This window comes from Ammospiza caudacuta, chromosome 2, assembly GCF_027887145.1.
Source record: "Ammospiza caudacuta isolate bAmmCau1 chromosome 2, bAmmCau1.pri, whole genome shotgun sequence".
In the NCBI taxonomy this organism is placed as follows: domain Eukaryota; kingdom Metazoa; phylum Chordata; class Aves; order Passeriformes; family Passerellidae; genus Ammospiza; species Ammospiza caudacuta.
The window spans coordinates 61,156,327-61,409,835 of record NC_080594.1 but is presented as its reverse complement, the minus strand read 5'-3'; the positions used below and the strand labels follow the sequence as shown (position 1 = coordinate 61,409,835).

Sequence of the window (253,509 nt, the reverse complement as noted above, 5' to 3'; positions counted from 1 at the left end):
GTTTGTAGTGGCTTTTCTAAAATTCCAACTGCTGATCCCTTCACCAACTGAATAATTGTGTTAACAGCATAAATGTCAAGAGAACTCATTGACTCAGCATCTAATTTAACCTCACACTGGGTCCTGCCATATCACACAATACCGCTTTCCTTCTCCTGTTCCTACAGGCCGGCATACCCCAAGGCTGACAACTTCTCATCATAGAAAATAAGCTTGTTCCAAAACCCAGGCCCTAGTGGAAAACCCTGACCTGATACATGTACAGATAGCCAACGTTTAGTCCTGAACTGGCAATTAAGGTGAAAGGGGAGGTGTCTCACATCTCTGCAGCTGCAGCATGTAGGAAGAGGTCAAGCATTAAGTGTGACACAGAAGGTTGAAACATAATCGTGTTGGCATGTGTGAATGCACTTGCCACTTGCTGTTTCAGCAGCAACATTATATGTACTTATGGCATTTGTTTTTCCAAGCTTTAACTGCAGCTCCTAATGAAAAGTTTGTGGATTTTCCACTAGAGGGAAGCCTTGCATCCAGAATATTTTCATAGTAACAAAACGCTGAAGTCTTGTAGGTGTTGTTTTGTACTAAGAGTGTGGGAAAATACTTATATTTTTCCTCCTTTCAGGCATTGGAGAGAGGTCATTGTTCTGTATGTGCTTCAAAATCTGAATTAGACTCGTGTTTGTATAACCTAGCTGTCTGTAGGCACTGATGTGGGGATCTCAAGTTGAGAGGGCAGTTGGTTAGACTTACTTCAAAGCACTGGAGAAGAGACATTTTGGGAAAATATGTTTGAGCCCACAGATGATCAGATCAGTCTTTTTGGGAAATCCCATGTCCTGTGCAAAAAGTTTCACTCAACTCCATTCCTGCCTTCAGGCTGTTGAAGAGAGACAGAATGTGTCAGCCTTGAAAATTAGTCTTCATTCCAGTTAATTTATCATGAACTAAACATGTTGTCTGTTCCCCACTTGGACCTTGCTGCTTGAACATATTTCAAGTCTAGACAAAGTATTTGAGAACGTGCTGTTAGCACTTAGGAGGAGGCTCAGGTTTTGAGAGTTCCTAGATGTATTTTAGGTATGCAGTAAGGTGGAAGAACTAATACATGGTAGTTTTAGGACTGATTTAAGGTGAAAAGGGTGGTTTCTCACATTTCTGCAGCTGCAGCATCCAGGAAGAGGTCAAGCATATGATATGATCTATAAATATGATAAATGCTCATATTTAAAGCAACACAGAAGGGAGGAAGCAAGGACCAGAGCAGGAACTGTTTTCCTCTTCCCCATACAGTGCCTAGCACAGAGAACCCCTAGTTTGAGGGGGTGTAGTAAACCCCTAGTTTGGGCTCAACTGTCATAAAGCCTCTTTGTAAATGCAAGCAAATTATACCTGCCTGAGGCCAGGCTCTGTAGACAGTAGTGCAAAAGACATCCAGGAATCCACAAAAGGCATCAAGCACCAAAGGAGTCTGTTAACTGCCACTGGAGAGATTTAATAAAATGTTAGCTAATCCATGCATTTGATTGTATTTCAATTGAGCTCTGAGAGTTCCTGAAGTTGGAGGAACTTTCTATTAGTAACACGTTCCCTGCATGTCTAAATATCTGTCCAGGGAAATTCAAACCACTGGGATGAAGCTGTTAGATTTGCCATGTGTAAATTGTTTTGGGTTTGGGATCCATAAGAGAGAGTATGATTTGTTTGCTCAGGGGTTGGAGGGCTGCTGCAGGTGGTGAGCTGTGCACTGGTGATTAGCTCAGACATTACAGAGCATCCATCCCCAAAGTGGCAGAAGAATGCCAGCAGTCCCTTGGTGCTCCTGCCCTGCTCAGGACCATGGCACTCAGCTGTGTCATTTGTCAGCACTGAAGGAGCCATAAGGTGATTCTCCAGGGGACAGGTGATGAAAACCAACAGCCCTGTAGTGATATCAACAGGTGTAGTCCATCTTCTCTTTGGGATCTTACACCTTCACTGAAGTCTTTCTGGTTTAACAGGCAATGAATTCATAAAAAATCAGAAGGCTGGACAGCTCGGAGGGATATAGGGACACCCCTATATCCAGTGCAAAGCTATGGACACCTCAGGATGCCAGACATCTAAAATATTGCAGAGATCTGAAAATTGCAGACCTCAATCTCTAAATTGAGATCTGCAAGGCTGATTTCCTCTTTGCTTCTGAAGTGCCACCTAGACTGTAACAAATTGTGCTGAAAGATGTATATTTGTGTGATTTCCTGAGCTTATCTGACAATATGTTGCTAAAAGCTTTTTATGTTCTCCCCACTGTATTTCTTCAGTCTCCCTCTCCACTTCAGGCTTTGGCACTTGCTGCTTACTTCTGTGAACAGATTCAGGCCAACAGCTTATCACAAACCTTACCTGGCAAATGTGGGTTGGTTGTCTACTGATTACAGATGGGCAGACAATGAAAGGACAGCAATGGCTAATCAAGGATTTGATGAGCAGCCTGCACATAGGTGTGGCAGGCTGTTTTTTACATGGCCTTCCATTCAAGGAAGGTACAAATTCCTCTCAATCAGCTTCCATCTTAGGAAGTAGGGTTTTTCTAGAAGAAATTGTGATCTTTCTGTGTTTCCTATGACCATGCCTGGCTCTCCCTACCATGTTTCATAGGTAACCTCTCACAATCCTGGCCATCTCAGAGGAGCCAGGCTGGGGGGCAGGGACATTGTGGAACTGGCAGCAACAAATAACTGATCAGAAGAAAGTTGTCACTGCATTTGGCTCTCGATTATTAGCCACCCCCTCATGAGCACTGACCATGTTGACAGAAGCCCTCCAAAACACATAAGGTACTTCTGTCTCTGGTGACCACCTCTTTTCCTCTGTTGTCTTCTCCTACTCACTGAGGGCTTGTAATCTTGCTCTGATAATGGGAAACTCACATCTGTGTCAAGTGCCAAGCGTGGCACTCTGCTGTCTAAGTGTTGAGTAGGTGTGTGCTCCTTGAATTTGCTTTCAGGAAGCCCAAGCTTCCTGATTCAATTCAATAATTATTGAGCCCTGGATACAGTGGCGCAATACAAATGTTTCTCAGTGCCCTGGCAGGACAAATCTGGATGTGCAGAGCCATAGTTTTTAAGCGTCTACAGTGGCAAAGCCTCTGCTTTACAGTGGCGTTCCATGTTCTTTTATTTTTTTTAACTGCTTCCCTCTTGTGTAAATGCTCTGAGCTCTAGTTTTGGATGCAAGTCCTCTGATGTAGATGTGCAGCTAGTAGAGCTGGGCAGTATGGAGTGAGCAATTCTGAAAGCCTGTTATTTATGAAATAAGAGTTGAAAATAGAAAATGGGCATATGGAAGAAGTTGCTGTCACAGATCCTCCCTCTGGCTAGGAGAATTAGAGCATGGTTTACTTAACTTCCATTTCTGACGAAAACAGGATTCTACTATGGCTTGTCACAAAAATTATTTGAAGCTGAGAAAAATGGGGAAAATACCCAGGGCTCAATAATTATTCCTGAAATGAAGTGCAGTTGCCTCGCTCAGAGGAAAGGGCTGGATGCAGTACATGGTCACTGGCTGTAACACTGATTCTTTTCTTCCCATCTACACAGTCCCCTGTGCACTGGCAACAGGAGAGGCTCCAATGGACTCAGACATTGTTATTTCTCAACCATAAACATGCAAATCCCCATCCCTTAAAGGGGCATGAAATACTGGCTAACCAAAGCTCAAAGATTGCTGCTTTTGTTCCACATTTGTATGGTGACTGACTCAATGGGCTCCTGGACTATGACTGCCACTACTGCAACACAAATAACTGAAGAGCTGCTCTCCTGTTCTAACCTCTGCAGCCACATGCCTTCAGCAAACAAGCAGTCTTGGCCCCTCCCTTTGCCTCCCACTGCCTTTCAGCCAACACAGCATGGAAGGGAGAGTAAGTCTTGGTTTTTTCAGCCTGTTTTGGTCGCTTGCTTCGGTGGGATGGATGGAAACAACACCCAGCACCCCCTGCCATTCCTAACTTCCCCTGTTCTTGTGGCTATATAGGTTTCCTTGAGATTGGTGCAACACACCATGGAAAACTCAAAATATTGGTTTAATAACATAAGAACAAGTGGAAACAACAAAGTGGAAACCCATGTACATTTTAAAAAACAAACCAAAACCCACCACAAAACCCAGAGAGTATTCAGTGTTCCCAGGAAAATCTAATTTGAATTATTTGGCAAGAAGTGTTTTTATACCTTTAGATGTGATCTGTATCTTTTTGGCTAGGTATTTTGGCCACAAGTATTTTTTATTATCATTGTAGTTATTAATTGCATCTATTTAGAATCTCTGTTTCCTGGCAAGATTTAAGGCTTGAGAAACACAGAGTCCACAAACAGTGTTGGATAGGAAGTAATATATGACTGAGACAAGCAGGCTCTGCGTGCATGAGTGTGTGAAATACAACAGAAAAAATACAAAATGTGTCATTTTTAGTCACAGCAAATAGCACTGATGTGAAATATATCTACCAGAAAAATTTGCTACCTTTTATTTTCCTAATGGAGGAGACAAATTAGGAGAGATGTCTTATTGTTTTAATACATAAGACTTCCTTTATATGTTTTGCTTCACAAGGCTTTAAATCTGCTTTCAATGGGGTTTGTGTGTCAGATATTTTTCATAAAATACAAGCCTCTCAAGCCTTAAATTCCCTTTTTTTTCCTTGTATGTAATCACTCACTGTTGAATGAATATTCCTTCTCCCTTGGACAAAATTGCCATTTTTTTCTGAAGTAGCACAATATCCAGCAATCTTAACTCCTCAATTTATCAACAATTCAAAGCCAAACTAGGTGGAAAACAACAACTGTTTTTCATTTGTAATTTAAACCATACAAACTTCTTGATGGAGTGGTAGTCATGAAAGGTTTTGAAGCAAAACTGGCAGAAAAGTAAAGAATTCAGTGTCTCCTGTTCCTGATCCTTATGTATGGTATGGTGGCAGCAACATCAGGTAGAGGTAGAGCAAGTGGCTTGCCCTGAGCTTGAGCCCACAACCTAACACAGGAAATAAATTTCTTACCTAGCATTCATAAGTATGCTTTTTCCTTTATTTTTCCCCCACATTACCCTGTAAAATGGATATTTACTGCTACTGGACCCTTTTGGATGAGGGAGGACTTAAAGGAAGAACAAACCCTTTCCTCCACTCAGCCTTGTGCAGAGTTTTGTATGCAACCTCCTCTTGCAAAGGATATGTGCACAGACTTGTTTTCCTGAAAATAGAGCCAGAATGGAGGCAATTTCTTCACCTCTAGTTGCCACACAGCACTCCAAATGCCAGGATCTCTCTCCCTCCTGGCTTACTGCCGTGGTCTCTTTGCTTACATTTTCTTGCCTTTTTGTCCACTTCTCTCTACTTGTTGTCTGGTGGCTCCTTGGCACAGCAGGAAAAAGGCTACAAACTTCTTTATGTCTTATTTACTCACTGCCATCCCTCTCCTCACCTGAACCTCTCTCCCTTTCCCATGCAGTGCTCAGCCAAAGTCCCTTGACCCAGAACATTGAAAGTCATGAGTGGTTTTTTCATCTCTCTTTACTGTGGACAGCAGCTCAACATTCAACTCTATATGCCAGTGATGTCAATATAGGTTACAAATCTACTTTATCAGTTTAAATTACTTTTAATCCAGCTACAACAATAGTGATTAAATCCAAACTGCCATAAATATGCTTTAGCATCATTAACTTATTTAAAGCCATCCATTCAAAACTCCAAGAGATTCTGCCTCTAGTTACTGAAAGACAGACACAGACTGTATTGTGTTCACATTCTGGAGGTTAATTTGACAAGCAGAAAATTTAGAAGGATAGTAGGCCAGGGAAAGTGAGCTTAGGTTTTGGCAGAATTCAGCAGGAAGGTGTATGGTTTGCTCACAAGGACACAGCTGTGAATGGCTGTGAGTAGGTCCATGAGTTTGCATCCACTGTGCATCAGTCAAGGGCAGAGAGAAAACCCAAAGGAAATGCATCAGTCTGTCAAAACTTCAGGTTCCAGTTCAAGGTCTACAGAACATTTTGGGAGAAGAGGAAGTAAAGTAAAGGTCTTTCTCTCCTGTGAAAGACCTCTGGCAAAAGATTTTTTATTTAACAATCTTTCAAGGTTAATATATTGCTGTGAATCACTCACTCTTCCCACTGGTGGGGTGGATTGAGCTACAGGTCACAGGCTTTTATTTAGCCCAGCTGGCAGCCAAAGCAGCAAAACACCTTGGATGGTAGTTAGGCAGCCCATGTAAAATGCATGGCTCATGTCTCTGACAAGGTTTAATCAGGCAGCTCTCCTCATTACAAAGCAAGTTTAGCAATTAACTCACATAGGCAATTCCATTTGCAGCGTGAAGGATAAAATAGGCTGGAATGTCAACCACTGCCTCCTTTAAATGAGCATCCTGAGGGCAGGGCTGTGATGTGCTGCACAGGGAGACAGGTTATGCTGGTGATGTTAGATCTATTCCTGCTCTGCAGCCCGAGGAGTTGGGTTTCCCTGTGTGTCAGTCTGGCTGGCACCTGTGCTTTTTCATCCTCTGGCAGTTTTCGTTTTTCTGTTTGACAGCTGTCTTCATTCTGGGTTCCCTTGCTTCCTTCAGCTAGAAGTTTGGCAATGATGGGCTGTTGTTTGTCATTCACAGGTTTTAAAATATCTACTTTAACAAGTCAGTATTGTTACTTATGTAAAGAATTGTTATTTTCACAGACTAATAAATATTTAAAGACTTGTGGAAATTAAATATTCAAAACTCCAGGGTGCTTCCAGGGGCAGGGATCTGGCACTCTGGCTTTTGTCTAGTATCAGTACCAATGAGAAGACAGATGTAGGTTTCACAACACATTTGTTTTTAACTGTGGGAATATGGTATTACTCAACAAAATTGATATTTTGGGTTATTCTTGATCTTTGAAGAGGTGAAAAGAAATGATTCATTAGACAAAAACTTTACAGCCACTTCAGATTTGCAAATTCTCCCCTCTGCAGTTCCAGTTCCTGTGTATGTGCATATGGTGCTGCACCTGTACTGCGAATTGTAACCAGTTTCCAATTAATTTCTCATCCTGTTTTGGGTTTTTTTTCTGTTTTATATGAATGCCTCAGAAGTTGTTCATGGATCTGTGGGCATCTCTGGGCCATGCTTTGGAAGCTAGATTATTCAACCTACAGCATCAACGCCTTTTTAAACCCATTCTAGGAGTCTCTCCGGTGTAGCAACACAATGTGTTGTGTCCCAAATTATCCCATGCTTTGTTCAGAAAACTAGTGCTTCATGGGCCTTGCAGCTTGACTATATCAAAGTGCCTGTTTTAAAAGCCTTTCCCTGAAGCATGTTTCCAGGCAGGATTTGTTGATTTAAATAGCTGTGTGGCTCACAAGTTTGTGAGGTCAAAAATGCAGTAGGAAACCACTGTAAACAACAGCGTCACCAGCTGAGGAGGATCTGGAGATACTGCGTCGAATGGGCAAGAAGAAATTCACTTTAAATACAGCTTGGATGGCTGCCTAGAAAATGAGAGGGATTCAGTAGCTGAGGTTTACATTAGGAGTTGTGTTGGATGTTTCTCCCCATAAGCACGAGCAGCCAGGCGTGTCAGCCTGCAGAGTTTCAGGGCACTGCACTTAAAAGTGACTTTTTCCTTTTGCCAGATGTGGGCTGCTCCTGTTGGCATCTGTGCCAAAAGTGCAGCCAGTTCAGCTGAAGCATGCTGGAGCCTTTCAGGAATATTTATGGATGTGCATGGCTACATGGTCCATGACATAGAACCAATAAGCACAAAAATGAATCTTTGTTTCTTCTTGTATAAGCTAATGGTTTATGTGGAAAACTGAAACTCAGCAGCTGTCTCAGTTTCATTCAGCAGAATCTAGGCTGCTTAGGAGAAAACATGAGTATTTACTGAAAGAAATGTTAAGAGATTAGTCTGTGAAGCAGTAAACACAACTAAGTAGTTTTAAGCCCAGGTCATCCTAAGGAAAGAAGATTTACAGCCAAACACATGGCTGTAAAGAAGGGAAGTTTATAGAATAATTTCTTCAGCATGCCTAGAAATTATTCTGAAAATGGCCAATGTGAGTGTAAGATAATAATTTAAAGAGAATGCCAGGGATAAATTCTTATATCACTACAGGTAGGCAGTTGGTTTTTTCCCCCTATCTATCTATACCCATTCAACTCAGTTCAATTACTCACTTTCTTCCTGGATTAGTTTTCTGCTGTTCTAAAGTGTTGAATTGGCTCAGCAGCAGATGAGAAAAACCTGCTAAAAAGACATGCAGAAGTCTAGGCCAGGAGCACAAGAAGGGAGAAGGAGGCAGGTCATTCCCCTTTTCTGGCAGGCCCCAGGCAGTGCAGGGTTCTCATCCCCTTTTGTGCTCTTTCTTTGTGACATGACCTCAGACCCCATCCCAAAAGGCAGTGAGATGGCTTGACCATCTTTATGAGAAACAACAGGAAGGGTACAGGAGGACTTTTAGCCTTTGGTTATTTTGCCTGTATTCCTCAGCAAATGGACAGGTTCCTAAGCCTAACCTCAAGCACCTTTTGCCCCTAAGCCAAGTTTTGCTACAGACCAAGCACCAGTGCTCGGTGGGGATGTGTGGGACAGGTTGATCATATGTGATTGAGCAAAAGAGATTTGACATCAGCTGCAGGGCCAGGTCCTTGTCTTTTGGGGCTGTGAGCTGTGCCTGGTCACCTCCTCGACAGTTCCCCTTCTGCCTTGCATCCATTGTCTCTCATCCTGCTCGTGCCATTGACGTCATGCCCTCGTATCTCCTTGTCCCCCACTTTTTAACCTCGCTTTCCCTCTGTGTCACTGTGATCTTTAAAAAGGATTGTTTGTAGACACTTCTATTAGCAGAAAGAAAAACAGAGGAAGACCACAGAGAGGAGGAAGCCACAGAATAAACAACAATTGAACTTTGTCATGAGAACCTCTTTTGATTCACTGCAAAAATAAATAAATGCCTCCATATCAGCCAGTAAGGAGAGGTGGACAAATCTGTTTTATTGTCTAGAACATTGTTTTTCTAACTTTGTATCTCACAGGAGAAATGGCAGCATGTCTAAAAATGTCAAAAAGTTTGAGATGTTTTTTCTTACCTCTCCCTGACTCTTCTAATTCTAAATATTTTCATCAGCACACAAACATAACCATAACTCCTGACGCATTCCCATGGAATAGCATCTGACGTCTGTTTTCAGTATTTCTGGCCATAACTAAACATGGCAGAGTCTTCCCCAGTGAGTATTTAACAAAACTGGTATTTTAGCTGCTCAGACAGCTTACATTTAAAATGAGCAAGAGACAGCCCAAGAGCAACAACACTCCGTAGCTATGGCATGTGTAAACATCAGGTTTACCTGACTTCAGGACAAGAACCAGGAAAGAACTCCATGGATAACGCCCTGCCTGATGCACCTGGGCTGTGACCCCCTCTGCCTGAGCATTCCCTGCATGTCCCCTGCCTCCTGCTCTTCTCCTCGGCTCATCCTCTGGAATTAACTGGCCCAGCTGCCCCCACGGCCGTGCCCGCAGCTCACCGATGTGCGGAGCAGGGCAACAACCACGGGCAGATGCCGGCCCAGTGCCATGGGGATGGGGAAGGGCGGGCATCCCGGGGGTGTTCGAGCAGCGCTGCTGTGCAGCAAAGCCACGGGCTCAGTGCAGGGGAGCTGCTGCCTCCCCGTCCTGCCGTGTGCCGTGTCCTGCTGGCAGTCCCGGGGCTGGGTAAGGCTGGCCCAGTCCTGCGTTCCCGTGGCAGTCCGTCCTTGCAGCCGCTCTGACTCCCGCTGTTCGCTCCCTGCGCAGCCCACGGCCGGGGCCGGCCTTAGCGCGGCGCGATCCTCCCGAGGGAGCCGCGATCCCGCTGGGGGCCGGGCGGCCACGGGCGACACTTGCCGCTGCTGGCGGGACTGCGGCTCCGGGACAGCCGGCCGGGTTCACCTGCACCGCCCGGGGCCGCCCCCGCCGCCGCCCCGCCCCGCCCGGCCCGGCCCGCCCCGCCGCGCTATAAGCGGGGCAGCAGCGGCAGCGCCGGGCGCTCACGCTGGCGGCGGGAGGCGGCAGCGGCGCCGGGGCATCTCCGCCGGGGCATCTCCGCCCGCCGCCGCAGCCATGAAGCCTCCGGCAGCCCAGCGCCCGGCGGGGCCAGGTGGGAGCGGCGGGCGGGACTCCTTCTTTCTTTCTCCCCCTTCTTTCTTTCTCCCCCTTCTTTCTTTCTCCCCCTTCTTCCCCCTTCTTGCCTTCTCCCCCTTCCCTCCTTTCCCTCCGCCGGGGTGGTGGCGCGGGCGGGTCAGGGTCGGGCCGGTCCGGTGCTGACGCCGCTGTCACTGCCCGGCAGGGCCGGGGGAGGACGGCGGGGACCTGGCGGAGGCGCTGGGCGAGTTCGACGCGGTGCTGGCCGAGTTCTCCTGCCCCGCCGGCCGGCGCCGCTTCTTCTACGGCGAGCACCTGGAGCGCATGAAGCGGCGGAGCAGCGCCAGCGTCAGCGACGGCAGCGGCCTCAGCGACTCCGAGAGTGAGTGTCCGTCGGTCCGTCCGGACCAGCAGGTCGCCCTCTCTGAGCGGGGCAGGGACGCGGCTGTTTCTATGAAAGCAGCTCCTTCCCGGTCCCGTTCTGGGCTGGACGCGCAGGGATGCACAGCCTGGCCCCGCTGGTTCTATCGCTGCTGTGGGACGGAGGGGAGGGTGGCTGGAGCGGAGCCTGAGGAGCTCTCTGGGAGAAGGTCGGGCTGCGGGCACCGGCACGTCCCGGCGGCAGCTGCAGTGAGAGATGTCCCTGGGGCTCGCCGGGACTGCCCGCTGTGTTCGGTAACCAGCATCATCTGCACAGAGAGAGCCAAAATGTGCTTCCCACAGCCGCTGGAAACTCGCCCAGATTTCCCTCTATAAGAATGCTCATCCATCCGTCCATCCATGTGGATGGGCAACAGTGTTATCACTGTTCCAGAGGCCCTGATTTTAAGCTACCTTGTGCCCAAGTACACTAGATGTATGTGAATGGTGTGTGCAGGACATGCAACAGGAAGGGAAGAAAGCTACTTGGAGCAAGAAAATGTAGCATTGGAATTAAGCTTTTTCTGGTTAACGTGGAAAAAAGTTCAACCCCTCTTACTGGCTTTACTAATCAGGGAGAGAAAATATCTTTCCTCTTCCAGATAGTGAGGCTGGAAGCTGCTGTTCTCTTTGAGAACAGTAGGTAACTTTCTCAAAAATAAGTCCTGCTAAATGCAAAATATAACCAGTTTTGTTGATTTGGGTTTTGTGCTTGGTTGTTTTTCTTTTTTTGGTGGGGTTTTTTTTTGTTTGTTTGTTTGGTGGTTTTGTTTTTTTTTTTTTTTTTTGCTAAGTTCCTAACTATATGGGAAGCTTGATGAAATTTACTTGTTTTGAGGCTATTTGTAATAAGACTGCTCCTCTAATTTCTGTTCTGCCTCCTTATCAGTTATGGACTCAAGGTGCCATTCTGTTGATTTAGTGCTTAAACACTAATGCTATCTCCCTAGCACTTGAGCTGTGAGAGCAGAGAGTCTCCAGATTATCAGAGCCCTTTATTTCATCACCATGGATGGAATTCATTTTTTTGACAGGTATTGTTTTACCTGCCCTGAACTTGGATACCCTACCTAGCACTGCCTTTGGGTTTTCCTATGGAAATACATGGATCAAGATGCTATTTTTCTGTTTCATAATGTAGTGAGCGTAAAACTCTTTAGAATCTCTCTGCCTCCAAGGAGGATTTTGAACTGTGTGCCCAATTTAGACAGAACATTTTTCTTTGGTATGGCCAAGGGTGTGTAAGGTGAAATCTGCCTTTACTGAGTCAAACTGGCTGCCCTAGTGCTTATGTTTCTTGTGCAGTCTTTGTTGTGATATGTTAACCTCTCACATACACTTATTTTGTCTCACAATTGAGACACTTGTAATGATAGAGTGAAATAATTTACTGTTGGGAATTACAAAAACCCCAACCCTGTATCTAGAACTTCTTGTATGGAGAAATGCTAACTACAGATAGCTATCTGCTATGGTTCAAAAAACTTAAATCTTGAAAACTGCTTAAAACTGCTCTGCTAGAATTGACAAGAAGGATACTTGGAGGAAGATGGCAGGGCAAAAGGCCTGGTGAGAAAACAGCATGCTCATGCAAACAGGCAGATCAGATTGTCAGGAAGATCTGGAAAATAAAAATCTGTGAGGTAAATCCACATGGATTTAGGCTGGAAGTAGTGGAGTTAGTAGGATAGACCGGGTTTGATGGCTCTATATGAAGTCCTCAAAGATCTTGTATGAGGAACTTGTCAGGCTTTTAATTCCTGTCCCATGCCTGAGTGATGCATGGTGTGAAAGGTGGCTCTGGAGAGGTTGGAATAATTTCCTTCTGGACATTGGCATGTGGGGGACCAGGAGAGTGCACCAGAGTTTATGAGGATATGTTCAAGGAAGAAGAAACAAAACCAGCTAGCTCTGCTCAGGAAAGGCCTGGTAAAACACTTTTTCCTAAAGGAGTCATTCAGTGCAGTCAACTTTTTATTTTGAAGTTTTGGTAGGATTGGAGAGGAACTGTGGGTTTATGAAGAGCTCCTTTTATAAAACAGGCTCTAGTGTCTGATGTAATCCAGCTACACACCCTACATCTATTTTAAGAATAAATGCAGGGAGTTGCCTACTTACCCAGGTTCTTTCAGTTCAAACTCAAGTATTTCTTGAGTTTATTTTCCCTTTGATTTCTGAAATTTAGTGTTAGCCAGTATAGTGCTGAATTCATGCCCTTGCCCTTACTGTGATAAGGATTAGGTTAAAATACCACTGCAGAATCAAGGGGTACCTGGGCTGAAAGAGTAAGTTCTGATAACATGAATCTTTAAAAACCATATTATCTGCAGATAGTTTGATCATCTTGTTAATGAAGATTCTTTACCTCTTTGCAAAATCTTGTTATCCAGTGCCAAGACTATTTCAAGCACACTTTATCATGTGTGTGTAGAACAGTTCAGACTATTGTGTTTTAGTGCTACCTGTTGTTGCTGTTTGATCTAATCCTCCTAACTGATGTGGTGTGGCTGAAGATATGTATCTTTTGGCCACTCCTGCAGTGATATCTTTCCACTCAGGGATGGAACTGTAAACTATTGCAACTGTTTGTTTCAGTGCTCCTGAATCAGCCTTAAATTCAGTTCCATGAGCAGCTACTAACAGATGTCAAGTGGTCCGACTTGAACAGTATTCTTTAGTTGGGACAGGGAAGCCTTTCCTCTCCTGGGGTTTCTGTCATGGGCATGAGCCCATTCAATTTAACAGAAAAGTTTACAGAAGATCTCTGTCAATGCAGTTAATCCTGAAAATATTCTCTTATCCTTAAAATCTCCCAAGAGATCTAGCTACAAAAATGCTACTTTAAATTCTTATATTACACATTTCTGGCTCTTGAGAAAAAGTAGGATTTTGAAGACTCTGTATGAAAAATGGGTGCTATCAGTACTTTGTTCTCCCATATCTTGTCCTGTCTTTTGACCAAACGCTCTTTGGACAGGTCTGGCTTGGCTGTGTCTAAGCCTTGTACTTAGCAGAGCGGACTCTAGACCCTGCAGTAACAGAGAGGCTCCGAGTGCAGCTGTGTGTGATGATCTCTGCCCACGAGTATTACATTAACCACCACAGCTGAGTGGGCCAGAGCTGGAAATCATGATGAACTGCTGAGTTACTCCAGCGTTCCAGAGCTTCTGGACTGTGAGTACCAGTTATGTTTCAAGTTGATGTATTCAAACAAGCTGGAGCCCAGCAGCTTCGTTCTTTAGGTTATTAATCATGCTGGAGCTTTTAAGCTGAGGACTACTTTGTGACTCTTTGCTATTCACAGCATATCTGGGCTGTGATAAAGGAGGATTTGTGCTAGAGAGTGCTGTGCTGGCAGAAGGCTCTCGTGTAGCTGCAGCTGTGTTAATGAACTTACAGATAGCATTGTCTTCTTGTGTCAGAATAAGCTTGTGAAGAGTGCAGCTAGTCTGTGTAAAATGCATGCCCAGTCAGTGCCTGTACAGTTTATGGCAGTGTCAGGACAGCCTTCCAAGTTTAGACTTAGGATAATGAATGGAAGTTGGACTTTGAGAGGTTGAGAAGCAAAGTGGTTTAGTGTTTCTTGGGCCAAAGTTGCAATAACACTGAAAAGCTACATCATAATCTGGTGTCTTGCTCTCAGAAATGTTTGACACTTGTAGCTCCACGTTTTCTTGAGGCAGGTTCAGCTTTCTGCCTCTCTGTTAGGAGCATTGCAAGATAAATTCATCAGTTCAATTGTTGTGCTCATACAGCCAGCAGTGTTTCTTTGTAGTTATTTTTTAGGGGTAAATAAATGAGCAATGCCTCATGGCTTTCAAACACAAGAAAGAAATCCTGAGTGCATCTAGAACTCTTAATTTTTTGATTTTAAAGTCAAGTAAGTGCAAGGGTTGAGCAGGATTTCTTAATACTCAGTGCCTGGTGCAGTGCCAGTACTTGTGTTTCCATGGATGTGGCTGTGGATGTCTCCACGTGCTCCTGCTAATGCCCAGGCCATCCAGAGATGAGGTATCAGCCCCTGTTAGAACTGCAGCACTCACCCTGAAAAACCTGTTTGCATTGTCAGTCTTGTAATGTGACCATAAAAAAGGCAAAGAAAAAGTCAACAGAAATGATTGAAGATGTAAAATATTTTCCAAATAAATAGTCTGGCACTGTCTGGCAAAAAAGAGATGTTTGGGGTGGGGACAAGACAGTCTTCTGGAGAATCCTAAGAGACACTAGGAAAGTGACTGCTACCTCACCAGTATGAGGAAGTCAAATTAAATCAGCATGCTTCAAAGAAATGAGGTGTTATTTCTTTCATGAACAGTTAACGATATTGCGTTAAGGTATTATTGATACTAAAAGTTCTCATACTCAAAACCAATGTGATAAAATCCCAGCAGGAGGGATGGGGCCATTGGGGACTGCTTGGGCTAGTGCCACTGGTGTCTCAGGAATGAGAGTGGTACCTGCATTGGGACAACTTGGGAGAGCTCATCCTGCAGCTCTCTTCTGTGTGGCTGCACCTCTCTGAAGCTCCTCTGCAGGCATCTGCTGTGAGAAACAGGATGTGAAGTAGATGAGCCTTTGGTCTCTGCAGCAAATGCCAGTCTTGTAACATGAAAAGGAGGTAGATTGTGTCTGTGAACTTCCTATGGCTTGTCTCAAACAAGAGGACAATAAAATGCTTCTAATGAAAAAAGTGAACACTTTCTCTTCTGGAGAAAGTCCCTTTTATTAAATGATCTGAGAAATAAACTTTTATTACATTAGTGATATGCTCAAGGGGAAGAAAAATTGGAAGTTTCAGGTGCGTAGCCTTATCTACAGGTATTTCAGTGTGCTGAGAAATGCAGTTTTCATAAGATTTCCTGTTCTTGTCACTTCAGCATACCCACTACTGTTACTCATTAGAAAGGAAGATTAGTAAAAGGGGGGCTGGAGTTGGGAACTGCCTCATAGCTGGTAAGCATGGAGGGAAGTGGGAAGGTAAGCTTTGTATATAATGAGAAAACATGCTTGTGCATCTGGATTTCAGACTTCCTAGATCACTTTTGTATAGCTATGTGATTTGAAATCCTTTAAATGATGATGCTGAGATGTGTCAATAGAGAAAAGGTGTCATTTTTTAGTCAGTATTGGAACAGATGTTTTTTAGCTAGGCAAAATCCCCACAAAAATAAACAATGCAGCCAAGTGTAACTGTGATGACGATAAAAATAAACACTGTCCTTGGGGGCTGAAACATACACATTTTGAAACAGGCTTTTTGTATCATGAATATTTCTCACTTCTGCTGGTGACATTACAATTTCCAGGTTTTTTTTCTGATTTTTAGCAAATAGGCTATGTTCTGTTAGGAATTATTTGTGCAGTCTGCTCATTAAGTGCTGAGTTACTGTTTCATAATGAATTCATGATTTGTAGACACTTGAGTGGACTTGTGAAGCTTTTCTCTGAAAGCTTTATGGATGTGCTTTAACTTTTTCCCCTAAAACTTTCCCCATTGAAAACTGCAGTAAAAATGTTACCAGCTCCAGCGCTCTTCAAAATTGAGCCATGGTACTAGAAAGAGCATGATACTAAAGAAGCTACACAGCTGAATTTTTCCATTGTCTGTCTGTTTTGAAATGAGAAGTTTGAGGTTTTTCTCCTTCAGTCCATTACTGCCGAGAGCTTTTCTATTGCTCATTTCATGGGGCCATTTCTATATTTACATGGTGTTGCCATGGTTTATTTTGTGGTTTAACCATTCACTGGAGCAGTAGAGTTATACTAACTACAGATTACTTTGCCAAAGTAAAATCCACCCGTATTTATTCCTACCCCCTAATTTTGCAGTGTAGCCTGACTGATGCAAATCGACTCACTGACAAAACTCTCAGATTTAAAGGCTCTTAAATATAAGCACAGGCACTAGAATCAATGTACAAAGTAGAAAACAGGTAATGAATAACAAACTTGTGGTGGGAGAGAGGGAGCTGGGTGAGGAAGGACAGCAGCAATGAGATCCCTGGCGTCAGCCCCTGCTTATTGGGTTGCAGAGGATGTTGTATTTGTCTGGCAGTGGAACTCTTCCAAGGGCCATTATTGGAGGTGAATGAGCAAATCTTGGCTTTGGCAGCTCGTAGAGAGCAAGGACTGAAGTGTCCTTTTCCCAGAGCTTTCTGCCCTACAGCCACCCTTTGCCAAAGAGGATATTTTTCTGTGCTGCTTGTCATAAATATTTTTACATTGTTTTCAGCAGTGATGGTGACCTTGCTGGTGGAGTCAGTGCATTCCTCCTTACATCACTAGAATTTCTGATGCTTGGTGGCATGAATAAGCCACAGTCACTTGCTAAAGTATATTTTTGCTTTGAGAAAGATAAATGTTGATATTTTCCTGAAACTATTACGACCCATCAGAAGATAACATTGTTATGTGAAAACATTTCACCTTTTGAAACTGGGAGAAAAACATTCAGAGATTTAAAGCAACAGTTTTGTCAATTTTATCCTTGTCCAGTTGTAAATATTTCCCAGCATAATGTTTGTGGAAGCCAGTAGGAAATTACATTTTCTGATGCCAACCCAGCCTTGCTACATTTGGTGTCTGGATGTTAGAATCAGAGAGTTCACATTAAAAGTATACTCAGATTTATAACCACAGTTCTCTGTATTTTTTATTAATTCAATGAGCCATAAAACCTTTAAAATATTAATTAATTTGGAAATTCTTGTTCTCCTCTTTTCAAATAAATAGGCTGAAAAGTGTTTTATCTTTGGTCTGTTCTGTCAGTATTTCAGTGAATTACAGTCTTGGCTACAGCACTGTGTGTGTCAGCTATTACAAGTTACTTGGGGCTTTGTCCTGAACAGCTAGTGTTTTCCATTCTGTGTTTCTTAGTCACTGGGGTTTGCATCTTGGCTGAAAAATGTATCCTCGGTAGGCAGTTGTTCTGTAAACTAATTTCAGAGGAAATCTGCCATACCTTTAATAGAGAGAAAGTGTCAGCTAATGCACAGTGTTCATGGGGTGTAGTACAGCACTAGTGGCACACATCATTGCAAAGCACTACCAAATTTCTTTCATCCTTAGGTTATTTTTAATTTTTTTTCTGTTTTTAGGCACTACTTTTAAAATGGCTTATCTTTCCCCCCCATTTTTCTACGTAAAATGATCTAATTTCTGCATTGCATTTGTGAAGTCTTTCTTGCATTTGAAATTCCAATTGGTTGGAATCCAGTTGGTTCCAATAGCTTGGTTTTGATGTGTTGAAGTTTAGAGAGAACAGCACTTCTTAATAGTGGAGATAAAGGAATTGCAATTAGGGGGTAGTTTGAAGAAGCCATCAAACTCTATTCCCATGCCTACAAACAAGAAATACCAAGTGGTGGCTGAGCAGGTGGCAATAGCCCCAGGTGAGAGATGTCAGTCATGTCATTGCTCACATTTTGTGGTGCTGAGGGCCATGTGTGTTTGCCAGGACAAGATCTGAGATGATGGCAGAGGAAACTGAAAATACAGCCCAGTGGTGGGCCAAAACACATGGGAAAGAGGAAAGTATTCCAGGTTGAAGCTTTTCTCCCAAGTCTTTTTGGTGTGTATTGTAAAAGGGGTGAGCTTGGAAGCTGGCAAAAAATGAACAAGTGAACTTTTATGGCTGAGGGAAGATCTGAGAGGCTTTGTAGGTGCAGTTGTCTGGTCTGCCTTGTCACTGTGCCTGTGTGCTCCTGTGGAAGCTGCTTTTGTGCTGGACAGGACAGCAGGCCAGAGGAGGTGGCTGGGGACACACACTCTTCTTCCCAGAGACAGCTGAACTTGAGGCCCAGGTCTGCGAGGGGATGGTCTCAGTGTCTGCTGTCTGGAGACATCCAGATGTTCAGTAGAGGTGCAGATCTTGGCAAGGCAAGCTGTGGGCCTGCCCCTTTTGCCAATTCACCCAGACACCCTTACTTAGCTAAGGCAGTGCTCTCCTGGCACAGCAAATGTGGAGGCATCCAAGGAAGTGCGATGGGCTCTCTGCAGTGGGCTTGGTGCTGCAGTGCAGCCCCTCCCAGGCTGTGGCTCCAGGGACAACAGGGGCTGTGTGTGCTGCAGGGAGCAGGATTGCTGCCTCATGGCAAGCCGTGGTAGTCACCCTCCCATATACTAAGACAAGCATTGATGTCCCAGGCAATGTGCCAAGAAAATGGAGAACCTGGCCATGTTTGTATCTCAGTGGTGTCTTTTTGTAGAAGCACAGTTTTCAGGTCACTGGCTTGAAACTGCAGGACCAGCAGTTTTAGAGTCTCTTGCAGGATGACAGAGCCTCCTTCCAGTGGAGCCAGGACTAATATTAGAGTTACCACTGAACTTAAAGATACTTTTTAATGCTTTTCGAGCTTAAGGCCTCCTCTAATATACAAGAACATCAAAATGGTATTGGGGGCCTTTTCTGTGCCTTTCCAGGGCATATGAGGCTTTCTTTGGAAGTTCACTTAAAATAAGATTGCAGGATATCTAGTGTACCAGTGTGCTGCTTCTTGAACTCCAGAGAGCCACAGAAAAAAGGAATTTAAAATGCCATACCTAAAACAGCAGAGTAATGTATGGAGAAAGGGGTGTGCTTGCTTTGGGAATAAAGGACAACCCTAAATATCTTCTTTATTCTTGTTGTCCTTGTTCTGGAGCTTTTTATTCAGGGATTTTTTGTAACTTTTGAAAAATTTAGGTAAGAGAATTTCCCAGAATATTGTGAATTAGGCAGGTCCTAATAGATATAATTTTGCTGATATGGGATAATTGTAAATTCTGTTTAATTTTTCAAATGGTGCTGACTTCAGGGGAAGGGGAAGCTGACACTTTCCTTACTGGGGGTGAGGATTAAGCCTAGGCCTGCTTTCTCTTTAACAGTAGGAGAGGGAGCAGTAGCCTTCACACAATAAAGGGTTTATTTATTCACTTCTCTGCTTAAATTTGAGTTCTGCAGACTTTGAAGTCTGTATAGGAAAGGCTGCATTTTGGGTTTCAGTTATGTTGCAAACTTCAGAAGGTGTCAAATTTACTTTATAATGTTGTTTTTTACAGGTGCAGATTCCCTCTACAGAAATAGTTTCAGTCTCAGTGATGAGAAGCTCAACTCTTCAACTGCATCTACTCCAAGCTTGCCATCCCCTTCAGTGACTCCTTGTAAAGGTATCTTAATTTAAGCTGTTGGCATTTCTTCCTACTCCTCAATTATATGGGCTCCTTGCTGGGAGCCAGGATTCACATGCTTGCATGGTTTGTTTTTTTTTTTTTTTTTTTTTTTTCATTTTGGTGATTCTTTTTCTTGGTAGGTTGGTCTTTTTGGTGGGTTTTGGGTTTGGCTTTTTTTTTTAATGACAACAAGACTAAGGATTACTTTTGAGCACACTACAGATCCAAGTATTGTTGTCTTGATTATAAATGGCAATAGCATTCTGTATCTGCACTTTGCAGGTGGCCTAGTAAGTCTTTTGGTTTTGAAACACTGAACTAAAATAACTGTAGTTTTCTGGCTGATAAGGATTAATTATTAACTTGTGTTACTTTCTTACTGATGCAACTGAGTGGCTTAAGTATCCCATTTCTCTATAAAAATGCTTAGCCTGGATGGAGGGCTAGAGGGACTCCTATGAAGCCACATGCTGCCACTTAAGTTAACACAATTGGTCAGATACATACAGACCTTACACAGGGCTTATACAAACCATGTGTTAGCAACTCCTTCCTCCTTTGAAGCCATGCTGTTGAAAGAGGCTTCTGTCTTGCAGCTGATTTCCCAGGACACTGCTTCATTTGGGTTAGCTTGGATTAACTCTGGAGCAGACACGTCAATAAGCAAGCACTCAGACATTTGTACTACATGGTGCTTTTGTTACAACCACTATACTCAGGTGCATGCTCAATAGCCTTTCACACTTTTGTATCTCTTCCACTTTTATATCTCTTCCACAATCACAAAAAAACCAAGTTAAATGCTTTCTTTTCAATTAGTGGGACACCGGGGAGAAGTAATGAGTAACAGTTTCTGTGAAGTAGCAAAAAAAGAGCTCAGCTGAACTGTCAGGAAATATTTGGTGAAGAATTACACTAAAGGACAAGATGCTCTTCCTGATGAGAAGAGAGTTGGAACTGGCTTGGAAAAGATCACAGACATGAGATAAGGAAGCAACTTGCACTAAAACTAGATTGAATGGAACCAGTGGTGTTGCCAGGAGCGGAAAATTTGGTGGATGTTTGGTTCCACATTTATAGTGTATGGACCAAGATGAAAGGATCTGGCAGCGCAGCAAACCTGTGATACTGACATGATTTTAGAGGGTGAGATTTGAGTCGGGCTGGGAGCTCATGGGGGTTGATTAGGGCCCTGCATGCAGCATCTGAAGAGATGAAACAGGAAAGATGGCCACAGTAGCAAAGACATGGGTTAGCTGATGTGTATCTTTTATTCTTCACTGCAGCCCCTTCTTTTTAAGGAGACAGCATAAAATATTGCTTTGTGTTGCTTCTGTCAAGTACAAAACTATGAAAGCTAGAACTTCAGCTCAGTGTCCCATGTTCTCTAAGTGCTTTTGGACATTGCAGCAGCTCTACTGAACTTTGCTGATGATGATCTGCAGCAACTTTGCTGCCCCTGAAAATTATTTGGAGGCTTGTGTGTTTCTAGTGTTTCTTCTAGCCAGAGAGACATGTAATGTCTAATCAGTGTTGACCCTTGTTTTGCAGCAAAGCTTGGAGACACAAAAGAGCTGGAGGACTTCATTGCTGATCTTGACAGAACACTAGCAAGTAAGTAGGTTTTTATTAGTTGCTTGCATCTCACTTAGAACTTGTTACAAAGAGTGCTGAAAGCCAAAGTATAGAGAGAGAGGGAAGGGAAAAATAGAAATATTTTATATAATGTCACTTCCTTTTAGTTTGCTAGTCCTGTGGATCATTATCTGGATGAGAAGGTAAAACAGACTCAATTCAGACTTTGCCTGAATGTTCAAGGTGTGCAGTTTATCCTGTGTGACAAAGGCTGAGCTCAATGAACCCCTGGTCTCACCTCTGAGTCAGCAGCAATTCCCCCTCCTTGACCATGGATGGATAAATGAATATCAGTTTCTTAAATACTCAAATCTCAGTTTAAAAACTGGTGATCTATTTCTTCATTATAAAGCTAAGTAACTGGAGGAGTGTCCTTAGGTGAGGAACAATCTTGTTGTTCTAGACTTTGCTTTATGAAAGAATGAAGGAGCAGATATCTGTATCTGTTGACTTAATGTCAAAATCCTATTTGTGCTTGTTTTTACCAGGAACGGAACTTGGATCACTTTTTCTGCCACTATCTAGAAATTGTATCTTTCAGCTACAGTAATGAATTCTTCATTATGATTTTTAAAGAAAAACAACCAAAAAACAGGCCAACTGTTGCCAGCCATGTACTCTGCCTATTCCTTTTTGCCTATTCCTTTTGCTTCTTCCTCTTCTTTGCTTCTTATGTTGTGGACATCATGCCATTTCTTTTGTGTTTCAGGTTGGGTTTTTTTTATGTGGGACTAGGCTATAGAGCCCAAACCAACAAGTTGTAGGGCTAGACCTAAATTACAGCATAAACAAAGCCCTCTCAAACTATGAACTGAGAGTTTTCTGTGCCCATTAGGTGTTTTCCCTTCCCTGTATTTCTTGAAGATATGGACTTAATTCCAGACAGCTGCCCTTATGAGTTCCTGCTTCTCTGCTGTCTTGCTTGTATCTTAATCCTGGTTTCACTTCTCATACTTAAAATACATTTTTTAGTTTCCTGTCTTCTGTCATGGATGTGAGCTTGAACTGACTCTATCTTTACTACTGAAATTTAATTGACCACTCTTCTGAAAAAAGTCCAAGTTTTGGAAGGTTTGTGTATCCCAAACCGGCAAATATTTGCATTGCTATCTTGCACAGCCATGTTGCAGCTCTAAAAGGGCTGCCAAGGTTTTATTTTTCCCTTGCAAAGTACATCAAAGGTGAAGGCAGGAACTAGCACCTGCTCTGTGGTTTTGTGCTCTTTTTTTTTTTGGTGTGATTTTATTTTTTTTTAATCCCAACTAGACAAATCTCCAGTGATCTCAGCAGAGTTTCATTTGTACAGTGAGGAAGAAGTCCAACTTCCATCTGGTATTTATCACCACATTTTTGAGGAGTTGTCTGTATATGCTTGAGGTTACACAAACTTTGTGCAGATACCTTTTCAAGCCTAATGCACTTGTTAGAACAGTACTTGCCTTGTCTCTTTAGCACACCAGCATTTCAGCTTTCATGTTAACTTAAAAAAAAGACATAGTTTGGCTTGTCAGGCAGTCCAGCAAGCTGGGCATAGGCAAGTGTCTGATATGACAACAACATGCAATCTTATTTAATAGAGAGCTTAGTGATCTTTCTTGTTCTGTATTTTCAGGTATGTGACACGAATTTTCAGCATTGTGCTTGCATGTGGGTGCCCTCTGAAGGATAAGTGACATCAGTCAGTGAGAACTGCTGCCCTTGTCTGATAACTTTGCTCAAGATACCCTCTGAACATAACCTTTGTGAACTCCTACAAGTATTTAACTGGCAACATTGAACATTGGTTTTGGGGTTTGGGTTTTTTGGGTGTTTTTTGGTTTTTTTTTGGTTTTTTTTTTTTTTGCAGCAGATGGAATAACTTAAATGTTAGAGCTGTATTTTGCTTTAAAATATAGCTTGAATTATTTTAATTTAAAGTTGCTTTTATGCAAATATATTTGTAATTTTATATAGTTGAAGACTTTAATGCTTTTCTCCATTATAATATATTTTTGTATGCAAATAAATCCTGAACTGAAATCCAGATGTCTGTAAGCTTCTTATGAACATGTAAACTCTGAAATAGAAGCACAAATTCAACTCTTACTGAGAACAACATGCTTTAAAATATCTTGATAATGGTATATTTCCTGTCAATTTCAACTAGCATTAGAAATTTCACCTATTTCCATTAGGTAAAATTTGTTGTGCTAGCTGAATGTGGTTGCTTAAATAAGAACTTTGTGCTATGTAAAATTAATACAAGCAGAAAAATAATAAATTGGGTCAAACTGTTACTTCGGATTTGTGTTAATACAAATGAAATAACTCTGACTTAGTAGACATTTGAACAATAATACATATTCTAAACCCTATGTAAAGGCTGATTTTAAACTCTCAGACCATTTGACATGAAGCACTGGCTCTTTGGAAGGTCAGACATTTAGGCCCATCAGGTTAGAGGTGTGGAGTTCCTTACCACTGGGACAATGCTGGTGTCTGGGTGTTTCTGACACCAGGCCCTTGGGTCTGGAACACTCAACCACTCGGAAAAGACTTCCTGGCCATCACTGTGGTGCTGAAAGAGGGAAGGTGAACCTGTGCTTTTACAAGGAACCTGATTATTTCCATGTGCATTAGGCACTGGGAATGTCATTATGTGAGCTCTCCTGCAGCTGCTGCAGGCATTACAGCTGCCTCTGCTGTCTGAGCTCTGCTCCCCTGGCTGTCCTGCCAAGTGGGCTGGGGCTGGGCTGGGCTGAACTCCTGCCTAATTTTGACCAAAGCTGTCCAGTGAACACTTGCTTGAATGGTTCATTTTTTGTGCCTGCTCTGATGTGTTATCTTGGGGTGTGTGAGTACCTGTGACACAGCTACCTGCTTGGGGGACCTTAAAGGACAGATTTGGACCTGGATCTGCAGCTTGGGGAAAACCTGCTGTGTATTTCCTTATAGGAACATCATAAGAATGGGGTAGATCCATCTCCCTGGATTTTAGATTTCCTAAAAATTGACCAAAACATTTGGTTTTAATGAACACCATATGATTTCTTGCCCCTGCCCATCCCCAGTTTTATTCATTAGTAAGGAAAAAAATTTCTGAACTGGGTACATTTTATCAGTCTGAAAGAGTCTTGAGGTTGCTCTGTGGGTTCTTTCCTTCTTTCAGGCAGGAGGGCAATGTGAAGTGGAGCAGTGTGTGATGGAGTGTGCTCCTCAAGAGGAAACTTTGCTTTCAGCATTTCCTACTGCAGATTCTGTTGGTAAATTGTCCCATAGAATAGAAAAGGAGTAAAATGATTTAGGAGGGTCAAGCTTTGTGCTTGCGGCAGGTTAACTTTCAGATCTGTGAAGGAAATAGTTATGATTCAGGTTTGAGGCAGTGATGTCCTTCTCCTTGCTCTGGGACCTTCCCAGAGGCTCCTGCACCACAGGAACCCCATAATTGGCAATGCAGAATTCACTGCTGCTATGCTGTAATCATACAGGAGCAATTATTCCTTTTTGCGATGGGTGTCTGGCCCTCCTCCCCAGCCCCAGATGTGAAGGGGTTCCTTTGGCTGGTGTAGGACTCCTGTTAGCTGTGCCTTGAGCAGGAGCTGAGGGAAGGGGAACCAGGACAGCAGGGACAAGTTTCTGCTTCCCTTTTAAGAAGCATCCTTAGCATAAGGCATGTTTTTAAACCTGCTGGAATAGCAGCAGCAGTTCTGGCTGTTTTTCTATATTTTAATGCTGGTTGGTGGTCTGAACAAGGGGGTGGCCACTCCAAGTGATCCCAGTGTGGTGGGACATGGACAGTTCTTTGCTCCTCAGGTTGGGTTGTTTGAGGCACGAGCTTCCCACTTGTGCACTTTCTGTTGCTGCTTGGTCCTGCTGAATACTCTGTGCCTATAATCAGTATTTAAAGTCAGCTGTCTCCCTTTATAGGCTGAAATCACCCCATCAGTGCTGTGTTTTAGAATGGCAATACTTTGTCCTCACAGACACCAAGTTTTGAAGGTTTTTCCAGTTTAAGCAAAGGTTTTAGCGAGGTGTGCTCCTCATTTTGTCTAACGTCAGTGGTGATGGAGTTGGGGATTAAGTCACCATCTGCTTGGGTTTTTTAATCTTGTTTATGCATGAACAGGTGGAGACTTCTTGCTTATACAGTAGATCTGGAGATCATCAGCTGCAGATCTGGGAGTATCTTCTGTGGAGCTGTTTGTCTGAATTCCTGCCAGTTTATGTTCAATTTTCAATGTGTCAGAAGGAAGGCACTGATGTAGATGTCATTTCACAGGAGGATGCTTATGACTTAAGTTCATCATCTGATTACATATGGCACTGAAAAATGAATTGCTGGAAAAAGTTCTGTCATGCTTTATTCCCAATGAACATTGCTGGAGACTGCACTGTCCTTATGGGCCTGGCTGAATTTTTAGTCCTTGTTTTGACCTCCCTCTCATGCTGCAATGCTGAATTTGAATTCAGAAGAGTCTCAGCGCTGTTGTGCCAGCCCCATGCACCCAGAAATGGAAATGAGCAGCTTAGACTAAGCAGATGTCACCACAGCTTAACCTGTGGAAGGTGAGGTGAAACAATTGCACATGTGCTCTTTACCTACTGAAAATTCAAGGTTAAATGGATTAGTTTAACTCTCCATCAGCAAGGCTTGAGCTAATGTATCTTATCTTAGGCTTGCTGTTGACTCTGTGTGTCCTTGGTGCCAGCTGGTACCCGGTAACACCCAATGCTTGGCAACCTTAGTAAGGGAGAGGGACCAGACAAAGGAGGGATTTATGTTTTTCCTGGGTTGTGTGGGCATCTGCAGCCTCTACTGATGCACTGACTGGAATTTTCTGGCTAGGTGAGCTTTTAGGAGGAAGGAAAACAGTTGCACTGGCAGTGATGGAATTTGGTTATAAGGGAAGGGCTCAGCCCCTGCTGCTCCCATGGCCCTTGTGCTGGTGCCTTCTCCCCTTCTTTGTTACTCTTGTGGGATTTTTGGTACATGCTGGATGTGGAACTGATTTCCAGCAGCATTGCCTAATCTGAAGGGTCAAAGAGGGCAGGAGGATCCATGCTCAGAGCTTCACAGGTTCATTTAAGCCTTGGTTTCAGTAGCGGATGCTTGCAAAGAAAACCAGCACAGGAAGTTTCTGCCTTTTGGGAAACATTAGGAGTTCACCAGTGGGAAAGGTCCAGCCTGCATGGTCTCCTCTGGAGCTCATCTCAGATGGCTCAGGTGTACCCAGCTGACCCATATGAGTGGTATTTGCACCCCTGGAGCCCATCCTGGGAGAGTTAATTCATCTGAAGGTGCTAGACCTGACATCTGCTAGACTGTTGGAGAGAAAATTTTGGAAGTTGCAATGTTTGGAAGCAAAGCCAATATGGCTGCAGCAGTTCTTGAACTGAATCCAGCTCTGCATACTGACAGCACGAAATCCATATTCTCAATGGGGAAATCTCCTGTTTTCTATGTTACTTGCTACATTACTGATTTTTTTGCAGGCTGGCCAACAGCTCTAGCTCTTAGATAACTTTACAATAATGTAAGATGATCCTGGCTGCTACATCTCATCAGCTTGGATTCTAAACTGAAAATCAGATTTGTAAACCAGATCTTTTCAAGGTTCTTTCCTTTCTTAGAGGTTAAAAGAGCTATCAGTCAAATGCTGTAGACTGACCTGTGTGATTAAAATAGGTCAGTCTTTACAAAGGCACCCCAGTGCTTTGGTTGCTTTTGCTCTTTCACACCTAGGTATGGAAAGCTAAAATATTTATTAGTTTAGCTTTTAAAAGCTGCAGACTAGAGGCCTGTGCCTCCATTCTTCCAAGGCATCAGAGCTCACTGTCTTCTCTGGGAGGCCTGAAGATGCTTAAATAGGCTTCAGACTGGAGGTGAAAGTTGCCTTCTCCATAGCTGATGGCTTAACACTGATTGCCATCCTTTGGTTCTGTTGATAATGTATTTCAGATAATTTGTTTTAATTACAACTGTTGCCCTTGTCTTAAAAAAAACCTCAAAACAATTAATATATTATGGTACATGTGTAGTCTTCACATTAAAAAAAAAAACCTTGCTACTCTATCAAATCAGGTCAGGACCAATTTAGCCTGCATTAAGCACTTATGTAAACCACTGAGGTTAGGATGTTGCCCTTGGTTCCTTCAATAGCCATTACAGAAAGGAGAGGGAGGCTGAATTATCCCCTAATGATGGTCCTTTGCTACAGCAAATATTGTAAACTACTCCAGTTAAGCAGGTTTGTCACTTGGGCTTCTTAATCCACTGACTAAAGAAAAGTGTAGGTGTCAAAATAAACCTGCCTACAAATAGCCTGAAGTGTAACAGCTGGTGGGGCTGGAAGAGCAGAGGCAGAAACACCCAGCTGGGCAGGTTCCTGTGCTTGGGGCTCTGCATCACACTGTGCAAGCACAGCAGCTTCCTTCAGCCCTGGGACTGGGGCAGGGCACGGCCGGGAGCTGCTGGGACCACAGCCCGCGTGGCATGCCACAGGATGAGCCACAGGAGCCCAGGGCTCTGAGCAGAGCCGCCAGAGCCAGCTGAGGAGCTGTGCACTCCTCATCCTCACCACTGCTGCCCAGTCCCACCGTGCTAGGCCTGGGAAGCTCCAGCCTCCTCCTTGGGCAGGAGCAAGGAAACCACGGGGAGCCCAGGGATGGTGCTTGGGTGTCACAGTGCTGAGCCAGGCCTGTGCCCTTTGGCTGTCTGCACCTGTAGGGGTCCCAGTCTGCGGTTTTTCTGGGTCTGGATTGAAGGCACTTGAGACAGTAGTTTGTGTTGTGACTCAGGTGTTTATTATTTCTTATCAGAAAACTCTCACAACTGTGAGTTCGGCACCTTTCCATTAGAAGGCACAAAATGGCCAACAGTCTCTTGTTCCAAGGTCCTTTAAGAACTATCCAATTAAGAACTGACACCTAGATTATTTTCCCTTTTAACCCAATAACTGATCCCAAAGAGCTGCAATGTGGACTTTTCTGCCCAATTGCAAAATGCCACCCAAACCCATGAAGAAGAAACCCAGGGTGACCCCCTGTGCCCTCCATCTTGCTTCCATCCACAACATACTAAAAATCCCAAAACCTAAATTTCTCACCAAGTGATACACCCACACTACTCTCTATAATCTATTTCACACATTTGTGGATTCCAGTCTATCTTGAAGTCTAGGAAACTTTCTCCATGAATGAGGGTTAAAGTCAGCGCTCCCCTGGGGGTCAGGGCACCCCAGAGCAGACAGAGAAATATTCCCAATGCCCTGGGTTTCCACATGAACTCTCAGAGCCCACTCTATTGTCTTTTGCTGCTCCCCACCAGCACTCCCTGTCTGCAGCCCAGCCCTAGTCCCCACATGCCCATCCATGCTCAGTCAGGCCAGCCCTTCTGCTGTAGCAGGAGAGCTGGAGCCTTGGTAGTTGTTGGGGTTTTTTTGTTTGGTTGGCTTTTTGGTTTTTTTTTTGGTTTTTTTGTTTTTTTGTTTTTTTTTTTTTTTTTTAAGCATTCTAGCAGGATGCCAAGCTGCAGACAGTTTCTAGGTTAACTGTCCATAGTGTGTGGCTCAGTGGCTGAGGACTGAATGGATCTGGCCACTGAAGCCCACAGTGAAATTTGCAGGTGGGCTGGGACTTAGCTCTGTGTCAGTGTGTCCTGGGCTCCCTCAGAGCTCCAGAAAAATCCATAAATTTGGGGTGTGTCAGCTTTCTTGTGCAACACAAGTAGGAGTTTCTGAACACTGTTTAGAACATCTCAGGAGACATTCAGCCTAGTAGCCTGGTTAAAATTGAGTGAATGGTTGTGCTGTCCCCGGGTTCATTCCATCTCTCTGGGAAGCAGAGTGATTCACGAGGGTGAATGGGACTTGTTGCTCTTTCCCCCATGGGATTTGGCACCAGGGTGGTGCTAAGAGCTCATACACACAAATATTTTGTGCTTTCAAGCTGTGAGTTCAATGGACTCTCGTGCAATATTAAGCTCTGATGCTGGTAATCTGTCTCCACAGACTGGTTCTCCAGGCTGTGTATAGTTTAGTAGTTTTATGCTCTTGGAAAACTGATTTATGAACATTTATGTTTGTTTATGTGTAGAGTTTACGATGTGAAACAAAATACATGTTTTTCTCAGAGGCCAAACAGAACAGCTCAGCTCTCAGTCTCCAAATAGCATCCCAGATAATTTATTTTGTTGACAGCTGGTACAATGTGCTGCTAATCCAACAGTAGTTACTGCACATTAGCAGCCACACATCAGCTGCCTCAAAGCACTTTGGCATGCTCCAATAAATAAATTCCACTATAAAGCTCAGGGCAGATCTCTCCAGCATGCAGCAGCCCCAGTTTGGAGGCAGAGGTGAAAGTTTGGTGCTTGGCCAGAGGAGGCTGGCTGTGTCCATCAGGGATCCAAAGACTGCATTAATGCTGAGTTTAGGACCAGGGCTTCTTGCTCACAGCACTTCATACTTAAATAATCTTGTAGGAAATGTCTTGCCATTGCAAGAGTGTCTGACATTCCTGAGCTCTTGCTGAATGAAATTAAGAGAACCAATTTGGTGGGTTTTTCCTGAGGTTGCTACCAGGTAACTCCAGCCCAGATGACTGCAGAGTAAAGTTAAAGAGTATTGAGAAACTTGTCTGAAATCCATTAGTATCCTTGTTTAGTGTTTTCAGTAATGCTTTCATCAGGCACCATGTGTGTTTTTATACTTCCACCGACCATGAAGGTATAAGGAAACACACGGTCCCTGATGAAATGCATTACTGAAATGCACCTCCACCAGCTGGGAAGGTACCTCTTAACGCAAAACACTTCCCATGAACTGTTCTCTTCCCTCTACATCTCTTTATACCTAACAAAACCCCTTCTTACAGAGCAGCCTCCCCAAATCAGACCCAAAGATGGGCATTGCAGGCTGTCTGACAGCTGCTCCATCCACAGAAAGACAAAAGGAAAGAACAGAGACACAGTTAGAGGTTGCAGATTTCTTTCCCTCCTTCATCATAAATTGTGGCTCAAAACTCACATGGTCTTTTCTGGGAAAGAGCTGTGGGAGATGTGAGCCCCTTGCCTGTACCCTCAGAGGCAGAAAGCAGGCAGAGCCAGAGCTGAGCTAAATGAGAAAAGCCTGCTCATCTCCACAGGTTTTAAACCTTCTGCATCCCAGCTGGCCCCATCCCCCTGACTTGTGGGGCCACAGGAAAAGTGTATAAGCAACATTTAGACTGTTTCATGGACTCTGACTTTCCCCAGCACCGTCAGTGCCTCATTGTGCACCGAGGGGCAGCAGCAGCTCCCTCATCACATCCCTTCTCCATGGCCAACTGTGGAATCTGACATCTGCTGTTGTTGGGTGGTTTTTTTTTTTTTTTTTTTTTTTTTGGTTTTTTTTTTTTTTGTTTTGTTTTGTTTTTTTTTTAAATTGTCTTAGTGATTAAATGGTTCAACTCCAGAGGATGGGCCCTGGTGTATGTGTTACTTTAGTTACCCCTATATGGGTGGAGGGGAAGGGAACAAGCATCCCAACAATGGGCAATCTGGATTGAAAAACATTTAAATATTTAAAATGTCAGGTCTGTTTTAGTGTTTCTTTAATGGGACCCATCCACAAAGGCTCACATGAGTCTATGGACTCAAGTTTAGGACTAAAACCAGCATTTCTCATGGTGGTGGCTGGACAATCTGCCACTCTTCCCTAGTCCTCATGACAGAGTGGTTAAATAAGAAGGAGCCATTCAGGATCTGCCAATTGTGCTTTTCCAGTGACCTTTCAAAAAACTGACTTCTTTTTGACTAAAAATAAATTTTACATTACCAAACCAATGAGGCAGACTTCCCTATGTATTTTGAATAACACCATTGTTTTGAAATATATCTTGGCTCCCATGTAACAACAGCCTGATGGTAAAAAAAAGGTGATTTAAATTGGTTCTGTTTATTGGCTGATATTCAAAATACAGTAAGAAAGTTGAGCTTCTGTGCTATCCTGTGACATGCCATCATTAGCACCTCATGAAATGAGAGGAAGGGGGAATAAAATCACCCAAACGTTTCTGGAAACCTTCTCTGAGCTACTTTTTTTATTCAGGAATTTTCACTTTCAGAGCACCTCTGTTGCAGACTATTTCCCCATAATGACGTGTCTAGACTTTGATGGAAAAATTTCCAGGCAGCTCTTATTTCTCTGTCCTCTTTTCTCTTTCCATCCAGGGGTGAGCAGTTGGTGTGGTGATGATGATGATGTTCAAAATGGGAAACAGACTCTGAACTGAGCCACTTCCTCGAGGAAAGCCCCTCCTTTGGGGGTTTGATGTGCCCAGATATGCATGCACAGAAAAGCCTGGCCTGCAGTAGGGTGGCATTGGTCCTTAAAGAAGAATTTGGTAGCAGAGCTGAAGTTGCAGAAGCAGGGAAAAGGAAGGTAGGATTTTGAGGATGCTGGGCTGTAATGATTTGCTTTATATCTGTACATAAAAATGCATTTTCAGTAGGTGTCTGTTAAATCACTGATATAATTTCAGATGTTTCCCCTACAATTTACAGACCATTTCTTAAAGCCAGACCAGTTCTGTTGTATCTTTTGAAAGTTAGAAATACCTTCAAGATAGATGAATTTTCCTGGCTTTTGTGAGAACCAAAGGGCAGGATGACAAACCTGCCAGCCTTGCAAATGCAGATTTTTTATCAAGAAGGAGCACTACTACATGGTAGTGATGTGTGGCTGCAAACTGACCATGCTAAAAGGAGAAGGCAGGAAAAGTGACTTCTCTCAACTCTGCTCAGTTAAGGGCTCAGCCTCTCATTTCCCTATTATCTGGCTCTTCTCCAGTTCCTGTGGTTTTGAACTTTTATTTTCCCTCATAATCAGACTGATATCATAGGGATTTGCATGGAAACTGATGCCCTCAGCTCATCTCAGTGCCAGAATTACAACAGTCTCTTGTTCCTAATGGAACAAAATATGTAAGATTTCCAGACAGCCCCAGTTTATGTGGTGAGTGATCTGTTAGCCTATAAGCAGAGCCTATGTGATGCCTCCATCTAATTTCATGAAAACAGATGAGAAATAGAAAAAAAAGTATATGTTAATGTGGCATGTGCATGTGTAAGTGTTAACCAGGTCAGTGTTTCTCTGCTGCCCCATGAGGGCTGGCCTCTGTCACCTTGGCTGTGTGAAGAAAAGACCCCAAGATGCTGGGTTTTCCCCAAAGGGAGCAAAACCACTGTTGTCTTGGGGCCCTACAGTGACCCTCTGCTGTGTCAAGTTCTCTGCAGACACAAGTAAGTATCAGCAATGGTTTCTAAGTTCTGCTGAAATTGTTTGGTACAGCTTCCAGTCCTTTTGGGGGTTAGCTTGTTGGCTTAAAGGAAGGTTGACTCCCAATTCTACTATCTGAAGTGAACCATTCCTCCTCCACCTAGCAGGTGAAGGGAGGTTCAGGAGATGGCAGGACTGGTAGAATGAAACCCCTCTAAAAGCCTTGTGCCCTCTGGCTTGGGTATCCTCATTTGGAGCCATCAAAGGAGGGCTGGCAGAAATGGATCCTGAACCCTTTTCAGACGTGCCAGATGGTTGGATTATAGTGCTAAAGTCATTCATCCAGAGGGAGGAAGCTGATGGACAGGCCATGTGTGTCTTGGCCCTTTTAGCATATTTACTTCCTTGCCAAAGCTTTGGGGAAAATAACTTGCTTTTAATAGAAGCTTGCCCAAACAACACCCAAACACTGACACAAGTCTCTGTGTGGCAAGTCTGGATCTACCTGGCTTGTTGGGTCACTGCTGCAGAGCCAAGCTTCTGTGCAAGCAGTGAACAAGTGGCAGAGTGACGCTCCTGCCTGATGCAATGTGAAGCAGCCCATGCAGGAATGTGCACAGAGAGCCAGCTCAATAGAAATCAAGACCTACTTTAGCATCAAATTATGTATTCTCAGCTTTTAGAGGCTTGGCCTCAGGCCATTTTTCATGTTCAGCTCACCCTGTGCTTTAACTGGAGCTGAGAAAGTTGCTGACTCCGTCCTGCAAAACCTCAGCGGCGCGATGAGGAGCTGCCTGACTCACTGCCAGCCTCATGCTCAGCCCTACTGCCTGCTCCAAACACACTGAGCTCCTGAGCCTGACCCGGGTGAGAGCCTCTCCACCTCCGCAAGCCACATTAACCAAGTCCCTACCAGTTCTAGGAGAATGACATTGGCCTGAAACAATGGGCTTGACGTGGGTCCTTCTCCTGGTGCCCAAGCTTAGGCGGATGGTTTTTCCACCCACGGGCACACAGGTGTTCTCTCTTTGGAAAACACACTGAAACAGTAAATCCTATTTGTGGCTTTTTGTTAGGCTTCCAGCCTTGAGGGGCAGAAGTTGTTCCAGTGAAAGGAAATAGAGTTTTGAGGTGTGTGTGGGCAGGACTGCTGCCTTGTTCTTGGGGATGCTGAAGTGACCCAGTACCTGGGGCTTTTTGGCTGTTGGTGTGTAGGAGCTGAGGGAAGCAGCAGTGGGTGGATGTCTGCAGGTCTCTCCTTGCCTCCATCCTGACAGGAAGGGAGTCACTGAGGAGTGCCTGTTCCTCTTGCAGCTGCTGAGATCCACCCCCAGATCCACCAGCATGCCCAGCAAAAAAGGTCTTTTTTCCACATGTGTCAAAATTAGGGACAGGAAAGTGTTTATTTATATACTCTGTGTAGGTGCTTTCTGGCTTTCTTTGGAGACATCCTCTCTGCCCTCAATTCCTTTTCTCCTCTCCTGCCTCCCATGCTCCCCCTCGCTGCTCCCAGCACCCCCTCTCCCAGGGAAAGAGTTCCCCCTGCTCCCAGGGGCTGGCAGGCTCCTCTGCGGCTGGAGGGATTGGCCTTGGCAGCTGCACAGGAGCCGGGGTGGGAAAACCTGGGTGCCCTCCCAGCCCCTGACTCACTCAGGGGGCAGCCACATCCCTTATGGGGAGATGAACTGATCCCCTTTGAGCTCCAGGCCTCTCTCCCGCCCACTTTTGGGTTTTAGGATTCAGAGAGGAAGAAGGGTGTTGCACAGAAGGGCTCTCTGAAAGGGACCAGGGCTGCAGATGGACATTGTCACTCCCCTGCATGGCATTTGACACCTGCTCTGCTCGGGAAGGGCAATGTGGATATTTCTCTCTCCCTGATCATCTGAGTGGTGTTGCTTTGCAATGACTCAGGAGTGACTGACTTTGCCCAAAATAAAGATTCCTTGTAAGCATGCATCACTCTTCCAGAAGACTGTGATTCACTGGAGGTTTGCCTCCACCCTCTTTGGTGCAGTCCACAGCTGTGATTGCCTTTGGTGCCTTTTTTGGGTTTCTTTCTTTCTTTCCAACATAGGCTGACTTTGAGAAGTGGATTTGTGTATCCTGGGCCAAGTTCTTCTCCCATTCAGTGTCTGTGGGTCAAGTTGCTCAGATCCCTGCAGGCCACATCCAAGTTCTCCATTTTGAGTATTGAGTTCTCATGTCAGGCATTAAAAGGGACTGTCACAGGCATTTACTCAGATTTTCTGTGCTTATCATACACCTCAGAGATCCCTCCAGTGTTCTGCTCCAAGCCCTGAGTCTCTCAGTCTGGCTGGTCAGAGACACGGGTCTGTATCCAAGGTCTGAGGTGGAGACCTGTCTCTGTGACTGAATATTGGCAGCAACTGATAGTAAAATCTTTCCAGTGCATGGAAAGGATTCCAAGGAGACTCCAGCTGACTCCACCTGGTCATCTCCAATGCACAATATAGAGGAGATCTAAAACTGCAGCTTATTTTGCTATCCTTGCTTCTGCATGGTTGTTTGCTTTAAGTAATTGCATCTCATTTAATGATATTTTTCTAGATAGTCGATCTGATTATAATTTATGGCATACCTTGCTGCCTTTACTGAGCTTTCCATGCTGTGTCCCCTCATTTTTATCTTCTGATGCTCACTCTCCAAGGACCTGTGCTGCTGCCTGAATACCATGTTAACCTTGGACACCAGATGCTTGTTCTTTTACCCCAGGATCCAAAATCACCTCTGGTGAAAGCTGACATTGTCTTAAAACCTCTGAATCCAATATAAATGATGTTCTGGACTTGGAAGCAGGAGGCTGCCTGCAGATTTGGGCCCAAGCTTCTCATCTCCCTTTGTGACCAGAAATGCTCTAGTACCTTCTCCAGCCCCCTCATCATCTGCCTCAGGTTTCAATGCACCACAAAGGGAGGAAAAAAAGCTCTTCAGACCCTCCAGCAGCCCAGCTAGAAAATGTTCCAGCCAGAACCAGTTTGTACTGATTTAGCAAAGTTTTGAAAACCTTAGAAGCTGTTGGTCCAAGGCTTGCCCCTCCATGGTAAGGAGACTCATGCAACCAGGAACCTTTGAGGATGTGCCCAGCGAAGAAGGTGCAAACACTTGATGGTGAATATTATGAAATCTGGAGAGCAACTTAAAAGGACATTTAAATATTTAACAGTGACAGAGTGGCTCAAAGGATTGCCCAGGGAGTAGCTCCCAGTCCTGCTGCTGAAGTGCTGTTTGTTGAGAAAGGTCAAATAGCAAACTGCTGAGGACACTCACACCGAGCCAGAAGTCATGTTCTCTTTCAGGACGGTGTATCTGATCTGCTCAGGTCAAACAGTCATCCACGATTTTGTCTGCCTTGCTGAGACAAGAACATTTTAGGAAGCTAAAGCTAAAGCTATGACAAGTATTCAAAACACATCAAGGAGACTCCAAACTGTCTCAAACCTGATTTCAGGGCAGACATAAGAAAGTATTACAGCATTTTAATCCTTTGCTTGTATCATATTTTTAAACTTTTTCTGAAATCAGAAGCGCTGGAAGCTTCACTTTAAAAGAAGGGGGAGATTTCACCGAATGTGATCTCAAAGCAGAACTCTGAATAAAAAGTGAGTGCTCCAAAATAAATAAGTTTGAGCTCAGAAGTGGACAAAGAAAAGTGTTTCTTCAGATATAACCAACTTAAGCATGGTGGCTCTGACTTTGCCAGGTGTTCTGTCTTTGTTGGTGTTCACTATCTAGACAAGTTTCTTTCTGAAATGCTGTAGGAACTTCTCAGTTTGCTCTCTTTTAGCATGACATTTAAGGAACTGGACAGTAAGTAATTCTGAACTTCAAATAAGCCTTTGATTTCACTTTAGGCTTCTCAAGCAGATGTTGTGACAGGTATGTAGGTCCATGGTAAGCAATGGCAATCATACAGATATTTCCAGATATTTTGTAGCCCCTTTGTAGCTCTTCCACAGTGTTATGACCTAATTCTCACCTTCCCCTCAAATATTCACCAATCATGAGACGCTAAATTTGGATTCATGATTTAGATCAGATAACAGGAAGAAAGTCTTCACTATGAGGGTGGTGAGGCACTGATACAGGTTGCCCAGAGAAGCTCCGAATGCCCCATTCCTGACAGTGTTTGAAGCCAGGTTGGGTGGGGCTTTGAGCATCTTGTCCCTGCACATGGCAGGGGGTCGGTGTCTTCTACCCAAAATGTTCTGGGGTTCTATGCTGCAAATCACACGCAGCCCCTTCTTGCATTCACCATAAATACAAACCAGTGCCTCCCACAAGCTTCCCAGAAGGTCAGAAGCTCCCAGATCTATTAATCTGCTAATGAGGCTTCACAGCTTTTTCCAACTCAGAAATGTAAAATGACTTACTGTGAGTCCTGCCATTCCTTTGCAGTGTTACCACTGCCTCGATGAAGTGCTTTGCCTGAGGTGAGGTACTTGTCCACCTGCAAAGACAGAGGCTGAAAAAGCTCTTAGTGGGAGAGAGTATTGGGGAAGGGGTGGAAAGAGTCTGGTGAAGGAAGACTTGGTGGTAAAATTATTATTTTTTTGCACGCAGCAGCAGCTGATAAATCCATCCCGTCTGTGCTTTATGTGCAGCATTACAAAATTAGAAAGTTGTTTTCCAAAGAACATGAAACTGCTGAAGAACAGAAACTGAAGTGCTGTAAATAGTGCTGGGCCCTTTGAAGCCACAAAGAGGAGACTGTTCTGCTGGAGATGCCAGCCCTGGGAACATGGCTTGCCTTTGTCCGTGCGTCATTATGCAGCAGCTGGCGTGCGCCGAGCACGACTCCCAGATTTGCTTGTGCTGCTAACCCAGGACAAAGAAGGGACAGTGGCTGCCTGGGAGTGGTGGCCAAGAGAATTCTGAGTCCTTCAACCCACCTGGCTCAATGGGGCAATGATCTTCTGTAGATACACTTGGAAGGGTAAAGAACCAGTCTGCAAGCAAAATTTGCTCAGATTATCAGAGATAATTGTTTCTGTTTTGTCTTAGGAAGAATAAAGAAATCCCAGTTCTTTTTGGTAGGAGATACAGCTCAGTCTCTAATGTTCTTGTCACCAGGGCCAGTGGGTTTTGCAGTGGGAATGGTGGCAGCTGACATGAGCACCCCCTGGGCTGTCCATGACTCCTGAAAACAGCATTGCAGTGCTCTGTTTGAGCAGTTGGGCTTAAAATGCAGCTGAGGAAGCAGCAGGCACTGATGGGGTTAGTCCTGAAACTGGCTGAAACCTCTCCATGGATACACTCCAAGGGGGAATCATGGGGTACTTTGACTAGACACAGCTCCCCAAAGGTGTCACCTAATAAGAGATGGTTGAACTGAGCCCAAACACACAAGACAGCTGTAGGAGCCCACTATGTTTAGTCTGGTGCAAATGCATGTCTTTGGGGAATTTAGACCCCATCCTACACCCCTGTCTGATTCCTGGATGGATGGTGTCTCGCCTTGACACTTGGAGCTATTTTCTTCCCCCAGTTGTCCATGGCTGGGCCTCAGCTTTGCACAGCCCCTGCTCAGCTTTCAGTGTTGAAAGCAAGGAGGGTCATTAAATCCCACTGACCTTCAAAAGAGCCCCAAGTGAAACCCTAACAACGTTCTTAATAAAGGTGCTGGCTCTGAAGGGTTTTGTCTCATGCACCTCATGCCAGATAATGGTACAAGAGGTGCTTGTAAATGGGAACTTTATTAAACTTTATTAAAGGAGTCACAGGAGCAAGGGCTGCACCTTTCAGCCTTGCCACGGGAGAACCACTGCATTAAAGCTCAGTTTTTAAATTAGGCAATGGAAAGCAGGTTTAACCACTCACAGTGATTTTATCACATGTGTATGCATGGAAACATTTTCTTAACTAATGAACCCATGGTGAAGTGGTTAATTGATTTTAGGTGCCTGGGAGCCTCCAAGCGCTGCCCTGATTAATTGCCTGCTCAGCTTTAGTCTGTGAACGGCTGCAGGAATGAATGTCCCGTGGAGTCAAGCCTGAGGACAGACAACCACAAAACAAGAGGGTTAGGCACAGTTTCACCAAGGAACAGTAGCCAAGATCTGGGGGAAAAACCTGCCAAGATCATCAGCTGAAGTAAGTAACTCAAGAAGGAGCTGGGCAAGTTTCCAGAGCTGCAGAGTATGAGGTAAAGCCATTAACAGGATTTTTGGTTTTAAGATAATGAGAGATTGGTTAGTGATTGGGATTTCCTGGACTCCTGAGGCTTAGGAAATACTAGAAACACGGATGTGGAAGGCTGGCCTTGGGGAAGTGGGCTCAGGGGCTGCTCTGTGCCAACAACCAGCCTCCCCTGGCCCAGTGTCCTGAAGCAGGAGGTGCCTGGCAGGATCTGTGTCGTGTTGGTGTTCCCAAAGGGAAGGGAAGGGTGAGCTGCCCCATTGGGCCTGGCACTTGACAGCCATGGGGCAGCAGCTGGTGGTCTGTACCCAGAGGAGGATGGAGTTACCCCCAAGGCAGGGGGTCTTTCAGCTATTTTTATTATGTTCCTCCTTCTTCCAGTTGTTTGCACAAGGGAGGTTGCACTTTTCAGGGACAAAATTCGCAAAAACCAGACAGTGACCACAAGAGCACAATGAGGTGTCTGCTTACAAATTTAATCTCTTGGAGGTTTAATGCCAAACTCTGCCCTTGCATTTGGAGAAGCAGTAGAGAATTTTTTCATTGTAAGGGTTGTCCAGCAGTGTTGCGGTGAAAAGGAGGACTGCATAAAAATGAATTGACCACTGGCTGTGGGCTCTGAGTCCAAGCAGAAATGGTCAGTGTGTGCTGGCACCCTGCTGAACAGCCAGCAGGAGCTTGGATGATGATGGATTAGCCATTTCATTGAGCTTCTTACTTGTCTGTGCCCTTGGGCTCCTCCTGTGTATCTGCATGCTGGGGGCTGGAGCTGACCCTCTCAGAGCCCACCAGAGATCTGCCATCGTGCTGCCCTTTGGAGCATGGAAGTTCCAAAGCCAACATGTTGGCTTGGAGCATGGAAGCCTGGGAGCCAACATGTTTGCCATGCCCACTGGGAGAGGGAAGAGAACCCCCAAAATCCTCTGGTTGCTGTCTTCTTGTTATTTTTTAAAAAGTATGCACAAGATACAAATAGCATAAATTAACAAAGCCCATCAGCCTAAATGAAGAGAGTTATCTTCAGGTGGGCCTGCAAGACAGAGCTGGACATTTCCTAGAGCACCTTGTTACCATTAGATTGTGTAAAACCTGGTACAAACATGTACCATTGCCTCTGGCTGGGCAAGAGTTAATGTGATTCATAGAATGTTTCATGCCTTTAAGCATTTTCCATAAGCAAATGATCACTGCAAATTTTTTTTGCAGCAATCACCAACAGAGCAAATAAATATTAATAAAATAATTAGCATTTCAGAAAAGGGTTAAACCACACAACCAGCTGTGTCTTCACAAACACCACAGCATCTGAACTGCAAAAGTAACGTTCAAACCCCATCTGTAATGGAAAAAGTTACTTTTATGCCTATGCATAGAATTTCTGTCTGTGACTCCCTGAGGAGGTTGCTTCATCTTGGCATTTTTCAGTGTTAACCAAGGCTCCATGACTGATGAATACTTGGGAGTTTAAGTTACTAGAAAGGGATACTCAAATACTTAAATATTTGTATGCATTAGCCCTTGTTAAATTAAAACTGTTTTAATCATGGGTTTGTTGCAAGAATCTTAATTACTGTCATGACTTAATGTAATCCTGTACCATAATACTTTAATGCTGGAAAGCCTCTGCCTGTTCCATTTTCCACCACCCTTTCCTGTAGGATGCATACCTGCCTAACAGGGGCTTGGGAGCACACTGGCACATCCTCCTTGGTGTGGACAAAGCTGGCTGATTAGCACTCACATGAAAATATCAATTAATCAATCATCAATAAAGTTAAAACCAGCAAATTCTTCCCACCTGCAGTGATCCTGCTGAAGCAGGAGATAAGAAATGGGGAGGAATAGTGTAGGATGGGAGCTGTCACCCTGAGGCATGAAGGAGAACATTAGTGGCTACACCATTCATTAGGGACATGGTGGAAAATCAGCAGCAGAGACTAGTCCCTTATGATTTGGGTCCAGACCCACTCAAAACTCTGGAGGTTAAAAAAAATATTAAGGCCTGAACAAATGATGCTTACCTAGTTTTGGACAGAGTGTGACACTTCAGTGATTCAAAGGGGGTGGGTTAGGGTGTTTTTTAAAGCCATGAAGTGTTGAATTCCTGTTTTGAGGAAAAATTGACTAAGCTTTGACCTTCATTGCCTTGCCAGTCCGAGTTTCCCACATTCACACACATGCTTTTCCTAGAAGAAGTCATCCAGAGGAACAACGTGCCTTTTGTTAGGAGTCTCAGTTAAATAATGCTGCTTTCAGATCCCTCCACAGCACAGAAAGAGCTCAGTGCCCTTTTGGTTTGCTGTCTCCCGTTACCTCAGGTTAGGCTGGGCTCTGCAGGCTGTGAGCTGACACACAGGAGGCCTCAAGCCTTCTGAAGTGGTGTGTTTGTTTTCTGGGGCTTGCACAGAGCAGGTCTCAGCTCCAAGGCCATGGAGGATCTTCCCTGCCAAGCCTGGGGCTCCAAAGGGTGGGAGGAGCTGCTGGGTGGGATGAGGAGACACCAAGTCTGGAGTCTGACACCTACAGAGACCCACTGACCACAGCACTTGAGAGGAACAGAGGACAGAAAAGAGCTCTTTTTAGGGTCTCCTCTGCCTCAGTCTGTGCCTGGGCACACTTGTTCTTGGCTCTTTGCTTTTGTTTGTGTCAGCTTGGCTTTGACTTGTTTCCTGCTTCTTTCTAGCCAGCATCTATTTCTGCTCTCATTTATTTTAGAAAAATAACTTCTTCTCTCCTGGTTTCCCCCTTCAGTTTTGCTGGTGGTGGTGAAAGGAAGGATCTTTTCCCTTTTTGTTTTTCGCAGAGAATCACTACTGCTTCCTTTTTTTTTTTTTTTTTTTTTTTTTTTTCCCCCATCCTGCAAATGCGGCTCACTAATGAGAGCACACACCAGTGCTCAAGGAGGAAGCTTTTAAACCCCCCTGTGCTGGCTCTGATTTGTGTAACGGTTTTGGGGCAGGTGTGGAGGGCACAAACAATGCCTCAAAAGGCTCATGCAGGGGTCATGCTTAGGTGTCAGGGCAGACACCTGCTGCAGATGCTTGCTGTACATTATGGTGTCCTGCTTTAGCAAATCACTTGTGCAGTCTTTTAGCCAAACCATCTGCATGAGGCTGAGAAAGGAGTGTGGGTCTCATGGAGGGGACTTGCAGGTGCCAGTAGGTGAGATTTAACTTGTGTGACTGTGCATCTGCCTGGCAATCCTGAGACACCCCCCTTTAGGAGCTGCACTAACAGGAAGGATGATTAAAAAAAGATAAAGATTAATGGGCTGTGAGCTGCTTTTGACCAAACACCAGGATCTTTCAGTTGCTTTGTAAATCATTCAGATGCATTTATGGAAATGTTTTGCTTATAATTTGTGATTCCAAGTATAGGATTAGTACTAAGATGCTAATTTTAAATGATGTCTTGGCCTTTGTCATTATCTAGTTCTAACTGAATGATTTATCTGTGATATGCATGTGGATAAGAACTCAGAGCTGATGAATTAAAAAGCAGAGGAGAAAGGACATGTTTTCATTGCATTATAAACTCTTAATGACTTCAGAGCTTTAAAGCCACGTGATTAAAGCTTTAATAAAACAAATCATACTTGTCTGCACCCAGTGCACAAGCAGCATTAATGCTGGCCCATATTTGGGTATGGATGCTGCAGTTCAGGGCTTGGCTCCTGAGTGTTGGGGTGTGGGGCTCCTGCTGTGTTAATCCAGATCCTGGGTATTTTAAGATCTTCTGCTTCCAACCTAACCTGCCTGCAAAAGACCAGAGCCCACAGACTCCTTGATCTTGTAGTACTATTTGCAGCAGAGAGAGCAGTGATTTCAGGGGATGGTGATATTCTTTTTCTGAGCTGGTGCCAAAGGAGAGGAGAATTTTGAGCTACTAAATGTACTATAACACAGAGGGAAATCTGCTGTTTAGTGGACATAGAGACCTTCTTGAGTGCAATGGCAATTGAGGGGACTTTAAAAATATGAGAATGAGGGAGAATAAGGCAACTTCTCAAAAAATATTTTCAGTAGCACTTCCAGTGACTGCCCCCATTTCACTGCTCTATCAGTTCAGTGCGTGTTCAGTGCTCAGCTACAACCTTTGCAGCAATTTTTTTGAAATCACAGCAGGAGCAGGAAGCAATCTCTGTCCTATTCAAGTGAGAAGACAGCAGCAGAGGAGGTCAGTGCTGACACAGGGAGCAGCTGCAGTGTGGCAGACCCATGTGCTGCAGGTCAGCATGGCCCTGGGCCAGCGTGGGCTCCACTGTGCTCTCCCTGACATGATTGCTGCCCTCACACACCAACTGGCAGCCAGTTTGGAGCATCTCCTCACTAGGGGCTTGCTTGCCCATCTGTGTCTGCCCTTGTCCCTTGCTCAGTCCTTGCCCCATGAAATCTGTGCTTAAACATAAAGATGGCCCTTCTCCAGGGGGCAAATGTATTGATGGATGGGAGGTCCCTTTTCCTCTCACATCTGGCTTGCTCTCTGGAACTGTGCCACACTGAAAGTGGGTCATGTCAGAAAACTGAGGTGTGAGGAGGACTATGGCAGCTGTATCACTACTCTGATTTTTGCTGTTTTGGTCACACTATATGACTTCTTTCTAAAGGGATGCAGTGAGGTACTCAGTCCTCAGTACAGCAGAGAAGGACGACAGAGTTTCAGTGATCCCTGTTACCCTCCTGAGGAATCGCAAGGGAGCTGGGGGATAGCAGGAGACCTGCAGAGCAGTTTCAGATAATTCTGATGGAAAAAAATATATGGTTATTTTGGTGCATAAAAATTCTACCACACTTCCTGCTGCTGAATGCAGCACTCAAGGGGAGCATGCTTGCTTCTAACAAACTGCATTTCCTTAAAAACGTCAAACTTATTCATAATTATGAATTTGGAAACTAAAGTAGGTGACCTTGCAGCTGTTGAACCAAGCTGAAATGCAGATGTTGGTGCAGATGGCATGGAGCATGATTTAGCCATGACGACAGCAAAAATATGTGGGACACCATTCCTCACATCACCCTGCAGTATAACACATTTTCCTAACCATGAATGTTATTTGTGGACTTTTTCCAGACCACAGTCTGCATATAATATTGTCATCTTAGTCAGCCTGGCAAGGGAAGCTCAAATAAAATATTCATTTAATGATTTGAACTGAAAAGGCTGTTGCTAAGAATGGGCTTTCTATCAAGGTCTGATACAAAAAGAACTTTTTTTCCTTCATATTTGTGAGATGTGTTTAGTTTATAGGTGCTGAGTGAATATTTCCACCCTCAGTAAGAGGTTCCACAGACCAGTAAATTTTGGCTTGTGCTAGAATGAACTTGTACATATTTAAAAAGCAAGCAAGCTCCTGCAATTTGTATGCAGGGAACATAGATGTTGTATTCTAGTACCCATGCCACTGCTCCATGAGGTTAACAAGCCTCAGTTCATTCTGAGCACGTGCCTGGGAAGTTTATTTGATGCCTGTTGCTGAGGAGGAGGAGGCTTAAGCACAAGAGCTGAAGGCTCATGGCTCTGACGTGGTGCCAACCTTGGCAGATGGACTCCATCTCTGAGCCTGCCCATCCTCAGCCAGGCTGGCTTTGTGCAGCTTGGTGCCCACAGCTGGGCTTGGCCAGGGCATGGCACACCTCCCTGCTGCTCTGTGAGCTCAGTGTGCCTCCCTGGGCACCCTCTCCTGGCCTTGCACTGGGGTGATTCTGCTGCTGAGGCTGTGCCTGGTGCATCTTTCTGGCTACTTCATCTGCTTTTCTCACCTCCATCCTGCTTTGCTGGTCAAGTCAAGCCAGCTCAGAGCGCTGAGCAGGTTGAAAATGAGGAATTTGTCCTTTTTCCCCCTGCTTGCTCTCTCTCCTTATGTTTCTTTTGGAACTGAGAGAATCCTGGTGCCAGGTTACACCCAGCTTGTAGGGATCCACAGCCCAGGCAAGCAGAGTCAGGGTCTAGTTTCCAGCACTACCTGCATTTGCACACTTCAGAATGTCCAAATTAAAACTGTATGTGATGGGTGAAAAAACCAGGGTCAATATCTCAGATTTTTTTTTTTTTTTTTACATTTCAAACTCTCAGTATATTTACTGCCATGAGGTTTTTCTTGACTAGGATCACACTACAAGTGTAGTACTAGATCTGTGTTCTGATACACAGAATTTTTCTGCATGCAGTCACTCCAGATGTTCAGACTAAGGATGTTATGAGTAATGTTAAAGTATCTAGTTTTTAAAAATAGATTTTCATTTTCATATGTTTAATTGTCCTGTCAAAAGCTGGAGAATAGATGGTCATGAAAATGAAGTTATTCAATTTTTATAATTTTGTCCTTGTCTTTGGGAAAAAACCCACCATTACTTTCATGCTGAAGAATTGCTGAATCTCTTCTGCAATCTTCCCACATACATTTATTTCCCAGAAAATGCAGTTGACTTTAGAACATTTTATTAATTGACAATGCTGTTCCCATTGACACAGCAACCTCAAAAACAAAACCACTTCTGAATTAGGCAATTTATTACCTGTTTATTTTGGTGGTGTAAAGCTTGTCTCCTGGAAGAGGAAATCTTTCACCTGAACGGTTTGCAAGCTATTTTTGTAGGGGAATTTGTTTGCTACAAATTGTTGTAAACAATCTGACATGCCTGAGTGTGACATTGCCTGCATTTGCTCTGATTGAAATCTCATCTGGCTGGACTTTCTGGTTTTCTTTTCTTATTTTTGTTTTTAATTTTTGCACCAAAGCTAAATAATAATCCCAAAAATGATTGTGTAGTGTAACTAGCTGGCTAGTGGGTATGAACACAGTACATACAGAAACAGAATTAGACCAAAATCTGCATTACAAGAGGTAATTAAAATAACTACTGCTGATGTGACTAATGCTATTAAAGCATTAGTGATAGGTCAGACCCTGCTCCAACTGGCAGCTCTATTCATTTGCTGAAACAGGCCCTTTCCATAAAAACTGATGAGTGCAAAAGTGCCTTATTAAACTGTGAGAAGAGATGAAAAATACCTTAACATGCTTTCAGAGGGGATGAGTGACACACAAAGCTGGTGCCTGCTTTGCAGTGAGAGCAGCCACTGGGGCTGCTGTTAGGCAGACAAAGCCATGTTACTCTTAAGCATTCCTCTAATTAAAAATAAATGCATATTAGGAAGCTCTGCAAATCCCAGGCACATGAAAGAGGAGTGTTTGCTGAATTTTTGAGCAGTGAACTAACCCTGCAAGTCCTGGTGAGTCAGGGAAAAGCACAGTTGCTGCTTGGATTTCCCTGGGGTAGTGATGGGCATTACAGCAGGTGAGAGATGTACAGCCTGGGGAAAATTTTGCCCTGAATTTTTATGATTTAAAGAGACACTGTCAGGTCAAATATGCTCTGCGATGAAATGTTATTAAAGCCAAAACCCAAACCCTTTCCTTCTGAACTGAAAATTAAAAAAAGTTTTACCCATTTCTTCTCCCTTTCTCTCAAAATCTACTGCAGGGCCTTTTCCCCTCCACTCAAGACAGAGCCCACCTGCAGTGCTGCATCCAGCTCTGGCCCAGCGCAGGAAGGACACAGACTGGGGGAGGGAGTCCAGAGGATGGACATAAAGATGGTCAGGGGGCTGGAGCACCTCTCCTGTGGAGACAGCCTGAGAGAGATGGGGCTGCTCAGCCTAGAGAAGAAAAGGCTCCAGGGATACCTTCCAGCACCTAAAGGGGCTCAGGAGAGCTGAAGAGGGACATTTTACAAGGGCATGTAGCAACAGGACAAGGGGGAATGGCCTGGAACTGAAAGAGGACAGGTTTAGAACGACCACCCACTCCCACCCACACTCATGGCCATGCCTGGCCCTGGACATGGGTGTATCCTATGGGCCCAAGGAACAAGAACTGGAACTCAACAGATATCTCCTGGAACAAAGATAAAACCAAACACTACAGAAAGGTAACTGTAAATGATGTAACTTAATGAAAGGTAACTGTAAATGATACTTATACATGAAGTGTAGTTTAGAGGCATAATCAAACAAAAGATTAAAAACTGGATTTATCATAGTTTTTCCTTTAAATAGTTTTTTTTTTTTAATGATAAAGATAACAGTATTTTACTGCATTTAAATCTGAGGTGAAAAATTTTATCCACACAAGTAATGTAGAAAGTGTACAGTGCATCTGCTAATTAACTGCAAGAAAAAGGTTCTTTTTTTCAGGACTCTGACAATAAAGGCAGATGTGCTAAAGAAATTTCCATCTAAACACACATTTATTAAAAGCCTTACCAATATTTCAATTATTTATTGCATTTAGTATCTCGTTATTTGTTTACAGGACCAAGATATTTTTATTTTGAAGCACACTTCCCCTTAGTAGCAGCATCTGTGTGCATGTGCATACATGTGCATTTGTCCCTCCAGGGATAACCTTTTCAACCTTCTCCTCCCAATTCCAAGCAGGAACTGCATCTTCAATCTCTTTGTTTTCACATATATAGTTATCATAACAATGCTAACAAGACTTTGAAAAATGTCTTCCGTCCCCTCTTGTCATGAAGAGTTTGAAAGCTGACCAGGCTTCAAAATTCATCCTAAACAATGGACATTTTTGATGCTCTGGTGAAGATTTTTGCTGTAGGATTGATGGACTAGAGAATGACCACCATAAGCTGGGCCTTTTAAAACACCCATGGTTGTATTCAGTGAGACCAAATTAATTTGCCTCCTCCCTTCTAAAGATACTGCTCAAAGTGCAGCTTGATCAACTGCAGGACTAAGAGAAAAATTAAAAGAATTGCAATTCCTCCTTCAGATTTTTATAAGCACTCTTCCTGAATGTTCTTTTATTCAGTTACTCTGTAATTAGTATCAGTTATGATGTACATCCCCCACACCAGCTTAATTAAATCATACATTCAATTCATTGAGTATTCCACTGTTCCCAAAGAACTACAAAATAGCTCTTCTTTAGTAGATAAAGAGGAATTATCACCTCATGGGACAAACCAAACTGATTGAATCACAAAGTAAGTCTTTATAACTAACTTGGATATTAAATACATTCTAACACAGATATACTTTTCCCTCTTCCTTTACAAAAAATAACTCATTTTTTCATGCCTAAATCTCTCCTCCAGTTTAACCTTCAAATGACCCAAGAAAAACAGATGGTGAACATGCTCTAGCAAAGCTCTAGTAACCTTTTTGTCTCCTGATTGAAGAGTCACCCCCATGTGCTGAGGCCATCTCAGGGACTCTGTAACACTGCAGTGGGTGCAGCATCATCAGCTGTGCAAAGGAGTTGTGCAAAGTGTCCTTCTTGGAAACGCTGCCTCTTGGGTTCTTAAGAGTGTTCTGATCCTTTCCCCTTACTTTTCACAGGCAGAACTGAACCAATTTATTTTTGTTTTCTTTTACTTCTTAACAGCCACTTTCTCTGGCTCTGACAACTCAGAGCATGGTGCCTGATCAGATAACGAATGTTTACATGTGATGGTCAGTGTTTCCAAACTGCTCCATTGTTCCCAGCCTCGGGGTGAAGCCTCGATGCCCATCAAGACAAGAAAGCAACAGGAGAGGAAGGAAGGATTTCCTGCCTGGCAAGAGCAGCCCTGTTTAAATCAGAGATGGAGTTAACCACCCATTCAAACATATGCACATGAAACACTGACACAGATTGCCTGGATCTGCCTTGCACAGGATTACCAAATCCCAGTGAACTGTGTTTAATGAAACAGGATGAGATGATTCCATGCTGGCAGCACGGCAGGCAGAGGAATGATCACAGACTGTCCTTTGTTTGTTTGTCCCTCTGGAAAAACATCCATTCTGTCGCCATCCTCTGCCCTGCTGCAGCCCTTTGAATGTGCTGAGTTGCTTGAGAGATTCTGGGGGAAAATTTACAGCCTGGCTGTCATGTAGATTATGGTTGCTTGGCTGATTAAAGAAGGGTATGTATTTTCTTAATAATTGTGTTTATCCTCAACTTCAGGGTTTGTACCTCCAGCAGGAGTGGGTTTCCTCTTTGAGTTCACACCTGGTGACGCCAGTGATGCTTAGGCACTTGACAACAGGGTAGATGTGAAGATCTGCTGCAAAATCTGAGGGATCTCTTTGGTATCCATGGCAATGAAAGACCGACCTGCTGGCAGTGTCCTCTGCAGCCTAGGGAGCAGAATGAGGGACAAAACACAATTAACACCTCAAATTATCTCCCCTACCACAAGACAGCATTCTTCACATTGCTGTCACCATACAATTAAAGGTTTGGGAAAGCAACAGAGGGAGAAACATTGAGAGCAGCTAGGGCACAGAGTTCCTTTCAGCAACACAAACAAGAGTGTTTCCAGAGCTTTCTATCCACGTCCTCTTTCTGACATGCCAGAACTCCACTTTGATCAAGGTACCAGTGATCCCATGAGGCACCACCACAATTGGTTTGCTGAGGACAGCTACAGATTTGCACTGGAAATGAAGACTTATTGAAAATCGACTACCATGAACCCACAGCTCTTTCACAGCTCTTTCAACAAGTCCAATGATTGTAACTGTGCTCTTTATATTTCTTAGACATCACTGCAGATTACATGGAAATGTATTCTTCTGCCAATATTAACCTGACTTGTTTTTACTCAGAGCTTAACCCACCCTTAAAAGTCAAACTAGATGCATGTCACAAATCCCATCTCCCTCATGTCCAGTTAGCAGGCTTGGGGTTTATTTTTTCTGTGCTTTTTACAGGAGATTTTGCTCTATACTATTTCTCCAAGTGAGTAAAAGTGAGTAAAATCTCACTTTTAAAATTAGTTTAAAAAAAATCTGCAAAAGAGAATTCTCTTTTCCTTCCCCCACAGCAGTTACAGGAAGGCTTTGTCTAATTCTGCACTTCCACATACATAGAAATGCATTTCAGTGACAGCACTGTGTGCATTTTCCATACCCAGTGAACTAGGCCATTATAAGATCTCTTACATAGCAGGACAACATCAAAAACTATTTTTTTCTTTTAAAAATTCCTATCAAAAGTAAATGGACTTTCTGTAATTATAATATTTCAGAATTGATTCTGTTTTGATTAACACAGCTCTGATCTACAGACCTGCAGCCAAAACTCATGGTGTCTGTGCAGTTGTATATCTTTCAGCACTTTGCTGCTTAAAGTTATCCACTGAGGGCCAACTCCCTTTCAGATTTCTCTCATTCTCCTCTAGTTGAAAACTCAAACAGAAAATACACTGTTGGTATTTGTGGCTATACCAGCTCTTTGCTGCAGGTACTGGTCCTCAGTGGATGTTGAACATGAACAAACACTTGGGACAGAATTTCTTTTTTTTCCCCTTGTGCCCAAACATTTTAAAGTGAAATTATGTAGTAGAACTAAACCCAGGCTTATTGTCTCAGACACTCCAAAGAATTTATGTTTCTAACACAAGGGGTGTATCTGAGTCAAACCTTTGGCTGTTTGGAAGACAAATTAAGTCCAGCATTTTTTGTTTTAATCTCTTTTCTTAGGCCTACACACACTGGAACCATATACTGGGCAATAACAAAGGCACTATTATGATTACATGGTGACATTACATAAGGGTATAGTGCACATCCAGCAGCAGGAGGATGGCATCAGCTGCTCCCTTTGGATGCACAGGATGCTCTGAACTTGTTGGCTATAAGGGATCTGCAGGATCCACAAGCCAGTCTCCTCCCTGCCACAACTCAGGAGCTACAGCTTCTCTCCAGTACATTAATAACGAAAATAGTAAAAAAAATGCGTGAAAACTCAGATGTGACCTGTCAATGTGCATTGGCAGCCCAGAAAGCCAGCTGTACCCTGGCTTTCTTTCATCAAAAGCAGCACAGCTAGCAGGGAGGAGACTGAGACCCCCACCTGGAGTGCTGTGTACAGCTACATGGTCCTCAGCACAGGAAAGACATGGATCTGTTGGAGTGGGACCAGAGAAGAGCCACAAAAATGGTCAGCAGGATGGAACATCTCTGCTATGAGACAGGCTGAGAGAGTTGGGGTTGTTCAGCCTGAAGAGGAAAGTCCAGGGAGACCTTATTGAGGCCTTTCAATAAATAAAAGGGGCTCATAAGGACATAGTAAGAGTTTTTACCGGAGCCTGTAATGACAGGATAAGGTGTTAAACTGGAAGAGGGTAGATATAGACTGGATTTAGACTGGAGATGTGGAAGAAATTTTTACAATGAGAGCGATGATGCACTGGCGCAGGTCATCCAGAGTTGTGAAAGATGTCCCTGCTCATGGCAGGAGGGTTGAAATAGATTATATTTGGAAGGTATATATATTAGAGTTGGAAGGTATAATATATTATAGTTCGAAGATCCCTTCCAACCAAACCATTCTATGATTTTATGATACTTTGACCAAAACCTCGGCGCAGAACAAAAGCATGGGCAACTCACTGCAATAAAAGAGATTAATTGAGATTAATCTCATTAATTGAGATTAATGCTGAATGAAAGCAAACAGCACTAGGCATAAACCAAACACTTACCTATCTGCCTGGTCTCCCAAGGATCCTATGAATATGGCGAAAGCATTGACTTGAGTGTTGGTGGTCAAGACCTGTGCGAACCTCGCGGGTGGGATCCCGTAACGCTCCAGGTTTGCGTCACTTAGGACGATAACAAAATACTCGTCCGCCTCCTCCTTGGCGATTTCCCGAATGGCGTGTTCTGTCCCTTCCAAGGTATGGTCTCCACTCATGCAGAACTGGGCGTGGGCATGCATGGTCTGTGTGCACAGCATAACCACGTGGGAACACGTCAGGTGACTTTAGGAACAAGCATTCATTTCAGCTAGCACAGGAGGGAGTCAATATTCAGTGCTGCTGTATTAGGAGATCCATCAGAAATGCATACAGTGCTCCAGATAGAAAAGAAGATGCAGCTTTTTGTACATAATATGTCATATTTTAAGACAGGCAGTACTTCGTAAAAATGCCAGTTGGTCAAACAATCAAAACCCACACAGACTGGGCCTTAGGAAAGGTAAAATACTTTGGTCAGCTGCAGTTTGAGTAAATACATTCCTATGTATTTTAAGAAGAAAACAGGTTCCTAATGCTGCAAACAGTTCCTGCATGCTCCCAATTTGCACTAGACTTCCAAATCCTAGTAGTGTCTTAGTTATTATCAAATATCTGATTCCTGACAGTGGTAGTCACATTTAAAAATGATAAAACATTTTGTTTGAGCTGTTACAAAACAAATACACCATATTCATCAATGAAGCTGTTACCTATGTAGAAGGCCAGGAATTTTAGATGTTACTAAATCAGATTCTTCTAATCAAAGGAGATATTTCAAAAACAGTTTTTGAAGGAAGCTCAGATACATGCTTCCAGCCTATCAAGCTGCCAACCACATAAACCTACAATACGCTTAATTTTTCTTCATCCTACTATTGAAAAATTTTGGTGAATACACTCTGCCATTGTGATTTAGCATGTGTCCAATTTAGCACTGACACATTTTCCCAATGCTACTGTGATGCATTACTTTTCGAAGGTACCACGCTAAATCACTGACCTGGGATCCCTCTGCAGTTTTGAATGAGTCACTTGTGCTCTAATAATACCACATGATTTGGGCAGAGCTATCTATATCACCATATAATCTCTGGAACTTCCCCTGTCCTTTGACAGGAAGTCAAAATGACACATTTAGGGCGTAGAAGTCCAGAATAAGGCATACCCAACTTCTACTATTTTGGCACAATTTGTTTTCTGCCATGTCTCTGTAAGGTCCTGTTACATTTAAGGAAATACACAGATTTTTGCTTTCTTGTCTTTATTTTACTATCCTCATGTTTTGTATTCTGTGACCTGCCTACAATTTTATCTTTGCAGTCATAAAATCTTTAATTAACAGCATCACTTTTACCTTAAGAATCTCTAATCTTTGCTTATTGTTCTTGGGAACTTTGTCACTCCCAACCAAGGCGATGTTGAAGCCATCTCCCGAATGTCCAACGATGTCGTACTACAAGAAAGAAACATCATCAGTCACCTGTTAGTCACAAGTGGCCCTTGGCTCATAATGACATAGGACAGATCAAAGACAATTTGCAATTTTCAACAGAAGACCCCAAGTACTGTTCCCTGTTTCTGTCTATGAGCTGTTTAAGGGAACTACTTGCAATTTCTCACTGACATGAAAAGATAGGAAAGAATTGCCAAATAATGAAATTAAGGAACAGTTCCTTATTTCCATGATCTGTTTTTCACATCATCCCACCAACTGCAGAATGGTGATGTGTAAGATCAAGACCTTGCCCTCTCATATTGTCCACGTATTTCTTTTAAAGCAGCAATTTTCATCCTCTTGAGTCTTACAAACAAGAAGCACATTGTTTGAGAGTAGCCCCTATGTTTGATGAATCTTTTTGGTGACCCCATTCTGCTCTGAAAAAAAAAGTATTACAAATCTCCTTTCTTGAAAATCAGCACTCCTTATTTTTGTGCATAACAGATCAAAGCCATTGCTGAAAGTATGTGGAGAAGTGAATTCCAAGAGCCCCTGTCTGTTTTCAAAGGAGATGGTGTGCACATCATTCTCCTGTGAGATGCTGCAAAACTGACATGTAGAACCACAATAGTTCAAATATCCTGGTGAACAAATAAAGCAATATTGCAAAGGCCTCTGTTTCATGTGAGAGCTTCATTGTTGTTACATGAAAACCAAGACAAGCTGAGTTATGGCAAGGTCCTGACCTGCCCTTTGTGTTGTGGATGTGGCAGCCACCCCGGGGAGAATTCATGAGCAGGACAAAAACAGATTTAAGAGTTGCCTACACCAAGCAAGAGAGCACAGTGTACAGAATCTGAGCCCAGAGAGACCTGAGCTGGCAATTCCTCAACATGAACATGCCTGTATTCCCCCCTGCCTGACAGGGAGCTCTGATGCAGTATTTTACCTTTCTGGTTTTTTTTTTTCAAGTACTGTTACAGGTTCCTGCTGGGTTCACCATCCCTAATTCCCACATAATCATTTGGTAAAAGGCAGGTCTATTCCTCATAGTTTTTCTGTCTTTTCTTTCCTATTGAAAGACACTTTATTTGGTATAAGTCAGGTCCTAGAGAGAGGAGAAATGGCAGTCTTTACAGACAAAGCTCTTTTTGTTTCCGCATCACTAACTTGCTTAAAAATGTATCAAAAGAAAGCTAGAGCAGCTGGAACAACACTTTTAAAGGTGACACCTTGCTCTGTTAAAGAGCAAATGTACCACATACTGCAGATTATTTCACCCAAGGTCAGACCATTTTATGACAGGCCCATGTAAACCAGACCTCCTTCCCCTAGGAAATCTTTATATAATCTAGTCCCCACACAATCCCATTTCTTTCTGCTCTGTTGGCTTTTCCCATTTCTGCTCTCCTCAACTCTTACATGCCTAGTATTTGCTACCAAGCCTCACCTAAAGCTTGCTGTCTGCCACATGCTTTCTCTTCAAAACCTATTTCTTATCTCCAATAATGCTTCAGACTCTCTCTTTATGGATATGAAGACATGGCAAAAGAAAATATACAAATTTTGAGAATAATGTTGGGGTTACATTCAACATACTTCCTAAATAAAACAGGAATATATCCTTTTTAATAAAATCTGAACCACAAACGGGGAATGTGTGCATGAGTTGTGTTTTAAAAATTAGAGACTATTCAAATCAGAGGAACTAAATAAAGCAGAGGTTTAATGGAGCAGAAAATATAAAGTGTTCATGGTTCTTATGCAATGTTACAAAAGCCCACACATCTTCAGGGTAGGCTCTTAATTATGAAACCTTGCACATCCTCTGCTGAGCAGTTTTGCATTCGGGATCACTTTTAAATCACCACATTAACTATGTAAAGCAAAATGCTGCCATTCTCCTGTGTAAAAAGGCTGATCCCTTCATAGAGGGCTCCTTCCTGGCTTCCTGGATGTCTCCCACTGGCTGTCCTTGTGTCAGCTCTGCCATACTGAGTTCATGGGAATAAGCCAAACTTTGCTGTTTGGGAATATCATTGTGGTTCTTGACATAACATCAGTAACAGACCAAGCTTTCATCTCAAACAGTCTGAGTTTAAACTCAGTGTGACAGTCTGTGTAAGGGGAATTGCTGTATCTCCTGATGAAACCTTAGATGTTGACCTTACAGCAGGGCCCCTTCCACATTCTTGCACAAGGCGGGAACAGACAACCTGGTTACAGGCAAGGCGAGGCTGAAATGATCTGAACAAACTATTGCAGCTATGGAAAGGCATCCACCTGGGAACATCATGTCCTGTCTGCTCCCTGCTCAGAGAGCTGCTTATTATTCTTTGTGTGTGCCCATGCATGCACCCGATACGATACGTGTGCTTATCTTTAGCAGATGTTATCAGTTTCCTTGTTTCTTTGCTGACAGCTTACTATGCTATTTGTGATTTAAAAAGGTTTGGTGAGGCAGCAGGGAAGAAGTGGCTATTTGATTCATCCTGACTGCTGCATTCTGGGTCAAGTAGGGCCTCCTGAACAGAGTGAGATCCTGCTGCGCTGGGGAAAAGAGGAGCTGTGGTCAACAGCCCCCATGCGCTGGTCCTCATGGTCCACTGATCCCTCTGGAAGCCAAGTCAAGGACCAGGAGTAGCCAAAATCTAATGAGTGTGAGTTTGGTTTTGGGAAGATCAGCTCCCCAAACTGTGAGGCTGGATGAGTTCACAGCAAGGGAATGTAACTGCACTGACTTGGATTGACTTAAATCAACCTAAGACTGCAGGCTGGGAGACACTCCCTGGGAGGGGGGAGGCTCACAGCAAAGTTTTAGAGGTGACAAAACAGAAATGTTTGCCCAGGGGAATGTATGGAATCTGTCACAATTTAGGAAAACAGAGTTTGGGAGAGGAGCAAAACTGGAGCAAAGAAGCTCACTCTGAAATGGCAAAGAAATAAAATCTCTCCTGCAGGAAATTATTACCTCCTCCTGATCTGTGTTCTAGTAAATGAACCCTTAGTGATTTCGTATTTCCTTGGTGCACTCATTGTAAAGAAAAGCTGCAAACAGCTCCTCAGTCCTGGTCAACTTGCAACCCCAACACATGCAGGCACATGCAGACTTTGTCAAAACCAGTTTCCTTCCTTTACAGTAGCTAAAGACAAGCACAGAAGAAGGGCCTTTGAAAAGCAGGGATCAAATCTAATGCTTTTTCCCCATAAATTCCCTAAGGAGAATTTATGTGGAAGGAGTTACAGTGAGAGAAAACCTGTGATACAATCTTACTTGAAAATTACTTCGGTTTTCTTTTACCAAATTGCAAGCAAAGGCTCTCAGGACAAATCCAGAAGCAAAGTACATTTGCCATAGTGCAGCTTAATTGAAATAATATATTATTGTGGTACACCAGAGCTTGTTTTCCAATAGCCTCAGGTACACTCTGACAAGGACTGCTCTATTCAGGGTACACAACATGTAAACATGCATCTCGAAATAGCATCATTTTGTTGGTTTCTTTCCATAGGAAATGGTTAATGCAATCTCTGTTCCACTGCCACATTTTGCACTGAATGGATGGTTGCTGCTGCCTAAAATGGGTAAAATGGAAGACTTTGTCTTCTGCAGCTGCCATGCCAAAAGGTTTAATTTCTGAAGGCATTTAAAAAGCTGAAAGAAGATGTGTGCTGAATGTAAAAGGCAGTGTGAATTAGACTCTGCTGGAGGGCTAGATCTTTATAAATTCATCTCTTCTTTGGACAACACCGAACATTCTATTTTTCTGAATTTATTTTAAACCTTTTGTTTATTATTTAAAATAAACTATTCTGCCAAACATGCGAACCATTTCTTCTTTTCCTGAATTAGCAATGCTGCCTCCACAGTAAATTTTACAAACACAGAATGCTAAAAGAGGCATATAAAATCTTCAATATCCCTTTAATATAGCTATAAATAACAATTCAGGCTTTTCCTAACAGTTACATAATATGCTATTTACTGAGTCACAATAGTTTTAAGGCTTCATAAAATTGCTGTTGGATAATTTACTGGACATGCCTCCTCAATCTGCCATTATGTGTGCAAATCACAGTAACTGGGAATGATATAAAAACATACAGTTTGTGACAGACATAGTACTACCTCAGACAAAAAAAGAGAACTTCTGTGCATTGTCAAACAACTGGCACCTAAAATGGGATGTTCAGATGATAGGCCTCCTGTTTTCCCCTTGACAAGGAATGATTCACTACCTGCACTTATGGGAAATGGAAGTAGGGAGGATGCCCCCATGAGCATAAAAAGCTGAAAAATACCTGCTGCACTTGTCTGACTTTATAAATGGTAACTTCATTACCTGCTTGGTGCAGTCACATACCCAATACTCAGCTATTCTGTATAAGAAGGCAAGAAGAAACTATTTTCTACCTTCACTCAGTGCTGTTAAGATCATCAGAAAATCAACATCATTCTTGATACCAAGGGGTACCACCCATGAGGAAAGCTCAGCTGGGTAGGATAAAACAGCCATGAAAAAGCCCATCTGATTAATTCAAAACTGTATGTAGCAGAGAAGTAAACCAAGCACCATCAGAAAGGTCATCCTGAGCAAAAGTCAGGAATTGCTTTCCAAAGTCTGCACTGCAGTTAGATAGCTGAAGAGAAGTCTACTATGTAAATCCCCTTTGCTTAACAAGCTAGATGATCCCCTTGGTTCAACACGTTTTACAAGATAACCCTCAAATCTGCAGCATATGTTGTTGTGAGCCGTGCAGATGGAGCTACAACAGGAACAGATAACAGCAGGCATATCTGAAGGGCAAAAAAGTCTATTTTTATAAAAACAGGGAAGAAGAGAATAAGGAAAAGGAAGAAAGAAAAAAAGTGATATATTGCAGATTTTTAATTGAACACTACAGAGTTGTGTGTTCTTCTTTTTCAAATGGTTCCTCTCTTAGAGATGAGAAATGTATGCTACTTTTGCAGACATACCAAACCTTCAGCTTTCTCCTGAGAGAAATCAGCAGCGTCATGCAAAGTGTCAAGAGTTGAACAGAAGAGAGTCAGTGATATTTTGAAAAAATCACTGCCTCTCCTGCTCTCTGAAGCCTGACCCATAGATTTTAAAATCACAGAACTGAAGTGAGTTTGTAATGATCTTAACTAATTCTCCACAGTGTCCTGGCTGCATGTCAAGTTCTACATGTCATTCCTTTAGCATGCACTTGAAGGTTCTGGGTTCTCAACTTCAGAGCTGCACTGGAAATAAGGACAAATGGCTATCTGCCATTGTGTTACATCCTTCTCCAGTGTTATCCCTTTCTAAGCCATCTTCCTCAGATGTGTGAACGAAAAATAATTTATTGCTCAAAATAAGAGCAGAATGAACAGAAAATGGTCAGCATTTCTGTTTTAATCAAGGCTTTATCAGTTTCTTGATTTTTTATCTCTTCCATACTGAGCTATTCTTACTAAGTAACTTGCTTAGTTATTTAGTCATTCCTTGTACAGGGACACTTCCACACCCTTTGCAATCTTTGTTACCCTCTTTTCTTTTTCATCTCTACAAGAACTTTTTTGAGATGGGCGAGCAAAATTGCACACATTACTCCTAAAGTGAATGCACTATGGATACTTGTAGCAACATTATCATGCATTTTCCTTTCTTCTCTCTTCTCCTAGTAATAGTTTAGAACATTCCATTAGCTTTTTTGACAGCTGGTGAGAATGGAGTGTTCAAAGAATCACACAACATAATTACAAGACATCTTTGTTGGGTACCAGTCTATAGCTGGGAGTGAGGACTAACAGAAAGCTGAGACTTTCTCCCTCTGTATTTAAGATCAAAACTATTTTCTTCCACCTGCAGTACTTTACATTGAAAATCACTAAATGTCACCTACCATTTTACTTCCCAGTCACCATTTATGGCTAGGTCCCTATCCTACTGCTCGTAGCTGGATTTCCCTTGTTACTTTCTTAAATAACTTCATATAATTAGCAACTTTTGTCACCTTCTCATCCCCATTAACAGATCACTCGTATATACAGAACAACAGAACAGCATGGGTGCTGGCACAGATCCCACCACAACTCCACCACTAAAAAATGACCACCTAGGCTGATTCTTGTATTTTTAGCAGTATTTTCTTTATCTAAGAGATTTCTCTTTTATCCCCAAAAGCCTCTGCAAGGGACTTTGTCAATTGCTTTTGGATAAGGAGACTCTACCAACCTACCAACCAACCAACCAACCAACCTTGCTTGTCTCGCACACAGATGCCTTACTTCCCTTTACAAAACCATGTTGACTACACCACAGTATATGATATTTATACTTGTGTCCACTACTTTTCTGTGTGGATGATCCTGCATTTTGCCATACTCATATCTGTGTTGCTCAGATATGCCTGATTTACCAAGTTACACAAATCATGCTGCATAATTGCACTGTCACTGTAAATATTTGTCTTTAACTTTTCTATTATCAGTGAGCAGGAGATACATGAACAGCAGAAGCAATAAAGCCCTGATTTCCAATTATTTTCTAAATTACATTTTAGTTCCTATGTGGCTTCTCTGGGCTAAGGTAGAAGCTTATGGTTACAGCATTTTCCTCCAGCAGGATTACATAGCATCACTCTCTATCCAGCATATCTTCATTATGTTTTCAGGAATGTGACTTTGGGAGGAAAACCATAGTTTCAAATTTGTTTGAAATTCTGCAACATACTCCATTTAATAAAGTTTAAGGGCAAGAAAGCATTACTGCCAAAAAAGATTGTAGGACATGCCTTGTTTTCTTAGGAAAAAACTAACGCCTGTCTCCTCTTATATACTTTTCTCTTGAAAAATAGAAGTGTGCATGATTAGGCTTTAGAAGACATTCGAAAAGCACATGCCTGATTTTGTACATGAGACTCTATGGAAGCACAGAAACCTGTAGAATCATGTTGTTGGAGGAACAAGGTGAAGGCCTGTTCTGAATTGATCTGGATTAAATTTCGATTAACTTTCTTTTGGAGATTTTATGTTTTGTTCAGATATATTTTAATTCTTATGTTTGATATGCTCTTCCGCAAAGGTAGTGGACATTTCCATTCTTCCATTAAACACAGTGTATGTCCAGAATTAACTGGAGACTGCCATTTCTATCTTCTTTATGGCTAAAGAAACATGGTCTAGACCTTGTTTAGGCTTACTGAGACAAAAAGAGCATTAAATTTATTTACATTTCATTTGCAGGCTGCCATTAAATAAAACCTAGTATGTTTCACTACAAGAAATTATTTCTTGCTTTCAGTTAACTAAAAGAGGGAAGGGACAAAAAAGTCTGGTCTCTTCCCATGACCAAGTACTGATGTGTGCACTCGGGGCGGACGGAAGGACATTGTATCTCTGCATGTCCTGAAGCTCATATTTACATGTGTTTTGTAGGCTCCAGTGTTTCTTCTCAAAGAAACAGATAAAACCAGAAACAAACCCCAGCAAATCTCACTAAATCAAAGTCTTAGATTGAATACTCCCCTGTTGAAATGTGTAAGGTTTCCTACCCTCTCACTAGTATTATTTTTCAGGTTGCTAGAAATAGATTAATGTCTTTATTTCCTTGTAGGAATGAATAATATTCTTTGGCTAGACTGACTGCTGAAACACTTTTTCCAGTGCTGCACACAGGCTGTGCAATAACCCCAGAGCTCCCAGCCCAGCTGCAATTACCTTGAATTTGTGCTCATAGTTCTCAAAAGCTTCCATGACCATGCAGACGGCCTCCATGGAGCGCTCCAGGCGCCCATCCACGCCGTTGAAGCGGTACATGCTGCCCGAAACATCCACCACCAGGCGCAGGCGCTTGGGCTTCTGCTGGGGGCTCCCCGGCTGCCAGGGAAACACCACAGAACTCAATCCTCAGAAATGGGAAAGCTGAATATCAGTAAAAGTAAAATATTCCAAAAGGAAACCCAAGGCACTTTGCAAATCAATATAATTTTATCCAGTAAACACTGTTTGGTTTTGCTGTTGTAGTTTTTTTTTTCCCAAGAACAAAAAACCCAACTATTTTTCTATTTCAAACCAGTTATTTGACAGATAACTCAGCTCATTACTTCCTCTTACCTTCAATGACTGGAAACAAAATACCTCAAAACATTCCACACATGCTTGTCAGGAAAAAAAATTTCTGTTTCAGTTTTGATTATTAACATTTTATTTCAGTAAAGAAACTCTCAAATTTGGCAGAAAGAGCTCTTTCTGCTCTTTTCTGCCATTTCATAATGGAAATGCTTTTCCTTGGCATGTAGTACTAACAGTGACTGTATATGACTGTAAAAACTTGTCTGCTGAGGTTAATAACATTCCAAAAATGTTTGAAATCTTGTTCTGATTAACTACTAGTTCCATCTTCATTCTAATGCCGAAACCATTCCTTTTTTCTGAAAACAAATTCCATCTGTTCTAACAATTTTTGGCACAGTACATTGAAGGGAGGTGTTTTATTTAGCATGCAATGAGATGTGTCTGGATTTAAGTATGAGGCTATTAAAGATGACCTGACAAAAAAATCCCAGTCACAATATAAACAAATAGCTAAAATGTTCCTTTTACCTGTAAGGGATTTCTGTACTTTGTTTTTTAATAGACTGTGGCATCTCTGCCCTCCCAGAAACAAAGGAAGGCCCATTAAATCCTACATTTTTTCCCTAAATGAATCATTTTTACATAGCCTTAAAACTGATACATTGAGTAAATATATTTTGAAAAAATGAGAATTGATGTTTCAATCACTTTTCCCTTACTGATCTTTCACACAAGCAGTGGCAAATTACATAAATCATTCAAAGCAACCTAAGGACCAAATAGCATAAAAAAATAATACCAGGGATTTATCACATGTGGGTAGCTGACATGCAAAGAGATGCTGTACTCAGCCATTTAACAAGACCAACTTAGTGCACTTAAAAATTGCAATCTGTCATTAAGTATTACTGTTAAATATTATGGACTAGCCCCACTAGTTTGGCCAGGTTTAGTTGGTCTGATTCAAGTGGTTTCACTGTTGCTGACTCACACAGATCTAACTGCAAAGCCTTCTAAGGAATGGCTGAATCAGGTTATAGGACAGTCAACTTTATCATATCTTAATGGCTTTTCCTCACACTTTTTTTTTCTATTATAATTTTTATTCTTGTGAATCCACGTATCTGTGGAAGTTGAAATTATTTTTGTACCATGAATAAGGAACATACATTTGTAAAACACTTTTTTAAACTTCCAAAGGGATCAGCATATTTGTTAACAAAAATTAAGCTAGTGAGAAAATATTTTCCTTTTTTCTATAAAAGCAAACAAAATAAATCTTTTCTTCTAACTGCCTTCTGATCATCAAAATACAAAATAAGAACATAAAAAAACTGTTGTACTGGATCAAAACTTAGCACTGCCTAGATTGGTGTCCCCCTTCTGAGGGTGGCCAACAGGAAATATTTATGCTATAAGACTATAAGAAGAGGTACAGCAAATTTTCCATCCAGTGGTTGCCTCTGTGCCAGGGACATCCCAAGCCAGAGATATTTTTCTGAGTTTCTCATCCAAATAACCTACTCAAACTCCAAAGAGATGCACTGTACAGTCACTATGAAATCAGCAAACTGGTTAAGTTCTTCTCACCTTTCCCTGGCTCTTGTTGGACACTTACTTGTGGCTCAAGTTCTCCACGTCGTTTATATATGGCTTTTTCTCCAGTCAGCCCATCAATGATTTTGGCATCATCCAGCTCTCCAACAGCTTGGTGTCTCAGCCATTGTCTTTCTTTACCCTTGGCCTACAACAGAAAAGATGTGATGTGAGTGTGTGTCAGACAATGTAAGGCCTACTGCACATGACATACACATTCATTTCTTTGTAATGATGTGATAGTTTTGGCCTAAGTCAAAGAAATCCAAAAACGTGTTCGCAGCTGTTCTGGTCTTTTTTCAGTAGTTTCATTTATGGGAGTATAACTGGCAACTGCAAAAATGTTAACCCTTCCTCTTGCAAATATGCTGAAAATGTGTGTGGAAGGCCTGTTCAGATACACATACAACTGAAGGGACACAAAACCTGACCATTTGTTAGGTGTTTTCAATCCACACAGAACAAGAAAAAGCCATTGGGTGACTTAAAAAAACTAAACAGTATCCATTTTATCCACTTTAGGCAATGGTATATGGTTGCTTTTAAAACAGTATTAACAGTATAAACTAATTCCAAATTAAAAAAAACCTACTTTTAAAATTGTGATACTCAAGAGACAGTCCAATAAGCACTTCTTGTGTTTTAGTTGAAAGGACATTGGTTTTCTACAGCCTGACTTGATGAAAATACATTACAATCCATGAACTCAAACATTCATGGAACTCCTGTACACAGAGCATGCAGTTAAGATTGAAGACTCAAGTGCTTTAATATTATAAGCAACATCTTTAAGCATGTTTTCAAAGGTTAGCTTCATCATACATAAGGCACAATAGGTTTATAATACATAAGATCCCGTAAAGACAGCAAAGTCTGTATATATGGGGTTTATGATTTATTTAATTTGTTTAAATCTTTGTGTTAAAATTGCTCATTCTAGTAATAAGCCCAACAAGGAAAGACAATTTTGAATTTGTATACATATAATGCTTTTGCCCTTTCAGCAAATTTCTGGTCAGCAACTGGAGGAAAATCAAATATCCAACAGGACTCAAACTGCCTTAAACATTGACTTTCAGGAATGAAAATCAATTCTTCTCTGATGAGCAGGAAGTCTTATATTACAAATCCTCAGTAAACTGCAGGCCTGGGATTTGAAAGGATGAATCTTTATAGTTCTGTACAAGCAGGTAATGACTTCAGGTTCAGAGAGTCTTTGATTTTGCTTTGGACTAAATGTATGAGGTTTTGTTTCAGTGTGTAGAGAAGGAGTTCTGGACTTCAGACTACTGCCTATAATTACTCAAGATTAATGGACTCCTTGCCCATGAAAATCAGTGGGCAGCAAGACTACAAAGCCACAGAAAAATGTTTTGATTAACAAAATCAAAAGCTTTACAGATGCTTCCTGATGGGAAGGAAAAACAATGTTTCCCAAAAAACATGGAAACCTCAGCCTTTTAGTAAATCACAGAAGGGAAAGTTGAAAAGATTTCTGAGGTTGTGAATTCACCAATTGTGTTCTCTGATACATTTGCATGGTGCTGCAGTCAACTGAGCTTTAAGCCACTCTGGCAGCAGGGCATCCATGAGTTTGTTTGTACCACCAAGTAGGAATTTCTGCAGTCATTAAATATGCCTGGGATGAAAGTTAAATCCCTTCTTCCACAGGATCACTGATCCCTTTGTTGCCTTCAGAGTAGTGTAACATTCACCTGTGAATTCCCAGTGACCTCTATGTGTCCCACCAAAAAAACCCTTTCAGTTTAAAAGAATTTACAATTTTAAGAGAAAACCATCACTAACACACACACACCTTGTTTTGATAATATAATTACATGCCTTTGTCTGTAAATGTCAGAGAAAAATTTGCATATGTGACATTATCACATCTAAATATGTAGCTTGTAATGGTAGAGGATGTATTAAACACTGCCAGTTGTGGTCTGCATTTATTTCTGGGAAAACATTACACAAATGTTCCCTTAGCTGCTGAAATCATGAAAATACTACGGGCAGGGCACAGGGTTTTTCATATTTCCAGCTTTCCAAGCCACGCTTATTATAGGACTGCCACTATTTTACTCTTGCTGCTATAACCAGACTGTTCCTACATGGTCTAAATCAGACAGTGCCCAGCAGGCTCAGTAACTCAGACTCAGGTTTGCCCAGTTTAAATGTAGGGGCCTAAATGGTGCTCAGAAGCTACAGCTGCCCCTAGTTCTCTCTGCAATCATCAATAATGAGAGAAGTACTTGCTGTAAAGCAAGTCACCTTACATTAAAGAAGGTCTTTCTGAGTGACTGACTGACCACAACCTTTTGAATTTGGAGTTCAGAAAGACAAGCTTCAGGGGAGAGAAGAAAGAGCCCATCAGTGACAGGATTTCCTGGACTTCTGGCTTTGCTACTTCTACAGAATATAAACAAAAACTCATTATGTTTTGATAATGTTGTTCAAAGAGCTGACAGAGATCAGCAAGTTACAAAAAGCAAAATGAACAATGAAATTACATTCTCAGACTATGTTTATGTATCACTTTGAAGGATCTGCCTATTCCAAAAATTTCTTTCTGCTGCTACTAACTTTTGGCAAGCCATAGACAACTAGAACCATATCACAGCCTCTTGATTCTAGGGAGGTAAAATTTAATAAAATTAATATATTTTAAACAAACCCACAAAAATAAGAATAAAAAGGCGCATATTAAAGGAAAAATCCAAGTTAAATGAACATGGGCAACATATTTGGATTATGTGAACACAATTTTAAAACAAAGCAAACTCTAACATTTTTAAAAAGCCAAATACATTCTCTACTGAGAAAGTAATTTGGGATTTTCACAAAGTTAAAAACACATAGACAATATGAGTTGCAAATTTTACTGCAAATGAACTTTGTCATTGGTTTCTTATTTGAGATATAAGAAATGACTGACTCATAACAGAAAGAAAACTGTTCTAGTTGAGAACTCAGGTTGTACACAGGACTATACAGAAAATAATGGGAGACAGATGCACAGCTCTTCTTGAGGGCTGGATAATTACCATGCTGAAGAATTCAACAACTTTTTTTCCCTCTCAAAAAACTCACATGAAATGTGTTTGTACTCAGCTTCCTCATTAACAAAACGCATTTTGCAACTGATTAACTCCTATTATAATTTATCTTCATTTTTCTAGGTCATCTTCTAATAAAATCCTTACCAAAATCTATATAAAATTTATAAAGTTAAAAATTTTCTTTCACTATTGCTCTTATTCTTTGCCTAGCTTTTTCAAATTCAGTAATTTGTTTTATTCATAATAAATTACTTTTCCTAACTTTGTGGTTAGCTGTTACAGGTTTTGGCAGGAAGTTAGCAGTCTCATAAAACATTGCAGCTTATAAGACTTCGCCTTGATATTAAAATGACCTTTTTGAAAAAAGCAAGAGGTTATGCCTCCTTATATTAAAATATGTTATTTTTTTATTATGACTAACATGACCCCTGAATATAAGAATTTTGACTCCAAGGGACAGATAAGACAGACTCAAAAAAATGTTTTAAACTGGAGATTCACTTATTGACTTCATACCCAGAGTGTGCTTCCAATAGCATGTGTGCCAAAAACCTGCCTAGATATAAATGTTGTAGACAAAACTGAGATTTACATCCAATTCTTTTCCAACAGAGACCTGTCTTTATAAGCCAAAAGTCTGTGTCCTGAACTGAAACCCATACTAAGTGCATGAATTACCTAATTATGCCCAACTTAAATGTTCATTACAGGAGGAGTTCTCTGAATTGGTACGTTCATAATAAAACTGGCTAATGGTTCTTTGTGTATATATGTGATTATAGTAATGCTGTTGTAGCTACAAAGGTTTAAAGGTAAAAATAAGGCAAAGAAATATAACCCTTCTTACTTGCAATACCAGGGCACTGGATACTGGATTTCTTTGTCCAGGAGGAGGCTGTTTATCATACAGACTGATTTCTTTCTGTATTTCAGTTTTATTGTTAAGACACAGCACAGTGACTAATAAACTAAGGTATACATACAATAGTGGTTAGTAGCCCTCAATAGAAATAATCAAATATGTCTTATAAGGAGTAATTAACTTTTTCTTTAATTTTCACTGAAGATTAGCAGATGCCTCCTAGAAACAATGCACTTACAATTTTATTTACCCTGTATATGAACATTAGTATAAAAAAAAATCAGAACAACCACCACGCCAGTTACCAAAAGAAAGGCAAACTGGTGGTTTTGGTGAGTCTCCACTTAGGAGATTTAGGCTATGCCTATTTCTATTACCAAGAGTTAAAAAAACCTAAGAAAAACTCATGTTTTCAGCTGCATATGTACTAAAGCTCCTACCTGGAGTGGGTGCCTCTTTTAATATCTATAGCATTTGCACTTCACAGCTAAAAAATACTCTTGGACTGGAGGTAAAGACAAAGACTGGGCTCTACATACCTTTACAAATTCTTTTCATAGGGTGTAATAGTATTTTCTGTCACAAAACTGTGCTCCTGAGTAAGTACTCTCTGTAAGGTGTGGGATGGGAATAAGGGAACATTAGAGAACAGTAGAGATGAGCACTGAGATTCACATGTAGGCTGCCTTTTAAAACAGAAATATGAAACTGTTCTTCCTAACTGATTATAACCTGAACTTGCTTTTAGTCTTCAAAGGTATGACTACCAGATGTTAACAGGATATTAGCAGGATAGTATTTGGGGCCTAATGCAATGACCTCCCTGTGTTCCTTTATCAGAGAATTGAAGATTACCTGCAGATTGTCCAAGATGATGCGGAGTGACTGAACTTGACGTCGGACTGCTCCAGAGAACCTTTCGTAAGTTGATGCATCATATTCACTCATCTGGATCTCTTTCAATCTAAAGGAAAGAACAAGGAGCTAAGAACAGTTTAGGGAACATGCATATCTTCCATTTACTTACTAAACTAAAAGTTTATTTACTTGGTAACAGAGAAATTTAGACTGCAACAAGCACACAGAAGAGATGAATCAGAGAATCAGAGAAGTGGCAGCTGCTCTTGTGAATTTTTGATAAGGCAGATGTTCACCAATGTCTACAAGGACTCTATCACATTACAACCAATTTAAGTTAATAATATATCACTCTCTCCTAATATGCTTTAAAGAAGTAAATCAGAGGTTCTGAAAAATGTGATCAAATTTGAAAGGTTTTGTTGGCTCAGGTGTTGCTATCTGTACATAAAAGGATCACGAGTTCATTACTTCACTGTTGGAGTATTTTAAACATATCCTGATTCCGGCTTCAACACAAAGGTTAAGGAAAATACTATAAAATCTGTCCTTGAAGACCTAAAAATAGTAACTGTTTCAAATACTTATCTTAAAAATAGTAACTGTTTCAAATACTTATCTTTGTGCTTCATTAAATGAAGAAACCTTGAAACAAAGAAGTTTTAAATGAACATTAACAAAAACGTGCTCCCCCCATAGAAAATGAGTCATGCACTATCCTGTCCAGAGGCGCATAGCAGAGAGCACACCTGCACCATGAAAACAGATACATGCTTTTTTTATAAGCAAAGATGTGTCCATTTCAAGTTCTGTACCACTTTTTGAACAGCACAGCTTAGCAGAACAGGTGAAATTCACCATTGGAATGTAATTACGGAGGTCCAGCAGTGAAGAATGAGCTAGGGAACAGCAGATATGCTGGGAGTGCTCACTGTTCAGTACTTGCCATGACCCAAAAACACTCAGAGAGGCAGCAGTCATGTACCTGCCCACCCCACCCACAGCATGTGGCTGGGTTCAGTCCTGAGCTAAAACATATTGGCCTCTCTGTGCCCAGCCCATTTCAAACAAGCACTTCATAACAGCATAATCTCACTCAACAGTGTTTAAAAAACACAGTGTTTTTCACTGAACTATAAATGGATAGTAAAGTATGTACAGGCTAATTTTATTTTTAATGGCAAATTTTTATAACACAATCACAAGTTAATTGCCTGGATCATGAAGTATACCTGAGAATTGCTGTTTAGACCAACCCTTTGAAGATAATATTAAAATCAAACATCAATTTTTTGTTGTCTTTATTATGATGTCTTTTCTATTTGACGTTTTGCATACACATAGTCACTATAGGCAACTCTTATTCATTAGAGGCAGGAAAAAGTAACTTTCAGTGCTGCACATTTAATTTCATGAATCCTGCCAACAGAGTTCAGTACCATCAGATCTATAAAAGACACCAAGAAGCTCACACGCCCTTTTACTTTGTTGCACTCTACATATATCCAAAGTGAAAGATAGTTCAAAAAAATACAATGAAAAATACTGCATCTATTCCAGAATAGTTAATTTCATTTTTGTCAAATAGGGCAATTTAAGATATTTACCACTAGAAATATTATCTAGCCAGGAAAGCATCAGTAACTTTTATATGAAATTTCTTCTCTCCAGATAATCCTGTATAAACAAAGCAGTGAAATCTGCAGTTTCCTTTTTCTTTTTTTTTTCTGTCAGCCTGAGGACTACAACCTCCCTATTTTTATCTGTTAGTTCCCACAACTATAAAAGTGATACAGAATAATGATCCAATTCAAATGCGGTTTCATAATAGGCTACATTTGCAGCTGGTACACACCAGCCCACTTGGGTTTTGCAGGACAGGAATTGTTACCTCATGTACAGCTACCCAGATTTTACAGGGCATAGCTGTATTGTTCCCACAGCATGAAGCAGTAGCCAGGAATTTCCCCTTTTCTCTGTTTTAGTAAATCACCACATAGGCAGTAGAAACTCATCAAAGCTTGCCAGGTGGACATATGCACAGACAGATGTACAGCATCCAAGACCATACATATCCATAGTTTCTATTATGAAGCAGCTCAGAAGCAATTTTGAAGAGGGGGGATGCTTTTTTTAATATAACATACTAGAGATTGACTTGAGAGTTCAGTTGGTGGAAGAAATATGAATCTCTGTGCATATTCTGGGAAAGAGTAACTGGTAATCACACATTACACTCATGCTGAGAAGACCTGTTGTTTGTGTTAATTAGCTGCTGAAACTTAATAGTTCAAATTAGAGAATCACAGAATATTCTGAGGTGGAAGTGACCCACAAGGATCATCAAGTCCAATTCTTAGGTGAATGGCCCATACAGGGATCAAACCCACAATATTTTTAGCACCATGCTCTAACCATCTGGCTATAAAGCTTTCAAACAGAAGCAATTTGCTTGAAGTGGTCCATTTTGAAAGACACTTATTAAGTGATTAATTCCTAACAACATACAATCTGGATTCATCATAATTCAAAGAAATTTTCATATAATCTATTTCTTTTAAAAAAGATAAATATTTACCTCCATCTCCTTCTCCATCTAGCTATGTTGTACTTTACCATATCATACAGTCATTTTAACACTGTGGCTTAATTCAATAAAACATTCCATATATCTTGCCCAGAACAGCTAAAGAACATGTGCTAGTAATCTCTTTAAGTGATAATGAACAGGGTAAGGGAGCTGACACATGCAGGTAAGAAAGAAAATTCTTTTTAGCTATCTCTTTCAAATTCTTCTGGGAAACAGAAAAGCAAAGAAAGGCTTTCACATTACCTCTGTTTAAAGGCCTTTTCAGCCATTTCTCTAGCAGCTCTCTTAACTTCCTCAGGAACAGCATCCTTTTCAGCTTGGGACACTTGGTAAACCCTGTGGCCAGCATCCAGTCGATATGGCCCACCTTTGCCACCTAACCCAGCAGTGTCTCTCCCACCTAAGATGGTTGAGATAAAAAACCATTAGGAATATACACTCGGCTTTAAAAAAATAAAAACAAATTTTCTTTAAAGCTTCCATTGTCATCTACACATTTTCCAAAAATGTTAACAACCCCCAGCTGAAATATTTATTGTCAAAGGTTTTCAAAACCTAACAGCTATCATGGTAAACAAGAACTCCCATAGAATACTTGTGTTTATAGCTCCTTGAGACTTGATTCATAATGGTTTTCACACTGTACAAAGGGGAACCACAGAACATATAAATTTTGAAGATCTCTTCAAAGCTCCTGGTCCCAGACTCTGTCTTCTCCCTAGAATTTGTTGGTTTAGACTGCTTCCAAATAACATTATCTTGTGACCACTATAATGACTTATTAGAATTAGCAGGTACTTTGCCTGTTCTGTGTACCTCTTGCCTACACTATCTGAATTTTTGCAGCTACAGGGACATTTAAGATAATGACTCAGCCTAGTTGCTGTGATTGCAAGCTTCTTGTTATCGGTATGGCCAGTAAAAGGAAACAAAAAAAATATAATTGAAGAAGAGATCTGCTACATACAGTTTAACTTAGACATTGCACATACTTCTTTTACTGGCAATAAAGCAACCCTGTACTGGGTAAAATAGATCAGAGGACAGCTTTGTATAAAACCATTTTTGACTAGTACAGCATCTCCCTTAGATATCTGTCAATGATGAATTAAAACAAACAAACAAACAAACAAAAACAATGAAAAACCTGTTCCACCAGCCCACATATTTCCACCAACATGTGGCATGTTGGCTGGATCCACTTTTCCATGTTTGGGGGAGCTGACATCCAAACCACTTTCCCTCTGAATGGTTATCTGTAAAAGAGAGAGATGTAAGTATCTCTTATAGTAAAGACAATACCCTAACAACCTAATAATAACTATTAGGTGTGCTGAGCAGCTGTAGGACCAGCATAAGTTCAATAAATGCAGTAAATGCAATAAATGCATTCCACCTCAGAACAGAGCAGAGTAAAACAGGGCTCCTGAGTGGCACATTAGACTCACACCTGAACCAAGGCTCCTGCCACATCTGAACCCCTCTGCATTCTGTACATATCCACACCAGAAATTGCTTCCTGATAAGTGCCCAACATAACTCAAAATCCCCCTATAGACAGAATCACCTGCAGTTCAAACACTTCTCAGAGTATTGTATATCCACAGCACTGCACATCCATTTACACATTCCATGTGCACCCAACTGCAGCCGCACATTCCCTATAGATGGGCAGACTGATGTTCCTTTCATGAACAGTGACTAAAGAGATGAGAATGGCCTGCAAATGGCCAGTTCAAAGGACAGGCTCGTGGAATTCTCAACCCTGCTGCCTGGACCCCAGAAGTGCTGCCATGTTGGGTTTCCCAGACCTGTCCACTGACTCACGGCACAGCTGGATGCCAACAGCTGCCAGATGTTCAGTCACTTAAGGCTGGGGCTGGACTTAAGTGGGTGACTGAAGGCAAAAGTACTCCTTCCCATTAGGAACTCTGAGTCATGTAGTAAATCAGTGAATCATGTATGAATTGCCCCTTAGTAATCTTCTGTAATTTAGTGCCACATTATATTTTTTTAATGAAACCCAGTGACTGAGATAGAAAAGTAGTATCTCTAACCACTTAAAATTAACTTCTTATCTACCATAATACATTTAATTCTCCAATGAATTTAGATGTCCCAATAACTATGATTTAATGCCTTCTCAGAAGTTCACTGCCATTATCAGGGTTTTCACTGTAGAGCAGTGAGTTCACTGTCTTGTAGACTCAACTTCATGCTGACATGAATTCCACACATGTTTTTGAACTGAAAACATGTGCTCTAACAACACTGTCCTGGCAGCTATTCAAAACATCATTTTCTTTCCCTTTACAGAATTTATATCAATTCAAAGAGGTACAATACATCCTCTGTGAACCATGTCATTAGTGTAAAATCAAGATCTAATCTGCTAAATTACATCCATTTAACATTTGTATAGGGAGAAACATGTAACCACAACAGCATGCTACCCTTAGGGTTATATACTTTTTTTGGTTTAAGAGATTTCCTCTAAAATAAACTGCTCCTTTTTTTTTTTTTTTTTTTTTTTGCATCACTGGTAGATTTAAAAACTATCAAAAACACTGGTTAACAGAAATTGCTTAATTTAGTTTAAAACAAAATTATAAACACAAAATGATAGTTTCAGCCTCATGAAACAAACTATTATTCTATAATGAGAAACATGAAATTAGGCAAAAATTTTACATGTTCATGCTTATGTATTTTTAATAGAAAAATATTTCTTCCTCATAAGAAAGCTCTATGAAACAAACCTAACTATAACCAGTGATGCAAATGTCATATTCTATTTTTGTCAAGTTTTTCCACTGAAAAATTCCACTAAACATTTTGAAATACAAGCACTGTTTAAATCTTCAGTGAAAAAGTCTGCAGACAAAAGAGCTTTGGTGCTCACAAAACGTTCTGAAGTGTAAGTTGTTCACAAATAGTGGTTCTAATACACATGCACTAGAAAAGTTTCTAGTATAAACTTATTTTACAACAATATTGATCTGATTAAATCTGATTAAAGCAAGTATTTGTAACTTTGAAATGGCACGTGGTTAATAGAAAGTCTTCAATCTTATAATGACTTTTTTGCTTTCTCTTCTTGAAAAGACACCAAACATCCAACATTTTATTTCTGTTAAAACTTTGAGAAAAATTGGTTGAGAAAGAAGAAAAGAAACAAAGGTCACAATCAACCCTAGCTTCAGAATGTGAGTTGTTTGCTGTTTTTCTTTTCATGTATAGTTAATAGCTGAATGGATAAAATAATTGAAAATTCAATGATACTGGAGTGGAACACCACCAGCAGATGTGTAATTGTCATGCCAGTGAATTGCAGTACTTTCATCTACTCTTCTTTTAAGTATCACCTATGCAGACAAAAGGTAGTAGAATTTTGCTAACTCTGAATACTTTAACAGCCAATTTCTATTAGCACTGGTTTGATGGGGTAATTATTTTTCAAATTTACCACATACTTAGAAACTGCATTATATTAGCACACCGCAGAATCCTCTGAAGAGAATCTTCTGGATATACCTCCCTGTTTTTTGTGTGAGCTCTTAGATAATTCCCTCACTGACTTGTCAGACTTTTCCCTTTCCCATTCCCATATCTGTGGAAGGCAATTTTACAAGTTACAGGGTAATTTTACAGCCAACAAATTGTCTCTACTCTGAAAGCACCTCTATAAACTAAAAGTTAGACTATCAAATACCTATATTAGAACTGAAGATGTATTTTACAAATAAATAAACAGTAAATCAATGAGCCATGACATGAAATCAGAGGGAGGATCAGGAAAAAAACTGATGAGAAAAACTTTCAGATAATGATAAATTCTTCAGCATGATGAATATAAAGAGATGGAAGAGCCATAGGTAAGTCACGCCTCTGAGGACTGGAGGAATTCTTGACATTAGAAACTATTGGAAAGGTAGATTTAAGGGGCAGAATCCAAAACTGGATGGATTAGGAACCTGAGAAACTGAAGAACACTCAGCAGGAAATACCTAGTTTGTCTAGAGTGAGAAGGAAGACAAGAAAAACAAGTATTAAAAGCAGAGAAAGGACTCAAGCAAACCTAAAATCCACACTAGCTTTGCCAAGCTTGTCTCACTGTAATTTCTACAATGAGTTTTCTATTACTGTTATGATGGGTATTTTTCAAATATATAAATTACTTCCTTGCTTAAAAGCTGACCTGCCCCCTCCTGAATATTTTCCATTTGAATCTAATTGCAAGACTTCTAGGAACTTTTTTCCTTTCAAAAAGTTTTGATTAATCACCCCTTCTTGAGAGAAGTATGTGCTCTTCCTAGCTGTACACGCACTGAAAGGCACTATTCATTACTGCACTATTGTGCAGATTCCATACTGCCTGGTGTGCATATTATGGCTTTGTGAAACAACACACAAATTCAGCCTTGCAGCCTTGAGCTGTGAGGCACAGGTCAGAGAAAAATAGCTGGAAAAACTGAATTTTTTCCCTCTGAAAGTTCCTTTTGATTTCCAAAAAACCCACTATTTCCAAAACATTCAAGGCACACATATTTCAATTGTAAATTAACTCAACTTGTTTATATATATTGGTGATTCACAATCAGAGTGTGAAAGCACTTTTCCACTCCCTGTTTGGGAAGGTTTTTTTTTTCAAAGTCTTCATCACACAAGTAGCACAACTACCATCCTCTCCTGGAATACACAATTCTTATTTTATTCTCTGTAGAGTCCTAATTGTCAGTAATCCTCAATGATCTTAGTCTCTGGTTTCAAATACTTTTGTTCTCTCAGTTTCTTTCTATATTCTCAGGCACTTATAGCAATAGGTAATGAGTACCTTCATAACAACTTTGTGATGCAGGCTCTGTAGGTCTTTCAAATTCAATGAAACAAACAAAAATTTTGAGTGAGAGAATATGAACAGTTCAGGTCAGAAGGATGCCAAAGGAATGTGCTTTTCTTAAGAGGCAATGGCATGAAAGGCTTAAGAAAAAGGAAGATTAAGAAACAACAACAAACACCATGACTTGTTAATGCTTTGACTTAATTTTCTGGTCTGGCCTCTTACACATCCATTAACTCCTGGCAGTAAGGGTAGCCAGGCAGGAATAGAACTAAACACTGATTTTACTTTCAGTGAGAGATACATGGCATCTGTACAACTTTCTCTAGATCAGTTCCTTCTGAAAAATATGAATGTGTGACAAAATGCTTTTACATGGCTACACTTTCTCCCCTCTCCCTTTTTTTCCCCCTGACAACCCTGGGATTCTAAGAGCAAACTGCAGAGGGAAAACTGATACAAACATATTCAGTTTAGAAAGTAAGTGATCTTACCATCCTTCATGAAGAAGATAAAGAGGCTGAAAGAAGTCTGTTACATGACTTACCGCACTCAACGCCAGAGTGAAACCAGGTGTTTCACATCTGTGCCATACTTATGCCAAACAGCCATTAAACACATACCAATCTGTAATAGTGGCCACTGCAAAGATGAGTCAAAGGCTGGTAGTTTTGTCTAGACTTCAGCTGGTCAGACAAACTATGGCATACTGCGTACTAAACAAATCTGAACTATTTTGGAAGTGGATCTCGAACCACATTCATGCCAGTTAAGTGAATGTGGGATTGAGTTCTATTGAATTCTGATGTGAAATCATCTAATTTAATAACACTAACCCCTGGAGAGTAAGGAAGCACTGGCATACTTTTGACACTTTCACAATCCCTCAGTAAGAGACAGAGACTGTATTGAGGATCACACAGCTGACCCAGATACACTGTGCATTGCCACTACTACAGGACACTGTCACAGCTATGGGAAGAAAAGAGCTTACATGACCCGTTAGAAAATAACCCACAATAAAAGCATGGGAATTATGAAGATGGATGCTGTACTCTATTATTAAAATTATTGATGCCTCACACACCCCCATATTTCATTCTAACATATGAGTTGTTTTCACAATACAGTACTTCCCTTTTGATTTCAGAATTCATTTGCTTCTAATGCATTGCAAAAAAATCTCTCTGGCTCTCTGAGTAAAACTGACCAAAAGCATTATCAAATTTAGCTTCAGCTGATTTTGTGCAGGTGACCTTAATGACATTTTAGTATCCAGTAATCTTAATTGTACATTGCAGCAAAACTGAGAAGAAAAAAAAAATAAAAAGAAGATTAATAATTTAAAGAGAGTCCCAAGCAGCACAATGTGCACTTCTGTATCCTAGCAAGTACTATTCAAAGTACATCTGCATTGAATGTATATTAATAGCTCTATTATTAACATGTTTATAATAGTATCCAGTGTAATGAGTAAAAGACCTTTATCAAAGTCAACTGAATGAACATTTCAGAAGATCTATTATTCAGTCATTCATGTTTCAGATTATTAACAACATTCTGCCAAGTATGTTAAGTTATACATCAGCTCCTTATCCTTCAAGTCTGTTACCACTAACTTAAGACTAAGATTCCTCAAGTTGTATTTATTGTGGAGACAGGGAAAGAGAGGGAATTTCATCTTCTCCTGTCTTGTCCCACTTGAAATTTTATTTATTCCTGGCAGGCTTATGTAAGAGATGAGCCAACAGCTTTCACTGTCCAAACCTCCATTACAGTTGTGTAAAAAGCTGGCTCTCTAAAAAAAGGGACAGAACATGTACTCAGACTTAACTGCTGGCAGATGGAGAACTCGTGGTTACAGGTTAGGAAATATCTTTTAGAATTTGTAAGCAGAAGTCAGACAAGCTTGAAAATATTTCTAGCTTTGAATAGAAAAGTAATCAATGAGTGACAGCTTCCAGTAAAATGTGAAGGGCTTTTTCCTTAATACTGACTGGCATGTAGATAATTTTTTTGTTGTAGATATTCCTGCCATCCTGCCCTGTAACTGACACTGCAACACTGCAAATTGGCTGGAGAGTGGATGGTCTTTTAATACAGCAGCTTACATTTGTATCCTGACAGGGTTAACTTCATTAAAATTCCTGAAGAGTGCAGGAGGTGTCAGTGCCTCCCATTCAGGACTGCTTGCCAGAAAGCTCCTTTGTGGGGCTCACAGCAACAAAAGCAAATTTCTGCCTCAGGAATGGCAAAGAAACTCTGGTTTCTGATGGGGGCGAGCTGCCTCACATACAGGGGAACAGACCTTTCACCTCTTAGTTTTAATTATCTCTGGCCCTGACAGGCTGAACTCATATCTATCCTCTCACACAAAACACAGTGCTTATTTTAATACTCCAGGTACAAAAAGGTGGAAAAACCAGAAAAAACCACTTCGATTCCAGGCTAACATCCTGCAGTGTAAGGAGATGAAATTTTTACTTTAAAAATAGTCTGTATTTCCATTCTTCCAACCTCCCCAAACCAAGTATTTCTTATCCTTTTGGGAATGTTTAAGCAGAGCTGGGCATTCCTTACAGGCTTTTACATCTTCATAATAGAAATAAATGGAATTCCTCCTTGTTGCATGTGGTGACAAGGAATCAACCTCTCTACTAAGCCCTTCTAAGCATTCAGTGAATCATTCCACATAGAGCACATTTACTAAAGATGCAACCAGCAGGATTTCATGTGTCACAACTGAATAAATGTGTACAAATTATACAAACAAGCAGGGACACAGCTGCAGTATTTACAGCTGATATTTGTGGAGAAAAATCTTTAAAAAGAAAATTTTACCGTGCCCAAATATTGTTTTCACGAGCACTTATTCTATTAGTAATGACACTGCATTATTGGATGTTTCTTACTGTTGATCAGAAGAAAATAGGGAAAAGAATGTGTGCACTGGGATTTGAGGTAGAACACAATTTGTATGATTCGGGTGCTCAGTTCAACGTAAATTAAGAAGGTGTGCATTAGTTTAATTTGTTGCATGATTAGACAGTCCTGGAAAGTAGATAGATGTAGGCTGGCAAGATCCCATTCTTCATTAACTTTTTTTAATTATAAACAAAAGAACTCTTCCAGGATCCAATTAGAAGATACCTGCTCTTAGCATAACATATCTGAGATGCGGAAGGAAGTAGTTAATCTGATATTTTGCCTTTTCATTAACATAAAACATATTAAACCGGGCAGTTTATAGTCAATGAAGAAAACTGGTTACTTTCCATGAAAGGCACTAAATTATTGCTGAAAAATATTAGTTATATGACTATAAACCCACTAAAACACCATAAAGCATTTTAACTTGCTGTCCTCATTAGTTCTGTAGACAAAGATTGAGCATGTATCAGTAGAATATTGCGTGAAAAGAAGGGAAAAGGTTGTAGATTTTTGCCTTGTGGGTGATTTGGGTGATGGTAATTTCATTATCAAAATCAGTACAAAATCTGCTTTCACTCTCATACATTATTGTGAAAAAAGATTGACTTTGACTGTAACAAAACACAACTGTACTCCATGTGAAAAATGCATTAAGTAATCCATCCCACAGTGGCACAAAGGATTAGGAAACGTGTTCCATGGAATGCAGAATGTACTTCTGCAGATGTGCAAAAGACTGATGCTTCCCTGAAACAAAATAATTGTTTTTCTTTTATTTCTGAGTTTCTCCAATCTTAAACCCCCAATATTATCCTAGGCTGCATTGCACAGGTCACAAGAACATTCCTCTAACACAATCTTTATCAGCAGCATGAATATATGCATTACATTCTCAAAGAGCAAAGAAGTAGCACATCAGGCAGGTAACAGGCTAACCTGCCTGCTCCATTGTGGTTTTATACTCTACCAGAAAATTGATTCTACTAAAGAGAGAAAGAAAACTTTTTATAATCTACTTATACAAACTAGTGAGAGAAAGACATAAACAGGCAAAACCCCCTCTAATGGTTTCTAATTTTTTCACTTGTATCATGTACAGCTTTTTTCTATGTACTAAAAATTAATAGCATAATTTCTGTTCACAATAGCAAAAGTTGAGTCCACAAGTAATTTTTCCACAGAAAAGATAAGTCTAATCTTAGATAAGACAATAAAAATGTGTGAAATACATCCTGTTTCTTCAACTGTATCTTGAAATGAAAAAAAAACATTTATCACACTGCAGTACAAAACTTTTAATATCTTTTTTTTATTTGACTTCATTTTGATTTTTTTCTTGTCTGTAAAACTTTTCAGGAGTTCAGACTGAACTAATAAAGCTTCATGCATCATCTGACTCAGGTGAATATTTAATTCTAAAACTAGCATTTAAAATTCAGGCAGGCATTAAGCTTTTGTCTTGAATACCAGAATTGTTGGAAGCATCATCAAACTTTGAGGGCATTTTAGAAAAGTGAATCTGGATGGGGTAGAGGTGGAGATCTGGAGTGAAACTTATAAAAAGCTGTATCTGGCTTGCAAATGAAGTTTATATACATCAATTAAGAAAACCAAACCACTGTACAAAATTCTGCAGTGGGCTCTTTTTTGAACTAAATGCTGTCATTTGAAGAACCAGTTCAGAAACTCTGCACAGGAGATGCATTAGAGTATTTTGCCCACAAATATACAGTGTGTGGCTTAAAAGCTGGAAAACTAAATAAAGTAATACAATAATACAATACATTCGTTTCATGTAATGGATCCTCTGCTATGTAAACACCTATGTAAAGCCCATTTTCCTGTGTCATTATTTAAAATTCCCTAGTCAGTTCTATTCAACTATAAGATGTGAGGTCATCATCTTTTCAGTATTCTAATCCACTATGAAATATTATCAGAGGAGACAGATAAAATCAAGCTTGGTTATTTATCATGACTATGACAGACCTCCTAGACAAGCTAGAATCATGGGATAGGTGAACACATGATGTTAGTTTGGAATGGTCCAGACTGAAGACCACAGGGTAAAATTAAAGTTGAAAAAAATTACATGTGGAAGGAGAAAAGCCTGATTTTCTGTATTCCTATGACCTTGTCAATGCTGTCCTTAAGAAGCAGAGGCAGAAGTTATTTACTATCTACTACAATGTTTTATTTTCTAAAGGAAAGTCTCTTATAATTGGCATTAGTGTAACATATCAGATTATTTTAATTTTCCCTGTGCTTGTCCTTTCACTAATCAGGGAACCACTTACATAAAGGCATCATTATTAGCATGCATTTGTCTTGCTGGGACAGTAGGATTTCACTGGTGTGAGGAGCTCCAGCCTTTATGTCAGCAATGTGCACTGCTGCAGACTTTTTGAGATCTTCAAGACAGTGTGCGGAGGTAATATTTTCACCCATGAGGACTCTGGGCTTCCACAGGAAGGTCAGAGAAAGAAAGGGAACTTTGTGCTGCATCAGACTGCTCTAATAGAAAGTTAAGGTTATTTCCCTCCTGCTCTGTCTGTCTGCTCCAATTAGACTGGAAGATCTCCTTAAGAAAGAGAATGTATTTTAGAAGTGTTTGTACTGTGCTTCTAACAAGGGCCTCACTCAAGCTGAGGAAATTTATATAAAAGGTATCTGACAGAGAGCCAATGATCTTTATCTGAGTTACTTTATCCCATAAATACTTTTAGAGATATGCATTTATTTAGCTCTGTGAGTTCACAGCTTTCCAGTCTCATGCTTCCCCATACTCAGATGCCTTCATTCAAGGGCTGGTACACAGCTGCTAGTCCTCAGATGAATAAATTATATGGCCCAGGAAGAGGTCACAGAACTAAACTATGGATTTGGGGCTCATGGATCTCAGAACTGGAAGTGCTATCAATCTATATCTTGGAATCCACCTATTGACTAGATAAATCTGCAATCTGCAGTATTTCAAGATTTTTGGGATCCTGCGCAGGACTGCAGAATGCCATCATATGGTTATTCCAAACTTGCAAGAACTCTCCACTGCATGTATTTATCATAATTTGTGGGGTTTGCACAGACAGTATTTAAAAGCTGACGGAAATCACTGTTATAAGCCCACTGATGCCCTCATGTGGTCGGAAAGACTGCTTGGTGCAAAGTAGAAAATAAGAGAAAGGGAGGGTGGTGGGGAGAAGAACCAGCCACTCTTGCTACAGGTCATGCTTTTGTCTCGATTCAAGAACTGCAGCTTTGCCCACTTCAGTTTTAACATCAGGAAAAGGCTGGATTTTTGTTACATTATGAAGTAATGTAGTGAAATGTCACTTTTTATAAAGGAAGAAAATCCCCAAACTATCAGTATAGATTAAAGTAGATTCTGAGCAGTAAACATAAGCAAGCTGGAATCACTGAAACTCTCGAATTGATTATTCTTTAGCTAAACATCCAACCTAAAAAATTAAATTTCATCAGGTGAACTCACATTAACCTGAACTTTAAAGTACAGCTTCAGAAAATAACAAGAGAAAAAAGGGATGCATTCAATGAAATAAAAAAAATATTAATTAAGGGGTTAATACTTCATGTAGAGTTCTACATGATTAGCTGCATGGAATATGAATGGAATAAATGGGACTATTCAAGGAAGGGAATAAGACGATCATTATCCAAATCGACTTTCAATTCTTGCTCATTATGAAATACAGTCCCTGTGGGACTGGCTACCTGCAAAGTTATGATGATCTCTTCAGGTAAATTCTAATTCAAGAGAACCATTGTCTAGGTATGACAACTGGGGAAAAAAATTAGCATGTGTGTGTGTGCAAATATGTACATGTACCTGTGTGTGAATACATCAGATACACACAGTAACATTTGCACACCCCTCACCTAATTCAATGTGATTTGGCTTCTTTTAACTTCAACAGGAAATGTGAGATTTTTGGCATTATGAATACTTCAGGAGTGTATTTAACTTTGACTCCAGTTCAACCTTTACATCAGGTGAAGTCACAAAAGCAAAGTGAGGAAAAAATGGGTGAAAACATTTCCAGGTTGATCCTTTTCTTTGGAAGGGCCTGGTTTCATACTAAGGTGTCAGTGTCTCTCTTACCCATTTCCTTTGGACTGACACACCTACAAAGAGGTACATCATTGTTTAAGCTGAGTGTTGCCCATCAGTCTTCAGACTAGAGAGGTGGGATGGTGTAGGTGTTGTATTATTCAGGTTCTGCACAGCACATGCACTTGCTCATGGGTAAACGTTCTTTATCTATTTTTAAACAGCTGGTGCCCACTCAATTCACACATGCTGTATCTTTGCTCTGCTCAGTCTTACACTATGTGGTCTTGACATCATATTGGCTGAACCTGGATCATCTAGGAAACCCACCTGAGTTTCCTAGATTTACAGGAGACATAACCTGAGTCAAAAGTTTCAGCTTTTTAACATCGGAGGAAAATCACACATTACACAGAACACTTATGTTAGAGTGGGGCTCTGTCACAGGCCAGAGACAAAAGCAATGTCCATCTTTGATAAAGAAGTGTACTGTAAAAAAAGCAGGCCTTGACCTTTAATATCTGGGACGTACCAGGAAATTGTGACCCTCTTTAAGGACAGCAGAAAGATGGGAAAATGGAAAGAAGGCTCTTATTTTCTTGCTAATTATTCACTTAGATGTAAATATTAATTAATTTCCAAGTAAGTACCTGAATGCTTATAAGGAAGGCTTCCTATACAGAAAATGAGAGAGATCAGTACATAGTAAATCAAAATAGTCACAATCTCAACTACTTAACTCATTAGGCCTTTATATGCAGCCACAAACAGAGGGCACTACTGCAATTTCAAAAACCCATCTCATGTATGTAGGAGATGATATAACTGTTGGTTCCACAAATACATTAAACAGACTCCAAAAAACTGTCTCAGTTTACAGGAATTTTCTTTTAATCAATCAGATCACTTCTTTGGACAACCTTGGTACTGACAGGAGACTATCCTCAGCTTCAGGATGTTCAGTTTGCATGGTGATATTACTTAGATCAAGACTAAATTTGGATTTAAAAAATGTTGTGGATCTGATTTTGAGTTCAGATACATATTAGGATCAACTAGATGGAAAACTTTTGCAATCTTTGACTAAGTATATTTTTATGCACTTTACAGGTTTGGATATATCCTGGGACTTCTGAAAACAATGGCATACGGAGTACATAGCATGAAACATTGTGGACAACAACCTACAGCAGGAGAACATTAAGTAGAGTGAATACAGAACTAAATGCTTTTGCTAATAGTCACAAATAAATGCCTTAACATCTATTGAAAAACCTCTAAATGATGCACCTTTTAATTTCTGTTATGTAAGCATTGCACTTTATCTAAATGAGACATACCGCTAAAAAATGCTTACTAAAAGACAATATCTGAACAGTACCAGAATGTAATCAGTGCTGTTCTATTTAATTTCTATCAATAACCCTTGGATGAAAAAAGAAACACAAGCTTATCAATGGCTGCGTATTGCCACAAAACTTTAGGGCAAGATTATAAAAATAAATTGTCCTTCAAATTCTCTTCCTGTATTTGATAATGAAGTGATGGTTTTGTTGGAGACACCAAACAGTGAAAAAGCTTGATGGTTTTTGGAGTAGAGCTCACAGCTTTAGAAAATACAGTATTTTATTTAGATGTTGTATTTTAGACACTCCAATTTAATAATTTCAGAATACTGTAGTATTATGAGTTGAAAACTGCAATAAATGACAAAAAATTCTGACCTGCCTGTATAAATGTAGGCTTCTTTAAACACATACTATATTTTGATAAACTAATTTGGTAGCCTCGAGACTTCAGCAGTTTGAACTCTGCTGAGTATGTCAACAATACAAAACAAGTTGACTGTTATGAAGATTGCCACAAATTATATCAAGGGAGCTTAATTACTGATTACAAGTGAAACAGCTGTTTGTTTTCCTCTGTTTCATTGCTTATGTATATCCAGCCTCCTTCTCAGAGCTAACGTGTTTGTGAAAGCAAAAATGCAGCTCTAGAAGATAGTACCAATATTCCAACTGAAGCCTGGTTGAAGATTTGATTCCAATTCTTTGCAACTATATTTATATTGAAAGCCTTCTAATTCTTTTTGCTCTAAAGGGTCAGGAAGACTCAAAGAGTTTATGTTTCTGCAGATCAGTGGTCCCCAACCAACCACGTGGACAGCTCTTGGATTGGTCTAAGAACATCACCGTGAAGGGATAATAAGCTTTGCTAAGCCTGTTGCAGTTTTGTGGGATGCAAAAATGGCAGTTTTAAGGGAAGGGGAGATTGGGGGTGGGTGGGTGATATGTGGAACACTGAAAATTCTCTTAAAGTGAGTTTCTGCTACAGGATGATTTGGAATGATGGGTTTAGTCAAAGAACTAGAGAAACCTCATTAGACTTGAAATCTTGCTTAACACAAGCATGCGCATGCAGCATTATACAAACAGAGGTAATTTGCATACACTTGAATGATCAGATAAACACATGGCTCCAAAATATGTCCAATTTTGCAAAAACAGGTATCAGGAAATACCTAGCTGCAGCATTCTTAGCAAAATAATTGTCCCTGGATCAGGAGATATGTTCTTGCTATGCTCAATTACACAGGGAAGATACATGAATACATTTTTAAGGTAATAGGATCCTTTCATTTCCAGAAATGAATGCCTTAATAAAGTACTGCTTTTATGTCTAGGCCTACTGAGACGTTAAGTAGGAAAGGAGAAGGCCTTCATTTCCAATTATCAAAGTACAGAGTTTACACAGCAACTACATATCTATTATCTTACTGAAGATTACATAAAAGAAAAGACCTAATTTATTTCTTATTGCTCTGCAACGCCTTTGTAAACAAGGCTTCTTAGGTCTCATTATCTTTCCATTCAAAGCAAAGCAGCAAAGTAAAGTAGGGAAACAGAAGTTAGTGATGATCATGCAAGTCAGAAGATCACACTGGAGGTTTTGTTCCAGTCCTTTAGCACAAATCAGAGTGTGAATGTGGGGGGATGTTAGTCAGAGACAAAGAGAACCACTCTCCCAATGTTTATGCAGCAACAGAGAGAATTTGTTCTTCTGCCCTTCTTTATAATGGGCATTTGAAAAACCCAGTCTGGATAGCTCATTGGTCTGATCTTTTACATCCCCCAGATGCTGGACCAGTGATATGCTTGCAGCTTAGGAAGGAACATAATTGGTTGGAGATCCTGACAGTCAACCCACAGGCTGCTTTATGGAGCTGGCTGGGTAGCTGAAATAATTTGCCCAGTACAAGCCAGTTTGTACTGTGATACAATGTGGCAACAAAAGAGCATGTTATTTCAGTTCTGACAAACCACTGGTTTGACACAGGAAGAAAGAAAGATATTCTAAGGAGGCTTTACCCTGGAGTGTGCCTAGAATGGCTGTCAGTGGAGAGGAATTCTACAGAAGATTTTGAAAACTGCTTTGTGACTGTGGAGCAACTTCTCAGCCTTCTTTAAAATAGTTACTTGAGATTTCTAGTTAAATGACTTAAATTTTCTTATGGAGTGTGCTTTCCAAGCCAGTATTGTCTAATCATTTGTTGGCTATTATTGGCAATATCCTAATATTGTTGAATAAAATAACAAGTCATTTTAAAAAAGGAAAAAATAAAAAATAACTATTAAAACTCCCTTGGCTGGTGTAAACTGACCATATCTGACCATAAGATGGTGCTAGTGCTACTGCACTGGTAATGCACATGGCACTGGCAAAGCCACAAGTGAGGAGCATGAAGGTGCTACAGGGTAACAGTTTCCTTTTCTCATGACTTTTATGAATGGCATTTGCTGTAACAAGAACACATCAGTTCTTGCCCAAGTCTCTGTAACCACAGAACATCTTGTAGAAAGGGAGCTAAGAGTGGGAAAAGAAAATAAACGACATTTTGGCCTAATATATCTTTTTCACAAAAAAACCCCAACCAAAACCAGGGAGAGAGATCCAGCTCTGAATAGACTCATTCTGTTTTCCCATTCTAATAAAAGATGCAACTGAAGAGTCCTGAATGTTCCCTCTGTGTTGCAATGGTGATCACACATGTTAGCCAGTACATTAACACTCATATATACCTACATACTTACATGCATACACACCACACATGTATATGCTGTCTATTTTCAGCATCTGCCTAAACATTCCATGTGAGAACATGGCTGTATGGAGATCCTTGCAACTCTGCTCAGCTGGGAAAATGATCAAGATTAGCCAAAGGCTCTACTGTGGTTTCAAGGCATTTTTCACCTAGGTTTCAAGTTTCTTTTTCAAAATAAAACCCCAATATTTTTTTCAAATAATTTGATCTCTGGAAAAGTATATAATTTTCTTTAAAAATAATTTCATTATTCTACATTCTGAAAGTTACAGTTAAAAATCAGTAGGAGATAAAGGATTTATTTGCATTTAATTGCGCTGGGATTTGGCAAAAATACAAACAGTGTAAGACAAAGAGTCTGTAAGCAACCATAATTACAGGAGCTACAAAATGTTTTCAAATTAAGCTACTGTGCCTCTTTTTCCAGGGAAAAAGTCTATTAAATTTTTCTCACAGGTGCACTTCTACTTCAAAGTGTTTTTCAACAGCTCTCCCCTCCACTCCTTTCCCAGCTGAAAACTCCTTCATAGCTTATTTTGTTACATTTTTCAGGCCAGCTTTGTGAAGTCCTACCTGCACAGGACGCCCATCTTCTTGGCCTATCATGTTCCTCCAATCCTGCAGTGACTGCTGGAGGCTGTCCAGCCCAGTCTCCCAAAGCCTCACACCTCCTCCCATGTCCACAGTAACCAAACCTACTTTGCCCAGTGGTGCCAGCAGGGCATCAGCATCTGAGATCGTGGAGAGCCAAGATGTATATGGAGAGAGAGACTTTGACCTGAAAAACATTAATATGATTTTTTTTTGAAGCTGCAATTAAAAGGGGGATGAGTATTTCTATAGTTAAGGTGACAATTAAATGAAATTACATCCTCATTTCACAAGAGACTGTAACTCAGCCCTGTGGATCCAATATTTTGTTTGAAATTTTCCACCTACTGAAACTGGACATAACCAAAAGACATCTGACTGTATAAGAAGCAGTATAAAAGACTAGGCTGAAAGGCAACATGTTGCCCAAACTACTGCTCTAGTTTAGATACACTGCATATCTAATCTATCTAAAAGTTGTCCATCTTTAGGAAAAAAACTGTTAAGAATATCAAAAATCTCTAAAGATGCTACTGAAAAATATTAAACTTAAATAGAAATAGGGAGAACATGATCTGAGCATTGAGGAAAATACACTTCCAACAACTTAGAGTAACACCTTTCTCTAGTGCTTTAATAAAATATTAAAATTTAAATACTCATTTAACAATGACACAGCTTTAAGTACAGTGAATTGTAGCACTTTTTTAGACAGTCAGCTTGCTGACAAAAATTTACTGCTGAAAGACAGGGCCTAATAAGTATGGAATACGAAGGGAAATTTAGACAATGCAGGGAAGAATCTATACATTTTTCAGTACTGTTAATTACATGCATAAAGGACTTGGTAACCTGCACTAATGTCAAAATTAATAATTTTCAAAAATATAAGAAGGAGCAACCCATATGCTTCTACCTATGACTGAAACCACCATGTAGTAACTCAGCTGAAAGTTATCTCAGCATTTGACTGGGCTAGCTTTGGCAGAAGGAAGAAAGGTTGTTAGAATTTAACAGAGAACTATTCATACATATATGAATGTTTTCATATATGATTAAAACTTACTTTACTCATCAGTTATTACTGGAATACATTTAAAAATCTGGACTTCTGCTCAGATCTGCCATACACAGCTTAAATCCTAATGCTAGCTTAAGGGTCTAATTTTGAAAAATAGCTTTGTAATTCCTGTTATTTCCTATAAAATCCTAAGTGAAAAATAAAGTGATTCCTTACTAGTTTTATTGTAATGTCTTTCATTTTTGAATGACTGTGTAAGATGTAGGCCAATAAACCAATTATAAATGGTGAAAGTGCAAAAATAATTCTCTATTAATTAGAATTTCCCAAAGATTATTAATGAACCAGGATGAATTTAAATGAGTACTGTCAAAATCAGCAATATGTGAATAGAATTTAAAAAAATATATAAATTTATTTGTGAGTGAGTTTCATACATGTGCTATTCAAATATGCAATGTGGAGAGAGTGCCATTTAAAAAATGTTTATTATTACAGTAGAAAATGACAATTTGGGACCAAAATATATGTTTATTCAATAAAACATTTGCAAACACTCTCTACAGTTGTGAGACACAGATATTAAAACCAAAGAGAAGCTACAGAATCTGGCTATTTTAATTTATCATATAAGATACTTGGGAATGTATACTTTCCAAAGGGAGAACCACAGAAAAGCTCAAGCTATTTTCAAAGTGAACTTTATATTGGACCAGAACTTGATTCTCAGTTTCCTAACACCTGGCACTGGATCATTTTGTCTGTCTTTCTCTGATTCTAAAGATAAGGAAGAAGGAAAAGAAAATAAAGACTGCAAACCATAATGAAAGAAGGTTGAGAATAAAGTGGATGAAGAGGGGGAAGGAACAAAGGGAATCAAAATCGGAAGATAAAGGTAGCTTTCATATTTAGTAACTAATTGCTACATTTTCATCAGCATTACCTAGTAAAAACAGATAAATTATGTTGACAAAAATATACGGCAATGTTTGTAGAATTTTACACTAGGTATGAATCAGTCTTACTTTCCACATCAAAAGAAATATTTGCTTATCATAAAGTAATAATTACTCTTCTTCTAAGATGACAGTGCTCTAATCAATAAAATCAGTTACCCAGGAATTGGAATGTATTTGATTTTCTTTGAATTAAGATCTGTTACTTCCAAGTATCCAGCAGCTGGTGGAGGAGTGACATCTGAAAACAAACAAACATGTTATTTTCCAGCTGCATGATTAACTGGTTATTGCATTTGCATTTAGCAGATTAAATTTAAACATTTTATTACACAGTACCTGTCAGAAAATGATAAGCTTTCATATTCAATACAGGAATACAACTTGCAAAAAAAGGAATTGTTTTATTATTACGATAGTGAGTAATCAGACAGTCACAGTTACAAAAGAACAATGTATTTATACAGAAAATGTCAAAATTACTCACAAATATAGCTCTGCTCACAAAAGCACTATTCAAGCATTACTGCAGTCCCTACCTTGCTGCTTTGATCTGTCACTGAAGATAATGTCAGTTGTATATCTGACTTTATTAGCATATTGAGGAACATTTCAAAACATTGTGTTTATGACTTCCACTTGAAAACTTCTCAATAATACTAACCTACACACTGTTCCCTGAAATTGAACCACTCTTTGGAGGCAGATTCTTAGTATGCAAAGATTTTATGCAAAGATTTTATAATTTATAGGCCCTAGACTATCAAGCATTAAATATTCTGTTTATGGACAGTTTAAGGAATACAGCTAATATATGGTCCTTCCCTCAGAAATAAATTTGTGTTCGTGTGCTTACACTGGCTTTTGCCAGCTTATGAGTATACTGTGCCTGGCCTCAGTAGTGGCTTCCAGTTAGGAGCTGACTTTGATCTGTGTGAAGCAAATTGAGGCAGCTTTCAGGAAAGAAACCACAAGACTGAATCACACTGCCCAGTATGGATATAAAATGTCCTTGTCACAAGATGAAATCAAGTGTAGATTTTCCTCCAAAACAAAGTATCTCTCACCTCCTTGACCTGAAGGAGTCCGACCTTACCTGCAGAAGTGCAGATGCCTGCATAGAGCACACACAGAAAAGACCAACATGATCAGCAGCATAAGGAGATCTAACATTCAAAGGAGCACACAGAATAACTCACAGCAGCACCTCATGCATATCCAATGTATTTATATATCCGTAGCATACATGCCTACAGCAGCATGTCTATTGACTTTACTCAACTTCATAAAAATGGGAATATCACATACATCAGAAACAAGGGAAAAAGGCCTGGAAAAATGCAGGTTTGTGGACCAAAGACCACTTTTGCAGTCCCCTAGATTTTGTTACTATTTTAAAATGCGCTCTCTCTCTTTTGTTAGTAATGAAGAGTAAGATACACATTAAAAATTCTGATGAAGATCTAGAACAAGGGCAGATACTGAACTAGAAAGGGTAGAACTGTGGGATAAGAATTAAAAATTAAGTTAATAAATTAGAGAAAGAACACAAATCAAACAAATTAAAGACAATAAAAAGACAAAGGATTGCAGAGTAGGCAGCTGACAAAAAGGCTATCAAATGTTTAAATGCTACACAAGAACTGCTGGCTAGGCCCCAGAACTGCAGTCAAGAATCTTGACGATGAAATGTGAACATTAGACATGAACAAGTGCAGTTTGTTCTTCTTTTGCCAAAGCCTGACGGAGAAGAAGAGCTATGCACAGCTCCAGACATAAAGCTTTAAGGAAAACAGACACAATGTTCAGATCTGGGCTCCTCAGTACAAGGGACATGGAGCTCCTGGAGCAGGTCCAGCAGAGGGCTACGAAGACGATGAGGAGATTGGAGCAACTCCCTTAAGAGAAAAGGCTGAGGGACTGAGGCCTGCTCAGCCTCAAGAAAAGAAAACTGAGAAGAGACCTCAATAATGGCTGTCAGTATCTAAAGGGAGGGTGTTAGAGGATGGACCAGGCTCTGCTCTCTGGTGCCAAGGACAAGAGGCAACAGACAGAAAATTATGCACCAGAACATGAGAAAAACTTCTTCACTGTGATAGTGACCGAGCACTGGAACTAGATGCCCAGAGAGATTGTAGAGTTTCCTTCCTTGGAGAGGAACTGTTTGGACCCAATCCTGAGTAACATACTCTAGAGGACCCTGCTGAGCAGGGAGATTGGATTAGATGACCTCAAGCTGTCCCTTCTAGCCTTACCTATTCCATCATCCTGTGACACGAAGTAGTCCTGAGGATGACAAAGCTGCAAAGATTTTTTTTCTTGTCTAAACAGAGGGTTTTCCAAAAAACCACATCCAATTCTATTGAGAAGATTGTTATAAAGAGAGTGGTATTATCATGAATGAGTGAAGGTGACATGAAGTATTCAGTTTTGTTTAGAGAAAAAAAAAATGGATACCATGAAAAGCTTTTCTTATACAAAGAGAACGAAGCAATGCAATAGGACAATTGTTTGACAAACCTCAGTTAAGAAGAGAGTACACGTGTCATCCTGTCCCTATATAAACAGATGGACCAGATGATGTGTCAAGGCTATTTTGGTGACATTGTGTTACACTACATGTTCCAGTTACTGTCATACTCAAAGAGATACAAATCCAGTAATAGGGTGTTGGTTTATGCTCATCTATAGAAAGTGCTGAGAATCCAAGTAAATATTTGATCTCAAGTAGTCCCTCATCTTTACAGTCTTGTTTTTAGAATAAACATTAGTTCTTCGCTGGATTTTGCCACAATCTCTTGTCTGAGTTTATATTTTGTGTCCATACATCTATTTGGCAGTCTTTGGGGAAATTATTACTTGTTATAATTTCTTTTCAAAAATAACTATCATTTGGTTTACAATTCCAATAAAACATACAGACAAATATTTCTTTGCTTATTGTTCCTGGAACAGCTTCACTAATACATACTGGAGCATGCTAGAGTTTGGCTGAGTACTTTGAATTATTAATAGAAATGGAAGGCTGTATGCCAGAACTGACCAGTTGTCCAAGAAGATGAGAAAGAAAATCTGATAGATATGGAAACAGAATCAAAAATATAAAACAACTTCTCAAAGGCAGCAGAAGACAATAGGGCAAGAACTTCAAGGGACAGACACATCCTTGATTTCATGTAGCAGGATGCCTTCGCTTCCCTTTACCATCTCCCAGGGAAGGATAAAACTTTCATAGGTAAGTAACTACAGGTTTCCAATACAGAAACAATGGAGCACAATGAGGAATAAAGCAGCACTGAATTTCAAGGGACCAAGACTGTTAAGCAGAAATTGGTAGCAGGTAATGTGTATTCAATCAAATACTCTGTCAATCAGTGAGACCGAGAGGCAAACTCCAAAAGAAACAACAGCCCAGCAAAGAAGGCAGCAAAACCAGAATCTCAAATGGAGATCATGAGGGCTATGACCTTATTATTTCACCTTCCAAGTGAGCACAAAGACACATGCTTCTCTTTTCCTGTCTTCCCTTTTTCACTTGGAAATATTTTTGATTTGTGCCATAACAAGGGCAGTACTAGGCCCCTCTAATCTAATCTAGTATCCTGTCTCCAAGAGTAGCTAGGTGCTTGAAATGTGTAAGAGCAGACAAGTGCACATGGTATTTTCCTCAAGCCACCAACCAGTTCCAATCTTGGGGCTTCTTAAACTGAATGTGCTGTCTATGTTTTGATATCTATGTATTTAGTTAACTTTCCAAGAGTTTGTCCAGTTTTCTTTTGGAAAAAGAAACATTCACAATATCCTTTGGGAAGTGGTTTCACAGGTTAGTACTCTATGAAGAAATATGTCTTGTTTGTTCCAATGAAGTTCCTAACAGCTTCATTAGCTGCTACCTAACCCTGGTACTGAGTGCAAAACTGTTGGTTTTTTCCCCATCTCCATGCCATACATGTTTTTGTAGAACTCTACCATATGTCCCTCTCCTGATCTTGTCTTCACATGTTGGAGGATTGGCCAATGCAATCTTGCTCATTCTTGTTGTCTTTTTCTGAACTTATCCCAGTTCAGCCTTCTCCCACCTAGAGATAGAGGACCAGAACTGAACAGTGTTAAGGACATGTGGATTTGTACAACAGCACAGAGAGGTTCTCTGCTTTTTTCTGTTTCTTCCCTAGTAATTCTTAACATTTCATTTGATTCTTTCAAGCGCTACTGAGCTTTGAACTGCTATCTTAATGAAACCATCTATCGTGACAGCAAAATAATGCTTGTAAGATGTTCTCATCATCCCCATCTTTTATGATGTAAAATTAGGATATTTTTCTTCCTCCAGATGTTCATCTACACTGAATTTCACCGGTTATTTCTATTGAATTCAGAACTGTAGTCCTTCTCATAATTTTCCATGGTAAATCCTTCCTACAATGAATAATAACCACTATCATCAGCACTGTCACCTCATTGTTAAGTTTTCAATTTTTTTCATGACATGCTGAGTAGCACAGGTCACCACAGGATTTCCCACATAGCTCCTCCTCCACTAGAAAATCCAGCCACTAACTGTTAAATAGAAATGTCTTGAAAAAGTCCTGAAAAAAGCTATGGAACAGAAGACCTAGAGTCTTGTTTAGGTCCTATTTAATTGAATCAGTAAGGTTACATTAAACATGATTCAGTTAAAATTAGTCTTTGTAATTTAAAAAATTATAACATCATTCAGAAAAGAAAAATCAATGATAATCATCTTCAAGGCATGAAATCTTTCAACTTAAATGGCCACATAAAGCACTGTGTAAACCTCATACAATTTTCTATACATTTAAAACTATGAATCTCTATTCATAAATATATTTCATCACAGCTGAGAAAAAATTAAACTGCTTGGTCAGAGAGAAGCCAATTCTCAGAACTGATAATATGCTCAGATTACTGGTATCCTGGATTCATGAAGAATGTCCCCTGTTTTTTAATCATAATAAACTAGCAATACAAGGTGTTGTATAGCAGAGCAACTTAAAGGCTTTTAGAAATAAAAGATCTTTTAGATCTTTTTCAAGATCTCAATTTAGGTATTATTTGGAAGCACTGAGGGAAGATACCTCTCTCACTCCCAAATTAGTAAACTAATTTTAAGAAAAAGCTCAGAAGATTTATCTTCTAAATCAACTTCTTCTGATTCAGATTTATTTTTTCTGTGAAAACCTGAAAAAGTGACCCAGTGTGACCATTCTGCATTTTATAAAGTATGAGAAGATTACAGCCTGAAGTTGTATAATTAGTTCCAAGATTCTAACTACAACTAATTTTATTAACTTTAATCTTTTTAAGAGGTAATCTTTCCTTCAGTTACAAAAGGAGGTAACTGAAGTTTTCTACCTTGTTAATATCCTTGACTTGGCTTCTTTAGTCAAGTAAATGTTTTATCCTCTTGGTAACAAATAAAAGGGTTTCTCTACATAGGGAAATTGATCTGTGTTAAATGAGGACAGGCAGATTAGATCATTCATTCTGTTTCAGGTAATTTGGAATAAAATGTTTAGTCTGGGTCAGAGAGTTCACACAGGGACTAAATCAGGAATAGCTTCTTCTGCTGATGAAATCAAGCCATTCTACCATACACAAATATTTTGGGCATTTTCTTTTTTGATAGTAAACTTTGGAGATTCCTAAAGGTAATAAATGCAAAACTCACAAATGCTGTTATTTAGTATTAATTTGTGTATTTTCAGTTATTGTCTGAAGAAGCTAAAATTATAATGGCAACAGAAGGCTTGGCATGGCAGCACAAAAATGTCTGAAGATCCGTAGTCTACACCTGCTTTATTAGTGTCAGAAGGGAGGATGGTTTTGCTGCATGTGAATGTTGTTCATGCAAGATTCTCTTAGACAGGAGAAGGACTAAACAGTCTGAGTCTCTTCAGCTTGGAGAGAAGGCAGGAGTGACTGAAGCTTGCCCAGTCATGAAGGTGATATTTAAGGTGAATGCAGAACTGTTACTCACTGAAGCCTGCAATGCTAGAAAATAAGGGGCACCTGATAAACCTGGTAAGAGATCAGATGATCACAAAAAATCATGAACTTTTTCCCAAAAGGTAAAAGTTTGCTGTGGAGACGCACAGGTTCAGAGAGGTGCCAGATAAACTTGTGGACAACAGGTCCATAAAATGAGATTTAAAGTCTGAGGCAGAGATGTCCTCTGCAACATTCCCAGCAAAACAAGTGCAAATATTGAGAAAGTATGAAGAGAAAGACAAAGAAGTAGATAGGCTCACATGCATTCCCAAAACAACCTCTCCTATTGTCCCTGCTGGGGATGGAATTCTGAGTTAGTCATATAACAAGTTTATCACTGCATCTCTGTGTGATACTGAAACAGAAGATTGGTGAAGGCCAATTGCTGAACTGGATTGATCATCTTCTATTACTGGGTTTCCTCTGCAGACAGAGGGAAATCCCATCTACCGAGATATCCACAGTGTAGACACCCTGTTAATTCCTCAGAAGTATAATTCAGCATGCTAATTAAGATTCAAATTAATTTTAGAAATAAGTGCAACTACATTCCTTTCTTCTCAAATGCTTGCCCTGTGACTATTAAGGAACATTCTGGAAAAATTAATGAGTGATAGCAGATTACAAAACAAAAAACAAGTGTGTTGCAGCACAGGTACATGAACCTCTTACCTTTTGGGTAAATGTCTTTCAGGGGCACATCTCCAGGTGCTAAAATTCGGACTATTTGATTAGAAGCCAATAAAGTAACACAATTGGTTTGTTTTGCAGTTCCTGTTTTCCTCTGGGCTCCATAATAAAGTGGATCAGAAGGAGAAGCACGTTTGTGACTCAGAGAGGAGTTTCTCTTCCAGCTATACACTTCACTGGGAGACTGCAAAAGAGAAGGTGCTACTGAAGAAAACATCCCTATTATTGAATCTAAGAACAAACACTTCTCGATAAGTTACACTTCTTATTTAATTTCCAATCAAATGTGGCTATTGTGGTTACTTCTTATGCTACCATATGACAAGGAATGACCTGGATTATTTTGTCATCAAAAACTCCCACAGGTTGAAAAACCAACAAACCATCTACATGAGTTTTAGGCATCATGACAGTCTGAAGATCTGAAGTCGAATTGACTTTTTTTTACTTCAACCAGGAACAGAAAGCATTGAAATAACCTGATTTGGAATCAAACTATGTAAAAAATCTATTAGGTTTCCACTAATATAGATAAATGCAAATAGATATTCCAGTAATTAATTAAAAGATAAGCAATAAGGCTAGGACTTAGCTCCAGGTTCAGAAATTGAAGTGCAGGTCTCTACATGAAAGCCAGTGGCTTCACCTCCCACTATGGTTGAAAGAGTCTGGTGAAAAAATCATCTCCAAGGTCTCAGGGTTTGGTCAACTGAGCACTGCTATTACAAATAAGAGCTCAGATACCTTGTTCACACTAAACACCTACACCACCAGCACGGAACACTGAATCTGAAGTTTTGCCCCATCACTCTTCCATTAACCCTTAGCACTCCCTCTTTGAAATTCACATGGATCTCTAAAACTATGTATGAGGAAAGGTGGTACCGCATTCTAAATCATGCAGAGCCAAAAATGCTTCACCACTAACACTGGTGTGTTAGTATGGAAGTGTGCAGCTTCTTTAGTACTCCCTCCTCTAGACCACCTCCCTTTTCCAGCAAAAAAATCACATCTACGGTAAGTAATATGAACAGCTTGAATAAACCATCTGATAATATAAAAACAAACCAAGGAAAAATCAAAAGCTAATTGCAAAGATGGTCTTATTGACAAAAACATATTTTTGAATAATTTTGGATTGCAATCAATTTTCTTCTGTCATTAGGCTTATTCATGTCTGTTAACAGTTACACTTTATAATTTGCCCCAATTTAAAAAACAAACATGACATACAATTATTTATTCCATAATCACTACCCTTTTTATGTACCATTAAGAAGCAAATATTAAAAAAGTCTGAAGAACTAAACACACTGCTTGTATTTTCCCTGAGTTTACTTTTACTCTTTGCAACAGCCCTAGTCATTAGACTGCTAAGTTTCACTTTCTTTTCTTCTCCTTTTCTAACTGTGTCATGGCAGTGAGCACACTTACAAGTAGTATTTACACATAGCTACATTATTCAGTAGTGAAGAGGCTTTATAGCTTTGCTATAATTTTCTGTATTGTTTTTTTCTTTTTCCTTCATCTAGTCTTGCTACCTGCTGCACACTGGGCAAGAAGTTCACACTGAACAGTTCAAAATTATATAGATATCCTTTTTCTCAGAGATTATGCTTAATTAAAAAACTGTAAAAATATATGATTTAGAAAATATTACTCTAGCCAGCACTGTTCAGAGCTTACTAAAAATGCATTTTGTCCATGCTAGACATTGTATTGTCCCATTTCTTATTACCTAAAAAACCACCTATATTCCTCTAGATTAGACTACCATAACAAATGGTGTACACTACATTAATTTCTCCCTTGCTGTCATTCCCTTATTTTTTCAAATCATTTGGTAAACAGGTACTTAACGGGTTGCAGAATAAATGAGACTGTATTATTTCACTGTACAATAATGCTGAGTATTTACCAAGAGGTCTGGGAAACCAATGACAACAGTAGCATAATTATGCTCATCTGAGAAGATCCTGTTGGGGGAGCTGATCTTTTGTCCCACAGCTGCACTGAGGTTTTCTGAAGATAGCTGGTCAGTTGAAACTGCATGAGGCACACACAATTCAGACACTAAACAGGAAAATTCAACAAAATGAAAGTCATTAAACCCAGATGTGCAATAGGAAATTATATTAATTGTAAGAGTGCTGAGCACTGAACATAGGCTATTACTTTGAGCATAAAATTACTAAAAAGTAGAAGATCTGATTATACTATACTATAACACAGAGGAGAAGGAAATAATCCTATTTTTGTACACTCAAGTACTTAAAATCAGGAAATACTAGCTTTATAGTTGCTTATACCACTTAATTTTTCTCTCTGCTGTACAAATGAGGCAGAAAGCCTATAGAATAGAACAAAACAGTATGTATTCTCATTGAAAATTGTTATAATGCAAATGCACCAGAAGGCAAAACATAGGTCTGCACAGGTAAGTGTCAATGTGACATTTCTTGGTGATTCTCTTGCTGTCTTTGTAATTTAAATAATGTTATTTGTAATTTGTAATGCGTTTCTCTTGAATAATGGTTTGGTTTCCTTTGTCTTTAAGGTAAGAAAAGCTGAATTTTATTCTGTGCATCTGTGAAAGCCCTTAACCTTGCCTCAAATTACCAACACAGTCCAACAGAACCTGCTATCTTTAGTTCGGCACTGTTTCCACTTTGATGAGCACAAGACTATCTTGTTTACATGGCAGTGGGAGAAACCTTTCCTCCCTCAAAGGATAAATGGTCTGGATCAGCATAAACCGACACTGGTCTACCTTTTTTTAGCTCTCCTGCCACAGATTCTGCCTCAAAGAAAAAGAACAGACTGAAGATGCTATATTTGGGGTTTGCTGGATGATTTGGAAAAAGGTGGACAGGGGATATGATAACATTTTGGATTGGAAGAGAAGAAACAAGATAACAAAGCATAAAAATAGCACAGAAAGCATGCAGCAATAAACTGCCCACAAACAATTTGAGACTGGAAATTATAATAACATTTCTATCCATCTGAGGAGTGATACTCCAGAATGGTTTCTAAATAAGGTAGTAAGAGGAAGGAAACTACTGTGCTCTGATAGCACTTGATAAGCTGGTAGAGTAAACTGTACAAGAGCTAAAAAGGATTCTGGATATTTAGGCTATGGTTAGTTTTTAGCATCCACCTGGTTGCTGTTTATGTAAATGAAGCCCTTTTATTTGTCAATAATGTTTGTATCATGTTTACACTGTGCTAATCTCATTTTTCTTATTTATGCTAGCCACAAGAACAAGAACAAAACTTGTTCCTTCTTTATGAGACATTGAGTGGTTTCTCTGTTTGTTTCCTCTGTCTCTCTGATATATACTGACCAAAACCTATGAGCTGTTGGTGGGATGCACATATACTTCCAGTCTTATTAAACCAAGCACTCTAAAGATTTTGTGCACCGCGATCAAATGTTCAGGGTTGAAAATGTTATCAGATTTGAAGACAGACAGATCTTACCAGGCAAAATGATGATCATTGCAGACTTCTGCCTTACTGTGTAACTAAGACATGCCTCAGTGCCTAGCACCATCTGGGAGTTTTACTGATCAAACTCTCCCTATCTATCTTTTAACACAGGTGTGATGGTCCCAATGGCCTCCTGCATACTATCAACAGAACCACAGAAACTGTGACTTCTGCTCTGTTTTAACAGTAGGTGGTTTGTATTTTTCTAAGGGTTGGGAAGTGTTTTCTACCTCATCTGAGTGTGAGCAGCAGACCTGCAACAGTCTACAGTCTGGAATCATTAGTATATTTGTTCCCTTCTTTTCCTGTTCTAATACCTGCCTAGTCATCTTTCTTCCTTTTCTATTCTATGTGCTTGTCTGTTTGCTGAAAGTCCATGACTGAGGGTCTTGAATGCTCGAATGAAACAAAAATGCTTTATTCAAACCACTTGAAGTTTGAGTATGGAATGCGCCATGCCGTGAGAAAAGCTGTTATTATTAACCAAACATGATAAGGGGGCAAAAACAGAATAGGAGAGACGGTTACTCAGACCTTTAGAGAGTCTTGTTTGTGCAGCTGCAAACAGAAATGACAAAATAACAAAAAAAAAGGAACTAGCCAAGCTTGCATTCAGTACCTGTTGTTAAGCCAAATCCCATGTCAGCTGGCTCTTCACTCAATGCATGCAGCTGGCAAACCTCACTGCCTTGAGCCTCCATATGGGCATGCTTGGTTAAAAGAAATTTCCTGTGAAAGATACACATTTATAATAATTCCTGATTAAACTTGTCACTCTAAACAAGGACTTCTATTTTCTGAAACACTGAAAACATTCTCCATTTATATAAACAAGGTTATCAACACCTTTTGCTAAAACCAAATATAATTTCCCAAACATGTGTGAGATAGGAAAGGGTAAGCCAGCAAATAGCAGATTTGTCTTCTGGCAACTATTTACACACTTTCATTTGCTGTGCATTTATAAAAATGAGACAGCAGAGTAATGTTTCTTTCATGTAACCATGAAAGTAAAGGCAGCAGGCACTAACTCTGGACTACATGCCTGTATTTCCAGAGAGAGGTCCATCAACATTCTCATTTCTAAAGGTCAATATCACCTTAGTAAAATTAATATTACCACATATATGATAGCTAGACTTTCAGAGGCTGGAATATCCTCTTCATTTCCTACCATAAAGTCTATTTGCATTTTCACCACAGCAAATCTGCATCTTAAACACCAATATTTTAAGTCCAGCCAGTTTCACAAACAGAAAAAAACAAGTTTGAGACCAGAAGTGAAACTCCTGAACACAAATGAGACACAAACAAGAAATAATGCCATTGAGAAAACTAGGCTGAACTAACTTATTTGTTTCATTTTCCACCAAGAGCCACCGGTCTTCAGCCACGAGGAAAACAGATTTCAGACTGATTGGAAGTGAGATGGTGTGAGTTTGACCCTCCAATATATCCAGTACAATAAGGTGGTTTCTATAAAATTGGAAGCCAAGAAAAGAATAATCAGTTAGAGATACACACAAGGAGATCTGATTTAAATCAATTTAATATAAGGATATAATTTACTCTTACCCTGTTTCTTTGTAGAACACCAGCCAGTTTTTGTGTGAAAACTCCCGGCACATTTTGTAGTTGCTCTGTATAAGCATACATCATAGGACAATCAGTGTTAGATTTGTCCCAGTGAGTTTCCCTGACTCCTCTGAAAGTGTACTAGTTTTTTTCATTTATTTAGAAGAATCCACAGCTTTAATTACCTCTCAAAATGCTATCTAGCTTGCCTTGTTCCAAGTCATAAATTGTATCATAATTGCGTTCATTATGTTGGACATAACTCATTGTAACAAAATGTTCCATTACTTCCAGTTCTAGCCCTAAAAAGGGACATTTTAAAGACACGTATCTTCAGAAAATTTATTTTTATTTTTTATGTCACTAGTTCATAACAATGCTATTTTATGTGTAAGTCATTTAGGCATACATAAGAATAAACAATTAAATAAATGCTTGGGCTGTAAAACCAGGAAAAACTTAATGATCCTGTTTTTCCAATACTGACATTTAGTTTTAAAAAAACTTAGTATAATAGGGGCAGGTGCTATTCCTCACCTTCACTTCCTTGTTGTTCCACCAAGATGTTCTCTTAGGAGAGTCCTGAGCATCTGGTGAGAGCAAAAGTCGGCGAAGGGCACCATTGCTTGTATCCAGCAACAACACAACATTGCTCTGAAAATGAAAAGCAGATCCATGTTCATCTCAGGCTTGTTTAAGAGACTGCAACAAATCTATCTGAAGCACTTTTGCAATTTGAGCCACTTATGGCATGCTGAAAAGATGATTAAGATTTTGTTGCAAAACGTAAGCTGGATTTTCTTGGTTCATTTTGAAGTTCATAGAGAAACTGAAGAGGTTAAGTACATGCAAGGGCTGGAATGATACTACAGTTTTTCCACAGCATTTTATCTATACATCTCACATTCACTTCTGCATAACATCTAGAAACTGGATTAGTATGGCTTACATGTCTAAGATGCAGCTACAGATAAGAGACATATCAATTAGTTCTGTCAAGTCACTAAAATACCTCATTTCAGTTTTTATGTTTTCTTACCATTTTTCTGTTGTACCTATTGCTTAAGTCCCACTGAAGGTGACAAACTAGTGAAAGAAGAAATGGCTTAGTACTTTCTCTCCAAGTTCATACTTCTGATACTGTGGAGCCTGTGGATATTAAATATCCCAGGGTGTGACAATCCTTCTGTGACCTGCACTCTCTGACAGCTTATAGTGTCAGAGGTAGGACAGCTGTTGGAGGACAGCAAGATGACTCAAAAGGATGGAGACCAGAAGCAGATGGGATGGTGCAAATCCCCGTCACATGAAAAATGGTGTGCTAAATTTTGAACTTCAGATTTCTCATTTGTTACTTGATGCCTAAGGGTCATACATGCTATTAAATGATGGGGGCTTTTTAAACATTTCTTTTTACAATGTGCTATAGCTGCTCCTAATGTGTTTAACTAAGAATTCAAGACAATAAGCGTTCAGGGCCAGCCTTTAACTGCATCAAATGAAATTCAAAAGGTACAAATGAATAAGTTAATTAAGCCTTGGGCTCAATTTTTTGCTTGCCATTCAAGGAAATGTTCACTTCTGCAAGGACATTAGGTTCTGCAAGGACTTACTAAAAGTAAACTGCCTACGTACAACATGTGCAATAACGCACAATAGACGTTAAGGAAGTAAAACATAAATTCCCACGAATTCCCCTAAATAAAACAAATATGAACAATCTGAGTCACAGCAGTTTTGTTCTCTTTGGGTACTCTTCATACTTTCACTAGAAATATTTGTGAGAGGTAGCTTTAATAATGACAGTAATTTGAAGCTAAATATGGTAAAGTATTTGAAATATTAGCATGTTATTTGGAGCATTTGGGAATTTCAGTTCAAGTTCAATATTTCTAAAAAAAGAAGCTTGCTTATGTATTACAAACTAAAATTATAGAAATGTGATTCAGGAAAAAAAATAGGATATTTGCTTGGTATTTTGGTTTTCTGCCATATTTCATTTATACAATTCTGAAAAAGCATCAGCCTTCCACGTGAGATAAAGAACACATATGAATCAATTACACTCTTCCACTTAGTGTTAAATTTATGAAAGCAGTTGGTAGTATAAAAAGCTTCTCTACTCCACCCCTTTTGATGTTAATGGCTTCCTTCTGTGCTAAGTGACTGATGTATATTCTGTCTGTGTTTAAGAATAGATTTTTGCGTCACTTGTGAACACATCCAAGAGCAGCTCTGGCAACTCCTCAAGTGGGCTGGGAGAAGATGTTGGTGTGCAATTCTGCTCTGTTTGTTCTTGACTGGGAGAAAAGTAACCTTTGGGTGACCTCCCGACCCCAGTGTCTGGAATTCCAAACTCTGGACAGATGCAATAACCAATCTTGTGAAGTGGTGTGCCTTTATTTTTAGTTACTGCAAAGTTTCCCTTTCCTTAGTGCTGTTTTTATTTCAGCCAGCATTTTCCTCTAAAAAGTTCTTAAACCAAACAGGACTGTGACTTCATTTTGCTGGTATGGGAAGTTGTTCCTTATGGTTTTGCAGAGAGAGGGGAGAGCTTGGGGAAGTTTCAGAGTGGCACAGTGCAAATAACTCAGTTTAATGTTCTTGTATTCTTCTCCCTAAATGCACTGTCAGTTTTGATCTGTTCTGCCCTCAATGCTCATGTCCTCAGCAAGGAAGCTTGCATATACAGTCTGCTTCAGACTGAGGCTGACCCTTAGCTTGGCAGGGTAATCATACATCCTCTCGCCTCCTATCCCACCTTTTCTATTAGAGCTATTCAAGGATCACTTGAGTGATAGAAACATTACAATCCTGACACTGTAAATCATAGGAACAGATACAAACATTAACACACCGTTCACCAGGTTCAATTGGAAAAAGTCTGTGCAAAAATTTATGGCTTGGGGCTCAAACCATCTCATCTTCAGAGGTAGGTAAACGTTTGCAAGTAGATTACTGGTGTTCTAATTAATGCTAGTGGTGTCTTTCAGATCATTTGGGAGACTGTACTTGATATTTCAAGGTCTGAGAACAAGTAGTGGCATAAGCTTTGTGCTTATGGAAAACGAGCCTTTTCCCATTCTACAGAAGGTGTACACATTTCTATCTAAGCAGACCTTTACTCTGACGTGTACTCGTAGAAAATGAAAGTCTTATACAATATTTTAAAAAAAGAATCAGTTTTTGAAGAAAATCACTCTTTGTTCTGAAGACATACATCAGAATATCATGGGGACTAGAGGTCACAGAAGTTACTATGCTGCTGGTACTTTCATATTCAGATCCTCACTTGTGCTACAGGCCAGATCACAAACTGTTAAAAGAAGTCTTTTAAAAACGGTTGCCATCTCCTACATGTGAATGAGGTGGATCTCTGCATCAGTTTCTGTGCCACAGACTCTCTCACTCCCTTGTTATCAGGGAGCTTTGACAGAACTGCAGCAGCACGTGGGACGGGGAAAAGCATTTCCTTCCCCCCCACCCCATTTCCTGACCAAGAAAGATAAAAGCAGAGTTAAAGGATGCCAACAGGACACTGCCTGAACAAAGTTTGTTGTGCTCCCTGAGGTAGCCTGTAGGTTACTCTGTTTGTCCAGTTGTGGCCTTTCAACACAGTAAAGTGCTTGTAAAAAATCCTGGAAGTGTGCTGTTCATTTATAAGAAATCAATTCTCCATGTGCAGTTTGTTCCTAAAGCCCCATATAAAATAATGCATAAAAGTTATCAAAACTCTTTTCTGTCTCTACTTGTTCTCCTTCTAAGCAGTAGATGTGAGAGATGCAGAAAGAAAAGTGCACACAGAGGGCACAAAGCTCTAGCAGGAAATAAGAGTAGGCCCTGAAGTACTTGTGGGGAGGACAGATGGCAGAGGCATTGCTGCTTTGAAAAGATGAATGCAATTCCCATCTTACAAAGTTACTTGAGATTTCTGCAGAGTCCTTTCAAAGTCTATGAGTTTACTCTGAACAAAAAGATAGAGTCAAAAAAGCTTGCACTCACTGAGACCAATGGCCACCACGAGGAATAAAATCATCTACCCTTTCTTCCAAGAAGATGTAAATGTGGCTTAAAATCAGATAAATCTCCCACTTGTGCCATTAAGTTAAATCCCTGAGGAGTTTACTTTCAGTAAATTTTTATTTAAAAGGACAGGAAGAAATGGTGATTTTTCATTTTATTTTACTGGAGGGCTCTACTGAATCTAGATGGATGTTATCTGGGAACAAGATAAAACCCACAAGCTTATTTGAAGAGCCACAATATAATAATTCCATCTTTTCCAATAAGGTTATCATCCATTTAAAATCATTCTTTTTTATAACTTAGTCAGAAACATTAATCTCCAAAGACCTTTATTAAAAGAAAAAAATTGAAAAAGCTGCTTTTGGTACTGTCTAATTAATGGATGATATTGATTATTATGAAATAGCAGCTGTCAAGTGGCCACTTTATTTAATAGATGCAAGTTATTTTTTTTACAAATATTGTTAATACTTCTTAGTCTTTTTGCATCTAAACACAGATGAATCTCTAAAGCATCAAATGTGTTATTTATATTATTTGTTTTTCTTGTTTTGTTTGATGCACTGTGGCACAACTAGCTAATGCTTGTAGCCTTGCTCGAAATGCAGATGTGCGACTAATCTACTTTTCTTAACATGTGAATGCTTCAAGTTCTGAGTTTATGCCTGCCCATGATCTTACTACACCTAAAATGTAGGCACTTTGACTATATGCCAAGCCTCTTTCTGTAGCCAGTGGAAAGAGAGAGGAACTTCCAGAGGGCAATTAAACATGTTCTACTTGAGCTGAGAGGAAATGCTCTTCAGGTCACCTCTGTTCTCACAGCAAATACAGATGGTACTAGGATGATTATCTTAGGCCATATGCTTACCTGCTAACACCAATAATAATGGATTAAATTTCATACACAGCAACATTCACCTCAGTTCACAGGTGCACAGAGCACATGGTTTTTCCACTGTAGGAAGAGTTAGGAATAAAACCTAAGCTCAATGTATAAAACTTAAACTGCTTGGGAATCCCTCTTGTGATTCAGAGGGAACTAGAGATCTCAACAACTGAACCCCAACATAAGGAAGGACAGCAGTGGTTGTGAAGACTACAACAGCAGCACTCATCTAACCTTTGTTTTAATGGCTTACTTAAGAACCACCCCAAATAAATTACCAATGTAGTCCATGGATATGAGCATGCAATATACAAGAGAATAATCTTCCTTCTTTTTTTGTTTTCTAAGTTGCTTGTTTAAGTTCTCAAGAAGTCCAAAATTACTTTTGAATGGTGTCCTAAGAATAGGACTTTTTGCAAACAAGTTTGTAATTAAATGGAATGTATTTTCACAAACAGTGAATAAGGCCCATCTTAATGGTAAAAATATGTCAAAAGAGCTAAGATAATGCAAAACATTCGGAATATTTCAATTCTGTATTATTTTCCTGTGTAAAACAAGCTTATTTACAGACAGGATGTATTCACCTGTAGCACTTGCCAAGAAAGGCAAGTCTGAAACTGGCAATATTTAAGCTTTGTTAGAGAAAAACATGAGGTTATAACATGACTGAAGTAATCTGGAAAGGGACACTGAACTACCATAGTCTCTCCATGTCACAAATTTTATTTCAGAATCTGAAAAATGTATCTATCACTAAAAGGTATATTCTATGAGGACAGCCAAAACCAGACTCTGAGATAAATACCTAACACTTCATGGAAGAACCTTCATTTCTGACACCAGATGCTACTGTGATTTGCTTAAAAACAAAATGGTAGGAATTTTGGAGATTTGGAATGCAAAGACTATTGCTGGCTTTATATTAAAAAGTGTGAGACGTTCTAAACATTCTTAGATACAAGACAGACTGCCATCTGTTTTAGTTTCCTGCATCAACTTCTCCAAAGGAAGCCAAGAATTATTTAGAACAAAAAAATGTGCTATGTGCACCTCAAAATAGCCCAAATGGTATTTCTATAGCTGTTCAACAAGAAGGTAACCTCAGAATCATACTGTTTCCAGTTTGCATTGGAAAGTATCCAAAAGGCAGCTGCACCTGCATAGGCAGTTCCACCAAAGGCAGAAGAATTGTGTTTCTCATAAGGCACAGAGCTTAACAGCAGCATCTGACACCAGAAAGTAGCAGCAACACTTGACAAATGTTCCTAGAACAACAGCATTGCAGAAACACTAGAAATGACTGAAAACTATGAACATCCCAACTCAATGTAAGAAGAATTCTTCTAGGTTGAAGCCTTTCACCTACTGAAACATTGATAGAAGAAACTCAAAGAAAGGAAAAAACAGTCAACAATAATGACTGATTTAATGCCCATATCAAACCACAGTGAGTTCTAGGTAGACTAATAAACTATTTTTAATGTTAAAAAATGAGCACTAGCAGCAGGTATATACTGTTGCCTCTTCCCACTCCTGGGAAAAGAAATTTTGAACTGAAAATGTTACAATCAGCACACAGATAGTAAGGGAAAGTGCAAAGTATGCAATAGTTGTCTTTAAAAAAGCATTCAAGTCAAACCAACCCTGTTATAGTAACTTCTCCGAGCTAGGTCTAATAAGCTTTCAGAGGTCTATAACATATCCAAGATAGCTCAGCTACTCTTGAAGGCATAAAAATCAAAAAGGTTTAATAACAGGCAAAATAACAAACAGAGAAAAACTGAGCTAGGTGCAGGAGGTGTTTGCTCCTGGTAAAACACCTTACAAAAGCGATTAATTTCTTTGTTCTCTTCTTTTTCTACTAAATTGCCCAGGTGGGACTTTTTGGCTCTTGTTCAATTAGCTATCCTTAAATTTGAGGTGAAGTGCCCTAGACCTATGAAGTGGCTTTTTCACCTAATTGAAAAGAAAAACTTCTAGGCTTCTTTTCTTTTTGAGAGAACAAAGGATTGTTTGTCACTCCATCAATAAAAAAAATCACATTCCTAAACAACATTGACATTGTTAGTGGTTCTCAATTTGCATTGTGGATGTCAATGCTTACGTAGTCTTCCTTCTAGTCTTAACACTTCACAGGTTAGAGAAGAAGAAATACAAGGATTAGAAAACAAATATGGAGCAAATACAAGCAACATTTTACTTGGTGACTCAGAAAATGTCTCTTTTATATACTAGTTGAAAAGTTAAAAGGGGGACAAGATTGGAGTAGAATTTAAGTTCCCATAAAACATTTTACTCTGCAAACATGTGCTGTTTGACCGAGACTCCTGAACTTGACCCACTCTCCCCTGTTCTCCCACAAGCCCAATCTCCCTCTGTCAGTGAGGGAAGATAAGCAGGTAGAACTCAGCTTCAAGAATAGAAAAGGACATGGTCCAGCTAAAGGATGCAAGAGGAAAATCTCCATTCATGTAGCTTGAGAAGGCAACTCTCAAGCTACAAGTACAGTAAAAGAGAGAACATTCAGCAGGAGGCGGCCTTGTCCAGTCTATAGAGGTAGTCCCCAGTGACATACCCTCATGATACTACTCTGCTCATGACTAAACATTTAGCTGGAATTTAATTTTTTTTACCTCCTCTTCATGTAGAACCACTTGACCTTTAAGTGGATTTCCCAGTGGTGCTGCAGTCACAAAAGGTTGCCAGACACTTCCAACTGTTCTTGGGAAGAGGTCATAAAGATCCACAAAGTATCCAGTCTTACCAGAAATGTTCATGAAGTATAAGGAAACAGGATTGCATGTAGTAACATAAAGAATATTTTTATGTTCCTCTTCTGAAATAAGAAAAAATAGTGAAAGGCTATTGACATTGTGCATTCTTCTTCTGGAAATAGATGTCATAAACTTGGCAGATGATATAGCAAAAAGTACTGAAAAATTACCACTGTTGACAAGGGAGATAAAGAGAAATGATCTCTTGATATTAACTAAATGTTAACAGGCAGAATCTTGCCACAACACTATTAACTCTAAGCAGGCAGTCCAAGACACATTTGTGTAGGCACGACTGCAGTGTCAGCCAGCTGCTAGTATGTTCCTCTGATTTTGCTGGTTTATAATGTTCTTCTTTCTCTATCCTATCCTCTCTTTAAATTCATGTATTTAATAATTAAACATAGTACATTGTGCAAACAATATACAGAACTTTTCAAATAAACCACCTTCCTGAATAATTTCAGACAATTCTTGAAACCAATAAAAAGCTACCTAATTTCTCTTTTGTTTCCATGAAAGCCTGCTAATGTACTTGTAAATTGGACTGCAAATAGAAAGAGCAGCATTCCAGTATTGATCATTAAAGATCCGTACATAATACATAATAATGTCTAGACTGATGCCTTGGAATGGCTACCTAGAACAGAGGCTAGACAGATTTAGAGAATAAAGCAGGTATTTATTAAAGGCCTTTAACAGACACACCTGGGACAGTGCAAAAGCCTTGCAGAGGCTATACCCAAGATGGACAACGGTCACGAGATTTTCAGGCAGATATGTTTTGTCTATTTGCATATCAGAGGTTAATTGTCCAACTTAAGCTTCAGGGAATGAAGTCATATTCCCCCAGTTTGCTCCTTGCCATATACTTTTATTTATACTTTTCAATGCCTGAGGCTGTGAGGGTGGCCTTGGTTCTCAGGCCTGGAAGATTGTTTTGTCTGACCAAAATGGGAAGAGAGCTTACTAACACTCTGCATGGAGTTCAGAGTTATACACTAATGCAGTACAGGATCTGAAAATCATTAAAAGCTAAAAACTTAAGGCATCATGACATGCTTAATGATGAACCCTAAAAACATTTATGAATATTCCCAATGGTGCAATTCCCGCTGGGACATAAGCTATAGAGGCAGCTAAGGCAGGTTTGGTCCAGTGAGAAAGAATCAGTATAAGCACAGATGAAAAAAGCACAGCACCCTCCAAGTTAAAAGATTTCTATTAGAACTGAATTGAGAGAGGAAAAGTCAAAGAATTGTTTTTGTCAAGTAGTGCAGGGTTGAACACACAAACTTAACAAACTTGCAGATTTGTGGCTGTGTTCTACTTTAATTACACATCTTTCTCTTAGCTTGAGAAAGATGCATATCCTTACAATGACCACACTGACTCAGTGAAATTATGCACCAATTTCAGTGGATTATTTTTGTATTTCACCTACTATTAAAAACAAAAGAAAGTGGAAAAAGGTAAGTTATTATTCCTACACTTCACTCCAATACTCTGTATTTTAATTCTCATATTACAATTCCTAGTATTATTCCTATACTCCACTGCAAGCATATCTAAAAATACACACTAATGTAAATGCACTGGAGTGTTGTTACTACACTTGAAATCCCTCATATTGCCCTTTGATATTCTGCCACTGGCTATTGGCAAGGACTTAAGAAGTCAACAGCCCAATCCTTCCTCATCTTCAGGACATCTCACCTCTTTGTAATGCTCCAGATCATTACAAAAGTCAGTAGCTTTTCTTACTGTACCTTTTGTTACTGTGACGTCACAAACCAAGTTAATTTCATCTAAAGGCAGTGTCCAAAAAGCAAGTTCTTCTGTGAAACTGATGGACCTGGCTTCATGTCGTTCCAGTGGAAAGCCTTGAATATTTAAGTACACAGGGCCCTAAAACAAATAATAACCATGAGGGCTTCCTAAAATATTCCACTCCCCATTTTTTATGAAAGTACAGAAGTCTTCTTAATGCTGTAAAACTATTAACAATAAAAACCCGCTAAATAATTTTATATTTATTACTAAACAAATTAAGGGGAAAAGGAAATGCCTTTTATATAAACTCTCTGAATGTCCACACTACCATTTCCTTTATGGTATTGAAACCTCGTGCCTCTCCTCTTTAGTCTTTTCATGGTTTGGAACCATTATCACTTAGTAGCATGAGGAGGTAGCATGTACTGATGAAACACAGTTTATACAAGGAAAATACCAGAATATTTCTGTTTCAAAGAAATTATATGGCAATTTCTTGTTATATAAAGTTTAAATCTCACCCATACAGCACATTAGCAGTACAGGTTTTTCCTTACTCACTGGAGTAATAATTACTGAAGTTAAGCCAAGAACTCAGAGCTGAAAAGGACTTAGAAACTTTGGATGCAGATCAAATGGTTCCAAAAGTTCAGATTCAAACTTGCCAGCATCAAAGACCTGTAAGACTTCAGCTGCAAGCAAAATACAAACAGAAAGAAGCCTTCTTTTCAGCCACTGATCATAGCCAAAAATTGAGATCTGGGGCCTGTAACTGGCCACCCCCAAACATCCAAGACAGCTACAAAGTTTCTTCAGATAAGGTATTATCAATATCCTTATAAATACTTCTTTCCAAGAACTTCTGGCCAAGCTTACTGGTTTTCAAGCACATCTTACACTGTGACAGCTAGGTATATGTAAATGGTAAGTTTTCTAGTCAGTGTAAAAACTCCAAGAACAAGCGACAAGGACCATGCCTTGTACACACTCTTCTTCCTGAAAAAATTAATCACATTTTAGACTTGTCACAACCCAGTAAATAAAACCGGTATTATATGAATAAAAAAATAATTTAAAAGACAAACCTTTACTTCTATTTTTTGAGTTTCTGATGGACACAGCATTTTCTTTTGTGCATTTCCTGGCTGATCGACTTTCCAGTAGCCCATAAACTTATGATCTGGTAATGGCAGTCTGTCAAATAATGTAGGAACAAATGAATTTTTACATTTATTAACCAGTAAGTGATATGGAATAAATAATTTAGACAACTGCATTTTTCCAACAAAATATATCTGAAGACTCTCTTGAAGAAAGTGTTTTCTTGCTAAAATATTTTATTCCTTTTTACATTTTAAATCACAAAAATGTTAGTCTTCTGGACTACTAATATAGACACAATCTAAGCAGTATCATAAAAGAAGAGGCAATGTATAATATGGCCTCAAAAGGAAAAGTTCTCCAGTCTGAATTATGTAAGCTATATCCAAACCAACTCTTGCTTTGCTTTATTTGGATCAGGTGCGCCAGCACCCCTTAAAGGAACCTCTGTCTGTAGCTCACTCTTCTGAAAGACCAGCAGAAAAACCACAGTAAGCTCTGTTGCTCATTAACCATGAAAAAAAAATTATTTCTGTTTATTTTACTACCACTCACATGAAAAAGGCAAAGGAATACAGACAGGAGAGTATCCCATTGCCTTCTGGCCAGTACAATCTACAGAAAGGACCAGGACATCTTCAAAGGCCACATTTGCTTGCCATGGTTTAATTTCTTCATTTCTGTATCTTTTATCTAAGGAATAAATATGTGGACGCCAGCAAAACTCATTTATACATGAAAAGAAAATGCTGATGTGTGACAATCTAGCATCACAGCAAAATACAGACAGTGCAATTTCTCTTTCTTTCCCCTGAAGTGATTTACAGCCACTGAAAGCAGTTTGACTTCGTTAATTGGCACAGATACCTTCAAGCTAATGAACTCATCACTTCTGGCTTTTTCTTTTTGGGACCAGTCACTCCTAAAGAGACTTCCTATCAAAACAGCATTCTGTGTTACATGCTGTTGCACATTATTGCACAGCTACAGGACTTGGCAGGAGAACAGAAGACATTCCTTCTCCCAGTTTCTATAAATATCTTCAAAGTCTATTTTAAGGAAGTTCTCTTAGACTGTTTGTTAAAAGTATCTGCTTAGTCCCTTCTGTCCTATCTGATGATGCTTGTTCCTACTCTTACAATTATTTTCCCTGTCCTCACCAACCAATCTGGCACTTTTAGATATTAGAGGATTGTTTAATTTCTTCTCTATATTATTTTCAGAATAAGAAGGGATCCCAAATAAAATAAAAAAAAAATCCCACATTAAAATATCACTTGACTATATATATAAAACTTAGAGAATTTTAGTTTTATTTTTCCCCTAAGAACTTAGAGGAAAAGACAGGGGACGAATACAGATATCCCTTAATTTTTGCTACTCATTCAGGAAAGATGTCTTAACATTTCTTAATGATATATTGATTCCAAACCTCAAACAACCAGAAGCCAGAAGTCACAGGCATTCACTCAGCCTCCATCACCATTCTGTGTTTGGACCATCTGCCAAGGCAGTCAGACAGCCAAAGACACTGTTTTGCAAACAGAAAATGGCTTGGATGCTATTGATGACTGGTGCTCACAGACAAATAAATGGCCAGCTGCCAGCAATGTGCCACTGGGGCACGTCATGAAGAAAGAGTATCTCATTAATTCCCTCTTTTAGTCAAAGAACCAAGAGAATCTTCATGGCCTGTTTGTTGCCGACTAAAAATATCAATAGATAAAAGTGTTTGCAGAGTGATTAATTTTGCATTTTTCCTCACTTCATTCTGCATTTTTCCATTCTTACACCTAGCTAGTATAGCCAAAATTGTTCCCAAATGAAGAAGGGAAATTGAGCCAGATTAAAAAAAAATGCAAAACCAAAAACCCTCAAGTATACAGGGCTGTGCTTTTGCATGGCAACATTCAACATCATTAGGAAAAAACATTAATGATGCAGTATTTCAACATATACAAAATTCTTAGATATATTTATTCATGCAACCACAAAAACAGGCAAATGGTCAAGCCACTAGACTAAATGTCAGTTTAGATATCTATGAAATAGAATTTTACTTCAGGCTTCCATTTGGTTTTCTAAATGATTTGTTGGCAAAGCATTGTTTATGTCTTGACCCACAAGCTGTTTTGTGTGCAAAAAAACCTTGGAGACTTCTTTGTGCTCTATGACTCTGAATAGCATAATCTCTGATATGTCAATAATCAGCAATAGTTATTTCCCATTAGGTCAGTGGAACATCAGCTCTCACAAGGATTTGGACTTTAGTTTTAATTCCTTACACTTTACTCCCATGGACAACATCCTAGAAATCAAGAACTTTACTAATGATCATTAATAGCTATTAAATTTTGAAACAAAACATATGTTAATAACCACCTCAAACCAAACACCCTGCTTTTTATAGCAACAGAATTACAGATTGCATACCCAAATAAACATTTCCACTCTCTTTCAGCTTTCTGGAGATTTTCTTTGCTAATAGTTCCTCTCTTCTCAGGAAAACTGATTTCTACTTTCTCCTAGATTTTTGAGGTTTTGTTCTCTTCCCTGTTTCTGAATGATTTAGTTTCTCTGAGGGAGCAGAGCTAGTCATCATAAATAGCAAAGAGGAGGAAAATGTAGATCTGAATTTCAGAATAATACAGAAAGCAGAGTTCACAATACAAAGCTCTTTGTCAAGAGTAATAGGGATCTCATTCTTCCAGGGCCTGACAATTATTTTTTCTTTGCTGTCCCACTGCTCTCTCGTGTAAATCTGGTCTAAGAAAGACTAAGAGTATTGAAGAAGCTGGTGGCATTAAGGTCTTACAATCAGTCTGCTGAAGGAGTTTCAGGAGGGAGTGAGGGTGCAGAACAACTGAAACAACATATTCACACTAAAAATGTGTATACATCTTAACAGCCTTCCCCTAATGAATACATATGATACACATGGAAGTAAGGAAATTACCTTCTTTTCCCAGGACATTTTGAAAATAACCTGAAGTGACAGAACTAGCAAGACTTCACTAGATGTTCCTGCCACATTGCTGTATTGCAAATTAATTAACCAAATAGCATTTACTTAAAAGGCAGATAGAAAACAATGGAAATGTCAACACTGGCAAAAATCTGTAAGGCAAAGAGATCTGATAGGTATAAAAAGTGCAGTGGCTGAGTAAGAATGGTACTAAAACTTCACTGGTCTCTAAGCTGGGGTGTACAGAGCAAACCATGTTTGCCTTTGTCAAAAGCTGGAAAGGGTTTCTAGAACAGAAAAACTACAGGCAGACTACATTAATCTTGTAAGAAATCCAAGATTTAAGAGCAATTTCTAGAGAATTATTCCTGATCAGTTCTTTGATTATGGATGTGTCAATGCCTGTTGCTTAAGGAAAATTCAAAACTGTTTTTCTGTTTATTCACCCTTAATTTTAGATCCTGGTTTTCTACATGATTACTGCTGTCCATGAAATGTATATATAGGCAGGGTTCACAAAAGTGATTGCACGAGACCTACAGTTGATGGGGCAATTCTACAAGAAATTACTGTTTAGCCTGAATTTCTGCATGCACAGCCATCAAAGGGAAAATGATCTGTCAAAACATAATTCTCTTGTGCTGCTAGTAAACTTTTCAAAGTGACACCAATAGAACACAATTTCTTTCCATTTAATATTTTTGATTTAAGAAAATAAATTCATTTTAGGGTATTTAAAAAAAAATGAAAAACAAAAAAAAGCCCTAAATCACCAAACAACTGTGTTAAAAAGTCAACATAACCTGTTTATAAATTTTTTTGTTTAGCTTTCAGAGAACATACTACAAGATGGATATGAATGTTGTAAAAGTGCAGCTCCACTGAAAGCAAATTCTTCACTGCCAGGCATCGTATTAGTACAGCTGGGGAGATGAACTATGACATACAACAAAGCTGCTTAATATATGATCTTGTAAACCAGCTCAGTGCTGGCACAGAATGTATTATTCAAGGCCTCCAGTAACAGCCTGTGCTCCATCTAGCTGAAAAGATTTCCATCCCACGTAACCTTTTTGGACTCAAGTAAGCTACAGCTTGAAATCAGGAAAATTCCTTGCCAACCAGTTCTCCATAATTTATCCAAACGTATTTTGATTTGAAGACATTCAGTAGATATTCTGAAACAGACATTCAGAACAGTTGTATGTTAAAACTCCTGTCCCCTGACAATTTCCCTTCCTCAGCCGGCCCTGCAACACACAGGGTTGACAACAGACATGTATGATAGGAGACATACCCAATAATTAACTACAGATTACCAGGGGAAGAAAAGCCACATGAAAGAACAGTCTCAAGAGAAAAACAAAGCTGGTAAAATGTACATATTTACATTACGTATAAAAAACTCAGTTCATATAAAACAAATATTGAATTTATAGGAAGCACCTGGAAGTGAATAGTGACAGGAGGAAAAATATGGAATGGCAATTTCATCAAGGATAAATGTCAGAATTAGGATTAAAGGCTGTTTTACCTAGAAATTGCAGATGGTCTGAACTGTGCACTGAAATGGCAGATTAACATGTATTTAGAAAAATACGACATAACAGATGTCAATGGGAAAAACAAAATGTAATTGTACACATAAAGAAAGAAAATGAGTTAGTACCATGAATAATTCATTTTACCTACTATGTCTTGGCAAACCATCACAGACAATTCATCTGCTTTACATACAATACTGATAAAAAATCATTAAATAGTGGACAGGTGGTACCAGGAGAGGCAGACAATATTTTAACACCCAACAATACTGAACATGTCAGTACCTTGAAGAACGGTTATCCTACCTGGAAAAAAAGTGACAACTGAAGAAAGCAAAAAGACCAAGTAAAGCATTCCTTTACAGGTCTAATACATGATATTCATTTTGCTAATAAATAATGTCAACAAATTAATTTCTCTCTTTAAAAAACAACTACTGCAAGAATCATTCTGTAAATGGTCATTATATACCATCTAATCTTCCCTTCCAAGACTAGGTATATAATTTCCAGAATTTAATCTAAAATTCCTGTAAGGGTCACCGCAAGCATCTGTTCAATTTTCCTTGGATTTCAGCAATTTCAGCTGGACACATACTTAAATAATTCTTCTATTGAGACCCTGTATTTTAGTGTGTTGCTTGTGTGTCTCTCATGTATTTTTCTTCCTATATTTACAGTAGTTATTTTGCAGCAGCAATTTAAATAATTCTGATTTATGCAAGTTTTCTTTTCGATCCAGTAATAGGTGACAGACTTCTCCAAAGCTTATTCAAATAGGAATTCACATATTGTTCGATTCAAGACATGCCAGAGAGCACCTGTGTAAAGTAGTCAGTATTTCACTATAACAGTTTTCCTCCCCAGAATCTCCTGGAAATGCTTCTGTATCACAAAATTTAATTGTACTGAATTTGTATTCTTATACAACCATTTTGCTGTTGTATGATTAATAGCCTCAGGAAGAATTGGTTTGGACTACTATCCCAGTTTTCATGTTACTTAAGAGAACTGCTGTGCAATTTATTATGATAGCTAGTAAGTCTTTAAAGTCTACCAAAAAAGGACTGGGGCACAAAAGTCATCTGTGAGGATATGCTGTTGTTGCTGGAACAACATAGAAATCACACCTAGAAATCACACCTTCAGATTGCCAGGTTGTGAGAGCCTAGAAGCAGGTAGGGAAACTAGCTTAAAACAGAAAGTGATATTGACATGTCATAAAACCAATCTGAAAAAACCCAATACAGTAAGAAAAATGTAAGTGTGAAAAAGTTGATCACATAAAGTGAAGATGGGGTAAGTGCTATGGAGAGTTTTGCAAAAAGGATGTGGAGATTTATGTTTAGAAAAACAGAGATGAGTTAAATATGGCATGAAATGCAAAACATTCTGAGCTTTTAAAATGTCAATACATTTCTATTCTGTACTCTCATACTACGGTACTTGGCTCCAGCAAAAAAGGAACTTGACCAGTTTCACAGCCAATACTTAAGGATGGACACACATCAAATGAAGACAAGAAGCATAAAAGAAAAATAAAACCAAACAGAGGCCTTAAAAACAGGGAAGATTGAGAGGTGACTTTCTAGTGCTGAGGCTATTTGGAAACAAGACTGACTTGCCTTGGGAGGTTATAGAACTTCATCTCTGAAGGTCTTCAGGCATGAACCATGAAAAAGTGAGCTAAGGTTTTAGAATAACCTGCATCTTTTCTGAAGGATGTGGGCTGGACTAAATTAACATCATTATCCTGTTCTCAGATTCATGGAAAACAATAGAGAGGGCAGTACTCCAGTATCTTTTCTGCAGCAGTCCAAACAATATATACCAAATTACCTCAATGTGTCTGTCCATCATGGGAGATTGCAATATGGGCTGGAACAGATTTGGAGAGACTATCTCAATGTTCTTTAACCTCAAAGCAAAACCAACAGTGCCAAAACATGAAAGATGTGGCTGTAATTCAAGGTGATCTACCTGTGGCTTACATAGGAGTGAATCTCATGACCAAAATCAAGGCTGTCTTACAATGCAGGGGTAAGAACCTGAAATGCCAGCTGTAGTGGATGAGAGTGAGGGATTGAGACCAAGACAGGTAAGTTGGACAGACCATCAAAGCCAAGTGCTCAGCCCAGCACAGTGAGATCTAAGAAAAAGTTGTTTTTATCAGCTGTGTGTGAACTGCTCCTGTATTTTCTCCTCCTCTGGGCCCTCAGCGTACAAATTACGTGCTCACAGCTGCCTGTCTAGTGAAGTTTTCGACAAGCATCTTGTGGAGATCTTGTCTGTCATCCTTGGTGTAACCTCTCCTAGAAAACCTCAGTGATGAATTCAAAATGATCAGCTGGTTATCTTTAATTCAATATAATTACATTTTTCTTTTATCTTCTCACTTCTAGACTGAGCAGTCCCCAATTACATCAGTCTTTCTGTTATGTTTCCTAAACCTCCAATTGTCTCATTACTAAAGAATCCTCTCCCACATCTAATACTTCTAAAATTATACAAAGACAAAATTTCTCAAAAACTATAACAAACATTGTAATTAGTTAAAATAGATATTAATAAGGGATGTTCAGCAAAGAAATTATAGCAAGAGTTTCAAGTGTGTTCTGTCAATTTGACAGACTTTGTCATTGCTCAAGTACTGGTTCCCCAGGCATGTAATAGTCCTGTCATCAAAATTAAAAGGTACACCACAGGCACTACTCTGCCAATCTTTTGTAATAATTAAATGTAGGATATTATATATGATAACAGTGGTGCTGCAGGAGGAGAAACCTATACATGGACATAACACCACAGAATGTGTAAGGCTGGAAAGGACCACAGTGGTCATCTGCTCCAACCTCCCTGCTCAAGCAGGGTCACCCAGAGGCACAGGGCTGCTCCAAAGGTTCTTGAATACCTCCAGTAAGAGACAGTCCACAACCTCTCTGGGCAATTTGTTCCAGTGCTCACTCACCCATACCAGAATCACTATCAATAATACATCATGCCATAAAAATCAGTCCCTCCTTAGAAAGTATCAAATATGTATGTCATGTGGCAAACTCAGTTTTCCATATATCCATAAAGCTTTCTCCATGAAAGGGAAATATTTGTTTCTTCATAAATAAATTATGTATTAGAGCTGAAGACAGAGTAAGTTTTTAAATTATTTTTGAATATGATCTACTTAAGCATGTTTTCTGTGAATTTTGGAAGAGTGTATTACATTTGTTTCACAGAATCATAGAATAGTTTGTGTTGTAAAAGACCCTAATGATCCTCTGGTTTCAACAGCCCCTGCCATGGGAAGGGACACCTTCCACTAGACCAGGTTGCACAAAGCCCTGCCCAACGTGGCCTTGAACACTTGGAGGGAGGGGACATCCACAACTTTTCTGAGCAACCTGTTCCAGCGCCTCACCAGCCTCACAGTAAAGAATTTCTTCCTAATATCTCACCTAAAAATACCTACTCTCTTTCAGTTTAAAGCCATTCCCCCTTGTTCTGTCAATAAAGGCCCTTGTAAAAAGTATCTCTCCAGCTTTCTGGTAAGGCCCCTTCAGAGAGTGGGGGTTGGCTTGAAGACAGGAGGGCATTACTATCTCATGTAGCTGGTTGGATTCTAACCTCTGCAAAAGAAGTATATGGTGTAATATATCAAATAATAACATAATTAAAGAATAACTGATTTGCAGACACATACAGAAGCTGTTCTTCAAGCTTACATGCACTGCTCCACTCAGAAGAAATACTTTTGCAGAGCCCTCTGTGAGCATCAAAGACAAAACCCAGCTACCACTGAAGACAACTTTTTTTTCTGCAGACTTAGGTGATAAGTAACAGGACAGAAGTGTATTGCAATTGAATTAAAAACACAGGAGAAGAAACAAGTATTTCCCTTTATTAAGATATACCTGTTTACCTTACAAGCTATTAATATGTACATCGATTTTATAGGTTAAATATTAATAATAAGCAAATACTCATGAAGTAACTTATATTGTTGTAAATTATTTGGAAGATTATAAATTTGAACCAGTGGAAGATTGACTTCCAAGAATTCCAGGTTGTTTTAAAATCAATTTGCAGCAAGATAACACACTTATAAAGTGATCATGAGAAATATGTCTTCTTAATATATATCTTATGTTATTCTTACTCCTTGGCCAGCTGTACATTGGTCGGTTTTGCTCCAATAGGTATCCCATACTTGTGCAAAGTTTTGTATAAAATTTCACGCACTTCATTGTTGTAGGAGTCAAAGTCAAACACGTTTCGAACAACATTTGCAAGTCCTTCAGATGGAAATTTCTGTAAAGAAACAGACCATTACAATAACATTTCTTTTAGTTACTATCTATTAAGTAACAGCACATCATTATGTACTTCTAAAATAAACAATTCCAACTTTGATTGACAGACAAGTTCTGAAGTAATCTTTACTTTTCATTTCCAGGACATCATTTCAAGTCAGAGTGAAACTACTGACACTAAACTTGGTTTAAACAAAAAAAGGATGTGACAATTATTTAACACTAAACAACATCATTGGTTTAAAGAATTACTTTCATTATACACACAACAAGATGGTGTAATCATTGGAGAATATAATTAATACTATTCTGTATTCTTAAAATTTGCTTTCTGTAAACCATGAAGATCTGATACTAAGACAGTATCAGATAACATTCATATAATTAATATAATTCATGTAATTCACCCACACAATTAATTTAAGAATTCTGACTCTTAATGTTTAATAGAGAGAAGCAGATAATATACTGCTTAGTTAAAAAAAAAACTATTTTAGGTCATGATGGATTTTAGTAGACACAGAAATTTGCTTAAGACCCACAATTATTTTTTCCCTTAGGGAAAAATACTAGTTGAAATGTGCTATGTACATTTAAAAACCCCAAATATTTATCAGACTTTCATTAGTATCGTTAGCAGAAATTAAAGCTGTGTTACTGTGCTGGATTGATTATTCTGAATGAGGAATTAAATGGTTGGATGGTTGCATCTAGAGGGTAGTGGTCAATGGCTCAAGGTCCCAACGGAGATGTGTGACAAATGTCAGTACAGACCAGGACTGTTTATTATCTTCATCAATGACACAGCAGGACTGAGCGCACTCTCAGAAAATTTGCAGATGATACTGAGCTGACTGATACAGCCAACATGCTTGTGGGGTAGAATGCTGTCGGGAGGGCCCTAGACAGGTGGAGAAGTGGGGCCACACGAGTTTCATGAGGTTCAACAAGGCTGTGTGCATTGTCCTGCACCTGGGTTGGGGTAACCACTTGAATCAGCACAGACTGGAGGATGAACAGATTGAGAGCAGCTCTGACAAGGACTTGGGAGTGCTGGAAAGTGAGAAATTTGGCATGACCTGGCAATGTTCACTTGCAGCCCAGAAAGCTAAATGTGTCCTGGGCTGCACTGCAAGTAGTGCAGGGTGAGGGAGGGGATTCTGTCCCTGTGCTCTGCTCTGGTGAGACCCCACCTGCAGGGCTGCATCCACCTCTGGGGTTCTCAACATAAAGACATGGACCTGCTGGATTGAGTCCATAGGAGGGCTTCAAAGATGATCAATCAGAGGGCTGGAGCACCTCTCCTGTGAAGACAGACTGAGAGAGTTGCTCAGCCTGGAGAAAACTGTAAGGAGACCTTATAACACCTTCCAGTACCTAGAAGGGGTTATAAGAGAGATGGAGAGGGACTAGAAGACCATGCAGTGATAGGACAAGGGGGAATTGCTTTAAACAGAAAAAGGGCAGATTTAGATCAGTTATTAGGAAGAAATTCTTTATAATAAGGTAGTGAGTCACTGGCATAGGCTGCCCAGAGAAGTTGTGGATGCCCCATTCCTGAAGTGCTCAAGGTCAGGTTGGATGGGGCTTTGAGAAACATGGCCTAGTGGCAGGTGTCCCTTCCCGCAGCAGCTGGGGACTAGAATATCTTTTAGGTGCTTTCCAGCCAAAAATATTCTAGGATTCTATAAGCTAAAATAAGAGAAATGAAGAACTTTTAATACCAGAAAAGCACTCAGAGAAACTGGTGTAATTGATTAAGAAAGTCACCGAGGTGGAGGACCCCAAGCCAGAGTAGGTATATGCAAAAGGAGGCTGTGATCTCTGGCTGTGAGAAGCACACACTGGAGCAGGCTCCTGGCAGGACCTGCGGCCTTGTGGGGAGAGGAGCCCACACTGGAGCAGGTTTGTTGGCAGAATTTGTGACCCTGTGGAAGGGCTCCAGGCTGGAGCAGTTGCTGCAGAACCACAGCCAGTGGGAAGGACTCACAATAGAGAAGCTCATGGAGGATGTCTCCTATGGGAGGGCCCCAGGCTGGAGCAGGGGAAGTTGGTGAGGAGTCCTCCCCCTGAGGAGAAAGTGGTGGCGGAAACAACGTGTGAAGAACTGATCACAGCTCCCTTTCCCCATCCTCTTGTGCTGCTGAAGGGGAGGAGGTAGAGAAAGGCAGGAGCTAAGTTGAACTTGGGAATAAGGAAGGAATAGGGGGAAGGTGTTTTAAGATCTGTGTTTATTTCTCATCTTCCTACTCTGATTTGATTTGCTATAAATTAAACCAATTTCTTCAAGTCTGTTTTGCCTGTGACAGTAATTGGTGAGTGATCTCTCCCTGCCTTTATTTTGTTCTATAGGGATTTCATTATATTTTCTCTTCCCAGCAGAGGAGGGAAGTGAAAGAATGTATTTGGTGGGCATGGCATCCAGCCAGGGTTAGCCCACCACAGATGTAAATGGAGCAAAGCAAATAAAAAGAATTTTAAAAAACAATTATCAACTTGCTGTATATCCTGGAACTTTACTGCCTGATTTATTTTATCCTTTTTTTTGGCAAGAGATTGGAGTGAGAATCTTTCTATTTAAAAATGTCTCACTTTTTCTCCACAGGCCTTTCATTCAAATACTAGACTTTTCAGCCAAGGACCTAGACACTTCCATCTCAGTATGGCACATTGACAGTGATGAACATAAACTTGTGGAGAGATATTTTAGGAAGTTGTAGTCTTAATTGTTTTTCCCCCATTAGTGAGCTAGGCTGGTATGGAGAACTTGAAAAACAGACGTGTCAGAGAAGTTTATAAATGTATTAAAAATACAGATATTTGAATACTGATTAAAAAATTAAAACAGAAGAAAACAGAAGAATTTCAGAAATGCTTTGATCTATACTGTTAATCAAATATCAGCATTAGGAGTTTAATATTTTCCCGACTTTATAAATATCTGATCTCAGTAATAAAATACCTGTGCCACAAGCAATACTAAAATTAGCTAGTCACTGTAATAGACTAGAATACCACTGCTAAATTAAGCTTATACAAACCTTTTTTATCTGTGGTGTACATGGCATAGAATATTTTAATACTAGTGTTGCTATAAAAGCATATTAAACTATGTTCTCCTTTTTAAATCTGTCTATGAGGGACCTATTAGAAGTTCTACATCATTACAGCTTAGCAAAATACAAGTTATTATGGGATAATATAAAATTGTTCTACAGCCTGTGCCATCCTTGTTACAACATCCAGTTCTAACAAAGTAACAAGTACAATGAAAGAGGTACTAAATTCATTCTCCTATCATCTATTCTAACTAAACACTAAATGTATAAACATTTCATATATGAGGTGAATTGAAAAGTTCATGACAATGTTAGCAGTGAAAGTGCTAACTTCTACATTTTAATTGCACCTTGGCTTAATTGACCAGTAAGAAGTAGAGAATAATCCTGAAACAAAATTTATATTATGAATACTGTGTTTTCTCTGTTCTTCTCAGTGAAATCACAACCAACACGCCAGCACCAAGCTATCTAATTTACTCATGAACTACACTTTCAATTCCCTGCATTAGGTACTGCAGAATCCTTGGTCAAGTACTTCAAATAATATCCAGTTTTCTCTAGAAGTCTCCAAGTATGTCTGCAGTCTTCTGAATCACTGCATAACTTCTGTCATCAGTACACTTTTCTGTAATGAATTGCATCAACAGTTCCATGCTTCTTGTGTCAGCTGGACATCATAAAAAATTTCCTGAGGTACAACAGATGGCTTCTGGGAGCACAAGCCACTTGTACAAAGGTCCTCTACTTCAGTTATTAAATAAACCACAACTCTCCTGCTTCAACCAGAACAAATCCAATCCCTCTTTAATAACTGCTTGGACAACTGCTAACTGAAGAAAGAAAATGACAGCTCATTTAAAGGGAAAGAAGAAAAAGACAAGAAAACCCAAAACCCAAAAAAAGGGCTGACTCTTTGGGGATTGAACTGAACGTAAAAAAAAAAAAAAATTTGGTTTCTATTGATTTTTAAAAAAAGTACATTACTAGAGAAAATATTGACCTCTTATCAGTCTGTCTGACTGTCATTCATTGATTCTTCCCCTTACAACTAACACTTTTGTATGTACCTTAGATTCTTGGCTATTCTTTAAAATAGTAAGTAACATAGTTTTTTGCTTTCAACAATTGTATATTTTTATTTGTACATTGTGTGCTTTATTTGATGGAGAATTTGACTTGGTGAAAAAGCCATGTATTTTTGGATCTAACATTCCATGAGGGTATGTACTGTTACAGCCTGTGTAAAATCTATAAGCAAAACTGTGGTTTCCAGTAGAAATCAAGAATTCAAATATGCTATACCCATTGAGGTCTATTGTACTTCTACCACTGTCCTGAAATGAAAGTGATAAATTATCTGGTGTTCAGTCTGTAATGAGTTCAGACTTTTTGTTTTACACTTCTGCCTTGCATTCTCACTAACGCGCACTTCCCAATGTATCTTAGTGCCTTCAGGTATCTGTTTGTTCCCCTGCGCTCTTGGTTTGCCCCTGCACCTACCCCTACACCCTTTTACTGAATGTTGCCAGCTCTCTCTGTTCCTCCTCAGCTGTCCTTCAGCAGAGCCAGAAGCACCATGTCTATGGCTCATCCTGAGTGACAGACATACAAATGGATTAACCAGTACTCCTGTCTTTAGTGGGCAACATCTACTGCCAAACGAAACAGCTGAATTCTCCCCCTGCAATTTCAATCAGTTCCTCTCTGTCATATAGCCACTGATTCTGATTAAACCAGCAAAAACCTAATTATCTTTGAAAATTGATAACTGAGATCCATTGTGACTGTCCAAAAGGGTAAAAGGTTATCAGGCACAAAGTGAGAAGGGGATAAAAACTGTTATTTGATAAGCCTAGTTTCCTTTTGAGATTAGGCTGAACATTACAAAAAGGCACTATCTTACCACAAAAGCTTACTGAATAGGCCTTAAAACTTGATGACAAGTAGACTTCAGGGCCAGAAGGCTTCTTAGGCATTTACTGTTTGAAAACTGTTATACTAGTGCCTACCATTAGGAAGCAATCTCAGATATAAACAAGAAAGATAACCAAGAAGAAAAAATCTCAGCTTTCTGAAACTAAAGAAGAATTAGCAAAAAAGCTCTTGCCATTTTATCTAGACTAATGTGGCTTTCCTGATTAGCATCTACCAAGGTCTCATGAAAAACAGCACATTAGATTGCAGAGAAGCAGTCACAGCATACCTTGGTTAAAGCACCTTATGCTAACCCAACAGAGCAAGGGCAGAGTTTCTGAGCTTACCCATAAGCTACTATTAACATAAAGACTTTTGACATTTGACAGTCTGAAAACTGGAGCTGAGCAAGACAAAAAGGCTGTATCAGGTCACCTGCCAGCTAGAGCTGCAAGATCTCAATTCCTGATACAGAACGTGAGGAGAAAAAGTTGCAGCAATCAAGTTAGGTACCTGCATTAGACAACTCTCCCTATACTTGCAGTTTTGGGTCTTCAAAATAGTTTGGTGTCTCAAGCATCACCAAAAAAACCTTTCCCGAAGAAAAAGTTAATATAGAAGCAACCTAGGTCTGAACACAATGTTTAAGCTACAACTAAATTACTACATGTTCCCTACTTGCATAGTCTTTAGGGGAGGATAATCTTGTAACTGTACTCTCTCTGTGTATCCTAAGTGCTGAAGATCGCAATTAGTCAGAGATTAGCCTATCAATTTGCTGATACCATAGCAATCAGTATATTTTTAAGTGACTAGTCCTGATGCTCAGATGTGCTGTCAGACAACAGTAATCAAAAGCATTTTTTTCGTCCAAAACATCCAACCTTTTTTTACACAAGGAAAAAATTCCAAAATTATGTGAAAGAAATCAACACAATAGTACAAAGAGAGCAGGGCTGTGGAACTGCTGTAAGGGAAATTGTTTAACAATATGACTAACTTCCCTCCTTCCTTCCTAAGGACCAGCAATATTATTGACTCATTTCCCTCCTTCCTCTTTCTTCTCTACCTGAAGACCTAAAAGTTTCTTACTTTGGAATAACCATTATGTTTATATTCATTGTTTACATTTGGCTACTCACAGTTTTTTATTATTCAGATTGAAAACCAAGTTACAGTAAACAAAATGTTCTATTCTTGCTAGGAGACTGGGATCTTGAAAATAAATGTTACAAAACAAGTCAAAGATGCATGTTGGAGAGCTATTTGGATATTTACACTTTCAAAGAGGTGAAAGCTTAGCAGATGGGAAACTTCCCCACTGAACTGCACCCAATGTCCAGGTTGAAGTGACCGTACTAATCTGCTTAAGTGAGGGAGACAGAAGCAGACAGTAAGAGCCCTTAAGACAATTAGCAATACAGCTCTTTCAATCTCCAGTTAGATACTGTCCACACTCAAATAAAACAATAATTAAGTCTTATGTTTCTGCACTGATCACTAACAGAAATCAGTACAACTTCAGGTTACTTGGAGGTAGATGATGAAGGAAAGAAGCTAGGAAGGCAGGAAGAGCAGAAAGGTATGAAGACAGAAACCAGCTAATTTAACAAATACCCTAAAAATTAGCTTCTCAGCAGCACAGCAAATATTCCTCAAGTCTGTAATTTTTCCACTGTCATTTTTAATGTAACTGTGTGTTTAGAAATCAGCATGTACATGTTCTATCAGCTTGGTAAACAAATACCTATCAGCTGGTAATGGATCCTAATAGACTGCTCTGCTTATGTGTTTATCTGGATTCCTCAGCCTTTAGGTCTGAATCTTCTTAACCCTTAGCACAAAGTTAGAGAGCATTATTTTTTCTTTCTATTATTGATAACTAGGAGCACCAGCTTGTCTTGAGATCTTCTCACGCTCTAGAGACCACAGAACATAAAAATCTATACTCTCCACAAATCTAGATGAAGATTTTTAAAAGTAGCAAATCCACCCTTCAGGATCTGAATGTGTGTGAATATGTACATGACCACAGACACAAAACTATCATGCAATCCTGTTATACCATGCAGTATAAAACACAGGAGCAGTAGATCCAAACTTGTGAGAAATTATATTCTAATTGTATTAATTACATTCATTTCCACTATTTTTTAAAAACATATAGGACTCAATAATTCAAGAAATGGCCTATAAATTAACAAATGACCAATTTTAGAATTATAAACTGAATAAAATAAAAGCATTGCTATTTCAAAGAGCATTAGGACACTTCAAATACTTCAGGCAAAAAAATCCTTCACTTTATAAAGACAGAAGTCAGACTTTACCGTAATATTTAAAAACCAGATCATCATTAAATCAGAATTCAAAATTTTGCAGTTAAATGTGTGTAGGAAGTAATAATGAATCCTACATATTCCCTTGCTGAGTTGTTATCCATCTAGCATTTTCCTTAGAAAAAAATCCACTACAGATGTATTATTGTTGGGCAGCAGGAATTTGTATTTTTCACAGGAAAGGATTAAATCCACAAATTTTATAGCAGAATAAAACGAACGGTTGCACTGTCCTGGAAGTATTGTATGTTGAATATGGAGTTTTATAATAAGGGCCAGTATGAACATTGCACACAGTATTCACAGTATGCAACTTTTTTCTCACACAGTAGAAAAACAGATTTACAGGTTTTTTTTCTATCGATAAATATGCAGAATAAATATCTGCCCGTGTACATCTGTGATCCTTATCCTCTGACTATCTGAGCATCTTTAATATTATGCATCTTTCAAAATGTAAAGTGCTTCACAAGAATTAAATAAAAATGCATGAACAATAATGGCATCTTCTTTCTGAAACCTTCAGGCATTAAAAAATCAGTATTGATGAACTCAAGCTTTCAATTAAATGTGATGTACTGTACCTGTAAATGTTTTACAATATTCACTACTTCTCTAGTGGAATAGGGGTAGTTAATAGTTCCTTGGTCAGCTAAGCTCCTGAGCTCTCCAAAAGCAGCTACCAGTTTCTGCAGAATCGCCTCTGGAACATCGGGACCATATTGTTTAAGCATTGCCAGTTCTGACTGTGGTTTGGGATTATCAACAGCATGGCAACTAAAAATGTCCCCTACAAAGAAAAAAGGAAAAGCACAAAGTTAGATAATTTATAAAGAAATAGCATCCCAACAGCCCCTTTAAGTTTAACACTGGACCTTTAATAGAAAAGATATGACTCAAAAGAATGCTAAGTACCAAGATGCTAAAACTGTGAAAAATGTGAAGTACAAGCTATGAGGAACATTGAGGTTTCTGGAAACCTAGAGATCTCATCTGTCATTTTAATGACGCTGATATCATGAGGGAGAAATCAACTTCAAGAAGAAACAAAAGTCAAATGAATGCAGGTGTATGGGGATAGAACATAAGTAAATGAGGGTAGTGTGGAAAGTAATCGTACCCCCTAAAGAGTTGCAGCTGGGTTAATTATTAAAGATTAGGAGCAGGCCTGATTTTAACAGGCCACAGCTGTAACCAATAAGAAGAGTGGTTAAAAGAGTGGATTGGTTGGTCGAGGGGAACTGGAGTCAGTTGGCTGCCATGAGGACAAGGAAGAGTCAGTGCCTAGAGGAGATGCCTATAAGAAGCATCACGGAGGTACAAAACTTCAGCAATATGGAACCCTTGCAATGTAATGATAATAGAACTCTTGCACTATAATGTGCAGGAAAAAATAAGAGAAAAAAGATTTTAAGAAAACATAACTGGTTGAATTGAACTTATTTTTGAATTCCTTCAAAACACCACAGAATTCAGGGAAATCTTGAAATGCAGGAGGGCCCTAATGCAAACCCAATTAAAAGGCCTAGAGGAAATACTGAACTTATCTTTACTCCCTGCCTGCCTTGAAGTATAGTAAGAAATTTGGCAAGATATTATTTCCATACATTGGCATTATATCGATACCAAACATATAATCTATAAATTGAGTTTATTCACAAAAAGTCTCTGAACTGTTGTACAAAACTTTGCAGAAGCATGATCAGATCCTGCAGAAAAAGGACGAACTAAAAGCAGAAGAAACTCTAAGCTGAAAAAATAATATCAATATAGAACCCCAAAGACTCAACCACACCTCTGCCATGCAGACCAAGAGCAGTAACACTGGGATGATTTTGTTTAAAGGGTTCATGCAAGGAAGGAAACTAGGCTGTGAAAAATAAACACAACAATAAATTCTTTTGGGGCAACGTAGCTTTGTGAAATTCAGAATCAATGAGTTTCAGACAGAGAATGTCCATTCAGAGGGAACCTCACCTGAAAAACAAAGAACTATTAAGTAGTATGGAATTGGGTTTGCAACTGCTTTTTTGAGTATATTTTGAGTCGATTTCTTACAGATTAAGCATTATGGCCAAAGTTAACAGGCAAAACTACATAAATTAAGGTTCCTGCATATCAATGGCCAAGCTAACACAGATAATACAGTCAGTGGAGTCTGGAGGGTATTCAGTTCACAGCCATCATGTAGCAACAATGCTAAAACCTTGCCAGAGGCCCACTTAGATGAACAGTGGGCTATACAGGCCAAAGAATTCTTCACCACTTGCCCCTGTTCAACTTAATTTCGTGTTTTTGCTGTGAGATGAAGCTCTAGGGAATCTTTGCTGACACACAGAATTTCTGAGACCTACCAAGAGCTTTCTAAACTAAGGCTTCTGTTGATATGAGCACCGTTGGTGTGAAATTTGGACAGCTTTACCTGATACTGAGATAAATTCAGTATCTTGTCAAACATACATATTTTACTAAGACCATATACATGGAGAAGCAAGATGGAAAAGCAGGTAGCACAGTGCTAGCAGCAAAACATACAGTAGCCTTTGCTACTGAAAGCAAAGAAAAGAACCATCCATCAAGCTACCGTCTCTTGTACCAAACAGGACAGTACCCAAGCTGTGGCTTGTTTGATATGGGAAAAAAAATAGTGAGCAGTTGAAAGAGCTGTCAGATGTCAAGTTTACAGTTAATTTGTTTGGAGTATTTGTATACTCTATACACTCATTAACAAAGATTTCAATAATCTTGTCCATCCAGATCCCATAAAACAAAATAGTTTTAATACAGATGATCACATACAGCTTTTCCATTAAGGGCAAGTTTGGGCACTTTTATTAAGATACATAAATTTACATTACAGCCTTAATGTCGTACATGACATAAAGTATCAATCAATATGCATAAGGTCCCTTCTCCTCATGAAATGTAATTGATTAAGACAGATATTCTATTAGTCAAGTCTATTAAAGATCATAAATTAACATGAATCACTTACCTAATGTGCCAAAAAAGTCATTACCCAGGAAAGGAAACCCAGGCCTATTTGCCAGAACTATCATTCTAAAATCAGGATGAATAACTATTACATTTTCTCTCCCTTCTACATGAGCATGATCTGGAAAAGAAATAAAATTTATAACTTGCATATTTAAGCTTTGCAATACTGAATGAATGAACATAATTAGATTAGGTGAAGAATTCTTAGAAATAGAAGAAAAATTCTTCTAATTTAATTACATTCCTCTTAGAATTAGAAGAACAGTTACACATCATTCAACTGAGTTTTCTAGCATTCATTTTCAAGTTTCATAGTCTGTTTCACAAAAATTTAACCAAAGTGTTTAATTGAAAAAACACAAAAATGCATCCACTGTTCTTGGGGTGCAGACTACCTGTTTTCTTTATATTTAATTTCACTAAAATGGTGAAGCCAATGGTGAATAAAATGTGATTTTATATAGGTCTGACACTATTTGATCTGGGAAGACAGGATCGAAATTCCTCCTGGTTACTACAAAATTTGTGAGAACATAGAGATACATTATTTAACACATGTGAAGACTGGATCTCCAAAACTACTCAGACTGGCTCCATTCAGAACCTTGTTCCCTTTCAGCATGATTCCAGTGGCACATGGTGTTTGGGAATCCTTTAACTGCCTCCAAAAAAAACTACAGTAATAACTAGGACTGGCTAGAAAATATTTTAGAATAAGCCCACCTAAAGTTTATAATGACAAGCAAAACTCAAGCGTGCCATGTGAGTATTGAATGACTGCTACACTCAAACATTATTCCCCATATTGTTAAAATTAAATTAATTATGTAAAGTTTAGTATCGAGTAGCATCAAGAGATACCTTCAAACATAGCCTTTTTTTGAAAAATAATGAAAAATATTTTTTCATGGAACTCAGATGAATTAAATTCCATCAAATTACAGATAGCCTCATCCTGCAGGATATATTTAAATAATGAAATAAGCATATAATCAAGTAAGCATATGCAATATTTGATTAGATAAAATCCTTTACAATTTGAGCACAGATATATAACATATCTTCCTTCTAGACCTGATCCAGTGATACCCCAAATGTCCAGATGGGCATAACTAAGATCATAATTTTCTCAACTAGATCTTTATTTCTTATGGTGAATGAGAAGCAGAGAGGTCAAAACTTTCTGGGTTAAGATTCCTTATAATTCTTCAGCAAAATTAACAAGAATGCTAATTTTAAAAAAACCTTAGTGACTATTGCAAAAGTAGCAGAGAAAATTACTGTAAATTCTTTAATTGTTAACTTCTTAGCAACAAACTATTTATCCATTTGGAATGGTCTGCGTTGCTACTGAGCAACTGAAAACCAGCAACATGTTACATTTTACTGTAAATGATGAAAACGCTTTAGCTCTACTTACTGGCAACAATTCGCCTTCCGTCTGACAAAACCATTTCCCCACTTTCTACTAAAGTTTTTAGGATACAGGTAACATTTGTTGGTGCTTTGTCCGCCTCATCAATTACCAAAATATGGCCAAACCTCACTGCTTTTACCTAGAAGAGAAAGGAATCATAACATCACTCCTGGCCAAAACCCTGCAAGGAGCTGCATTACTAGTTTCTCAGTGAGCAGCAGTGACACCTCAGTGGCACTGAGACAAGAAAGGGACTCAGAACAGGGACAAGCTGTGGCCAAACCACAATAGAAGGAAGAGGAGGCACGTGAGACAAGAAAGTTGGGTGTTTCCATTTCTCCTGGATAGGGATGGAAAGCGAGGGAAGTGAGCAGCCTGACTGAACAACTTGGAGTGCAGACAGACGTGTAAAGCCAGCTTGCATCTAGACTTTCAACATGTAGCTGAAAGAACTGAAGAATGGCTGTAACAGCTGTTCAGAACCCAACTTAGCATGTAGGTGTGAGGTGCTGCAAAGGAGAAGGAGGCAAATACCACTCTACCAGTTAAAATGTGTCAGGTTAATACTAAATTATTTTCCATACTCATTTTGTATGTGGGGACTCCCAAGATCATCATCTTATTCACATTTGGCACAGCAAATGTGACCAATGTGACCCAATAAAAATTATTAAAATGTTTATTACTAAACTCACTCACTGGGCCATGAAAAGTCAAATTACCAACAGTTTAAATTAAAAAAAAAATCCAAATATAAATTCAAATGCTTCTACTGACCAGTGGTGAATCTTCATATATTATAAGACCATCCTTTACAGAAGGTTGTAGGGTAAGGCTTTGTACAGTGGTATCCCTGAAATGTGGAAAAACAGATGGCATTAATTAAAAATACAGGAATGTTAGTTACAATAAAATACAAAATGAATAAATGAAAAATTGAATAGTCTCTTTCTAAGAGGAAAAAAAATTTTTTAGACTACTGAATAACTGAGAACAACAGTGTATCCGCTTAGTAGTCAAATGTGAATATCCTTGCCTCTGCCAGGACTTTCACAGTAGTTCTCCATTTCTCATAAACCCTGAGAACAAAACCCCTGAGAAGAGAACCAGTATTTTTTGCATGCAGGCACATTAGTGATGTTATTATTTCTAGTTAAGTATGCTGAAACCGTCATTTTTTGTGACAAACAGCAATTGTTACTGGTTTAGCTGTTCTGCTCCACATATCATCATGCAAAAAACCTACAAACAAACAAAACAACCTATCATGTGGATTTCTTAAAATCAATTATTTTTAGTTCTAAGCCCTACTGGCTTGCTACATTTTATATCATGACCAGTATAATCTCTTAGATGGGACAGACGCTTCAGTAGCAGCTTCTTTCTGAAATTTGATTTGTCTTTGAATTGCTGAATTACCTTTTCTTCAAATGTAAAACAGTGCTAATTAAAATCTATAATGAGAATATTGCTTAATCTTCACTATTTAATCTATTTTAACCACCACTGAATGCACAGATAAATAAAAAAACAGTTGCAATTCAGAAAGGTGAAGCAACAGACATCACCACAATGGGTTCACCTACAGAAATTATGTCCATAACTCAGGGAAAGTTTGATTGTATAAAGTACTTGCCCAGACCTTTGTCATGATCTGTATAACCAACCCTGTTTCTGAACCCACTTTGGGCTTCAGATGGACCAATGAGCTAGAGAATAATCCAGACCTGGCTCATGACAGAATGTCCCAGTGACTCCCATGCTTTCATGGGCAACAGGAAATTCAATCTTAGAGCAAGTTGGTTTTGCCATCCCTTTCCTCCCATATTTCAAAATTTAGATTAGTCTGTGTCAAAAGAATAATGGGCTGATCACAGGACAAAACTCATCAGGAAAACCTCTCTTAACACTGCTTGAGATCCACATACTGGTCCATTAGTAAGGTTGGTAACCTTTGCACTGTACGTAATATTTGATACAACAAAAATCTCTTACCTTTCACAGCTGTGCTGTGTAACAAAAATGTTTGCTTAAGCCTAGCTGACTCACTCTTTCAAAGATCCACTTAGTTCTATCTTTAATTTTGCCACACCTTGTAAAAACCAACAATTTTGATAAGCTCATGGGTACAGGAAATCAAACAGTACTGTTAGCAGTGCTATTAAGTGGCCAGCTTCCAAACAGCTTTAAACTGAGAGGATAACTTGCACATTTCCTTTATTTGAAACTGCTGTCAGCAGGATTTCTGTCCCTAATCACTAATAATTTCTTGTTTAGTTTTAAGCCCACAATTGATTTATCCCAGTTTCCATGCACAGAAATAAAGCAAAGGGCAGAAAGAGAGACTTCAAATGTTTAGCTACTCGATCTGAACTTTAATCTAGAAAGGGAAAGGTTACAAAGATGGGACCACATTCAATTCAGTTAACCCTGTCACAAGTAGGGAACCCTTCCCCAAATAGTTATATTAACATTGTATTCACTTGCAACATATAATTTATTAAATCATTAAAATAAGCAGTAGCACTAATCTATTATCTTAGAAATCCTACTGTGGACACAAAAACAAAGCTTCTGTTGTCATCCTGTGTGTCTAAGCAATTCATACGCTGGGCAGAAAATCAATAACAGATCCAAAAATAACAACAAACCAGTGATTTTTTGTTTCTTGAACACACATTATTTAGGGACTAAATTCTCAGCTTGTATGTATCAGCCTACCTCCACCATCAGTTAACATTTCTAGTTCAAGCCCATATAGTTGCAGCAGCAGAAGAATTTTAAAATGTGTAAACCAAATGCTAGAGTATTTGAAGGTCACAGTCACAGGTACTAATTAGTCAGAAATAACGCAAGGAAAAATGTTCTGAGGAATTAATATAAGGTTAAAAGGGGAAGAATTTGTCAAATTTGAACTGTGATCTCTTTAAAGTAATAGAAGGGTGAGAAAATGAGAGGACCCAAGGATAGGCCAAAAATAACATAAAGGAAGATGAATTACAGGACGCTTTACAGATCATAAATTTGCACTTAGGAGATAATGAATGAAAAACAATAAAGTGAACAAAACACATCAGGAAATGAATATCTCTAGTGATGTGCTGTCACACAGGTGATGACACAAGAAAAGACAAAAATGTGAGATGATTTTCTACTGTAACACGAAATAGTACCTTACTTTTGCTGAGCAAGTTAATCCCCTGGCTCTGCAGAGATTACTTACAACCCCCTAATACGGAATACTAAATTGTGCTTAGTATTCCACAATAATCAGCGGCCCACACAAATCCTTAGGATGATCTCATTCTTCAGAGAAGACAGAATTGACATATTTTTAGGAAAAATAAACACTACAAGAGTTTACTGTTCATTTCAGTGCTATTACAAAAGTAGCACAATAAAAAAAAAATACAGAAGGTATCAAACTAAAATAAAAATTGACATCTATCAATTGAATCTATCTTCTAATTTTTTTCTTATTTTATCTTTCTTCTGCTTTGTTGATAGTTGGCCTTAGTATTTAAGGAAATACATTGGGGGATTTGCAGCGTATTACAGAAGTTAAATGTAAGTCAAATATTAATTCCATTGGCTTGATAATTTAAGTGCATGTGAAATTCCTGTATTTGCTTAGGCTATTACATTCAGACGTGTATGAATGGTTTTACAAGGGTTATGACAGATCAGTATTATTTTCCTTTCAGAATCATATGCTATACACTTATATATCATTAATTTCTGTTCTTCAGAAACCTACCATGACCCAAACACAGTAAAGAATGGCTAAAAAGAAACTGTCTCCTTTGAGTTTTTTCTTAAATTTCCGCTTTTTAATGAATTACGTAAATGTAAAGGCACTGAAATGTAGAAAAAACAAAAACGCACTAAGTCTGAAATATTTTTGAACAACATAGCAAGCAGCATTTCCTAAATGCAAAATATATCTGGCACTCAAAATTCCTTCAGGAAAGCAACTAAAAACTCCAATTCACTTTCACTTAGTAACAATAGCACCTTAATAATAACTAACAGGCTCTAACAAAGACATGAATACCAAAACCTCCCAATTTCATCACATTCAGCAATGAAAATAGGCCTGACACAAAGAAGCAAGACTGTAGGAATGTAGAGGGAGAAAAACTATCTGACATACAGTCATCTTATTCAACTGAACTGATTTTATCTTTATCTGATTGTAAAAGAAAAATAGGAAAAACTCACTAATATCTTTCTAAGAATGTACTTTTATCAAGGAAGTCCTTCTCACAAGGGCTCCATTTAAAAAGAAAAAAAAGAGAAGAAATATTTACTACTGAAATATAGAAACTCCTCTGACATGACCACTCAATTCATAGCAGGACTTCTGAGAATTCTTCTCATGTTTTTAATTAGCTCCTATTGCTGTCTTTTATTTACTTTTTGCTACTGCTGCATTTTTACCCTAAAGGCAGCTATTTTTGAGGTCTGCAGACTGACTCCAACATACTGCTGTGACAGTTTGTTTCACTGACAGCAACGCCTTCCTTCTGGAGAACAACTATGAACTGTGTCAGGAGAAGTTTCCATCAACTAACTCAGAGAGTTAGTTGTTATCCTCCAGTTTAACAAAAGGTGCTCCAATGCTTTAATTGAAGATTTGAGTCCCCAGGAAGGCTTGTGCCCTAATACAGGACACAGTGTCAGGCCCCAGCTGACATCACAAACACTCACATTCCCTGGAATTACTCCATCTTGACACATGCAGAAGAATACAGTCCTGGCTTCTGTGTGTACTTACACTGAGGCTAAAAGGGTAAGAGATTATTTGTGCAAGGCAACCTTGTGTTCTAGGGGTCCCCTGCTCATGGCAACAAGGTTATATAAACCAAGCTCAGGTTTGGCCTCCTCCTGATTCACCACACAAAACTTCACAGCATTTAAAAGGAAAAACCAGAGATGTAGAGTGTATGCTCTAGAAATTCTTCTTCATTTCTGAGGCATTTTTTATTAAATACCTATGGACATAGATACATATTTCTACATGTCAATCAGACATGAATATACCCATCTGCTGTGACCTAATTTGAAAGAGTATTTGAAAAATAATTAGTCCAAAGGCCATTTGAAGCTGTTAATTGGTCAGTTAATCCACTCATGGATTATCCTGATGAAGAGCAGGCAATCCCAACACAAAGAATCAATCTGCATGATTTTGACATTTACAAATTAATTTCTTTAGTCAACCCATCACAGAGCCACTGCATTGCATGACCTGACTGCTATGTTTAGGAAATTCTGAAATATCTGAAAAGCCAACCAGATGTCTCATTGCTCTGTAAAAATGACCCTGTAAAGGCTTTTTGACTTATCTGTAGGAACTGATAATTAAATTCACCTTTTTTTTTTCCTGCTATGCTGTTACAGCTACTCAGCAGGACATAAGTTTGTTTAAAATGCAAGAAATTATTTTGACTATAAAGGTACTCATTACTCAGTATGACTGCAGGTGGCAGAAGAAAGGTCAAAGGGAATTATGTTTAATTCATGGTATATGCTTAAATCTGAAGTTACACAATTACTTGTATGTGATCCATCTGCCAAAACAAAATACAAAATTCACTCACCCTAATCGTAAAATCCATAAATGGGGAAACACAACACCCTGCAGCTTCCTTTATTGCTTGTAAGAATACATTTAATTGAGTAAACAGTGAGAAACTCTTATTTCAGCTTTAGAGGAAAATGAAACAATAGGGTCTTCTAACCTGAGCTATTTCTCTGTAACAGCCATGCAGCAGGATATTAAATCTGAATTCAATTCCTACAAAAAAAGAAAAACGAAGTAGCTTTCTAACACCCGGAATCTGACAAAAAGAGCTAGTCAGCCAGCTTATGAAAAGCTAACATTGGAAATAGGGACCATTGACTGGCATGAAATCTTGGAAGCTTCGCATTGCAACTCTGTATTGGCTGAAAATGTATTTAAGAAAACAGGCAAAAAACAAGTAAAAACTATAAAGACACCTATAATATAGTCAATGCAGTCAGGGCTTCACAACATAAATCTTCATGACAAAAATGTATCATCTTATTACTTATTTCCTAACATGAGCTACATAAAGAATAAAGCACACAATATAAAGCACAATATTAAAAGAAAATAATCTAAACATTAATGACACATGAATCATGAGGAAAAATTACCTAGACTTTTGTTTTGTGGCTGCCAAAACCAAAACCACAACAGAACATCTCCCCTGCCTTTCCTGTGCTCAACTGAAATAAACCAGTGCAGCTATAGAACACTTCCTTGAACAGCCCACTACGGAGATGGCTTTTCTGTATTGTTCATGTTTAAAAACAGACCTGCAGAGCTATATCAGCATTTATTTCATGTGGTCATATATTCTTTCAAGAGATGACAATTAAATGCAATTCTGAGAACAAGTACAATATAATTCTAGTATCCACCTGTATCTTGGGCAAAGGAAGCTGTTTCTTCTGAAACAGCTTTTTAAATTAGAATTTTAAAAACCTGAAGTCAATAAAGCTGAAAGGGTAGTTTTAAATTATGTCAATAATGGAAACAGATAATTTGATTTTATACTTATTACATGTGCTGAAAAAGAGGGAAAGAAAATTAAGATGTAAAGATTAATGGACAGTTTGTAGTAAGTATTGCTTGTAGGGACACCATAAGCTCATTTTCCTACCTCAAACTCCCCATTAATTGGATTGTTAAAGATCCCAGCAAAATTACGTTTCTTTTGAAAAAGATAACATATGCAAATGCAGGTAAGTTTTGGAAAAAAGATCATCAGATTACTGTAATTTATTAGGGAACTAGAAAAGGCACAACACAAAATGTAGTAGATTTTTAAAATTAACCCTGTATCACACTTTTCAATCATCAGTCACTAGAATAAATATAGTAACTCTGACAGGAAGATGTGATATCAAATCAAGATGTTTTAAGCAAATTCTTTGTAAGGAAATGCATTGGGACACATAGAACAAGGTAGTGTAATATCTTGAGAGAGAATAGTAAGATTATCAGATACAAAATAGAATTTCAAAGCAGTTAGTATTCCATTGACAGTGTCAAACATCACATTTACAACAATGATAAGTTGCTGTAGTGTATATGTAAATGCTTAGAAAAGTAAGTTATCTCAACTTGTAAGAAAAAGATATTAAATGGAGAACTAAGACTTAACATGGCTAATTTAGGGGTAAACATGTTTTATCAAAAGCTGAAGAAGAAAACTTCCTGCGGTCTCTATTTCAAGAAAAGGTATCACATCATATTTACAAGCCGTTCTAACATTTTTGACTTCATAGAGAACAACCCTCACACACTAAAAAACATTCCCTCTTTTTGCCATATGACTCTATGAAGATTCATATTATCTTTTTTCACAATAAACTAATTTCCTACAAGATTATTTTCTTGAAACATAGAAGGAGAACAACGGAATGAAACTAATAATTTAGCATCTGCAGATTCACTGAGGTTTTGACCAGCAGAAAATCCATTCATAGCCATTAATAAATTATTGATGTAGATTACACTTCAGTCTACACATCAAAAGCTTCTATTTCTGTAAGTGATGGTGATGTTCTTATGCAGATCTATACACTGAAAACATTAGAGTTGAAGTTGACTAACTTTACTTATCGTGACTTCAGTGGCCACATCTTTAGTAGCTCAGAGGAGGGATCCAGTTCTCCCACTAGTTCTCAAGTTCCCATCAGAACAGAAAAGGATCAGTAGTGTTTACTCCTGACCATTTTCAATTGTATAGAGGAATGGCTGTGATAGGGGGCAAAGGAGACTGAGCTCCAAATTTTGCATTTGCTACAGCTAATCTGTCACTGACACAGCATGAAGCTGGAAACATAATGGAGAAACTTCTGTTTAACAACCACTCATTTAAATGTGTATCATAACAATAAATAAATATTCTAGAAGTTATCACATTTAATCTCATTAACACACTGTTCTGAAAACAATATTGAGTCTGAAGCTGTTTCTTAATTCTCACAACTTTAACTACTGTTCATACTAACACATTTGAGCATCAGCTAAGGACAGTACAGCTAAGGACAGTACAAATGGCTTCCTTCCATGCAACAACCACTGCTGGATTATAAAATTTTATAAAGATAAGATAAACTAATTTTAACTTTTTTTTTTTTTTTTTGAAGACTACAACATTACTACAACACACCTAGAATAAGAGCTAGGGGTCATCCAGCTGCTACCTTGCAGAAATTGCTAAATCACAGAATCAGAATGATTAAGGTTGAAAGGCACCTCTGGAAGTCATTTAGTCCAACCTCTCTGCAAAAGAGGGCCATGTAGAGTCAAGATACTCAAGACAGTGTCCAGCATCCAGATTTTGAATATCTCAAAAAATCAAGGAGCACAATGTACACCAAACTTTAAAGAAAAGGTTTTGATATACAAAAATGAACTTCATGCCTTCCTGAACCTACCAAACACGTTTCTTCGAACACAGATGTTCTACAATTAATTTTATGTAAAGGCATCATCAAGACAGAGAGGTTTTTGTTTGCTATCAGAGCAATTAAGAGCACAATTCATGATGGCAGATGGTAATTTCAGAGATTTCATGTTACTAGTAGATTTTTTTGGCTATGTGACTTAAAGCAAATCCAACACCAACAGAACAGCGGTGACAGCTTTCCCAGGTCTTGTTCTTCCCAATATTTTTCCAGTTGTTTTTAGCTGCCTAAATTAGTATATGAGAATAAATTACATTTAAATATTTATTTTATTTTTTATGCTTTTGTATTAAGCATAGCAGTGTATTTTTTAAAATTTTGATGAAAGCTAAGATCAGCAAAATATGACTCCAAAAAACTCAATGCATATATATTAATCCACATGCCTCTCCACATTTAGCACCAAATTTATACCACCAGAAACTACCACAAAAATTGTGTCACTAAAGTTTACACGTTCCTAGTCAGAACCTAGGCTTTTAGGAAGCTTTCTATCAAAAGTCTCTTCACAATTCCCGAAATCCTCACAAAACCAAAAAAACCCAAACAAAAAAAAAAAATCCTTCCAAAATTCCCAAACTCAAACAATAAATCAAGCTTGAACTGAAAACAGAAGGATAAATGCTGTAGTTCTGTATATATAGTCATCACAAAAATAGTAATTGCAAGGAAGAGAAATCATCCTAATTGAAACATAAAAAAAGCTTGAGAGTATGACTTAATTCCAAATAGATGCAAACGTAAATGGTTAAATGACAGATAAAGAACATCTTACTCCAGCAAAATCATCCTTTGTGTAAAATTAGTTAGCAATTTGATGATAAGAGAAGTAAAATTAATCTCTTTGATCATATCAAAGGAGTCAACTATTTAGAGTCCATGATACTCTCTTCTGACATTTTTATGTGGGAGAGCTGGGAGCTTACAGTTTTATACTTATCTATTGCTCTTATCAGTGCTAAGAAGGATTTTACAGTCTTAACAGGGCACATTTTCTTGCCTGAGTCTCCTCTGAAGTTTTTTTTCCCTTCTTTCTGTGGAATCATCTTGGTTTTAGAGACTGTGAAAGTCAAAGCAAGATATCATGAGGGAATTAAAAAAGAAAGATATAATGAAACATAAATATACAATAAAGAAAAATAAAGCAAGATATCCTTGCGAGGGGAAGCAGAGGAGCATGCACTGATGTCTTCTCTCTGCTGACCAGTGACCCCAGGGAATGGCCTGAAGTTGTGTCAGGGGAGGTTTAGTTTGGATATTAGAAAAAGGTTCCTCACCCAGCGGATGGTTGGGCACTGGAACAGTTTCCCCATTGAAGTGGTCGCAGTGTGCCCAAGTCCAAGAAGCATTTGGACAATGCCCTCGGGCACATGGTGAGACTCCTGGTCCTGAGCAGGGCCAGCAGCTGGACTTTGAGGATCCTAGTGGTTCCCTTCCAACTCAGCACATTCTATGATTATCAGTTTCCATGAAAATTATTTCCCTGATTTAATGAAATACTAATTTAGTCTACCAAATTTAACTTCAGATTTTTGTGTAGAACCACTGGAAAATTCTTTCCACATCATCCACAGGAGAGATAGCAAAAGCAGTAACAGAAAGGTTCATAAAATAATGAAACTTTCCAGAGTTCATTAATTTAGGAGCAACACAAATAGTCGTTACATTAGCTTGGAGAAGATCAAATTTTCTTTCAGTCAGTTTCTTAGTTACTGCCTGTAAAACCAGTACATGTTTAATTTCTATAAGAACTCTTAAAAGTTCTTTGATATAAAACAAAATAAAGCTGTTGTTTATTCTGTAACATGTAGCTGGTGTCCTGGGTGAACAAAATGGAGACACCCATACCAGGAGGGTAAACAAAAATTTGGAATTTCTCTGCTGAAAATTATTCTTGTAGGAAAGGAGGGACAGGGAAATCCTGGCAGATGGAAGTTTTTCCTTAACACAGAAAAGCAGTAAAATGTTTCATGAGTGCAGTCCTAGGAAGAGGCTGGGCTGAGCCTGTGCCATATTACCTGTTTCCATAATCCCACAATGAAAGCAATGAGAGAGCCGGTCAACTCCTGATCAGCTGCTAATATTAGGAAGTATGCAAGAGAAAGCAGCCAATTTTTTTAATAATTCATAAATACACATTTTTCTTATTTTCTGTCATTATTGAATCTAATTGCAACTTCCTTCCATTAAGATTTTCTGCTTTATGGTATTAAAATGATTGATAAGACTTACAAATTTCAAGAATATAAAACTTCTCAACGAGATGCTGTAGGAAATATTAAGAGAAAGGATTTATAGCCTCTATAAGCAATCAAAACCTTTAGGTCAGGCTGACCCTTCCCATGTGAATCAGTTGCAGAGTAAATACAGATGTCCCTTTTCCTGTCTTTTATCTCCTCTCATCTTCTTGAAGTACAAGACATAAAATGTGAGATTTTAAAATGACTCCTGGTAATAGCTTATTGCCACTAAGGCAAATACTCCCTGCTTGAATGTCATTAAACATATGTAGAGTTAGAACAGCAGAACTCCTTACACTCTTTCATCAAGACAGTAAAAACACTCCAAACCAACAAAAAACCCATCCAAACAAATTTGTCAAGAAATATAATTCAGGTATACAAGCACCATTAAAAGCATTATATTTAGAAGTGCTTTCCTTGGCATGCTTAAAGGTACTTACAGTAGCTAGCTAGGAAATCTGAAGAAACACAGGGCTATCAAAGATGAAGTACACATTCTAGAATATTTTCTAAGAAAGTATATCTATGCCATAAGCTACTGACAATCTCCCCCACAAAGTATGTAAAAGCTTACTAGGAAACTGTTTGGGTATTTTGTAAACTTGCTCTTACTTTGTTTTGAATCCAGAAGAGTGCACTAACAATACTCTAATCCTTGTTTAAACACCCTGTAAAGTATAATCAAAATATTATATAGACTGAGTTCTTCACACAGCATTTCAAAATACTACCCAGAAAACAGAAATTTCTGATTTTGCTATATTTATAAATTATTTTTCTATAATTACATAGGACTACTCATAATTTTCTGCTTCATTTTCTACTTCAACCTCTCTCCAAACCCCTGTAATCACAAGCAGTACCTTATAGAGACTATAGAACACGGTATTGACAAGACAATAAATGCACATTTTTCTTCCTAGTGATGTCTCAACTAGCATGTAGAATTTATACGTTCTACAGCTGCATGAAAACTCCAAACATGGTGCTTATACAATGTTCTCCTGAGCTATATGAATTCATATTAAGCACTGTTCTGCCTCATCACTGGAGAACACACAAAAGGACAGAAATAGTGCAGTACTTTGTGACATAATTGGGATTGGCAAAAATCACAGTGTATTTTATCCAGACAAAGTGGGTAGCTGTTCCAAGCAGGAAAGTTAATGCAAAGCTGAAAGCAGGAGGTCACAAAAGCAGAATTTCATGTAGAACTGATGGAAGTCTAGAATAAGTAGTATAAAGGAGAACAGCAGTAGAGAAGTTATGAGATAGATCTATCCACGTATCAGGAATACAAGTACAAGACACTTAAAGACAAAACTCTGGGTGAGAAAGTGGGAGACAAAGTGTTACAGAGACGATGCTGTTAATGGGCAAAATACCAAAGATCAACATTTTCATTAGCACTATTTAAAAAACAGTGATTATGGAAAGAGACAGGGTATGAAGCTAGGAAGTTGAAGACAAAGAGATAAAGATTAGGAACAAAGCCGAAATGGGATTCAGTTCAATTGAAAATGAGTCTTCTAGGTATATTTATTCTTTCTTTCCATTTATTAGTTTCAAGTTCATGTTATAAAAAGCAGGCAGATAATTTCCTAGTATTTCAGCTTTTGAATTGTTTTCAGTTGGTTTGTTGTCTTGAAGTCTGTTTTTTAGCTTATGATGTAATTTTCTAATCCAAACTCTTATGGGTGAGAAAGAAATACATGCACTTAGCAGGAGTGCCAAAGGAAAAAAGCCAAAAAACCTTTACTATGTAGAATGTTTCTTGTCTGATGAGTGATATACTCAAACAGTTTTTCCCTCACACAATATTGCATGCTAGGGAAATCTTTCCAGAAATGACAGCAAAATATTACTTGTTTTTTGAACAAAGTTTAGCATCAGCACACTTCTACTTCCTCGTGTATCAAACAAGATGATTGCACCACATTCTTGTACCCACTCCTCAACCTGTCAGCTTATTGCCTCTGCCAGACACATTCCTGTGGTCCATGTGCCACTTAGGGGGCCTTTGTTCAAACACCAAAAACACATTAATTTCAGAAACATGAGTTTTAATAACATGAGAAATTTGATTAAAACCAAAAAGTATGGAAATCTAACACATTCTTACCTGTGTAGCTGTAAATACTCTCTGGGTCTGTTCAAAAGGTGAAGGAATCTGTCAACAACCTTGTTTTTCCCAACTCCCTGCAGTAAACAAATATAATATTAAGACATAATACAGGTGTACATACTTACGAGTTATAAAGACAGAAAAGATAACTTGCCAAAATGGTTAAAATACTCTCCATACTCCTTCATAGGTAAATACAAGTTCAATCTATTTCAGAAAATTCTGAACACAAGTTGATGACATGTATTTTATTTTATATGTATATATTCACAAAATACTTAGCTATCTTACTAGAAATAACCAGAAGTAGGATTGTGTCCCTAGAGTTATGTCACACATGCTATGCATCCTTTAACTAACACAAGTTTTTCCAGCCTTTTTATTTCACAAAGGTATTGCAATGTCAATGCTAGGAAGTTGTCTTGCACTTAATAGGCAAAGTTAATTCTTGGTGGTCATAGGACACATCCTGTAACTGTCACATGGAATTTGGGCACAGCCTTGGTAATAGTTGCTGATCACATTCCACTGCAGTTACAAAAAGAGGCCCAGATGGAATCAGAATTCAGCTGTAGATAAAACTGATCTCTAACTCTATTGAAGGATGTCTGCACTAGCAAGCTGTGGAAAATGATGGCAGTGAATTAGGTGTTGGCAATGCCCTGGTGTGCCCTGTCCTAAACATTTTAGGAACTGATATTTCAGTCCAGGTCTAACCTAGTCCCAGGGAAGGAATTATCAAAGACCACAAATTAGGTGGGCTACTGGGGAACATCCACTTCACTCTCATCCTAAGAGAGATAGATATGTACTGAACTGCAGTAAGGAAATTCCCTTCAAAAGTACATTCTAGATCTGGTCTGAAATGCTAATGTAGATACAGACCAAGGTGACAGCTCACATGCAGAAATTCTTATCCCTACAGCAAGTAGGTGGCTGCAGGAAGCTCAGAATGCCAGTGAGAGTGCTACAGGTAGCAAAGAAAAAGGAAACAGCAGAAAGAAAAACTCAATCATAGACCGGCCAAAAGTTGTTTGACAAGACACTATCCCTCTGCTGAGATTCTCACTCTGACTGCATGAATGTATCTAGTAGTCCACGCCAGTGTAAAGAAGATAAATATAACCCAAAGAAAGATAAAAGAGATTAGATTAAACCAATTTGAGTTCCACTAATCTGTTTCACTTGGCATTGAAACAGAATAGGAGCCTTCAGAGCTGCAAGTTATGACATTTATGACACTAAGTTCTAGCTGAGTGATGCTAACTGCCAGCTGCTGAATTGCAAACTGTTTAAGCTTCTTAAAATGGGACCACAGTCTCTCTTTCCTCTGCTACATTAGTAAGAATGGAGAATCATGCACATATGTATAATGAAATCACAGGAGGAGAGTTCTCACCATGAGAGCAGAGGAAAAAATACTGCAGAGGAGACAAAAATAGAACTACCTATATTCTACTGCAGACTTGACTCCCACACAGAAGAGCCAACTCCGTTAATGCTCTACCACACGCCTCCTCACAAATCTACTTCAGAAGAATCTACAGCTTTATAGAGGTGTAGTAAGAAGCTGCAACACACTTAACACCTTTCACAGTAGTTTCTGAAAACTGTCACCTGAAACAGTTCTCCACTGCTGTGACAGGGGATGCAATTCTGCTCATAGGATCTTGCAGGAACTTATAGGATATACCCATTTGGGAGAAAATATTCAAGTTCAGAAATTTTATCAGTGACATTCAAAGCAACCAGAAACAGGCTAAGAATCCCCTAGTGGCACACACAGACAGTTTTATTCACATATGTTTCCTGCTACTTTCAGTCAGATCATAAATGGGTGAATAAACAGGAGCATTTCTAATGCCAAGCACAAAACACCCATGCTGAAAGCAGCTTCCTTTCCTAAGAGAGCTAAAGATGGCTGGGCAGATGTCTGCACAAAGTTTCTGCACTGATTGCAAGCAGATTGCATATCCTGTTTCAGTGCAGAGTGGGACTCCAGCCAGTTGTGGCAAGTACAAAGATGATGAAATATATCAACATACTGAATCAATGGAAAACATACTTAATATTACACAAAGTGGTTACTGTAATTAAAAAGAAAAAAAATTAGTTACCAAAGTAACCCAGTGAAGTCAATGGGAGCTGTGCCGTGACCACATCTCACCCTTTCTTCCTTTTTATCTGTGCATCTCCCCACACTCTCCACATATTTCCTTTTATTTAGGTTTACTTCAATTTCAGAACATCATACATTTTTAAAAGGTGCATGCAGTATTTAAAAGCCAAAAGGCATTCTCACCAGGTTTTAGCTATTATAAACAAGTTAACATTGCCTAACTTCTAGACTAAACTGCTTCAGAGGGTACATTGTGTGCCTTCACAGAGGCTGTGGTGTACCACATAAAATCTTTGGTTGGCAACAGTAGCTGCAGCAAAGTTCTCCTCAAAGCTTTTTCATTCCAGCCCTCTACATTCCTACTTCATGACAAGTTACCATTCCTCTAGGTCTCAGCTACTCCACTGAGAAGTTACAATATCACAGAAAGGAAGGAAGAGACCAAAGATATTTGGAAGGCTCTTTAGCACTATTAAGAAACTCCAAAAACCAAGAGTTTGGATGAATTTGTTCCTCAAGTACTATGCATTAGTGTAAAGCCAAAAACAGCAGGTTTGTTACAAATTCACCTTACCTCCATGGGATAAAGAGTACATGTATAGTAGTCTTCTTCAGGCGAACAAGAAATGTGGAAAATGCTAACACATTTTGGAAAAATAAAAACTAAACCAACTCTAGTTACAGGCAGCCAAGAAACAAGAAATTACAAAAATGGCAACAGTCACCTCCTTTGCCCTTACTGCCAAAGATCAAGCTGGATCTTCTGGACACCCACACTGCTAGCAACAAACAATTTAAACAGGAATAACCTGAACTATCTTTCATATGAACATACTAAAAGATTGAGCTGAACTTGGACTGGATTCAGAACATAATCTCATATAATTTTGCAATTATTGCAGGCTAAGGTAACATTCAGAGGACAAGCCAGTTTGCCATTAACACTTGCTGTGTGCTATTTATATACACACTATTGCAGTTACTTAATTTAACAGAAATATAAACATATGCTAATTAGAGAGAGAAGAACATCTGTGTTGGTGTTTCAGCTGAAGAGAATAAAAATACTTCAGAAAGCAAATATTAGACAATTTTTCCTCCATCAGACATATGGGATAACTGAAATAGAAAAATGGGAAGTAAATATCTGCACTAATGAATAACAAACAAGAAATTATGCAATTAGAAGGCAAAATAATCCCTTAGTTAAAAATCCTTCTAACCGACACTGTAAATACTTGCTACCAAGGATGAAATGGCCTAATTTCCTAGCAGAAGCTGCAGTTTCAAATATAAACAATATTGTTGTTATAAGTCCCAGGAGACATTTTGCAATTCAGGATGCAGAACTGACAACTGACATTCGTCCCTTGCACAGCCCAAATAAAGACAATAAAGTTATAGTCCAAAGGAATTGGACTCAAGTTTTTGAAATTAACAATCTGCCTCTTCAGAAAAAAAAAAATCTAAACCAGGATGCCTCATTTTTATTTTCTTTTAAATGATTTGCAGGTCATACTGAACCAGCTGAAGAGGTTGCCATGTTGTGCTGTTCAGTACTGCCCTTTAGCTGAAACACTGCAATCACATCATCTCCATATCAGAACACCTCTTTCATTACAAAAGAATGAAACAAATTTTGAAACTGGTAAAAAAGCAGTTTATCAATTTTTCACTTCAAGAAGTTTCACTTTACAATTAATTTTAAAATTGCATTATTAGAGAACGAAAGACAAATTTGAGTTAACAATTTTAGTACGCAGAGCCCTCATGTCAGGGTTCTCAGTTTCTAACGTCACAGAAAGTGTTGTATTATCATTATCACAGAAACTTTTCACTGAACAATGAAAATAAAGAAAATGAAAACACTTTTCATAATGCTCTGTTTCTAACCCTGGGTCTGGCACCAAACCACCTTTCATGGCTACAGCTTTTGTGTTTCTGTTAACAAAGACATTTGCAATGCATGTATTGCTGAGGCAATTATGGCTGAGGCTGCGATTTTGAGACCAGAGGATGTCTCTGTTTCTAAAAAAATGTTCTATTATCACCAAAGCAACTCGCAGTACCTATGCAGAATTATTTCACACACTCCAGGTGTTGAGAAGCCCTGCTTGGAACAAATGTGAATAATGCATTTTAATATCTGCAGAAGGTGTGCCACCAGCAGACTCTAGACATTGCTACCAGAGGACCACTGCAATCGACCCTATCACGGCTACCTTGCTTGAATGTTAGCAACAAGCAACAAATTTAAATACAAAAGCAGTGGTGATTTTAACTCCTGCCCCAGATGCAATCTAAATATTCATCAGTTACAAAAGTAAGTGTTCTGTGATTCAGGATCTGATTTTTTTTTTTATTGCAAGTTTATCATCTGGGGCACACCAAAATTATAGTGGCAGCAAAAGAAGAAAATTTCACCGTAAGAGTCAACTTAATTCCCTGTTAGGAATCATGAATGGAATACTTTGGATGCATCTCTGACTGTATTTCTAGATAAGCTTAAGAGCTGATGCCTTTTTTTGACTTTAAGGAGAACCAGAGACCTGTCAGGCTAAATACAATCATTGCATTTCCAGTGAGGGAAGATAACTGTGGTCCAATGGAGAGAAGCATATGATGGAAAGAATCTGTGAGAAGAAGTATCCAAAAGAAAAATCAATTCATTGTTTATTTTTAAATTCTGGTTCTCCAGTTTAATGTGTAAAGGCAGAAAGCAATACTGTAAGCAGAGACACATTTCAGAAGCATGCCTATTCTCAGATGTGTACACACTGACTGTACCAAGTGAAAGAGAATATTTTCCGAGTTTTCCACAACTGTCATACCTAATTCCCTAGACAAGAAATATCATTGTATTTGGCCCAATTTAACTTATTTGGAGCTCAGTTTCTTCATGCTTACAATAATAATAAAAAATTGGTTTGGGATAGTACATTCTTGACTTGCAGAAGAAACTGTCTATTTTTAAACAAGTTTAAGCAGGAAAACAAGACTTATTTCTATAAATGTTGAAATGCCAAGCATTTGCTATTTCAAGTTTTTTGATGACTGATATCATTACATTCTCAGTTTGCACTTAATTCAATTTCACAATGAGTTAGAAATGAAAATATTATATTAGAAGAAAAGATCTAATCAAGCACGTCATTTTAAATATCTTTAAGAAAGACTCAATCATTTGTCCTACTAAATTCTTCAAGAATAAAATAAATTCCTAGTGTGAGCCCAAGAATTCATGTAAATTGATCTCGTAGTTAAAGAAAGGCAGCAGAAAGGATGAAATTACATTGTCAGGGAAATATATTAGCAAATGTACCAGAATGCCATTACATTTCTAAGTCCTTTTAATCACAGAATAGTTGGGGTTGAAAGGGAACTCTGGAGATCATCTAGTCCAACCACCCTGCTAAAGCAGGTTCACCTACCAGCAGGTTGTAGAGGATTGCATTCAGGAGGGTTTTGAGAATCTCCAGGGAAGGAGACTTCATGGCCTCTTTGGGCAGCGTGTTCCAATGCTCTTTCACTTTCACAGTAAAGAAGTTTTATCTTGTATTCAGATGGAACTTCCCGTGTTTCAGTTTGTGCCTGATGCCCTTGTCCTATTGCTGAGCACCACTGAAAAGAATTGGGTTCCGTTGTCTCGACACCCACCCTTAAGGTATTTGTATACAAGACCCCAAAGATTTGACAAGATGCCCTTCTCCAAGCTGAAGAGGCCCTGCTCCCTCAACCTTTGCACGTAAGAGAGATGCTCCAGTCCACCCACAGGACACTCACAGCCTTCATAGGCTGGACATAGTACTCATAATTCATGTATTTCTGCTTACTGTGGGTTCACATCAACACTAAACAAGTGATGCTAGTTTCTTTCAGATTATTTACAACATTTAGCACCTTCATAGAATTCTTCATTCTACTTCTCAACAGCTCATTCAATAACTCATGGCAACAGAGTGATGCCAAATAAAATAACCTCAATTTTGCTTAACATGCTGCTGGGTGTTTTACAATTTCATGGCAATAAAACAATTCAGAAGTGAGAGGATTGTGAGCCTTCTCTATCCAGAAAGCCACAGATCCTATGTAACTATAAATACTATGTGTGGTATCTTCAAAGACAGATGATGGCTGCCAAGACCTCACCTATGACTAATAAAGGTGAAAGCACCCAACACATCTCTTTACATAACCTCCAAATGCAACAATTTTGGAAATGTTATATTTAACCTTTAAAATTGTGAGACGAAATAAAATCATTTCAGCCAATGCTATTTCCAAAGGTTTTCCACATAAACAAATTCTATTTATTAACATAGTTTCTCTTGCATTTGCCAAAGAAAATCCAAGGAGACAGTAAAAGACAGCAAGTAGTGGTCAAAGAACTGCACATTGTCTATCAGAAAAAATATCTCAAAAACACAGTTGAAAAATTTTCCAAGGTAGTGAGAATCCCTACCCAGTCTGTCTCATGAAGCTCAAAAGCTACTGCAAGACCTGTATTTAATGAGTACATAAACAGTCATTGCAACATTTGAAATAACTGGGGGCTCTTGCTGTTCTTTGCCCGCTGGTGTGAGAGTAATATGCAGCTTCTTACCCTCAGCCAAAGAAGAAGCTGCTTTGCAGGTGCTTTGAAAAACTGTAGATGGTCATAGATGGATTCATTTACACTCAGACTACAGGCTCATTCAGGAAGCAATATCAGAACCCATAGTTAAGGCACTGGCATGTCCTTTACTTGGAAGCTATTTCATAGCTGGAAATTCATATCTATCATATCATATCATATGAACTCAAAGAAACCTGTTTGTTTGTATACAAAATGGAAACACATTCCAGTTAACATCCAAAGTAAATCATCAACCACTGTAAACAAATATTTGTATTTCATGTAAAACATTTACACTGTGAAATCCTAGGCCATATAAGCCCCAGGGAACAAACATGAATGAAGTGTTGTAAAGCAGTTTACTTCAGAAGCTGAGTACTTCTAAAAATATCTGTTGGCATCTTACATTTGTCTTCAAACTCTCCTCCATTTCATTAAGAAAGCCAGTTCCCAACATCCACCAAGATAATTTAATTATAATTTACTGATACTAATCATCAGAGTCTGTACCTTGAAAACAGTCTTGGTAAAAGGGTTCTCATCAGGCAGCTCTTAAGTTACAGAAGAAACCACATTTACAGACTTTGAAAAGACAGAGGTCTTAAGCTAAAAGGAATCGTGTGTGTGTACATGTGTTGTGCAAATAGAAGAGGCAAAGGTGGAAAAACACATTAAGTCAACCAACCAAAACCAAATCCAGACTCTAAAAGAAAGACTACAGGTCAAACTTGCACATTAAATCACAGCTGAATGGAGATGCTTAGTCATCATTTTGAAAGACCAAACTATGTCCTAAGGTAAATGCCAACTCAATTAAATATCTAGGAAATGACACAAGCTTTCAAAAGGATGTTAGTCCTATGTTTTGAAATACTCCAGTTCAGAGAATTTGAATTTTCAGTTATTACACTGAATTTCCATGATTCACTCGTTCACTAATAAGACACTTAAGAGAAAGGAACTCAAAACAGTACTTTGTATCCCCTCAAACTTATCTGTTTTTTCCAAAGGGGAAAAACAGGTACACACTGATGTATATATCAAGGCATCACAAAACCCTAGCTTCTTATACAGACTGAACTGATAAAAGTAACTGAACAGAAAAAAATAATGTTTTTTAAAAGTAATTTTCTTTACAAAAAATTTATGAAAAGACTAATATCTTCAATGAGGTACCTACACATACTGCATGAAAGCACAATTGATGCAATGTGGTTGCTTTTAAAGTACTTGAACATGATTCATCACAAGCTCCACAAATTTACAGTAAAATATTTAAGGAATTAGCCAAGGAATTTCTAAGTGGTTAGTGATCATTCCTGAGAAATGAAGAATGATTGCTGTGGTACTGAAAAGACTGCAGAATGGCAAATACAGCACTTCAAACTTAAAAACAGTATTTTGAAAGGAAAAGGCCTGTTGGCCTTTTTTTAGTCACACATAAAAACTCTGGAACAAATTTGTAAAGAGTAAACCTGGAAGTACTCAAAAGTATGTTAGCAATTAAAAAAAAACAACTGTACTCCTGATTTGCCAAAGGGAAAGCGCAGCAAATCAACTAATTTTCCAACTTAATGGTACAGCTGAGCTGATGTCTGGAATCAAAGCAATATGTTCCAATACTTCAATCCAGTCAAATCTTTTAATGCTGTCTTCAAGTAGAGACTCAAAAGATGGAAGAAAATCTGACATGCATTAAATTATTAGAATGAGAATACATCTGCTGGAAATATCCATTATATCCTAATAATTGTACTAGCATAGTCTTCAAAACTTTTCTGCTAAATGAGGCATGTGTCAGAGCTCTGATTTGCCATTGGTATAAACAAGCTCTTTCCCCACACCTAGGGTTTTACTTGTTGTATTGAAGGTCAGCTCTGACATGGTTTTCCTGCTTTGCTGGGGTTCCTTTTGTCCCCCATGCCATGGGAGCTGCATTTACACTCAAGCCCTTTCCTTGGTTCCTTCCCAGCCTGCACTGAGGCGATGCTGTGCTCGGCCCTGTATCTTGCTGATCCCAGCCTGGACCTGCTGATTTGACTTCCCAGCTTGATCTCAGACTTGCCTTATTCACCACGGACCAGTCTGGCAGCCACTGAGCACTTGGATGACCATGGCTGCTGTCCCCAGGCCTGCTACTCTTGCTTTGGCACTGAGGGACTGCAAAAGTTATCATTAAGGACTCCGTCCCTGCCTCTGTTTTCTCACGGTTCAGCCTGCTCCTGCTATTCCTTGCCAGCAATTGCTGCAGGCAATCTGTACTACATAACATTTTCAATACCAGCTTGGAAGCAGGCATAGACAGCACTGTTTATGAAGTACAATAAATAGATCTTGTTTCATTTATGAAATAGATAAATTTCTATTTATGAAGAGATTAAACCTTTTGGAGAAGATGGCATTATCCTTCAAAAGTCTACAGAGGTTTCAAATAAACCATCTTTGTAAATTCAAGTTGATAACAAGGATGCTGAACAGATGAGAGTATACTTCAATATATGCACATTAATAATAATTAGCATTTTATATTAATTGCCGTGTTGGTTAGATCGTTAGTGCTTTTTGTTAGACATGTTCTACAGACTACTGCAAAACAAAAAGAGAAACATCTGCTAAAAAATTATTGTAATTATTGTTTGCTAAGGACAGCTAAACAAAAGGGAGATTACTTTTGGGGCAAAAACCAATCTCAACAATGAGGTATTGATAACCAAAGATACCAGTCAAAGAACTATACAAATCTGTTACTTTTTAGAGAAAATGAGTATTTAGCTGTCAATAAGATTTGGGTAATACTGAAGTGTACCCCTCTTACCTACCACTGGAGATTTTAAAGGAGTGGTTTGATACATGGTCAAGAATAATACCCAAAGCCATTAACTGAAGATTTTAATGCTAATGATGTTACATACTGCTATTACTATGTCAGGAGAGGTTTAGATTGGATATCAGTAAAAGGTTTTTCACCCAGAGGGTGTTTGGGCACTGGAACAGGCTCCCCAGGGGACTGGTCAGGCCTGACAGAGTTTAAGAAGCACTTGGTCAGCACTCTCAGGCACAGCATGCGATTCTTGAGGATAGTCCTTTGCAGGACAAGGAGTTGTACTTTGATAATCCTTGTGGGTCCCTTTCAACTCAGAATATTCTGTGATTAATTCCTTCAGTTTTTACTCTGACAGCCATATACAACACATTTACGGCATTTACATTTTCCACAAATGTGTGCCTATAAAAACCCCTGTACAATGTACAATAAGGAATTGAAAAATGGGCCAAATACCTCAGTAATAGAAATGAATGCAATTACAAAGAAGTAAAACAAAGATTTAATTATATTATCGAATAACGTGTTTGTTCTACACATTGCAAGAAATATTTCACTCACCTGGTTACCAACTAAAAGAAGATGTTCTCCCAGCAGAAAGTCCTTGAGCATATCTTCCATTACCATCATATGCTAGAGAAAAGAACCCAAAATTTTCACTTGATTTTATGCTCTCAGATTTATGCATTCACTAATGACAGTGGTACAACAAGCATTTGGGGCTAGATATTTTGAACTTTATACTTACTTATAGCTACTTATTTCATACCAAGAGCCTCTCAGCCAATAATAGCAGAGGCAATATATCCAGTAATAAGAACAAGGAAGCATTTACATCCTCTGCTCAAACTCATTGTGGGAGCCTGATTTCCCTAAATACTTTTAATTCTCTGTAATCATTCCTTGTACGTTTCCTTTTAGCCTAGCTGAATGCTTGTCACCCAGACTGTAAGAACTTTCTTTAGTTTGTGCCAACCTTCCAGCAATATCCTAGTAGAAGATTCCAGAAACCAAATAGAGAGAATCAGACATATACACACATATATATCATTGAACATTAAACACCAGGTCTAACTTAATACCAAATATACTTTTTCTGTTCTAATAAAACTTTATTTTCAAGGAAAATAAAGATAGGAATATGCATATTCAAGTCTGAAAGTGTCTATATGTATCTTACAATATGTGCCTAACTAGTAAATTTTTATTAATTATTAGTTCATATGTGCCTAATTGAAGCCAAAATGCTGGAGGTATATTTTTGCATATATCCACTATCATAACAGGTACACACTGTACATCCTTTAACCTTATCTCGCTTCTCACAAAGGATTTGTTTCAAAGGATAGAAAGGATTTCAGGATAATGTGGCAATGCAGACTACTTTACTCGCAATAAAGTCATGTATATTTCTCCACTGTATCTAGTTAAAATAGGTCATCAGTAAGTAGGTCAGTCAATCTACTTAGAGAAATGAATGATTGTCTTTAAATAAATACATTATCATCTCATCTCTAGGACTTGATTAATATAAAAATTAAAAATCAGCAGCTTGCTTATAATTTCTGAGCATAAAACCCTTTGTTTCTGTGTGACGGATATTTTAAATTTCCAAATCTCTCTAGAACACAGGCTGGGGGTGGGGAAAGAAACTCTTGTAAACATAGCTTAATACCGTGAAATCCTAACCAGGCATTTCAAAAGACTACTGAATGCTCAACACACAATTTAAGGAGAGCACTTCAAGGCAAATTATTCTGGTTTTTTGCATGTGTACGCACTAGAAATTTATAACTGAGAAAAATAAATTTGACCAGATATAGGAGAAATTCTAGTTAGTCAGTTTACCACACACACTGCTTACAATTTTAGATTTTATTTCTAAGGCACAAATACATCCTTTTGATTACTTTTTTTTTATCCTAGATTAACAAATATACATACATTATGGTTCCCCTGCAAAGCAGCTTACCCACCAGAAATGCTATGTACTGATACTTCTTCTTTTGTTGGTTCTTTTTTTGTACCAGGACTTAAATTAGCATTGTATTATGATACCTGCAGACATTTAATATTACCTATTTAGGCAAAGGAGTTGTAAGTAGACACATCCATCACCTTTATCAATCCATGTTCCCCAGTGCCTTGTCTGAAAATTGCATTTGGCATATTACCTAAAAAAATTATTCCCATCCCTATGACACCTGTTGTGGACCAACAGCAATGTTTTATGGCAATATTAAATTTCACTGTAATGTGAATTGTTTCAAGACCAAACATACAAAGGCAAAAATCTATGTGTTTCATTACACTGTGCAGCACTACAAAGGGCTGAGGACATATTTTTTCTCTGTTTTCAGTTTATTTCTGTAGCTTTAGGTAAGAAAGCACTGCACTAAACTCAAATAAAATTTGTTCTCCAGCAGGTCTTGTTAAATGATCATTGTAGCACTTGAATCACCAAACTGCAAAGTAGCAATACAGAAAATAAGAGTACAATTCATTTAGAAATTGGAACACCTATCCTGACTGGTATTTGGTTGCTGTTTCCTTTAGCATTTAGCAGGCATATCTATGCTAAGAAAGATACAGAGCAGCAGCAATTTTAACAGAGGTTCTCTGCAGCAATTTTATCAGAGGTTCCCTGAATAAAATCTGAACACAGTTTTGTCTACAGTTTTCTGAAGCTATAAGCAAGAAGGTGGAAAAAGCAAAGCAGGTGGTAAGTCCTAGGAGAACTCAGGATTTCCTTTCCAACAGACACAAATTATGTGCTTTATCAAAATGGTAACAGAACAAAATCTCACGTGAAATGTTAGTAGGGAAGATGAAGTCTGTCATCTGTTCCCCTTGCATGGCATGTCATCACCTTCAATAGGTGATACCCATGTAGCTTAGCCTTTCTGGGGCAAAATTATAAATGAGGTACAAAAAAGACTAGGAAAAGAAAGTATGGAAACCCAAACTAGGCCCCTAAAAGCAAAGTATTTCACAAGATCATGCTATCAGTATTGCCTTTCAGTAGGAAAATATTTTAAAGGTAACCAAGAGAGTAAATCTCTTCCTAAGGATACCGTTGTCTGACAGTTTTGAGGCTTTTACGCTAGGCAGAGAAGAAAGCTGCTCTACAAAATGGGGTGCTGGAGAAACCAAAAAGCCTGGTCACAAGGCCCTTCCTTTTCCTTGTATTCATTAACCACTCTTTACTACTACTATGACCTAATTGACACTAATGCCTAATTAATAAGCTAAACTATTTAAAAGAAATAATTAATAACGCTAATAACTAATTTTCTAAGTACTATTCTCCTTCCTTTTCAAATATGCAATATTAATTCTAATGTAAAGGAGTGTATTGGGTCTAGCTGAGATGGAGCTGGTTGGGTATGAAAGTTGTAGTGAATGGGGTGACATCAGTGAGTAGTGGGGTTCCACAGGGCTCCAATTTAAACCTTCTGTTCTTCATCATCTTCATAATTGTCTTCTAAAGAATGGGAAGGGATACTAAGCAAGTTCTCAGATGACACAAAACTGGGAAGAGCTGTAGACTTACTTGAGGACAGAGAGGCCCTGCAGAGAGGCCTTGACAAATCAGAGGCTGGGCAATCCTCACCCATATGAGGTCCAACAAGGGCAAGTGCCGGATTCTGCATCTGGAATGGGGCAACCCTGGAGGTACAGACAGACTGGGGAAAGAGATGCTGGAGAGCAGTGCCATGGAAAGGGACCTGGGGGTCTTGGTCCATGGTAAGTTGAACATGAACCAGCAGTGCCTTGGCAGCCAGGAGGGCCAACCCTGCCCTGGGGGCATCAGGCACAGCATCTCCAGTGGGCAAAGGAGGGGATTGTCCCACTCTGTTCTGAGCTGGGGCCGCCTCACCAGTGCTTTAGCACCTGCTGAGCAGGGCTGGCACAGCATCAGCACTGTCTCCCCAGCATTTCCTCCCCATCAGTAGTCTGGGGTAGGCAAAATCCTGGGACAGGACACACCTAGGCCAACTGACCCAAAATAACCACAAGTATATTCCATACTATATGACATCACCTCAACTACAAAAGTTAAGAAAAGGTGTAGGAGTGGGGGCATTTGTTATTTACAATGTTTGCCTTCCCAAGCAACCACCACATGTGCTGAAGCCCACAGCTTCCTGGAAAGTGGCTGAACATCACTTGCTAGTGGGAAGTAGAGATTTAAATTGTTGGTTTTTCTTTTTGATTGTGCACACACAAATTTTTGGTTTTGCTTTTGCTTAATAAATTGCCTTATCTCAACCTATGAGTTTTTTTCCAGCCTGTTTTCTCTCCCCTCTCCACCTGGGAAGGGGGAATGATAGTGGCTTAGTGGGCACCTGGAGTTCAGCCAAGGTCAACCCAGGGAGATACAACTTTATGCAACAGGCCTGTAAAACACAGTCTCAGGATGCAATCTACAATCCAGCCCTAAGGGTGGATCAGTCCAGCAGCAGTAAACATAAAATGTTCAATAGAATTGTTATAATCTCTTCACACGGGGCTGAAGATATGTCTAAAATGACCACCAAATGCTATGAGAAAATTTAAGACTAAAGAAACTACTTCAGAAATATATCCTTAAAATTTAGTTAGTGCATTATTTACTACACATATGAGCATACCCATTAGTATACATTTAACAAACTTTTCTAACTCAGAAGTCAGAGATTTGTACTTACTTGTGCATTTTCATAAAACAAAACATCTGGCACTTTCATTTTCTCAGCTGAGTTATAAATTGGCATGGTCACAGAGCCTATCTTCAGAATCCCGTTGCTTATTTCACCTAGTCATTTTTCAGGAAACAAGCAAATGTATTTCTTACAACATCTTCTAAGCAGACAATGCAATCAATACCTAACATTCGCAAGTAACGATTTACAGATTGTAACAAGGCTCTGGTTTGCAGTAAATGATTTCTATCTAAAGAGAGAAAACACTTGGAAGAGTATCAACTTACAAAACGCTGCATTATCATGAATTTGAATTCTCTTTAAAACTGTAAAGAAGTGTATTACAATAAATAACGAAAAGGTGATCTTACATGAAAAGGACCATAAGAAACACCAGAAATTGTGAGCACTGCCTTGGTCTAATTTGACACTCTCCTTGTATTACTGGAACATCTAGGCTATATTTTCTCAATCCACAAGGTTTCACACTTCTGTTCTTCTGCCTTCCCCTGTCCCACTGTGGAGTGAGGCACGGACATGAGGTAACAAAGCTCTGTGGGGGCTCAGCTGAGAGGGGGAGCACACCCACCACAACAGTACAGAGCCACTGCTGAATCTCCCTTTCAGCACTACCCCTCAACTACAGCCCTGAGAGTAAAATTAGTTTAAAAAACTTTTCATAGATCAAAAGAACCATAAATTCAGTACTTAGGAAAATAAAAAATAAGTGTAATTAATAAAAAATGCAATAAAAATATTTTTTTGTTTTGCTACTAATTTCCTAATCTGGCATGGTATAAAACTGAAAATACCCTTATTTCCAGACAGATTTTTTTAGCTATTTGCCATTATGGCATGAAACAGAGAAACACAGAAAATTCAAGGGATGTATCCAGATTATATATAATGTGAATAAGAGATATATAATACATAGATGGTTGTAGATATATATGTATATACACGTGGCTGCATAGATATTTGTACATGCTTGCATACACATATTGTACTGCATATAATAGAAACTATATATCCATTAATATACCTTATAAAAGACATATATAATATATATAAGATATAAAAGATATATATATAAATCTATATATATGAAAGATACAAAATCTATATATTATTATATCATATAAAATAGGTACTTCTATATACACAGACATTAATAAATTCATAAAAATAGAATCCACATGAATTAAAACCAAAGATGTGTTTACCACTGCACAGATCTAACACTAAAAATACACCAATCTAATATATCACAAAACTGGGAACAAACATACAGAAGAACAAGAACAGAGATAACACTGGTGAGGCAGAGAACAGGAAAAACATATGAATGGAAAATGGCAAATTGCTCCCAGTACGCTGCCTGACAGAGGATATGAAAAGATATACAGCTAGCATGAAGGGGGTCATACAGGAATGAGAAAGCAGAAGTGAGAAAAATGGCAGAAGCAGAAATATATGCATAGCCCTGAAGGTGACTACAGATGATTACAAGTTGGATAAGCCAAAGAAACTAACACCTGCTCAATAAAGGTGACATGCAACTACTACAGCAATTTAAAGAGAACAAACAGAATAACAAAGAAGTGTGTGCAAGAATGAAAGCAAATGATGGCACAAAACCTCTACAAGAATCTCAAAAAAAAAAGGTGATTTTAAGAGGGGAGAGAAAGAAGCAATGGTAAAAAAACAGAACAGAAAAATGTTAAGATCAAACTAAGGCTGTAACTCTACAGAGGACTATTAGTGATGAAAAATGAAAAAGCAGTACTAAAAGCCTGAGACCATGGATCTTATAGACTGAGAAACACTTAAACATGATGGAAAACAAAATTCCATGAGCAGGGAACTCAGCAGATATATACTGAGAGCAGCAACACATTCTGATAGAACAAAGTCAGAGATACAAATGAAGCAAATTACATTTAATTTTGAGGATAACTAGTACACCTTTATACATCCAGCAATTTGAGTAACATTCATGCAGAGCAGGAAAAAAACATAGCAGAAAGCTTACATGTGTAATCCTTTCCCTCTAGTTTTTCTGTGTCATCTGGACTTGTTTCAATACCAGAATCCTGCAGATTTTTGTGTAAAGCTGATCTGGCAAGGTTTGGTAAAAATCTAAAAGAAGGAGAATAATAGGGAGGCTGTATTTTAAGGGTTTTACTTTTAAAAGTTTTCAGTATTTTCTGTAATCTAAAAATCTAAATCTAATGTAATTGGTAATCTAAAATGAAGATTCACTTGCACCTCCAAACCCTAAATGTCTATTCATTTCACAAAAAGGCTTCCACATTTCACCTATCCCCAAGGAGAGGAACTGAGCTTCTTTCATAGGCAATGAACTACACTTGTGGTGGTGCACTCTTTTTTAAAGGCTTCAGTGTTATCAAATATTGCAATAGGGTTGTAATGGAGGGTGGTTTAGAACTGGAGGCATGTCATGTCCTCATTCTATTCCAAGTAAGAGCCACAACAGAAACAATTGCTTTTGGAAATACCTTTTCTCATTACTCAATTCACTTGGATCTCAGAGAGAGAGTAAGCTCTGAGGTGTTTAGAACTAGACCCTTTCAGTTTTCCAAACCTTTTCATAATAACAACTTGCTTTCTTTTGAAGAGGAAAAAACCCCCCAAAATCCCCAAACAGGCCAAAATCCACAAACAAAATCTCAAAGCAAACAAAACTCTTGTAACTCTTCTAGATACAGCTTTTAGAACTGAAACCAAGTGCCCATGAAATCTAAGTCAAACTAGACATTAATATGGCTCTGCTTTGAGTGTTTTTAGACAGTGAAGCTATGTTGATAATGGTGAACTAATTTATATAATGTAGTGACATATCTTCATAAAGATGGGAAAATTGTACCAACTCATTTGTACTTATCTTCCAGGTTTGAGAATACCACAGAAATATTCCTAAAGAAATTACTAACTTCAAGGAGCAAGACAGCAATTGCATTAATTACTGAAACACATTAAAAGCTATCTTGCTTGCTAGCAACTGACCAAGAAGCTCTTGGAACTTCCACCAAATACAGCAGTTCTACCTGGAAAGGCAGGCTTTATTAACAGCATCATAAAGGCTTTCATCTGGATGTTGCGACAGTCGACGGCAAATTCGCAACAGTTGTCGAGTAGATAAAAACGAGGCCAGTGACTGTGCCTGTCAAAGAATACAGGGTAGTTTAATTATTCAATCTGTGTGAGGGATTTAGAGCAAACAAGTCAGGAGAAAAATGCAATCCAAAAGGAATAATTTCAACTCTTCTCCCGATTCATAGATGCTTTGCGCCTTCTACAGCAAATCGTGCACTTTAATAGGCAAGCTTGTATTTTTGCAGTAAGTCACTGTCATGGAAATCATTATGTCACCAAAAGATTAGTCTTAAAATAGCACTTGATAAGCAACAGGAAGAAAAATGTGCTGTGAACTGAATTTTATGTGCTATATAAACCCTAGCTTTAATATCTGCAAAAAAAAGCAGGTTAGTTACTGTGAAAGGATCAATGTGCTACAAAGTCATCTGCTCTTCACAAACTAAATATGAGCTCCACATGTAATGCTCTGGCAAAAAGGTCTGGCAGGATTCTTAGACATATAAACAAGACAACACTGGGCAGCAGCACGGAGATTGTATCACCTCTGCACACGCCTTCTGGGCGGGCCATTACTGGAACACTGTGTCCTTTGCTGTTGTCCACATGTTAAAACAAATGCTAAAAACTGGACATGAACCAGCAAAGATTTACAGAAATTATTCAATGCTTGGGAAGGCAGACCTCAAACAAACACAGCAAAATTTAAAAAACCAAACAGAAAGAATCACAAAACAAGCAACCATGTATTTAAAGAAGGATCCAAAGACTGAGAAAGAAATCATTCTATAATTATATCTACCGGATGAAGGTATCTAATACAAATAGGTTCCTTATTTTAGCAGGAAACACACAACAATGAGTGTGATCTGATAAGTCACGCCATGTTTTGCCTGGGTCAAGTGAAATATTTTAATTAGGTAATTTCAAAATGTTTTGTTTGGGTTTACACAAGTTTTTATATAAAATTTCTAACTGCAAAAAAAAAAAGTCAGCTCTGTGAAATCACACAAAACTTCTCTCAAATTATGAGAAAGGAAAGAATAATACTTTTTAGCATATCTCTGAGCAATGAGAAAGAATTATTTAGATTGGGGTAACTGCAGAGATTACTATTCCTCTTCCTCCTGCTTTCACTGACAGAAGATTGTGAAGCATCTTCTGAACAACCATAGTTTACAAGCAAGCACTGTAAATGATGACATTTCATGAGTTACTTCAAGACCTACTCAGTCATGCCTGAAGCAAGGGCAAGGGTCTATGTTCTCTCCTTACTATCCATAGAGGATAGGACCATTGAGGAAAAGTTTTATCATGTCTTCTGAGTATTTCCAAATGGTAGCCGAAAGTATTGTGAACATAATTTCCTCCACTATTACCTGATTTGTTTGGGTTTTTTTATATTGAACAACTGCAAACATAAAATTGTGTGAGTGACAATTTTTTTAATATATTTCTATGAGGCATCTAATTCAACAGGATCTTGATTGTGGCCTCCAGATTCTATTGTAAATCAAGCAAACAATTACAATGACGTGGACAACACCCACAGAGTGAACAGTTTACAGGTATTCTATTGTTAACAAAACAATTTTAAACAATGGTTAATACTTCAGTATAATCTCTGGCAGACACTTATTTACTTAGACAACTCTATAAATAGCCTAATGTACATTAGGCACACGTTCCACCTCTCTGCACAGGTGTGCTGTCTCTAACATGCCTCATGTCACCACTGATCTACAAGAATCCTGTCTCGAACCATACTGTGACTTACTTCTCATTCAGCATCACATAATTCATTTAGATATTTCACAATTCTACAGATATCCACATATATGGAAAAGATTTTTGTGGTGCTCTATTCAGACATGGTATGTCTCCAAGTATGTCAAGACTGATACATTTATACATTAGATGGAGGAAGCTCAATTGATGATTTTAACAACTGCCCCTACAGTGTACCTAAAAGTCAATTTTTTCTTACTTTTTTAAGCTCAAAAGAACATAACAGCCTCTCTCAGCTTCTTAAATAGAAAAACTATAAAAACTATTATCAATGTTAAAATAGTGAAAACTAAGGACAACAAATTAAATTTCTTAAGTACCAGTTAAGCTGGTACTGCTGGATTCCACCAAAATGTTTTACATTTTACTTACATCAAAGGTATGCTGTGTTTTAGCTGCCATAGCAATAATTTCTTCTTCTTTTCACCATAATTTAACTGTATTTTTAAAGAATTCTGTGGTCACTTTGTCAGCTGAACTTATTTTTCCTGACATTACTTCTTTAATAGAATAGCCTCTAGCAGCAATGCAGCCAGGAGTTCTGGAGCATTCTATTTTCTGAATCTCTGCTGCTGTCCATTGTCATTTTATAATGACTACATAGCTCCTATTGCCAAAAAAATCCCCAATAACCTCAGCTATCAATTTTCCAATTACTTAAGCAAAGTAATAAAAAAATACCTGAACATGTGATTATATCCATACATTCAAAAGACCCCTCAGCATGTTTCACTGTAAGCCACATACCTAAACTCACTGTGTTCTGTTTTTGATTCTCTGGGATTTGTGCAAATTCCTAAAACTTAGGGAGATTCCAAATACATACATCATAAATCAAAGAAGTTTATAGTATGCAGCACAGTAATTGCTAGTAATAGCTTTCTGGGGCTGGTTTTCCAATCAGGCAGCCTTTGAAATAACACTATAGCTTAGCATGTTTCACCTAGCCTTTGTAAAGACAGTCACAGCAGGAGACAGTAAATGCAAAGAGAAAAGAAGAAGAAGGGCTCACAGTGGCATCATTTGTCTCCCGAAGCTTGTGTGTTACTGACAACAACTTTTCCACAGCAGCACTGGGTACATTTGGAATCTGGTTGAAAGAAAAAACAGTATTAATCTTATTGCAAGATATCCAAGTTTCATGTATGCAATAACCACAGAGTCGCCACAGTTGCTTTATGACAAAGAGTATTTTTTATTACAGCAGCATTTGATATTAAAATAAGAATTACATCATTAAAAAATAAGCAGGTATGTTGCTTTGATAAACTTCAAAAATCAGCTCCTTTATGCTACATTGAAATAGCAATATATTTTATAAGTAGCAAATAATCCTGTTCAGTAAGTGCCTAAGGTACTGAATGTACTTACCATTTGTTTAATAACTTCAATTTCTTCACTCTTGCTTAAAGATCGAACATTATGAAACAGAAACAGTGTCAAAAACTCTGGACCCAGCCATTGCTGGGTAGTACTTCCAATGACAGGAGGCTCTGCTAAGACCACTATTCTGAAAGAAGGATGGATAGGAAAGATAGATCTGCAAAAAAAGAGTTGAAAAATGCATTACCAGGCTTAAGGAATGAATATCAGATTTAATTTTTACAATAAATGAGAAGAAGATAAATTATTGTGCTGAAATATATCATAGTATATCCAGATCATTTGCAATGCAACTTTATTTTCTAAAAAAAGACACAGGCTGCATAAGTGACTTGAAATTTTTAAAATTTACACACTTTCTTAATGCTCATAAGTCTACCCAAGTCTCTTCATTTGCAACAGGACCTGCACACCTTAAGATGGATAAATACCACCAACTAAGCTACAGAGAACTGTGCTGTATGTCTGAAATGGGCACATCTCACTCATTTAACGGACTTTTACAAGTGCTTTACCTAGAACAGGCAACTCAGGCACAAAAGAAGACCTACCAGAGCTGCAGTAATGAGTAACTTCTTTTACTGAATTAGACTGACAGAAAGGATGACACTGTAGAGATTTGCCTAGATACTGTGAAGAGCTGAATTTAGTAACATTTTAGGAACATTCCCTTACAGATGCTCTTTGTGGTCCTTGGATTAATATGTCTAACTTCATATCACTCCTGAAAGTTATGCTTCAAAGACCAAACCAGTCACTTCACCCCTGGCTCATTTTAGAGTCAGCATGAGGAGACAGGTCTTTCTAGTGGAAGATTAGGATTCACACGAACTTCAGACTTGTTGTACTCGCTCCTTAAATCAATCAAGCACAAAAGTCTAGCCACAACCAGTACTCTGCCCTTCTCATATTTTTTCAGCACCTCCAACCATATCTTCAAAGGCATCACAGGATAGAACTTTATTTGCTTTAATTTCTCTTTGCCCAAAATTTTTTTCTAACACTGTTCTGAACTTCCCTTCTTCATCCTATCTGCCTCCACAGCTTCCTGTGAAAAAACACACACTGTTCCTGGCTATAAAAGGTACTTTCATTATTATTGTTTTTTAATTCTTTATGGGACTGGCCTCCTACCCTAAGCCAGTGTTTCCCAGTTCTCACTTGAGGATTTGGTAACTAACAGTCTTGACTCCACTGAAGATAATAGGAACTTGCAACACAAACTTAAATATACAACTTTTAGATGTGTATGTTAAGGCGCTAAAAGACTGCTGCCTTGGATTTTGATATCTTGCGACCTTCACATCTTCTGTATCCCTTGTCTCTGTAATACTTTCACCTCCTCTGACTGGACACTCATTGGTACTCATTAATCAGCACACCTGCAAGCTCACAGCATCACACAGAATCAGTGAATATTCTGAGCTGAAAGCTACCCAGAAGGATCATCAAGTCCAGCTCTTAAGTGAATGACCCATAGAGAGATCAGACCTGTGACCTTGGTGTTATTAGCACCATGCTTTGACCAACAGAGATCATCTCCAGAAGCAGCAGAAACAATGGAGTAACACATCAGAATACAAAAGCCAGTCAAATTTTGTCCAAGATGGGCCTGTTTTCATCAACTAATTTTACAGTACTCTTATTAAAATACAGGATGTTTTGGAAAAAGCAAGTGAAATTTGATTAGGCAGTTTATATTGCTGCTACTATGTCATTTTCCATACAAATTACTGAAGACATAAACTGACAAACCTACAGCATAGTTGGCTCATCTGTACATCATAACAAGAAACCTGTGATACAACAGGGCAATTACAGCAGTCTCTTGTATCAAAGCAAACAAAGGCAGTGGTATGAGTTTTTCTCAGCTGAAAGTCATAAGCCTAGAAGCTACTCCCTGATTGATAAAAATAGAAATAGATGTCTAAAAACATCACATGAAAGAGAAACCAATGGGAATTGCACTGTCACTAAGCATAAAAGAAGGTCAGGGAACATTAGCCAACTTTATTACAGAAGAAAACATTTCCTAGATAGGATAAATACATATACTTTCAGACTCCCTTTCCCTAACATTACTAGGAAAAAAAGCAACCCTCCTCCAGATATCCATCAAATTCTGGCCCTTCTACAACACCATAAGAGAACACAAGGAGTCAACTTTTAAGGTGTAGGACTCGTATTTCTTTTGTATCACTTCCTATTCACTGCCCCCAAAGCACTTGGTGGGGACAGCCAGCGAGGACAGGAAAGAAGTGGGAGGAGAGGAGATGCAAAGTCAGGGAGAGCTAATTTGGTGATATCAGTTCAATTTACTAATGTACTCTCTAGATTTGGACAACATCACTGCTGTAGGTTTCCAGGTTGTAAACATGAAAAAAAAAAAATTTGGCTATTTCAAAAGCCCATTGTTTGAGTGATGTTTGCAATGCTGAAAATATCAGGCTAAGTGTATTATTAAACAAACACCATGAATGACTCAGTTCTGCAGTGCTAAGTTCCCATCTTCCATCAGCACAACTGAAGAGCTTCAAAGTTGTTCCATCACATTACAGATCAAGTCTCAAAAACAGCACAATATGGAGAGCTCCTACATGGAGCTGTAGGTCATAAAAAAGAAATCTTTGATGTGACAAGAAATCTTGTGGGTTTTACAGATGAAAACAAAGTAAATGTAACTTGTTAAAAACTTGGCATCTTTTAAATTAATGAGCCTCAAACATGGTGGGAAGATTTGATGTTAACTTATTCATGCAAAGAATCTATCCTTCTCTATTAAACATTTACTGACAATACAGGCAGCAAGGCATTTTCCTAATAAAATGAGTGTCCTTTTGACATCACTGTTTAATTTTTCAGCCAAGGATTAGCACCATTTTTCTTATAAAGAAAATCACACACATAGATCAGGGTGATTTTAGGGAAAGATTTTCTTGTTATTGATCATGGTTCTGAGCAACTGAAGCTTCTCATAAAAAATAGAATAAAATAAAATGCAGAACAGCATTTCTAATACCACTTTTTGTAAGATTAAACTATTTTTTATCTCTTTCTGTAATATGATTTAATAAATCTCATTTTCTATCAAATTTTGTAAGTTGGGAATTATTCCAACCCTAGAACCAAAATGACCTATTGTTATATTTTGCTGTTTCTTTTAAATTTCACCACAGTCTAACATTAACAGATGCCTTTATCTTAAAATTCACTTAACTGGAAAAAAGCCAAACCCCTAAACAACAAATGAAGTCAAAGCTAAAAAATGTAAGCAATTAAAAACTCTATTACTTGTTAAATTTACTCCGTGCCACAATTACACACATCTGTCTCATCTACTGTGCATTCCTTTTCAACCTAACCACATAGAAAAGACTCCACTCTCTGCAAGGCATTAAAACCACCTATGCATTATGAGAGACTTATTTTAGTTTTTCAACTATCCTATTATGCATCTACTCCTAGATTTCCCTATAATAGCTGCCTTTCTGTTCACCACACCAAGAACTCAGCATCTGTGTGTGCTGAAGGGGTATACCCACACAAACAGGTTATATACTGCATCCTGAGACCAACAAACACTTCACTGCTGGATCTGTAAAGGCTGTGTGCTACCTTTACAGCATCTGTCTGGGTGAAGTAATGGATGGTTACAGAAGAAATTCTATGCAGAAGTCTTGGATATGCACTCCTTGGACACACTTACTTTCTGAACTTGTTGGGGGAAATGAATCATGCAATCATTAAATGAATAAGTTATCAGCAGCTATTATTTCCTTCTATGTAAAATATCTTTAAGAACCATCTGTCACTTTCTCAAGGGCAACTTTTTTCTTCTCTTTAAACTCATGAACATGAATTCTTAGTTTCCTCAGAGGAGCGAATGAGTTCTGCAACCATTTGGTAACTTAACTTCACAGCCAAACTGGCATAATAAAGAATATAGGAAAAAGGACTCTGTGGCCACCACTAGTTATTTTGCAGCTTACAGGCTTTCAGCAGGGCAAGGAGTATCTCAGAATGTCCCAAAGGCAATGCACTGCTGGCGCTTGTCACTCCTGAAAGAGCTATTTTATCCACCATCCTGAAGCCCTTCTTAGAAAAGTGGAAATTTTTCTACAGATGTAGAAATGTAATGAAATAATAGTGAACATATTACTCAATGACACTAATTAACCTAATTTAAAATCAAAATATACTTTTTTAGCTCTTACAAAAATAATAAAACTTCGAAATGTTGTCAAATATATGACACATGAATAATAGTGCTCTAATCTGCAAAAACTGACAACAATCTGAAAAGCAAACCATACTTTCCTCTTTGTCCATCACCTCTAATAACATCATCATGAGTTTAAGCACATTCACATTCTCTACTGTAATACTGTTTGCATTTGCACACAGAGGCATGTGATTTCTCAAGATCACAGCATGATCTGAAACACCATCCCTTTAGTAAAAAAACCACAAGAAAACATCTTGGTCCTCTTCTTTCTGTTCTACAACACATAAGAGTATTTTGACTATTGAAGCACTAAAGATTAAAGGCACTAAAACTGCAGGAACATATTAATATTCCCTTATTAGAAAATTAAGTAGACAATGTGTCACTCAAACATTACAGATTCAGTCCCAACAAAACTGAGAATGACATCATCTATTCCACAGGCCTGGCAAACAGCAAACAGCCTGGCAAACTGAAATTACTTTAGTCAAATCCAGCAAATCAGGGTAAGTAAAGCTCAGAAATCCAGCTAAGGCCACTAGTCACAGTCACTGGCATGAAGCAAGAGAGATGTCTCTCATCACTATGGAGAGCATCTCCCAGATGTGATTTGGGTAAGAATTTGCCCAACCAGTCTGCTAACAAATTCATATTACAACATACTCTAAGTAGCTTCTCCAAAGCCAATGTACTGCAGGCAAAGGAGGGACGGTGAGCACTGTTGGGATTAAAATCTGTGATAAAATTAGCTGTCAGTACCTCAGATATGATTTGATGGATTAATTCTGCTGGATTCTGCAACACTGGAAGGTACTGAAGTTTGCAGTAACTGACAACTACTGCTGAAAAGGATGAGTAGCAAGGACAAATACAGTCCTGGAATCAAACAGCAATTGTTGACATTGCATCCTGGAGTCAGTTAAAAGGCAGTGAGTGATGTTTTCAGAATATGGAAGTCACCAGAACCAGGATGAGGTCCTGGAACAGCTTCATTTCCTCAAGGGCTGATGAAGACAACACCCTCTCTATATAGAGGAGTCATCCAGTGATGCTAAAGAAGCACAAAGCCAAAACCAAAGAAGTAGATATATGTTTTCATTATTTTAACTTTGTTTTTTAAAATAAGTCATTATAGAAAACAAAGGCAGAATGAAAACTTCACCTAGGAGGATTCTAAGCAAAATGGACTTCAGATAATTCAGGAGCAAGAATTTTCATTTGCATCCAGGATGGTGCTACATGGTCCCACTGAGCTTCCAGACATAAGAATGACTACACAATGGGGTATCTGTTTGTTTCTGAGACCCCATTTCTGACTAATCAGAAATGCATTCTTGTCTAGTACAACAGACACACTTTGCTTATGGATTAGAGATCACTGTCAGTCAAATAGATAATTAAGAGCTTAGTAACTCAGAAACATTATATTACAAAATATTGAGGTGGTTAGATAAAAGCAGTACAGTGAGATGTGAAGGAAAGAGAGACAGCCTTTCAAGGACAGCAAAAAAACCCCGCAACTTTTGAAATCTTCAAAGTAGCCAAAGCAATGCACAATTACCACTGAACAGCTGAACCAAAAGGTTACTCAATGAGGCTAAAAAGAAGGAAAGTAGATACACAGGTGACACAAAGGAGAAGGGTCTACAGAACAATCATTAAAGAGGACAGCTTGGACAGGTGCTCATGGTCTAACAGATAATGAAGATTAAAGGGAGAGCACTGCCAAAACAGCCATTGTTAGAACAAAAAAGGATGTGCAGGATCCAGATGTACATCTCTATTCTTGTGAGAGAGATTCAATCCACTAGGAGTGGCAGCTCTGAAGATGAATGTGTGATGAACTGTCCAGGTTTTTGGAGTATATTGGATATGAACTAAAGCACAGCCACTGCCATTCTGCCTGAAAGCACGTTGGACAAGACTATGAACACAGAGCAGGGAGGAGACTGGCACAACAGATATATTTCATAGTAAAAAGTGTGATGCAAAGTAGGGATACCATGCTAGGTGGGCCTTTGGAGCTTTTTGCTGCTCTTTTCAAAGTCTTTGCTTAAAATCCTGATAAATAGAACATTTCCTTGATATATAGTTCTTCACACAAATAAATTACCAGGAAATTACCATCTAGCTAGGTGTATGGCCTCTGCAGACTGGACAGAATTTGCAACAAGTAGGCTTAGAATGAAATTTGAGGGTTTTGTTGGTTTTGTAGGAGCAGTTCTTGCCTTATTTTTTTTAAACCCACTGTATTTTGATTGAAAAGGGAACCAGAAATATGGAAACAACTAGGAAGTAAAAGAAAAGCAGCTTTTCTAAAGGGTAGACTATGGAGGCCAAAGAAAAAAATCAGATTCAGCAAGACAACTGAGAGAAAATATGTGGCATATCATGAGTGCACCCCTGCTACAAACCCATCAGGCCTCTTCAAAGTTTGGACACACGCACACCCTGCAGCATAACATTTCTATCTGTGGAATGTTTCTAGCAGACAAGTGGAAGTAAAGGAACAAAAAGAATAAGCATTATGGGTCCCAACCCATCCTTAGGATTTCCTGCCCCATATTAATCGTAAATTAAATACCAGCTTTCTAGCTCATGAGGCAAAAGAAAGTAACAAGTAGTATTTAACTTCAATTTAGCTTTATTTTCCAAGACTTTTAATAAAATGTTCCAAAATTAGGTACTATATAGCTTTATATCTATTTTTGTACCTAGTTAAAATTTCTTTTCAATTTCTATCTCCTTCTCTTAAATATTATTGAATATTTTCCTTTTAGTTCAAGCACTCTAAACAGGACATAATTTTGCCATACTACAAAAAGAAATAGAGCTAAGGAGGAACCTTATGTTTAAAAGATGCTTCTCTTAGCAATTAGAAGGAATCAGTTTAACAGAAAAGCATTTTGGTTTTTTTTTTATTAGAGAAAAAATTATAAAATTGAAATGTTGTTTGCATTCTATAGTCGCAGCTGATACTTTACCTCTCCTGTAGTTTCTCATCAGAGAGCTGTAATTCTTCTTTTATGTTTTGGTATCTATCTTCCCTTAACAATCTGGTGCCGTCATAGAGAGTCAGTTCTCTGTCATGTATTAGTCTGAAAATAAAGAATAAGCTCTATCTTAACTTTGATTAATTTTTATAATACAGGTAACAGCTAAGGGTATTTTTAAAAGCTATCTCAGTTAAAATACACCTCAGTAAAAAGAAAAATGATACCAACTCAAGATGCATCCAAGCATGGAGGTAAAACAACATAAGTTTTGGTGCAAAGTCAATCAACTTAGTTTAAATCCATATGGTAAGAACATGAAAAATAAAATCATCTGTGTTAACAGTGGAGTGTGCATAAATGGCACGAAACTGCTTTTATGTTATGCTTGTAACAAATATACTTTTATTTCTTGAAATGCTATCTTTCAGCTGGCTTTAATGATTAATATACATACAAGTCCAGGTTTTATTTTGTGATATGCAGAAGCTGATTGTCAAAACTAAAAATCAGAAAGGAACACTAAACAGATGAAAAGGCAAAAACACAGACAAGTATAAATCTCTGTTCTGTCCTTCTGCACATATATATAATAATAGAAAAAAGAAAATACTTTTGCTGTAACCTGCTTTTAAAGCTCACTATGTCCTCTGATTTGCAAAAGGCAGTATATGATGGATGCATACGAAATGGCATAAAATTTTGACTGAACAGTATAAATAACTATTAACATAGTATTTGCTATTACTGTGTTCTGCAAAGTTTAATTTATTTTTTATTGAATTATGAAATAATGTTTAGAAAGAGATCTTTGCAATCAATATAAAGTATGCTGTGTAACATATATTATAACCTACTTGCTTAGAAGTAGAATGCACTCAAAGTGTTTCAAATGTTTTCTGACATCTTGCATTTTAAAATTGTTAAACAAATATTACTAATTTTCAGATTTCATAATTCTAGAATAAAATCTAGCTCATTCCAAAATTCAAACTCACATTCTATATTTCCAACAGGCTGAAATTTCCTGCATTATTTTAGGTTTACAAAAAATTAAAGAATTGCTTCAGCTCTTAAGCATTGAAACTGTAATGCTCAGCTTGATCTTTACAGTATTCCTGAAGTTCCAAAGCCATATTCACCAGCAGCAGCTTCAGGTCTCAGTATGCATGCACTCAGTTCAAACACCACGTGCACCCAACCTGTCCAAGCTCCCCTGCTGACCTTTGGAGCACAGCTAGAGTGCCAGGGTTAATTCGGTGAATGCCATCAAGAAGAACAAGCTTTCCTTCCAGAGCTGCAGTGACAAGTGGTGACGGTCTCCAAGCAGTGTCTCCGTTCGGAAGAGTGTATCTTTGCTGGAGCAAATCTCTAGCTGTCATATCCTGCAAGTATCAGTCCATCAGAAGAATATAATTATGATTAATGATATACTTAAATTACAAGTACGTGCTTTCTCCTTAAAAAACTGCTTCTGTTCTTCCCAAGAATAACGGAAGATTAGCAGGAAATCTTCAACTACTTTTCCAAAGAGTATTAGCAATACACACACAAAGCTACTCACAAAATGCTAAATAGTCTCTGGAAGTTCTAGACTTGCCAATATCACCTCTTTGAAACAAGAACAAAAGCTTTTCTCCCCCCTGCCTCTTTAACAAAACACAAGCCTATGAGAACTTGTACACAGCCTGTGCACAGAAGGGGGCAGCAATTTACACCTGGAGCAAACAAGAATAATTTCTTTCATATGGAAGCCACCTGAAGGAGCAAAGATTTTATCATTAATCTTGTACACAAACCAGCATGACATTCCACCTCTCAGGAGGAAAATACTGCTGGAAGCATCAGAGAATAATGAACAGGGTAAGAAAGAAGCCTGTAACATAGAATTTATCAAAGGTAAATAGCCTAGCACAAAATAATACTCAGGGAATAAAACCAAAGACAAAATCTAGCATATCCTCCAGCACACGTATTTTAGATGTTCCACTACAATAGGTAAGCATGAGAGAAACAAAGACATAATAGTAATTTTGTGACTTGGAAGACTAAATTCATTGCTCAGGCTGTGCTGTGAGCACAACCCAGAATCAGATAAAAACGTATTTTCTATTGTAATTGTAGCTTTTGCATATGTCTTTTTCACAACCCTAAACCCTTTGAACTTTAAAGAATAAAAATAGAACACATTACATCATACAGCCTGAATAATTTCCTTTTTCTACATTTCCTTAAAAGCCCTAAAATAACAGTTCAAAGTCTGGTTCCTTCAGTGCTTCCACATTTATCTAATTCAAAGTCACATTCAAATCCACAAAACCATACCATGTTTTTATTGTTGTATTTCTTTTGTTTTACTGCTGCGTACACTCTTTTCTATATAATTAACAAATTAGACATTAACATTTTTATAAAAGAGAGAAAAATGTGGGCTTAGGACTTGCTTAAGAACTGTGCATTCAGCAGCTAGTAAATGCTGTAATGAATATTTAACTAACACACCTTTGGATAATTCACCTCTAGAGAAATGAAACAACATATAGTGTGAATTGACTGGGGGCCTGGTATGCTGTACAGCATGTCCATCTCTAATTCTAACAATGAGAACCATCCATTAATTTTCGGCAGATAAACTCAGAAGAGCATTTTGTGCAAAATATTTTCTGAAATATAACATTAATATAACATTGTGATTTAAATGGTTGAATGAGATTCAGTTAAGGGATGATTAAAAAGGAATACCACTGCTAACACCTGCACAGTTTTTGTAAGGAGCTTATTTTACGGCTAAGTACCTGCTCAGTGATTTATTGTTTTTATTTATTTACCCTAACTCAATTTTTAAAAAGTTTTATTCAAATCACTAAATATATGATATTAAAACTAATCTTATAACACTCTAATGCTAAAAAGGCCTCCCATTGGAGGGGAGGTCACTGAAGTGAAAGAATTAATTATTCCTCTTATTTTGGACAAAGCAATGGCAACAATATATTGCCTTGTGAAACAAAAAGCTTATTTTAATTTGTAGCAGTCATTTTAACTTAAGTGTTTTACATTTCATTGTTTATTTTCTAGAGCAGTTTGTATACAGGAAAAAATATGTTTAGGAGAAAAACTAAGTAGGGTAACTTCTTCTGCATTCCCTCTAGTAGCAACACCAACACAAGCTTCCAACCTAGCCTTTTTTCATGGCTTGTAGTACTAATCATGTTCTTGGCAATCATGAGGTGAAGAATCTATGTTTCCTGCTTTTTATGCATATTTGGATTAATCATTTGTTAGTGTTTCTCAAATAAAAAACTGGAAGGATTTGGTAAGAAAAAATTATGAGGTCAGGCAAAAAAAAAAGTCCTAGAAACAAAAACACCACAGTACACAAACACCAGTGATGTGCTTAGAAAACTGTTTTTGCTAGGGAAGAAAAGGAGCAAGTTGCTGGCAAACTGTTATAACATGACTTCGACTGTTACTTTTTTTCCCCTCTGAAATTCTGGGGGGAGAAAATATTTTATTTTAAGCATTTGGACTGAAAGTTCCCTAGTTACAGTCCACAAAGCACTAGCTGGCTACTGCTTCTCATTTGCTGTTGCTTAACTGCATTAAGAGGCAACTTAAAAACAAACCTTTCCTAATCAGGATGAGTTTCCTTTCTCAGCAATCTACCTACATGGAACTACATATCATGAGAAATCCATATAATGATGTCAGATATCACAAATGAGACAGGAACTGCTCTCTCAGCCAACTGTTAGTATAAGAGATGATCCATGTTCCAAAAGGTTTGCTTTAGGTAAATTTGATCCTCACCTCACAACACAAAAACTTTTAGAGTTGTTTTTTCTGCGAAATCAATATAGAGAAATACACCTTTTCACATTACTCAGGTCCTTCAATCAACTCCAGCTGCAAAGAACAATGAAGCAAATACTAAAAGTAAAGACTATATATATATATACACACATATATATATACACATATATTTAAAAAATTCCAAGAATTAATTTCTTCAGTCAGCCTGAGTAGAAACGATTCTATTTCTTCAGACCAAAGGTAAATGTCTCTCTACTCATTTTTGTGCAAAAATTATCAGAAGGTAAATAAATACTATAGAAGAAAGAAAAGCCTCCTTAATTTTCGAAATGGATTTAGGACTGTATGATGTCTCTCTGAAAAAAAAACCCAGAAGACATTTTTTTGAATGAAAGTAGAAAAATATGCTAAATTTACAGCATTATCAAACTTTCATAGTCTTCACTGCTGAATTAGTGTATAAATCCAACATTTGTTCCATAATTAAATTATCCTATTACTTTGCTGAGAAAAGCCCCTGATAGGTTATATATTTTTAGAAAAACGAATGCATTCTGAAATTCTATTTACAGCTCAGCTACATTCATGTATTTTTATACACTGCTTTTTGTAAAAGCTTTTAAGTTTATGTAATGTATGTAACATATGTACATTAGGAAACATTTATACGTATAGATACATGTGTGGATCTCACCTAGTCTTGGCTACACAGGAATTTACAATGAACAAGCAGCCTTCAGTCATTTATTTGCTTTATTGATACTGTTTTGATATCACCAAAAGCCTTTCTATAAAACCCCTTTGCCCTCTGAGCTTGATTAAACCCTGGTGAAACCAAAGCAAATAATTCCCTTCAGTGAGACCTCAAATCCTTTCCTAGATTTTATTTTTATAGGAATTACAGATCCCTTTCAAAGAAAGATGTTTACTAAATGGTTCCACTGTCAACTCTGTTCACGTGACTCCAAAAATGAAGCCGTCGCTCATATTCATAGAAGCCATACTAAATAAAGGTAGGAAGTTGAGAAACAGTGGCCATGTTTTTTAGCAAATAATTATCTAATTTTGCTGGTGAATACCAAATATTGTATCATGTGCAACAATACAAGAGTTAAGCTGTGCTCACCCTTAAGCAGGTTTGTCAAGTTGCGTAAGTTATTTTTCTGGGATGATTTAAAACTGTGTTTACAGTGACAAGTACAGAGAGAAGTACGCAGAGCAGCTGGACACAGAGTTCTAGCTCAGAAACTATACACCTAATACAAAAGGCTACTAGACAAAAGATAGTAGGCACTGCTGGGAATCCTGGTATATTGTTATGAACATGGCATAACACTGATGAGGATATGTAGACCTGCAACCCAAATCTGCTCCCACTTGGCCACGTTTAAGTATAAGAAAAGGGCAGAAGTCATCCATCTGACTCCAGTTATGCAGACAGAGCTTCAAAGTCTTCGCCCTTATCAGCTGAAGCCACACAGGGGGGAAAGGAAAAGCAGTGGGACCCTGTCTGGAGACGTTCTCAGCAGTGCAGGAGAACATAAAATGGACTGTCTTTTTTATCATCAGCAGTAGTTCTCTTTTCTATTTCACTCTCACTTTTCCAACACTTCAGCCTCACCACCCATCTCTGTCAGTGTTTCTCCCCACATGCCAGTACACTTTTAAATCAGATGCCAGTGCTATTTCTTCCTTTAGAGGTCTCCATGCTGTCTGGGAAAAAATTAAAGCAGAAAAGGGATGGAAGAAAGAGACCAGTGTGTTGCATTAAACCTGATGCTAATGTTTTCCTGCAGCATTGCCAATTATTACTTAGAACTGTAAATCCTGTTCTATATGGTGTATGTTGACTCATAAGATCATACGAGACCCTTGACTTCATATTTTATTTAAGCACTTTCATTCCTCAGGGTTACGGAGACAACCTTACACATGTGATCTCTGTGTGAAAAGCAAGGAGATTAATTAATTCTACTTTTAAATCTTGTAGTTTTTCAGTTTATGCCATGAGGTTAAGACAACCAAAGACAGATAATTCTTTCCAAACAAGTACCAAATGACCACTAGCTATGACATTGCTCTTAAGGTTGACAGGGCTTGGGGCTTGCAAAAACACCCAACACCTTTAGTGTTGTGAGGAAGTCTCTATTTAAGACCATATTTAAAGCATAATCATCCAGCAGATAGTTTCCTTACTTGGTATAGCATGATAGGTTCTATGCTGTATCCCAGTATATCAGCAAACTCCTTGGCAATAACTGTTTTGCCACAGCCCTAAAAAGTTAAAAAATATTAATTAGATCACATTCTAAAGATCATGGGAGAGAAGGGAGAACAGAAATTTAAATTCTTACTTTTCCTCCAATTAAACACATATCTTTAACCATATGGGACTGCATCATTTCTGCCAACAGTTGATTATGGCTGGAAGTCCTTATGAAAGTATCTGATCGAGAATGATTTTTGAACATTCCAGTTCCAGCTGGAACCTATAAGAAAAAAAAAGTATATCAAAATGCTAAATAAGCTATACTGTGATAACTCTAAGCTTTGTGTGAACCAGGTTATGCTTGTCCAAAACTACTGTAATATTTCGCTGATAATGGTCATCCGTCAAACTTGAAACTGCCACTGTCACAAAACTAAACCCCGTAATTTCTGATAGATAAACTCCTTCACCCACTCTTCCTGAAAAAAATTAACAAAATGTGAATCAATGCAAGTACAGCATTGGGGTACGCAAAGAACTTAAGGCTGTTCATGAAAGAGACGTATAATAAAAAGTCACTAATACTTACTGCTCATCAGAGAAACGTGGAAGGGATAGAGCAATTAGTATTGTGAAAATCTGGAGGAACTACTTTGACCCAAACTTTGGAGAGATTAAATTGTTCACATTAAGGCTCTTCCTCTACACTTCCACTTCCTGCTCTAGTCTGGAAACTGTTTCATCTACAAACTTCTTACGCCCTCCTGTTCAGAGATTATAAGAGAGGCATTCTGCAGAAGTACTTTCAGAATGTATCGCCTATATGCAAAATGAAACCAAAAATGTTTACTTCAGAAAATAATTGAATCAAGTTCCTACAGACTCAACTCTTCCTGAAAAATTCCCATTTGCTGTGATTCTCCTTTTCACTTTGTCATGGTACAAACTCGCTTGTGGTATTCCACACCAATGTTGTTATAATCTCTCTGACTCCCACTAATTCACCTTCTTTACAGACTCTCTAGACTCTCCAAATTCAACATTAACTTCAAATTCTCAGATCAGCATCTGTTTCCTGAGTAAGAACTTATTTCACCACCTCGCAGGTCATAAACTTCATTGGAAGAAACTCAAACTAATCATATTTGATGTGATTACTTTGTTCCATTTTCCAAACATCCTGTGTCGGAACATTACCAAGCACTCATTAGATTTTATTTGAAGTGTAAACAAAGACAGACTATTGTTTTTACAAAAAGAAAAAGGGAAACCAGCATTAAGAACATCATAAGTACTCTCTGCTATTCTAATTCAATAAACCAAAAAAAAAACAAAATTAATGGCTTTTTCTTTCATCCAAAATGTAATGATTCACATGGAGGAAACTATGACTTTATCTAGAAATAAAATCATGTGCATCCATAAACTAATATTCCAGTATCTAAATGTGTCTCCAATAAATACCATGTGTTATTCTACAGAAAAATTAGTTCTGTGCAAATGACTTTTACTACCAAGTGTGTCAAATTCTTGAAGAGATGAAAACAAGTTAGTGTTTTTTAAAAACATATTTGATGAATATATAAATTCATACCTGGAATGTCACTTCTTTTTCACCAATTTGGACAGTTACATCAGCTTTAAAGGGTTTGTTTCCATGTACACTTTCTACTCTGGTAATCTTCCTGGGAAACAAGTGTTTTTCTGAATCTTGAAGCTCAAAGCGCTGTAAAATTCAGTGGTGAGGAAATAAATTATTAAATACAACTTTCTGGGTTTTAGAACTGTTTCTTCTAAAATAATGCCAGAAGCATATTCATGATTAATTGCTTGCAAAGTCCTAAATCCATTTACTTCAACTTTTACTGTAGATACCTGTGTTAACATTCTAGATGGCCCATATATTTTACATTTAAAACCAAAGCAGAGAGTTTTGTCTGTAGTGACAGATATAAATTGAAAATGTCACATCGTGACTTTGCCAAGTCTTGGCCTGACAGTCTAAAATAAAACAAGAAATGAACCACAGCCTTTAGTATGTGTAATAATAAATCACCTATCTCCGCAGCTCATTATAACCAATTGTAGATTTAAACATCTGACTACCAATAAAATAACCAGCAAACATTGCATTTACTTAGTTTCATAGCTGTCTCATACAATGAAAATTGAGGACAACCTGTACAAATTAAGCCTTCTGCATGTTCTGGGTATATCAAGGACAAAACAGGACATATGTTTTCTTAATCCTCTTTCAAGCATTATATTCTTTATATTTGCTGTACATAGAAAGCACGAAAACCATTAAATAACTTCAGTAATGAGAGTCATATTGGGGGAGACTTTATGCACAAAAAAAGCTAATAACTGGAAATACTGAATTCATAGAGCGATTTTAGTCAACACAGTGAAAGTTGAGTAAACAAAAGAAAAAGAAGTACTGTCCAGCTCATTAGCATTCTTAGAAAACAGAGTTTTTTAAACAGAATTCATAAATGTAAAATCACTCTTAAAATGCATATAGTATTATTACTACTAGGATTCATAGCACTGCCTATTAAAGTTCAAAAACAAAACTGAGACAGATTTTTACAAAAGCTTTTTTTCTTCTTCACTTTAAAAATTTCTATTCTGGAGCAAATGCTTACAAAAATACTATGTTTAAACACGTATTTAAGATAAATGTGCTTTAGTAAAGGGCTACATCAAATTATATTCTTATTGTAACAGCTGAGTCTACTTCAGATACCATTAAATTCTTAGACAAAAAGAGAGGACAGGAATTCCTGCTAAGTACTATCTCCAAGTATGATTCTAAGAAACACTCCAACTATGATTCTGTGAAAGCAAGTACCAAATGTTCTCATTCTTATCTTCATTAATAAATTGCAATACTCTTACTAATTTAATGGCATTTTGGATAGAGTTAAGGGTGCTTTTATATAAAACTGTCAACTGCTTGTACACTAAATCCCTTACCAACAAGAGAAAACAACTGTGATTGAGTTAGATTACCTGCACCAGCAGAGGCTGGATACTGGGTAACAAGGAATTAGAGACAGCAACAACAGAACTTGCACACAAAGGTTTAGGAGTTTAAAATTTCTAAGGTATTTTTTTGACTGGTTGGGGTTTTTTTTATTTTGGTGGGATTTTCTTTGTTTTTCTGTGTTGTTGTTGAGGGTTCTGTAGCATTGTAGACATTAAGTCAAGGCAGTGAAAGAGGAATGTCTATGTGCAAATTGTTACTGAATTTACACAATCTACACAATTTACACAATTCATCTAATTAACTTGAATTTACAACATGTAATTACATAGATGTTGCTGAACTGAATACTCTAGTAATTAAACAATCTCACACCTCTAGTAAATACCACACTTACACCTGAACAGGAGCAGCAAACAAAACTGCCTGTGGCTTTCAGACCAAGACAGGTCTCTTTAAATCAGTTATTCATTTAGAATTATGATAGGTAGAAATGGAATCAGAATGGCATAAAATGGATGTACAACACATTAAACACTTCTGCTGAGCCAGAAACAACTTCCTCTACAAAATGTTTGAGCTGATAGCTACAAAGGAAAAAAATATTTGTGGTTTGAGAGAACAACTACCAAGCACATTCAGTATCAGAAAGTTTAAGAGATACTTGGAAATCCAGAAGCAGGCAGCCTCACTGACTCAGAGGAAAGCAAAAGGAATAGACCAGTCACTAAAAACCAGGGAAGTGGTCTGGCAGCTCATAATCAGCAGGCCACGTTCTGCATGCCTAAGAATATGCAAGAAAAGGCAAACTGTAAAAGTTAGGGGGAAAAGGAAGAGGAATTCTGACGACTTGGAAGCATCTAACAACTGGCAATATCTCAAGATGGAAGAATACACCAGTAATCCAACTGGTCAAAGAAACAGAAAGCTAACATGAGCCAGAGCTGCAGATGACCGCTCAGCCGAGCCCACAAGGCAGCCAGGCTATCCAAAAGAGACATGCAAAGGCTGGAAGATTATCTGCATGGGAAAGAAAGAGAAATTTCCAAAGAACCAGGGGACTGAACTGCTTCACAAGGAGCAAAATAGCAACTGCAAGTGCAAGATGGGATGGATTGATATATGAAGTCTGACAGATTCCACTACAATGGTATGTATAGGCACTAAGAGCATCTATTAATGCAAAACCCCAAAGATTATAAAGTATGTTGGAAGGAGTAGGAGAGAAACAAATCCTTTCTTAGAACAAAATTTGCAACAGAAATATCTTAGAAAATAACTCTGAAGAATTCTTTCTTGTCTAGACATGAAATAGAATTCCAGTCTTACAAGCACTCCTATGTACTGTGAGGTAGGGAAAAAGTTTTCATTGAGGAGGTCAGGTAAGATTAAAATGGGTGTGCAAGTGATATAAAAATGAGTAAAGGCAACAAAAAAACTTTTATTTGATATAAGATCAAGACAATAAACACAGAATTAATCAAAGCATGAAAAAAATGTAGGAAAATTCTAGGGCTTTAGAGTGAAGCTAAAAAAGGATATAGACTAAACGTGACTTGCTCATTTATTAAGACAAATCTCTTCTGTCTGTATTTTTCTAAAATCTCATGGAAAGATTCTCCTGATTAGAAGGTAATAAAACCAAACAGTGGGTGTTTCCAATACTGTGAAAAAAGGTGCACAAAAGGCATGTGAGAATTAAAAGAGTAAACCCAAAACATCCAATAAATCTGCTGTAAAATACTGAACGTTTATGGCACAATGAAGAAATAAGTATAGAAAATGTGGAGCCTCTTATTCCCCACCATGCCTAGCCTAAATGAAGCCAATCAGCTTTATAAAAGCCTCTCAGCTGCATACAGAAAAGAAAACTGCAGTGCTGTGGGAAACATGCTCAAGCTTATTGTTTGACAATGTTTAACTGGAAGCTGTTTTCCTTGAAATCAGTGATCTCTCCATGTCTCAGTCTTGCAGAGAAAAACCACAGATACTTTAAAATTTAATTTTTACAATTATATTTCAAATGTTCATCTGTCAGTCAAAATAATTTCTTATGCCAATATTTCATGAAAGTACAGAATAATTTTGAACACCAAAATTCCAACCAACTCATATTTTCCTTCGTCAGATCTTCTGAGTTAAGGATCATCTTTAAGAATAAGAGAACAAATTGATACAGTTGCCAAAGTGCAGAAACTTCAAATAAGGGTAAACAAAGCCACATCACTGGCAAGTTTATTTTGGTACTTTTGTCCTGACTGTTGCAAGCTAGTGAACTAATGAGTGTTGCAAACTGTAGCACTTGTACAAATGCTTTTGTATGTTAAGCACCTCTAAAGACCACTGCTGATGCTGGATTAGAGCACAATCCTTAAATGCTTTTTTTTTTATGCTAACTAGTTTGAAACAAGGAGTTACATTAGAATCAAATTTAAAAAATTGGTTGATACACATCCTTTTTTCTTCAACATTATTCCAGGTGGGAATGGAGGGGCAGAATCCCCTCTCTCAGCCTCCTGGCCAAACTGCTTTTGATGCAGCCCAGGGTACAGCTGGCTTTCTGGGCTCAAAGCTCACATTGCTGGCTCGCCTGAAGCTTCTCATCCACAAACGGCCCCAAGACAATACCTTCCCTCCCAGGGAAGGCATAAGTCATTATGTCACATTATTTCATTTCTGAGCATATGAATTACAAATAATGCCTAGATCTTGGTGTTGCCTCAGTAAGCTAGGTGCATAAGGAAAGAATATCTCCAAGCTGAAGATAACATTTGGGAAGACAGTGCTTTAAGAATATGATCTCTTCAGGAAACATGGACAGCAGTTAACAGCTGCCAAAACTACCTGTTTGGCATAACCACAGTCTATCTCACTTCTCAGCTCCAACAGCTGACTGGAAGGGAAAATACCCTGAAATTAGGGTATGTTATCCTATATTACTGTTATCCTATATCCCCCATATCTGCGTCTGAGCGTGACACCTAAACTGTACATTCCATTATCTGAAATTTGGGGTTTTTTTCTTTAAACGTTAGCTGAGCTTAAGAAGTGATTGAATACACAAATTAATCCATCAATGCCAACACACTTCCAGTATTTTTTGGTTTTTTTTCAATTCTTGTTACCACCCAGTTAAGATTAGCATTTCCTTTTACACAAAAAGAAGTATTCAGTAGCAGTTATTACCTGGACACTCTTACAAAACCCATAAAAAAGAGGAGTCTTGCTTCTGGAAGACTCCTCTCCCTCTCCATTCTTATAGAATGCAAAAAATAATCTCTTATTAAAATGTATACAGTTCTGGAGCTGCTATTGTTATAACATCATTATAAACAGATATTTTCTGTATTTCTTAAGTTTCAGTGCTTAACAAGATTTGTGGTGCGCAAATAGAATTAAATTCCAAATAAGATTATGTGTATTTGTTGACATAGTAAGTTTGTGAAGGTAGTGATGAGGAAGACTTTTTCTTTAAAAAGAGGAAAATTATCACAGAAAATTCCATTAAATAAGTACTTAAAAGCAGATTATTATTTAGAAAGAAAGTTTTATGAGCCAAATCAATCTGTCTTATACAAGAAGCAAAAGCATGCACAACACAAAGTTAAAGAAAAGAAATAGAAAATTAAGCTGATGGTGTAGAACACAAAGACATTCACCATCTGTAACTGAAGGAATAAACAAAATGACAAAGTATTTAAAATAAAGGCATATTAAAATATGTGTGACTGACATATTAAAAAGTGACTGCTACTGCTCTGCTAACAGATACAAGTCTCTTTACACACAGAGACGATTGATCTTACAGGCAACTTTAACCAGCCCATACTGTGGTGGAAGGAAAGCATGACACAGAACCACTGGAACGTCAGGCTGGATGGGACCACAGGGGGTCATCTGCTCCAACCTCCCTGCCCAAGCAGGGTCATCCCAGAGCACGTGGCACAGGATTGTGACCCTATGCTTCTTGAAAATCTCCAGTGACACAGACCCTACAACCTCTCAGGGGTCCAGTGCTGGGTTACCCGCACAATAAAGCAGTTCTTCCTCATATTCAGATGGAAATTCCTGTGCAACAGTTACAGACAAGTGACAAATTACTTCTGGTCCTGGACTTCAGGCCATACTGGCTTTCTTGGAGAAGTGGTAGGTCAGACCCCACAGGAGTCAGCTTTGATGGTTCAGAAAAGCTAGCAAGTCATTCAGAACAACCTTCTAATCAAATGCAAGGACTGTCCATCCCAAAACTGAGGAAGACAAGTAGGAGAGCAGCCCAGTTACATAGGGAATATAAGACTGAACTCCAATGCAAAAAGGAGGGGAGAGAAGAATGCGTCAGCAGGGATGTCAGGCAAACATTTCCCTCGCACATAAGCTTGGTTTTATGGAAACCAAATATTTGCTAGCTACAAAGTTGGTTATTTCTAAATATGAATGTAGAAATAATATCTAATTTTCAGGACTGAACGAGCTGGTTAAAATGCTTTAATGCTAATTTTCAGCAACATATGTAACTGCTACAACATATTAAAAGTTAAAGAAAGATGACACTGTGCTTAAGTTTTAAAAGATAAATAAAATAACTCATCATAATTATAGGCTTTGTAAGCTACTATTAAACATGGACAAACTGACAAAACAGATCTGACCAACAAGAAGCAACAAAAAGTAACACAGACCAAACCAGAGACTAACACAATCTATAATCATGCAACAGTGAATGTACTTTGTACATGCGATATTTACAGTCTTTTTAGAATCTTCTCTTAAACGTCAAATGCCAGAGGTATTTTTTATGCATTACCTTAACCATACAAATAACTATTTTCAAATTATTAACCACTTATAATGAGGACTTTTCTGTGGTCTTTAACTGAGGTCTAAATATTCCAAAGATCGTAGAGGTTTCACCTTTCACCATAATAAAATTAACTAGTTTTGAGGGCTTTTAAAAATACTGTTACAAAAGTTTTAAGCATTAGCAATAATGTAGCCATTTAATTTACTTAAGATTCCTGTTTTTATACAGAAATAATGAAGTACCATGACCTGAAGTACCAGGTGCTGAATTGTATCCCCATTCATCTGTTTAGCCCAGAAATAAGTTCTACACCTTTACAACCAGACCCAAGAGCAAAGGGAGGAGGAAGCGGTGGTGCACAGTTTGTGAGCACAGAAGCTTCATTTTCACTCCCTCCCATTCCTCACTCAGTGCACGTTGTCTGCAGCACAGACAGCAGGACAGGGCTTTCCTTTGCTTTTAGTTACTTTTTAGCTAGCTGAGGCAGAGATGTTCCCCGGACTGTGTTTGGTTTTTTTTTTTTTCTCGGAACTGTTCAGCCCTGCTGAAAACCCAGAAAAGCACCAGGAGCTCCCACCTGTGGCCCACCAGGCCCCAGGATGCAGTGATTTCCAGTGCAGGAGGGACTGACAAGAGACTGAACAAGCTGAGCTGCAGCCCATACAAGGACTCTGAATTTGCCATCTCTTCAGAACAGCAAGAGGTTCATTGTTTAATGTTATTTATTTTTCCCTGTTTGTGAGTGCTTTGCTTGTTAAATAAACATTTTTTTCCACTTTTCTCAAAGGAGGTTTACCTCCCGAACCAGTTGGGGTAGAGGCCACTTGAATTTGCTTTCTAGAAAAGACCACTTCTGAAGTTTCCTCATAAATTTGCCCTAAACCAGGACATACCATTAATCAGGAGAACTACAGCCATAATCCACCACTCCCTAGAATTATAATATAAATATATATTCAATACTTACTTTTAACATGTCTTTGACTGCAGTTCTGCCTTCCTTTCCAAGGAAAAGATGATAGGGGTAAAGCCGGTCAATAACATGCTGGACTGACATCATAGGAAAGGAATCCTAATTCAAATTTTAAAAAATTGAAAAAATTATTGGCTCATTCTATCACCAGCCATTAACCCAAAATTCTGCACAGCTTTGAACTTAAAATAAGACTGTAAGGGAAATATACAAAGGACCACTACAAGCAGTACTTGACTAGATGTCCAAACAGGCACTCCTCAGGTGTAATTCATTATAATTTAAGTGTCCAAAGTAGATTAGAAGGACTATGTTCTAAAAATTATTTTCTTTCCTGTGCATAAATGGAAGCTACAGTGACTGGCTCAGATACCTAAAGACAAATATGGCCAAGACAGACAAATCCCACCACAGGTAAATGAGTTTCACAGTACTAGAAAAAAAAACACATGACAAGAAATCTGTATTTCAATAATAATCTACACATTCACAGCAATTTATAGTACTTAATTTTGATTCTATTATATTGAACCTTTTATTTTTTTTACTATCTCCCTATTAGATTTAAGTACTAACTCTTCTGTCAATTGCTGCCTGAACTAGAAACACATTTGACTATTTTGCTGCAGCAGTAAAGAAAGAGAAATGCATTTATGACTACTGAAGACACTCTGCATAAAGCCTTTCCTGGTAGAAAAAAGGCATTTCAAACTCTCTCTCAATTGATTAAATATAGATTGTTTGCTTCGAAACTGAATTGCAAATTTTTAAGGACTATTTGTGTGTAACACTAGTGGAAAACAGTCAGTTGACACGCACTATCTTTTTAAGCCTTCAAAGCAAATAAAGCAATTCAAATAAAATTAACTGATTTTCAGTTATACACTTGGATTTACATAAGCACACAACTGAAAGAAGAGTTCCTTGGAAATGAAACCAGGAGACGCATATTTTATGAAATGCATAATTCAATTTATAAGCAGTAACACTATTTATAATGTTCCACATTAAAAAACCCAGTAAAAATAAATCATTTATTGCACTATAGTAAATGTACAGCTTTAAGGATTAGGGAGCCGTTTATTGCATTTTAAAAGTCCTCCATTTATATATAAAGACATACCATATAATTTTTCCACATTATCTCAAATTAGTAATAATTACAATGGAATGTATAAAATAAGCCTCTTCAGAAAAAGACCTTACAAAAAAAAATCCCTTTTGTCAGGCAGGAGTTCTCAAACTAAGAAATTATGTTTTGGGACTGTGTGACTCTATGACAGAAGATAAGAAACTACTCATCACAATGCACTCTCTTCACACTTTTAAACAGACTAACTAAACTAGAAGCAGAGTATGGCACTGACCCAACATACAAAGGAAAAATTATGTAGCTCGAAATCACTGAGCACAGCTTAGAAATCCAAGTGATTAAAACTAATTCTAAAAGAAACAGTTTCCATGTACCTAAAAAAGACACTGTCATACAATGTAACAGTTCACATTCTCTAATGTAAAATAAAATGCTTCCTTCACTCCATAGTTTAGATAATAGCTTAGGGCTCATTTTCTTTCTGTTACTCTGAAAGCTATCTGGCATTCATTTAAAAATAATTTTTCACTTTGCAGCTCAAAGAATAAAAATTAGCAATTTATTTCAAAATCCAACAATTTTTTTTCCCAAAGCCCTTCAAATACTACTTCATTTCACTGAGCTTGAATTTACACCACTTTTTAATATCTAATGTAGGACCCCTAATTCAGAAAACAAATTCTCTCTGTAAGTATCCAGCACAACTGAGGGGATTGTGCACCACAGTAACACAAGTAATTAATATGCTTTAATGTTTATAATCCAATAAAATATGTAGGAAGTGAAGTGCTGCTAAGCAGTACCATAGATAAAATGACTGCACATGAGACAACAGAGAACTATCTAGAGTTCCTTCTACAGACACCTGCACCTTGGAGAGTGGGTCTGAGAAACTCTCCTGGCATTTTACCCTCCTGGGTTGTGTTCCTGCACATGAAAGGGCACAAACCCCTCTCTATACAGATCTCATGTTCCTGACTTTCGTCAGGAGGCACCTTCCATATTGTCTTTGACTTTTTACCATGGAATTATAAAGTCCAAGGGACAAAGGACTATCCAGGAAAGCAGAAAGAATGACCCAACTTTAGTCCTGAGCTGCCTGACCTGTCCCTGTGAACTCTGTGGATATACAATCCCTATTTCTCTCTGGACTTAGCCGTCAGGAAGCACTGCATCTTTGAGACTGTACAGCTTGCATCTTCACATAATTCTCCATTTCTGTTTCTTCTAAATCCACCAGTCAGCCCAAAGACCTAATGTAGGCCTCCTCTCATACAATTTAACTCCTTCCTATGCACACATTTGTTTTGGGTACTTTAGGGTGTCAGTGGAGAGCAACAGGTATCTTCGTAATGCAATCAATCTAACTTACATATGTAACATTAAATACAAAGCACTTTTAGGTTGTGGTTTTTATTTCTCTCTACTTGCCACCTCAGTGCCATCAGATAAATTGTACATGCCCTGAAGCTTGGTAAGGTGATTTACCAGAGTGGGTAAAATAATAAATTGAGCTCTAAGATACATATATTTAATAACAACACAAATCTTACGTCATACCATACTTTGTTCTTCAGTATTATGCTATATGTTTGGAGACTTTTCTCCCTCAAACTATTCCTAGTGTTTTCAGGGTTTGTTTTTTTTTTTTAATATTCACGTTAATCTTCTTCTAACAACATGAATAAACCAAATCTAATTCTGAGCAATTTTAAACCCATACGATTTCACAGCACATGTATGCACATACCAAAATCTGAACTGCAGCCGATAAGCTGTCTAAAGGAAAATCTGGAAGTCCCAATGTAGAAGATTCTTGAGAGCAGAGAGTTGTAGCAAAAGACAGGAGCTGAGAAATTCTGCATATGAAAAAGTAATTACAGAGTTTTATACATGCTATCTGTATTTAAAATACTAGAGCATAAAAAGTTAAATATAGTAAAAGATGCTGAAACTACTTCTGAGCGCACACAAGTAAGGTGCGACCGAAGTTCTAAAGCACTAAGGATTCATTATATGAAGGCTGCATAGAAAAAGCTGTGCAAGCATATGCCCACACATATTAAAAATTTCTTCACTTCTGGTCTCTATGCAGTTATAGAGGCACAAAAATAGGATGGAATTCTGAAAGGACATAGTTTCTTCATTCAATTTCTTTTTTTTTAATTATGAAAAATTACCTCTCTGTGGAAATGTTTGATCCAATTGAATATAACAGCTGAAGATGGTCCTGGAAATAGAACATAAAATCACAGAGTAAATTAATTTTGGCATCATATTGTGAGTCACAGGTCATGATATGAAGCATTCTCTATCTTTCCCTCTAATTTAGACATGAGTATTCTACTTACTCCTTGACACAGAATTAATTTTATTTAAGAATAAAAAAAAAGATCAAATTCTTTCTTTAATGGGCCGTGCTATGGAATTTACTTTTCTGCTGCAACATTCCATGGCAGCTCTAGACTTGTCAGGAATTTACTATGCAATACGAAAATATGAAAAATGCACCTCAAGATAAATGTGTTACTCAATAATTCTTTTCAGAGATGAGGTAAGTAAAACATAACATCAGAATATTATCTCTACTCCATACAAATGATCCAGTCTACCACACTCACCTTAAAGGGCAGATGATAAACATCTCTTGCTTGAAATCGAGAGCGGAGGGGTGGATCCAAAGGGTTACCAGAATATTTAGGTACTGGCAGGCCCAAGGCTATCACTCGAAAATCTTCACTAACCCGAACAATCTTCCATGCATCTAACTCTGATTTGGTATGCTCCTAAATAAATTTAAAAAAGCAACAGGAAAAAAAGAGCCCACATTGCATCATTAAAAACTTATGATGGCTAAGGTCCAGCTCAATTAAAAGCCCCAGTCCATCAGCCTAAATGTGGCAATTTCTCAAATGTTCTCGTCTTTCATGCAATAACTAGAGAGACTTCAACTGGTCAAATCTGTGGATGGTAAAAACAAGTTTTTCCAAAATGAACACAGAAAAAACGACTAAGGTATAACTTTCAGACCTTTTTACAAAGAAAAGAAAATAAACTGACCATAAAATATATTTTATTCTAAAACATTAAAAGTGTGCTACAATGAACAAGTTTTTTTCTTCTTTATTTCCCTCTCTTTTAAGTATAAAGGCAACTAAAATCTCCATGTTAGAAGCTCCATTATTCTCCCTCATTAGGACATGAAATGTTGTATTACGTCAAGTAAAGGATTCTTGACATAAAAAAATGCTCTCTATCCATATCACACACAGTTAAGTCCTCCCTGAAACTATATATGAATACATTTCCTTCAGACCTCAATGCTCAGTAATTATTCACACAGGAGAAGCAAAATTGAACATTAGTTTATATAATACAATAGTTCCCAAACAACAAAACAACAATATTAAATTTAGCATTGTAGCAAGAGATTTATTTAATTCATATACTATTATCAGTGTGCCTGAGGCTATAGTTTTGAAACATTTAATCATCCGAAAAGTGTTTAAAAGAAGAGAGGCGTTTTACAACGTCTTAGTTTGAATTCTCATTTTATTTTTTTTAATACAATTACATTTTAAAAGCTTGTTTTTGAAATATAATAATAATGCTTCCAGTAATTGCATCTACCAATTAAATACTACAAAATTTTTTTTGATGGTACTTCAGCACAGCTGGCAACCTAATATGATGGACATCAGTATCTGAAGGCTTATTGCAAATTTCTTTGCTGTGTCACATGGGTTTGAATCATACACCTAACCACAGGTATGACAGAATAGAAACATGAGGAAGCAGGTGAGGAAGCAGGTATCAGACTGACAGGTATGTGGCTCGAAACTACAGTACATGGAACTAAGGTGCAAAGTACTACTGAAACTGTCAAAAAATAAAAGAAAAAGCCTGAAGAGTATCCCTCCAAGCAGTGGGACTCAAAGCCCAAAGACATGAAAATGGCTTAAAGCACTAATGACAGCAGACACTGAAATCCATTTCCAATCAAAGGAAAAGACTCTAACCATTTTTTCTGTAGTTTAGACTGCTGTTTACATATACTTTTGTAAATTAAAGGCAAAACAGCACCAATATAGTGACTAGAGATACTCATCTTGACCTCATTCTTTTGGTATCCTAATATTTTAAAAGCTTAGCAACAAGACTACTGCCATGCTGAAGCATTATCTGAACTTCATGGCATCAAGTTCAACTTCAATATCTTTTCACAAGGACATTTTAGTTACTCTCACATTGTGGCTTTCCCATTCTAGAAACATACAGGCTTCATACAAGGCTAACATGGACTACTCTTTTTCATACGTAGACAACATAGAAAAAAACCCATTGAAACCTTGGTGAAATTTCCCCCATTTGACTCCTAAGTACTCCCTCCTTCACAACAAAATTCTAGCACTAGCAAGAAGAGGAGGAAAAAAAAAAAAGAAAATTCAAATAGCATTTCCATACCTGCAAAAGTTTGTCATAACGATCTGCAGACATGAGAAAACGACCATCTTCAAGCTGCATTTCCCTGTTCTCCAGCAAGTTGTTCAACACTGGCAGGACGTTCCGCTCAGCCTTCTCCAAGCCTTCCAGAACAAGGATTCTGCCTTCCGTAGCTGCACGAACTGCACACTTTGAAAAAAATATAAAATCTCCCAACATTTTAACAAACTTCACAAAATTAATTCAAACAATTTTTTGTTGAAAAAGAACCTCCAAGTTCTTCCAAGAACTTTCCCAAAACAACATTTACTTCTGTACAAATCAACATGACTCTCAGTAGCAGTGGAAGGGTGACACATTCATGAGCTGGAGTTTTACTGCTTAACTATTATGGGGACTGACAGAAGTTCCAGTATTTTGTACCAACAGCATAAGATACAAAACCTTACAGAATTTTAGACCAAACACAGTGTGTGTATATATATATATATATATATATATATGTCACATCCTTTAATGTTGATGTCACATAATATTCTTTCATTCTTTCTACTACTTTCAGGTAGTTTAACACCACCAAACAATTCTGTAATAGCATTTTTAACAGAAAACACAATCAAGGGGGTTTTACCTATTTACATCATATTAAGACATTTAGAAAAAAGTCCAGTATTCCCTTATATTTTTCTGAATATTCATCAGCATAATTCATCCTCAGGACATTACTTTAGTTTGATTAGAATGTGTGTTGAAACCAAACAGGGATGATGAAAGCAAAATAGGGCCACAAGTAATCAGACTTTTAAAATAGTAATAAAATTAAAAGGAATCATTTAATTTAAAATTATATTCACTGACTTGAGTACGGTCCTCTACAAAACCAGAACAAAAATGCAGCCATTAACTTGATAATCCATTGAAAACTTAGGGTTAGAAAACGGTTTCTTTTCTACTTTATTGGTTGTTTATATATGGCTGCTTCCTACGTGGAGCCAAAAGGTAAAATTAACCTCTGGTGCTGATGATTTTGTACAACTTTGTTACAATGACATTAACTCAAGTACATTAAGTACACTTGATATCTAATATTCATAATTACTGCCCAGTAAAAGACTCTGAAATACAATGCATTCTTGTCTTCTTCTGATTTGCAGAAATTTAAGCTGATAATAATGTGGCAGGTTTGGGCACAGGCAACATTTAGAGGCACCAGAGTCTTTCTTTGCATTCCTATCACATCTAAACACAATTTCAGACACAAGCACAGTTGCAAAGAGAACAAATGAAATCTTTTCCCAGCATGTCTCCTATAAACTCCTACAGAAGAACCTGTCATATAATGCTAGATGAAAATCACTGATGAATACAATAGATGCCAAAAAATAGGTCAGTGAGAAAGAAGGAAGATGTGAACAAGAATAATGAAGAAGCACCAGAATACAAAAATAACCAACCAAAAATTACATATGGAAGCAGACGCATAAAAGACAAATGCATACAGATAAAGTAGGAACAAAGATGAGTTCAGCACAACAAATTAATTGCTGCATGGGTTTAAAGCACACAACTGACTCAGACACCCATCCGAGGAGACACAGAAGACACCTGCCCTGGTTTCAGAGAGGGGTTGGAGCTCACAACCACACGGGTTGCCCAGGCTGCTGTTCTATAACACACAGGTCACAACGAGGTGAGGCTTCAGGGGAAGCCAAGGGTGAGCACACACCACGGGTGCAACACTGCCTCCACTCTCTCTCTGGGAGAGGTAGCCAGGACCAGCCATGAGGACCCTGCCCTTCCCATCCCATCCCTCAGGAGAGTGTGGCTCAGGGTGATGAAAGCAGCTGAGCCCAGTGGAGCCTGGCAAAAGGTGAAGCTGGCACAGAGCCAAACCTCAGCAGGCGCCAGTGCAGGAAGTGGCCCTGGGGAATGAAGTGGCAGCAAAACCAGGACAACAGGAGCTCAGCCCAAACCAAGCCCCAGAGGCAGAGGCAGGGACTGGTCAAAAGCCATAGTGCCACATGGAACAGAGTCCCAGCAGAACTGTCCAGAAACAGGTGGCATGGCATAATGTGACCTGGCTTTCAGGGGGTTGTCCATCACTGCTCCCCATTGTCTCAGAGCTAGGGATGGGAAGCACTGACTGAGGGAGCTCTCACCATCTTGTCTTTGTCTGGGCAAACCACAACTAAGCTGAGGTGGTGAACACTTTTTGTATGTAAAGCACCTTTTTTTTTTTTTTTTTAATACCTTTGTTGCTAATATTGCTGCTTTTACTGTGCATTTCTTATTCCATTGCTATTTGCTTTCAGTAAATTGCTATCTCAACCCACATCTTGGACTCTGTTCCTCTCTCACTAGAAGGGGAAGGGGGAAAGGGGAGAGGCTTATTTGCAGTTTAATTTCTATCTGGTGCTAAACCACCACAACACTAACCAGTAAGACAAATCAAGATACTTCTGTGCAATTTAGAAGCATAACTAACAACTGGCAAATTAGCCATGGAGTAAACTTTTCACATCACTATTAAGATGGAAACAATTCCTAATTATTAATACAACTAATCTGGATTCAGGCAAACATTACTGAAAAAAAGCACTCGTAAATCCTAGCACAGATCCCCAGATCAAGTTCCCTTCCTAAAAAGACAACACTTTTATATTTAGCCTCATAATCAGTATCTGAGGAACCTAAAATAAGAATAAATCCATTAAACAAGGACTAAACCTCAGATTATTTCTCTTCCACTGAACAACTAATTCTTCAAAAAAAGCAATGAATTTTTTTCTTCCTTTGGGACATCATACACTACCTAACAGGCAACATAAAATCACCTCTCTCCTCATCCCATAAAATGTGTACAAAGAACAAATTTTCTACTAACATTCTTCCCTAGGAAGGTCATTGGTCATGCCAAAAATCTGCTCCAACCTGCTTGAATAGAAAACCTGAGTCTCCAGCTGACAGTCCAGTACCTGGCATGAACAAAATGCTATTTTGTCTAAATGCAGCTTGGAGACATAGCCAGAACTTGTTTTAACAAACAATTTATTTGCCAAGCTGGTTGGATTCTACATATTATAAGTCTATGAAGACTTTATGACTGATTTTTACTAGTCAGAGGAAAATACACATTCTGTTCATATGGTTTCAAAATATTTTGAGTATCCATAGAATCTTGTTGACTCATGTTGAGACACACATACACTATGGATGTGTTGAAGTAACAGACTTCCAGTACTAACAAAAACCTCTCTCTTGAACTGGAATATGAAGAAAATCTGCTGTAGGGGTAGACAGCAAATATAAGGAAATGTATAACAATCATTAATTTTGAGAAAGAGAATGTTCTCCATTAGCATTGCAATCCAGAGAAGCAGCTTACTACATACACTGGGCTGACTGCTGATCATCAGCTTACAGTATCAAAATTTAAATTTGTTCGAAATTTTAATTCAAAATTCTATTTCTCAGGAAAATAAAATTTCAAATTATCTTTGCCTACCTATATGCACCTTTTACGATCAGATTCAGGAAAGGTTGAATGAACAACCACAGTTTTTTATTTCCTAATCAAAGACACCTCATAACAATGATACCACCACCACCCCCTGGGCACTAATTTACTCCAATGTCGTTTCTTCCATTTTCAAAGCATACCTGAATATACTGGATTCCCTAGAATACAATGAAGTAAGTGCACACTTCATCTGCCTCTAAAGTTTTTGTGCAAAGTAGCCTAAGTCTGCTCTTAAGACCGTAAGAGCTGAAGTATTCATCTCTGATTCACACTGTTTCTGCATTCTGAGTAGTAATGAGGTAGTAGTAATGAGTAGTAATTTTTTCCAATAAACTAGACATACTACAAGGCAACCTCTGAAAACATCAGTTTTAGCTGTGTATTGATGGACTGGTATGGGAGCTAAAACGCATATAAAAAATCAGAGGAAGGAAACTAAGTTTGCAATCTGTCACTGAAAATTATTTTTAAAAATGCTTCCAAGAAACAAATCTTCACAACTCTATAATGAGAACCCAGAGAGAGTTGCATTGACTCCCTCTCTCATTAGTTTTGTTGACTCTAAACGTCTAACATAAACCACAAATTTGACAGGGGGGGTTTATATCATGTAACCTTGTCACTAAATCTGAGATTAAACATATTCATTCTTGTTAAAAGGTCAAGAAAGATTTGTTAAAAGTTTGCTTGCAGATTTATTGTCACTGCAGCAAAGGGACTATTTTGCTCATCAGAGGACAGATGCTGCTGCCTCCCACCTGTGCTGCCAGAGCTCGGGAAGGCTGGTAACCTGGATACCTGCTCCAGGGAATACCTGCAGCTACCAGAGTCTGGGAGCAAAAACACTTCACAGAGCATTGCTCTTATTGTAGTGGCTTTATGCAACAAATACATTATGCAGAATGCTTACAATGGTTTCACACTGCACCTACCAAAAAAAAAAATATCTTTAAAGGCAAAAACACCTTAGGAACAAGACAACTCCAGGCAGCCTTTCATTGACTTTCCTGTAGCTGAATTATGGTGAGCAGTGCAAAATATGAAAATGCAGGAAGCTGTAAACCCCAATTTTGACATAAATCACAGTGTATAAACATATGGATGAAGTTATATAGTGTCAGAACAGGAAGGACAGAAAAAACCTCACCACAATGCACACACTGAAATGCAAAAATATTGGAGAAAGAAGACATTTTTACACAGCTTACCAAAATAGTTTGTAAAGCCACAAGAATTTTAACAGTATAGTTTTCACATACCAGAACTGAAGTGGTAGTTCTTTTCTCTCAGGAAAATGCTTAATGCACACCAGAACATTCTGGTTGTCCTGAAATCCGTGAGGAAGGTTCTTGGAGTTCTTGGAGCTCTTGGGGAACTCCAAAGAACTTTTTTCAGATCTAGGCATCATTCAGAATATGATGGACAGACTACATTTCAGAACTGTTTTATAATTAAAAGGCTGGAAATTGCTCAACAGTAACCAATAACTGTGTCTTTTACAGAAGCTACCTCAAGGTACAATTTAGGATTTTTTTAGATGATGACTTGCTCCTGCTCTGAAATCTAGATCCCTGTACTGACATCTCAAGCACAGCAACCATAAGAACACAGAAAAACAACAGTACAAGCAACTCAGTGAACACAAGAACAAATGAGGTAAGGATTCTCTGCATCTGCAGCCTACATTTCAGATGTCCCTTCCAATGGAATATCTTGTTCCCACCACCCACACAATATCCCACACAAACTCATCCACCCAATTCTTTCCAATCATGTCTGTAGCTCATAAACATCACAACAATGTAATGTCCAGATGTCACTTATGATGAAAAAAGATCCTGAACAACCATCTGGTAAAGACAACACAAAACTTGGGCTGGTTTGGAGCTAACAAAATGGCAACTGGCTGCAGCAGGTTGACAAAACTTGAACTATTAAATATGTGGTACAGTCTACCTTCCATAGATGAGAGGTCTGAGTCCCTGTAACCTATCATGCTAACAAACATCACACAACTCAAAGGAAACTGATATCTTCTAAGTTCATTTCCACAAGTCAAATACAATTAATCCAACCTCTAAAATTTAAATTGTTAAAACTACCCAACAAGTAAAGGATAATAGGAAAAAAAAAGGACAGAGAAGCAGAACGGAATATGAGGAGCTTTTACTGTCTCCTACTGAGGAAAAAAATTTGTTAGACTTTCAAGATATGTGTAAAAGACATATCTAATGATATGTCTCTACCAAAGACTATATTGTAAGGTATTTGTTCAGCTTCAAGGCCTCTTAATTCCCTAGCTATTGTTTTCCCCCATGAGTTGAGCAAACTAGAAGCCTGTTGAGCCACACTAAAATAGATGACTACTTACTGGATTGAAGTAATAGAATCCTACAATCTCAAATTTGCTCTGACTGCTCTTAGAGAGAGGTGTCACATCTGCCAACTTCCAGTCACCTGGGACTTCCATAGTTGACAAGGACTGCCAGTAAATGGCTGAATATGAGAAGGCTTTCTCCAAAGTAAAAGTATCAGCAAAAACTTCACAGTAAGACACAGGCCTACTAAAGCCACATTCAGCCACTTTAAAAACTAAAATGTCACATTTTAATGAAAACTTAAAGCTATCTTTTTCCTTAATAAATATTTTTAAAATCTTATGCTAGTTCTTTAAAATAAAATGTATTTAATAAAAAAAGTTATGAATGTGTAATTCCATTCCAAGATGAGATAACAAACAGGCATACCATCCATCCAAAAAAGTGTATCCCATCTTTTGTAACAAAAAAATTTTACTTTGTAGATGATGATTAGCTACAGTTTTGCATTTTTGAGCTTAGGCCTCAAACATACCGAGTTACACATATTCCAAATGTGATGTTCAAATTTAATGAAAATCAGTGTAATAGTAACTAAAACAATTAGTCAAATTAAAAAGGTAACTTAAGAACTAATTCAACACCTTCTGTAATGGAGGAGGGGGCTACATCATCACTATTCTGCCTACCTCCCCACTGAGTTAATCAAATGTTTTCTGGGTAGGTTTCATAGCTAGTTTTCTCCTGTGAGTTTAGCAAAATTACAGAGCAGATCCTGTTATCCACTCCTTTTTTTATTTAAATACCCACAAAAGACAGAGAAATTGCAGTATACCAGAGTACTGTCAGCCAGGCTAGCTGGTATCCAAAGAGGGAATCCAGCAGTCTGCAGCAGTTAGTTTTTCAGCGAGGATGAATGGCCTGAACTGGTGAGGAGCTATTTCATGATGCTGTATCATGGCACAGAATGAAAAGCAGCTAAAGAAATGAATTTATTCGAGTTTCGAATCACAAAACTTGGCTAGAAAAATTTACCCTAGGAAATGAATCAACATATGATGAGAGCATAAATATGTAAATGTGACAAGAACTGGAACAGTCCTTCATTTCAGTCATTGATCTTTGTTTCCCCAGTCACTGATTTCACCTTCCTCCACACAATTTTATTTTCCATTTTTGAAGTACCATACATCAAGTGATCTGGTTTTACTTCCATTACCCCTTACCTTAACATGACAGTCAGGTGTTTTTGCAACAGTACCTGCAAATTGTATTTACAAGAAATTATGTCCCTGCCTTGGCAGGGTCCAGCTATTTTAGCTGCTTTACAGCAAGGGTCTTAGTAAGAGAGCACAATTACATCAAGTATGTGAAACATTTTGCCTCGTGGCCTGAAACCAGGCCCAGCAGAAGGCAAACTGAGGTTCTCAACAGATTTATTAGTAAAAAAACCTACAAATAAATAAACCTAGGCAAGGTTTATTTTCTGTACAGGAATAAGGGAGGAGGGCAATTTAAATTTTTCTTCCTGATGAGCAGCAAAATAAAAAGAAAATTACATGCTTGACAGATACCTAACAATTTTGAAGTTAGTTATCACTGTTAAATCACTTTGACTCAGAGCACCATCCATCAAGTCCATATTGCCTATGGATATTATGATCCCACATATTACAAACTATTGCTCCTTTCCCCATAGTAGGAAATAACAGCTGAAAAGGAAGTGGAATATACATGTAACAGATACAAAAGCAAGCAAAAAGAATCTCACACTTCTTATAAGGAATTACAAATACATGATCCTCACATTACATCACAGATATTCATCTATATGCCCTGCACATCAAAACAAGACACCAGAGTCTGAGCTGCTAGCCTAACAAATCCAGTTGAATGCTGACACTTTAAGAAGCATGAATGAAGTATTGCAAATGATTATACCAAAATCACTTCTATGAGATAAAAGGCTGCCATACAGAGCTCCTTAACATGCATTTTTATTTTAGATAAAAGATATATTATGCCAACATCAACAAAGATTAATTTCATCCAAATATTGTTGATGTCTACCTAATATTTCTCTCTTTGTCTCTTCTTTGAAGGAGAAACTAAGAAAATGAATAGAAACATTCACAATTTTGAGTGCACTGCTTGTCTCTTCCTTCTTCAGACTTCACTATTTTACTTCTTGTTCTAGGTACACAGACACCGCAGTGCTAGTCAGCCCATGAAATTATACTTTGTGACAATGTGGCTGTGGCTAACTTCCCAGCACATCAAAAACTCACTGCCACCTCCAAGGCAGTAAGTTAATAAATCAAAGAATCACACAATTTTCACTCAGTGGTTAATTTTTGTTAAAAGCTGAATCAGTCTTACATGTCTTTAAGAAAATATAGGAAGTTTTTTATCTGTGTACACAAACATACATACATATGCACATACACACACACTCTCAAATATTATAATCTCACTCTCCAATATTATTATAATTTCATTCAATTAATCTCACATCTTATTTTATAATTCCCTTTCTAATCTGCTTTGATTAAAAGAAGCCAAACTCCAGACTGGGTAGTGCTACTCCAGGGGATTTCATGTAATGTTCATTTTACAGACAGTATAGTTTAAGGAGTAATTTTTGTCACTTCGGGTGTTTAATTGTTTACTACATGAAGTGTTTCAAGCCATGTCAGAAGACTATTCTTCTGGTATCTTGACAATCAATTTTACATTTTGCCATTGTATAACTTAGGATGCTGGTGCAGTTAGGGATGAAAAAGCATTGAACTAAAATGAGTATGTTCACATAGTTCAAAGACACTGCAAAACAGAGTCTAATTCTGTACAGACAGAAAGGACAGTGAAATACATATATATCCACTCAGTGGATGCAGTTCAATCAGCAAATCTTCAAAAACATGACGTTATATTTTCAATTGTTCAGCACATAACCTTAGGACAGCTTTCTACTTATTCCAGCCTCAGTTAAGTTGAATGTCTTGAAGAGAAAAGACTGTGTACTTTATTACATGGTTTGTGTTTGGGAAGCTTCCTTCATAATGCAAATGCTGGAAGATAAAGAGTAAACAAAAATGGGCATTCTGGACAATGTCCTTTGCAACACAATCCTGGAGCAATACACTTCTCAAGCACTAACAAAGTGGATTAGCTGCTCTCCCAAATTCACCTGCTACATTAAAATAATGTAGGATTTCCTTAGATTTAATAATTATTAATGCAGAAGGCTGCAGTAATGAGAATTTAAACCAGGGATGTGACTTATGTATCTGTACACACAAAAGAAAAAGCAAAACTATATAGAAATGGGGAAAAAAAAGGACAAATAACTCAAATCTAGTTCCCTAATTTTTGGAAATACAATAGGCTATTAGAATCTTCTTACTGGTTCAATGAAGTTGACAGCTTAACTGTCAGATTTATAGAGGCAGAAAGCCATTTTGCAAGACAAGTCTTCTATCAATAAAAGTAAAATCTGAAGGTGCCATTTGAATACTTATGTAATATAAAGTAATTCTAATTACTTGATATACAATATAATTAAACCATGCAATAAATTAGAGAATAAAACCAATAGGTTACTTAATTAGCTCAGTAATAGAAATAATGAAAATTTTGAGGCTTTTAACAGTGAATTAACATCTGAAAGCCAAAATTAATGGCCCAAAGTAAAGACAAGCAAACAAAATTTTCTGCTGTCAGTACATGAATTAAAACAAATAATTCGCCATTACCTCATCATAAATTCTTTATTTTACATTATTTTAATTGGCAGTGAATTTGATAGTTCAATGTTTACCATTATTTTAATGATCCATTTCTGAGGTAAATAAACCCCTTTTGTTTCAGCCTTCATCAGATATCTCTTCTAACTACCTAACTCCAGCTCTCCCACTTGATTCACTCTAGTACTAAGAAATACTGATATGTAAGAATATTTGATATGCTGGCCTTTCAATATATACTTCAATATGGAATTTCAACAACTGCTTCCAAAGGACTGCCTCTCCAATGTATTTTAATTAAGTATCTGCCATCATATTCCATAATTTCATATTAAAATATAGCAGATGTTTTGAAACCTCTGAGATAATAACTTACAGCACCTAATCTGTCACTATTAAATGTGGAGCTATAAACAACTACAATATCTTAACAGTCACTCAGAGACCACTTTGTAAACCTTTCTGTGTCTGCAAACCCAATGAGTCACTAAATTAAAGTTTTTTCTGGTCACAAGATGCCAGATTTTTTTACAGTGTATTATTATTCAAAGTGTAAAATAACTACATTAGTATATTATGACTTGCTTACAAAGAGCCTCCTATATCTTAAACAACAGATAAGTTTTATTGAAGGTGTAGAATTCAGACACAGGATGTCCTGGAAACCACACTTTCAAGCTCTGCTGTCTTCTCTGGGGTGACATGAAGAGCAAGCATGAGAAAGGAAATGGTACAAAAATCTGAAAAGGAGAGTCTACTACCTTCAGTCACTCACATGAATTCACCTTTTCTTTGTCTCAGCTATGTCAACTGAAGCAATCCAAGCTCTTTAGGGAATATTTTGTTTGTGCTTCCTATTGATCTCAGTTAATAGCTTGTAGTTTAAAGAAGAGTAGTGTCAGGCTTCTGTAATGCTCTGAATTAGTACAGCATCTGCAAATCTCAAAATCATTACATTAAATCATTGAAATTCAGGCACCAGTGTAATCTGTAAAATTTTATAGCTCAATAATAGAATGGAATAATTAGACTATGATGGTTCTAAACATAACTATGTACCATATTTTATGCATGTAACAAAAATGCAGGATGAGAAAACCTCAGCTGGAACATCATTATCTAGGAGATTCATCTTTCATATTTCCAGTATTTTGAAAGTGTTCATCTAAATACCAAGTATTTATTTTCCTAAATTCCATTCAAAGCTTGAACACACATTGGTTATAAATATGATGAGTAAAACATGAGCTCAGCAAAGATGCAACAGATTCCAACAGATTTTAGTACTTTGGTGTCTTGCTAAAGCTAAATCTTGGTCTGAAGTACTGCTGTGCTGGATTCTGGCAAAAACCTTTCAACTGAAAATTCCTAACCAACTGAGGAAGGTGGTCATCTTAGACCTTGATCTTAAGAAGCAAATCTTCCCAGAGTGTTCATGTTGGAGCGAGATGACTCAAAGCAGAGTGAGACAGCCTCACTTTGTACAAATCAAAGTCTGGGATCAAAGTCTACAGACAAATACACAAGTAACAGACCATCTCACATCTCAGTGAGCTTCTTACAGTCCTTAACACAGCGGCTCTTACAGATGTTAGTTAATTAATGCTATTACACCATGGGTCAATTGCCTTGACTATCCTGTACCAAGGGTGAGGATAAGGCTGCCCCTAACAGCAGACAGGTGTGGAAGTGATAATAGTCTATGAGTTAATCCCAGAACCTACACAAATGCTCTGATCTTCTGGTAAATGAGAAGCCATTTACAGCCCTAAAACAGAGTACAGTGCTTCAAATTATCTCCTATTGTGCAATCCTCACATTTCCAGATAAGAATGAAATAATTTGAAGTCCCAGAAGTAACTAAAATAAAACATATTTTAGATTAATTTTTAATTCTTCATTCTGATGATTTTTCACTGCTCAAAGCCATTTATTGTGGTTTCAAGAAAATCTATTTAAAGGTTTCTTGAAAATTTGGAAGCTGAAAAGGAGATCATTGGGAATTTAAGAAAAAAAAAAAGAAAAATGTTTCTTTAAAAGAGAGAACAAAGTTTCCGGTTTTCTCTCACGAAACACCTTTATGATGGTGATATCATTAACCTCTATTGCATCACCAACCAAAAACTCTTTTAGATAACTCCTTTAAATTCATACTGCATCACAGCAACTCTCCCATCCTATCTAACCAGAAACCTAACTTCTGTAAAAATTTTAGGTATCTACGAAAACAGACATTACACATGAAGTGTGAATTTTACTTGCATAATCAGAAAGGAAATCTCCACTGATAACCTATGAAGAGAAATCTTACCTAACCCAAGTAATTCTGTGACTGTGGCATATCAGCTACTGGTCTGGAGCAATATGGATGGCAAGAGTGTTTAAATCATTATTTTATTCCCGGTCAACAGTGAGGTTTCAAATCAAATCTCCCAATTGTCTCCCTTTACTGTGCTTGGGTTTCACAACACAGAGCAGTCATTAAACACATGAACTAGATGCTTTCACAATTAAACTAGATCAGAAGATTCACCTAATCTTCTGCATACACCTAATGTACTGCAAATGTTGAGGAAGACAATAGCAAGGGCAGTGCTCATCTAGCTTGCACAGAATGGACCTTACTCTTACCAAAAATGGTCTGTCTAAATCAACCCTGTAGTACTCTTAAGAGACAGAGTAGCCTTAGATTTGGATAAAGATAACATTTATGACAATAACGAGATTATTGTGCAAGGGACTTTCTACTTGGATTAGAAACACAACAATCCATACATTGATTTTTCATAATATAAACCACGACTTCCTTCAAACTACTTGTGAATCATGACTAGGTGGTGTGTGACTGCAACTTGCCTGGTCAAGATAAAAAGCGCTGCCATCCCGGATCTCTCGCCGCTGTTTGAGGTCGGTTTCTGTGGTGTCCCTCGACAGTGCGATATATTCAACCTCCCGCTTTGTCAGCTCCTGAGGACAACAGCCTAAAGTTATTGCAGAAATAACACTAGAACCTGAGTTACTGAACTTTTAAGAACACACCTAATGGTATAATTGTACAAAAAAAGCTCTAGGCAGCAGCACAGTGATCTGAAATAAATCTGGACAAAATCTAGTATCTCTTATTTTTAAAATGTTAACAGCATGTTCTTCCTCAAACAAAATGGTTTGAATTTCTGCTCAATAAACTTTTATTTTCCCCAAACCTATTCTAAAAGAGCTATATATGCTTTCCATTGAACATCTGTAACATCCTGTAGGTTAATCTTCTGGTTCCAGACTCTGAAAAACAGCCAGCATCCACAAATCAAAATCAGAAGTTTTCTGTGAAAGATTGAAATGTTCAACTCTCACAGTTCATTAACACTTATAGCGTGATGTAGCTGTGATTGTTACCTGCACATGCCCTACCAATACACTGATGAACTGTATTACTCTTATCCTCTCTTCCTTGGCTGTAATGAGATGCACTCTGCATCTGTAAAACTAGGCTATTAAAGAAAGGATAATCCTTGGGTTATTGTTTTTCTTATTTTGATTCAATGTGAGATATGCTCAGAATTTGCAATCTTAAAGGAATAAAAACAACTCCCCCTTGTATTTACAACAGATATTTCTGCTACTTCCATATCTGGGTTATCATGCATTCTGCTTAGGAAACCAATTCATAATGAAATGCTCTTCATCCTTATTTCTCAATTAAAGATGTACCTCTTAACAGGCAGCTTTCAACTACAGCTGTATGAAAAAAATAAAGCAAAGATATGAAACCCAATTAAAACTATTTTCTTTCCACTTTTGCAGTGGGTTACAAAGCCACAAATTTATGTTGCATGCAGATATAGTTACACTTTCTTTTAACTAAAGGGGCAAAAAAGAGTGTTTTTCAACAATTAGCCCTGTGAAGGAATGCATAATAGCTTTCAGCAACAGCAAAGAGAAGTTTTCCAGGCTTATATATTTTCATTAAAGGCACCACAGCATGTATCAGCTCACACGGAAATACCAGCCTTCACATAATTTTTTGGCTTGGCATTGAATCAGTAAGCGGCAGCCTTTCTAATAGATCTCAAGTGCATACAGTCTGTGGCATAAATAAGAAGGTACATTCTATATCCTATCCCTGGATATCAGGTGTTTTCCCAAGTCCTCTTTTTAGGTTATTCCAATCTCTTATCATTTATTTTAAGGAACACATCAAACTGTCAAGTAGCACATCTGGTTTGCTGAATTAAGAAACCTTTTCTCCCCTTGACAAAGTTCAGAGTCTTGTAGCTTTCTCCTCTATGCTTTACCTCAGGGAGGTAGCCTTTGAATTAGTATATTTTGATTTTTAAAGGAATGCCTGATCTTTATGACAACTATTTATACACCTCCATTTGTGTACCCTCTGCTCAACCAGATTCCAGACACAGCTCACAGCAGACCTAATCCTACCCACATCACGTTTTGAGGCAGACATCCCTCCCCCCGATCATTTTAAGGGCACTGACTTTTTAAATGAGAAATTTTGTGCATGGTGCTGCCATGGTTCATGCAGATGGCTGTAGACAAGTCCTTCCCACATTCCAAGAGAGGATCATACATGCATCTACTCTTTCTAAACACTCAGAATAACTGTTCCCAAATGTTACTCAGAACACTTCTCTCCCAAATCCTTTCCTTCGTTTCTTTTTTTATGTAATGAAGCAAAAACGATTTGCTGTCTGTAGCACAAGGCAGATATCTTAATCTTCTAACATACATAATGCCGAGAACAACCTGTTTCTCCATTTGTGATAGCATATGGTAACACAGTTTTCCAACTCTTTTTATTCCCCTGGAGTTTAAGCAGAAAAATATGTATTAAAATGTCTGTACTTTCTATTTGTCTGTTAACAAAAACTGAGCTTTGAAAAGCACACTTATGAAAAAACTTATTTACTTCCTAAGTAGCTTGCTGTAAGATCCTCTAGGACTACCTTTTACCATTTGTCTGGTATAAGAATGGCTGACATTAATAACAATGTCTCCAACACATTTAAACCAACACACTCACCAGGTACTGCATGGCAATTGATCTCCGGAGAGGCCCAGGAGGCCCAATAAGAAAAACATCTTGGCCAAGAAGATCTTTCTGCATTATCCATCTTAAATGGTGGACTACAGACTGGGCCAGAGACTCTGTCACTTTGAAACACAGAGATAAGAGCAGGTTATTAAATTTTGAAGTGTTAGATACCCGGCCATTCAACACTTTCTTTGAGCTTATCTCCAAAATGAAAATACACAAAGCTGTACTGCCCTAATCTGGACAGCTGAAAAACAGAGAATTCCACACAGAGTTTATATCAGACCACTTAACTGACATATAAAAGTTTATACATCTATCTTACCTATTTCTTTTTTCTCTGCACAACTTCATCCTTCAAAAAAACAACAACCAACATAAACCAGAAAAATAGGTTGTGGATTTGTATTTCACATTAAACCGATCAACATAAAAACTGGTTTTTATTACTCAAGGTTGAGTGGACTCCCCAACATCAGTTAATGTACTATAAATACATTATACAGTCACATAATATATTTACAAAATATAATTTCTAAAATATTTATCCAGCCTACATCTCAATGCTTCTGTGAATTGTGAAGCTGAATTAAACCCAAAAGAACTCAGATTGCACCAGACTAGGATTAGTGTTCAGGGACAAACTTAATTTGCTGCATGTTTTAAAGACAACTGCATTCTTGTTTATATTTTGACACAATAAGTCACAGAATTAAATTATTGAGGAAACCCAAACTTTGGCCTATCACTACATTTATACCATACAGCTTCCAAAATCACAATTAAAAAAAAAATTGAAGCAGATCTATTTACTTCTATTAAGAAATACCTATATGCATTAATTTAAAAAACAATAACCTGATGATAGTTAACTTTTATCACATGTATACAAATGTTGGCAGCACTGGAAAGCATCATGCAGAAACAGCATACTGAAGGAGCCATACATCACACTCATTGCCATACATCATCCTATCCCCAGAAAAGTCCTTCACACACTTCCCCAGCAAAGCCTGGCTCTTTCTCAGCCACAAGCAAAAAGCACTAGTGTAGGAGGAGAAGGGGAACAAGCAAGTCAGGAGGGGGATTTATGAAGGCATGGGTGTGTATGGCTGCTTTCAGAACAGTCTGACAAGACCAATGATGAGGTTTGAAGCTGGAGGCTCAAGGGCAGTGACTGGGATCCTTAAGTGCAGTAAGAAAGGAGCAAGAGGCCATGAAATCTCCAAACTAATACTTGGTTATTCACCTTTTTTCAGTGTGATTATTGGGTGCAATTAGAAGCCAACATTTACAAAAACAAGCCCTGGTGTTACATCTGATACAGGGGCACCAGTATGTGCAGGACAGAGTCAAGAACAGCAGGCAATAGTGCCACTCAGTCCTGAAGGAGTTAAATTCGCTGCTGAATCTTCACAAACCACAATTAAAATCTATTTTTGTAAGACTACAGAAAGAGCATTAAATGACTGTGTAAGAATCAAGGAAGATTTTTCAAGCATAAGGGAGATTAAGGAAAATTTTAACAAAAATTAACTGAAGGTTTTGGTCATTGTCTGGCATTCAGGGAATCCATTTGAAATCATCTGCTTCCAGAGAAATTTACAATATCCTTACTACCAATGTGAACAGAAATAGCATACACATGCAGGTGGGCAATCTATGCATTAGGATTGTCAGACTAATTGTAAACAAACATTTCAGGTTTACCCTATTTTCTAGTTTTGTTTTCTGACCAACTGTAATTAGTGTGTCCAGGATTAGCTTTCACATATGGTGTGGTGAGATCATATGAATGTAAAATGTTTTCTTCTTCATTGCTGAAGTACTGCATTCCAAAAGCAATGCACATTGTACCACACACAGCTGGGCAAGTGCAAATCAATTCCTCACAGGAAAAACATGTCCCTTTCTACAAGATTTTCAAGGAAATTAGGGAAATTCCTACTAGATACATTCTTTATGTATCTATAATAAAGGGAAATAAAGGGTAATAGATAACAGCAGAATAACTGCTGTGTCCAAACTTTGCTACTGGACAGGTATGGGAATTTGAAAAGCACCACACAAAGAAAAAGTATTATCTTAAAGGTATGATTAAAATTTTAGGACAGATCTCACATTGATTTTACTTCTACCTGGACGAAGCCAATGTGCCTCTAGTGTACTCCTACAATAGCTGGTCTCAAAAGTAAAATACTTTGCTTGCAGTGGAAAAGTAAGCTTGGAACTCTCTCATGTCAAAATTTATGCACTAGAAGCACAGCAAAACCAGCTTTGACACAGCCTGACTACAAATGCCTCTGGCATAATTCTCATTAATATGTGTAGCTATCTTTTTCATTTTTAGGATGGTCTCAATAGAAAAAACTTGGCTCACACTTCAAAACAGTACCATAAATAGCAACAGGAGTTTAGAATATTCAGCAGCATCTGCAAGAAAAACTATCATGTAAAAGAGAACATGAGTGCACAGCATTCAAAAAAATATAAAATATTAGATGTGATCCCCATAAAAAACCTTAAGTAATTTAAAGGCACTTATATTATCATTGCGTTCAAACAGTCCAAATGTACTCTGCAATAGCAATATATAAAAATTACAACTTAATATCTGAGAGTCCTGCTTTTTTTGAGAAAAGGTCACAAAAGACAGTTCCTTATTGATACATTTCATAGAAAAAGGCTTCCTTGCTTCCCCATTCACATAATTCTCCTCACAAACAGATTACAGCTAGATCAATTATAATACATGTTTTCAATCACAAAGTAGCACATTGACATCTGCAAACTCACTCAAAGAAAGTCTGCTACAAATGATGCCAATGATTCCAAGCTAGCATTCCCTATGGTGAACTGTCAAGAGAGCAGCTTCCACTTGTCAGTTCCTTCAGTTCTAACATGTAGTATCTGTACATTGTTCAGATACTAAACCTACTTCACCTTCCCAGTTGTCTTTTTAAAATTAGAAGAATGTAACATTTTCTTGTACATGCAGTCAGTGCTGCAGTTTCCAAAGCACAGTATGCTTTTCAAAAGCAACCTCAGATGCACATACACAGTATCTTGTATTTAATTTATATAATTTTGGACTACTTGTACTGTGTTCTCTGCATTGCAAGGCTTTTAGGTTATCTCTAATATGACTTATGAAAAAAAAATCCTCTCTATTCAAGAGCTATATATCAACTATACCACAAGTACCATATAATAATTTTCTTGACAGTTTTAGAAGACAGGGCAAATGCAGCAAATATATTACAACAAATTCTATTACTTATCTGATGAGTCAGATAGCATCTAATGCAAACTGGGATTGCACAATCTGTTTAGTGCCACTCTGCTGATTTGCAGCAGTTAAATAGTAGGCCGTATATTCTTAATCTGCAGGATGGTGCATAGCAAGCCTCTGCAGTATGTTCTCTAAGACACCATCTGGCACATGCAGGAGAGTAGCTGGTGCTACAATTTGCTATTCCTGTGTACCAAGGACTGACAGCAAAAGAAATTGCATTCTATTGATTTGTAATAAGTGATGAGTAGAACAGCACCTAGCAGAATCTGCACAAACATTCTGTAAAGTGAGCAACTGAAGCTGAACAGAGAAATCCTAAAAAAAGAAAAGTAGAAAATGTTTTAGATAGATTTTGAAGCAAACACAGCAGCTGCTCTCGTTTGATCCACAAATCAGCTTTTGATAAAGCCAAGACTGAAATGGCTATGCTAGCCTCAGAAATATTCCAGTTCACTCATACTTGAATTCTTGGCACACTCACTGAAGCTCTAAGATTCGTTGCAGATACCAGACATTATCTGCTGGCAAGTCCTTGTGTCCCACCTACAGAAGAAATCCCATAAATGAAGGAGATGTGTAACTCTTCCCACTGTTCAGATGGTTAGGTAAACTAAGAACACCTGTTCCAGATGTGGTACAAAATACAGCAGAACTCCTGTCCCTGTATGACTCTGGTCGATCTCATAATAACCAACAGGCACTTAGAAAACATCAACATACATAATTTCAGCAGAATAAAAAACACCTCTGTATACCCTGAACTTTCACTACAAGGCACACTCCAAGTCTGAAAATGGCTCCTTGTTTCAGGAGAGCTATAACTTAATGACAGGAGCAAGATGTCCCTCCCATCTGAATACCAAGGGGTCCTGTGGCTGTCCATGGCTGTCTGCAACACATCCAACACAGGGAGCAGCACCTGTAAAACACAGCTAAGGGAGAAGGGACAAGGAAGGAGGTCTTTGTCTAAAAACATAAATACCTTTCAAAAAGGGAATTTTTATTTTTCTTTTAAAATGAGCTCACTGAGACTTACTTCACAGCTTGCTCAGCCTGGGGGACGAGGAGGAAAAAGAGTGAGCTGGCCAGGACAGGGTGAAGGAGGCAGCACGGCCAAGGTAGAGAGGGAGGCACTGCTATGTGGTCTGCTTTCAGCTGCTGCCATTTAGCAAATAAAACATTGCTGCTCTTCCCATTTAAAGCTTATGCATAGAACCCAAAGAGTTTTCAGTCTCATAATGTGGTTACATCACAGACAGTTTTCACTGGAATACTATTTTTCCTCATAAATTTTTTCATGGGAACACTCTTCATTCCAAAAATTTTTGGTCTTGCGGTGTTAAGGAAACAAGTTGCAAGTTTTTGCAGGGGCTTAGAAAGGGGGAAGTTACTTCTTGAATGAGACTGTAAGCTCATTTATCAATTCCTCTGAGTTGATTACTTCACAGGAAGGTGTTAGTTCTACACAGATAAATCATATTCTCCATCTAAGTAGAAATTAAAAGATAATATAAAGGAAACATGTAAAACCAAATAACTTTCTGGAAGAAACCCTGAATGGGATTCTGAAGACTAAGTTTCTCCCTGTGACACAAACATGGAATAAGTGAAACTATTCCTAGCTGGATGTGCTACTCAGAAAAATACATAGTCAGAGCAGTTATCCATAGCTTATACTCCAACTGGAGGGACATAGTGTGTCTGCTTTTGAACACAACAGCTCAGGCCAGCATCAAAAAGTATGAGAGAATCTAGGATAAAAACCAAGAAAAATTTTCATAAGATATTTGAATTGAGTCTAGGAGAGAAATAACTGTTTTCCAATATGCAAGAGAGAACCACCATGAAGAAAAAAAGTTCTCTGCATCAAAGCTATGCTAGATAGAATAAACCCCTGGCAACTAAAAGTGTGCCCAAAAAAACTTAAATGAAGCATTCCAACAAGCTTTTTTCACAAAAGAATCCTTAATTACCGGAGCAAAGTGTGCAGAGAAGTTCTGAAATCTACATCATGAGCACATTTTAAGAACAAGGAGGACAAACACCTCTCAGGAGCGGTTCAGATTCAGCTGACCTTGCTTTGAAGCACAAGGAACAGTGGGGACAACTCCCTGAGCTCCATCTAGACCTTCTCTGTAGGTTTCCATGTCCCCATGTTTGCCTGTGCCTCACTCAGTACAGACAAAATAGGGACAATAATGCAAAACATCCAGAGCTCTACTGACAAAAAGCCCACTATTTCAGATTCTGGATTGGTCGGTAACACCCAAACAGCAGAACAGCTGGAAGCCTGCATGAAAACTCAAACTGTTGAAATCATCATCATCTCTGACAGCAGACACCTTCCCTGAGGCTAGGAATGAAGAAATGTAATGAATGAAGTGTTTGTTAGCATGAAATTACAGTCATCCTGCAATACAACCGGTCTCTAGAAAGTGTTACACGCTGACACTCAGATGTAAAGTTAACACAAAAAAGAACGAGCACACATTCCAGTGAAAAGCTGAGCTTACTTAAACCAAAAAACTGAGCATACATCAGTCCCAACTTCAATATGTGGCACTTACGATCCTGTGAGGACAGAGATTATTACACACACAAACATTCTGCTTGAATTCCTCACAATAATTATTGTTTCATATATTTCAACTGAAAAAAAACCCCGAACTAAATTAGTAACTTAATCCCTTGTACACACACATATCACTTCTGATCACACACTGGAGGGGTGCTCAGATTGAGGACATCTGGCAAAAATGACACTGAAATTAATCTTCCACAATTCAGTGCAGTTGCATGTAAACTCACTTGAATGCACTTGCACCTTCACAGAGCAGCAAAGCCCTGTTGCAGAAGAACTTCCCTTTTCCTGCCCTAACGAGGATTCGCCATCATTGAACAAAATGTCCTGGAAGAGCTTTGTTGGGAATCGTTTTGTCAAGATTAATAAATAGCTAAAATGTCAAGTACATTGTCATTTTCATAACATTTCCAGAAACTATTAAGGAAAGCAGTACACTGCCATGAATCACCCCAAAAAAGGGTGCATACTTGCAATTCAATTTTAGATCTAAACTATCACAGAAAGTCACACAAAGTTTCTACAAAATATAATTAAAGAAACAATCTTGCTTTCAGACATGGTGAGACTTTTAAAATGTAGGGCTTATTTTCACTGATAAAAGAACAAGCAGCACAAAAATAAGTGCCCTCTTTCTAGAACGTGTCAGACACAGTTGACAGAAATCCCATTAATAAAATTCCCCTGTGCATGACTCATTTTTACTTGTCACTTACAAAAAGAACTCAGATTTTATGTACCTTTAATTATCGTCTTCCAAGAAAAAGCAATTTGCCAACAACAGCAAAACAAATTAATATTTCACATGAACACAAAAAATGGAGAACTTTCATAGAGAACTTGCTAGGACCTAGCAAAAAACCAGAAAAGCAAAGACATGGAAACATAGGGCAAGCAGCAATACCTACCCTATCCATTTCTGCAAAATGTAATATGGTGCAATAAAGAAGTTAAAAATCAGTCTAATTTGGTACCACAAAGAAATAGTTTGGTATCAGTTATGTGACAAAATAACAAATGTAAACTTTTGTAGGTACTTCATACATTTACATTCTTTACTGCGTTATGATTTTTTCTGATTTTTAAGGCTATTTTTGAGCCTAGGAAACAATGCTGAGTTTAGCATATGTTATAATATACCTAAAATTTGCTGCAAATTATAGATATGCACTTTCAACATTTTAACGAGGCTTTTATCTGGCAGAAGAACAAAAGCAGAAACATTTTACTTCACACAAATGAGGAGCTAGGAAACAATATCATATGCAATACTAGTAAATGAACTGCAATTGCTTCAATTCCTTCCTCCTAGTTCTTACTCCACTACAAACATTGCAATGGCAGAGACCTTCTCAGGGATATTTCCCACTTAAGCAAATGATCTAATTATTTCTAGTCTTAGTTTAAAAGAAATCATGTAAGTACATTCTTAATTTAATATTAGCTACTAAAATAAATTTTAAAAATATGTGATGTTTTAGTTTATAAATTAGTATAAACATGCAATTCCATTTGATTTATACCAAAAATACTTGTATCTACAGCAGTCATTCATACAGCAAAAACAGAAGTACTCAAAAAAGAAGAAAAGAATCTGTTAAGTAATTCACATACACTCTCTAAATATCTCACAAGATGATAATCAACTTTGTCTTGGAAGTCAATACAATCTACTTAACTCCACTGCAGGAATATATCTTTGTTCTCCATAGTAAGATAACCAAAGAACTTAAACACTAAGGGTGAAAAAAGTCCTAAGTTTAAATATACAAAGAAACTGCACTCAGGTATTTGAAATAAATTTTCTGCTATGAAATACCTTAGTATTCCACTTTACTTAATTTTAACTCATTTGATACTTAGGTTTACAAGCAAAATTTTGTACCTTAAATAAGCCTACTTACAGTACAGGACTACTATGTGACAGCAGTACCCCAAGGGTGACACAGGCTCCTTTTAGTCACAATTTTTTTTTTTTTTAAAGAGAGAAACTACTAATAATACATATGTTCTAGTAAGTGTTACTGTTACTTGGTATCAGACTTATGTTAGTAACAAAAACATTATTACATGGTATCAGATTTTAGCAAAGATCTCATTATTCTGTACAGTTCCATGCTTAATAACTTTTTCAGTATCAGTTTTCAGCCACTTTTTCTTATAGTCATTAAACGGAAAAATCTCTCCTTTGATTCTACCAAATGCTTTCGTAATTCTCTTACCTTCTCAGTCCAAAGAACTGAAAGAGATGTTAGAGTAACTTAGAGCTAACATTTAACTTGATGAAAAGTGCAGGTTGAACAAAATGTGTAATAGCGAAAAAGCATTGGTAAATTGTAAGAGTGAAATGCATTGGTAAAGCATTGTTATAATTAACACCTTTGGTACAGCACAGAAAATGAGCAAGCAAATTAATCTACCAAAATTATAAATAAGGAAAACGGATTGGCATAGACAACTGATGTCCTTGATGCAAAATGAGAGAAGAGGAATACAAAATAAACAGTGAAAAGCAAAAATCTATTATTTAAGGAGCTGTAAAAAGTAATAATACTGTGCAACATTTCTCAACTGTTTGGCTGCAATCCCAGGGAGCTCACAAGGAATGGGATGTGTCATTACAGTCTAAAACAGAAACCCTTTCCTCATAGGCTACCCTGTAACAAGGGCTGGTACAGGACACTGGAAATTTTCGGTACCTTAGATCACCTGGTAGGAAAGTGACAGTGTGATGCCTACTGAGTTATGAGACCTCATCAGCCCACAGTCCAGATGCAGATCAGTAATCTGGCCCATCAGACTACTGGCAGATTTCACACCAGTTAAATAGTCAAAGCAAATAAAATCTTCTCCTTAGTATCACCCCCTCAACAGCTTGATCTAGCCGAAGATGTCCCTGCTCTTTGCAGTGGGGGTTGGACTAAATGACCTTTAAAGGTAACCTTCAACCAAAACTGTTCTATATTTCTGTATTTCTGCTACACCTTTCCAAGGGAAAATATTTCAGACAAAATGTTGTGTGACAAAATAGAGGTAAGAAACAATTATCTAAACATGTCGATATTAAGAGTCTACTATCCCAGTCATTACAAAATCAGGAATCACAGAAACACAGAATAGTTGAGGTTGGAAGGGACCTCTTGATGTCAGCTTGTCCAACCTTCCTGCTCAAACAGAACCACCTAAAGCCAGTCTGATGAACTGCAGTACTATTACTTAAGAAAACAATATAAACTTTTTATACGGCCAGCTGTGCAGTGCCAAGTCTATTGCTGATATTATCAATGCTATCCTTCTGAAAAATAAACAAAACAAAACAAAAAAAAAGACCAGTGCCTCAGGAGTTTTCTTGATTCAAAATGCTCTGTAATAAATTTAGACACAATCCTGGAAAGCAAATTCACTTGAAGTCAATGATTACACCCACTTTCCACCTGTAGAACTGTGCAATGACAGTCATTAGGAGTTCTCAGAGCTTTTCTCTGTGTAAACCGTCGTGTGAGACTTGCATACCATTTTAGAATACCACACGTGCTTGGTTTTGGTCTGCAAATTTATCTGACTGGAAAAATCAGTTGTTAGTGGATGTTTTTTAACTTGCATTCTAGATATCCAGCAGCCTAAATGTGAAAGTTCTGAACAAATGGCAAGTGATCATTTTGGATCTTCAGGAAATATCTGGCCTGTTACTGAGAAAAGCCACAATGCAAACGTGATTCACTTGTGATCCATGGTGCAAAAGGAAAAGCTCAAGAAGCATGTATTGTCTGTGAACAGCCAGGAAATAAGAATGGCTGCAAACCAGTGATGTCTGTAATAAGGTATCAAAAGATAGTGTGAATGAATTTTAGGCACATGCGTGCACGTTGTTAATGTGCATTATTGTCTGCATATTTTCCATTTGACAGTGTTTTTCATGACTATGCAACTGACTTCTCATTAACTTGATGGATCACAAAGATCTGTATGTTTGCTGACAACAATTATGTGATAACCTGGGAATACTAAATATCACAGCAAAAAACCACCATACATGTGCAAACTGCTAGGATGTATAATCATATCACAATTGAATGGTAATTCTAAATGGCCACAGTTTAATGACTATACAACTTGAGATTATGTTTAGAAGTAATCCCTGGATAAGAATCTTTTTTTACAAAAACTTAAACATACAGAAATTATTCTCTTGCTGTCCCATTGACTAATGGGATAATTTCTATTCAAAGTTAAGATTCCTACACAACCAGCTGAACCAGAGATAATGAGCTAAGCAAAGACAGCCTACCCCAAACTGCATGCTTCTTCAAAACATATTCCTTAGATAATTTCAGTAAAGTCAGGGAGGTGACTGAGTGAATAGAAATTTTTTTAATAAAGCCTTGAAAGTCCTTCAAAAGGAAAGCAGATCCTTACTGTAGTTCTGTGGAACAAGTTCTGGGTTCTTCGGTGTTTTGAGTTTAAAAGACACATCTCCAATAGTGACAGTATCACCTAAAATAAAGAAAAGAAGTCTTTTAGTTCTTACATACTTAGATACTTTTAAATATTTCATGCCCTTAAAATTTAAATCATAGGCCTGCTGTGGTGAGGCTGACTAGGCATTCACAAAGCAGCCTCCAACGTGTTTGTGGTTACTAATTAGGCTCTGCTGCTTTTCAGTACATCAGCTACCTGCACAATTTATATTTAATTAATATTACCTTTTCCTGTTTTTTTCTTTTATTGCTGCTCTTAGAACCTTAAGCTGTTGGGAGCTATGAAAATCAAGCCCAGTGTAGAACACAATTCTAGTTACCACTGTTGACTTACTGAAATTAAAACTTTAGCATGTTTGCCTGGAGAGCTATCAGTGACAAACACTTGTAGGGATGATGATTTTCCTGAGTTTTCAAGCAGCCTGGAACAGTATCTGTTAAAGGTACAAAGTGACATAATCATGCCAGTGGGCCCTTCCTGTACTCCCTTACTATACGGCTGCAGAACCTGGCACCTTTCCAAAGTCTGAGTGATCTCAAGTACTTCTTGCTCTGGGTTTCAACAAACCTAAAGCATCTGGCCATTTTACTTAATGGTCTCTTCACTAGGACCTGCCTGTCTTATCTATCTTTCTGCAATCACAGGCTTGAATTAAATTGCAGGGCATGCCCTGTGCACTTTCTCATGGAAACCAAAAGTGAAATCTAGTTTGCAGTACAGAAATGGGCAAGCACCAACACAGCCAGTAGTCACACTGAAAAACAGCACGATGCCCAAAACCCAGGAAAATGAGGCTTGGACTAGTAAGAACACCAAAGTTTATTTTCTTTCAACAGTTTGGGTCCCACAAATGAGTTTACAAGTATTAAGACCATGAAAATAAGATGACTCCAGAAAAATGGCATTTTTCCTATCACTGTTGCTAAAGATAACATCACCTCCACTGCACTGTAGTGCATGTGTGAGGATGAAGAGGATTGTTGGAGTAAGACTGCTGCACAGGGGAATAGTTTTACCACAACACTGATTACATCTCCATTCATGAACTGAGGTCAAATTTTGGAACTGTCTCATGTGTTTAGGCTTTTCTCAGAATTAAGATGCAGAAAGTACAGAGCTTAATTAAACAGGGATCCAATCCTCTTGTAGACCTGCCCTTGTCCTGTTCTGTCCAGGAGGACCCAATCTACAGTTGCCTATCACCAGCACCATGAAAGAAGCCAAGCAGTTTGGAAGAGCAATGCTGGAACCAGAAAGGGAGATACTGGAGAAGCAGCTTGCCCAAATGAAAAGAGGCAACTAAAACTCCTCCCACACATGCAGCAGTGCTCCTTTCAGCCAGCCATGACTCTAGTTTTACACTCAAACGCAGTACTCTTCCAGCATACCCAGATGTTACTGCTCACCTCACAGGAGTGAGAACTCCCAGGTTCTGACATGGCTCACACAGTTCATGGGAAATGACTAGATTTATAACAGCCAGAGTAGAATCACCTACAGTAACAAACAGGAAGCAGTGAAGAAAGGCTTATAGCTGACTTCCTGCTAAACTAAAGGGCTTGACTAGAATTCAGAGACTGGGATTTACAGCCTCACACACATGCCTGCACATGGGTCTTTACATTGCTTCTGGAGTCTAATCAAATCAGCACTCCATTCTTCCCTAAAATATTGGCAAAAGGTAGTAAGCTGGTGATTGTTCCCACATTTTATGCAATCCAATATAGTAAGTTTCATGTAACAATACAGTTGGAGCAATACAGCACTCCAACAGCTTGCCAGAAAGTGGGACACAGTACTGCCATATAAAAAGCACACAAGGATCCATCCCTGGTTCTCAGAGCAAGCAGTTCCCACTCATCATGCTAGAACTAAGCACACTTCTTTGATTGTGCAACAGCCCAAAAGTGGAATGGTTCCAAACAAAGCTGGGCTAAGCTAAGAATTAGGCAGCTGTCTAGAGTTCCTTTTCTGACCCTTGCTGAATTTTCGTTTCAAATGCACCAAAGAGTACTGTGCCCGCTCCAGCCTGAAGCATTGAAATACAATCCAAAACAGTCTTGCAATAGTTTAGAGCCCTGGTCCTGACTCTAGGAACTCTTACATAAATTAAAGTCACTGAAAAATAGACACAAGAACTGCAGGGACTAAAATCTAGTCTTTGGCTATCCCAGTATTTTGCCCATTTCTTTGAGTTTAAAGTAAGAAAAACTATTTTACTGACCAAGCATCATTTCCCTTTATTCCAAGTTTGTCCCTCCTCACTGGGAAACAGCTAATAGGGATCATAGCAGGGCACCACATTTTTGCCATCACACCTTTTTAATCTGGGCTACCCATGGTGATGGGATGAGGGGAAGCCATATGAAGAGTGGCTGAGGTCACATGGTTTGCTCAGCCTGGAGAAGAGGAGACCGAGAGGAGACCTCACTGTGGTCGGCAGCTTCCTCATGAGGGGAAGGGCAGGGTCAACAACTGGTCTCTTCTCTCTGGTGACCAGGGAGGCATGAAGTTGTGTCGGGAGATTTAGGAAAAGGCTCTTCAACCAAGAGCATGATTGGGCACTGGAACAGGCTCCCCAGGAAGTGGTCACAGCCTGACAGAACTCAGGAAGTGTTTGGATAATGCTCTCAAGCACATGATGAGGATTCTTGGGGCAAATTCCTGCCCAGGGCCAGGAGCTGACGATCACTGTGGGTCCCTTCCAGCTCAGTATATTCTATTCATGTATGGTTCTATGAAAACACCTCCACATTGATGAAAACACCCTAAGAAACCACTGCTTCCTGCAAAAGTTGACATCTTTCTCATTAGCTCAGCCTGGAACAATAACATTTCAAAAAGAGCAGGTTGCCTTACATATCCCTAAGAAATTAGTGACAGTTTATTTTCTCTGAATTCCCCAGCCAACATTCAATGAGACAAGAGTATACGATTAATTAGCTCCTTGCTAAAATCACCTCAGCTCAACAGTCACATGCATACACAGTCTTCCAAAACCCAGTAGGGCCAAAATGCCAAAACAACAAGATGTCAAACTTTTTCAATACATGGGGATGATAACAGCATCTACAGGACAGAATTTCAATTACCCAGTTCATTAGCACAGTACTGAAAATCCTTAGTTGATTTCCTACATTCCCTTAAAAAAAAAAAATCAAACAAATCAAAACCAAGTGTTGTCTAGGTGAAAAATGATCATTTCTGGTGGCATTTATGTCAGTCCATATCATGCTAACTCTTGATCAACACATCTAACCATGTTCAAAAATCCCACAAGTATCCTAGATATCAATGGACCCTACAAAAAATGGACTCTTCCATGAGAAATGGACTGGGAGAAAACTATATGTAAGATGTGGTGAGAGCTGAGCACACAGGGTATTCAGCTTTTAATTGTTTACTGCTGCCTGGAGACAAATGTTGCCTCCAGCTTTCATCTATCCAAAAAGCAAAAATATTAGCAGTGTTTAATAGAACCTTAAGCAATAATAAACCAAGACAGCAAAGTCCATTTTCCTAGCTAAACGAGCACAGGCAGGATTAGCCTACTAATCTTATCATGCACTTCCACCTGGGCTACATTTTCCCATCTCAATTTGTTTCTTCTGTAGTTGTTTAAAAACTCATGTTTGGTCACTCCATTTCCACTGCATTTCCAAACCCTTTGAACAGAGATGTCATTCTGGACAGGCTCTTTCTAGTGTTTCACCAGCTGGCAAAGAACTGATAACAGCCTGCTTGGTTAAATGGTGATGTTAAATCAGCAAAACCCATAATTTGAGCACATGTATCCCAAATTGTTTGACTACATGGCAAATTATGGAACTGCCCACATATACTCCAACCCATTCCACAAGCTTCTCCCACACTATTGTGGACAAAAGCTATATCCACAGGATTTTGTGATGGAGACTTTGTAGGCTGTATCAGGCTTGCTTGGGCAAGCAGTGAAGATATGCTTCTGCTTTCTCATCTCCCACAGAGAAAACAGTAACCTTAGATACCACAGTCTTTGGGGAAAACAGTGGGATACAAGCAGTGCATAATATACACAAAGAAACATGTCTGCTGAAACAAAACAAGAGCCACATTGGCCAGAACCCAAAAGGTAAAGGGGACATCCCACTCATGGGGAAGACAGGATACAGGCACAGGAGGTCTTCTGAGAGCCTATGCAACAGGGGTAAAAAATTGGCAGTGCATACAGACTGAAACCAGTGACACAATCCTGAAGAGACTCTGGGAAAAAAAAAAAAAAGATAAGGGACTGAAAACAGCCCCAATACATGCAATGAGCTCTTTCTACTGCATCTGAAAAAGACAGGTGTGAATTGCACCTCTGGCAATACAGAGCGGCATACATGGACATATAGCTACCCAGTAATTGCAGAGCACTGAATGATACACTCTCTTCTTTAGAGCTACATTTTAGACAGAAGCAATATTATTGTCTGTATCTGTTTCTTACAGTAACTGAGAAGAGCTCTTCAGACAAGCAGGCCTATTTCTTCTACTCAGTCTGAACAGAAAGGCAGCACCTCCATCTCCAAGGCCCCGAGCCGCAGCGGAGGCAGCCGGAGGCTGGGAAGGCACTTTGGCAGGGCACCCCTGCATGAACGCCCTGTGCTTTTATTCTCCCCCAGCATCTCCTACTCACTGCTGGCCAATATGGAACAGTGGGTTGGATGGACCTTTGTTCTGACCCACTGTGCATGATGTGATGTTACAGTCTCAGTGAGGCTTCCTGAACATGCAGTCTCACTACGCACCTGGCAGGTTTGACTGAACTTAACAGCTAGTAAGTACCACACCAACTATCCCTCCTCACCTCTCCACCTCCCAAGAAGAGACTTTTCCCTAATCCTATTATTTTTTCCTCTATGCTGAAAAGAAAAAGCCACTGCTGTTTAAATTATTTACAGCAACACTCGTCAGACTATACATCAAGAATTACACATTAAGAACTTAGAAAGTAGAAAGATGTTTTATTCTGCTTGCCATTTTTCTGGTAAAAAACCACATGAATAAAACAATAATAAAATCACTACATTCAAAAAGGCTATTTTAAAATAAAGAAATTAAGAAATCCTACTGTAAAAGAAAACAACCTGAAGAGATCTACACATGTATTTAGGTTTTTGAGTATACAACACAAACAGTTCCGATCTCATGTGTAAATAATATTTGTATTATCTGTGTTTTTGTAAGAATGAAGCTTCAGGAACATTATGTTTTTACGTTGATGAATTTATTGCCTTCTGGCCTCCTTAGTCCTGAAAATAGGTGAGATTAACACACTCTCCTTAGTATATTGCACATTCACTTACACACAGACCATCCATCTGGTCTCAAGAGCCTGCAACAGCAAGAACATCTTAAAACTGTGAAGGTGCTAAGCTCTGCTAATAATAATTTCAATGTGATAAAACCATACCTGTTAAAGGAAAGTCTGAAATCTATATCATATTCAAATATATATTTCCAGGTCTTAATTTCATTCTCATGTGAAGGAGGGGGAAAAAATTATGCTTTGAACTGGTATTTATCCAGCACACTTCCATAAAGAAACAGACAAGAGTGTCAGCTCTTACTAATCCTTGAAGAGCTGCCTTATTTTGAAGAAACAGAAATTATACTTTCCAGGTTTATTCTTTTTCCTTAACTTTGCCAAATACACTATTCAGGGGAGGGAAAAAAACCCAGCCCTGTAACTAACCTGTAACTTTCATAGCAGCTCTTATTGGCCATCTTTATGTCTGCAAACATTACACTCACTGAGCAACACTGTCACCTATTCTGCACCTCATATCAGTATTGGAAACCTCTCAAAAACATGAATATGAGACATAGAAACCTATCCCCTGCACTCACAAGGTTTAAGTTTGTTCCTTGACCACCAGTGCCTTTACACATAATAGAGGTGGAGCTCAGCTCCTGTCAACAGGATGCTGCAGTCTGACAGCTGCTGCTGACTGAAATAGATGAAATGTTTACACAACAAAACCTATCTGAACTAAGCAAAAAAATCCACTAAAGTTCTGGTTTTTTATGAGCAAAAGGAAATCTTTCCCTCTAAAAAACCAATAAAACTGCTCCAAACATAAAATTTGAATATTACTCAATCTCTACTCAATGTTCTTTTTAAACCTTCTATTTTTTTAATTTTCAGGTTTGAAGCTAACACTAGATTTTTCAATTGTTTATTTTGGGCTGGCTAAGGAGTGTTTTTACTGGTTACAGTCCAAGGTGTCATGAAACCGAAATCTTGGTATTTACTCGAGAAAAGTAACATTTTTACTCATTTTTCTGCATTAGTAAAAGATCAACAACGTGAATGTGAAATTTTATCTGACATTGATCTCTGCTCTCTGGTGACCAGTGATAAGACTTGGGGAAATAGCCTGAAGCTGTGTCAGGGAGATTTAGGCTGGATATTAGGAAAAGGCTTTCACCCAGAGGGTGGCTGAATCCTGGAACAGGCTTGCCAGGGAAGTGGTCATAGCACCAAGATTGACAGAGCTCAAGAAGCATTTGGACAATGCTCTCAGGCACATGGTGGGTCTCTTGGGGTGTCCTGCACAGGGCCAGGAGTTGCAGTCAATGAACCTTGAGGGTCCCTTCCAACTCAGCATGTTCTATGATTCTATGATCCAGCCAGGCAGGAAGCATACAATCTTTACTTAGCAAAAGCTATTATTTGTTTGGGCTAATACCCGGAAAGTAGGGAGTCTGATATTGCTCAATTTAAAAAGTCTTATGAGTCAATTTTAAATGTTTACTACCGTGATGATCTTACACAGACTTGATAAATTCCAGAACATACCTTCTTAATACATTTACCATGTGAGAGAGGTGTTAAGCTGCCCATTTCATCAAATATCAGAACACTGCAGAAACACTGGTCATCTTCAACCTCAGCATCAGTTTACTGCCAAGATGAGATCTGATGAGCAGTGGCTCTGTCTGACTGAATCGCAAAACCTTCAAGGGCAGATGTTCCACAGCCACCTTAGCCAATCTCTTCCCCTGCTGCACTCAACCAGACATCACTGCAACCCCACAGCCTTTTCACCAAAGCTGTAGTTAGCCAGTCCCTTCCCAGAAACATTTTAGTCCACTAGCAGATCTTCATACTTAAACTGTCTGAGGTTTCTGTCATCCCAGTTCTCATGTTCATCAGGGTCCTTCTGGACTAAATGTCTGCACTCAGGCAAGGTGGTAGGGATTTTGTCCCTACATACCAAATTGCACTTTTACACTCCTGCTGTCTGTCCTTACTTGTACTTTTGTATGTTCCCCTTTTGTGTTTTAGGTCTTTTAGAAGTTCCCTGCTTGGGCAAAAAGGCCTTCTGCTACTGCTGAATGGTTCATTTCCAAACTGCCAAATTTAACAATTTTCAAGCTCTTCTGTGTACCTTCCATCTTCCTGGTTGTTATCCAAAGGATTCTACCTACCAATCTCCTGAATAAGTGAAAGCTTGCAGTCGTCAAGTCCAAGATCCTAATTCTGCTGCTTACCTTCCCAGCCCTTCTCCGGATGTGTAACTCAGTCACGTTCCAGTCACCGAGATCCAGGCTGCCACCTGTGACCAAACAGGTCACAGCTCTTCCCTACTTGAAAGCAGCAGACAAAGTGAAGAGATAACCCTAACCCTGGCATCTGAGTTACAAAATTTTTCCCAACAAAGCCTAGGAAGTACCAAGAGTGCACACACAATGCCAGAATGCCCTCCCAGCTGATGTCTGCATGGCTGAAATCCCCCGTGAGCACGAAAGCTCGTGAGTGGGAGGTTACTGCTAGCTGTCTGTAGAAAGTGATATCACCAGCTCCTCTTAGTCACACAGTAACAGATGCCCACTGCATCACCAGGCCTCCCTTTCAGATCTTCTGTAGCCAATGCTACTTTTGTGAAAAATTAGCTCGGAGTGTTTTCAAACTGCACAAAGGTTTCTGAAGTACATTTTGCTCAGTGGAGAAAAACCAGACTATATACTCTAAACTGAACTTAGATAACAAGTACGTCAGTATAATTTCAAAAATGAATTTCAATCAAAAAGAATCTGCAACTGAGAACCAAAATAAATGTTTTTGAAATTTCACATTTACTGAAAAGCTATCCAAAACTGACAAAACAGTTTTAAAATTAGCTATGGCATTGCCTACAACTATCCTGAGTCCCTGAGTATGCCAAGCAGCTATAACTGCAATCTTACACATTAAGCTGGGCACAACTTGTAGAACACATCAACACATATCAGGCCTGTTGTTTAACAGAAAAAATTAAATTTCAAACAACAGGCAAATATTAACACTCAGAAACTATTTACTGACATCCAGTTATATACCAAAAGCGAAGCCCTACAGAAGTTGACCTGACATTTTACCCCTTTGTTCCAGCTACATCAGCTTGTCTAATAAAATACACTATTTTTTTTACCATGAACCTTTTCTTTTCTAAATGTTAGAATAATTTGAAATAACCCAGGCATAACACTGCAAACTTTCAGACAACTGGCTTTGAAAATTCCCATCCCCATTTGCTGCCTTCTGAGTTGTGCTGACGCAACAACCGTACACAAGGCTCACCATAAATCAAATCCCTGGAATCATTTCAGTCACCACAATGCAGTCCCCTAAGTACAACTACGGAGGCAATGAACAATTATAGGAATGTCATGAGAAAGAAGAAATAATGAAGTCTCTCTAAAAATAGGTTTTGCCAGCAAAAAAAAAATATTGTCAGAAACACACTCTCAGCTGTCAACATGTGAACCTCAACAAAGATAATGACACAGGTAAAACTGGAAAAGGCAACGTGCCAGAAAGCATTTACAACCATCATCAACCAGATCTTTACTCTTTTGACAATGATAAACCTGGAAAAAAACAAAACACTTCAAACACACAGTCAAATTCATAGCCCTCTTTCAGATTATAGATCTTTACCACAATCGTTTAGATGCTGTACACTGATGATTTTCACAAGTGACTGTGTTTTACTCAGCAGATATACTCGGATGTATTACTGAGATCTTTTAGGCTTTAAACATAAGTTTGATTAGGAACGGGAATTGACCAAAAACTTCACATAAAGAAAGTAGAGGAAGTGAACCTGGACAAGCAGTGCTACAGTAAACAGCAAATGTAGCTAGTACATATTTTGATCGATCACAAGTGACAAAGCATAAGTTATTTTATGTACACTGAGCAACAAAGCACACAAGAGACCTTCCTTTGCCGGTACTATCTAATTGGCAATGGTTTTTATTTTTCCAGCTCTTCAGTTTACATCAAATTCAGCATTTGTTTCTTGTAATCCCTTACAACAACTCCAATATTGTGTATTATGTCAACTTTTAAAAAACATTAATATTACATTTACATTAAAATAATTAAATAAATGTGAACTGAGTTACATAGAACTCCATTTTATTCAGGTCACAGTGCATTTAACCTAATTCATCACAAGTCTACAAAAATCTACAGTCTACAAAAATGTGACTAAAAGACTTTTTAGTCTTTTAGAAGGAAACATGAAACCCGCATTAAAAATGATTCCAACAGTCGGCCTTCTACAACACTTGCTTCTATAAATTGCTTCCCTCCTTAATTAAGCTATGCAACCCCAAACCCTTCCTAGGCATTCCCATTATCCTTGTGTCCTGCAGTCTCTTTCACTTTGAGACTTCTCTTAAGCTTCACTACTTGACAGCTTTAGCGATTCATTCCTCCTTGGCCCCCAGTGGACCAGCAAGCCACGTTCACTTTGCAAAGACTGAGCTGAAAAGCTAACAAGGATGGCTTCTTCTCATGTAACAGCACAACATCAGGCAACAGTTCCTCCCTTACACTCAGAATGTACCAGGACGGACAGTAAATCCTGTCTGGGATTTCAGCCTGACCTGGCAGGGATGTCACATCCAAATTACTGTGTACACAACAATTTGTTGTTTAGTTGACTCTTAACAGCTTCCAGCCTTTTAAGACACATTTTGTTTATTTATTTATGCAACCTCAACACCACTTACAACAAGAATTGTAATTACAGCAGCTGCACAGAAATAGCAAAAACACATATGGCACAAAAAAATTCAGATCATCCTTTGTAACTTCAATATCCTCAAAAAAATGCTAGGCTCTGCAAGAGGACACACAAACATTTTAAAAATTAATTTAAAAAACACCCACAAAGTAAAACAGGGAAAAAACCACTAAATAGCAAGGTCCCAAATATGGAGACTAAGACAGAGAGCACAATGGAATTGATAAAGGAGCCTGATATCTTAGGCCTAATAAAGGAGAAACCATGGGAGGGACAGACACAGATAACTGCCCCTGGGGCAGAAGTGATTAAGAGACATTCTGTGAAACTTTGTGATGATTACCAGCTAACTGAGATCATGAAAAACGTGTTATCAAAGTGAAATTGTTACCAAAAAAAGGAATACTATAAATGTGTCATACAGGTAAACCCTATACAAATGCTTCATATTCAATACAAACAGCTTCTGATCCAAATTCACAGACAAAATGGGAAGCACTACAAAGAATGAGATGTCTCAGGTGTTAGGAGGGCAAATATCCCTAATATTATCTACAAGATTCTCTAGGACTTTGAGACTTAAATCTTTCTACCAAAACTCCTACCATCATTGATTGTAACTGGGAATACTCCTGCTATTCACATTTATACAGACTGTATTCACAAATATCACTGAGTTAAACTCAGTTGCATTCGACAACACATTTAAAGTGATGAAATTTATGAAAGTGATGAAATGACAGCTGAATGACCGTTTTACACTGCTAGATTTCTTTTTCTTCTTAAGGTTACTCATCCCAACAAAGGGCAAAAATGTGCTGAGCTACCTTCTTCAGGTGTTTGTTTTACTTGACTCACTTCATTATTAACTTGTTTTCTTTCATGCTAATTTGTTTGATGGGAAATAACTCCAGTCTTTTTTGTACTTTTCACAAACAAGGTATTATCTATTCACAAATTCTTGAAGGAATTTTATGGCTATCCATCCCTCAAAGACTACTTTCTTGAGTAACTTTTCAGAAACTAAACAAAGAAATGAACTGGCTAACTAATAAACAGATTTTAAAATATTAAAATGTAGAGAAATGGGATTAAAGGGGTGTAATTAAGAGCTTGAGCAAGTACTCCCCCATCAGAACCACTTGCAGATCGCTACTGATCACTCACTCTGTACTTAGGAGCTTTGTTGCTTTTGGCATTCATCCTGAGAAGTGTCACTTACCACAGGCATATGTCACCCTTTCCAGACACTGCTTCTATTCTGCACAGGCCCATCACCTGTCTCAAGGGTCACCAGAGGATATTTCAGGGCAGTTCAGGTCACTGCAGGCTCAAGGTCAACTCTTTATCTCATTACCACATGCTGCTGGCACACTCAGACACGCAGCAGCCTTGGCAGCCCCGACACGAACCCTGCGGCTCTGCCCAGTGGGAAGAGGAAGCGCTGCCATGCAGGAGCAGAGAGCATGGCGAGATGCAGGAACGGACAGAGAGCATGGCGAGATGTGACAGACGTTCTGCAGAGCAGGCTGGCTCTCACAGACACCAGCTGCAGGGCTGCCCCTTGCCTCACTGCAGCTGAAGCACTTGGACCAGGAGCTATCATGAGCCACATAAGCGTCCCTGGAAGCCTGTGACTGAACTCTGCTCTTTCCCCTCATGCCAGGCTGGAAAAGACCTCTGAGATAATCAAGTCCAACCTATGACCAAACACCACCGTGCCAACCAGACTATGGCACTGAGTGCATGTTCCTTAAACACCTCCAGGGATGGTGACTCCAGCACGTCCCTGGCAAGTCCATTACAACACTCAATCACACCTCCTGTGAAGAAAACCTTCCTAAAGTCCAACTTAAATCACCCTTGGTGCAGCTTGAAGCTATGCCCTCTTATCCTGTCAGTTGTAACTTGGGAGAAGAGACCGACCCCCACCTGGCTATACCCTCCTTTCAGGGAGCTGTAGAGAGAGATAAGGTCTCCCCTGAGCCTCCATTTCTCCAGGCTAAACAACCCCAGCGCACTCATGGGACTTGCGCTCCAGACCTTTCACCAGCTCCCTTGCCCTTCTCCGGAGCCCCCGCACTCACGAACATGAGAACAGGGGCGGCAGCACAAGGACAAGCCCGCAGCCCGGGGTGGCACCTGCCTGCCGGCCTCCCCAGGGCGCGGCGGCAGCGCCGGGGCTGCGGCCAGAGCAGAGGCAGCCGGGGGAGCAGCGGGGCCGAGACACCGGGGCCGGGGTGGGTTACCTGAGCTGTGCAGCGCCCTGACCTCGGAGCGGCCATACCGCGCCGCGGCCGCGCCGCCGCCCACCACCTGCCGCAGGAGCAGGCGGACCCTGCGCGCAGCGGGACCCCCGGCCCCGCCGCCCAGGCACAGCACCCGCGACGGCATGGAGACCGCGGGAACACGGGCACAGCCCGGGCGGACACGGGCACAGCCCGGGCACCGAGAGCGGGACCGCCGCGGCCCGGCCGAGCGCGGGGGAAGGGAAGCGCAGCCGCACAAGGTCCCGCCGGAAACCGGGGCCGGGCGGGCGCGGGCCGATGCCGCCGGGTGCGGGAGCTGCCGGAGCGGGGCCTTGGCCCCACAGCCCGGGGCGGCCCCTCGGGAGGGTGCGGGAACAGAATGGTTTCTTTTTATACGAGGGGGCTGAACTCCGCAGCTGGGAAGGCCTGAAACAGCCCCGAGAGGTAGCGGCGGCCGAGGCGGATCCGTGCGCCGAAGGTTTTCTACCTCTGGTGCCTCCTGGCCCTCCTGCCCCAGTGCTTCCCCTCGCCTGCAGTCTCGGGTCCAGGCATTTCGTACTTCAGGAGGAATTTGAGTTACTCCGGAGTGACGTTTGGCTTAGATGTGAGATTTTTTGTAAAAGGTCACGTTGCAGAAATAGACTTCAAAACTGACTTATTCCAGCTAAAGGTAATGCTCTTGGATTTAAGTGAAAGCTCAGGAATAACTTTTAGAATAATTTGTGGAAGGCTGAAGCTTTCACGATAACCAAGCCTAATTCCTAGGAAAATCCAGTTGAGACTTGGTTCTCAGCACTGGTAAGAAGACGGCGAGGGACCTTTGTGGAAGTAGAAGCCAGAGTGAAGCCACCGCCTTTATCAGCAGTACTTGAGGTTTTTGCACTCTCAGACAGGAGGATTTTGCTCTCGTAAACCTCCCATTTCCCGCATGTTTCCAGCACCGAATAGTTATCCCAAAGGAAAGTCATTAAAGTGGGAGCTAAGCATCAGTTTAAACATAGACAACCTAGACTTCTAAGCCCCCATAAGATACTAGGAACTAGGAATGTTAGTCTTGTCCTAGATGTTTCTGCAGCTCAATGTTAGGTGCATTAAACACTTACAAGAGGTGAAATTTCACCTCTTCAGCATTTCCTGTTGGCTAGGGTATTGGTTAGGTAAAATTTCTATTCTTAGTACCTAATATAGGTCTGTGAACCTGTTTTCTGGGTCTAAGACAGGATAAACTAAATTGAAACATCCTTTTATGGATATTGCCCTAATTTCTTGTAAGCTGAAGATCACAAATGCTGGAGGCTAAAGATAGGCTAAATAACAAGAAGGTCGGTTGGAACAGACTAGAAGGCCAGTGAGGCAAACTAACAATGGAATGGTTTATGAATATATCTTAGCAATCTGGGTTATTAAATTAGAAGACTACATTTTTCCCCTTTGTCATAGCTATGTAAAAAAGAATAAATAGCAACAGATATGCAAGTGATTAAATGCATCACCTGAATGCTGAAAAGGTTTTGTCCTATGCTGAAAATAAGGAGACATTTCAGTTTTGTACAGATCCACAGTGTTTTCACAGTAATTTCACACTGTGAATGTACAAAGCCTCCTTTTACCTCTGTGTGTGTTTATGTAGATGCACCTGTCAAGCTAAATGCTTTAAATTTCAACCTTTTCTGAGTCATGTATCTATAAAATGTTTTGCTTTTTAAAGCATTGTCTTAAAATTCTGAGTTAATCAACTCTTCCAAAACTTCAAATTCAGCCTGAAGTTCAGCCTCCAACTTTCCATCTGTAGCAAGAGAAAACTATACTTGTTGATTTTGAAGCTGTTGCTGTGAAATATATAATGGAAACATTGTTATCTCTGTGCATAATTATAGATATGGCAATTTTGTTGCATGCATACATGTATACACAAACACTTATATGCACAACTTGAATGCTGCACTGTTTTTAGGTTATACACTCAGTCCTGACAGCACTCAAAATTTAATGTACTAGTGTGAATGCATAGAATCAAGCTTTTTCTTGTATAGGTGTGAAATTTTTATCTGGCCATACAATATGAAATTATTGCTTGAGTGTGGCATCCCTTGCTAATCATAACTGATGCATACAGGCTTTACATATCTGGTACTTGCTCAATCCTCTCTGTGGAAAGCGTGATTCCCTCAGTGGCTCGGTGCTGTCATGAATTGGAAGGATTTAGCAGTCTGCATCTGGTGTGTTTGTGAAGGCTTTCAGCAAGATTTACAGCACTGGTAACAAACAGCAATTTCATATTTTCATTCCCTGACTTAACAGCACTCTTATTTGGAATGTCAAGTTTCTTAACAAAAATACTTTTCCTTTGATTAGACAGAAAAGAACTTACTCCAAAGAGTGAGAGCTCTAAAAGCATCCCTCTGAGCTGACAGTTTCCAGACTATTCTCTCTAGTAGCTGTCAAGTGCTTTGCTGTGTAGCTCTAGCTGCAAGACTAAATTAGGCACAGGTGCGGACTGTAAAGAACAATGCATCATCTCTGCCTAGTTGCAGTCAGTTCTCCTACACCAGAAGAGAGAAGCTGAGATGAATCCTAGCTTCATCTGAACTTCCTAGGAAATCTCCCACTGAATGCACTCAGGCCTGAATTTTACTGAAATGGTCTGGCTGGACTACAGTAATAGGAGTAAGTCTCTTCATTTACTGTTAAAGCTTTGTCTAGAGGGTAGGTCTAACATTAAACTCCTTTGAAACTATGCCCAGAGAATGTGAAGAAACAAAAAAGAGAAGTCTCTTAGAATTCATACAATTCCCTAGTGATGTGGATTCCATCTGGTGATACAGAGAAAGTCAAGCCATTGGTGGATGCAGGCCTTCCTTACCATTAATTTTCCTGAGATCAAGAGGATACTTCTGTATCATTTCTTTTCAGTTAGGCAAAATTATTTTCCTTGGATTAAAATTTAGAGTTGTTCTTCCAAATTAGCTGTAGCTGCCTTAAATAGTAGATGTAGAGAGCGCCAGACTTGTTGTGTATCAATTTTGAACAAATATAACTATTATTTCCATGGAGCCATTCAAAATCACTACAGTGAGTCTTTGATATACCAGAAGGTGCTTCTCTTATATGACATTGATTTCTAACAATATAAATCAAATAGAAATGGAAATCCACAGCTGTTTCTTTGTTGACTTGAATCCTAAATTTGTCCCCTTGTTTAATGCAAGTTGATATAAAAAAATAAATGGATCCACCAATAATATATGAAGTAAATAGTGTCTTATCTCCTAGTATTGAATTTGGTGGCTCCCCCAGACGAATGAAGGAATGATGACTCTGACTCCATGTTTTCAGAAGGGTAATTTATTATTTTGTGATACTATATTATATTAAGAAATGGTAAACTACACTATGCTAAAGAATGCAGAAAGGATACTTACAGAAGACTAAAAAGATTATAATGAAAACTCATGACTCTCTCCAGAGTCCTGACACTGATTGGCCAGTGAGAGAAAACAACTCACACCAGAAACCAATGAAACAGTCACTTGTGGTAAACAACCTCCAAACACATTCCAGATGAGCAAAACACAGGAGAATCAAATGAGATAATATTTTTTTCCCTTTTCTCTGAGGCTTCTCAGCTTCCCAGGGGAAAAATCCTGGGCAAAGGGATTTTTCCAGAGAATGTGAATGTGACATCCTAGTTCTTGCTAAACTGACTTTCATTCATTATGTCTTTCTCTGTACCCAATGGTTGTTAGAATATCCACCTCTTTCCTCTGCACTCTTATAATATGAGCAAGAGTCAGTGCTATAATTCATTCTGCAAATACTGTTTATGATAGATTTCCCACACCAAAATGTATGATTACTACCTTTCTTGTTAAGGATTGAAAGATTTTTGCTATCTGTTTGTATGGCAACTTCCTTCAAAAAATTAAAACCCACTCTATTAAAATCCACTCCATTGGCTTTCTTGGTATCTGTTCAGGCCCCTCCATCTCTGAGTTTTTCTGTGCTGTTTGCATTGTTACACTGAACTAAAACAGTGAGTAAGGATAAAGTCATTACTGATTTTTGTAAGAAATAATGACATTGAGGTAAGGAGGTTCTTGCCACCTGATTGCTTAGTGGAAGGTTGACATAATTGCCTCTAGCTACTTGGAAGTACATTTCTTACAGCCAGAAAGTCTATTGGGTTTTTTTGGGTTTTTTTTGGGAACACAGAAGGTAAGAGAAGTGAGAACTCTGCTGAGTGGCAGTGCATATTTGAATATGTGTTACGGTATAAATGCTTAGAGAGTATAAAGGCCATGAGTGATGGCATCTGTAATTCTTATGTCAAACTCCATCTGTTTTCAGTAGTTTGTTACTCCACCATTCTTTAATAATTTGGGCAGAAATTTTTCATGCTGGATGTCTGCCGCAGGCAGAACACTTCTTTTGAAAACTTGAACAAAAATAGCTTAGTGACTTTTCAAAACAGAAAAGAGAATGTTTTACTCAGGAGCAGCTCTAACCCCTACATGACTGGGAAGAGTGCATGGCTGAGCAGCCACATTACATGAAGGAAATGCTTACTGCTTTCCCTGTTGGTACTGGAAAGTGGCGGGGAAAATAAAGATTAAAACCTTTGTCCTGCCTGATAAATCTGCATCTGGTTTTAGCCACATGAAAACAGTTCTAAAATTAGATACTTCACCATACTTCACTTTCAGATCAAGGAGTAGAGTTCTGCTAAGAGAGTCACTCTGGTTTCAGAAAGATGCTTTTTGATGACACCTTTTTTTTTTTCTTTTTTTTTTTTTTTTGCATATGTGAATCATGAGTTTCTGAAAACTAGGGAAATATATAATAGTTCAACAGGTAGGTCAACATACTCTGTTTATATGAAGGATGATCTACTAGAAGACTGCAATGGTCAAGCCAGACTTCCCCCTATTATTTCTCCTTCATGACCAGAGAGCCCTGCAAAGACACTCTCTGATGTACTCTCTGCGCATCTTCAGAGCAGAGGGACCAGGAGCCAAGCCTAAAGGGACAGGTAGAAAATGGTGCAAGGAACCCGTAGGGGAAGGGGGCAGGGGAACATGAAACCATTACACGGATGTTGGGTGAGAGAAAAAAGTTATAATCTCAAAATAAGCTAAGTTGGAAAGGGCCCTCAGGGATCAAGTCCAACTACCTGCCCTGCACAGGAAATTCCCAAGTGTCCCACCATGTACCTGACAGGGTTGTCCAAACACTTCTTGAACTCTGTCAGGCTGTGATCACTTCCCTGGGGAGCCTGTTCCAGTGCCCAACAACCCTCTGGCTGAAGAACCTTTTCCTGACATCCAACCTAAACCTCCCCTGACAGCTTCAGGCCTTTCCCTTGGGTCCTGTCACTGCCACCACAGAGAAGAGATCAGTGCCTGCCCCTCCTCTTCCCCTCAGGAGGGAGCTGTAATTGCAAGGAGGAGCTGTAACTCTTCCCCTCAGTCTCCTCCAGGCTGAACAGACCAAGTGACCTCAGGTGCTCCCCATACATTTTCCCCTCAAGGCCCTTCACCATCCTTGTTACCCTCCTTTGGACACTCTCAAACAGTTTAATGTTTTTCACATATTGTGGCACCCAAAACGGCACACAGCCCTTGAGGTGGGGCCACCCCAGCTCAGAGCAGAGCGGGACAATCCCCTCCTTTGCCCACTGGTGATGCTGTGTCCAATGCAACTCAGGACAGGGTTGACCCTCCTGACCCAGGGTTGGCTGCCAGGGCTCTGCTGACTCAACTTGCCATCGACCAGGACTCTCTGGGAGCCAGTCCCTTTCCATGGCACTGTTCTCCAGCCTCTCCTTCCCCAGTCTGTCTGTACATCCAGGGTTGCCCCATTCCAGATGCAGAATCCGGCACTTGCCCTTGTTGGACCTCATATGGGTGAGGATTGCCCAGCCTCTGATTTGTCCAGGTCTCTCTGCAGGGCCTCCCTGTCCTCAAGGGAGTCAACAGCTCTTCCCAGTTTTGTGTCATCTGAGAACTTGCTTAGTATCCCTTCCAGTCCTGTGTCCAAGTCATTTATGAAGATGTTGAAGAGCACAGGGCCAAGGATGGAACCCTGTGGAACCCCACTAGTGACAGACAGGTCACTCTGATGTCACCCCATTCACTACAACCCTTTGTGGCCAACCTGTGAGCCAGTTGCTCACACATTGCATGATGTGTTTATCCAGATGTGAGCTGGACATTTTATCCAGCAGGACCCTGTGCAAGACAGTATTAAAAGTTTTACTTAAATCAAAAAATATTACATCAACTTGCTTCCCTTAATCAGGTGAGTTAACTTGTCATAAGAGGAAATTAGGTCTTATAAATGGGACTTTTCTCTCATGAAGCTGTGCTGGTTGTGACCAATGGCTACATTGTCTTTCAGGTGTTTTTCAATAGCAACAAGGGATGAGGTTAAGACAGAGGCTGAAAGGAGCATGACCACTGTTTTACATCTCCTGAGCACCACTGGAACCCCCAGTATTCTTCTGCTGACAAAAATAGTTTTGAAATGCACTAAAAATATACTGAACTGGTTCACTCATGCTGTTTGTCTGAGTGATAGGGGCATCTCTGCTCTTCTGATGATGCATTACTTGGACTTTGAGGCAGGAGGGTTGTTTTTATTTGATTTCTGTAATTGTTATTTCTTTTAACTCTAGAAAAACTAAAAATGCTACAGTAAACTAATATGGCAAAATTGCATGAACTGCATGAAGTCAAATGTTCAGGAATTAAATACTAAAATGGTATTGTTACATGCTATTGATGCAAAATTTTCTTAGAGAATTAGTAAGATGACCAGACACTGGGGTTTCACTGGCTTCACAGCTATTCATAGATTGACAAAGCCTCGCATGCATTGACAATGCTCATGTATGAGCTAATGGATTTAGGGAATACCTGGCATAGTGTTAAGCCTTCAGGTGTTAGCACTTCAGCAAAGACAATGACCCCTTCAGGAAGAGAGAGACAGAAAATCCACACATTGAGATCCTGCTGCTGTCTCACCTCCTGAAGAAGACAGTACCTATATAGTGAATACTGCAATCTGAGGAACTCAGGGATGTGCGTTTAGAATTATAGACTAATTTAGGGTGGAAATGACCTTTGGATTGAATGTATCTGTTAACACAACACTGCCAAGTCCAGCATTAAACTGTGTCCCTAAGCACCACACCTACATGTCTTTTGAATACCTCTACCTCCCTAGACAACTTTTTCCAAAGCTTGTCAGCTCTTTCTGAAAGAATTTGTTTCTAATGTTCGAACTAAACCTTCTCTGGCACAACCTGAGGCTATTTCATCTTGTCCTATCACTGGTTACCTGGGAGAAGAGTCCAACCCCCACGTGACTATGGCCTCCTCTCAGGCAATTGTAGAGAGCAATAAGGTTTCTCCTGAGCTTTCTTTTCTCTGGGCTGAACAACCTCATATTCCTCAGCTGCTCCTCATAAGAGATCTTCTTCAGACCCTTCACTAGCTTTGTTGCCCTTCTCTGGACATGCTCCAGCACCTCAATGTCCTTCCTGTAGTGAGATACTCAAAGCTGAACACAGGATTCAAGGTGTAGCCTCACCAGTGCCAAGTACAAGGAACAATCACTGCCCTGGTCCTGCTGGCTACACTATTTCTGATACCCATTAATCATCAATGTAGGGTGTCAGCTCACTTGTGTTTTACTTGATTTTTCTGTACTTGCATCAGATGTATGTTTACTATTGTCCTTCCCGCGTCCTTCTGGCTGTCATGATCCTCTAAACCAAATCTGGTATCCTCTTCACCCACCTCAACACTGGTGTAAAATATCTGCCAAACAAACTTCACTAGTTTGTATTTAGTGTTTGACTTTATAACTGGAGTGTTATGCAACTGTACACAAAGCTGGTTAGTAGAATGGGCAGGTAGTATCTGGTAAAATACACTAGTTCCATCCCAGTCTTACGTGCCTATATTCTAAAGCTTTTCCAGATGCAGCCCACACCTCAAAAGCAGCCACAAAATGTTAGTAGAGCTGTTAATTCCTTAAGAGGTAAGCAAAATCTGATCAAGGATTACCTGAAATCTTTATCCCTTTTCATGTTGAAATGGTAGGTTTCCTTTTTCCTTAAGTTATAAAAAATTTGGCTTTTCCTAATGATTATGTCTCAATGGACTGCCTTTTCCTGTCTACAGAAGATTGCACAGAATAACCTCCAAAGTGTCACTGGTGGCATGTGCCATCAGTAAAATGCCAGATTTCCTGAAGGCAAGAGTAATGTTGCTCCTCTATAATCCAGCATCATCCCTGTGAAGCACAGGCTAATTCCATGTATCACAAAGGTTAAGTTTCAATAAACTGTGAGGCAATCTCACAAGCTCATGTTTGCTGTTAATGAATACAGCTTTGCCATACTCTAGCTGCTGAAGTTACATTAGTGCAGTAGAGCCTGAGGCCTTTTATGGAGTTTACATATTCCCAAAAGGTGAAAATACTTATTGCCTCATTTCTGAAACTTTCACCTCTCTGTAATCATTACTTTTATGTAAAATTGTCTACACATCTGGCTGGCCACAGGGCAGAGCTGTGAGTGGCACACAGTGAAATATTTACTTCAGAAAGAAGGCTGAGGTGAGCACCCAACTGTTCCACTTAGACATTAATATTCCAAGACCTTGCTTAAGGGAGCTGCCAATGAATTCCCTACTGGTATATGTTCTGGGTCCATCTAACAGGAGAGTTCACAGTTAGCAGCCTGACCCCTTGACCTTGTCAATGTAAATAAAATACACAGAATTGTGCCTTCTGTGCTGTCATCTGTGGGAAGAGCCATTGTGGCCCACCCATCATGACTGCATTAGCATTACATGAACACAGAATGAAAATCTTCACAGACTATAGGTGTACGAAAATGCAGATTTAAAATAGCTCTAAATGACCTGGTCTGAGATTTGAAATCCCACAGAGTTGTATTAATATAATCTCTTGTGTGTAATATAAATTAGAATGAATGGCATAATTTTTTTTTCTGGGAATTTTAAACTGAAACTTGATTAAATCTTTTTTTAAAGAACGGCCTAAAAATTTTGAAAAAAAATTAAAAAAGAAAAAGGCAGCTGTCATGCAGTCATGATAGGATTTTCTTTCTAAAAGAAAAGACCTTGAAGATGTTTGTCATTCATCTCTTAAAGTCTACATCTGAAGTGAAGCAACCATCTTTACTTTCTCAGGACAAGACTATTTAACACAGTCCTCCAGGGAAACTCCAACTTCACTAGAATTCTCTTAGTGCTTTTAATACAGCAGCATTACTTTTATACAATAGGCAAAGACAAACCTTTATCAATCTGATTGTTGTTTCAGCTCTTTGTTTTAGTTTTCCATTACGTTCAGATGAAACAGTTTAAACTGAAAATAGAGACATTAACTGCATGAACCAAGGATAGATTCCAAAAGAAGAGGCAGGAGATACAAAAACCTCTTTCTTTTTAGGTCAACCAGAATTTCAGTGTGTGTGACTATGAAGCTTACTTTCACTTGTTCTTTTTGATGTACTGTAGCTAGCTATATAATTTTATCAGGCAGTCTGTCTGGGAATTCAATTTTGTGACAAGTGAAAGAAATGTGAAAATGGTAATTATGAGGAGATTGAACTACCTATACATTGTACAGGTTACCTCATACATTAGGAGGGGGTTTTTTTTCCTTTGTTTTATAAGTGGCTGTATGGTAAAATAAACACTTTTAAAGTCCACAAGGGAGCCTCTTAAATAAGAAAAGACCTCAAATTCCTCTGAATGTATTTTCAGAATAGAAATATGATATCTGTCTGAGTAGGACAGAGCAACCCAACCCATCTCAAATTTCACTTGCTGTCCTCAGCAATGGTCTTTTTCTGTCCTAGTATCTTAAATGGATTAATGTTCTAAGAAGACTTAAATGGGATTGTGAAGATTTTGTTTACACTTGGGACAATATTCCTCTTCATTGACAAATTTTCTCCCAGTGTTCATTGTTGGTTCTTTCTGAAGGTCAGTTTAAGGACATCTTAAAGCCTTGCCTCCATTTCTACTTTTATTTCCTTGCTTCATAGTGTGTTGAAGTAGTTCAAGAGCAGCACAAGGCATGTCAGATACAGTTTTGTCTTCAAAAGCTCAGAATTTAAGGGCTTAAGCCAGTTTGCATGCAATTAGTCAGTCATACTTTGATTTCAAAGAATGAGTACAGTTATTCAAATGGGTAGGCGGTAGCAGAATTGGTCCGAGGAGAACAATTACACAAGTTCACAGGAGAGAGGATTTTTTTTGTTAAAACTTAAGAGTGCTTTGCCTGTGTTTTCTATTGCACAAACAGTAGCTGACAATCTAATTACCACTATATTGTGTGCTATGGAAGCAGAGAGTACAGTAGGTAGGAAGGGAAGGTACTAATGCCCTCTTATGCAATTTTTCATTCCAGATCAACCCCTGAAATCACTTCCCAAGTAGACATAAAAAGGGGAGTGGGAATGGGTCTGAGCTCCAGTCTCCACTCTCTAAGCTGGTGCAAGATGAATCAGCTCACTGCCATGTGAGGGAACGGGCCCAAGTAAAAATGTGGTGGCTTAGTATCTCAGTATGTAGGAACTTGACAGTGAGATTTTTTGCTATTGTTCTTAATTATTATTCCCATAAGTATTAGAAAGAATTTGAAGAAGGGGAGGTGGGAGTCCACTGAACAGGGAACAAATAAAACTGGGTGTAACTTCACAAGTAGTTATGAAGAGCAGCTCACACCATTCATCTAACTTCAGATTTAATTGTGCAGCTAATTGCTTAATTACAACAGAATCTATTTTATGTCCTACTTGAACAGCAGTGTTATCTGGGTTGAGGACAAAAGGAAAGAAAATCAACAGTATAATTTGAATGTATTCTTAAGAAGAAACTTCTGCTCTGGAAGAGTTGTGCCCCTTCAGACATACCAGTACCAGTGGTCATGAGATTTTCCTTCTTCAGATCTGCATTTTTAAACCTGAAACATTTTCTTTGCCTATAAAATGCAGCAGTCTCAAAGATGTTTGGCAGCCTGTGCTAACACTAATAATATTCAGCAACAGTTTAACTATCAGGTCTTATTTGCTTCTTCCATTCCCACTTTCTCTTTGCCAAGTCCACTTTTTTGGCTGCCCTTTCTTTTGTAGTGTAAGAAATTTGAGGCAGGAAATAAGCCTTTTTGCTGTGGTTTATAGATGTTAAACACAGAAGGGCTCTGATCCACCACAGAAACACTAAGATAATGATGCAGATGATACAAATAAGCCCAAGACAGATTCTATGTTGCATGTAATTAAATATATTCTTCTCCAAATTATGTATGGATCCTTTGAAAAATAAGACTAGGCCACATTGTCTTATATTCATCAAGCAATGGAATATATCTATGTTGCTGAAAGATGATACTTGCTAGAGGTTTAAACAAGGCATTCCATATTTGTGACATGACTTAACTGTGCCTAGCTTTATTTTGTTTCATCAGGTCTTAATTTAGACCACTTAAAAGGCTGCTTTACATAGGCCTCTACTTATCCAGTCTCTGAAACCATCTAGACAATAGAAGAATGACCAAAAAGCAATACAGTATAATTGTATTTTTTAAGATGAGAAGAGGATTGAGAATACTTTGCATGAATTGTAGCCCAGACAGCTGATACCTGGGGCAATAGGAAAAAATATAAGTTTAAATGATGCAGTCATCAGGAATGAAATAGAGTAATTTCTGTGCATAGATTATTCAATTATTATGATAACATTACATCTACATAATACCAGAGATGGAAAAATTAAAAAATGACAATAAAGTATCTGCTGACACACAAAAGGGGTGATCCACTAGAGGGAGACAAACTGAAGAAACGATTGCAGTTGAAATCATCAAAGAAATGAGGTGGAACAAACAGGGAAAGTGTTTAGACAACTAAACACAGTGAATTTTTTTGTGCGTGTGTGTAAGTAAATTGGCATTTTTACTTCTCTTACTTCCTTGTCAGTATCAGGAAATGTGGAATTTAATTTTAATTTCTTACCAAGTGTGTTAGCTCAGGCAAAAGGTTGCCACTAAAAAGATGACATCTATATTTTACCAACCCTATTACTTGGTTCTGTAAAGATTTCTCATGATTAATAAGCCAATGGGAAAGAGCCATCGTTGATATTCTTTCTTTTTCTTGATGGAAGAAATGAGTAGTGCAAAATATCTTTCATGATACAGTATTTCAGATTGCTTTTTTAGCTCCCAGGGTTTGTAAGCAATTGTTTAGCAATCTTTTAATTTAACAGGTTGATCAACATACAATGTCCTCCTGACAAGTAGTTGAAATACAGGATTTTAGTACAGGACTGACCAATGCATAAACTTGGTCAGTCCCACTTTATGTGGTGGATTGACCTTGGCCAAGTGCCAATACCTACAGAGATTCTTGTTTATTCCCTGTTTCATGTGAGACAGGGATAAATGAGTGGCTGTGTGGGTGTTCAGGTGTTGGCTGGGGTTCACTCGCCACAATCCTCCTGGACCCAGCACAAAAATCTTCTTCATCTTGACAAGGTATTGGTGCTTTCTGTGGTGACAGTGCATATCCTGGGTTGCTCTTACTGGAGCAAATAGAAACACCACCCAAATTTGAGCAGAAGGTCCACGTCATACTCAGAGAAAAAAAACAGACAGCTTGGAAGGACACTTCCTCTTTACCTAAGGCAGGTATGGTTCAGATGAACTGTTTCTTTGAAACATCTGTTTCCTTCCAGTGGGAACTTCGCCGCTAGCTCAGGTCAAATGGGTTACTTTAGACACCAAAAGGCAGGTGAGGTGAAGCCAACTAACTGCTTACATCTTTGGCTGATTTGAATTATTCTTTTTTGTATGCATTTGAAACCTCTTCATTTGTGACAATAGACATGTCCTGTATTCTAGTTCCTCCTTTTCATAGAATTAAAATTGTCCCCTAATTTTGCTTTTATATTCTCAGTGTTTTTTCCTGTGTTCTGACTATTTTTAATAATACATACCACTCTCTTTGGTAGCAGGTATTACATATATTACCCGTCTCCTGGTGTACTGGCTAAGCTGTGGGCTGAGAAGGTCCAGCAAAAGAAAAAAAAGCTGAAAATCCATCTGTGACCTGAGCTAAATTTTCTTATGCTTCTATTCTTACTTCCCCATTTCATAGCTAATTGCCATATGTAGCTCAGAGTATTCACACTCTTCTCCCTTTGTTGATGAAAAGGATATTTTTTGTTGAGGAGCAGAAGGAAAATTTTCCTTTCTTGTTTTTCAGGACAAGATACAGATACTGCCTCACTTCTCTCCAAAGAAATCCAATTAAAATGTGTCTCATTGTTTGTAACTTTTAGAGTATTTCTTTTCATTGGGTTTTTTGGTACAACTGGAAGCCCTAAAGTTTTGAAGAAATAGAATTTTGCTCACTGCATGGCTAAATATGCCCTCCTATATTTTATATCCATCCTTCTCTCCTTACTTCCTTCTCTCTCTACCACTTTTCTCTTTTGTGTGATCCTCCTTCCTTTCCTTCTTTATTCCTTCTCTCTTCCCTTTCTCCTCTTACTGCTTCTCTTCCAAGCCTTTTAATCTGCCAACTGATTTTTGTTTCCCACATAACCACACAACTTCTCAACATTTTACTTTTCTTTATACTACCTCTGTTTCTTCTGCTGAACTGCATTATCACTGCTACTCATACATTGCACATTAGAAATCCCACATCTAGTCAGTGAGGTTGGATTCAAAATTTTGATTGAGGGCATGGCTTCATCTCATTTTACTGAAAACAGCAGATTTAACTCTGCCTGAGACAATCTAACCCTAACCCACATTTGAGACTCACATTAGAGCACCACAGTAGCTTCTGCAACTTTTAACCTGAAAGGCAGGAAGTTACTGGAAAACAAGCTCCTGTTTTGCAGTCCCAGTGGATAACACCCACTTGGATGAAGTTGCCATCTGTTGTTTTCTTGGATTATGTCAGAATATGTGAAATAATCTGGAAGATAGAGAAGCAAAATGACAGAAAAATGCAAGATGGAAATAATGTCTGGAAAATTACTGCTGGGGTTCTATAAAGCAAGACAAGGACACAAAATATTCCAGTTTCGATGTGGAAAATACCTGCTGGAGCAGTAAATGTGATTGCACCAATCATCAAACTATAGCTGGAGTATAAATAAAGCTCCCTGGCTGCCATAGATCCAACGTTGTTATTCTTTATTTCTTTTTCTTATAAATTTCCTAAGCATAAATGGACTGAATACTGTCAGTGGAAAATGGGATCAGAATCATCAAGTATAACAAGTAAAGAACCAGAATGTTGACCTAATGATGGGAACTAAAATTGTGACATTCCCATTAGCCTCTTCCTTACAGCAAAACTGAATTTAATAAAGAATCCAGCCTGCACCTTATAGCCAGGAAAATGGGACAATTTGAGGTATAGGGTTACTATCAGAAGTTTCATCAGTTCAGTGATACCATATATATTTTCAGTTTAAATAAAATTAAATTTTAAGTAAAGTGGTTTAGGATTTAAAACAAAATAACAAGATCTCTGCTGGTGAAAATTAAATAATGCTGTTTATCCTCAGAAGCTTTGATTTTCCTGCCCCCGCCATCAAGGAATACACACCCATAATATATAAAGAACATACAGATACATATTATGTGCAATATCGCACAAGATCCAAAACTGCTGTATTGTACAGAACATACGTGTCCTGAAAATATTTTCAGATATGTTTAACAGCAAATGTTTCATCAAACTGTTATATCATGCTGTATATGGAAAGAAAAAGATTCACACAGAGGTAGTAAATCTGTTAGCTTCTGAATTTAAGCAAACACTTAATATACCACTAATATTTATTGTTTTTATAAATGTTAGGCATGTCTCTAAGTGTTATTTAAATCTGATTCTCTTAAGCTGAAACAGTTTTACTGACTCAATGATACAAGCATTTCCTGAAAAAGGAGGACATATTTCCTGTATATTGTTAATATTTGACAGCACTGATCCTAAACGAGTAGAAACATGACAGTGATTTGCAAGACAGCCTTTAAAGTACAGTTGAAATTCTGTATTATTTTATCCCATGTAAACTCATTTACTGAGCAACAATTACATAATAAATTTAAACCCAAAAATAGACCCTGTTGTCCTTATTTCAGTGATAGAATTAAGCAGAGTTAAAAAGGAGGGACGATCCTGCAAATGAGCTCTCAGCTGACAATACTTTGTGTCCGTGCACTGAGGTTTCCTCAGTTTCAGAGCAGACAATCAACAGAAGTCAGGTCCATGCTTTGGGTTCTGCAAAAGAGGAGAGTTTTGTTCTCAGTGCTTAGTTTAAAAATAAAACCCCCCAAAACCCCAAGAAAACTTCTGACCTAATCTTCACAGAAGGGACAAGGCTAACTTTGAGGTATTGTAAGCTTTTTAATGTTAATACTAGTATTTGCAACAGCATTCTAGGTTCTACAGAGAGACAGTGGGAAGTCTTGGATCAAGGAACTGACAATTGGTTGGTGATATTCAGCAGGAAACTCTTGTCTCTGAATTTGCAGTGCATCAGATCAAATTTGTGCCAAAACCTTCACAGGACAATCCTTAGTCTGAGGTTAGGTGTCTGCAAGTATACATACTAAAATAATTGGATTAATGAAAGTGGAAAGAAACACATAAACACTATTTTTAGGAACAAGCCCCGCCTTTTTGTCACAGCTTTCCTTCTCACTGGGGACACAAGGAAATCCTTTTGCATTAACTGTAACCAAAATGCAAATATCAGAAAAGAGCCCCTTGGCCCTTCTACCTCCCACAAGACAAAAAAAAAAAGCATATAGCAGGAACCTATATTGGTCAGGAGAGTAAAAAACAGGCATTACTGTAAAATATTAACAACACAGTGCGCTCAATCTTCTTAAAGTATTGCCTAACAAAATGTTTGATGTATCTTGATCCCAATTTTTAATTCTCAGTACATGGAATAGTGATTTAGTTGGAGAGGAGTCTTTCTTCTTATACAGAAATGTGCCAGGAATTCCAATGATCAGAAATTAAGGCTAACTTCGATGGTGGAACAAATAATTCCGATTGTTTTGTAACCTTTTGATTCTTTTTATGCGAGTCTAGTGGACATTCAGTGTTCTAGCCAGTGTCAATGCTGGCTGCTATATTATAGTGATGGTTGCACCAATGTCAGAGATGATACAGCTTCCTATTTTACAACAAAGTTTGTGTCCACCCTTGCTAAGAGGATCAGGCTGAGAGCATATGTTCAGTCTCTAGCTTCCATGACCTCAGATGCTTTGTGTCTCTCTTCAAAGTATTGTTTAGCACATGACTGCCCTAAAACTTTCATAGTTAGTTTATCAAATAGCTGACAGGGCTCACTCACCTGTATTCTGTAGTATTTGCTATTCCTGTAAAATTTATGTCATCTGAAAACAGTTATAACACAGTATGCTTGCTTGCTTTGGAATTAGTGATGGTAGTTGAGAACAGCAAATTCCTTTAGGACCTGAAAAAATCTTTTAAAGATTTGGCACCTTTCAATCAGTGGAGTTTTAAACCACTGATTATTATCTTAATTTTTTATTGTTCTATATTCTCAGTTATCTTGCCAAGAGGTACCAGATCAGATGCCTTATAGAGTATGCACACATATCCACACTTGCTCTGTGAGCTTTTAGTTTAAAAACTTAATCCCACACTATTTGCAGTTCACAGAATTCATAGAAATCACAGAATGACTAGGTTAGAAGGGACCTTAAGCATCATTGAGTCCAACCTATGCCCTAACACCTCAACTAAACCATGGCACCAAGTGCCATATCCAGGCTTTTTTTAAATACATCCAAGGATGGTGACTCCATCACCTCTCTGGGCAGGCCATTCCAGAACTTTATGACTCTTTCCGTGAAAAGCCTTTTCTTAATACCCAGCCTGTATTTCCCTTGACATAGCTTGAGACTGTGACCTCTCATTCTGTCAGTTGCTGCCTTGAAAAAGAGACCAACTCCCACCTGGCTACAGCCACCTTGCGGGGAGTTGTAGAGACTGATAAGGTCACCTTTGAGTCTCCTTTTCTCCAGGCTAAACCACCCCTGTGCCCTCAGTAATTCCTCACCGGGCTTGTGTTCCAAGCCCCTCATCAGCACAAGAAACACACCTACCTGCTCCGTTATTGTCTTGTTTCCCATTCTAGTCTCCTTAGAGTGCTGCAGAGTTGGATTCATTCTGACCTTGTTCTTCCTAGGATCACCCCTCTCAGCCCTAGTGGTGAGAGGATCTCTACTGTGGAAAGTAAAAAACTGTTTCCCATGACTTTACTGCTGTAAAAGGGTTTTAAAAAAATCAATCCAGACTTTGTGCCCTGGAAACAAAATGGAATGTAAAACAAGAATAGAATTGTATCCCTAATCAGTGTAACTTTGACAACATTCAAGTAAATATATTGTGTATATCCAGACTCTTTGAATCAGAGAGTCACTATTATAAGGTTAAAAACCCCTAGGTTTTACTCCAGTGCTATCCAGCAGTGTTAAAATAAATACTATATATTTTCACTGTAGTATGCTGTGCCCCAGATAACCAGTCTAGACTTTCTCAGGTTAAAAGCTTCCCTATTGCCAGAAGAGGATAATGTCTGCACATTTTGTTTTGTATAAAATATTCCCTTTATCCTCTATATAACTTGAACCTGCCATTTTCAGCAGGACTCAATAGGTAAGGGCTTTGAAACTCTCTTGGCACCTCTTTAAATGCCACTTTATACTGTCATGTTGTAAGAATCCAGTCCTTTTTCTTGTACTGACAAAAAACTAAAACTACTTGCCTGCTCATGATCCCGGGCATTATTTTTTTTCTATTCAGATTTTCTCCCTGCTTCCTGTTTCCTTTTTTTAATCTCTTCCCAACATTTCATTTACAGCCAAGGTGAAGTTGTTGATCAGTTGCTTGGGTAACCAGAGCCCATATTGCTACACCAGTCATGGAAGGACAAAGTTCCATGAGAACTTTTTGCCTACTATTTTCTCGAGTAGATTGTAAAATAGCCAGTTCTGTGAAAAATCTAATTTAAATCTCCAAATTCAGTTCTGTATTACTGCATGGGTTTTCTTTAAATCCTTGTTGCAAAGATTTGCAAACTCATTCTTTAGGTTGTTAAAATAGAAACTTCTCTCTCTATCAGTGCCTATGAAACAAAAACTTGGAAATCCCATTTTATATGTTTATATAATTATACAAATTTTGTAAAGATTAGTTAGTCCTATCCTCCTGCTGCTTCTATTGTTTTGAAATCTGGATTTGTTTTGTAGGAAAGTAAAAAGTGAAATCACTTTGTGTGTGAACACCATGCCAAGGACAGGGATAGTTTTTAAAGTGTGGTGATAGACGAGTAGTGATGCAAGATAATGCCAAATTGCACCACCTACACTGTACCACTTGACACATGAAAGTTATTTTTGTAACATCCTGGTGAATAGTAGCTTGCAGTCTCTTCCCTTCTCTTCTCCCTTGAGATCCACAATTTCTTGTGGAAGATATTTCAGTTCTCACCAAAAATGCAAACAAAGAGATGAAACTTCAGTCATGCAGCACAAGTCTACCCAGACTGCCCTTTTACCTCTGATTGAGAAGACCACTTTTTCTCTTAAAAATATTCTCTCCACGGTCTGCTTCTGTGCCAAACAATCTGATATAAAACATAAGTTAGAAATTCAGCAAGTCGGGAGGGGAGTTGTGTGGGTGTCTTAGCAATAGCATTATTCTAAAAAAGAAATCATGCCCACATCAAGTGATGAAAAGCAACCCTACTACATGTGGGAGCAATATTAAAGACCACTATTTCTGTTTAATTTTGCTCTTTAATGAGATGGGATGCTCTTTATTGACAACTGGTTGGCTTGAATTTCTTCAAAATTGGAATGAAATTCAAGTTTCTCTGAGAAAAAAGGAAGAAAATATGATTTGTATAAAAAGAAAAATGCAAACAGGTAAGAATAAAAAATTGTTTAGTATGTTAAGACTGATTCAATGGAAGAGGTTTCTTCAGAATTTTTCCAAACAATATGTCAATTAACATCTCGTAGGCATTATTTTTAAAGGGAAAATTTGACAAGGCAAAGCAACTAAAGGTACAAAATAGTTTATATGGAATTTGCCTTCTAGGTGAGCTGGGTGAAAACACAGTACTGTGTTACACAAGGAGTGTTTCATTGTGCAGTGTGATGATGATGAGTTTTAAAAAGTTAACATATTATGATGAAATAAAGGTGTTGCATTAATTTAATGGAAGGAGATGTATGTTATTCTCCATATTTTCCTCAGTCTACAGAGGTGCTACCAAGAACTCTGAGAGAAGGTATCACAAAAAAGAATTTAAAATAGACTGCTCTTGTTGAAATTACCTTTTGTCTTTATTTATCATTTGTCAAATATTTTAAAATTGCATTTGACAACCTATAATGGCAAGAGAAGCACCTTAGGACTACTGCTGTTTGTGCTCCCCTTTCCTCCTGTACCTGGGAGAGACTGCAATATGCATACTTAAATTAATGGCTGAAATTCAAGGATATGAATTTGTTGTGCAGGTCATTTATTTATAGCAAGCTGGCCAACAAACATGGCTGGAAGGGGAGGAAAATGCATTCTACATGCGTGAAAGGCAGCAGATGGATTTATTGACTTCAGATGCAGTCAGAGGACACAAAGTGACATTTATTCCTTAAGAACCAGGCACCACAGAATTTATCAGTCTGTGTATCTACACGAATGCAACAGATTGTGACTGAAAGGTTTAGCCTCCTTACGCACTTGTGTTTAATTTAAATATGTTATTATTGTGTTCAATGTTTATGTTTCTATCCTGATAATCCGATTTTTTGCAAATTGTTTTTGTTTTGATTACTTTGTAGGAAACAACCTGAATATAAAGTCTGTTCCATATTAAAGATTACTGACTTCCATTTGTCCTCCACCCCAATGAACTTTTTTTATTCCTTCAGGAAGAAAATGTAAGAACTGAGTCCACGTAGGTGTGATGTACAGCAAAACCTAGCAGATGGATGTCAGACATAAGCTAAGAAAGAACACAAGATAGCAAGTTTGGATTGCCCATTATCTATCAGAAAGTTGTCTGGCATGATGTCTCTTCTGCCTTTCATGTCTCTGATTTTCTCCTGTCTTGAACAAATAAAAATGGGTATAATAACTTTTTTTGTTCTTCCTGTACTGCCTGAGCTTGCACAATTCTACTATGTATTTCTAAACTATTTTTCCCGTTTTCTTCAAATGGAGGTACTTTTAAACTTTCATTTTATCACTCTTTTTCAAATCTTTTCCACTTTTTTTTTCAAAATAATTCCCTTATTTGTAGTAAAATTTTCAATATTATATTTCCTTGAGTTTTCAGAATAGAAGTAAACAAACAAAGCACTTCACCCTTAGGACTGAGCATAAACTATTTACACTGCATTTTATGGATGCCGAAAAATCACTACGCAATACTGTAATCCATGCATGAAGAAGTAATTTCAGCTTCATTGCCTTCTGTGGAGCTGCAGAAATGATACATTTAGTCTGATGATCCTAAGAGTGTGAAAAACTGTTTCTTTCTTATTTTCTCATTTGTTTTGGTCTTCTTGTACTCTTTTGCTTACTTGAGGTGGAAAGGAATGGTATGGTTGAGCGAATTAGAAAGTTGCATGTGAAAAAGAAACCTACATATTCTTTTCAATTCTTTGTTGATTGGGAAAGCTATGCAGAAGCACAGAGCACAGCACCACAGTACTCTCTCTGCTGGATACATACACTCCCTTTCTGTTCAGTCTTCCCTTCCCTTCCCTTTAACTAGCCTTCAGTAAAGTCTCATTTGCATTTTCCCTCCTTTGAAATGTCGTGTCCTTCCTGCTGCTCAGTTCCGCCAACATATCTCTCCTCATTGCTTCTGCTTGCCTTGCCATCCGGATAAATAGAGCTGCATAACTGCATGCCTCGGCCACTTGTACGCTGCAGCACCAGTCCCCTGTGATCACGCTCGGCAGCTCAGGCATACTCTGTGCTCTGGAGAATTCGAAAGCACCAGCTACATGGAAGCAGGAGGAAGTGTGAAAGGAGATGCCACTCTGCCTGAGTTCAGAAGGGGAAGAGTGCTGAAATCTTGCCTTTTTATGGCAAAACAAGGGTAGGAGTGGCGGGACTGATCTTCCCATGCACACCTATGGTGTGAACCAGATTTGAATGGATGATTGAGGTCTTGCACCTCTCCCCCTTCCACACCCAGCAGGGGGGTAGATTAGAAAATAAAAAAGGAGCCTGATGCACCCTTGAGGGAAAGTTAGCTGCTAAAATCAGTGATGAAGTACCTCTCTTGCTGTTTGTCCTTATTTCATTTGCTAAGTGAGAATTTTCCTGGTTCTGTGTGGTGTCTTAATTTAAAAATGTTCCCTTTTTTTTTGGCAGCTGCAGCTTCCTCAGCTTCAACGATTCAACGTGTAAAATTGCTATCAGCACTAGGCAGGCTCTGCATGCTTTTACCCTGGCTTTTTGGAGGGAGAATTATCAGGTGTCTTATCCCTGTAACTGCAGATTACTCAGGCTCCTGAAGAAAGTGGAGGCTACAGAATACTGTGGATAACCTTTGTAAACTGCTTCACTCCAGAGGAGTCGTAGCTGAGATAGTGTGACACAAATAAGCAACATGTTTGATCTCATAGTAAACAACCAGCTTATGAAAATAGTGGTGGGGAGGGAAACCACCTTACAGCTTCAACTGTAAGAAGACCCATTCAATATCATTAGGTAGAAAACATCAGCTCAGGGCAAAGCCTGCAGCTCTCCTTCCAAACTCCAGAAAGTCTCCTCTCTCTCAAAGACACAGGACTTAAAATAGCCTGGTAGGGCTCGTCTTCTTCACACTCCCACAGAAGACATGCGAAAGGGCTGCTTCACTCCTTCAAAGGCCAAAGAGAAAGATTGCAACAACCAGAGCAGAGTGTCTGAGGCTTCTTGAAGCTATGGTGCTACTTTTTTTTGCCATTAGCCTAGCGGGTTTGGGAGAGGGGGGAGGGATGTTTTGCCTATTTTAATGCTAAGGAAGGTTCTTCAAAGTTCTGCATGTCAGTGCCTTGTTTGTCCCTGAATCTGTTGTAACCCAATGCAAAATAGGCTATTTGTGTGGCTTAGAAAGAAGTCAAATCATACAAGTTCTATTTATATGCCTAGATGAGTCTATGAAAAGGGTTAAGTGTATCCCAAATACTTGGAATCATTAATCATTGCATCGTTAATAGCAGCAGTGCAGCTTTGCACCCGTTTAGGCATCTGTTTTTCCATTGATTTCTCAAACAGAATGTCTTTTATGCCCTGTTCAAAGGGTTTGGGTGTTGGGATGTTTTTCTGCAGCCTGGTACTGATAGTTGCTGGCTCACAGGAAAAACACAGACCTGGTATTTAGATGAAAGTCTGCTTCTCCCTAGGACTCGTGCTATAGGATTTGGCTGTCTGAAGCCAAGAAGGGTGATGGAAGGAGAGATATTCACTGAAGAGCTTTGGTGCATTGAGAAGCAGGATTTTGTGCTTCACCCAAGAAAATAACTCCACCTGGTATTTTAAGTCATTCAGTTCTAGAACAGATACTGATGATCGAGTTTTCAGATACTAAGGATCAAGTTTTCCCTCCTATGGCAGTTGTGAAGGGCATCTATGTGAGGCAGAAAAACAGCTGGTAGGCATCTGTAGCTTGGGTTGCATAGTGCTTTCCACTGTTAGGGATACCAGGACCTTTTTTTAAGGGACGTGTTTAAAAACACAGCAGGGGAATTCCTTAAAGTGTAGATGATCTGAACACAGCTTTGCCACACCAGTGAGGGAAAGTGTGCAGAGAAGACCAGAGCCAATTTTGTTTGTCAAGTGAGCCATGTTCATGCTGACTGACTTTTTTTTTTTTTTTGATGGCAAGTGTAAGTTAATAAGCCACTAAGAAGAATGATGAAAAATATGAATATCAAGAAATACCAAGTGGTTTCTCATCCACTGAATAGCTGGATGTACCTGCAGCTGGAATGAATCAGGAGATAAAAACATGTGATGAGACACTGGCTCAGACAAGACTTTTGCACAACAGGACCATATTGAGTTTGCACAGACTGCCTTAATTTTGGCATTGCCTACCTCTATGACTGCTTCGTTTTGTAGCCTCAACATTCTTTTAAGGCAATTATTCTACCGTATGCAGTGCACAGCTCATACTAGGAACTTGTGCAGCTTATTTGTGGAGGCACAGTCTGTCACAGGAAATGTTGAATACCATGTGGGTTAAGGAACATTAAAGAAGAGTCTCTTGAGGGACACATGGGTGGTATTCCCTGGAAAGCATCCCGAAGTATTTTTAGCCATGTATTTTCTCAATGTAGGATGAAAATAAGCCAAAAAAAAAAACCAGGCAAGATTTATCCTATGTACGAGTGTATGAGAGACTGCATTCAAAACTAAAAGAGAATGGAGCTCTTTAATCTCCAAGTAAAAGAAGAAAAAAGCCATCAAACTTCCTGCATATTTTTGTTAGGTGGTGCTTTCAATGGTCTTCAAAGATTATCTAGTAGCACTGGATTTTGTGCTTTGAGGAGTTGGCATGCTACTGTTCTACCTACCTGGAGGTTAATGACTCTTCATAATGACGTCAACATTTGTTGATTCACATAATAAAAGATGTGTGAAATTCATCAGATCAGGGGTGAAGCTCCCCTTTCTGGGCTATTTCATGCCCTGAAACAGGTTTTTAAAATTAATTTTTAAAATGTAGAACAATGACATAGAACCTGATCTGGCTATCACAGAGATATGTTCATCTGCCTCCATGAAGGTAAGTGGTCTCATTCCAGATTATACCACAAAGACTCTGCTCATTATCTGTTCAGTCTTATTTAAGTCTTTGTTTCTCATGTTTCCTAAATCATAAATTCTGATACTGTAATCCCAGACTGGCCAAGGCGTTCTTCCTTAAAAATCAGTCCACCAAAATCCATTCCTACACTGACCACACTGGTGTTTGCATTGCCTGGGTGTTATGGAACACTCCCTGCCAAGCTAATTTCAAAGCA

General features: G+C 38.6%; 2 protein-coding genes across 3 annotated transcripts; one reads left to right on the top strand and one right to left on the bottom strand.

Moving 5' to 3' along the window:
* Nucleotides 1–10,068: 10,068 nt before the first annotated feature.
* Nucleotides 10,069–23,619, top strand: RGCC (regulator of cell cycle). The gene is made up of 5 exons (XM_058800229.1): nucleotides 10,069–10,171; nucleotides 10,361–10,537; nucleotides 19,615–19,722; nucleotides 21,277–21,339; nucleotides 22,973–23,619. Exons 1-5 carry the CDS (start codon nucleotides 10,135–10,137, stop codon nucleotides 22,978–22,980), a joined length of 393 nt encoding a protein of 130 aa, XP_058656212.1. The 5' UTR covers nucleotides 10,069–10,134; the 3' UTR covers nucleotides 22,981–23,619.
* A 23,364-nt stretch (nucleotides 23,620–46,983) lies between these two features.
* VWA8 (von Willebrand factor A domain containing 8) lies at nucleotides 46,984–229,592 on the bottom strand. 2 transcript variants are annotated; one of them, XM_058824855.1, is made up of 45 exons: nucleotides 229,369–229,592; nucleotides 217,011–217,088; nucleotides 206,707–206,837; nucleotides 204,528–204,638; nucleotides 192,109–192,276; nucleotides 190,266–190,430; nucleotides 189,825–189,874; nucleotides 189,395–189,503; nucleotides 186,546–186,650; nucleotides 179,383–179,514; nucleotides 177,934–178,068; nucleotides 177,776–177,853; nucleotides 172,991–173,151; nucleotides 171,758–171,871; nucleotides 164,537–164,705; nucleotides 164,178–164,255; nucleotides 161,329–161,444; nucleotides 160,293–160,399; nucleotides 158,267–158,373; nucleotides 154,137–154,208; nucleotides 144,015–144,091; nucleotides 131,919–131,994; nucleotides 131,145–131,280; nucleotides 129,723–129,842; nucleotides 127,312–127,517; nucleotides 119,259–119,410; nucleotides 110,581–110,689; nucleotides 109,492–109,630; nucleotides 107,582–107,784; nucleotides 100,568–100,684; nucleotides 100,031–100,095; nucleotides 99,806–99,931; nucleotides 99,075–99,184; nucleotides 96,882–97,036; nucleotides 94,946–95,147; nucleotides 88,421–88,502; nucleotides 86,267–86,471; nucleotides 70,899–71,007; nucleotides 69,995–70,151; nucleotides 67,159–67,267; nucleotides 62,402–62,527; nucleotides 60,427–60,585; nucleotides 52,638–52,736; nucleotides 51,248–51,486; nucleotides 46,984–48,896 (listed from the first exon to the last, which is right to left on the bottom strand). In XM_058824855.1, the coding sequence occupies exons 1-45, from the start codon at nucleotides 229,511–229,513 to the stop codon at nucleotides 48,788–48,790; spliced, it is 5,718 nt and encodes a 1,905-aa protein (XP_058680838.1). In that variant the 5' UTR covers nucleotides 229,514–229,592; the 3' UTR covers nucleotides 46,984–48,787. The 2 variants fall into 2 exon arrangements, with proteins under 2 accessions (XP_058680838.1, XP_058680839.1); XM_058824856.1 differs by having other exon boundaries at nucleotides 107,582–107,781.
* Between the last annotated feature and the right edge of the window lie 23,917 nt (nucleotides 229,593–253,509).

Excerpts from the sequence above, each read along its gene's own strand:
- RGCC (XM_058800229.1), top strand. The coding sequence starts at position 10,135 with ATGAAGCCTCCGGCAGCCCAGCGCCCGGCGGGGCCAG. Across the intron at positions 10,172-10,360 it reads CCAGCGCCCGGCGGGGCCAG|GGCCGGGGGAGGACGGCGGG; the intron begins GTGGGAGCGGCG and ends ACTGCCCGGCAG. Across the intron at positions 19,723-21,276 it reads TTCAGTGACTCCTTGTAAAG|CAAAGCTTGGAGACACAAAA; the intron begins GTATCTTAATTT and ends CTTGTTTTGCAG.
- VWA8 (XM_058824855.1), bottom strand. The coding sequence starts at position 229,513 with ATGCCGTCGCGGGTGCTGTGCCTGGGCGGCGGGGCCGGGGGTCCCGCT. Across the intron at positions 100,685-107,581 it reads TGGTTCTACATGAAGAGGAG|AGCAATGTTGTGTTGTTGCT; the intron begins GTAAAAAAAATT and ends TTTCATTTTCAG. Across the intron at positions 51,487-52,637 it reads AAAGATTAGAGATTCTTAAG|ACCATGCATGCCCACGCCCA; the intron begins GTAAAAGTGATG and ends CTGTGCACACAG.